We start from the raw sequence: 288358 nt of genomic DNA on the forward strand, positions 1-288358 counted from the left end.
ATCCTTCTTTCCTCTGCTTGCATCATTCCTGGTCCAAATCCCACTTCTACACTGGTTCTGGATTGGCCTACTGAGTGCAAAATTCAAAATAGAGGCTCAGAATTATTCTCCAAACACTATTTGTGCAACTTTAGGTGAAAGTTACATTACCCCAACTGTGGTATTTTGTTCAGTTCTCAACCAAGGGAATTTTATTCCGTTCACCAAAGTGTGCCTTTGCAGTTTTAATTAAACTTTTTTTCTATTATTAAATACAATAGCCGAAAAAAAAAGATACATCTGCTGATTCTTACCTCACAAATAGATGTTTTTTAGTAGGTGAAGTGATCCTCTATTTATTCCCTCTCCATGCCACAGGTCTGATTCTCGAGGATCTGTAAAATTATTGTGGTCTTTCAGTTTAAATCCTTCAAACTTGCAAGAGTACTTTTCTTCAGACACTTTGTTTGTTTACGTCATTCTATTGTTCAGCAAAGTGGTGTGAGGAACGAACAAGCGATTATAGAAATGAGCAAGTGTCTCCAAGAAGGGGGGAAATAAAAAACACTGACAAGCAGGATTGCTTTTGTTTCAGCCGCAAGTGAAAGCAGACTGCAAACTGCTCATTCGGCGGTGAAGGAATGCGAAGTTAACTGGTGTTTCCTTTTTTCCAAAAAATATGTAAGGTGCGTTCAGTTTATTAAAAAAACAAAACAAACAAACAAACAAACAAAACACAACAGCCTCTGTCTTTACAGAGCCTGAGAGTCCTTGATATTTCAGGGGAAGAAACGTGCTGACTCTTGGATTCGGGACAGGCCTGAGGTCCTTCATTAACTAGCAGGTAGTAGGAAGGTGATGGCCCAGGGGTGCCAGGCTAGGATGAGAGGTAGGAATAAACAGCTCTTTCTATAGTGAATAATATTCTATTTATTCTTTCCCCCCAAATGACCCCTGTCTTCTTTTCCCATTCACCCCCTAGTCCCTTACATAAATCCTGGTCACTGTAATTCCACTTATTATAAATATGCTCCAGAGAAGATCTAGTTGTTAGGGAGTCAATGATCTCTCTACTCCGTGGTGTCTATAAAATTTTAGACTAGTAAAAATTCAGTAAATTAATAAATGATAGAATTAAATATCCTACAAATGGCTATTACTGAACAGAAGCAAGACATTACCTTGAGAGAGAAAGGACTTCGCAGTTCTTAGCCTTAGAAGGGGTTCTAAAATGGAGTGCATTTTGAAGGGCTCTATAGAAAGGGGGGATTTTCCAAATATCATATATATATATTCTTGTATTACCTCCAAAGGTATATAGTCTTTTAAGGTATATAGTCTTGAAGTCATGAAAAAGTAAATAGATAGATGTTCTCTTAGTCAAAAGTCATCATTAAATGTTCACTGCATTCCTACTATATTCTAGGAACTTTTCCAGGCACTGGGAAGACAAGTCAATGTCCCTAACTGCAACATAAGCTCTTACATTCTGAAGAAGAGAGGGAGTAAACATCTAAACAGACAAAGGAGATCACTTCTGGAAGTAATAAGTGCTATAAAGAATATGAAATAAAATAAGTGTAACGGGGGGTGCTACTTCAGTTAGATGGTCTAGAAAGGTCTCTGATGAGATGGCATTTGAAATTGAGACATATATTTCTATATAATCTTTCATTTATAAATGTAGTTCTGAGATTGACTTTGCCACAGGGTAAATTTGAAATGGTATTTCTGGACAGGATCCTTATTTGCACAGCTCCGTCCAAACAGTCCTCCTTCTCTTTGCCTGTCTTTCCCCCGTCTCTCTCCACCCTCCCCGCTCTGCCTGTCTACGTGTGGTCATCTCCCTTCTCCCCTTTGTCTCCTTCCTTTCCACTGGGTGTCTGTTTGCCCTCCTTCTATCTCTCCCACTCAGCAGGCCTGTTGCTTGCTCTCTGCAAAGTTTTTCTTAACTTCTCATTTATGTCTTCGTGGCCCGCCGGTGCCACCTGAATCTATGTTCTTTCTCCATCTTAAAGCAAACTGAGGCAAAACTCTTTGAATTGTTTGCAGAATTTAACAAATATAGTTTTATATTTGCTTCTCTAAAGTGGTTATATCACGCTTCACTTTGGTCCCTGAGTTCTCTTTCTGGTGGTGGCCTTTACCAGAAAAAATAAAATAAAAATCAATGTGCACCATGTTACACCAAGTAAGTAATGTGTAAATATTTGGAACTTTTTGATTATTTTACTTCTGAACGCATGTGAAATTTAAAACACAATGCTGTAGTTCATATTTGAATGAATCTTGACTCCGATCTTTTCAGAAGCAATGTTTCAAAATTTATATGTAACGGAAATGAACTTTCTCCATTTTATGCTTCTAATTGCAATCTCATTTCTGTGTTTCAATAATTTTCTCTATAATAATGGTATGCAATTATCTATACTTATTATTAAAGTCATCTTAATAGAACTATTATTAAAACTGGGAAGGCTTAATGTATTTAAAATGAGACACACTGAAATATTTATTTTTAGTGGGAGCTTTATAAAGCACATACTTTTCCTTAGAAAGAAACTCTGCACAAAATTATCTTGTATAACTTTCATTCTAATAAAATTGAAGTACATTTTACAAATTAATACATAATGTAACACATTCTAATGGGTTATTTCTAAATTTAGGTACAATTTTCTTCAATGAAACTATAAATTTAAAATGATCCACAAAGTCAAGAAATGACTGGAATAACACTGAGTGAAAATGAGAAATGCTGATATTCTTGTTTCTAATGGCATAAACATTTCAACAATGTCAAATGGGGCTCCCTGGAAAGGGCATTTTACCCCATTTCATTCTCATTTCAGAAATATGGCAAATACTTGCCCATTTACCTGGTAAAACATACAGTAATAAGACATATCCTCAAGCTGACGACACTCCTCCACATTTGGAAGATTCTACTACTGCTGACATTATTTTAGGGCCAGTAGCCCTTCCTTGATATGCTCATGTAGAGTGTCCCATCTTGCTGACAGCTTTGGCTTGGTGGAAGTTACATTTTGACCAGAGTCTGAGAAGAATTTTTTTTCCTCAAGAAGTAATGCACCTTTGCCTTCTAAATTTAAGGCCCATTTTCCAGAAAGAAAATTATTGCAAAGAGGAAACTTGAGGTGTGAGGGGACCGTAGGTGAGACAGGGGCACTAGTGGAGTCCTTGGGAAGAGCCAGAAATCTAGGGCATCATTCATTGGGTGTTTATTTTATTCCATACCAGAATTTCAAGGGGTACTTTTTGGACAGACTGAAGTGTTAAGCAAGAAAGAATATATTCGCCATGCTCTGAAGAAAAAAACTACTCAGTCCTTTCTACTTCACTCTCTGGCATAACTTATTTGTGCCTCTATTTCCTTAGCTCAAAAATGGGAACAATGAGACCAATCTCACAGGGCTGTTGGGACTGAATTAGTTAACTCCATTAAAGCATTTAGCATCATACCTAAAACATAATGATTATCCAATTAATGACAGTTATTGTCCTTGCTGCTGCTGTTTTGGTAATTCATGGTAAGTCTCAAAATACAGTTATGGTACTACTTACGTAATTGCAGGACTTAACAGAAGCTGTAAATCTGAAACCTATCAGCAACCTAGGTACTAAACACATCCAAGTTTACCATTTGTTTCCTCAGGTCATTGTCAGACACATTTCATAACTAAGTGCATCTTCATCCATTTCTAACTACCCTGAAAAAAAGGCTAATTAAGCCCAGTTTTACTCAATATAGTTTGGGCAACTATACTTGAAAATGCTTTAACGATTAGAGAAGAGGAAGTCAAGTTATGCTCCTAGTTTTCTGGGAAACAACCAACATGAGAGACAAGTATCATCCCTGGGACAGTAATTCAGAAACCATGGGATATGTCATGTAGAACAGACTAAGAAGGACTTGGCCCATTTTGTAAAGTGTTTCCTCTGTACCGTGGGGAGTCCCCTCCCATGATGACTCCCGGCCTGGCTAGGTGACTTGCTTTGGCCAATGGGATAATAGCAAATGTGACACAAGCAACAGAATAAAAGGTGCTTGTATTAGTCAGAGCTCTCCAGAAAAACAGAGCCAATATGTTTTTACATTATAAAAAATGATATTATTATATAATATATATCAATATCATATTATTATACTCAAAATAATATAATATTAATAGGTATATATTTATAATGTAATATAACATTATACATACTATATAATAGTATGTATAATATAATAATATATATACTGAGAGAAAGAGAGAGAGAGAGATTTATTGCAAGGAACTGACACACATGATTATGGGGGCTGAGAAGTTTGGTTAGCATTGGGCAAGCTTGAATCAGGTGAAATAAAGGCGGGCCTTTCCAGTTGGGTCTTCCAGGGCACAATCTAACAGATCAAATGATATCAATCCTTTGGGAATGAAGCATTGAAACAGCTCCAGCTCTGATCTGCTCTTTCAGCAGTTCTTCTTGAATAAATGTTTTCTGGGTTGCTACAAGCTTTTGGTCAATTTCCAGAGTTCTGAAAAAGTTGATTTTGACTCTTTTGCCAGGGTTTTTTTGCTGTTTTTATGGAGGGACACATTTTTGGATGCCATTTTCACTATACATCACTGTTTGTAGTAAGTTAACCTTACCAAAATTGAAATACTATGGTACAGGCAGTTCATCAGTACTGACCAGTGAGTGTCTGACAACTCGATCTTGCATACTTACAGAGGAAAAATATACTAAAATAAATAAATGAAATACTAAAGTAAAATAAAATAAATAAATAAAAATATACTAAAGCAAATCAGGCATTTCAGCACTTAAACTATGAAATTTGACTGCAGGGGATGGCACAGAAATATCTTCTGCATATATGAAGAACAATTAACTATAAGCACACAAGTACTTGGGAGGCTACTTAAGAGAAACACTGTTCAGTGGCAGCTCTAAGGCCTAAAAGAATAAATCACAATTTTTTAAATGAGGACAACAAATTAGAAGATGCAACAAATAAGAGTAAATTTACTTAAAAAGTTAACTCATTACCTGCCCTGGCTGGGTGATTCAGTTGGTTGGAGCGGTGTCCCATTCACCAAAAGGCTGTGGGTTCGGTTCACTCCGAGGGCACATACCTAGGTTGCAGATTCGATCCCCAGTCAAGGCGAGTATGGGAGACAAGGGATCAATGTATTTCTCTCACATCCATGTTTTTCTCTCTCTCTCAAATAAATAAGAACACATTGAGTGAGGATTTTATAAAAAGCTAACTCATCAAAATAAAAGTAAACACTACCAGACACAGGCTATATGAGAATGTTAAACTCAGTTTGTACTTAAACTCTCATCAAGGATGATTGATGATAGAAAAAGAAACTGAGAAGAAACATTTCTTGGTGACTGTACTTTTATTTGCTGACACTACAAAAAACAAATCTCTACGACACAGCAAATGAACTCATAATGGAAAAACACCGAAGCATCTACATTTGACTGTATACTGTGCTAAAACAAAACAAAAAAAATTCAGATGTTTTATGTGAAAATAAAGTCGATTTGCTAATTGTTGTACCTTTGCATTTTCTGTCATCTATCAAGTAGTATTATTTTTAAATTCAATCTTCTCTGACTGAAATGAGGTTTTCGTAAATCATATATTTCATATTTGTCCCCACAGCAATTGATGAGGTAGATAAAATAAATAGGACTCTTCTGGAAGACACAGACTTCTAAATTAAATGATAAAGTGTGTCTTAGAATGACAGAGGCTAAGTGCTCTTTCAGTTGAATCACTCAGTATTTAAAAGGCCACTTTAATTTGGTACCTTTTGGGGAACAGACAACAAAGACATTTAGTTAATGATTGTGCATCATTATAGAGGGCAATTTAGAAGTGTATACAGAGCCAAGCCTTTCCTACAGTCATCACGAACCCCTAGATTATACTCAGAGGACTACCCTCATCCTTCAAATTGCACCACGTGGCTTTAAAAAGCTATGTCCCCTCTAAGCATTCAGCTATCTCTTGGGGATAGTGGGTTAATCCTTAATCTCTCACTTATATGACTTCCTATTGCAATTACAGTAATTTATACCCAAATGAACATTTTATTGTCTACTATTAGTTTTATGTGTTATAACCTTGTCCTTTCATTTCAATAATATGTTCCTGGAGTTCTTAAATTTCCATGTTACCCTCTCCCCTTCCTCCTCGCACCTTTTATTCATGGAATTCTCCCGTTTCCCTTTCATTCCAGCCCTTTGCTGGGCAACAAATGCCTCAACTCTTCTCTCTACTATAGCAGTTCATTCAAAGGATTTCGAAACCATAAAGCCTTCCCCATTAACTGAAATAAATTTTTGAACATTACACTTGTTCTGTCCTGTCTAAATATAATTTTGAAATGTCCTCTTATCTTATTTTCACCTTAAAAAAAACTCATTTCCAGTCTTATTGTAGAGGGTTGTCTGCTTTACTGTCTCCATTTCTTATTATCTAATCACTGAAATATGGGTGTCATTCCAAGTGTTCTTCTGAAACAATTCACACTTTACAAACTTTATCGTACTGGAACTTTCTCTAGCACTACTTGAAATAGTTGACCACTCTTGCCCTATATATAAAACACTCTTTCTTTGGCTTCCTCAGTACTACATTGTCTTTGTTTGTCTTCTGCTTTCCTGGACCATGCTCCTCAGTCCCCTCCTCAGATCCATCTCATGGTCCTATTCCCAAAATGTTGGTTTTCCTCAGAGATCTCCTAGTAGCTCTCCTCCTTTCACTGTCTACACTCTTCATGGCTGATTTCATCCATTTCTTTGGCTACAATTGCTAGCTCTAAATTTATGATTCCCAAATAATCTTCAGCCAAGAATTTTCTCTAGAGTTTCACAACTTTGTATCCAACTGCATTCTGAATATCTCCATCTGTATGTCTGACAGGATCTAAAATGTAATCCATCTAAAACTGAACTCATTATTAGTCCCATAATTTCTGCTTCTCCTCTTATATTCTGTATCCCAGGGATTGGTGCCACAGCAGTAGCAGACATAGATGGATGTCTATCCAAAATCCTTCCTTGTCCTTTCTCCTTTCTAATAAAACCTCAGTTTTGTTCAGATTTACACCATGAGACCATTAACCTCCAGCCCTGGTGTGTCCTGGGTGGTTGAAAGTTCTTTCCAATAACAATGGTAGAATCCTTTCCCTGGCCAGTAAACGGATGGGCATGGACATGTGATAAAATTTTGAGACATGAGTTGAAGTTTTCCAGGGTGCTTCTGGGACAGGTCCCTCACTCTTAATAAAAGACACAGGAAGAAACTGTTCCCTTTGCTACCCTTAAATGTTGTTGGCCTTGGATCAACACCTGAAACTGTTGCAGGCATCACATGTGTCCAACAGGAGCTTGCCCGAGAACAAATACAAGATACAATAGAAGACAAGGTCAAAAGAATGGCAGGGAAACAGTCCCATCCATCAGGCTGCTCTTCTCATAGATGACAGTTCAAATCAGCGGTGCATCAGAATTTCCTGAAAGGTTTCTAAAACAGAAAATGCTCAACCTCACCCCCAGAGGTTTTAAGTAGGTCTAGAGTGGGACCCAAAAATGTACAGCTCTAACATGTTCCCAAGTATTCCTAGCCCAAGGAGTGCACTGTGAGCATCGCTGATGTAAATCATTGACCCACCAGGGTTTTCTACTACGTGCAGCTGAAAGCATTTTAGTAAAGTCTACACACTACTTTGCCAAAACCAGAATCTCGTGTCTCTTCTTTTCTCCACAATGCAATCTTTGTGAAATGTTATCCATGCTTCCTTCTAAATATTTCTCATGTTTGTATGCTTTGGTCATAGTGAATGTCACTCCTTAGTGCAAATCACCATCATCTCTCCCTTGGGTTCTCCCAACAATTCGCCTGGCCTTCTACTCCCACTCTCTCCCTTCTAGCAGTTTGCTTTGCCATCAGGGAAAGCTTTCAAATATAGGAATTTTTTTCATGTTTTGCTTAAAAGTTCCCAGGGGCTCCCCAGGCCTGCTACAATGTAGTGCAAAATCTGTACTTCACACAACAGTCCTTTTTCCCACGTACTGCAGACTCATTCCTTGTAACTCTCCACCTTGCACTTGCTTACCTCAACCTTCCAGAAAGTCTTCTAGTTCCTTGAGATCACTGTGCCCTCTGCTCCTCTGCACCTGAGCATAAGCTCTTTTGTCCCCCACCCCACTCTTGCCTCTTCTCCTTTGCTTGATTGTACTTACTTATCTTGAAAAAAACGTTTCGTTTAGACATTCCTTCCTCAAAGAATTCTTACCAGGTCTCCCAAGTGTAGGTTCGAGACACCTTCTGCGAGCTCTCAGAACTCTTTACTTTGGAAGTACTTCTCTTGTCTGTACATTTTGAAAGATCAGAGACCTCATGTCTACCTCATTCACCTTGTGAAGCCCTCACATAATGCTTAGGACCACATGCCATCATCATTCTTGTCATCTTCATATCTCCTCCGCCTCCTCAAACAGAGCTGGTCTTGCATATTTAACCTTCTAAGCACCTTACTTTGCTTATGAGGAAAATGCAGTTCAGAGAGATCGAGTAATGAACTCAAGGAGTAAGCTAGCAGTGAAAAATCAGGAATCTCGATTCCTCCTCTTTGTGATCAGCGAGGAACAGCACCTGACTGTCCTCTAGAAAACCGCCCCTTCTCCACCCATTCCCCATCTTTCCTTGTCTGATTTTACTTCTTATATTACCACTCCCTCCCCAATATATCCATGGCCACACATTTGCTGGCCTGAGGGAACAGCCTTAATTGTAGTTTTGAGAGAGGTACTAAGCCTATCTCTAGCCCCATTCCCAATTCATCCAGGCATCTCTTTGCCATTCTCTGAGGAATTACTTCTCCAGTGATCTTTTCCACTATTCAGGTAACAATGGCAAACATTAGAGAGGAGAACTGCTCTAAGTACTTAGGAAGTATGCCCCAATCCAAATTCAGAAAACACTAGGTTTTAAAAGTAAAAATAAGTGTATATCTACTGTTTAAGTCTGATAAATGAATAAAGCTAATTGAAAAACAAATAGAAAAAATGACTCTGAGATTAAAAATTAGAAATACAGCTGTTCATAAACTACAAAGCCCATCTCTGGGGGTCTTCTCCACTCCTGACACTTGAACACTTCTCTGCTGCTGCACTGTTTACCATCCTGCCTGTCTCCCTGGCAGGACAAGTTCTGTGAGCTCTTGAGCACAGGACTATTTTTCATCCCTGGATGCTTGGCATCAAGGATTGAGAAGAGTTCCTGACATAACAGTGGGGGGGGGGGGGGAGGAATGAAAGCAGTTGTACATGTAATCCAATAAAGAAAATATACAGGGTGGGGCACAGTAGGTTTGTAGGTGTTCGTATGGAAATCAATACAATAATTAATAAATGATAATACAAGAATGAACTCTGTGTTTTGTTTCCTCACAATTGTAAACCCACTTTTGCCCAACCCTGTCTACTTCCATCAAAGTTTTTTTCCTCTTAGTGAGAGAGTTTAAAAAGAAATTTGGTTGAATATTTTTAAGTGGAGCTTTAATTTGTCTGACCAGCATTTCAGAACTGGGGAAAGTTAAGTTGTCCTCTATTCTGTCATCGCCAATTCTCTGAGGCAGAGACATTTACATAAACTGTCACCCTGCCCCCCATACTCCATCCAAATTTCACTTGGTTGCCAAGTATAGCCCCTCTTACTCTGGAGTAGCACTCCCTCAGGCCTCAGTCAAATTTCTTCACTCTGGGCAGCCTGCATCCAGCCTCTCATTTCATACACAGGCAGGCATTTTAGCACCATTCAGTATTTTCTAGTGACAAGGCCCTAGGCCCACTCATACGATGGAGCAGAGGGAAGGGGCAAGGTGAAGGACAGAGCCCAGGGTCTGCCAGCCATCTCTCATTTTCATTCCTTGTCCAGGCAGTGGCTGCCCAGGAGAATCAGTGCACAGATGCCTGGCAGCCTCCTGAAGCAATCTATTCTTGAGACTGATGAATTTTTCTAGTCAGCACTGGGGTACTGTAATGAGTAGACTCAGAGCCTCAAAACAAAAGCTTCTTGAGAAAAAGAACATCCTGAAGATTGTTTAAACTCTATTACTGAAATTCTTTTTAATACATGATGACTCAACCCTGTTTGTTCATCGCAAACGTAAACAGGGCTGATTTTTACGGGTGTGCCTGGTTAAACATATTGTATACACCCTCTATATTAAGATTAACACCTGGTGAGAAGCTGTAATTTATTTTGTATAGAGTGTTAGTTTTCACATAGAATAGAAATGGAGAAAGAGGTAGTTAAATAAGGTTGACACATGTCAGATCATGAATGTCCTATACCCTGAATTTTTGCTAGCAGGGACAGTATTGGAACAAATGGCAAAACTTGAATGGGGTCTGAAGATGAGAGGGCAGTAATGTGTCCTCACTGTTAATGTGCTAGTTTTGATGGTTGCAGTGCGGTTATATTAGACACCAACAATATGCAAAGCACTGTGAGCTACAGAAAAAAAGTACAAGAATTACCCCAGGTCACTTACAGTGTAACAGGAAAGCTACTGGGTGTTTATAAAAGCTGATGAAAAACACAGAGCACAATGCTCAAGGACCAAATACCAGACAAGAATCTATAGTTCTCAATATTGTTTCCACCAATGACATTGACCCTAATGCTCACTCTTGAAGATTTGTGAAGGTTTGGACCCTAGTCACTGTGAGCTGGATGTAATTTCATTCTTTTCTCCTTACTGAATGAACATTGCAAGGAGCAGGAGTAGCGTAATTCTAATATTACTTTTGAACTTGTCCTAGTTTTATTTTAAAAGATAAATAAATGATTCACCATCTTGGGGACACCATCTCTCCTTAATTCATCTCAAAAACAATTCGTTATATCTCTCTGTAACTCAAATTAATAAATTTGAGAAGGGTTCATTTTTAATGGAGCAACAAGCACCATCACCACCCCTCCCTCACCCCCCTGAAGTATTTCCTGCCTACTCTATCTCAAAAAGCAAGAACCCCAAACTTTTCCTGGTGCAGCAATTTGGGAATTCGAATGCCTATGACTTTCTCAGCAGTTCTTTCCATGTGTATCAATAACACTGTCATAATGGATGCTGGACAGTTCTCAGATTCAACATTTATTCCTCCACAATTACAGAGTGTGCTAAACAGTGAGAGGAACAGGGTTCCTCAGGATGCTTACAGTTTAGTGAAGGGAGATAAATAAACATGGGGAAACTCTGAAATACATACATACCAAACATATGCAAATCCCCTGCCTCCCACTACAAGATTCAGAACTTCCCACCTCACCTTCCATCTCCACAGCTCGTAACAGGATCCCATTCTCCCCTGCAACCCCACCCCACAAGCATGGGAAGTTCCATGTCCCATGTTGGGGAAATCAGCATATCAGGGTCAGGCAGACGCACTCTGTGGCAAGGGCAGGTTTCCTTACTTCTCTATTTCCACATATGTAAACCTGGGACAAGCAAACCCACCCCCTAGGTTGGAGATGGATTAAATGTGATCATGCCCATGAGAACACCGACACTCGAAGGATTCCCATCTGCTCTCTTCTCTGCTTCTCTCAGGGTGGGCTCATCCAGGTCTAGGAATGCAGTGGGCAAACAGAAAGAATCTGATGGTGACAGGAAAGCAAAGTGCCATAGCTTTGGGCTCTCCTAACCCCAGCTGATCTTCCATCTTTCTCTCTCAGGAAACAGAGAAAAGCCCCTCTGCTTTCTGGTCTGCATCTGCCCTCCCAGCATCAGAAGTAGAGAGGCACCAGGCCACCTGTTTGGATCCTTTCAGTTCCTTGAGTGCCACAAAGAGCAGGTCCACTCAAGTTGGGTTGATACTGGACTTCTTCCTGGAGACCTAGAGATCTCTGAGGCGGTGTCTTCTCAGGATCTGCATTCCTTACCCCAGCACTCTGCAGTGCTGGGCCCCACACTGCTGTGACCCAGTGCAAAAGGAGATTCTTCCTCATTTCCTATCATGCAACCCAAAGACCTTAAAGGCCCCTGACACCCAGCAATCTGCCTGCTCCAGCCCCCACTGAAGCTCTGCTCAGGACAGGTGGGTGGGCTGGATGTTCCAACCAGGTAGGAACAAGATGGTGCAGCCCTACCATATCTTTGCAAACTCATCTGCAAACTCTCAGTAATTCCTATTTCTTAAATCCCCTTTTCCTCTTCCAGCCACTTCCACTACACACAAGAGCTACTCCTATGACTTTCCCAAACTGCTGAACCCCCTGAGCCCTTCTCACCCTTCTTCTCATCAAATCACAAAAGCTAAATGCACCCTCCTTAGGGAAGGACATCAAAGAAAAGGAGAGAGGAAGAGAGAGAGGAAGGGGGAGAGACAGAGTGAGAATAGGGAACCGGGAAGAATGTGAAAGTCGGGAACACTCTCAAGATATCAAATTTTGATTAGTTGCAAGTGTAACTCCCCCTCTCTTTTGGGTTTTGCTGGCAGCGTCCCCAGATCCCCACATCCTAGTTCTCCACTCCAGAGGAACGTCCCGCGTCCAGTGGGGCAACAGCAGGAAAGAGTGCGAAAGTATCCATAAGTATTCTAGGGTCATGTTCAGGGACACAGGTTGAGAAGGAATCGATCAAGGACTTATCTTTGCCTTCTTCAGAGGTTCCTGGATGTCACCACAGGTACTTGGGAGAGAAGCTTTTATATAGGGTTTTTTGTTTGTTTGTTGCCAGGAGATTTCTTTAGTCCAGCAGAATCTCTCTTCGGTGATTTTTAAGCCTTGACTCTGATATTTTCTACTACTTGAAGGTACGTACAGAGTTTGGTTTGTTATGTTGAGAAAGAAAATCTAGTGTACTACTGTGCTTTAGTGGTACATTCCACAAAGCTTGTCAATTTTCCTGTGTTTATCTTTTTCCTCTAGGAAAAATGTAAAAAATTAAAACAAAATAAAGGACCAGCCTACATAACACAATTTCAGGGACTCCAAACTTGGATCCAAGGTACATGTGCTCCAATCTTCACTCTTAATAATTTGGGGGCACATTGACCTGTCTCCCTCATGAGGTTGTCATAAGGAACATACTAGATGATATGTAAAAGTAGATTAACAAAATATAATATGCAATATAAAAATAAGGTTTTATATTTAAAGAAGTAACTAAGTAAGATAAACACAAAGCCTTGAAAAGGAACCAATGAGACTACTGTTTGCTTAGAATCACCTATTTTCTCTAAATACTTTAGAAGACTTAGCACGGGGAAAAGTCTCTGAATCTTAGATGCTTCTTTTAAAAATACAAAAGCTTCTTCTTCTACCAGATGATATTTGGATTACATTTTTGATAACACAGACCACAGCTTTTTGAAAGGGATATGAAGTAACCTGAGCCCTGCACAATAGACTCTCACCCCAAACCACCCTGTAGAGAAATGCTTCTTACAACACTATTTTCAGGGATGAACAATCACCAAGGAAGAATAAATTAAACATTTTGCAAAGAATATTACTTTTATATTCTGATCATGTTTATAAAATAGACACTATAATACCCTCTAATTCTTCATCATAAGCGCTGAAAAATGAACCCATAAATGTCTCTTTTTCTAGACAAAATATAAAATTGAGACTAAGACTCCATACTGATTGTGGGACTAATTCATCTAATGACACTGTAAATTCTTTAATTTTCTTCCCATCTCCCCACAGAGTGTTATAATCCAAGAAGATTTTTCAACTTGAATAGCATTATAAATTTAGGGGATGTTGTAGAGACAAATGACAAATCTAAATTTAAATAAAATATAGACACAATGTCTGGAAAGCATTGTCTGTCTGTATGCAATTTGTTTAAGTGGATGGGCTGTAGGCTGTGAGGCCAGGAAGGAAACACAGTGAGCAATGTCATCATGATTCATTCGGTTAGAACCAGAAACTGGAGAAGTAGAAGCTTTTGGCCAGGCAGGTATAGTCAGAAAGGGCCCAGAGGAAGGCTTTCTCAAGATTTGCAAATGCTGTTAAGAAAAGAAACAGAGATACAAAGATCTAAGATGCAGAGGGACAGGAATATGAACGAGGGGGGCATGAAAGGGAATGAGATAGCCCCCCTGTGAGAAAAGAGGAGGAAAACAGAAGAAACCAAAGATGAACATATCCATTCCAAAGAGAGATTCCTGGGACCAAAGACAATGATCCGACCTACTCCATGGTCCACAGTGGCCCAAACCCTCCTAGTATATCTTTGAATTCTCAAGGGCGAACTTCTCCTGATCCTTTACCTCCAGCCCCTGCATCTGTGTATGCTGGGTTTATTTCACCGTCTCAACCTAAACTAGAACCTTAGCTTAGGGTTTAACTATACAGGTGTTGGGGGAAGAAGAGGGAAGTTGTAGAGGCCTGCTCTCTACCAATAATTGTCCATGCTTTCTTCCATAAATAGTAGAATGGTGTGACTAACAAGCTTTCACTTCATTACATATAGCAAACAATTTTTATGGATCTTTTACAGTCACTGAGATCTTATTTTCAAAGAATATTTATGAATATAAAATGCTTATAACATGATACGTGGAACATCAGGCTAATGTAACAAATTTCATAAAAGTCATTTATATTTATATCAGGCTATATATGTAATATAAAAATTTTTATAAAAGTCACTTATATTTATATTCTTAAAAGTGACCAGAAAAATACACTAAAATATTAAAGTATCTCTGAATAGTCAGATTATGGGTGATTATAACTTTCTCTTTTATAGTCTTTTATAAATATTTTATCATGTAGAGAAATTGCTTTTTGAATAAAAAAGAAAAACTTAACTTGTTAAAGATGTCTTAGGGTCATACTCAGTAAAACTGTTTTTATATTAAAGTGATATACCTGATTAGTTTGAGTTACAGAAAGCAGTTCAGGGCATTTTGAGTCTCCTTTGAAACATGAAATACATACTTCACTTGTCCTTGAAACCCAAGCAATTTGATTCTTTGAGACACTACGAATTTGATTTCTCCTTGGGGAACTCAGTCCTTTTCAGAATTAAAGTAACAGCCTCATGAAATTAATTCATAAAGTTAAAGCAAATAGAAACAGAGAAATAAATTATAAAAATAATATATGAACTAGAGATGCAGTGACATATATTTTTTAAAATTTTTCCTTCAATTAAAATTTTCATTTTGAAAGGTTTAACCAAATTACTTGGTTTGAGGACTTGGCTACAATCCTCTGAAGTTAGGTATCTAAGAGCCACCTTTAAAAAAAGTTGCTTTTTAAATGCATGCTATATTATGATGGTCTTATATTTTTTAATTTCTTTAAATGATTTCACAAGTATTAACTATGAAAAACATAACTACAACTTCTCTTCCTATCTCTGAAGCAGAGATCCAACATGCTCTGCCTAAATCCCCTGCTAATATGTAAGTGACTCACTAGGTATCTTTAATGTTTAAAGTAAACATATTTAGGACATAATACTACCATTGATTCTTTTAGTTATATATTCAACAATTATATACATGTGTCTACTATATGTCAGGCACTGTGTTAGACTCTAACAATAGTTAGATTACTAAGCACTTCATATTCTATGGGAGACACTAGTAGGAAACCAAAGCTACATAATTAGATGCTTTTTGCCTTGAGCCCTTAATTACAATTAATGCTTACTTTTCACCTCTGAAAAAAATAGTTACTGCTTTAAAGAAATCATGCCCAATTTCTCCCTTTTCTTCCTCTTTATCCATCCATCCATTCCTTCTTCCCTTCCTCCCTTCCTCCCTTCCTCCCTTCCTCCCTTCCTCCCTTCCTCCCTTCCTCCCTTCCTCCCTTCCTCCCTTCCTCCCTTCCTTCCTTCCTTCCTTCCTTCCTTCCTTTCCTCCTCACTCCGGTCCTCCCTTTCTTTCTATAAACTCCACCTGCAACGTGCAGTATTGTAGCCACTCACCATATGTGGTTATTGAGCACATGAAATGTGGCTAACTCAGGTTGAAACGTATGGTAAGTGTAAAATACACAATTCATTTTGAAGACTTGGTATAAAAAAAATGCAAAATATCTCATTGATATCTTTTTTACATTCATTATTGTTGAAATAATAATATTTTATATAGTGAGTTGAATAAAATGCTATCAAATATTAATTTCACCTGCATTTTTACTTATTTTAATGAAGTCAGTTTTTAAAATGTCCTATTATATGTCAGTGACATATCGGGGAGGGGGGGCAGGAAGAGATTAACCAGAGAACTTATATACTTATATGTAGCCCATGACACAGACAATAGTGTGGTGAAGGCCTGGAGTGGGGAAGGGGCTGGGTGGAGAGAGGCAAAGGGGGGAAGGGGGAACTCTGTAATACTGTCAACAATAAAAATATATATATATTTTTAAATTTTTCATTATATATGTGGCTTACATTATACTCCAGCACATGTGCATTTCACTAGATGCACTCATTTGTTAAGAGAAGCCTACCACTTCTCAAAGCATATTTGTACAAAACACAATAACACATGTGCTTTAGTTTAACAGTCAATCATGAAGGCTGGCCCATGTAAACAAGTACACACAGTTCATCAAAGAAAGAATTGTGTCTGAGCACCAACAGTTTTTGTGTCTATTGTAATAATTATTAAATACAGCAGAATTAATAGTATCTCTTATCTTCTGCCTTTGGGTGTGGGGTGGAAAAGAAGTTCTTTTCTACCTCGGTCACGTGTTTCATATTATTGAAAACAAGTGCTTCATTTATTTCTAAAACAAGTTCATATAAGGGCTATGTAAAGAGATCTATCCTTACAGAATTTATAATTTACTCTTCCTAATGGGATTATTAGATATTTCAAGTACAAATTTTATATGCATCTAGATGTGTCCTTATACCAGAGAAGAGCCTCTTGTTATACACCCAATGGCCATAAGAACAACAAGAACAAAACAGTACTTCCATTTTCTCTGCAAGAGTTGAATAAATCACACTCCTTCCCTATTTGCTGTAATTCAAAGTTAGTATTTACAGTTTCTAGTTAAATGTACGGAGCTCAATGAAATGTCACTAGAATATTTAAAAGGCTCATAGTACATTAAAAAGACATTCTTAATCAGATGATTATTAGAATAATATCTTTCTATTAAACATATTCTTTAATTTTTATAGAAAGAACACTCAAAATTTTAAATTCAAGTTTAGTTAAAAAAATACTTTATAAGGCTTATATTGTGGTGTTCTTACTAATACAGCTTATAGTGTCTATTTATAATGTATACCAAAATATGAAATATCCCATGTAACTTTTACAATAATCATTTTCTATAGTGACAACTATAATACAGGTGCTCCTCAAATTATTTTGAATATACTAAGAAAGTTTGAGCAAAACACCACTAAGTGTATCTTACAGAATTCACTCATTATGTCTCACCTTAAACTGAAATAAACCAGAATTGCATACAGTATAATAAACAGCCACACTAGTGTTTAAAAGATACATTTAAAATTTAAAAATATATGCACACCTTTTTGTCTGATAGAATTATTGCTGTTAATATTAGATCTCAATAAATAAATTGGTCTTTTTTTTTAACATCTCATCTTTATCTCTTGAGAAGTTCAAAACCTCTAAAATTCTCATCCCTGTGATTTGGTCTTTGAAATTTTATTAAAGTATTACTTTCATCTGCATAAACACTGAACAGAATAATGACACTTTATATTTTCTATGCATTCACTTGTTGAGTAAATTTTTACTGTGCATCTACTATAGGCCAAACACTCTTAGGTCTCTGGATATAATGAGCAAAATATGATCCTTGCCCTCACAGAACTTAGAAACAGAAGGGGAATTACACATTTCACAAATAATCTCACAAATAAAAACATAGCTGTGCACCATGAGCTCAATGAAAGAGAAGCACGGGTTTTATTAGAAAGCTTAGGGGGTTCATTCAGGTTAGGGAAATTGAGGAAGTCATGCTGAGGTAGTGACTAGTTTTGACTGGAAGAAGAGCGCGTGAGATATCAGAGAAGGAGCATCCTCGGCAGAGGAAAGAGCTATCTGCAAAGGCCTGGAAAGCCAAAGAACTCCGTGCATCTGAGGTACTGAAAGACAGCAGAGGCCTCCTGAACTGGGGGAGATGGGAGAGGAGACGCGCGAGACTGACAGAGGTCAGAGCACGCCTTGCCTTACGTGCTTTTATTGAGACAATCAGCACAGTTGGAACGGGGTCTTAAGATAGAGAGTAGTAATGTTAACTTCCTGGCTTTGGTGGTTGTACTTAGGTTGTACAGAAGAATGGCTTTGTTTGTAAGAAATACACACTAAAATATTCAGGGTTGATGAGGCATCATATAGGCTACTTACACTCAATTAGCTCAGGGAAGGAAAATTTATGTGTGTGGTACTTGCAACTTTTCAGGAGGCTTGAAATTGTTTCAAATAAGAAAAAAAGGAGAGCAAAAGTTCTTTTCTCATAATCCTCTATCAGTTTTCCATTCCATATATATATATGGACTAATTTTAAAATATTCAAGGAAATATAATTTGCGGGACAATTATCCTTCCTGATTAAAGATTCATGTAGTATGTTTCTCATATAGCAAGAAATGGGGTATCAGGAAGCAGTTGTTTTCAATCCAGATTCCTCTAATTGAGCTTCAGATAGAATGTACTGTGTGGGCAGGCAGTTTGGGACAGAGCTAGGGTAAAACAGGCGCTGTCTGACCTACCTGCACAGCACCTTTCTTTGGCCCTTAAAAGTTCAGTTGTTCCCCAGATTCTAGGTAAATAGAGTCACTGGCAGGCCTGCCCCTAATACTTGAGGAGAGAATGGGGGCCCACATACCAAATGTGGGAATAGTTTAAATTATAAATCAAACTAATAAACATTAAATAAAACATTTTATTCTTTTTTATCTTGACAGTGTACCTTCATAGCCATTGGAAGGTGACTTTAGAATTTATAAATAAAAATTCAGATTTCCAACTTCTTAAAATACCTTCTCGGAGTATGTAGTTCAAGGGAGAGTGACCACTGCCCTTCTCTGCCCACATCATTTTCCTGCCCACTAGCAGAGGCTGTGTCATGAACATAGGTGAGCATCTCCACAAGGATCTGCTCCCCCTGCCACCACCCCTTAGGACTAGGAATAAATTGCTAGTGAGTTTCTTAGTGATTGCCTTGGGCTCTCCATCATGTGATTTTTTAATATATAACATTCCAGGATTTTTGCTAAACAGACATATTCACGTCTAATACTTGCTAAGCAATATAGGCTTGCTGAACATCTATAGCATTGTTTACATAGGTTTTTTAAATTTCTTTTTGCATAATATAAACAATAACATATGTATCTATCTTCAGGTTGTTTTGTTGCTCTAAAGTAAGCCTTGGAGATCTTTTACAACCTTATGGTTTTGCCTTAAAAAAATCATATGTATCATTGTGATTGTGAGACTGCCTATAGAGACAATGGCCAGACGTATATAAAAATGGAACTCTGACCCATAATCTGCAGCAACCAGCTTAGAGAAAACCAACCCATTAGCTACAGTAACCAGCCCAGGAAGCCAGCCTGTTATCCATAAGTCAGACTTGTAGGAGGTCAGACCACTATCTCTAGCAACTGGTCCAGGAAGTCAAACAATAATCCCTGTAACAATCAGCCCAAGAGGCCAGGACTTGGTTAATAACTGATGGCTTCCCTAATTTTTGTTCTGGATTCCCACTTAGGACGAACCAGAGAAAGCCAAATATGCACCCCTAACCAATCACATAGGATGCCCCACTTCTACTTAGCACACCCTCAGCTTCTCTATACCAACAGCCTCCAATCAGGGCATGCCTGAAACTGTCCTTTTATTCAGTATAAAGCCTTCCAGATCTTCCACCTGCCTTTGAGTTTCTGCCAAACTCAAGTAATGGTGGCTGATTTTTTTGCTACAACAAGCTCTGGATAATAATCTTTGCTTGTTCTCATTTGGTTAGTCTTTGTTTATTTCCACATGTAGCAGGCAATGGTAATTTCCATGCTTAATATCATTGTTTTGTAATGAAGCAGTTGGCAAATTTAACTGTAACATATGTTTGGTTAATATGCATTTATTTATAATTTACTAAATTAGGTAAATAATTTAATAAGTAAGTATTTATTCTTTTATCATTAAAATTTCAGTTGGGCTTGTTTCCATTATAGAATGAGCTGTGGCTCTATTAAAAATGGAATTTGGACTGCTTAAGGAAAATATTCCCATAGCTTAATTTCATTCCAGAGTTGGCAGGAAAACCAAATTTTCAATAATAATTTATGCAGTAAATGACAGATTTCTTGAGTTTTGCATGTAAAAACAAGTCATCACCAAGGGGTATTTTATACCATGAAAAACAATGCTCATAACTGTAAAGACTTTTTATGTGATTTGTTTAACAAAAAGAGGTTAAATCTAAAAATATAATGGATTGTATTACTGCAAAAGCATTTGGTAAGTGGAATAAAAATGCATGATACTTAGAACAGTAAAATTCTAAGTCAACATAGGTTGCAAAGGGACATGAGTTCTCAGACACCTTCTATGTCCTTATAGTAAGCTGTTGATGAGATCTGTGATGTGACATTTTAAAATTCAAACCATGAAGCAGAAGAATTCATGTTGAAGACAGATAAAGTAACTGATAAATTCTAATCCCAGTGTTTTCTGTTTTCTACAGATAGTAGCAAAGCCATTTCCAAATCGCATCAGTCTATCCTTTCCTCCTACCTTGAGTACACAGATTTCTCCAGCCTTCCAAGCTCTCCCTAATTAATGTCTTCAACCCTTTTCTCTTCCATTACTTCAGTAACTACTCAGGGTGTAGATGGGGACTATCTACATCAGAATCCCCAAAAGGTGCTTGTCAAAATGCAGATTCCTGGGCCCCATCCCAGACCTTGTGAATCAGAGTCTCAGGAAGTGGAGCCAGGTACGTGTGTATTTTCCCAAGCTCTCTAGATGATTCCTATGCACATCTGAAATGGAGAATTATTGTTTAAAGCAATTATCTACGTCAGAAATCTTATGAAATGTCTTGGATTCACAGATGATCTAATATGCTAATGACAATATAATGCATATTCTAAACCTTAGCTTCTCTTTTGAAGTTCAACCAGTTTCTCTGACTTCCGATAATATTTATTAGATGACTCACTGTTAATCCACGGCTGAGGCAGAATTAAACCAAACTTGTTATATTTGCTGCAAAAGAAGCTCCTCCCCTTTCTTTTATCAATGGTACCATCAGTCTCCTAGTTACCAACTATTTAAAAATTTAAAATAGGAATAATCTTTGACCTTTGCCCTTATATTATAAATTCAATTGGTCACAAACTATGTGGCTTCTTCCTTCATTAAACATCTGACTGTAGCCAAATACATCTTTAAGTCAATGGCTATTATCTGAGTACCTATTATACGGTAGGAAATGATGATATAAAGTTTAATCAGACCTGATTCTTGCTTTGAGATACTTACAGTCTAACACCAAGAGAGGCCAATAAATAAATAATCCTCTGTGCTAAGTGCTATGGTGTAAACGTGTCAAAAGTGCTGAGAGTACCTAGATAATGAACCAGTTAATGATTCTCCTGGGGCTGTCAGAGGTACAGAGAGGAGGCAATATTTAAGCTGGTGTTTTCTGAAGGATAAGTAGTTCACCAGGCAGAGAGCAAGGAAAGAACATGCAAAAGAAAAAAACAACAGGAACAGGAACACACGGGTGAAAAAGTGGACTGGATAGAGTAGTTCTTTACCTGGTGTGTGCTGGGGAGTGACTGCGGTGAGGCCAAAAAGGTGGGCTACGCCCGTTATAGGCTGTCTTGTGTCACCTGCCAAATAAAAAGTGTGCTATTGTTCTGTAAACCTTGAGAGTCAATGGTGGGGGGGGGTAGTTTTTTTCTTTTTTTTAGCTAAATTAATATATTTATTTAAAAATACATATGTAGTATTTTAAAAACACAAAATAGAAACAGAATCATAGATACAGAGAACAGACTGACAGAGAACAACTGTTAGAGGGGAGGGTTGTGGCAGCACCTTGATGAAAAAGGTGAAGGGATTAAAAAAAAACAGACACAGACAAGAGTATGGTGATTACCACAGGGAAAGGGGGATGGGGGAGGTAGGAGAGGGTAAAGGAGAGGGTAGGAGAGGGTAAATGGTGATGAAAGGAGACTTGACTTGGGGTGGTGAGCACACGATGCAATAAACAGATGATGTATTATGGAGCTGTATTATTACAAAGCTTAAAATATAATCAGTAGTTTCTCTGTTCTACCTCTCTCCATCCCCAAGTCTTGCTCCCCTCTGGCATCCACTTTCCATACTTAAAGCTGTTACTTTTAGTATTTACCTCTATAGGTCAAAATAATATGGAGCATTGAAGAAATTTCATTGTGAAATCAACAAATGTATTATTGATTTTTTTTCTTTCAGATGATGCCTTCTGCAAAGAGGAATTCTGTGTCCTCCTGACCCAGGGTACAAGCCTGGTGGTAAAGTAGAGGAAGTGGACCCAGGCTTTGCTATCAGTTATGTAGACTCTGACTCAGTCACCCTACATTCTAGTTACTTGACTTTTCCCTGGTCAGTAGTCCCTGTTGCTTAACGTGTCAAGACTTCTACTTATCTGCAGTTATGTCAGTCATTTACTGTCAAATAAATCATTACATTAATTTTAGCTTTATTATTTGAAGATCCCAAGTTACCTGAATTTTATATAGCAACGAGACTAACTTTCTATTAGACAGATGAGGAAACTGAATAGAGCTGGAGTGAGGGCAAAGTCTGGTAATGCTGAAGTCTTCTAATGAGAGGTCGGTAATCTACTGTCCGTGGGACAAATCCAGTATACCTCCCATTTTTGTACAGCAACAAGCTAAGAATGGCTTATATTTTTAAGTGGTTTTAAAAATCCAAAGATGAGTACTATTTCATGATGCATAAAAATTATATGAAATTCTAATTTTACTGCCTATAAATAAAGTTTTAATGGAATCTTACTAGACTCAGCTTTTACATATTGTCTATGGCTGCTTTCAGGTTATAACTGTGTAATTGAGTAGTTGTGACAAAAACCACATGGATTACAAAGCCTTAAATATTTACTATCTGACTCTCTTTACAGAAAAAGTTTACCAAGCCTTGTTCTATAGCAATTATTTGGGGTAATACAAAGAGCACTGGGCAGAGGATTAAGCCCAGGTAGTCTGGCTAAAGGAAATAGCCAGATCCCTAGTAGAGAAATTAGGAGGAAAGAAACTAAATGTGTTTTCTGCCCCTAGGACTTTCTTCTATTATTTCTAGTAGTTGTCATTCTTCTGGTTAATATTAAGCCAGAGAGTGTTAATACTTCTCCATGGGACTTTCCATTTCAGCTTCCTATTTCACTCTCTCATAGCATTATTGTTTATACAACTTGCCAATCAATATATATTTAATTATCTGCATACATACAAGCACATAATATGTTCCTCAAATAAACTGTAAGCTCCTGGTGGGTATGAGAGAGAGAAAAGAATGCCTCACACTTCCCCGTAGTCTTATATTTCCAAGACCTAGAACAATATCTTCATCTTAGGTACCCATATATGTTGAAGACAATGCTAATTTGCTGGGCATCATCTGCAGGGAAAAGAAAATAAATTCCTACAAAAATATATTTCCACATTTTAAGAATTCTAACAAGATAGGCTTAGATTCTGCTAAAATTATTAGATGAATAGCACAGTCTGAAAATTTGGAGAGTCCCCAATAAAGCATGCATTCTTTGGTTGAAGAGTTGACATAGAGATCTCCAGAGCTGTTGGTTTCCTTCTCTTTTGGACTCCACCCTCCCCCACCCAATGAGAGCACGGGAGTGCGGGCACACACACACATACACACACACACACACCCCCCTCAATCATTCCTCTCTGACATATTCAAAATCAGAAGAGAAACTTCCTGAGAGTGAACTCAAAGTAGAGAAGAGATTTCAAATGAGCATGTGCTAAAGCAAAGAGCGAAAAGAAAACAAAATCCAAAAATACTTCCAGCCCATGCAGCTTGTATCTGTGCGTTTCACACAGGATTCTGGGGAAAGAATGAGCTGCAGTTTTCATTTCATTTAATTCAATAAGACACCCACTTGGCAGGGTTAACCTTTTCCCTCTTGTTTCCTCATTGTGACTTAGTTGATACAAATTGCTTTCATTAGGGCACTAACGGGCTTCTGGCGGGTAGTCCCAGTTGGAACCTGTTGCAATAGTTCAGTGCACAAGTGGTCAAGAGGCTGCCAGGGAAAGGAAGCAGGCTTGTAAATGATTGCTTACCGGCTCTGTATGATGGAACCTTAAGAGATCCAAACAGAACTGTAGGTTATACACCTTTTTAATCTGAGATGAAATAATCGAAGATATTCCATATATTGTATGAAGGAAACCTTGGAATATTAGACTTTAAAATATTTCTCTGGATGGACCAAGTAAGGGTAAAGTTGGAAGAAGGGGAAAAGAACTGTGCAACCCGGGCGAAGGATTGTGCAACCAGAATCAGCAGAGGCCGACGGCTGGAGGGAGACTGAGGAATGATAAGAGGGGAAACAAACACAATTTATCACAAAGAACAACAATGACTACTTTGAATTCGCAGGATCCCTTCCCCTTCAGCGCCAGACGACTGATGACACAGAGCCACAAAACTACTGTGGAGACAGACACCTCCTAGCTTGCTTAACAAACAGCCTCAAAAGCAATGTACAGCTAGGATGTTTGCTACTGTGCTACTAATTTGGAACTCCAATGTGAGGAAATATTCCTTCAGTAGTATCAGTAACCCTTTCAAACCATAAAGCATAACAATGAGCACATTGAGCATTCTACATAATAACTTTGAATAGCCCTCATTGTTCCAACCAGGTCTAAGATTATGAATTACAATAATGAACCTGAGAACCTGGCCTGTAGTAGACATTTCGTAAATATCTTCCAATGAACATATGAATGAACCAATAGCTTAATAACTAGGGGGTTTGGGTATGTGGCTGCACAAATCCTGACAGTGCAGAAAGAAAACAGCATATAGGACTTTGTATGTATCATGAAAAAAGGCAAGCATTTTAAAGACTCAGGCCAAAGCAGAGTTGGTTACAGAATTCTGTATGAGACAATTCTTGATGAACACATTTCTACTCGTGATAAAAATATCAGCAGTTAGAGAAACATATTTGTTCATTACTTATTCAGCAGACATGACCAAATTAGTGTCTGTTCTTGTGGTTAGTCTGGCTGATGGATCCTGTTTATTAAAGAATCAATGATTTCATCCTTAGAGAGACAGGGATTTGCAATATTGCCTTGGAATATTTCTTCTATTTATTTTGCTAACATTTTGATCTTCTCTGGAATAGTACACATTGACCATGGTATGAAAACATTTCTTCTTGTCATTTTATAGTGTGAACAGTACCCAGAATTTGGAAAATATGCTATTTTACATGAAAGTTAAAGAACCTGATTGAGCACACATAGACAATTAGGGAAGAACCAGAATTACATGCCCCAAGGTCTTAATCTGCCCCTTTGTTCTTCTGCTCAGAATAATGCTTGGCATTCATTCTTTACCTCCTCATAGATACGCATCAGTAATAAATGTCCTTCTAATCTAAAAGCCACCCTCTGAAACTCCCTCTTACAAGTTTTAACAATGGTTTTGATTCTACCACTCTTTGAAAACAGTATTTTTTTTCCAAGTACCACAAAGTCAAATGTCTACAGGAGCCAGGCAGGTACAATACACAAATGAAGTAGAATGAGCGAGACGTGATGACAGGGAAGTGTCCCTCAGCCCCAGTTTCTGGGGGACAGAGGAAAACTGGAGACACAAACCCAATGCAGAGGCCCCAGTTTTCTGAGAGAGAGCAGGAATTCAGGTTTTGCATATAAGCCTTCTAAATTTCATTGTGTTTATTTTGATAACTAATTATAATGTAAAACATTGTCCAGGCCGAAGCCACAGACCAAGCCCAGCATGTCTGTGGGCTGCGTCTAGCCGGAGGGCAGCTCACTTCCCTTTCACATTGCCAGGTTGAGCTGCTGTTTGGATTGGTTTCTAGCGTATCAGCAATAATCGCATTAAGGAAAGTCTAAGAATGTTTCGGTAATGCCAACATGTATGAAACTGCAGTCTCTCCAGAAGGCTACTCAGCAGGACAACTAATTTGAGGTTGAGAGATATGTTGTGTACTAAACACAGGCTGTGGAGCCAAGTTGCCTGGGTTTGAATTCAGGCTTTTTCACTTACCAGCTATGTATCCTTGTGCAAGAAACGTAATTTCTTCATTGCTCAGTTTCACATCTGTAAAAGAGATAATGACCGTTACCGTGACAGTTACATGAATATATTGTTCATGTGTTAAGTATATATTTAGTACTTAAAATAATATCTCCAAGTTAGTACTATTATTCACAAGTCATAGTGTTGGTGAAAAGCAGCAAAGTTACACGTCTATCTCACATTAGATAGCTACAGATACCATGAGAGGCCTCAGAAAACTTTCTTCTTCAGACAGAAAAGGTGGGAGAATCAGGTTTTCTGTGGTAAATTTCCACTATTTCATCCTTAGCACCAGATGCCATCACTTCTTGGAAATGTCACAATTGCATATTTTAATAAGTGGAGTGTATACAGCAAATACTAAAAATACTAGCGATTAATAGTATGGCAAGCTATCTTTTTATTTTCCCTTCTTTAGAGATCAACCATTTTAAAGTCAGGGACATTCTGTTCCAGAGTTGAAAGGCAGAGAAATCAAAGGACTTTTATTTTCCTCCTTTCTGGGTTAGTGAAGCATGAAACTTATTGACAGATGCTCAAGCAAGATATAAGTTGCCCTGCTATTTCATTCAAGTTCGTTTTCACATTAAATGATTCTGGAGGTTTTTATTTTTTATTTTTGAAAGGTACCCAAAATTCTTTAGAATGTCTAGAAATAAACAGATGATCCCATAACATCTATTTTACTGAAATAATCCTATGTTTTGTGAATAATAAATGACAACATGAAATTTATCTTCTGTGACACAAGCATATTTGCTCTCCAATGAAATTCAAGACACACTCTGCCCTTTAAGGATTCCATAACTTTCTTCTTTTATTTCCTGTATTCTTACTAATAAGTAAGATTCTCAGATCCACCACACTTTCATTCTACCAAACTCTCCCTTCCCAAGACAGGAGAAGACAATCATGAACTCTCAAAAATAATGCTGGTTGAATATATGAAGATTGAGGGGAACATCTACTTCCACTCCAATCTCATCAAGAGCTGCTAGGCAGGGAGGTCACGCTCATGTGAAACTCAACCCAGGAGGCAAGAAAAGCAGAAGTGCAGAGGCAGAGAATCTCTTAAGATGGAAGGAAGGCACATTAGAAATAATGGAGTCTACACACCACCACCACCCCGCTCCACTTAACAACGAAGGACAGAGCCTCAGAGGAGCGATGCACAAAATGCACGCCTGGGTACAAGAGGGGCCAAAAGCCATGCCTACTATTGTCAATTCATTAAACTATTTTTCTCTCCTAGACTGGTTGTCTCTTAAGCTTCTAGAAATATATTAACATTAGAGATTTATAACTTACAAAATTAATTGCTTTTTCTCTCACAACTGTTTCAAAACACTCAGTTTTTCTCAAATATGATTGGTAGATCACATGCATCAAAATCATGTGAAGTCCATGAAAATTAGATTCCCAAGCTCACCCCAGACCTACTGGATGGGGAGGGGATTTAGAATTTGGGTACACGCAGTTTTAATGTACAACTCAGGATTGTCATAAATAATAAGTTTGAGAACCACTGACATCCAGGGTCTGTTATGTATGTTAAAACAAGTGGAATTACTGAAATAGGAAAAAATATTACTGCTTTATTCAGAAATTGATATATTTCAAAATCTCAAACTGGCATGGTTAATCTGCTTTAAGAAATAGTTGCCTTATAAATTCTAAATGAGCTTTCACATATGTGCACTCAGTCATTTCCCTTTTTTTAAATTTAAATATTTACAGTTTATTATGTTAAATTGTATGTCAATAGAGCTGTTTAAAAAGTATATTGGAAATCCAAAAATAATAAAATAAACTGTTTAAATAATAAATTAACATTAATTTTTACTTTATTTTTATTTTTCTATTGAGTTTATTTGGGTGGCATTGGTTAATAAAAATTATATAGGTTTCAGGTGTACAATTCCATAATACATCACTGTATATTATATTATGGTTTTTCATAGAGTGATTTTTTTCATCTTGCTTTGAATCCTGGGGAATGAGCCAAGAATGAGTCTTATTCAAAAGCCAGTGAAAGCACTTAGCTTATATTAGGTGTGAGGTGTATTTTGCTGCACTTAAAACAGAAGTACAGCTAGCATTTAATCCTGTTGTGTTTCTGAAAGGAGACTACACCTACAGGGCTAAAGCATTTCAAACCCAATGAATGGAATAGGAACTTACCATCTGTAGATAAAGTATTTGTTTCATACCATTTTCCTTTTAGATTATAATTTAACCTAAAAAGAAAAATCATAATTAAAATTAAACATTAATATAGGTTAGAGTTTAAATTGTATATTAAATTTAGAAACATGACAACTTTTGAAATGCATTAAATCAGGAAATGGCATTTCAAATAAGGAAGATCCACAGGTAAAATTCTAGAATTCTAACTTAAGTTTGGCTCCTTGCCTCATCCTGCAGCCACTATTTCCAATCTGCATCATTCAGTACAAGCTTAACACTATGTACCATATGCGTGAAAGTGGGCTTTTTGGGGGGAGGGAAGATTCTATTTTAAGATAAAAAGAATCTGTTTGAATTTAAAACAATAATGATTGGTATTATGCTAAGCTAAATACGCCAGTCAGAGAAAGACAAATACCATATGATCTCACTTATATGTGGAATCTAATGAACAAAATAAACTGATGAACAAAATAGAACCAGAGACATGGACGCATGTTACAGACTGACAGATCTCAGAGGGGAGGGGTGAGGGGAGGCCTGAATGAAAGAAGGTGAAGAGATAAGCCAAAGAACATCTATGCATGGCCCATGGACACAGACAACAGTGTGGTGAGAGCCAGAGGGAGGGGAGGGCAGGGTCTGGGTGGAGGTGGGCAAGGGGGGGGAAATGGGGGACATCTGTAATAATGTTAACAATAAAAAAAACAAATATATATATATATATAAATAAAATGACTGGTAAATTCCCAAGGATGCTTGTCCAATATTTCATTACAAAGGAGCTTTATCCTTGTTTTCTGAAAATGAATATAATATTACATCGTTGTTATGTTGTTATGGTAATATCTGCTTATTACACTTCTATTATGCATAGTTCATTAGTATTATTACCACATTAAACTGAAGTTGTTTTCTCAATGACAGCTACTCCTTTTAGTCACCTAGATACCCTGTACTCTGCTACTCATGATATTTATATCTTACAGGAAATTATGAATGCATTCAGAACAATAGTCAAGATTAATTTAACAATAATCTAGAAAGATGAAGAAAGTTACAATTATTCTTCTGAACTGTTGTCACCAGTCTAATTAAGATACTGAATATCTATAAAGTTGTTTATTATGCATAAAGTTTTCATTACTTTTTCCATACATTTCTTATATATTGACATATAAAGATATATCTATATCTAATATTGTCATGTATTTTGTTAACCATTATATTAGAATATAGGCTGGATTTCAATGATAGCTTTCTGCAAATATTTGTGAAAAGACCTTAAATAAACAAGGTAGGCCTGGTGAAATGTTTCCTAAATTTGCACTAGATTGGTTCTATCATGCTTCATCAAGACATAGCTTGAAAACAATAATATCTAAAATTCTGTTGGGAAATGACATGCAGAGAAATGCCATCGGATTGGTTGACATTTAGCAGGAATTAATGACCAATAATAACCCACCTCCCAGGAGACAAATGCAAGGAACCCTATCCTTCCATATCTGGAGTGTTAGCTGAATGCAAAGAGAGGACTTGCTGTGAAACTCTACACCTGGGACCATGTTTCTACACCTGGTCAGCTTCACACTTCTTATCAGTAATCTCTTCCTCCAAAGTCTATTCTGGGTCAAAGATCAGAACTAACATTTACTTCTATACTTAACATTCTTTGGACCCGTTTTTTACAGGTGAGAAAACTAAGTGCCTGTACTCATAACTGTAGAATATAATTGGAAGCATCTATCTTTCTTTGGTGAATATTTTGATTTATTAATCTTTTACATTTTAGTTGCAATTCTTTTTGGTAAAATATTTGCATATACATAGATATACCCTAGCATACTGAAGGTAAATAATTTAACATATTTCTCTTAGGTTCCAAATGCAGATATTTGGATCTTTCTGGGAATAAGAAGCATCCTTTCTTGTATAGAAAAACCCAGTGACTAGTAGTGTAATATCTTGGACTTAGAAATCACTGTAGTCAATCTTAGTCAATATTCTACTTCAGAATATTAATAACCCATTATTGTTTATAAGCCCTTATCATTTTCAAATTGAGCATTTGATTATTCTAACTCCAAAGTAAGCAGAAAAGAGATTATGATCCTTACTTTAGAGAAGAAAACTGAAGGGAGGGGAACGCCGGTTACTGACTTAATATTATATAGTTAAATAATGGCAGAGCTTTGCCTAGAACCTTGGCCTTCTGATGACTCATTCAATGTTTTTCTAGTAGAATATCCCTCAAGTAACAACCTTCTGGCAGTTCAGTCTTTGTATCTCACAACTTTTATGAATTTGTTAATTTTTCCAAAAATAAACAATTCTATGGAATGCAAAACTGAAAGAAAAAAGATATGGAGCAAAGATGTATTAAGTTCAAAACCATGTCATAAACAATCACAAAAACAATACTCTCTGGAATATTTGGCTTGAGTCCTCAAAAATTTTGTAAGACTGACCTTCAGAAGGCTAATTCTTTAACTTATAATTTTCTAATAACTGCATTTGAAACACAGAAAACCTTTACTTTTGCTAGTCTATGCTGGCTGTAGAAAGAATTGATTTGGCTACGACCACTAGATTTTGGTCATTGCCATTCTGGAGGGATTACTATAAGAAAACCTTAGTCTCAGTCAAAAATTATATCATTTAGAGCTACTTTTAATTTTTCACGATGAATACATGTAAGACCAGCATCACAATTCTTATGGAGTTACTTTATTAATCAATGTAATTTGGGTTTTTATTATTTATTATAAACGCATATAGTTAAAAAGCAAGTCAAAATACTGTGGGAACATGAGTTTTTTCTCTGTCATTTACAAAGATTTTCTGTAAATGTAATTTAAAAAGATTTTTTTTTAAATTTATCTTTATTGTTGAAAGTATTACAGATAATTCCCGTTACCCCCCCCACCCCCCCATTGATCCCCTCCACCTCACTCCCAGCTCCTCCCCAGGTCTTACCCCATTATAGTCTGTGGCCATGGGTTATGCCTATATGTATATAACTTCTTTGGTTAATCGCTTCCTACCCTCCACCCCCTTCCCTCTTCCCTCTGAGATATGACCATCTGTTGCATGCTTCAATGTCTCTGGGTCTATTTTGTTTGTCAGATTATTTTGTTCATTAGCTTCTTAAAGAAGATCCTTCAACATTACATGTAGTGCTGGTCTGGGGGTGATGAACTCCTTTAGCTTTTTCTTATCTGTGAAGCTCTTTATCTGACCTTCAGTTCTAAATGATAGCTTTGCTGGGTAGAGCAATCTTGGTTATAGTTCATTGTTTTTCATCACTTTGAATATTTCTTGCCACTCCCATCTGGCCTGCAAGGTTCCTGTTGAGAAATCAGCTGACAGTCGTATGGGTGCTCCCTTGTAGGTAACTAACTGCTTTTCTCTTGCTGCTTTTAAGATTCTCTCCTTGTAAAGAGACTTTCAAATGAATGAATCCAAGCTCAAATTCATGAAACAGCTGCTCTTTCTTGGCCAAGTTGAATGGTCTCTCTTCCATTTCTCTCCAAACATCAATTCTATTCTCCTCTCTGAAGACCCACTTTCTTGACCCACTTTCATTATCCCTGTTTTTTCATATTTCATCTGGCTTTGAATCTGTAGGCTTTTCCCCCTTTTTTCCTTTTCAAGCATGGACTCTGGTCCTAAATTTTTATGCTTAACAAGTCTAGCATGAATATTAACCAGTCATAGTTTTCTAGTTTTCTCTTAAGTCAAACTATGTCTCTTAATTCAAATTATGTTTCATAGTTTTCTCTTTATTCAAATTTTCAGTAGATATAACAAATTAACTCAGCCTAGACTTTGGGCATGTTTCAATCATATATGATAAACAGGGTGAAAAGTCACCTATAAATTATTCCAGTAAAGCCCATCAAATCAAGATGGAAAACCCACAAAGAAATAGGGATGGGGCAGGCTGACACCCAAAACATGTCTACCATTAATAAATGTTTATAGACATTATCCTAGTTGCCATAATAAAGGAAAACACAGGGTATTATGGATGCATGTAGAATGTGTACTTAAACTAGACCAGAAAGCACCATGGAAGGATATATATATATATATATATATATATATATATATATATATGAGATTTGATAATAAGAGTTGGAGGAGGACAATGAAGTAGAGTGTCTAAAGCAATGGAATCAACATGTACAAAGATAAGAGGTAAAAAGAGTTTGGCATTTTGAGGGGACTGTGGGTATTTCAATATGAATAAAGCACCAGGTTTAAAGGTGAAAACAAACAATAAGAGATAAATCTGGAGAGTTTGGAAGAGACTAAATTACAGAGTACTAGCCAGGCTCACTGTGGAATGTGATTTTATTCTAGAGGCAATAATAAACCTTTAAGAAATTTTAAGAAGAGTTATGATATGAAAATTCTAATAATAGTACTAACAATAGCTAACCTGTTTTTGGTGTTGCTATATCTCAGGAACCATGCCAAATGGTTTGCATGCATTATCTCAACTAATTCTCACAAAAGTTCATAAGTTAAATACTTTTAGTATTATTATTTTTTAGGTGAGGTTGTCGAACTAGTAAGTAATAGAACAGTGGCTATGAATACATTTGACGGGAGTAAGATTAGAAGTGGAAAAACCAGTTACTGAATTGTTGCATTGATCCTTGCCTGAGACGAGGCAAGGAGACAATGAATGGAGAGGAAGAGCTGGACAGGTGAGCAACAAAGCAATCAGAACCAGGAAGTTGTTGTTCAGATTAGATATGAGCAAAGGGGAAAGGAAGCAGTCAATAATGACTCTCAATTGTCAATATTGGTCATCTGGGAAGATAGTAATGTCTGAGAGAAGAAGCAAAGTTGAAGACAAATATGTTGGGTTTGAGGCATCTGTGAGATAGAAAAGTAAAACTATCTAGTGAGCAACTGAATGTATGAGTAGGATAGTCAGGAGATACACACAAAAAATGTCATTGCTCAGACCCTTGCAAGGTATTTCTCAATCACATGAAATTCCAAGACAGGTATTTCAGGCTGGTGAGTGGCTCTCCCTCATGCAGTTTTTCAGGGAACTAGGCTGATTGATTTTCCATGTTCAACATGTGGTTTCTCTAGATTTTTTGCTTGAAGAAAATTGTTAGTAATTTTCTCTTAAGTGAGAAGGAAGTTGCTTCTATCACTTCTAATCATATTCCTCATGCTAGAACCAACACTTGCTCAAACCTACTGCAAAGGGCTAGGCAATGCAACCCCTGGCTTAGTGGATACAAAACTGCTAAAACTCTATCAGGATAGGAGTTCGAGAGATTGGAGCCATGCAAGCAGATTCGATTACCTAGGAAGAATGTTTAACATGAGAAGAAAAGAAAGCCAAGCATGGAACTGAGATATTCGTGGTTCTTTTCAGGCTACATGAGATCCATCACGGAGATTTCCTTGTCTTGTCACATTTCTCATCTTGACCACTGCCTCACTTTTTTAGATTTGGTAACCTGTCTCTTGATTGTCAACTTCACAACATAAAGTCCTATGGTAAGAAATGACCCCATTTCCAGTTCCAGTTCTAGGGTTATCAACCTCACCACTAAGGAAAGAGACAGGAGGCCTAGCTGAACAACAGTAAATATACAAAGGCTTAAGTTTTATTTGACTACAAAGTAATGCAATTTTAGGCATTATTAGATTTGGCACACACAACAAAAATGTTGGTGCACAAAACAACTTTACACGGAACTCTTGAGAGTACAATTCTAGCATTTACACCTTATAGACACTCTTGAATTCTCCCCATCCTTTCCCACACATCCCGTTAATATCAAGTCCCATCTATTCGATCTTTTAAATATTTTGTGACTACTGTGGTATTGAATTGGAATTGGAGATATCAGCATGAAGTAATTGTATTTACACATACATATATCTATGTATTATATAATACACAATACATATGTAATTTTACAGAAAGAGGTATAAAACGTGTGTGTATGTATACACAATTCCTAGGTCTGTCAAATAAAGATACCACAAAAGCAATGAGCACATCTAACACCCATATCTTTGTTTCTAAATGCCACTTTTCACTCAAAGGACCCAGGATCCTTAGAGAAATGGTCAAGTTCAGGATCACAACAGGGAAACTAAAAATGAGCATTTTGTTGTGCCAGAAAGGAAGAAAGTACTAAAATAGGGACATGTCAAAAATGAGGAATTCCTGAACAACAAGGAAATTATTTTCATTCAAATGTCCTTAGTGGTGAAAAAACAAAAGAGGCTGAAAAGAATCCAGAACATTTTCAGCACTACAGTTATTTCTGCCACAAAATGTTGGTACAATAAACACCTTTATAATTGCAACCAAACAGCCTTCACCACTAGTAACTATAGGGGCAGAACAGGTTTTGCAAACTAGTTTGTAAACAGAAATTTACCAGGCAGGAATTCTTTTATTACTTGTAAAAGTTAATAATAATGTTTATTTTAAAAGAACAACCAAATTAAGTCAGTGATTTAAATTATTTTATTATACAAGTTAGAAGGACAACATACAGTTGTCTTTTAGAATTGAGTACATTTTTAAATCTTCCTCAATCTGACCTGAGAGGGTTTTATTTCTCATATATCTTATATGAGAAATAGTAATAATAGCAATAGTAAAACTATTTACTGAGTACATACTATGTGCAAGGCATTGATCTAAGTGTTTTCATATGCTGAGTCATCTAAACCCCACAATTCTCTGTAAGGAGGTTCCTTAGGTGATTGAAGAAGTCAGCACTATCTACAGTTTTAGGCCATGAAACTTTTCTGGTAAAGATTATTTAACTTGTATTGAGTATTAACAGAGAACAGGGCGCTGTATAAAAACTTCAATTCTTAAATTAAGATACTCAAAATTAAATTTAAGGGAGCACTATACAATAGTCACACTAATTGAACTTTAAAGATTTTTAATGAGGAGAAGAAAATTTGGCAGATGGAGAGTAAGGAAATTTTAAAGCTGAGTTAGATTCGGCCTAGAAGAATTCACAGGAAACAGGATATTGAAGGGCATGGGGAACATCTGGTAGGAGATAGGGACTTATCTTTAACATAAACCTGTAACAACACATGCTCCCCACAATCCTGTGTTTTATGACTTTATAACTTGGGTTTTCACAAGGGCAGTGTGGGGTAGAAAAGAGGATTCTGGAAAGAGGGTCCAAGAAGCTGAGTTTTCACCTTCGCTATGCCATTTATTGGCTGTGTGACTTTACAAGTCATGTTCTTCTCTGAGCTTTATTTCCTCAGTCCTAAAATAGGACCAATGATATGCAGGTGTTGCCGAGAATAGATAATGTGCTTTTAAAACTATAGAATGCTTTACAAATGAAAGATTTTCAGGCTGTTACTGAACATTATTCTTTCCTTTCTTGATCCTTCCTCTTGTTGGCATAACAAAGTATCTTGGCACCAGCTTGGGATCCAGTTATGCTGAGCTTTTGAAATTCTTAAGCGGAAAGGCAGTTAGGTGCCCGAGAGAGAAAGTGCTTCTGAGCCTGAGGCAGGACTCAATTTCTGAACCCATATTTCATCAACCCATATGCTCAGGTTACCAAGTCCTAAGTCAATAGACTTTTTTGTTGTTCAAAATATTACAGATGTCACTTTTTCTCCCCAATGACCCATTCCATGCCGCCCGCCCCCCAGTCCCTCTCCTCACCATTGTTGGTGCCCTTAGGTTGTGCATATATGCATATAAATTCTGTTTAATCTCTCCCCCTCCACCCACCTGCCCTCCTCCATCCCTCTGAGATTTGTCAGTCTGATCTGTGCTTCCATGTCATTGAATCATTTCTGTTCAATAGACTCTTTCAGTCAACCCAGCCATCTCTGCCAGTCATGGAATCTGTCCTTACATGGCCCCAGGCAAGGAATAAACCTAAATTTAGAATCAGATACAACCTAACAACAGATTATGCAAATGACCAGTTTAATAAATCAAAGTTGTGGAAAGAGATTGTGTGTTTTCTGATCCCAGTATCTAAATCTTGGAGAAGCTTAGGTGTGCGGGCTGTTCAGGTTAACTGACTGTTACTCAGTATATCATAGTCTACTCCCCCTCCTCACCACACATCCTGGTGGACTCAGCTGTATCCCGGAGGGTTGGTATGGCATAATGCCAAGGAGGGGAAACAGAGGTGGTCAATCGGTATCTCTTAGTTATAGTGATGATGGCTGGAGTCAGTAGAAAATATTATAAGTTGTAGCCAAGGTAAGGCATGGCCAGAACCAGCGGTAACAGTAGAGAATCACACAGTGTCCCCATTGGGGCCAGAACAGAAGTCTGAGCCAAGGTCCAGAGTGAAACAGGTTAGAGTGACTGACCAATGAGGGTGCGATATGACAGCTGGTAGGAAACCAGCCTAAGAGAATTTTTAGTTTGCTGTGCTGACACTCAGAGTAGATTCATTAAAAGACAATACAATAAAAGATGATATAAGTAGAGCAGATATAAATATATATTCCTTTTTCTAACAATTTTAATAAATACCACTACACATAAATGTTTCAAGAAATAATTAATTACTAAATTATTGACAGTGGGGACATCAGCATTAGGCACCATCACAGAAACATCTGTGACCACGGGATATGATGCTGAACCTGCAGACTGTTACGGTCAGTTGCGTTTTCTCATTGTTTGCATTGTGAACAGTAAAAAATCCATGCAAAATTTTCAAAATTACTGATTTAGAAAAGTCATAAATAAAAAAATAAGTAAGACGTTAATGCCAACAAAGGAAAATAAAAAAGTTAGAGATAATAAGGTATTAGGAAGAATGATATTTATCCTAATAATTGGATAGAAAAATCAACTAAAAACTTTGACAAGTGAAGTGAAGTGAAATGTGGTGAGAACCTGAGAAAAAGATAACTGATCCCTGGAGAATAGTTAATGAAACCTAGGAGGAAAGACAAAGTCAAGGTGAATCAGAAGAATATTTGCTATTGATGCTGCTTATAACTTTCAGCATCTTCATTGATTATCTTGATTCTTAAATTCTGATCATCTCTGCAAAGTTATAAACTAATATAAAAATTTGACAAAATGTTTTAAACAATACTACAAGTGATAACTTTTTAAAAAATGCAATGGGAGACAGAAATTGGAATGTTGAAAATAAATAATGTTCATTTTCATAAATTCTGAGATTTATTCATAACTACCCCTTTCCCAGGTAAACGGAAAGGGGAACATGAAAAGCCCGGGGAGGTGGGTAACTGAAATTCTTCAGCAGACCACAGATTCAGAGTTGCTACTTGGAGGAGCTGGGCTGTCATAGGAAGGTGATTGCACCATCAGTGAAGGGGGTATCTTTGATTATTTATGTCAGAAGGTCTTGGTCAGTTATCAAAAAGGAGTGGGCTGTTATGCAGCTGACAGAAGCCTTTGCTTTAGCGTGAACCCATGATATCAGATAATCTAGATGTCAGTGATTTTTCCCCCGAAAGGGAGAAAACCAGTGTAACACTTTTCAAAATGTGGAGAAAAGAACCATGCTGAAAGTGGGTAACTAACTCTTAGGATTTTTGTGATGATATATTAAAATAAAATCAATGCCTTCCTTCTTTCAAGAGTGTATAAAAACTTATGCCAAGATAATAATAATAATAATATTACAAGGATATGGAATATAATCCAAAATGGTGGGATAAGAAAACAGATATTAATTAGCATAATTTTCATCCCACTTATCACCCATCCCTCCATCCACCCTTCTGCCATTAGGCTCAGAGAGGTGTGTCCTTGTTTGGCCTACCGGAAGATTATAAAAACATTGCTGGCGATCAAATGAGACATCTTCATTTTTAAGCTTAAATTTTAAATAGAAATATTTTAGAGGCAGACAGAAGTGGTCAGGGAGAAGAAAAGAATTCTGTCTGTTCTCTGTCCTCTCCATAAAGATAAGAAAAAGAAGAAAGGAAAAAAAGAGTCAGGTATAAGTGTGGGGAGCCCTCTGCCTTCCGCCTCCTTCCCCAGGTGGAGTGGAGAGTTGAGGAAGGGCACCCCACAAACACATCTATCTCTTCAGGTATCTTCTTTCTCCCATTGATCCCTTTAAGTGTGATAACCCAAAAGTAGAGAACTTGTGCCTTCTGTTCCAGGGAAGGTCCGAGGAAACTGCAAGCTTCCCAGAAAAGAAAGCAGAGTCCCCATTTCAGAGGGTGCAGCTAGTCAAGTACAAACATGGCATGACAGTAGGCAGGAAAGGGCTGAAGAAAGGCTCTTGGTTTGGGTCCTACAACTGGACAAAGGGATATCATATTGGAAGGATAGGGCATGGGCATTCCCCACTAGAAACCTTTTGAGTCTGTGGCCACATCTCAGCCAACTGTCACCTGCAGGAAGTCAAGTTGTCTTCCCAAGACCATCTCTTTGTCCTTTGAAGGACTGTGATTTACCACCTGTGCTGAGGGACTGGCAAGTCAAACCAAGACTAAGAAGCTGGTATTTCTTCCTTCCCCACATTGTGAGAAAGGAACAGAATACAAACATCTTGAAAGCACTGAGGTGAAAACCTGAAATGGCTGGAAAAGCCCTGAGCCTACCTGAGGTGACAAGACCAGTTTTCTACATCAGGTTAAAAAAATGGAGGGTGGGTTTCAATTCAGAAAATAATTTTCATATTTGAAGATGGAGAACATTTCATGTCTTGCTTACTGTGAACTTTGTGCCTGCTGCTATAATAGTGTTTCAAATAAGCTCTTTGGGGGATCTCTGTCCCTTTCCCAAATATGCTCCTGGGTAATTATTTGGCTGCCACTAAAGCAGCAATCTTAGTTGTACAGCAGCCAAGAAGATCTCAGATTCTATGTTTGCTAATTGGACATAACAATTCATGCTCAGGGGCAGCAGGCAAAATGGGCCTTACTCAGCCACAATTGTTTTGCTGTTCATTTTTTCTGTTAGCCCCACTCCCTCATTCCAAGTTCTCTGACGCCTACTCTCTGGGCAAACAGCACCCCAGTTCTCCACCCAGGTATAAGAAACATTCATTCCACTATGTTTGAAGAGCCTAAGGCTTTCTGTGGGAGAAGTGTTTGCAATTAATTAGAGATTTGTGCTTCTCTGAAACTTGATCACTTTAGAATTAATAAGAGCAAATATTGGAATTGATGCACAAGGAACTAGAAGTCAAAATCATTAAATAATAATGTTCTGGCCTATGATCATTCCATTTGAAATGTCCTATAAATATAAATCACAGCTTGCAAATCAAATTATTGAGAGAAACAGGTGGGTCGATCACACAACTCTGGGTTTAATTAATTAAAATGTAATAACTTTTAGTTTTTAAATTATGAAATGGAGGCCCAAACGATGGCCCCCATGTACTCTCTGCAGTGGGTCCTTGGATTTAGGGATGACAGGGAAAAGGGGAAATCAATTAGACTCAATTTTTAAATGATTCCTAAATACGTCAGTATTTTTCCTGTATACACAAAATTTGAAACGGAGAAAAGTATCATTAAGAGGAAATTTAGAAATTTGGTCATTTAGAACTTTGAATAAGTTAAAGTTCTTTGATTTATGAAGTATACTTATGTTTTTCCTAAAAGAGATTAGGGCGCAACAGCTAAAAATCAAAACTTATATTTCTGTTTTTATCGGTTTTGCAGTTGTTACGTTGCATTTACCGTTCCATTTGCTATCTACAGTATGGCTTGTCTTTCCCCATTTTACAAAGAAACATTCATAATATAGGTGGTTAAGTGACTTGCTAAAGGGTTACACTGGGGAGACGGAACAAGATGGCGGCGAGGTGACAGCTGTGCCGGCCGCCTCCCGGAACCACATCAAAATTACAAATAAAACACAGAACCACCATCACTCAGAGCCTCTTGAGATCTGGCTGCACAGGAGCCCCACAACCAAGGAACTGAAAAAGCACCGACACCCGTAGGAGGGGCAGAGACGCCGGGGGATCGGGGCTGAATCACAGAGACACAGCCTTGGGCCCACCCCCGGTGCCTCGGGGTAAACCCAGGAGGACATCTCGGCAGTGGAGGTTTCCCAGAGGAGTGAGGGGTCCCAGCCCCACAGCAGGTCCCCAGCCCAGGGCTCCAGGGCTGGCAACAGATGTCCCCACAACTGTGGGTTGTGAAACCAGCGGAGACTGTGGCTGAGGGTCGCGGAGGCTGCGGGAGCCCCAGCAGCTCCTCTAAAGGGCCCGGCGCGGACTCACTCGGATGCTCCCTCTGAGCCCAGCGCCGGGCAGCAGCCTGAAAGGACCCGGGACACTCGGGGAGGAACTAACCTGCCTGAGATCCGGGCGAGAGGCGGAGGGCGGCTTCCTCCCAGGCAGAAGGGCTGGCAGAGGCCGTTGCTCCTTTGGCGAGTCCTCCCCGCACACAGCCCGCAGGCAGGCGCCATGTTTGAGTCGCCAGCACCTGACTCACGCCTTTGGCCCCGCCCCGTGATTCCCGGAGGCCCCGCCCCTCCCCACCTGCAGGCTCATCCGGGCCATTTCCAGGGGCTTTTCTGTGCAAGTGGCCTCTCGAGCCTCATGCTTGGGACTTCCCTAAAATCTCTCAAACAAGCAGCAGCGGGCCCCATACGGCTTGATAAGTGGCTCCAGACTGTCACTAGCGGCAGCTGCATTGGCTCATAGCTGGGCCTCTCCTGGGCACCTCCAAGCCCAGCACAAGGAGCAGCCAACTACGGTTTGCTGTGTAGCTCATGCTGGGTGGCCCTGGGCAGGGCACTGGCACAGGCTGACTTTGCACCTCCCAGGAGGCCCCAGAGACAGTGCATCTGGTGGTCAGACTCGACCACGCTGGATTACAACCCTACCACATCCACGAGTGACACACTCAAGGGGCGCACTTGGTGAACACCAAAGCCCCACTGAAGTAAATCCTGCTCCATAGGGGTGTCTCCAGCACAGCAGCTCTTCAGCTGTAGCTGCAGCTGGTCCTCACAGCTGATTGGCCTGGAGGTCAATTCCTCCCAGGGATGCCAACAGCAACCAAGGCTCAACTACAACAGGACAGTGCACACAGCCCACACAGGGGAGCACCTAGAAGGCCCAGCTCAGGTGACTGGGGAGGCCGAGCCACTGGACCCTACAGGACACCTACTACACAAAGCCACTCTACAAATTCCAGGACACATAGCAGCTCTACCTAATACATAGAAACAAACACCTGGAAGCAGCCAAAATGTGGAGGTAAAGAAACATGTCACAAAGGAAAGACCAGAAGAAATCTCTAGACAAGGAACTAAATGAAATAGATCCAAGCAAGCTAACAGATACAGAGTTCAGAATTATGGTTATAAGGATGCTCAAGGATCTTAGTAAGACTATTCAGAAAACAAGTGAGACCACCAATGACATAATAAAGTACCAATAAGAAATGAAGCCTACACAAACTGAAATGAAGAATAATTTACAGGGAATCAACAGTAGAGTAGATGATGCTGAGAATCAAATCAGCAATTTGGAATATGAGGAAACAAAAACCACCCAACCAGAAGAGCAAAAAGAAAAAAGAATCCAGAAATATGAAGATAGTGTAAGGAGTCCCTGGGACAACTTCAAGAGGCCCCAAATTCATATTATTGGGGTGCAAGAAGGGGAAGAAAGAGACCAAGAAATTGAAAACCTATTTGAAAAAATAATGACAGAAAACTTCCCCTACCTGGGGAAAGAAATAGACTTACAAGTCCAGGAAGCACAGAGTCCCAAACAAGAGGAACCCAAAGAGGCCCACAGCAAGACACATCATCATTAAAATCCCAAAAGTTAAAGACAGAGAGAGACTCTTAAAAGCAGCAAGAAAAAAGCAATTAGTTACCTACAAGGGAGCACCCATACGACCGTCAGCTGATTTCTCAACAGAAACCTTGCAAGCCAGAAGGGAATGGCAAGAAATATTCAAAGTGATGAAAATCAAGAATCTACATCCAAGATTGCTCTACCCAGCAAAGCTATCATTTAGAATTGAAGGTCAGATAAAGACCTTCTCAGATAAGAAAAAGCTAAAGCAGTTCATCACCACCAGACCAGCACTACAGGAAATGTTGAAGGGTTTTCTGTAAGAAGAAGCTAATGAACAAAAGAATCTGACAAACTAAATAGATCCAGAGACATTGACACATGGAATAGACGATCATATTTCAGAGGAAAGAGGGAAGGGGGTGGAGGGTGGGAAGAGATTAACCAAAGAAGTTATATGCATGTGTGCATAACCCATGGACACAGACAATGATGGGGTAAAGGCCTGGGGAGGGGGTGGGAGTGAGGTGGAGGAGGTCAACTGGGGGGGGGGGGAATGGGACACCTGTAATACTTTCAACAATAAATTAAGGGTTATACTGGTTTTTACTAGAAGCCAGAAGGACCTCTTGCCTTCTGGCCCAGAGCCCATTGATTCATTTGATCTGGATCACTGTTCTATGCCCCAGGGACACAGCAGAGAAGAAACAAAATCCCTTACACACAAATGTATCGTGTGTCAGGTAACGCTGCTACGGAGAAAAATAAGGCTGAGTAGGCACTGGGGTGGGGATGGGAAGTGACTGATTGTGAATATGTGTGTGGTGGGGGGAAGGAAGGGAAGAGAGGGTAAAATTGCTCTTATTTTATGGGGGAAAGTCAAGGAAAGTCACATTGATAAGGTGATATTAGTAACAATTGGGCAGGGACATGAAAGAAATGTAGGAATAGATATGTGGGGATAAAATGTGGGGAAAGAGCGGTATTGGCCAGGAGTTGGCCAAATCCTGCCCACTGCCTGTTCTAAATAAAGTTTCATTGGAACACAGCCACGCTCAGTCCATAACATATGGTCTATGGTTGCTCTTGCACTACATTGGCAGTGTTTGGTAGCTGTGTTTGAGGCTATAGGTGGACCATAAAAATAAAAATATTATCTGGCCCATTAAAGAAAAAGTTTGCTGACCCCTACCTAGTTTATGTGGAGGAAACAGTAAATGCAAAGCCCTAAGGCAGCAGCATGCTTGTTATATTCAGGGAAGAGAGAAAGGGCAAGTCTGGCTATGGTGGTGTGAACGCAGAGAGAGTGAGAGAATGTAAGGACAGAGCGGGGACCCCACAGGGCCTTTTTGGCCATTGTAAAGAACTTTGACCCTTTCTTAGAGTAAGATAGGTAACCACTGGAGGAAGCTGAGTACAGAACTGACATAATCTGACTTAGTTTTAAATTGTTTACTCTTTTAAGGATAGATGAAAGGGGATTAGTCTGGTAAACAGTGCACCAATCCAGATGAAAAATGATTCTGGCTTCGATTAAGGCACACAAAGTGGAAGTTGTGTGAATTTGTCAGTCTCAGTATGTTGTAAAGGTAGAGCTGATGAGATGAACTTGAAATAGAGTGGTGTGTGTGTGTGTGTGTGTGCGCTGTGTGGTGGGGCAGCCAGTAGGGAAGTGGGTGGTCCAGGTGAAATCATGTGGGCCTAAACATCTGGAGGAAAGAACTCCATTGAAAGATAAAAGGGAGATTGTGGTAGGCGTGAGCTATAGTTGACAACTGGAAGTGAATAATTTAGACATTAAATTTTAGATGCCTTTAGGATATCCACGTGGAGATGTCAAAGAGGCATGTATGAATAAAACCTGAATTTCAGGGGAAAGGTATGAAAAGACATACACGTTGGGGAGTCATCAATGTTCAGATAACTTTTAAGTCACAAGAACAGAATAAAATCACCTAGAGAGTGGCTATAGATGTGAGACAATGAGTTGAAAGCTCGTATTAATTTCCATATATAGGGTGGGGCAAAAGTAGGTTTACAGTTGCTCATATGGAGCATAATACAATAATTAATACATAATGATACAAGAATAAACTCGGTTTCATATACTCACATTGTAAATCCACTTTTGCCCTACCCTGTGTATGACAGGTTTTGAGCTGGGAACTTTATACTCTTTGTCTCTAATCTTACAACACTCTACTTAAGGTATTTATACACCAATTTTACACATGAGAAAATAAAAACTCAAGCGTTAAATGACTTGCCCGATGCTACTTAGCTAGTGGCAGAATCCAGGTATGCCTGCCTCCGTGGTCTGAGGCTTGTCTGTTCTGCCACGACAAAAGAAGTAGAAATACAAAAGAGTGAACATCAGCTCTGCGTATTTGAATATTATAGAGGCAGTGGAATTATCCCAGGAGGCCACACATTAGCACTAACGTGACCACCGGATGGGGACCTCTGCTCTGAGTTTCATCTACAGCGAAATGCCCCTTGAAGGAAACCACTAGGCTGGTGAACCATGATAATGCTATCATGGAACTTCCTCCTCAATTTCCTGAATTTAACAAACTCTCTCATCATGAAAAAGCAGCACCACTGCAGAGGCATTTATGCATCAGTGTCATGCCACTGCATTGTAGGCAAACGCAGGTTAAGAAGGTTAGATGCTCCTACAGGACACTGGACAAACCCCTCATTAAATCAGAGGAAACAAACCTCATGACTGAAGGTTGAATATGAATCATTTCAAAGAGCACAGAAGCAGAGAATATTACTCAGCAATAGATGTGACCCGCAATGCCACTAAAATCCTTATAGTGTCACATTCACCCTCACAGATGTACTCGTTCTAAGTGAGTTTTTCGGTTGACTGATGGTCTCACATTACCTTGTTCCCAGTGGCTGTGGCTTCTCAAAAGCGCTGTCATTCTAACTGCTAAAGACGGGCCTGGGCTAAAAAGAATCATCATTGTTTCATCACCACAAAGTCCACAGGGGCCACCAGTCCACGCTGGAGGGGGAGTGGGAACTAACCTGGATGTGAGAACCTCCACTTAGCCGCTCGCGAAGCCACACCTCGCGGTTACAGCCTGATTACGGTTATGAGGAAACCAAGGAGGGGAAGTGGTAGCTGGGGCCTGCTGAACAAGACTGTCTTGGTGGAAATATTTGGGTCATGCTGGTCTGGATGAAACCTAGTGGGAGTGGTCGGAGGTTTGGGATGAATAATAGGGAATTGAGTGATTCCAGTGTCTTCCCGCTTCCTCCCTCCATGTTTCCCAGCCCCAGATGTCGCTTCCGTGGAAGCCCATCCTCTGGGAAAGGTACCATGACAATGATTACACAGCCCACGGGAGAGCGTTGCTACAGAGTCTGAAATGAAATACGGTGATAACCTTAGGAGTAGAAAAACATGCACTTGGCATTAGTTTTTGTACTTCCTTATATGGATTTTTCATACTTGTCACTATATTGCCATCTTTTTAAAGTGCCGCAACCAAGTTGTACCATGTTCGTGTTCCCCACAACACCCAGCACAGTGCCTGTCACACAGTGGGCACAGGGCAATGGGATGCTGATCACCCAGCTGACCAACAGAGGCCATTCAGAGTCTGATGCGGTTTTGGAAACAGCCCTAGTCCTGCACTCTTCTGTTTCTCCCTTTCTTGATAGGCTTTTGTCATTTTGCACCCCCAACATCATGATTATTATCTCTGGATGTATTTATGGGCCAGGAAGCACTGGAACTGGCCTGCTAGAGTACAGTACTGCATTCTCCCTCCCTCCCTTGTGAAGAATATTCCTTGTGCCTCTGAGAGATTCACCCCCTTTCTTGTCTTATTAGCAGAGTGTCAGATAGAAGGAAGTAGGTGGTGTTACATAAGAAAGTATATAGATAAGAAAATTTCTGGGAGGTTTGAGGAGGGGGGATCAGGGCTGGGCTTTCTAAGGAGAGAGGGATGTTGGTATTGGAAAGACTGCCTTGAGGTGGGGGAAAGTGGGGTGAGGGGATTCACAAATAGGTGAAGAGAAATCTGGGGAAGCGTTCCTGTGTTGTGCTTTATTTTCCTTCACATTGTCTTAAGAAATCATTCAGAAAAGATCTAAATTGTTCTCCAAGGCTTTTGGAGCTGTGTGTGTGTGCACGTGTGTGTGCGTGTGTGTACTTGTGTTGAAAATAAAAAGGTTCGGTTTTATTTGGGGTATAGTCAATGTCTTCTATATTGGTTTTACTAACGGCTTCGTTTACTAACATGTCAGTAAGTTACTTAATAGAGATTTTATCATTAAAAATTGCATCCTAAACGGAACTTAGTCTGCACCATTGGTTGTAAAACCAGGAGGACTGCAGTGGCCACTGTGGGTAGAATCGAGACTGTGGGCATGTGGAAACAGAACAGCAGAGTAACGTAGAAAGAGCAGGCGACCAGGCCAGAGGTTGCCTAGAAGATGAAGATGTTAGACTCAGAGCTGGAGGGAAGGAGATGCTACAATTATAGGTTTGTAACTTGTCGGACTGAGTGTGTGGTGTCTGCTAAAAACACAGTCAAGGAATCCATTCTGAGTTGAAAGCTAGATACTAGCTCTTACTTTGAGAAACTCCATATCCTTGTATTCAGACTATGCTTACCTCCCTTCTACATAAAACCTCCGAGACTTAATTAGAATCCCTTGCCTGTTTTCATTGTTAGGATTATTATCTTGGCTCTGATGGGTCCTTGGAGAGAGGATTGCTCCCCTCTTCTTACTTTAAACTTTTTGTTTTGATCTGTTTTGATTTCTCAGATAGAGGTCTTTAGAGTTGATCGGAAAAAAAAAAAAAAAAGAGTTGACATCAAAATGTTCCACAGCCAGATGACTTAGAAATGTGACACAGCTCTGTGTCAAACCTCAGAGCCTGAGATGGGAGCAGTGCGTCGCGTTAGTCAGCCACGCTTCACACTCATCTCACTGCGCTCCCATGTCAAGCAACTCCCTCTGAGGGAAAACAGCATTCAGTTTCCTGTTAGCATGCTAGCACTTACTGATGTGTGTTTTAATAAAAAGAAAATTTTAAAAAGTGTGACCTGGCAATTTCCTTAGAATCACACTCTGTATGCCTGACCTGCCCTAAGGGAATACTTTTTAGAAGTATTATGATACAAATTTATTCTCTTTTGGGGTGGGCAGTGGGTAGTTAGTTGATGGGAGGGAACAGGCAGGTAGAGTAGAAAGAAGCTGAGGCTGTTTGGGGCTGAAACAAAATAGTAACTTTCACTGCTTTTCAAAGCTTATTCAGTAACCATGGTATATTAATTGTGAGTAATTGAATAAAGTACAATATAGAACAAACTGTCACTAGCTCTTCAGCCTACAGATCAAATTATAAGGAGTTATTTGAAAAGACAAGCTGAACTTTTGGTAAAGTTTAGCAAAAGTCTTAAAATATTTACAACAATATTTGAATTCTAAAATATAATACCTAAATTTAAAATACTGGGGGCATTATTCCTCACCTCAAATACTGTTCCCATTATAGAAAGAGCATTTGAAATATATGACAATTTATTGACAAACTCCTGATTGCCCAGTTTCTAAGTTTTAAAAATTTGACAATATTTTTCTCTCACATTAATGCCTCATAGTTTATATTTTAGTGTTCATTTGGTTTCGCTTAGTTTTGTTTTGCAGTTCTGAAATTTTCTTTCCACTTGAACTCACTGATCTTTGCCTAGACATTTTTGTATATAGTTTAATAATACTCTTACAAATAATATTAAATAGTGACAGATGTAATCTATGGAATCATGAAGGCTCACTATTATCTGCCTAATCTGTTTTTCTAGAAAGGTCAGAGCGTGATAAAGAAGATCACAACATAGTGGATCCTGCTTGTTCCCAGACAAGGCTTGTTTACTTAGCTGATGATATTTGTCAAGTCCATTCAGGTACAAATGGTAACTGGAAATTATCCAGGAGTCATAAATATGAGAAGTAAATGGCAACACCACCCTTCTAAGCACTCACGCCAAAAACAGGCATTATCCTTGCCTCTTTCTCTCATAACGCCCCATACTGTCAGCAAATCCTTCTGGTTTTACCATTAAAATATAATCCAGAATCTGGCTCTTTCTCACAGCAACAATTACTTTTAATCATTTCAGGCCAAACCACAAACTCTTTGCTAGATTATTGCCGTAGCCTCTTAAAGAAGAATTGTGAGTAGAAGATAAATATGGCAATGGAATATGGCTATAAAATCTCTATTTTTTTTTACATTCTGTGGCAGATTGTGTCTAAATTTGTAAAAATATTTGATTGGAAGAACAGGAACCCATTCAAATTTGTTTACACAAAGAAGGAGAGACAGTGTAGCTGGTTTTCACCAGGAATAAGAACAAGGACCTGGAGATTAGGAATAGACTGCTCTTCACCTCCTTAGAGTTACTTTGTAATCTGTGTCTGCTCCCTTGTCCCATGGCCCATCTAGGCATGGGAGCTCTCTGCTTCAGTCCCAGCTCTAAATGATTTCCTGGTTCAGACAAATTACCTTTTCACGATTCAATTCCAAATTCCCAGAAGAAGATGACCTCTTGGAGAGACTTATTTCAGTGTCTGCCTGTGACCCAATCAGCTTGGACCAGGACACATGTTCACGTGATTAAAACAAGGTTGCCCAGGCCTAGCATTTCAGCAGGACCTAGGAGACCCATTCAGAAAAGGCTCCTGAACCAGGCAAACTAATTAATATCTCTGCTGTAACTTACAAATAATTTAAATTCAATATTTCGTTAAAAGGTGTAGTGAATCAATTACTGTCATGCATACATCCTCTGGGACTCAATAAACTGCAATTAATTCTATATAAATGAATGCGAGCAGGTGAGATTAGATTTGGTCTATCTTACAGAAAGTATTTTGTCAACAATATAATTTCTCACTAAAATATGTATTTTTAGTTTCTACTTTATTCCTTTCAATCAGCATCCAGCTGCCACTATGAGACTAATAACAGAGCCTTAGTTAGCCTGGTAGCTTTTAATCTTCACCCAAGGATATGTTTTTCATTGATTCTAGAAGTGAGGAAGGGAGAGGGGCCGGAGGAGAGAGAAACATCCATCAGTTGCCTCATGCACATGCGTCCCAAACTGGGGAACAAACCCCACAACCCAGGAATGTGCCCTAACTGGGAACCTGTGACCCTTCAGTGCACAGGATGACACTTTAACCACTGAGTCATACCAGCCAGGGCAGCCTGGTAGCCTTTAAACGAGATAATGAGAACTGGCAGATTCAGAAATGTTAGGAATTCTCTGTCTTGGGTTTTTGACCTTCCAATAACAAATAATTTAATGAGCTGCTTTTTTATTTGTATGTCAATTTTTTTTTCATTTTTGTGTTTTGTCATTGTATTAACTGAGTATTGTTTAGAGCTAAATGTAATATAGATATTTATAATTTTTCAGTGCTATATATTTAACATCATCATCTCCTGATCCATTCTTCAATAAGCAGGTAAGGAAAGATTATATTTGAGAGAATGTCACATACCCAAAGGCAGAAAGCTATTGAGTTGCTCAGAATCAACATACTGATTCATTCACTAAACAGAACAAACAAAAAATAAAAATACAACTTTGTTGAGAGATTATTATGGGTAAAACTCTCTGCTATGTGCTCAATTTTAAAATGGGTAATATAAATTATTAATTTTTTAATAATATTATTCTGTTCTAAACTTAAAATTTCTAATTAATTTTAATTTAATTTCTTAAATTTTTTATCTTAATCTAAAAAAATCAGTTGATCAATTGAAACTGACTTGAATTTGAGGGTCTATTATTTTATCTTTGCTATCATAAAAGCAGGTATTTGGGGCATTTTTTTTTTTTTTTTACCTAATAGAATTCTGGATATATCCTGGTTTCCCTGAGCTTGGAGAGGGTGGATTGCAAATTCACAAAGCTAATTTATATTAGCAGACGTGCTTCATACTCATCTTAAATTCCACGTGTCCTCTGTGAACCAAAGTTTTGGGAATGCCAGGATGAGTTTATAATCTGATGAGAGGGATGAGGTATGGAAATAAAAACAAAAATTATAAAGTAAAAGATGGAGAACTGGCTTAAACTGAAGATCTCTTGAAGTCCCCTTCCCCTCATGTACCCTGATAGCAGAATGGAAAACTGACATTTTTAGGTTTCCACAGAGTGCTAACCAGTGTAGTGCAAACTTTACACTTTTTTTCCAATTTGTCCTCACAAAACCTTAGGAAGAAGATAGCATTAATCTCATTTTACCTAGCCTTTAGGAAAAGTAAGGTATTGCCCAAGGTTGCACATATTACCAAGGCATGGATTGAAATTCATGTCTGGCAGACAACAGAGCCCCAGATTTTTTCCACTAAACCACCACAAGGCCTCTCAGCAAGAAGCTGTCCCTTCTCCAAAAAGTTTTATAATCCAATGACAAATTACCCAACAGATTTATTTTCAACCTAGATGAAAAGGTGGATCATAAAAATCTGTGGGGGAAGTGATCTCTTTGTTTTGAAATTTTCCCCTATGGCGGCATTAGTATTTTAAAAAATACTCTCTAAGTACTTCTGATAACCTCCCCACTTGCCTTCCAATGTCGTTCTCCTTCCTTTTCACGTGGCCAATTCCTACCCATCTGGACACAACTATGGTAAATATCAACATGTCCAGGACTTATCTGGATTTACCCCCTTCAGTCCTCCTCATGCATGATTCCATCAATGAATTCATCGTTTTGTTTTACAATTACTTATTTAGATTGTGTGGTGAGCTTGCTGAAAGCAAGAAGTGCGCTTTTGCGCCTTCGGTACCTAGCACAAGAGCTCATCTGCAATAAAATGTTTCAGAGCACTAAATTAGTAAAAAAAAGAAAAAAAAATAGAATCACTTGGAAATAGTTTAAGAAAATCCTCCAATTGGTTTTACTGTTCGTTGCACCCAGTGAATTAACTGAGTAATTCAATTAATATTAAACCACAATACAATTTTTGTAGGTTCAATTGTGAGACGTCAACTTTGGATGCGGAAGCCCCAGAGAAAACTACATTTCCCGAAAGGCCTGAGCCCCACTCGTAGTTGGTTGGCTGGCTATTATTGAAGGTCTGTCATATCAACCAATACTGGCACGAGAATTTCCCTAAAAAGTGCAGCAACCGGCCAATCATAAAGAAGAGGTGGGGCACCGCTGAAGAGGGCTCAGAAAACCCTGAGCAGCTCGTAGGTGGCTCGGCGCTGGACCCTCGGGGGCGGGGAGTCAGTTGCCCCGCACAGCGTCCTTCCTCCCAACCTCTACCCCACGGAACAGAATGTCCTTACGAGCTTCCATCATTCCTTACGTTCTTCCTAGTGTCCAGTTTTTACACATTGTTCCTAATCAAATACCTCTGCGCCCCACCCGCCTTTCCTGGAACGCACGCCCTGGGAGGGTACCTGCAGCTCGAATCGCTCTCTCTTTTCAAACTTGAGCCAGACATTGGTCGCCAAGCATCCGAGCCAGACCGTGTCAGGGAAGCGGCGGAAAGGGCTGAGCAAAAACTTCATCTTTCCGTCCTTTCCCTTGCAAGAGTGGAGAGAGAAACTGCTGGGGATTACTTAAGGAATAATCCGTTTTAAAGGCGGTTGAAGGTTCAGAAAAGAGCGACAGCGCGTTGTTTCCTTGCACCCTCGCTCCCGCCCCCACCCACACCCACCCTAACGCGCAGACTGAATCCACGGGTGGCGCGTGGCTGGCCGGGGCAGACGCCCGGCCCTGGAGCGGCTCCCCTCCGGTAGCCTGCTCCATTCTGGCAGCTACGAGCCATGACCACGCTTTAATCCTACCAACAATTTCAGGAAAGGATTCATTTCCCCCGCTCTAGGTTTATCTCCTTTCCTAGTACCTTTAAAAGCCTGCCATCCTCTTGGCACAGACATAGTCCTTGTCAAGACGCTCTTTCTCAAATACCAAACCCAAATCCATCCAAAACAAAGCCCATCAATAAAACAACAACAATAATATTGCAGCCAGCGATGATCTACGCGCCAGCAGCCGCGAGTGTGTCTCTTTAAAGGGTGAGCGCATAAACCCCGCTTTAAAGACCGAATTTGAAATCAAGGTTTCCTGCTGCTGGTTAGTCGTCAACGTTTTTACTACCCCAGCTGCGGGAGCAGCAGCTGCATACTCTAGCAGGGCGATCGGGGTGGGAGAAACTGAGCTGTGGTCTGGGATTTTCGCAGAGGATAATTTAAGCCCCAGCTCCACTCCCGCGGGGGGGCGGGGGGGCGCGGGGGGCGTGCGCATGCTCAGCAGCCCCGCTCCGCGGAGGCCCAGCTGCCGCCACCGCCGCGGCGGGCGCTGTAACCGCGGCTCCGGCTGCTGCTCTGGGCGGGCGTTGGTGCCGGGTGCCGGGTGCCGAGGCTCCCAGGCAGGGGCGAGGGAGCGGCCGGGCGGGAGCGCGGGTGGCGCCGGCGCCTGAGGAAGGAGCGAGGGCGGGCCGGGCCGGCGGAGGACGAGCGAGGCGGAGCGAGGCGGCGAGCGCGGGGACCCACCCCGGGCGCCCTGCGTGCGATGCCGGGCGGGCAGCGGCGCTGAGCGGCGGGGAGGCCGAGCGGCTGCGGCGGACCGGGAGCCAGCGACCCCCCGGGAGGAGGAGGAGCAGCCGGAGCGGGAGGCAGCGCCGAGGGACCTCGGGGCCGGGGCGGGCGAGGAGCGGCGGGGCCGCGGGCCATGGACGCGGCGGCGGCGGGGGCGAGCCGGGGCGGCGGCGCGGCGCGCAGTCAGCCGGCGGCCAGGTGAGGCCGGGCTGAGCGGGCTCGCGGCGCCGCCACTGCTGTGCGGCCGGGCGGCCTCGGAGGAAGCGGGGTCGCGCCGCCCGCGCTGGCGGCGGCCGCAGCTTCTCGTCGTCGCAGTATTTCCTGTTTGGATTATCTTCTGCTTCTGCCCGGCCGCCTCCTTCCCCTCACACTCCCACTCACCTCCGGGCCGGCCGTGGAAGCCGCCCGCCCCCGGCCCGGGCTCGTTCCTTCCGCTCGGGGACGCCCCTCGCCGCCGCTGCCGGGCCGCGGGCGAGCCGCGCCGAGACCATGAGGAAATTCAACATCAGGAAGGTGCTGGACGGCCTGACGGCCGGCTCGTCCTCGGCCTCGCAGCAGCCGCCGCCGCAGCAGCACACGCCCGGCGGCCGGGAGCCCGAGGTCCAGGAGACGCTGCAGTCCGAGCACTTCCAGCTCTGCAAGGTGAACGGAGCGTGCAGCCCGCCCGGTGTGGGGTCGTTGGAGGGGGGCAGCTCGGGCTTCACTGGGGCGTCCTGGGGGACGGAGCGCCGACCATACCCGCACCGCGAATTAAGGGCTCGCTCCTCCTCCGGCCGACACTGGCTCGGTGGGTTATTTTGGCGATTTACATCACCTTACAGCTTTTCTTGCTATTCCCCCCTCCTTTTTTTTTTTTTTTTTTCACGTGCAGCGATCATTCGAGATTGCTTCCAACGTATTATCCTGATCTTTAATCCGTATTCTTTAAATTAAGTCTTCGTTAAAATTCAAGCATTTTCATGACATTCACCAGCTTCGAAGTTTCCCGTGGAAACAGTGGCTGATGAATGTTGTTTATCAAAAAGCCAAACCCGTCCAGCAGGATACTTGCTCGTCACTTTTCCCTTAGAGCGGGGCAGGAGGCATTAACATGGGAAATCGCAGGGTCCTCTGATGTCTGGTTGAAAAGTTAGTACTGTGATTTTTGCCGGACAATTGCCGTAGCGGGCTGTCATTCAGAAAGAATGATGCAGCGAATTAATTCAGCAGCTGCTCGGCGAGAAATACGAACTTGTCTCGGTGTGAATACCCGCCTTCCTCATAAATACCGTGCGTTCGTATGTCAGAGTTTCTTAAAAAAGTGTGTAGGAACACTTTTGGGCCTTATTGCCCAAGAATGTAGTCACAAAATGCAAAAGTATGTATTCCGAAACAATTGCAAAAGGTTGGGATAGAGGTTTGAGAATTGCTTTGCTGAACCCGTGACGAGCTTCTATGACAGCTTTCCCTTAGAGGTGCTTGCATTAGCATGCGAATCAACTAATGATGAAGTTACCACACTTGAAATAAAACATGAATTGCATTTTTAAGTGAATTTCCAGAATTTTTGACCACTGTGAACTTTAATAATTTGGTCTCAGACATGATAGTATAGAATCCGAATAAGAAATTTTCTTCTATAGAATGTCAGCATCATGGAAACGCAGAAATTAAAGGGTAATGCTGGCATAGATTTTGTTTGTTTCAGGTTCTAAGTGAGTAAGTGTTTTCTAATGTAGATTTCATAGTTTGCTTTTTTTTTTTTAAAGCAGTAAATACATATATATGTGTTTTGCATCAATTATAATTGGTTCTAGATTCTAATTCCTTTATTGACTGTTCTGTTTTTAAATTTTGCTTGCTGCCTTGGTTGGTGTGATGTCACTTGCCCATCCCTAGACTGTTCGCCATGGATTTCCCTATCAACCCTCAGCCCTGGCCTTTGATCCTGTACAGAAGATCCTGGCAGTGGGAACTCAGACTGGTGCTTTAAGGCTGTATCCTTTCATTTAATTTTATTTTTTAAACTTTTACTGTGTTCTCCCCAGTCTTGCTGTGTTGCTGATTAGTTGTTCTTCCTGTTTAATTCCAAAGAAATGATCTAGTAGATGCTATGTGAAATCATGTGGTGTTGGGTTTTCTCTAGATTACAGGTGTATTCAGGTTATACATTGCAGTGATCTTTCTCCACTCTCAGTTTATAGTAGCTAAATATGTATCCATCCACGTAGAGTTCTAAAGTTTTATCATCTTTGCAAGGAGCTAAAAGTTTATAAGGGGACATATATTTGTTTACACTATTAGTCTATTGATGGAACATGTTAAGGACCAGGTTTAAAGACAGTACCATAGCACAGGGTACATTTTTAATTGCTTTTTAAAAATATTGTGTGTGGTTGATGTTGAATTTATGACCTCTTATTTCAGTGAATTAGAGGTTGGATTTGAATATGGCTGTTTCTGGCTTGTCCATCTAGAAAAATCAATAGAAGACAAATGTCTTAATTTTATATAACTAGTTATGAAAGGTTGCTATTTCCAGAAGTTTTAGAGCATTTTCTTAGCATAGCGCAAATAGGTAAGTGTACTCTTGATGTTTTCCTCTTATAGTCTGCATTTGTTGTGCATATGTAAAAACTGGTTGGTTAGCAGAATTCTGAAGTATTTATATAGAGAATGATTTTTCTTGGTTATGCATGAATGATAGAAGTTTGTTCATACCATAGTTTTCAAATATCTACTTAGTCTTTAAGATAATCTTTTTAGTCTGAACAATGCAGAATACCTCACATTTCCTCTTTTAAATTATTTAACTTAAAATTGTTTGCTTTTCCTATGACATTAAACCATCTTTACCTAAATACCCTTATTTTTAAACTTAAACGTAAGACTTTAAAAAAAAATCCTCTGTTCACTCATCTGTAGGATATCTGCTTCCTACATATTATTGATGTAATATAATAAATAGAAAAAAAGCACTATACATTACTATTATAAAGAACAAATAAACAAACAGAGGAGGGGGGAACTTTACCCCTCACTCCTGGCTCCTGATAAGGGGGACAGGAACCTGCATTTGAGTTAAACATGTGCCTTGCTTTTTTCTTGTAATTTTTTAAAATCTTCATTTCAAAGAAGTATGGTATCAGGATATGCCTCGAGTTTCATTTGATATTAGTGTACAATCTTCAAAGTGATCATAAAAGTTATTTCAGATGGGCCATTGAACTCTGTTACTAAATGAAATCTGCCATTTATAGCAAATGTCAGTAATGCTCTCATACCTATTAAAATGGTAAAAGTCTGACCAGCCAAGATCGGAATCTATGAATTTCTAAATTATTTGTCTAAAGGGCTTTTGCCCAAATATCTAAATAGTTGAGACTAGAATATTTTGGGCTTCAATTGTTCAGAGATTTTTATTCCTAAACCCAGTGATCAATACCTTCTAGTTTAGGGTTGATGGGAATAAAGTTAATTTCTGACAGCGTGGGTACTAAGTGCTCAGCAAAACTCTGTGTAGTGACAAGAATAGTGCATTGTTGGATCTAGATGGATTGTTTAGAACTGAAAGCAGATTTTTTTGTTGTTCCCAACAAAAGAATATCATCACTGACTAAAAGAAAAAAAAAATTAATTAAAGCAGTTACTTTAAGATTATTTTGCTTTTCTTTTAAACAGGTTGAATTTTCACTTTTTCCCCAGTGCAGTCTCAATTTTCTCATAATAAATAACTTTATTTTTCTTTTAACAGCCAATCTTCCTCTTTTGTAATTTAATATAATTATATGTGAGTGCCACCAGCAAGCCTGATTTTTATAAAAGCAAATATTTTTCTTAGACAAGACTTTTGTCCCTAATGCATTTGAGTAATTAGCAAGTTGACACAAGGGAGTATTAAAAATGTTAGGCCTAAAGCTAATTGCCAAATAAATGCAAGGATCAAGTGTCCAAAATTATTACTTATAAGTGACTTTTGCTTATACATATTTTTAAATAGTTAAATACTATATGAGTATAAATAAATCTGTAATTATAGTTTATAATTGGACTCTAAATATTTTTTTAGAATCTGTCTTGCTATATTTAGAATGAAGTCTGGAACACTGTTTACCAAATATATTGCTATTTTCCCTTTTTCTGAGATTTATATGAATGTTCTAGAGTAGTAAATTGGTTTGTCTGCCAGTAATATCACCTAGTCATTCCTTCTGTTAAGTTTAAGTACCAGATCAGCTTATGATCTTTATTATGGCTTTGACTTATAGAAAATGACTAAGACCTTTTTATTTTTATCTAATTTCTGCATATGTGATTTAAGTTGTTATTTTCTCATTCTTTATTTTCAAAGATAGACAACTAAAATTTTAGTTTCTAATTTCACAGCTTTATATTGATGTAATATGCAGACTTATTACAAATCAGTTCTGTTGCTCTTGCTCTTTTATATTTTTCTTTATTGAAATTGGGTTTTTTTAGTCCTGCCTATATTTTTTTCTCTCATTAGACACTTGTAGCCTGCATTATATTTGTCTTAAAAAGGTATCTTTAGAGCAGAAGTATGCTTCTAGATAAAGTCTTTTCTTTCCTTTAATTGTGGAGCAGAAAGTAGGAGATATATTCAGAAGTAGAATTGGGCTGTTGGAATTTGAAATGCATATCTGATTTGACTAGTAGAAGATCTTCTTAAATGTGGAGGACTAAACTATATTAACCTACTTTGAGATGAAAAAAAAACAGATGAAGAAAGTTACATCTTATGTCTCTTATTGTAAACAAGAATTAGTGAAAATCTGAATCTTTAAATAATACCTAATAATGAAACAAGATAAAGTTAATGTATTTGCTGCATTAATATATAGCAAATGACTGATTATGTCATTTATAAACATGTTTTATTTCAACCTTCTTGGCTTCTGGAGAGAATATGAGGTTGGAATATACTTACTGATAGGAAGCAGGAAAGCACATATTATATAATACATAACATCATACAGTAGTGATGTGATTTAATTATTTTAATTCTTTTTTTTTGCCATGTAGAAATAGGTACAATTTGAATGTTATGAGTAATCTAGAGATCAAAACTATTGGGATAATAGGGAATATAGTCAATAATGTTGTAATAACTATGTATGGTGTCAGATGGGTACTAGGTTTATCGGGGTGATCACTTCATAAGTTATATAAATACTGTATCCCATCATTATGTTGTATACCTGACATGAATATAGTATATCAACTGTAATTGAAAAATTTTTTAAAGTTTCTTAAACTATCAGGATAAAATAATCTAATTATTCCCATATGGATAAGTAAAAGGGGGAAAAAGGACCTAACTGAAGAATGAAAGCCTTTCTAGTTATGTACCTTGGAGTTCATTTAACAAGCATATATTAAGTGTTAACATGAGATTACATATTGTGGCCTGAGTTCGGATTCTTATCTTGTCACTAAAGAATTGTGTCTTCTTGAATTAGTCTTTATTTTTTCTATTTTTAAAATGAAGGTGATAGATTATTTCTTCAAGAAATAATTCTGTGATTCCAAGTAGCTATATTATATTGGTTTATGTGAGTATTCATAAGAAATAAATATGTGATTTTCACCTTCAAAAAGCTTCCAGCCCTAACTGTAGGACTAGAACTAGATAAACATAACTGAAATTGAAGAATTATTTAAGGATCTACTGACATTGCACAAAGTTATATTACAGGTAAATTCATTGTACTTGATGACATCTACAGATGAGGGTTCTGAATGGCAGAGGAGGAGGAGTGGAAAAATTATTCTAGGCAGACAATGTGGGCAAAAGTAGAGAAGAGAGAATTACCATGACAATTTAGAGGAATACTAAAGAGACTACTTGGAATAGTGATCCTAATTGAGTTGGGGGAGAAATAAGGAGCCACTTGGTGGATCACCTTGAGTGTTAACCTGCATTATCCGGGTGTTGTTCAGTGAGAAATCATTGTAGTTACATAAGGAGATGCTGACAGGAAGACCGTATAATTTTTAGGATGATTAATGGGGTGTCATGGAGGAAAAGAATAGACTTAAGTGAAACTTCAAATGTAACTATTAACCCATATAGGTAGTAAAATGGATATAAAACGGGTAGCAGAATGGGAACTGGAGAAGGACTTGATGACTCCTTTATATAACATGTTAGAGGAAGTAACTAAAGATGATGATAAAGTTTTGCAAATATCCTGAGGCAGTTACAAGACAGAAATGGAAAACTTGGTAAAGAGGGTGGCAGAGTAGTGTTTGCAATTATGTGACCTTTTACTTTTGTCATATTGCCATTTTGAGAAGGTAACTTGGACTACTAATTTTATTAGTATGATAATTTGATAAGCTTTTATATTTGATTTCCTTTTTGGTGGGTCTTGTTGATTTCCCTGATTTTCCTATTGAATTGAACTAGTTTAAAGTCACTATTAGCCGTTTGTCTGTGTCCATTTATCCTCAGTCTGTGTCTCGCAATAGTGGTAGCGTTTTGGGCTGAATTATTCTGTGGGCTTGTCCATCACACTGCACGCTGTGTAATATCACTATTAAATGATGCTAGGGTTGCCTCTGCTGTCAGTGTGGCAACCCAAACTCCCCCTGCAGACTTCCAGCAGGTCCTGGAAGTTGAGAACCACTGCACTTAGGCCAAGTTCTTCACCAGTAAAAAAGAGGGATAACCCTACCTCACTGGTGAAGTTAGCATCAGGATTAAATGCAGTCATGTGTATGTGCAGCTTTTAAGACCACATAGGGATGGTTTTGGTGAATATTCAGATACTATTACTAATGAGATTTTTTCCTGTGGTTTTAAATTTCAGGTCCTTCATTTATTTCAGCAAATAAGCGCTGATAGGCGCTGTGCAGGAAGACCTTAATTCCATTTATTTTTGTAGCTGATGTAGTTTTTGAGTAAAAGGTCTTACAAAGTATTGTTTTTCTCTTAAAGTGTGTGTTAAAAATGGCTGTTATTCTCAAACACAAGTTTGCAAAATTTCTATTTCGATGTAATAAAGTCACATATGTGAAAGTTTTTTACACATAATAGGTGATAAATGATTGTTTAATGATTTTTCACTTGTAAGATAGCATTAGAATGTTTGAATGCTGCTTATTAATTTTATTTTAGAAATTAAAATTTTGGAAAAAAGATTTGGAAATACGATTTTTGTTCAAAGTAGTTAAAAGTGAAACAGTTAACTTAGCCAAATTTTTATCAACTTCTTCCCCACCATCCTTTTTGTTCAGAGAAGAATTCTAGTCACGCGGAATTCTAGCTGTAGAGGAGAAATAAGGACTTTGCGATACTTTTACTTCTCAACTCTTGGTTCTCCATTTAGGAGGACTTTGTGTAATAAGAAGTGTCAGCTATAGGCTGTGATTCTTAGCATGGATTACTGCAGCAGAGGGAGGGATAGGCCCATGTACCTTAGAAATCACCAGAAAGGATGTCTGCGTGGAAGCAGTTATTTGCAATGAATTTCTTGTGGAGGGAAACTGTGTGTGATAGAATCTGAATGGAATGGAAAAGCGTTATGTTAATTATGAGGGAATCAAGTCTGTACTTGATAAGTCTTTCTGCTTTAAGTAATTTGAGTTTTTATTTTTCTTGTTTTTCAGTATAATTTGCTCTTAAAATTATATAACCTGATATTACCATCCTGAAGGAGAAAGGTAAAGGGATTTTGGGAGAATTACTTTAACATTGGATGATTTGTGTTCTAGTTTTCAGACTAATTTTGGATAAGCGAAAAAAAAAAATCTCTGCGTTTTTATTTCCTTTCCTGTAAAATGAGGAGATTGGTATGACTGGTTTCCAAGAGTTCGAACAACTCTGGGATCTAGAATTTCTTTCTCTGTGCAGCAGTTGGGTGTGCTCTGGACCCTTTCTGTCTAGAGTGGTCTTTTGATAGGGTGTTCTGAGTACCTGTCAAGAGGATGAAGCATTGGACTCCTTCCCACTGTGGGTCCCTTTACTTTGTATCTGGTGACTGCGCTCATAATCCAAGTCAGTAGATACACAAGTGTAAACCTTTGTATACCAAAGGGAGCAGGAAAAAGCATAGGAAAACCACTTTTTGTTGTTGTTGAAACAGCAGCTCACATTGAATACTAAGATGGCAGGTGCTTGCAGTTTCTTTGAACAGTAGCCCCCCCTTACCCATAGGGGATACATTCCAAGACCCACAGTGGATGCCTGAAACCTCATATTGTACCAGACTATATCTACTGTGTTTTTCCTATCCATAATACCTATAACAAAGCTTAATTTATAAATTAGGTGCAGAATAATAATAGCTAATAGTAGAGTAGAATAGTTTTTACAATATACTACCATAAAGGTTAGTGTGAATGTGGTCTCTCAATCCCTGCTTGCACTTTACTCACCCTTCTTATGATTATGTGAGATGATGCAGCGCCTACGCGATGAGATGTAGGGCGGTAAATGATGCAGGCATCATGACCCAGCAGCAGGTGCCAGATTAAAATTTATGAATGGTTTATTTCTAGAATTTTCCATTTTATATTTTAGGGCCACAGTTGACCATGGGTAATTGAAACTGCAGAAGGTGAAGCCACAGTTAAGGGTGTACCCCTGTTTAACAGATACTCATTATGGTAGGAAACTTGGGACATTTAAAAATACTAACCAAGTTTCCTAAGTGTTAATGGTCAAGATGTCAGATTAAAATGAAAGTAATAATACTTAAAAATAATACTGGGTTCCTATTGATTTTACTAATTTTTATGTAAGAGATTTAGTATAGTAACGTTCTTCCTTGAATTGCTGGTATGTAATTTAAGTGCTAAATTTGGTAATCGTATAGTAACTTGGAATAGTAGTAACTGACAGCATACATGTAAATAATTGGACTATAGGGGAATCACTAAAAAAATAAATCAATAAAGGCAAAGACAACCAAAGCTTAACTTCAAGCATTTGAAGTGACACATTATTTACAAGAAGAAAATTAGTAATCAGAGTGTCAGTATTGATTTGTTTTGCAATGTTTAAAATGATAATTTCCTGTGCTCATTAGGCATGTTATTATCATCAGAAGGTATACTCAATATTTTAGGATTGCAGATTAATGAAATGTTTTTGGTTTGACCCAAACAGATGTCCCATCTGTTTAAGAATATAACAGCATGACATAGAGAAAAGAGCATTTTACTGTGTACTACCTTTTATGTTTGAATGCCTTTTGTTAAGATAGGTTTTAAACATAATATAGTACTACAAACAATCGATGTGTTTCTCTCACTTGGATCTCTCTCTCTTCCCCTCCCTCCCACTCTCTCTAAAAATCAATGGAAAAAGTATTCTCTACTAAAGATTATATAAAAGAAGGGTGTGTGTGTGTGCCTACATTTAAAGTAATGAAGATCTAAACCTAGTTCAGTAGTCAGCAACTTTTTCTGTAAAGGACTAGGTAGTAAATAGTTTGACTTTATAGTCTGATACAGCTATTTATCTCTGCCAGTGCACCACAGAAGCAGCCATAGACAATATGCAGAAGGAAGGAATGTAGATATTGCAAAAAAACTTTATAAAATCAGGCAGTGAGCTGGATTTCACTTTCAAGCCAAAGTTTGGCAATCCCTGCTTTAGTTAATTAGGCTGCCTGGCTTTTACATTGTGTGTAGAGAGGAATGCTTGGAAAGGAATTACTACTGATATGATATTTTTATACTTTCATAAATTATACTTACACATCAGTTTAAATTTAACTTTTAGTCATAAATAGAAACATGTTTTAAGAAAGAGTCAAGGATTCTTAATGATACATAGTACTACTGTATACCAAGTAAAATTTTCCTGAGTGTTTTTTGATCCCGTGAAAGGCATTATTTTTTTGTGAATTCTAATAAGTATGATAATAAAGTTGCTTACTTAGGCATTTTTTGGGGGCAGTTCAGTCCAATTCTATTGTCAAAGTATTAAACTTGTTTGAGAACTTTACTTCCTATTTTGAATTAAAAATGTATTTATTTGCATTTGTAGATGATGCCTAATACTTTCATTAATATTACATAGAGATATAGTTAGAGAATTCACTTTTATCTTTAAAAGTAAGCATTTTACTGAAATACTGTGATTTCTTAGATGTTTGAAACTGTTGATAAAATAATTCATTTTCATTTGTGGAAGAAAACCGCCTGACAAAATACATTATTTAATGTATTTTTTAAAGAGTCATGAAGCTCCTAGAAACAAATTCAGGTGCATGGTTACTTTCTTTAGAGTCAGATATATTGCATTTCCCCTTTGGAAAAAATGTACTTTAATTGAAAACTGAAATTATATCCACTTCTTGAAAAATTTTTATAGTTGCTCACTGTATCATTTTCCAGTAGCAGTAAATATAGATATAATTTTATTCAGTAGATAAGGCTAATTTCTACTTGATTCCATTTCTCCAACTGGTTTAGTCCTTTTGGAAGTTGTTATATAAGACAAATAAATGAAAAATGACTTGCTGAGCATATCTCTTCATATTTATTGGTACTATAATTTAAAAAATAAGCATTGATCTATAGAACCTTAAATTCCCTTAAAATGGGGGGGAATGTAAAGGTTTTTATCTAAAACTAGCTAGATATTTTTGTTTTTATAATCATCTTCACTTAAAACTTAAGATTTCCTTAAAAACATGATGTTATTTGCAAAATATAGACTTAGAAATTATATGCTAGTTATTGTTAAATACCAAGGTTCTGATTTTAAATTAGGGATTTTTTTTTTTATAATACTTTTTGCTCATGTTTTTCTTTCAGCAAATGCTATCTAGAACTTTGACGCTTTTCCTGGTGAGGTTGTCTGTTGAAGAGTGATTAATCCTACCCTTTCTTGAAAGTACATAATCTTTTCTTGTAATAGCAGTACCTCTGCTTTTTCACAGCAGTACCCTGCCAAAGGTGACTATAAATCTAGTGGCATCAACTATTGCAGCACTTTCTAGCAAATTGCTTTCCTTTTGTGTATTTTTCCTTATTGTCTTTTGAAAAGGAGAAAAAGTGTTGGGACAAATTTTTCCATCTATTCAGTCTTTGTACTCCATTTTTCATAATGTGTTGTATTTTTCTTTTAAAATTCACTGTATCGTACTTGAGAAAAGAGCTTAAGCATCTGAGAGTGGATGCTGGGATAAAAGATTGTTTTTACTTGACATGTGCGAATGTATGTTCCTTCTTGCATCTTTAACCCATACCACTATTATTTATGACTGTATTTCATAGTAGACTGAGCAAATGGTTCATTTAAAAGTATATTTATATATCAAAAGCCATTCTAAAGAATTGCCTGCAATAAATATAATTCATTTTGATCCCTTTAGTCCTAGTCCTAATCCCAAACAATACATAATAAGAATGAATATTTTCAACCACTCTTAATTTGTTTATAAATAATTTTAAAATCTTATTCAAAATAATAGTGGAAGAGGTTACTGGAGGCCTATTTCAACCCAGTTAATACTATGATGATGTATCAGCCTAGATACTTTAATTACTTTTTTTGTTTTGATAATCATTTCACATGGGAAAGAGAGTAGTTGATTGACATCATTTTTTAAATACCATTGGGCATTTACTGTTGAATGTTAAAATTGTGTTGAGTTAAGGAAGTTTTAAATGTTGACCTATGCATCTTTCACAGTTAATTTTAGCATTTTGTTAAATTTTTACTGCAGAAATAGTGCATGTTATAGTTTTGCTTATATAGCTGAGTAGTAGGATGTTAGAATTGTGAGTCAGCACTAAAAATTAAGTATGTCCACAGCTAGCTTCATTTCTTAATAAATTAATTTTTTAATGGACTTTATTTTTTAGAGCAATTTTGGTTTCACAGCACAATTGAGCAGAAGCTGCAGAGATTTCCCATATACCTCTGTCCCCACTTGGAATAGCCTCTCCCATTATAAATCCTCACCAGAGTGGTGCATTTGTTACAGTTGATGAAACTACATTGACACGTCATAATCATTCAAAGCTCATAGTTTACATTAGAGTTCACTTTTGGTGTACATTCTGTGGATTTTGACAAATGTGTAAGAACCTGTATCTACCATTGTAGTATCCTACAGAATAGTTTCATTGCCTTAAAAAACCTCTGTGTTCTATCTATTCATTCTTCCCTTCTCTTTAACTCTTAGTAACCACTGACTGTTTTACTGTCTTCATAATTTTGTCTTTTTTTACATGTCCCATATAGTTGAAATCATATAGTAGGTAGCCTTTTCAAGTTGTCTTCTTTCACATAGTAATATGCATTTAAGTTTCCTTTGGGGTTTTTTATGGCTGATAGCTCATTTCTTCTTAGTGCTAAATAATATTCCATTGTCTGGACATACCACAATTTATTTGTCCGTTCACTTTTTGAAGGACATCTGGGTTGTTTCCAAGCTTTAGCAGTTATGAAAAATGCGGCTATAAACATCTGTGTGGAGGTTTTTGTGTGGATATAAATTTTCAGCTCCTTTAGGTAAATACCAAGGAGTGTGATTACTAGATCGTATTTAGTTTAGTTTAGTAAAAAATTGCCAGATTGTCTTCTAAAGTAGCCATACTATTTTGTATTCTATAAGCAATTAGCAAGAGTTTCTGTTGTTCCACATCATCATCAGCGTTTGGTGTTGTCAGTTCTGGATTTTGGCTGTTCTGATAGGTTTGTATCTCCTTGGTTTAATTTACATTTTTTCAGTGACATATGATGTAGAACATCTTTTCATATGCTTATTTTTCATTTGCATATCTTCCTTGTTGAGGTGTCTGTTAAGCTCTGTGACCCATTTTTTAATTGGATTGTTCTTTTTCTCATTGTTGAATTTTAAAAGTTCTTTGTATATCTTGTATAATGGTCCTTTAGTAGATGTGTCTTTTGCAAATATATTTTCAAAGTCTGTGGCTTGTCTTTTCATCCTCTTGACATTGTGTTTTGCAGAACAGAAGTTTTAAATATTAATGAAGTCCAGCGTATCAATTTTTTTTTATGGATGGTGCCTTTGATGTATCTAAAAGGTCATTGCCTTACACAAGGTCATCTAGGTTTTCTCCTATGTTGTCTTGTAGGAATTTTATAGTTTTGTGTTTGATATTTAAGTCTAAGATCCAGTTTTGAGTTAATTTATTTGAAGGGTGTAAGGTCTGTGTCCAGAATCACTTTTGGTGGTAAAGTGGGAGTGAGGGGGAATGTTCTATTGTCCTGTAATTAGGTTTTATTCTTTCAGTGAACCTTTGAACTTCAGGAGTGCTTTTCAGTCCTTTCCTGTCCCTCCCCCCAGGTGAGATAGGATGGCTAGAGTAGGTTGGAATTGGGTATTTCCTTTCCCCCAGGTCAATTAGGCACTGATAAATCCCCAGCAGTTTAGGCTGTGGTTAGGGCAGACCTTGTAAGAGCTGGACCGCTCCTGTGTATTTAATGTGGTTGCTTTACTCCTCCCCCTGTGGGAAGCAGGAGGGGATTTTTCTCAGATACTCACTGTGACAACCTGGGTGGGGGGAGCTCCAGCTGTACAACTCAGTAAAGTGTGGGTCCCCCTGGAGTTTGTAACTCAGATTTCTCCACTTTAAGCCTCCAGCAATTCATCAATTTACAGTTTTGATTTCCCTACCCAGGCACTGATTCATGTAGAGGTTGGTTTATTTTGGTAAGCTGTGAGTCTCTGTATTGGCCTCTCTCTGCAGTTTTGGGAGCAATGATTTGCTCTGTGATCTCACGGATCTAAGAAGAGTTGCTGATTTTTAGGTTTTTTTCAGCTTTTTGTTGTTAGGATGGAATGACAACTTCCAAATTTCTTCTCTGCTGGACCAGAAACTAGAAGTCTATGTTAATTTTTATAGCTAAAACAATCTTTGAACATAGATTTAAAAATTGATGACTGTCAAATAGGTGAAACTATTACAGAGTATAGGGTACTCAACTATAAAAGTGTAAATAATTATTATTTGACAAAGACTTTGTATTGTAAATACATTTGTAGACCATAAAATGCAGAATGAAATATTCTTAACTATGTGAAATTTTGGTGAGGACTTAACATCTTGTTTTGAGCATGTTCCTATCAAGTTAGTTAGGAGCTGTCTCAGAGAGAAGTAGCACATTATTAGAAGTTTGGAAAATAAGACCTGTGATAAGATATTAAGGAGATTCATGATGATTCTATTTGGAGAAAGAAAGTCAGAAATTATTTAATGAATTATTCATATATATATAAATTTTATGGAAGATAATGTTTAATTATCCTTATGTCGTAAGGTTTTTGAGTTTTTTCTCGGCAATGGCGATCCATTAGAATAATTCGTGAAGCTATAAAAATCCCCACAAAATATACAAATAATGTCCAAACATATACTTGGATTTCTTCTCTACATATTCTGATTCAGTGAGTCTGGCATGGAGCTTGACATCTATAATTTTTTTATCTTAAATCTTTATGTATGCTCATAATGTGGAACCAGAGTTAAATAGCGGGTAAATACTCAGTAGGCAGGGTAGCAGTATCCTTAGTGTGGCAGACAGTAGATAACAACCGTTCAGTACAATTTGTGCAGAGAGGATGCCATTTTAAAGTAATCATAACATTGATATTTATGGTGTAGGCATTAGGAAACAAGCTTTGCTGTACCATTACCTTTGGAGACAGGGCTGTGAAACTGATGTATGAAGTACAGTATATGAAGATGGAAAGAGCAGGAGTTCCAAATTTGAGTTACAGTGTTTCTCCTAGTGGTGTATCACTGGACATGAGAACCAGCAATAGAAAATGACCATGTTGTAGCTAATTATGAGGTTGAAAAGTCTGGTTTTAAACTTGTAGGTGATCCTTACAACTGACCGGGTGAAGGAAGCAGGTGAGGCATTTCACAGATGAGAAAACTATACCACGCATACATTGTCTTAGTTATCATACATCATTTTGCATATTTCCATTTTTCCTGGTAATCTGCTACTTAAGCTGTTCCATTTTTTTTTTTTTTTAACAGGTTGTGTTATCTTGAGTAGGGTAAATGAGTTGGTCTGATGCTAAAACCTGTCCGCTTTTTATTTTAAGAGTGCTTTCATCAGTATTCCTTTTTATTTCCATTACCTTTTTTATATAAGTATAGTTGGTATACAATATTTTATTATTTTAAGGTGTATAAGTGATTCACATTTTTATACCTTACAGTGTGATCACTCCACTAATTTGAAAAGATATGCACCCATATGTTCATTGCAGCATTATTTACAAAGCCAAGATAGGACACCTAGGTGTCCATCAGTAGATGAATGGATAAGTTTGCACTGTGACACATCAGTATTCTTTGACCAAGTCATGGTAGTATTCAGATTTTAACTTTGATATTGAAAAATAGTTGCATTATGGTTAAATCTCCTCAAGTTTATGCCTTTAAAAATAAAAGTCATCCACTGACCTTTTATTCAGAATTGTAATCCAGTTCAGAGGAGCAACACATTGAAGGCTTAAAGAGATGTGAATTGCCTGTTTCTGAAAGTATAAGAATGTCCTAAAAGAAAAGGTAACAGAAGTTTTTAGGGTTTCTGATGGATTAGAGTTATGCTCTTGAGTTTACTTTTTTCTTTTTTCTTTTTTTTACTGCAGCAGAAAGATCAGTTTGCCCTTAATAGTCTTTCTTGGTTTGTTATCAGAGTATCTGCTCAAAGAAAGTTACTTTCACAGAATAATATATAAATAAATGTATAATACTGTAGAATAATTTATTAGTCATGTAGTTATTCATATTCTCATCTTTAAACTTTGCAGAATATAAATATATTTTCAGAAACTGCACAGGATATCAAAGTTCTTCACGCGTTTTCCATTTTATGTGTACTCCAATATTCCATTTCTAGGTTGGAAAATTAAAGAATATGTCACTTCTGAAGAGGTTAGAATAATGTCAGTACTTTGCCTTTTTCCTTGTTGACAAGGATAAACAGATTCTCTGAGAAAATATGTAATCTTCAAAAATTTTAATAATTTACCAACTATCCACCATTCTTGGTATTATCCTTCTTTCATAAAAGTAGAGGTTGTCAAAATATGTGTATAATACACAAAGGTAGTGCAACAGTGAAAACTTGCCTAGGAGCTATTCTTTCAGAACTTATCACTGCTGGGGTCCCATTGCTTGCTTTGTTTACTATTTTTTTATTCTTCTTCACTGATGATACAGTAGAAATACTAGAAGGAAGAGTAAGCAAAAAGAGGAACTGTTGCTGTGATTGTAATATTAACTTCACAAATTGGAAGGTAAAATGAATGGGCTGGAAATGTAGATTCATGGAATTTTAGGATATATAATACACACTAGAGACAATATAGTTCAGTGTCCTGATAGAGGCAGAACTAGAACATCTTTCTATTATACTATACTTATTATTGGCTTTCTGAAAATTGAGCTAATTATTCCTAAGAAGATATGACTGGACATAATCATATTTCTTGGATTTTAAAAAGGCTCATTCATTCATTGTAAGTACTTATCGAGTGTCTATTATGTGCCAAATTCAATACCAGGCTCTGCAGCTGAAGAGAGAAGATCCCTGTGTTTCTATTACCCGAGACTCATGAAAGTCTATGTAGCCTATATGGAAGGCTTTCAAAAGTAATTGTACAGTTCAGTTAGATGACCCCTGTTGAAGGAAACAAGGAAGTATCTACAGAGTCCAATAAGGTTAGATATAATAGGGAGGAAAGCAAAAGAACAGCATGGACATAGAGTAGTGTAAGACAGGCCAAAGCCCAAACGAACTGATGATTGTGAGAGTAATTGGAAAGGTTTTTCTTTTTAAGCTAAATTCATATCTACAAAATGAACACTATTGGGGAATATCTGTGCACCTAACTGCTGTGTTGCTTTCATATTTCTGTTGCTAGACTTTAAGACTTCTGAGGATAAGGACTGTGATTTATATGCCCAGTGCCATTAAGGTTATCAATTAAGAAAAATTAGATGAGTAGGTTAAGCAAACATTGCTAAGAAATACTCTTTTGTTTGTCATTTTTACCTTTTAGGAGCTACAAGATGGGAGAACAGAGACAAATTAGTATCTTTAATTCAAGAAGCTCCACTTTCCCCCTTTAATTTGCCCATTATTATTGCCACCCAAATCTGTAAAGTAAGGAAAGAAGGCATAGTTGGAAAGAAGCCCATGGTTATGGAGAAGGGAGATATACTCTGGGACGATAATCTGCGGTAACATGAAAACAAGGTTCACCTATCCTTTGGCTCTAGAGAGAGGCTCTTGATTCAGTGTTCTACTAGTAGTGATGGCATAATTCAGTTAGGTGAATATAGTAACATAATGAAGTAAACCCAATAACAGTTTTCTAATGGTCTGTTTGATTCTGTACTGTTGCTCTTCTCCACTTTAGAAATTCATTAAAAGAAACTAAATTTGTAAAGATACATGGTTTACAGATTAAATAATATGGAGGGAGTTATGATGAAAAGTAACAGTGTGCCTTCCCCTCTTCCCCAGAGGGAACCACTTAACTGTTTCTACTCATGTTGCTGACTTCATACATAAAACGCTTCGCCACTGTTTTTTAATTCATCAGCCTTAGAAATTATCTATCTTTTGATTTCCTGCCTTGATAAATGAGTATTTGATTCATATCTCCCCTCCCAATATAGTCATGTCACTATTTTTACTTTCTCTTTTGGCTGCCTTTGTAACTTCCAATAACTATTATAGTTAATTCTTTATTTCTTGCTCCATCAACTATGAATACTAGCCCATCACTTCCTTCTCCTTTTCCACCAGCTGTCATATATATTAACATAAACTTTTTGTTCGATTCTAAAAGTTGAAAATGCATTAGGACTTTTTTTTTTTCCTACTATTTTTAATTCCACAGCCAAGTAGTATCCTATATGAGTACATTTCCTTTCTTGTATAGTTGTCTTCCTCTGCCCGCCTTCCCTCACCCAGACTCATTGCCTGCTTTTCTCACCTGCTTAAATTCCTTGGGCTTCTCAAGGAGGGAGTCACATCTCTGGCTCCTCTTGCTCTCATATACCTGTCCTTCCTGAAATCCCCCACTTTCCTTTACCAATCCAGACCAGGGCTGTTTAGCAGTTTATGTCTGCTGCATTGCTATTCTGGACTTTTCCTTCATCTTTTTCTAGGTTGAATTCATTATTTCCTAGATCCTATGTCATTGGTTTTTTTGTTTGTATTGTTTGTTTTCTTTTTTGATTTATTGGAGCACAGTCTTAAGTGGCTTCCTAAGGAAATGATGTTGAAGGCATGTGGTTCTAAAGGTCTTTCCTTCTATTATTAAACTTTTTAGTGGTTTGATTGAATACAGGGTTGTAAATTGAATACTGCTCTACCTCACCTCTGAGGGCATTGCTTCATTGTCTTTGGTCATCACTCCTTTGCTGGGGACCTCTTGTTTGTTTTGTTCCTGGTAGCCTGTGGGGTCTATTCTGGGCATTTCATATAGTAAATACAATCAAAGAATAGGTCGTTTTTTTATGGCTTTTACTTTAGCATGATGTTTTCAAAGTTCATTCATATTGTAGCATGTATTAGTAGTTTATTTCTTTTTATGGCTGAATATTCCATTGTATACACTACATATTATTTATTCAGTCATCACTTGATGAACATTAGGATTTTTCTCATTTTAGCTATTGTGAATAATGCTGCTGTGAACATTTGTGTGGAAGTTCTGTGTGTGTGTTATCATTCCTCTTTTTTATATTCCTAGAGGTGAAATTGCTGAGTCAGATAGTAACTGTTTAATGTAGAGGAATTTCTAATCTGTTTTCCAAAGTGACTGCACCATTTTACAGTTCTACCAACAGTATTTAAGGGTTCTGATTTCTCTATGTCATCACCAACCATTGATATTACCTGTCTTTTTTATTATAGCTATACTAGATGGTATGAAGTGGAATTTCATTGTGGTTTCTATTCACATATCCTTAATGAATCATGATGTTGAGCATCTTTTCGTGTATTTTTTTTTTGCTATGTGCATATGTTTTGATTGTCTTTTATCTTTTAAAAAACATTTTTTTTAAATATGTCATTGATTTCAGAGAGAGGAAGGGAGAGGGGGAGAGAGAGAGAGAGAGAGAAACATCAATGATAGGAGTCATTGATCAGCTGCCTCCTGCATGCCCCCTACGGAGGATTGAGTCCTCAATTCAGGCATGTGCTCTGCCCTGGAATCAAATTGTGATCTCCTGGATCATAGGTGGATGCTCTAGTTGGTCCGAAGGTTGTGGGTTATTGTTAAGCTGATTAACATAGGTGGATGCTCAACCACTGAGCCACACTGGCCAGAGTCTTAACTTTCTTGATGGTATCCTTTGAAGCACACATTTTTATCTTTGATGAAGTTTAATTTATTAATTTATCTATTTTTTCTTTTGTTGCTTGTACTTTTGGTGTTTTATCTAAGAAACCATGGCATATTATCTAAGGTCACAAAGATTTATGTTTATTTCTAAGAGTTTTATGGTTTTAGCTCCTAGTTCTCTCTTCCATTTTGAGCTAATATTTGTGTCTAGTATGAGCTAGTGGTCTGAAATTATTCTTTTTCATGTGGATATTCAGTTGTCCTATCACCATTTGTTGAAAACACTGTTCTTTCTCTATTGAATTGTCTTGAAATCATTGTCAGAGTCAACTGATCATAAACATGTATTTTCCGCCTCACAGTTCACTCCATTGGTCTGTATATCTCACCTTCATGCTAATACTACACTGTCTCGATTATCATAACATTGTAGTAAATTTTGAAATTGAGGAAGTGCTGCAACTTTGTTCTTTGTCAAAATTATTTTTGCTATTCTGGGTCACTTGCATTTCCATATGAATTTCAGGGTCAGCTTGTCAGTTTCTGAAAAACAGCTGGGATTCTGATAGAGACTGCCTTAATTTTGTAGATCAGTTTGGTGAATATTGCATCTTCACAATATTAAGTTTTCTGTTTCATGAATATGGATATTTTTCCATTTACTTAGACCTCCTTTAAATAATGTTTTGTAGTTTTCAGTGTACAATTCTTGCATTTCTTTGGGTAAATTTATTCCTGAATATTTTGTTTCTTGTAATGTTATTGTAAATTCAATTGTTTTCTTAATTTCACTTTTCAGATTGTTTATTGCCAGTATATAGAAGTACAATTGATTTTTGTATATTGATCTTGTGTTCTGCAAAGCTTGCTGAACTCATTTATTCATTCTGATTTTTAAGTGGGTTCCTTAGAATTTTCTGTGTACAAGATCATGTCATCTATGAATAGAGGCAGCTTTACTTCTTTCTTTCCAATCTGGACACTTCGTATTTCTTGCCTGTTTTCCCCTGGCTAGACCACACTGTATAATGTTGAGTAGAAATGGAGAGAGTGGACAATCCTGTCGTTTTCCTGAGCTTAGCAGGAAAGCATTCAGTCTTTCATCATTAAGTCTGATGTTAGCTGTGGATTGTTCATAGATGCCATTTGTCAGGTTGAAGAAGTACTCTTCTCAAGTGTTTTATCATGAAATGGTGTTGGATTTTGCCAAAGACCTCTTCTGTGTCTGTTCAGATGATCATACGTTCTTTTTCCTTTATTCTAACAATAGAGTATTTGCTTAACAAACTTTTTCAGGATAGGGTTGTTTACTCATTTTAATGTCTTATTTAACTTGCTGAGAACTGTTCCTCTGACATAGCTGTAGTCTCTAAAATGTTTACTGAATGGTCATTTTATACATGAAGACTTTGAAGGAGGCTGTCTCAAAATTTCAACTGGAATTAGAATACAGTACTCTCACTTTTTGCTTATTCTGCAGGGCCATAGTGCTGCATTATTAACATTAATAGGTATTTATTACCATAGCTAATATGAAAACCGAGTCTAGAAAAAAAATTTTGATTGGCATATTGATTATGCCTAATTGGCCTTATGGTGTTTACTTGCTGCTAAAGGTTACATTTGGTTAAGTTTATACTGTTAGACCAGTCTGACTTTATTTTGTACCAGGTACAAAATTCTGATTATACATGCTTCCTCAGTGTTTATTCTTCAATTTTAAAATTTAAAGTTAAATTAGGAAGCGATATGTATGTGAAAATTGGCTCTCCTTTTTTTTGGTTTTTTTTTGGTGCAGTAAAGCTTGGTGATAGGTATTCTGGAGTTAGACTGCCTGGGTTCAAACCTCAGCTTCCTTACTAAGTAGCTATATGGCCTTGGGAAATTGTTTAACTTTGTTGTACATGAGTTCCCTTATTTATAAAAACAGAGCTTTTAATAGAGGTACTATTTACATATATAGTCCGTGACACATATTACATGTTGAATAAATCTTGACTCCTATGATGATATAATTAAAGGCCTCCTAATTCCTCCTTTCTCTGCTCCTTTCCAGCCACCTTCCCTCCCAAGAGAGAGAACAATTTAAGCTATTGGATGAATGCTTATTTTGAATTTGAATTTGATAATACAGTATTATAAAAGGTTTTACTGGCTCTGGTCTTTGTTTCTGCTTATCTGTCCTGTTTACCTCTTCCTGATTGTTCTTGATTGCTAGCTTCATTATGTTATTTTTTCCCTTTAAGTATTTATTTTCTCCATATTGCCTACTTAGAGGATCCTGTCTAAATTCAAAGACTTGCATTCAGAGACTTCACTCCTAACCTGTTTTAGCCTGGCCTTCTGCAGCTCCTCTTTAGAAGTTACGAGGTGATTTTCTGGACAAAAACCATGAGTGTTGGCTGTGTAGGAAATATCTGGCATGTGTCATGGGTCAGATAAATTAATTACTACTCCAGAGACAAAGTTGCCTACTAGGATTAGGTAGGTGTCATAGCTCTTGTAGGTAAGCAGTAGAACAATTCAGAGTAAAGGTATCTAAGATAGGAAGCTTACACCATTTTTAAAATAATGCCTTATTGGAGTTCAGAATTAGAAGGTAAGATACAGTGACAGCAAGAAATATTCCGTGTACTCTTAAAGTTTTGGCTTTGCCTTGTAATTGATTCATGCATATATAAAAGAACAGACATCAGAATAATAAATGAATATTTTTCCATTTAACAAATACCTTTGCAGAATTGCTCAATATGTAATCTTCTTTCCTTTTGGGTTTTCTTCATTTTAATTTTGGATAATTTGTATTCTCATTTAATTGTGAACATGGTCACAATAAAGGGGAATAACCTACCAGGCAGAGTTTCATTACAGTGTTTGATCACTTTCGAATAAAATTGTTAACTGTCAGTTAGGACAGTGTCAGGAAGAATCATATATGCAAGAAGCAATAATCATAGTATGAAAGGATATGAATATTTGCATCCATGACATACTGTTTTGTGATCTAATATATTCACAGTTGATATGTTCTTACGTTATGATATGTCCATTGTATGGTAATGATAGTTTTTGTTAAAGTAATGAATACGAGCAACTGTAAACCAACTTTTGCTTCACCCTGTATGGGTAATAACTGCCTTTCAGAGTTATTACTTTCAGGATTGAGTACAATTATGTATTTAAGACACAGTGTCTGAAACTTAGTAGATATTCAGTAAATAGTTCTTATGTTAAAAAAATATATTTATCACCTTAGCTAGAATTAAATGACTATATGTTAATGTCATAAAAAAGTACAGTTTTGTCTAAAATAATGCCATACATAGAGTAAGAATAAACTTTTATTGACCTCCATGTAACTGAGTTTCTGTATTTTACAGACACTTTTCATTGTCTCTGAATAAAATGTGGATTGATGCCCACAGCACACTAAAGTTTTAAGAATGGTAGGCTGTTTCCCAGGAGGCCCAAACTAGGACAGCTGTTTGTGTGTTCTTTACTTACCAACAGTCAGTTTTGCATATTCCCCAATCTGTTTGTGTTTTTATATTTGATATTATAATCAAGCAATTCACTTTAGTAATATTTAAGTTGATGAAATATGAATGTAAAATAAGAGGGTTTTTTAACATGTAAAAATCTCCATTGAACACTTTGGAAAAACTTCATGAAGGTCAATCACCTAAAATTTTCTGTCTGGATGCTATGTCGATAAAATAACAGTAGACGATTGGAAAAGAAATAGTAAGACTTATATGAATGATGTACTTAGGTTGCATTGCCAGTATCTTTAAAGTTACATTTGAAAAATGAAATGCAAATCTCATACCTGGGTAGTTTTGGTTATTTTTTTTCATTCAAGAAACACAGTTCTGAACTGTAGTTAATAGAGCCACACTTAAAGAAAATGCCTTTGGCTAATATCATAAGATTAGCAAAATTAGGTTTTATGTAAAAATAATATGTAAGGTAAGTAGAATTTTTATGATTCTCTCAATAGCTCACATTTTGTTACAAACTTAGGTATCCATCCTGATTTGGTCATATAAGAGAAGTTTTATACCATTCATATAAAAAGAGAATTATAGAATATGCTGATTGGTACCAGAAAGAATAATTTATCTGGGAAGATTCAAATTAGACTCACTTTACTGACTGAAAGGGCAAGGTCTTTGCTGCCATCTGAGAAAAGAAATGGATGTGATTTGACACCACCAAGTACCAATAGCAATTTGAAATCTAGTTTCCTATAGTTGCATTTGCGCAATTGATGCAGCAAAAATATTACTATCAATGATAATAATAGCTTCAGGTTGTTAAAGAGTACGGTACTATTGGCTAAACATACTCAGTCTATTACTTAATAAAATAATAGAAGTTAATTGTTAGTAATAAAATACAAAAAAAATCCATTGAATATAAATATCACCTAGAAATGTTTCTAGAAGTCAAAAGGAAAAAAATGGATAGAAAATAGAAATTTGATCTTTGTTGCAATTATTTTTAATTAAGAGGCCTAGGAAGCCTAGGAGATGTTTTAAATAGAATGTAGAAATACTCTATACACCTGAATGTGAATTTGAATAAAGAGTGCTATAATTTTATTAAATCTTATCAAATTTTATTTTTAGATTAAGCTTTTTATTTTCTATTAATATTTATTAAGCGGTGAAAAGTAGATTAGTATAGCAGCATATTAAAACATCTAGCTTCTTATTGCAAGGTTATGAAGGTTAAAAGCATATAACAATGCCTGGCATGTAGTAATTTCTGTAAGTGTTTGGGTATTTTTGTTTTGTTTGCTCTGTACTCAGCATACCTTATTAATTAAGAGTGTAGACCCTGGAGCCAGAGTGCTTATTCAGATTCTATATCTGCTACTTTCTAGTTGTGTAACTTGGGGCAAGTTACTTAATTTATCTGTGCTTTAGTTTCTTACCTGTTTATATGGGGTGAGATTATATATAAAGTATATAACTTGTTTATTATAATGCCTAACAAGAAAATGTTGTGTGTTTGCTGCTGTTATATACAAAGTCATAGAAATTTGCATTTTAATCTATATTCAAGCTTGTTGTAAAAACTGATACATTCATTGATGATGTATGATCATGCCACAATTAGAAACATAGTTACGTGGCTCTTCATTATATTTTTAGTGTAGACTCTTTTAAAATGACACCACAGGAGTGAAGACAATGTCTGTAAAAAGATTATTTAAGGGCATATTCCAGAATGGCATCCGTCTGCTTTCCTGACTCATTTGCTGACTTGGGCAGAATCGGAGGCTCTCCGTTAGTCCTTTATTTTAAGTGACAGGAAAAACGGCCAGAGGAAAGTATATTAAATATATATAAAATATATATATATATATTTTTTTTTTTTTTTTTTTTTACATTTTCTAATACTGTCTCATCTTTTTGGACCTGTAATCATTGGGCATTCTGATTTTCAACAGGAACCACCTGACCAGATAGGTGTGTAGTAAACCTAACGCTAAACCCCGACCTCACTGAGCAGCAGGTATTGAATATCAGGTCACTGGACTATTCCTGAGTCTGTTATATAATTTACCAGTTTCTGTAAAAAGCCCACACACACTGCAAACTCCTTAATGGAACTAATGACAGCTTTGGCCGTCCCGGAGTGGAATGCTATTGCCAGCACGACGGAGGGGCTGCAGTAATCCAGCTCCAGTTCCTGATTAATGAGGTTAGTGAATTGCTTTAATCTCTCCTGCTTATGTATGAAATAGGGCCACATCCCGTCTTTCAGATTTCTTGCATTCATTCATATTGAAATGTGTAAACAAAAACTAATTTCTTATAGGTCAGAGATAATAGTAATTCACTTGAAGGCATCATTGTGGGCAGTTACATAAATAAGATGTTTCTCAAAACAGTGTTGCACATAGAATGGTATAAGGTAAATCTTTCTGGTACAGGGTGCTGCATTTAAATTTTATTTTAGTAATATTGAAAGTTATAGAACATAAAAATCTATATTAAAATATTTTTTAAAGATGGAGCTTATTATAAATAACAAAATGTACTTCGCGAATGAGTTGTTTTGAAATACAACCAGGAAACCCATTAGAAACTGGTTATTGTCCAAAGTTCTTGTTGTGTCACTTAATAGTTGAAATAATTGGTGATGTCTTTCTTTTTGTTGAACTACTAAGTTTGGAAGGAGCTAGAGAAACCCCATTTTACCAGCGGAATAAACAATGTGTATGCAGATTTTAAAGTATAATGGGCTCTGAGAATGGATGTTTACTGTAAGTAGTGGCAGGCAGGAAAAGCTGGTCATAGAAGGAAGAAAGAAATTATTCCAAATAGCTCTGTAGTCCTTAGATCAGATAATTTGTGGACATTATTTTTGCCCCTAAATTCTTAAATGTATATGAGAGAGAAGAAATACACAGTACCTCTGGCTCTTTATAAATGATTTGTTCATATCAGAGGACTTAAAAAAGGCTTCATGGGTGTAAAGAGCTAAAGATGACAATAGAAAATATTCAGCAAAATTATGATCCAAATAATATGTAATTGTGTAGGTTTTTCAGGTTCAGAGGAAGCATCTTGGTTTTTTTTAAACTTCAGTATTCTCCATAGAACTGCATTGTAAAGTGTTTTTAAAAAATCACAATATAGAAAGTTGTCGAACCCATATATGAGTACTCAGATTATTTTTTCTTTTTAAAGTTTTTCTTATTTTGAAATAATTCAAAATAAGACTGGTTGTTAGATTCAAAATAGAATTAATTGCACGTTTGTCCCAGCTTCCCCCATAGTAACATTTTATATAATAATAGTACAGCATTAAACCAAGAGAATGATATCAGTACAGTACTATTGAGATTACAGAAGACCTTTCGATTTCATCACCAGTTTCTACATGCACGTGTGTGTGTGTGTGTGTGTGTGTGTGTGTGTGTGTGTGTGTGTGTGTGTGTGTGTGTAGTTTCCAACAGTTTTAATGCATATATAGATGCATGTAATGACCACTACTGACAGGATACAGATCACTTCCACCACTGTGAAGGAATGTCCTCAGGCTCCTCCTTTATAATCCCACTCCCCTCCTGCTCTCAGTCCCTGATTCCTGGCAACCACTCACTTATTCTCCATCTTTATACCTGTATTAAGATTATTTTTTAAAGCAGTACATGAGCCAATGTAAATAATATTGCAATTTGATTACCTGTGCACCTAGATTTTAGAAATCTTAAGTAGTTTATGCTGTCATTCATATTACAGGACTCTTTTCTCATCAATAGGGTTCATCACAGAGTTCTGTGATATAACTATTTTGTTTTATTTTACATGCTTAAATGTTACATTTAAGTACTTAAAGATGACATTCCTGTTTTAAAAAAAATGCTTAGTAAAACATGAATATTTAAATAGGTATGGCTCTGTAAATCTGACAGGAGCAGCTATTTGCTTTCAATAGTCTGGGAAAATTATAGATAAAGGAGTCACAATAGGAGGAGGTCAGCTGTTGCCATTTTTTTTTCTTGGCTCTACGTATTCTCTTCTTCCTTGAGATTTTTAAGATGGGGCAGACATCTTGAGAAAGAAGATGACATGGTCTTAAAACTACCGTGGAAATAAGAATGGAGAATACAAAAATTTTTGATAATCTGCATCCTTTGGGTTTCTCTGCTTCAGAGTAATATAGATAGGGGGATGCTTTCTAGTGAAAGCAAGAGTATGTGGACTTTATGTATTTCTGCCTTCCAGTCATAGTCATGTTAGAGCAATAGACACTCTACAATAGAATAGCCCTCACAAAATTTCAGAGGTAGAAAAGGAGTTGGAGAGATCACTTAATGTAAATATTGTCTTCAGAGCTATTTTAATTTTCTTAGATAAGTGAGAAACTCTTATTTTAAGAGGGAGAGTTTAAGATTTCTCATAATCTAAAGGATTGGAATTACAGATGTTTTTTGAAGTTAATATAAATTCTTCATGTTGCATCTTTTGTCCTATTCTCTCAGTGTAGAAGAGTATCTTACTCTTCTCATCTAACTCTTCTGTCTTACTTTTCACATACTCCCAGAGATTTTTATCTCCATACTTAATAGTGTATCAAATGTTTTGACTTTCTAAATTAGTTAGATTTTTCAACCCTTTGGCTGTTGAAGTTACAGTGTGCTAAATGCAGACTTTAGTTTCCTTATTCTTGTTGTAGAATTATGACCTTGCATAGTGCATTATAATGATTTGTCTTAACACTTTGCTGACCAGTCACGAGTAAACTCTTGTTTCCATGTCTGAACATTGCTGATTGTTAACAAGATAACTCGTGTCTGCACTTACATTAATTTAAGTAATTTTAAACACCTCGTTGACCAAAGTAGCCAGCCGTACATGTGAGTTCTGGCTTGAAATAGGCAAAACCAAATAAAACAGGAAGGTTACCTCATATTATATTTTGCTCTTTTAGTCAAGGAAGTATGTATAGTAGTGACCAAGTAACTTATAGTCTGGCCTATAATTTTACATAGCTAGTGATCAACCATAATATCTAACTAGATTCTAATATACTTTTAGTTTGTAACATATTAAGTTACACTTTATTGAAGAAGTTAAAACATTTTCTACACATATTGTATGCTTGAGCACACAGTATACTGTTTTGCATCTGCTGTTTAGAATTTGGATGAGGCAAATGTTCCTCAGAACTAAATCTTTTGGCAGAAAGTTTAGAAATTTGGGAAGGAGACTTTTTGGCAGCTCCTTAGTACCTTTAATATTTGTAAATTGTGTTCTATATAAAATATATTACACTTTATTTTTAAGGGAGCTCTTGTGAGTGCCTTGGCTGATGACACCTTACATTTATGGAATTTACGTCAGAAGAGACCTGCCATACTACATTCACTTAAATTTTGCAGAGAAAGGTAAGAATCTGTAAATCTTCCTTTATATGGGATATTTGCTATTTTCTTTGAATTTTATTCTTTGATTTTGTACTTCTGTAGTGGACTTTATGCACAATCTAAAAAATAACTAAAAACTTCAAAGGATATCCAGTGAAAGCAAATTTTCTTCCTTTGCGGACCCATCTTTCTCTCCAGAGGCAACCAAAGAAATTTTTTTGGTCCTTTTAGAAATATTTGCATTCTGTTTATATAAGCAAAAATCTCTGTAGAGCACCATTTTTTTTTGCGTAAAAGGGAAGACATTAAATATTCTTTCTGTTACTTTATCTGATAGATTGTTTCATATTGGCACGTTTAAATCTTCCTTAGTTATTTTCATAACTGCGTGGTACTCCATAGTATGGAAGTGACATAACTTATTCAGTCAGTCTTTGTTATTAATGGACATTTATATCATTTTCTGTCTGCTGTTCATTTTGCTATGTTGTAATATGTTACATATATGTCTTTGTCCACATATATGAATATAATTATAAGATACTTGTAGAGTGGAACAACTTGATCACAGAGACCTCTTATATGACTGGTGTGTTTGTGCTTTGATTGGAAAGGCCTTTTTTTACCCCAGTTTTATTAAATATTCTTCCATATTTTTTATAGTACTCCTAAAGTTGCAGTTTTTATTCTCAGTCTTTGATTTATATGGAACTTATTTTTGAATGAAATATGAGTATATAGTCATCTCCCTGTCCCCCATTGCTTGTAAGACATACTTTTTGATTTATGTATATAAAAACATATATATGAGTTTATATCTATATGTATAAAAGAAGTCTGGGTCTAGATAGTATCTAAATGCAGTGGAGTTAGTGTCTTCAGGCCATGTTTGTGGGAAGACAGGCATCAGAGTGCCTCATCCCTGTTTAAGGATCAGACCATGTTTCTGCTTTGATAAGTGTCAGTCTGTTCAGGTTATATGAACAGGTCAGTCTGTTTGTGAATCTGGGCTTCTGCCCACAGTGGTCCTTTAAAATATGCAAACTGGTTAAGCTTCTGGGAATATAGTAGTTCAGACTTTTAGCCAACACCAAGGCATGTGTCTATATTGTTTGGGGATAGAGACCAGAGCTGGCAGGGGGTCAGCAGCAAAGTTTGCCCTTGGGCTACATCTTGTCTAAGAAGATGAGTCACCTACATGGCTTTAGTTGAATCATGGTTCTACTTCAAGGAGAGGGGCAGAGGTGAGTAGTAGTTAATGGAAGGCTGAGGGGTGAGGTAGGGAAGGAAGAACAAGCACAAAGTCAAGGTTCGGTTTTTTCCTACCTGCTGGGAATAGGGCCAGCCTCTGCACTTGCTGGACAGAGTTCCTCAGTCTACTTGCCAGTTGGATGTCAGGGGGAACCTACATCAGCCTCAGATGCAATAGAGCAGGAGGAGATAGTAATGAGCACCTTAGTGCCAGTATACATCCTCTTGTTATCAGCCTCCTACCACCTGCTGCACGTGGAAGTAGGTATAGTAGAGTCGTTGTCAACCTGGCTTGACTTTATCCCTCAGAGGGCATATGACAACGTCTGGAGACATTTTTTGTTGTCACATTCAGGGATGCTACCAAGGATGTTACAGTGTGCCCTATAACAAAGAATTATCTGGTCCAAAATACCAATAGTGTCAAAGTTAAGAAACCCTGACCTCTAGCACATCAAAATGGTGTCATTTGGTCAGAGTAGTGCTATAGAAGTTCTCTTAAAACTACTACCCACTGCAGGGAGTCTAGCAGAAGAATACCTCATACCTTTGTTTGCTAGTGCCATGTTCATATTCCTCACTGGGACACATGAATGTGGCAGTATGTAGTCCAAGTTCACAAACATACATACTGCAAGTTATCATGGTGTATCCTCATGGAGAGAGGATCAGACCCAAGGAGTCCCAGAGTCAGGAATGATGGTCACATATGGAGTAAGTCTCTGTGGTACCCCGAAGGGTGGTCTCCAAGAATTTCTGGTAAACATGGGTAAGGAACCCTAAGCTAGTCTTTAAGGTGCCTGTAGGTACCAGTCTTGACTAATAGAAGGAGCCTTTGCGTCAAGTACAAAAAAGTGGTCCTCCTTGGTGGATGCAGCCTCACAGAATCTAGCACCCCCCTCCTTGGTGGAGCGCTGTTATTCAGGGCACAAGCAGCACAGTTGTGTGCCATGGTCCTAAAAGTTACAAATGGGATGAACTGGTGGAGTTCCCAGTTTTGAGTTTTGTCCTGTGCCCATTTATTTTGTAATTATAGAACAGGGGTGGGGAATGTCTGGCCCTACCAGAGCAACCGCAGGCAGGACTTGAAGTTCAATAAATCTGGGAGCTTTTTTCATGGCTAGTTTTTAAGGTGATAATTTTGTATGACCTGCAAATGATGTTATAAATGTCCAATAGCCCTTGGCAGAAAAAAGGTTCCTCAGACCCCTATTACAGAATGTTTATTGTGTGCCAGCTTAATGCTAGCTGCTGAGCACACATTTGTAAATAAGACCTAGCTGACCAGCAGAAACTAGCTGGTCCTGTTCAAAGTTCCGCTTCCCCTTGGCCTTCATTAGGGCAACAATAAACAAAGACCTGTAGCATAAGTACCTGGTCCTTAAAAATCACCTTTGGATAAAATTTTCTAGGATGGCTACAAACTTGTATGGCAGCTCTTGAATTTAAAATGCCAAGGAATGGTCCTGGTGCCTAATGGATGAATGTTGTTATAGTCTCTCAAGACTGAAGTTCAGACTTCCTCAAATGGCAGGAAGGAGAGGTTTGGCATTTGAAAGAGCCTCGTTTTCCTTAGCACCTGGCTGCCTCCCTATGTCTTCACATGGTCTTCTTGCTTGTGTTTGTGCCTGTGTCCTAATTTCCTCTTATAAGGTCACCTGTCACATGGGATTAGGGCCCACCAATATGACCTTATTTTACCTAAATTACCTCTTTAAAAGTATAATTACATTTTAAGGTACTAGGGCTTCAACATATGAACTAGTTGGGGGACAAGGGGTATAGTTCGGTCCCTAACAAGGAAGTAGGCTAATACCAACCAGGATACAATAGAGAATGTTACTTTTTAAAATCACCAAAAAGTAAACATACTTTGAAAGTTGAAGGAAAATACCATGTTTTAAATGACCTCCTTGAATGGCATGTAGCTTGTTGTGCCAATTGCCAAGTTTATCCCTTGTTAGGGATTTACCTGTTATACAATATATACCATAAGAAATAATTTGCCAGTAGTAGTAGCTACATCATCTAAATGTCCTGCAACCTGAACAGGGTTGGTTGTAGCAGTATACTGGTAGAGGACCTTGGAGGCATGGTCTTTAATGCCCCATCTCCTGTTGTGGATTAAATTGTGTCCCCCAAAAGATATATTGAAGTCCTAACCCCCAGTACTTGTGAATGTAACCTTATTTGGAAATAGGGTCTTTGTGGGTGTTAAGCAAGTTAATATGAAGTTATTAAGGTGGACCTTATCTAATATGAGTGGTGTCCTTGAGAAGAGAAGAGAAGAGAAGAGAAGGGAAGGGAAAAGGAGGGGAAGGGAGGGGAGGGGAGGGGAGGGGCAGGTCACAGGGAGAACACCATGTGATGACGGGTGGGGACTGAAGTGATGCATCTATAAACCAAAGAATGCCAGGCATAGCTGGAATACCAGAAGCTAGGAGAGCAGCATGGAACACAGTCTCCCCTGCAGTCTTCAGAGCAAACACAGCCGTGCTGACACCTTGATTTCTGATGTCTAACCTCAGGAACTCTAAGAGAATAAATTTCTATTGTTTTAAGCCTCCAGATTTGTGGTAATTTGTTATGGCATCCCTAGGAAACTAATATGTCACCTTCATTTCTCTTCCTTGATATTGGTGAGCCTCTTTATTATGCACCTTTGGGTTTGTACATGTGAAGAAGAGGTTGTTTGGTTATGTTGAAATTGAGGATTTGGGAAGCAGATTCTGTCTGGTAATTGCCTTATTAGAGTGTGTTTCATTTAGCTTCTACTTTGTTTTTTCCTTTAAAGGAAGTTTATTTGGGAAGAAGTCATGGGTTTATAAGCAGCTACAACTATCTGCTAGTCTTGTTTCATTACCTTGAGTTGGCATGACCAGTATTCTCAACTATGTTAAATTTTTGCATAACAGTTTTTAAATAACAATATATGAAGCATTTTAAGACTGAAGATTAAATTATATATTTGGGCTTTCTTATTTAAAAACCCACTATTATTGTCTAATAATTACCTCTCTTAATTATGTAACTCCTTATTGTTTATAAAACACTTTCACATAAATTATTTATTCTCAAGGATCAAGAAAAATTTCATTTTGTGAAATTTCAGAGAATAGAATTTTTTTGACACAATATGTTATAGATACCTGAACACCTGAGTCATTATATTGAAATTAACATATTCATTTTAAACAAATATTTTTCCTTTATTCTAACACTGATTTACAGTTTATTTAAATACTCTGATTCAGAGCTCTTTCATTTGATAATAGTTATATCTATTACATCTAGAGAATAAAATAAGCACGCATGCATTTTACACTAAATGATTAGGAAAATGTTATGGAATACATTAATAATCAAAATTGCATCTTAACAATTATCAATGAAGCATTAATGTCCAAAGTCCTCTTCAGAAAAAAACTGCTTGGCCCAAGCTGGTTTGATTCAGTGGTTAGAGCGGACTGAAGGTCTCGGGTTCAATTCCGGCCAAGGGCACATTACCTCTGTCGCAGGCGAGATCCCTGGCCCTGGTCGGGTGCCTGTGGGAGGCAGCCAGTCGATGTTTCCCTCCCTCCCTCCCTCCCTCCCTCCCTCCCTCCCTCCCTCCCTCCCTCCCTCCCTCTCTTTTTGTAAAGCAATGGAAAAAATACCCTTGGGTGAGGATTTTAAAAAAAGAAAGAAAAGGGAAAAACTGACAAATGGAGTGATTCATTCAGGTACCAGCACAGCAGTGGGGGAGTAGGTGCCTATAAGGCACTTCAGGAACTGACTGCTGCCCTGGCATCAGATTTTCTTAGTAGCATAAATAAACTAATGTAGGAACAGAAACTAATTTATTCCATTATGCTCATTATAATACTACCTAAATATTGTGCTTTGCATATGTATGAGGCTTATAATTTGCTCAGTGCACATGAATAGAGCATAGCTGTAAAAGTATTTGGCTAGATACCAGCCCTTAAAAAATGTATACAGGTCTTCCCAAGATTTTGAATTAATTCACTGCACATATTTCTGTGCAAGAAAAAAAATTAATCATAATATTGAAACAAATCAGAGACCTAGAATTACAGTTTTTGTGGTAATTGCTTCATATCAGCAAAATATTTTTCTTTGAAAGCAGTGTAATGAAAAGTGTACAAGCATTAGACATGAGAGCAATTTGGTGGGATGAGATTCAAGACTGGAACACAGGAATGGAATGGTATCCAGGCCTGGTAGGAAGGCAGACAGAATGATCTGTTTCTCTGAACTTAATTCTTATCTACAAAGAGAATTGGTTGGTGATATGGAAATGATGAGTCACTTTGGGAATTCTAAGTATAGAGAAGCATGTACAGAGACAAAATTTAAAAAGAAAAAAATTCTGTGTTTGAGGAAAGACAATTACGATTTGATGACCTTGAGACTGTAAAAGGAAAGATGGTTAGGAAGTGTTGGATAATTTCCTAGAATAAAATTGTACATAACAACTAAGAAATTCTGAAAAGGAAATTGGGAGAGACATTCAAAGAGATTGGTCTGGTTGCACGAGGGCCTTAAAACGTTCTCAGGTATAAAAGGTTATATGGAAGGAGGGTTATATAATCAAAGGTGAATATAAGAACAGTTTATCCCTGCCCATCAACACAATCTAAGTCTTGTGAAAAATGCTAAAGACAAAGAAATGAATGAAAATACTTTGTTTTTATGCTTAGAGCAAGAAAGCAAAGTAGATTACTTTTAGATCGAGGTAGGGCATACAGTGGTGGACAAAAGTAGGTTTAGATTTGTAATACAAATAAATCATACAATAATTAATAATAATAGAAAAATAAACTGTTTCACATACTCACAACTGTAAACCTAGTTTTGCCCACTCCTGTATAGTATTCCTTTAACTGCATTAGTGCAATACTGTCTCTGACAAATTATGTCTTAGACTGCTGAAAGGACTGTAAAATTATTGGTTGGCTTAGGAGAAATATAGAATGGAAGTAGTGTTTCACATTTGGAAATGAAAAAAATTTACAAGGTAAATTAAGGTAAGTTCACCAAACATGGGGTACCTTCCGTGTACCGGGGATTATGCTAGGTGTTGAGAGAATAAAGATGAATAAAATGCTTGAATAGTTTATGTTAAAGTGAAGACCCAGACATATAATAACTATAGACAATATGGACGAATGCCATGTTAGAAGTTTATGTTAAAAATACATGACAGAATAATTAACCCAATCTTTTTCAACTTTTTATTTTTTAATATTCTGGCTTCTTTTAAAAGAAGACAAAAGTCAGTCAACAGGAAAATGCAAACTACTAGATACATTACACATCTATCAGAAAGGCTAAAATGTTGGCTTGAATGTGACACAATTGTAACTTCTCATAACCTACTGGTGGAAGTTTTAAGCATTACAATCACTTTGGAAACATTTTTGGTAGCATTTACATACATCATCACAATTCAACACTTCTACTCCTAACTATATATGTGTAGTAGGCCGAATTCTAAGATAGGTACCAAGATTTCTGCTTCTAATTCAAACAAACACTAATCTAGGTAAAGACATTTTGTAGATGTAATTGAGGTCCCAATTAGTTGACTTTAAGATTAGGAGATTATCCTCAGTAAATTCAATTAAATGTTTGACCAAATATAGCAGGCTAATTTTTAAGTTGATAATTTTGTATGGCCCAAGAATGATAGTGTAAATATCCAGATGGCCCTTGTCAGAAAAAAGGTTCCCCACCCCTGCTTTAAAAGGTCCTGCACTCTTCATGACAAGGTTCAAAGCATGTTAGGGAATCAGTGCAAGGGAGATTCACTCTTACAGTCACAAGAAGCTGAATGTGACTAGAAGCCTGGATGAGTTCGAGAGGTAATTCTTCTCCAGATCTTCTGGAAAGGGATGCTGGTTGATAACCTGGATTTCAGTCTTGTGATACCCGACAGAAACTGAGATTGAAAAGGGGGTGTTGTCCTAAGCTATTAAGTTATTGGTAATTGGTTATACTGCATTAAAAATCGAATACAGATTTTGGTACCTAGAAGTGCGCTGCTGCTATATGAAATACCTAAAAATGTGAAAATCTGTTTGCAACTAGGCCATGACTAGAGGTTGCAAGAATTTTGAGGATCATGATAGAAAAGCCTAAATTGCTTTGAACTTGAACAGGTGTTGGTAGGACACGTGACGTGGAGATTGCTGCCAGTGAGAGCTCAGAGGGAGAAAGGAACATGTTTTTAGAAACTAGAGGAAGTAGTTCCTTGTTATGTAGTGGCAGAAAATTTATCGGAAGTGTCTCCTGCACAATATGTAAGTGATTAACTTGGATATTTAGCTGAGGAGATTTCCAGGGAGAGGGTTGAAGGTACAACCTGACTTTTTCTTTCGGCTTATAGTAAAATGCTAGAAGAGAGAAATAAATTGAAGGAAGAATTACTAAAGGATCCAAGACTTTTGATGATTTAAGAAATTCTCACCCTGATCTTTCTGGAAAAAAAGAAATTGCATCTGAAAATGTAACAGAGAAAAACATGAGGGTGTGGCTGTACAGTGTTTTACTAAAAATCTAAAGACCAAAAGGTCAGAGTGTTTAGTCACACAAAGGACTCTTTTAAAAGAATGCCCCACAGATTTTAACCAAACCAGAGAGCCTCTTGGAAGCTTAAGAATATCAACCTTAAGGTTTCTCAGTAGGAGCCAACATAGAGAAGGGATTATCCCAGAAGATTTGTGGATCTGATTTTCATCTAATAGAATAAAACCCAGTGAAATTTATTTAAGACCCATAAGTTTCTTCAGAAAATTTTATAGCAGAAACATTGCTAGCTTGGGCTGAAAGAGCCAGAGAGAGTACAAAATGAAAGGAGACTGCTGCCAGAAGCAGGCTGATAAAAGTACTCAGCTGCAAACAAGTGCTGCCTTTTATGAAAAAGGAAGGATGATTAAGAGGATGGAGCTGAGAGCTACACAAGATTGTTCCCAAGTCTTGAAAGCTGATTAAGAAAAATCCAACATTTGGGCATTTTGATTTCAAAACCGTATGGACCAGTGACTCCTTTTTATCTTCTACTTCCCTCCATTTTGAACAGGAATTTCCCTTGTCTCTCTGTTACTAGCCTCTACCTCCGTAATCTCCAGGAAACCTTCAATCTGTTTTTTGTTAACAGTATATAAGTTTTCATTTTCTATTGCATATAAATTATGTATAAATGGAATCATACAGTACGCCCTTGTTTTTCTGGCTTTCATTCATCATAAGGATTTTGAGAGTCATCGTTGTTTCATGTATCAGTAGTTTTTTTGTTTGTTTGTTTTTACCTCTGAATAGTATCCTAAGTACATTACCCAGTTTGTTAATCCATTTACTTGTTAATGGACGTGGACATTGGGATTGTTTTCCATTTTTGGCTATTACAAAGCTGCTATGAACATTTGTATACAAGTCTTGTTATAGGCATATGCTTTCCTTTCTTTGATTAACTACATACGAATGGAGTGGGCTGATCATATTACAGATATATGTTTAATTTTTTAAGAAACTGCCAGTGACTATAGTTAGTAATACTGTATTGTATATTTAGAACTTGCTAAGAGAATAGATCTTCAATGTACTCATCCCAAGAAGATTTCTAACTATATGTGTGGTGATAGATGTTAGCTAGATTTATTGTGTTGGTCATTTCACAGTATATGCATACATGGAATCATTATGTTGTACATCTAAAACTAATATAATGTTACCTGGCAGTTATATCAATTAAAATAAACTGCCGAGCCAGGCCGGGCATGGCACAATGGTTGAGTGTCGCCCTAGGATGCAGGAGATCGAGGTTCGATTCCCGGTCAGGGAACATGCCCAGGTTGTGGGCTCAGTCCCGATTCCGGGATGTGCAGAAGGCAGCTGATCAGTGACAACTCTCTCATCATTGATGTTTCATCTTTCTCTCTCCCTCTCCCTCCCTTTCTCTGAAATCAATAAAGATATTTTTTAAAATAAATAATTAATTAAACTGCCTATAATTATACCACAAAAATATTCCCTGTTTATGAGATGCTCCCCCCATATTCAGTAATATATAACATGGATTATGTACCTTTCTAAAATCTAGAAAATTCTGAATTCTGAAGCCTAAATGGCCCTAAAATTTTCAGAATGATACTGTGAACTTACTGCCTTGTGAGGTAATAAGGTACTATAAAATGATTTTTTGAGTCAGTAGATATTTCTGTGCTCTGTTAAATATACATAAATCCTTTAGAAAGATGACATGTTATCTTATAAAACATTCAATAGAATATACAGACAGTGAATCTTAAGTATTTAAGCATTATCTGTAGAATATAGTGAGACCATGAGTTGCATGTACATTTATTTGATAAATGTTTTCATGTAGAAAATTCTCGGTAATGAAATTATGTGTTAATGGGAATAGCAAATGTTCTGTATGCTGTATCTTGCCTAGTGCCTAGTGTGAGTATTGACAGTCTAGCAGTGATTATTATCAGTGTATTATTCTAAGTGCTAGTCCATTGGAATTTAAAGTCTATTTTGAGAGAGAAAATTAGAATCTGAAAAGACGAGGATTATATGGTTTCATAACATACTATCTTTTTTTTTCTAAAAATAAGCACTACTAAAAAGACAAGGTAGTTTCCATTCTTTGCCTTGAAATCAAATGTGCTAATATAGAAAATATTTGAAGTTGTTGGGATGATAAAGAATATAATACATGCATGTAAATTATCATAATTTGTCAATGAATGCCTCTCATTTAATCAGAACATAGGAGGCAATAGTTCAATTATATTCCAATAGCATTGTTTAAGCCTGAGTGCAGAGGATCTCTGCCCTTCCAGAGGCTTACAAGTTATCAAGGAGAGTAGACTGTAACTCTCTTACAAGGCAAGCCTGATAGACATACAAAAATATTGAGATATCAATTTGAGTGAAGGTGGTATTTGAACTGAATCTTGAACAAAAGAAAAATATGGGAAGACCATTTTTCTTGGAAGGAAAGTATGCATGGATTGATCCTGAGAGATATTAGTGTTTAATAACTCCTGAGAAATAGAGTAGTAAGCGGGGGTAATGTGGGTTTTGCACTCATAGTTTGTTGCTTACAGGTTAAATGTGCTATGCCTAAAGTAATACAGTTAGTGGATCATGTGGTCAAGTTCGAAACATATAGTTGGCCCTACATATCAATGGGATCTGTGTCCAGGGTTTTACATCTGCCTATTCAACCAGCTGCAGATTGAAAACATTCAGGGAAGTAAAAGGCCTACAGTGGTGGTTGCATCAGTACTGAACATGTACATATTTTTTCTTATTATTCTCTGAACAATACAGTATAACAGCTATTTACATAGCATTTACACTGTATTAAGTATTATAAGTAATCTAGAGATGTTTTAAAATGTAAGGGAGAATTGTATAGGTTATATGCAAATATGCCATTTTATATGAGGGCCTTGAGCATCCATGGATTTTGGTATCCTCAGGGAATTGGTTGCAGGATCCCCCAAAGATACTGAGGGATAACTGCTCTAATTTCAAAACTTACCTTCTCCTATCATGCAATGCTATTTACTTACTGTAAGGCCTTATATTTGAATAAGCATAAGTTTAGTTAGCATAATTAAATATTAATCACAATGAGTAGATAAATCTGATGGTTTATCATAGTTAGTATAATTAAATACTAATCACAGTGAATAGGTAAATCTGATGGTTGTGTATCTATTTTCATAAGTTATATGTATATCATGAATGACACTCAAATACAATTAATAAAATATACCAGGCATTAAAAATTTTTTAAAAATATATGTTCTCTTGCAGGGTTACATTTTGCCATTTGCCTTTCCAGAGTAAGTGGCTCTATGTGGGCACTGAACGAGGAAACATACATATTGTCAATGTGGAGTCCTTCACGCTCTCAGGCTACGTCATTATGTGGAATAAAGCCATTGAACTGTGAGTTTGAGCAAATATTATGTATCTCAAAGTATCAGTACCATATATGATAATATATAATAGCTAACTGTTAAATTCATGTTGAATTAAATATCTGTCAGACATTCTTGATATTAAATATAGATTAATGTTTTGTAAGTATTGTCCTATTGTCAGTTTGTACATTTAAATGCTTTATATACAGGGGCAGGCAAAAGCAGGGTTATAGTTGTGAGTACATGAAACAGTGCATTCTTGTATTATTTTTTATTAATTATTGTATTATTTTCCATACAAACAACTGTAAAGCTACTTTTACCCACCCTGTATATAGGGATATATACACACTTATTCCATATGCATGTGTTCACATATATATAAACCTGTAGCACAAGTTTAATGAAAAATTATTCTTACTAGGTGAAAAAAACGCTTTTTGTCTCCCCCCCCATCACCATTTATCCCCTCTGCCCTCTTCCACCTCCACCCCCTCCCTCCCTCCCTCCCTTCCTCCCTCCCCTCCTCCCTTCCTCCTTTCCTCCCTCTCCTCCTCCCCTGCAATCACCACACTGCTATCCATGTCCATGAGTTCTCTCTTTTTTTTATCTTGTAATTCTTTTGCTTGTTTGTTTAAATTGATCTTTATTGTTGAAATTATTACGTATGTCCCCTTTTTTACCCCCCCCGTTGACCCACTCAACCCCACTCCGGCCCTCTCCCCAGGCCTTCCCCCCACTATTAAGCTATGCGAAATAAGACAATCAGAAAAAGACAGGTATCACATGATATCACTTATATGTGGAATCTAATGAACAAATAAACTGACAAACAAAAAATATCTAGAGACATTGAAACATGCAACAGACTGACCTATTTCAGAGGGAAGGGGGAGGGGGCAGGCAGGAAGAGATTAACCAATGATCTTGTAATTCTTTTTATTTCAAATGCTTGTCATGCCCCACTAAATTGATTTTATGACTCACTAATGGGTTGCAACCAGTGTTTGTAAAACACTGATCTAAACTACTGCTTGATATGTTTTAATAATTAACAAATGTAATCTAAATGTTTGCCATGTAACATTGCAAAAGTAATTTAACAGTTAAGTTTCCTTAGTTTTGATATAATGATGATTGTTTTTATTCTACAATAACAATAAAAACTGGGTGAATTGGAGGGCCTTAAGAATTCCAACTTTTAGTGCTAACTTTTTACTCTTGTCTTAGAATCTTATTTCTCTTAGTTTTTTCTTATATAGTTTAGACATAAAAATCAAAATGTAAGGAAATGAGCTAGATTTATATTCAGTTTCTTTTTGTTTCTGTTTTTAAGCAAATCCAATTTTTGCACTCTACAGATTTTATATCTGTTTGACATAACGATAAACTTGTGGCATATCTCTTAAGTAGTTGTATGTGCAGCTGTAATAGTGTATTAAGCCTGGTTTTCCTTCCTGTGTCAGGAACATTATCATCATATCTCAGTCCCTTGATAAAAGGTGTGGCTTTTTGTGGTCTGTTGTTTGAGTTGATGACAGCATCTAGTGGGTAGGTCTAGTGTAGGTGTTAGTGTGGTTTCACAAATGGTTCTCATGAAGTCGACTGGTCTTTCAACTCTTCTACATTCTTATCTGAACGACTTCTTTTTCTCTGAACAAGTGTAGGTGACATTACTTCTGTTGAATATATTTTTTTAAAACATAATAGAATTTTTTCTATTTTTGGTATGCACTATGAAACTGGGTAAGATGCCCTAATTGGAGGCTAGAATTAAGTAAAATAAGATAGCAATATTTTAGATGCTGCTTTATTGTAAAATATTAAGTCTGAGAATTCTATATGAGAATAGATTTTCTGTACTAAAATACTAAATTGAAGATTCTTTCCTATACACAGTGTACTTAATTGTAAATTTTGCTTATATCAACTTCATAGTCACTGTTTTTCCTTCGATTTCTATTTTGATTCATAGTAAGAGCTAAACATCTATTATATATTGATCACATACTGAAATGTTTACATCCTTTATAAATATATCTTTATTTTCCATTCATTATTCTTATTGTGATGCATATAAAATTGTATTAAAAATTTTAGCTGACCAAAAAAATCTTAACTTTTTCTTTTTTAGGTCATCTAAATCTCATCCAGGACCTGTTGTCCATATAAGTGATAATCCAATGGATGAAGGAAAGGTAGAATTTTTTTCTAAACAATATATTTATTACCTAAATGTATGATTTTTTTTTAATATACAAACTATTCAAGACACACCTTGCAAAGATGAGGTTACTAACAAAGGTTGTATGGCTTGTTTATACATTATGAAAAGCAAGTGAAAGAATTAGAATCATTTACAATTTTTAAGGAAAAAAAAAAACCCTTAAAAAAGTTAAGATTAATAGAAACAATTAAAGGTTATTAATTTATTTTTGCTTATTCAAAATATTTCCCCAGATTTTCTCTTTATCTTCACAAAACCTGTTTTGGTTTTGAATTCTTTTTAGCACTTTATTTGCACAGTCTTTGTAGCAATTATTATAAAATCATATGTTAGAGTTGTCTCTATATCTTATCTTCCCTAAATTTTCTTTATAAATAGCTTAGATTAATAATGTAGAAATTTTTAAAATGTTACTTAATTTTTTATACTCAAAAACCAGTTTTATGCAGTCATTATCCAGCTATTGTTAATTTCGTTTTGTTAAATATATATTAAAATAATAATTCCTTTTCCATGAATTTCTATTTTCTAATCCAACCAATCTTTCAGGTAGTTCTATTTAAGGGTAGAATGTCTACATATATAATTTTATGATGTTAGCCTATGTAAATACCAGGGAATTCTGTCAGTATCAGAAATCAGTGAAATGAAACATGAATTTTGTGAAGTTTACCCAGGTTTTTTCTTTCCTCACTTAGTGGGAGCGGTCAAGCCTATAGGTTGTTTAACACTCTTCTCTTATTTGCCACTGGGAAAACAAAAGGGTAGCTGTACTGGAGTTGGCTTACAATTACAAAATTGGCACATCCCAGGGTTGTGGGCTTGATCCCCAGCGGGGGATGTACAGGAGTCAGCAGATCAGTGACTCTCGTCATTGATGTTTCTCTCTCCCCCTCTCCCTTCCTCTCTCTGAAATCAATAAAAAAATATATTTAATTACAGAATTGTATGTTTTGAGAGAAACTACGTGAAGCAAGTTACAGTGACCCGTATCTTCACTTATATTTTCTTTGGTATAAGATACTTGTTTGAAAGGAAAGCCTTTGGGTGAGAGAGGCATGATAGGGGAGAATTGAAAACTTTCCTTCCTTCTGCTTCAAATTGGTCACTAAGTCATTTAAATCCTTCCTTTGCAATGTCTCTTTTCTGTTCCATCTCATTAGGGCCAAGGCAGTTAAAGGCATTCCAACCCATTCGTGAATAATTTCTGTTTCAGTCTTCCCAGGGTGCCATTTTAATCTTCTCTCCTCTTCTAAAACTTTCAGTGGTTCTGCACTAACAAATTTCCCTTAAAAATAGCCTTGAGCTTCATTATCTTTCAGAACATCTTTACCTAAATACTATATTAAAGCAAATAATTAGTGATTCCCAAATGTGAGCTGCTCTTTGCTGCCTCCATGTCTTGTTTATATGAATCCCTGTTTGGAATTCTTTCAGGTAGTAGTTCTATTTAATGATATTCTCTCTCCCATGAATGCCTATCCCCATTTTAAGGCTCAGATTAAATATATTTTTGTGTGATATTTTTCCTAATCATTCTGATAGAAAATGCTTTCTCCCACTTCCAAATTCACTAGCATGTTATTTGTGTAAGCTTTACAGTATTTACCACCATATGTTGCCTTGTATTAGAAATTTGTGTATATGTCAACTTGAAAACACTGTGAACACAAAGATAATATTTATGTAAGTTTATATTTCTCATAGTACTCAATGTATAATGTAAGTAGTAACTGCCCAATATATAATATACTTAATCCATTGCATAGATAATATATAACTCTTTATATCATCCTCATTTTTTGAAACCTGTATATTAGTTTCCTTAATTCCCAGAGTTAATCTCATTCAAACATTTTTGAAATATTAAGATGCTAAAATAGATTATATTGACTGCTGTTTATTGAATTTTACTTTGTTTCAGGCACTATACTTATCACATTATATACAGCATTTCATTTGATCCCCCAAGCAAATTTAAGTGAGATATCTTCCCTATTTTACAGATGATGAGGCAGAGACTTTGTGGTACTATGTAGTCAAGAGGTACAAAATGAGATATTGGTAGAGCTGGGATTTTGAATACTGATTTCTCTGATTTCAACACCAGAGTCCTCTCCATTATACTTCATTTTCTTTGTAAGATATAGATCAGCTATTGATGTTGTAGAGAGCTGTGTGTATATTCAGTGTACCCCACTGATGCTTTTTATGAGAGAGTAAGTTAAAAGGAAACTAGTCAACACTAAATAAATCACTTAACATCTCTGAGTTATAAAATATTCTAGTAGGAATAAGCATTGAAAGAATCTTCCAAGTTTAGGTACTGTATTTTTAAGTTAGGTCTTCTATTTTTTAATATTTAGGAGATTGTGGAGATGAAAGTCTAACCAGTTGGCACAGATTTCTTACAACTTAGGGTGTTAGAGCAGACTTAAAGGGTTCTTGTGTACTATAACCCTTTAATGTTACTAAGATCTTGGAGGGGTAAAATTTTTTCTGTAAAGTTATATGGCTACTAAGTGGCAGATCTAAGATGAGAGGTAAGGTTACTGGTGACCTGAACAATCCAGTGTTGTTTACACTGTACATCAATTCTTAAATTTTATCTTTTTTTCATCTCTTTTTATTTCTGAAGTTCTTCTCTTCCCCTGTTAGAAAATGACATAATCACATATCCAAGATATTTGGAAGGACTAGGAAAAGGTAAAGGAAATAAATACCAGTTTTTCCCAGAAGGTGTATATATGTAAGATTGCCTAGAAAAGAAGAGTTTGGGTTATGGAAATTAACTATGCTCCTACCAAGGTGGGAAAACCAGTTTTGTTAGCTTCAGTAACTAGCCCCTTCAAATGCACTGTAGTCTGAAATCTACTAAATTGCTATTTCATTAAAATTACTGGGTCTTCCCCAAACTTTGTTCATATCTCAGATTACACAAATGATTATTAACTACCTACTAATTACTTATGTATTCATTAAACAAATAGTTGAGTATCTAATATGTATTAGGCAGCTATTAGAGACATATAGATGAAAATGCATGTCCTAGCATAGAAGAGCATTTCTGTTTTTCTAGAGGAATTGGGTAGGCTTACCCAAGGAAGCAACTAAATTGAGACTTAAAAATGAGTAGAACATTGCTTAGTAGATAAAAGAGGAGGGGGTTCAAGCAGAGGGAATACTGAGATTTGGAAAATGCCCGGATCAGGGATGGTGGACAGCGGAAGTTGGATAAACAGTGAACAGTTTATAAGGCAAGAACATGCATTCCATTCTGAAATTTATTCATTCACAAAGATTAAATACCTATGACAGATCAGACCCTGTGCCTTATGTTAGAAGTACAGTGGTGAACAAGATAAAACCAATCCTTGCTTAAATATTGTCTGAAAGACAATTCAGATAAGACAAAAGCCATTATTATACTGTGTGGTGACCCTTCAGATTAAATATAGTACATAGCACTGTTAGAGCATAGGAAGGGCAATGACTTACACTTGGTAGGTCAAGGAAGGTTTCACAGAGGAAGTAGTAGCTATAAGGACATCTGAAGAATTAGTAGAATTAGTCAAGTAGAACATGACATTCAGATAGAGTGGCCTAGGTAGGAAGACACCATGTGCAAAGACTTCAAGATAAGAGAGACGATGAATTAAAAGATATACTGGAGTATATTGGGTACGAAGTGTGTGGTAATGGATGAAGCTGGAGTGGTAAGCAGAGGACAGACCACGACGAATCTTGTAAGTCATATCATTGAGTTTGGACTTCATCCTAAAAAACGTTTTAAATAAAAGCATACATAACATGATCAGGTTTGCACCTTAGAACTATTAGTCTGGCTACAATATGGAATGGGTTAAAAAAGGAGCAGGACTTAGAATCAGGGAGAGTAGGAGACCAGAAGAGATATTTGTGTCTTTTTCCCCCCAGTTATAATTGACATACAGTACTATATTCATTTAGTTTCAGGTGTACAACATAGTGATTAGACATTTATATACCTTATAAATGATCACTCCAGACATCTTTGTGTCTTGAACCAAAAGCAAGAGCAAGAGTAAGAGCAAGAGCAAAGTAAATTAGAGAAATGATAGAATGTAATTTTAAAATTACTTCCTGGTTTTATCTGATGGAGGGAAAAACCAGCATTAAGATGACCCCCAGGTTTTTTGCCTTTGATCCTAATGAAAGTTGAGGTAAAGAATGATGAGAGTGACACTGCAACAGAGAATACCAGAGGAGGGTAGGGAAGAAAATGATGAATTCACTTTTGGACACATTTACTTTGTGGTTCTTCTTGAGTAGATAAGAGATGTGGCCACTGAAATTAGGAGTCTAAATCTCATGAGAAGAATCTAGACTGGATATAATTTGGAACTAATCTCATTTATTTAAATAAGATTACCTGATAATATGTTGAATTAGGAAAGTTTGTGAACTCTAAAGCATATAAATATATTAATTTATTATTGCTAATTTATTATGTTATATTAATAAAAATGTACACTGAGGACTTCAAAATGGTAGTTTTCTTTTTCAGAAAACTAGTACATGTTGAGTCCCTAACCATCAAAGGCATATAAATATGCAATGTGGTATTCTCATTTGTCATCCACGTGATTAGTAATTAGCAATGCAGATGTTCAATTATATTATAATTTTATATCGTTTACATATTAATGATAATTGTTATCTTTATTGTCAGAAAATAAATGCTTCATATGATTAATATCATTCCTAGGTAAAGTGGCATTTTCTTTTATTACAGCTTTTGATTGGCTATGAATCTGGAACAGTAGTGTTATGGGACCTCAAATCAAAGAAAGGTGACTACAGATACACGTACGATGAGGTAATAACATTATTTTTGCTAATCAAAAGATTTTGTCATTTTTCTAGTTCATAGCAGCTTTTCTAAGAACTTAATTGGTGATTTTAGTTTAGGCAATCTTTGTAACCGCAATATACACATTTTTTTCTATACTAGATAATATATTCACATAGTTCAAAAGATATAATAAAAAAATCTCTTTCCCAACCCTGTCATTTGGTCATTCAATTCTCTTACCACAGGTACCAGTGTTACCAATTTTTCATGTATTTTTGCAGAGGTATGCTATACATTTACAAGCAAATTAATAAATATTGTATTTTTTTATACAAATGATCATAATATGCTGTAGACATTTATTGTTTGCTTGTTTTAAGACCCAAATATAGATCAATTGTGATTGATAAATCTTTAAAGTCTCTTAAACTGTAGACCTCTCCTCTCACTCTTTTCACTTCCTTACCTTATTTCTTCTTTTTTGCCATTTATTTGTTGAAGAATGTCTCCCCAAAAATGGATTTTTCTGGCTGCATTCCCAATTTGTTTAACTTTTTTTTTTTTTTACCCTATTTCCTATAAATTGGATAGTTTACTGAGGCTTGACCAAATTGAGGTTCATTTTTTGCTTTTAGCAAGATTACTTCATAGATAATGCTGTTGCTCTTCTTCAGGTGGAATATAGTGTGTGTAATGTTAGCAGTCAGTGACATGCAAGACCTAAATCTATTACTGCAGAGTGGTAATGTATGCCTGTTTAAAATCTTGATAGAGAAAAAAACTGTAAATTATTGAATGTTCAACATGTAATAATTTTATCAACTATCTTACAAAATGTATTTTTCAGTAATTATATTGTTCAATTATATAGTGTTACTATACATCTATAGTGGAACTAATATTGAAATGTTCACAAGTTAAGATACTAGGGCCAAAGCTGCACAATTTAATGGATTATTCATATATGCAAGAAATAATTCATTCAGTGCTCTAAGCATTTACCTTATTATTTGATTACATGAGAATAACAAAAAAAACTAGAGCTTTTCAATATTAAATCAAAGTCTACATAATAAAATTAATTATTTTTCTGTTATCATTTTGTTCACATGTTTCTAAGGGTTTCAGCAATAATATATAATTACACTAGAAATCAGTGTTGCATTTGAATTGAATATTAAATAAATCTTTTTTTCTAGAAGAACAAATTTTTTCTGATGTCTGCTAAAAATGTTAATCAGTATATGTGTAACATAAGAGCAGCTGCACTAAGATATATATACACAACTTTTAGTGTTAAGCGATTCTAATAATAACTGATTAATTTGCAAAACCAGCAGGTAGGGAATTTATTCAATTTTGCCACTATTTTGGGTTAGTGAGTGTTAAATTTGATAAATAGCGTATTCTCTTTCTAGAGTATTATTCTTCAAGATATCCACTTATTTGGTAAGAACAGCAGAAAGCATCATATGTAGTACTTTTGTCAAGTGTAATAATTAGATATTACTTTTTAAAAAATGTGTCAGGGTAGACAGTTCTTTTTTTAAAATTACCAAAGATAAAAATACGGTGACACTCCTGAGCTATTAACTGCTTCATGAGCTTTATTATAGTTAAGATTTTTTTGGTCAGACACTGCATCTTTTAAAGAACTTTTGGAATTTTATATACTGCTCCTTTGTGGCTTATTTCAATAGCTATATCATCTTATCTCCTCCTCTCCATTTTTTTCTCTTTGCCCTGAATTCATCTTCTTCCACAACTTTTGTACACCTCTCATTTATTATGCTCCTCTGCTTTCCATTTATTCTGCCCTTGAGCTCTCTCTTACCCATTTCTCTTAATCATCTCTTTTCCATTTTAAAAAAATCATGTAACCTTTTTAGAATCTCCTGGAAATTTTATATTCTCTTGGGGAAAAAGAAGCCAACTTACACACAAAATTCTTCAACCCCAAATAATGCTTTCTACTTTATATCTCATACCTTCTCCAGTGAATTATTCCAGTTTGTTCCTAACTCATCTTTTGACTCTGATCATGTGACAGATTTGGTTACTGAGATTTGTTGTTTCCATTTTGTTTGCATAGATTTCTACTTCATTTCCCCAAGAACACTAATGAAAAAGTATAACTGTATGATATATACATATATAATTTATATGTGGCATATATTACATACATATACTTTGTATATTACAGTCATATATATGCTACATGAAAATATATAATAAATACTTATACTACACTTATGTACATCCATATGTAACATATAGTATGATATATATTGGCATTAGAGAGAGAGTTTTAGAAACAGTGAGATCATGTATCAAGTTTGATTTGTATTTAGAAAATTGCAGAAATAATAGAAAAACCTGTTCATGTTTATTGCATGTAAAGTTCATTTTGTTTTTTTCTTTAGTGGGGTATTTTCTATAATATTTTTCTCATTGTTATCCAGAATAATTCTGAACCACTGGTCCCTACAATTAGTATTTATTTTTGGAATGTTTAATAATTTACTATCTTAATAAATAAAAGGTACTTTTAAATAAATATGTATATTATTTTCTTTGGCAAGTTAGAAATATTAGTTTTCTATTTATACATAATATATATTTATGAAAATGTACATATCTATGTATATAATTAGAATTTTCTTATTTATGGGTTTCAGACAACAATGTAGACCTCTCTTGTATTTCCCTTATCACTTTAAAAGATAGATTTAAATACCTTTGTGAATAGCTTCTTAGCACTATTCATATTTTGCAGAAATGATTCATCTTTAAGGGATTGCTTATTTTAAGATTGAGTTTGTGGAATGTCATATGTATTTTGGAATAAATTTATTACTGTTTTAAGATTTTATTTAGAATATTTCAGAGATACTTTGAACCTAAAGCATTGTGTTAAATATTGGCATTTAGAAGAATTCTGATTGTCCTTTATCCATTGTCATTTAAATTTTTTAATCTGATGCATAGTATTAAATTATTTCATTTAACTTAAATTTATAAGCATATGAGGAATCCAAATGAGTGAACATTGAATGAAATCATAGTAAATGTTGACTTTGTACATAAGTGGAACTCTTAAGTTTTAATTACATGGTTTTTGTGCTGTACTCTGCAATTCTGACACTCTAGTAGGGCAGCTTTTAAAGTTCATTGACTATAAATAACTAGAAGTGTATCATCTTGATCTGAAAAGAAGTAATTTAAAGAATCTAGGAGAGTGACAAAAAAATTTTTTTGCAAGCAAAAAAATAAAATAATTAGAACAAAAAATTGAAGGAAAACATACTTGGTTATATAAAAATATTTTTCAGATCCTTTTTGACTTAAAGATATAAAATAAATTTCTAGTCAAAAGAGGGTCTCTTCAGATTTTAAAAATTGCTTCAGTACTTACTGTGAGAAATAAATAACATGTTTAGAAGGTCAACTTGAGGTATTTTTAATTATCTTAACTCTAAATCTACATTTCGTTTTCTTAGAATTTTAGTTAATTTAAAAAATTTGTTCTATGTCAATGTAATTAGTCTTTCCATGGAATATTGGTTGTAATTACTTACTTGGTAATTTGTTTAGGTATAGTTTTTTCTGAGAGAGTATAAGAATACATTTTGTTTTCCTGGACTTAAATTTTATAATATACACACAAACACACACACCACTATTATATCTTCCTTATGCTGGCTTAGGGAGTAAATAAAGTAAAGAGAATCAAAATGGTGTCAATACTAAATTCTCATTTGTATTACTAGAGGGCTAAATTATTATAGGAATGTAAGGTTAACATATTGTCATCAGTTTCAGAAATACAAAATATTCTAAATGAAAATTAATTACAATACCAATTATGAATAGCTTGGTGTTTAAATAAAGTTTTGTTTTAAAAAATGGAATTCTTCACCTCTTTTCTATAGGCTATCCACTCTGTGGCTTGGCATCATGAAGGAAAACAATTTATTTGCAGTCACTCAGATGGCACCTTGACTATATGGAATGTGAGGTCCCCTGCTAAACCTGTACAGACAATCACTCCACATGGTAAGAATGTATCACTTTTAAACACTACCTAAATTGTGATGGACTGTAAACTGTTTTGTGTATGCATTTGGATTTATTTTTCTGTTTGTTTCTGAGGAAAAGGATAGATCTAATTTTGATGGAATTAAAAATAATCAAACATACAGAAATAATATGAAATAACCATATAATAAAATCTCAAGTTAAGTATATTTGCAGTTGAAATAGCTAATTTGAACTTTGAGAAAATGAATGTTAAATTATTTTTTGGATATTGTTTTACTAGTCGTTCAAAAAGTAAATAATTTTGTGACTAACATAGACCTTCCTTTAAGCTTTAGTTGTCTTAAAGTTATCAATTTGCAAGTTGTTAATGTATATATAACAGTTTATTGAAATACGTGGAACTCTGCAGAAGGAATTTTATACATTAGTGTCGAGGTTCCCAAGATTACCCTGGGTTTGATGACTCGCTGGGAAGTCTCACAGGACTCAGCAGAATAATGCAAAGCAAAATCAGTAAAGAGAAAAGGCACACGGGGTGAAATCTGAAGGTCTTTTACCAGTGGGGTCACACAAGACACGGTTAATTCCCCTAACAATGAGTTATTACCACATACCTGAAATGTTTTCTACTAGTGAGTTCACTTGTCCAGAGTTTTTATTGAAATCAATTTGTAGGCACCTTCTGCTTTAGCATATACCAAAATTTCAGACTCCCATAAGAAAAGCAGGAATTCATCGTAAACCACATTGTTTGTACAGATAACTTAGGCACAGTGTGCCACCCTTCAGACTGGGAATGGTGGGAGCTATCTCAAAAGCCAGGTTACCAGATGCCAACCAAGAGCTAACGTTGCAAGCCATTTCTAGAGAGCAGTCTCAGGCCTGCTATGTTGACACTTTTCTGCACAAGTAGTATTTACAAAACCTGAAAGAAGATACTGTTGCGGGATTTATCAAAAACAGATTATGAAGGCCTTCTTTGAGTTTTTGGTGTAGTCCAGGAATTTGTCTGTCTTTACCAATCTTCATTCTCCAACCCCACCCTGAGAAATTCTTACCCAGCAAATTCTGGGAAATCATATTAAAGAAACTGTTTTTTTAAATGGTAGCATATTGAAGAATATACTTGTAGCTATTGCTAATATTTCATTGTTTGCTTTAAAATAGGAATGCCTACTTTTAAAAAAATTGGTACATTCTGAAATATTGCAATGTAGAAATTAAAGAAACAGTAAAATTTAAAACCTTTTTTATCTACCTGTGGATAAAGGAAAACAGACTTGTCTGTTTTTTGGTAAAATTAGCAATTCTTGAAGCCACATATTGTGATACATGTTACCACTGCTTTTTGGTAGCAGGCATCTTTCTGGAAAAGCACACATTTAATATTTGCTATAGATCTATTTGTACATGTATCCAGATGATAGACCTAATGGTAGTAGGTTCCATTTTTTTCTTAATACATTTTCTTTCTTCCTTCTGTTAGTGCCTAGGTTCCCAATTCTCATAAATCTTAAGCTCTCCCAAATCCACTGGAACCTAGGAATCCAGAAAAAAAAAAAGTAGATGATCTTTTAGAAACCTGTCAGATCCAGAAGAAAATGAAACTAGTTATTGAAGATAGTAACAATACTTCATATTAGTTTTTCAGTTTTAACTTTATCTAATTTTTTTGGTAAGAATAGTACAAAAATATTTTTTGAATCATTTGAAAGGAAGTGGTCAAGTTATTGCCCATTCACACTCCTCCCCCCCCCCCAAATATTCCAGTATCTATTTCTTACACACCAAGGGCATTTTACTGTATCACCAAAGTTTGCCTTTTTTAAAAAAATATGTTTTTATTGATTTCAGAGAGAGGAAAGGAGAGAGAGAGAGATAGAGGCATCAGTAATGAGAGTGAGTCATCAATCGGCTAATGAGGGTGAGTCATCGATCGGCTGCCTCCTGTACACCCCCTACTGGGGATCGAGCCTGCAACCTTGGCATGTGCCCTGACTGGGAATTGAACCGTGACCTCCTGGTTCATAGATGGACACTCAACCACTGAGCCACACCAGTTGGGCCAAGGTTTGCCTTCTTTCAAAAGAATCTATATGTAAATTAGATTTAGTTGTCATGTTTCTTCAGTCATCTTCAATGTAGAACAGTTTTTGAGCTTTTCTTGACTTTCATAACTGACAAATTTTGAATATTATATAGGTCAATTATTGTATAGACTATACCTCAGTTTGGTTTTGTCTGATGTTTTTTATTATTGGATTCAGGTTGCGCATTTTTGGCAGGAATATCCCAGAAGGATTGATGTGTTCTTTTTGCATCCTTTCAAGTGGAACTTGTGTTTGATTTGTCACATATTGGTGTGATCTTTTGATTAAACTTCTGTCTGCTAGGTCTCTCCATTATAACATTATTCTTTGTCCCTTTGAAATTAATAATAAGTGTTTTTATTTGTATTTGCAATCAGTAAGTACTTTGATTTGAAGGAGTACTTTGGGACTGTAAACATACTGTTCCTCATCAAACTTTACCTTCTGATTTTAGCATCTGATGGTGTTTCTTGGCTGAATTATTACTGTGATGGTTGCCAAATGGTGTTTTTTCCATTTAATCTTGATTCTATTTTCATACCAAAAACCTATGTCCTTGAAAGCCAACTTTCAGAAGTGGCATAAATAAGTTTCTGCAGAGTATGTAGTATCTTAGCAAAAGAGGATCACTAGCTAAAATTATTTTTAAACAAACAAGAGAAAGAATATTTTATTTAATGTTTTTCAATGTTAGAATCCAAACAAAATGTAAGTGAAGAAAAATTTTTCTGTGGCAGGTGTTAAAAAGTGGGGTGGCATTTGTTGCATAGTATAGTAGTCTAAAAATGTAGGTGATCAGAAATATTCTTTATAAAATATGAATTCTTTCCATCAGTTAGTAATGTTTACTGCTAGTGGTAGGTAACCTACCAAAGTTAAATTTATGTTGATAGCTGAGTTCAGTGGCAAAACTAAGTGCACTTGTGTGCATTAAAGTACAAAAATATGTTATTATATTATAAAGTATCACATATCTTATATATACCATATTTGTTATCTATAACTTTCAGTATACTAAATATCTAATTTGGTGGATTAAAATTTAGGGTTTTTCCCCCTCATTACTATTACTAAATTTAGGGGTTTTTTCCTCAATAATTAAAATGTTGTGGTCTCTTGCTCTTACTTTCTAGCAAACAGTTATGGTAAGTTAGTTTAAATGTACTAAACTTTAAAAATTTTGTCCAATTTGAGTTTTTTCATATTTAAACCCATTTAATAATTAAGTATCTTATTCTTAAAGACTTACCTTGATAGCCAGTAACCGATTGTGCTTTAAGACTCCTACCATACGATATTTAGTGTTAATACCTTAAGATGTCCTGAAGAATCTCTTTTGAAGACCTAATGTTACATCAGCCTAACATGGAGTTTTGAAGCCAGTAGACTTGTGATCAAGCCCTGATTCCATAGTTTCTGGCTCTGTCACTTTGGGAAGTCAGTTAACATTTCTGAACCTCAGCATTCTCTTCTCTACATAGAGATAATAATTAAAATGAAAGTACCTGGAAATTGTGATGTGCTATATATATGTGATTATAGTAAATATAAATCTGGATATGTCGTTTACTTGGTAAGGTGGAACCAAAAGAGTTAGATTAGTGTAGTATTCCCCAAAGTATATTTTACAATTACTAATTTTTTAATATTTATTATTTATATTAGTTTATATATTCACTTATTTAATGTGGCTTTTCCCTAACCTATTTGACTTTAGTATCTTTTATGTATAGAACATCTGTGGTTCTCTCAGGTTCCATGAAATACACTTTGAGAAACGATGTCCTAGTGTTGGAACTATAATTGAATTATGACATAGTTCTCTAGATTTGCTAGTTATGTTCAGTCATTAGCCTTGAATGACATCCTTCATTGCTAAAGTTGCTTGATAGTGGTCTCATTCTGAGGGACATAGTTATTTCAATAGAGATAAAATGGCCAGCAAAGGAGAATAATTTGAATTCATTTAAGAATTTTCTGATATAATGTAGGATACTTTTATTATATGTATCAAGATGGTTGATAGTAATATTTTTTGAAAGTGTCCATTTCTGTGTCTGAAATTACTCAATATGTGATTTTTTTATTAACTAAAACAGACCAAAAAATGATAGCTCTCTTTAATTTAGTTTTTATGAATATCAAAGAACATTTCCCTGGCAATCAAACAACCTGGAATGTAATTCTAGCTTTGCTTTATGTAAAAAACCTTGTGGAGATCATTACTGTTCTCTGGGACTTAGTTACATTATCTATAAAATAGCAGGATTGAATGAGGTATAAGGTTTTGTGCATATGTGGAAATTAAGCCAGATTTAGTTCCGTCTATTGACTCTGCAAAGTCATTTAGTCTTGGTGGGCTGTAAATCTGTATTTCTGTGAGGGGAGTCTAAGTGGTGAGCTCTGCTACTCTCTCTCTTTTGGCCTGTTTCTCTTCTATGATAGATGGGCTTTCATTGTTTAGAAGGGGAGAAATTTGATAGTCATGGCATGGCTCACATGCAGTTACCATGGTTAAGGGATTTGCTGGCCCAAGGCCCCACAGAATCTGCCGTGTAACAGGTGTGTGTGTGTGTGTGTGTGTGTGTGTGTGTGTGTGTGTGTGTGTGTGTGTGTGTGTGTGTGTGTGAGAGAGAGAGAGAGAGAGAGAGAGAGAGAGAGAGAGAGAGAGAGAGAGAGAGAGAGAGAGGTTGTAGAGTAGATTTTCTATGATTATCTTCACCAGAATCAGATGATTCTCAAAGGAAATGGTGATGCTAGATGGTCAAAATTAATAAGTGTCCACTGTAGGCAATGACATTTTAAAATTTAGTTTCTGGAGCTTATTCATCAGTACAATCAATAAATGTACCAAGGAATAAACTGTGATTGGGGAACTTTTATTCTATTAAGGATTGCTGAAGAAAAAATAAAGTGCACATAAATAAAAGTAATTTTAATATTTTAAGGATGTGGCATATAGATAATTCTCTTAATCTCTTAAGAGTCACCTAAAGCATAAAAATTCAATAAATAATAAAGTTATGCTTTAGTGCCTTATATAGTTCATTGCAAAGTTTACCCCATTTTATATATTTGAAAGGACTTGCCAAACTCCACAGAGCACACTCAAAGTAAGGCTTTTTATTTAAAGTCAGAGGTTATGTTGCAGCAGAAGAGAGAGAATGCAGCATTCTGACAGATGCCCCATATACAAGCCCTGTGTGCACACATGAGTTATGCTGAGCCTCCTAGCTCCAACCACCAAGATCTAAGATCTGACTTCTAGGAATGCAAAGAGAAACTCTCAGGGAGGCTTTTTAAATGATAAAGCCACCAAGCCAGTTACACTAGTTGCCAACCTTCAGTAAAGCTACTACATTGGAATCTCCAGGGAAGTTTGGGAAGTTTTCGACCTTGAACAACCATATCATAAAGCCCACTGCCTTTAGCCAAGAGTCAAAAACCAGCTGTGTATGTGTATCCAGTCCAGCTGTAAATCAACTCTGATCTCCACTCATTAAGGAGAGAATACCCTCCCCATTTCAGACTAGTATTAACAATGTGATTCCTCAGTTTGAATCACTGTTTTCTTAGAACATCACTGTTCAATATAAATGTAATGTGAACTGTATGTATAATTTTTAAATTTACTAGTAACCATACTAATAGTAAAAACAAACAGGTCATTGGTTTAGACCCCCTGACGTTTCCTCCCTAGAGATAACACCTAGGCCTCAGTTGTATTTCAGCTCCAGGGTGAGAAAAGCAGCAAAAACTGACAAGCAACAGCAAGGCTGACCTCAGGACCAGCTGCATTGGATAGTAACTCCCTGTCCTGGCACCAGCCAGTCAATCACTGGAGACTCTGACCCTGAAATTACACACCTGGAAAGCTGCCTAGTATTCTATTGAGATCTTCCCCTGGGACCTCCCCTAAAATCTCCCTGAAAACCCTTAGGGAGGAGGCCCCATTGCATTCTCCCTCCTAGGAGCATGTCTGCTGCGCCTTTCCCTTCCCCTCCTTCATACCCCCCACACCTAGATGTGTCACTTTTATCTTCCTCACTTCTAAGTTCCAAGGGCCCTTTCTTTTCCTCTATAACTTGTTTCCGAAGCCCATTTCTTCTACAAATTACTTCTACCTCTGTGATTTTCTAAATAATTGTTCTTATTTTAGAAAGTAAAATTAATTTTAATAATAAATTTTATTTAGCCCAAAATATGCAAAATATTGTCATTTCAACATTTAATTAACATACAAAACTGAGATATTTTTACATTGATTTTTTTGGTACTCTTTGCAATCTAATATGTATTTTATATTAGATGTGTAAAACACATCTTAACTTGGACTAGCTACATTTAAAGTGCTCAGTAGTCCCGTGTGGGTGGTGGCTAGTGTATTGGACATCCAGCTCTAGCCTGAGAACATAACCGCTGCTCAACTATGTAAGTTGAAAATGTGCTCTGCATTCTAAATGCAAAATTAAAAGCTCAGTAAGCACTCATTTTTAATACATCTTCATTCATTCATTCAATAGACATTTATTGGTCACCTCCTTTGTACCAGAGATTAAATACTGGACAATATATATTGTCCTTGAAGAACTCATAGTCCAGTGAATGAAAATAGCGTATAAAACTGAAAACTACATTACATTATTTTCTCTTTTCCATCACCTTTTATCCCCTCTGTGGCGTCTTCCACCTCCACCCATCCCCCTCCACCCCCACAATCACCACACTGTTGTCCATGTCCATAGTTCTCTCTTTTTCCCCCATTTTTGTATCACATTATAAATAAGTGCTGATAAAAGTATTATCGAAGAAATGCATGGATGGCCTTTCTCCTTTGCTAGTGGGAGAGAGGTTCTTAGAATATCTCAGGAAAAATAACTTTCTGAAACTCACAGAGGAGGATGAGTGATTTTTGTTTGCGTGGAATTATATCCTTCAGCTTCCAAAGTCCCATTTCCCTTAATCCAGTCATGGAATAGCTCAGCTCGCATTCAGCAGAGCTAGAAGCAAAGCAAGTGTCCAGAATTTCCGTTCCATAGTGGTCCAGGACAGCATTAGGCTAGTTGCAGTCCATTAGTCCATCGTGTGGGGCTCCCATGGCTGTGGCCCATGTGGGGGAATGCTGGGGAGCCAAGAGAGCACACCCCATGCAACAAGAGAACCAAGAGAGCCTGTGAGTGTGAGCCAAGAGAGGGAACTCCTTTGTTCAGGAGATTAAGTATTTCAAATCTTCCTGCGCTTGCAGTGGCCACGCTTACTTTGCCAATGACCTGTTCCCAGGTGTGACTGACAGGCAAGTACCTTCCCAGTCTCAGCCAGACTTTCCTGGGCATGCATCTAAACTGCAGCTTCCTGGCAAAGCTGCACAAATGGCATGCCCATAATATTTGGCCTTCCCTTTGCTCCTTTCCAGTTATTTAATAACTGGGTTAATTACAACAGTATCAGCCTGATGTAGATACAGAAATAGTGAGTATGGTTTTGAATAAAGGATATAGGAAGATTTCACAAATTCATGTTACATGAATTAGCTTAAGGATGAGTGGGGAGATAAAAAGAACATAAATGGTCAGTTCAGTCAAACAGTACAAAGACATCATAAAAAAAACACAGTGTTCTTGGAAAACTGCGAATAGTTTTCTATGACCAGAGTTTAAACTTCCTTTGGGCAAGTAACAGGAAACAAAGAAACACATATGGAGGCATGTATATATGTTATAATATGCTAAAGAGTTTGGCTTTCATGATGGAGACCTTGGTAAATGATTCTACCATGACAAACATGACATTTACATTTTGGAAATACTTTGATGGTTGTGCATCAGGTGAGCTGGGGGCAGAAGTGGAAGGCCAATTAGGGAACCATTACATTAGTAAACTAAGTAATGAGTTCAATTGTGACAGCAAATCGGAAGAACTGGGCATATATGAATAAAATTTTGGAATTAGAATCAATAGGACTTGGACGATTTAATTCACTGTTGCTGGGTGGTTTACAAGAGTGGAAAGCAGGGCATAGTAAGAGACAAGAAGAAATCAGATGTGATGTGGAGGTTTATGTGATTTATCAAGTGAAGTTTTATGATTAACCAGTTCTTTTCAACAACTTACCAAGGTAATTCACAGGTAGTTGAAAGAACAAGCACAGATTTTTGCTACTCAGGTGACATAGCAAGTAAGAAGTAAAATGACACCTAGTGGTGAAATCTGGTGAGCTTTGTAAACATCCTTTAATTTACATGTGCTTTATAAAATATTAGCTAGTGCCTTATTGGTTGGTTTGATTTAGAAAATGGTTAGTCTTGGATTAATGGTGAATAAATCTAGTCCTCTCTCCCAGCAGTCCTTTCCAGTCCCTTATTCTAGTGTTCTAGTTACCTCCACCACATGTCACTTCTTGGTTCTTATATATTGAGATGCCAAAGGTTCAAGATTCCATTGTACCATCATTTCTGTGTAAAGAGACAAAGGAGTGATACCCTAGGATCTTAAGTTAAGGGAGGATTATATATTCCAATACCAGTTGATATGCATGTATTTATAAAAATTTAATGTAATGAAAGTGACATTTTATATTAATGGGGAAATCTTTGATAGTGCTGACAGGTGCATACCTATATTGCAATTTGTCAAATGGTACGCTTTAAATATGTGCACTTTATTCTCTGGCAGTTATAGCTCAAAATATAAAATTTGCACTGAGATGACTGGTAATATATTAATTAGAGGAAAAAGAACTTCCCTATACCAAAACATAGGTCAGGAAATCAATTATAATAAATCAAAGCAATCACAAGAAATTACAAAAACAATTTATATGATTTTTGTGTGGGAAAGGAATTCCTAAGCATGAAACCAAAAAAAGGAAAGACAAAAATGCTGATAGCTTTTTCTCTGTGCATTCACACACGTGCATACATCATTATACACAGATGAGATCATATCATGCAAGTCCCTTCACCCTCAAACTTGCCCCACCTTTGAAGCCCAATCCCCTTTCCTGCCCTACCAGCTAAACTATGTTAAAAATCTTACAGGTGTTCTTCTAAAATATATATATTTCTAAGATCATATATATTAACACGCAATTTATAAACATGCTTTTTTTTTTTGTTATTGTTTTACATGAAATAGAATTATATTAGGTTTTTGCATCTTTTCTTAATCCACTTTACTTTAGGAAAATCTCACATATCATCTGGCATAGTTCTAATTCTTTCATTTTAATGGCTGTGTAATAGTCAATTGTTTGTTGAACAGTTTTTCACAGTTTATTCAGCAATTCCAAATTAATGGGCATTCACTTTGTTTTAGTTCTTGATCACTACTGATTATGCTGCCATTACTATCCTGTACACATTTTATAGGAATTGGTCCTTTTGTACTTCTGTTTTTAATAAATGTTCTCAAGCTGCTTTCAAAAAAGGCTGTATCCTTTACATTTCTACTAGCCATGTGTGAGTACCTCTTTTCCAGGGTCCCTGCCAGCAGTCCTGTTTGCTCAAGGTCTCACAGTGGTCCAGAGATGAGTTCCTGGGACCTTGACCCATCTCCTTTCCCAGGTTTTTCCTGGGCAGGCACACATCCTTGCATGCTTGTGCAGCCTTTTAGATCCCCAGGAATAATTCCTGTCCAGGCTCTTATTTGTTTCAATTGAAAGCACAGCCTTAGGCAGCTAGATATTGCCAAAGGATTGCTATTGTTTCTGTGATGCCCCGGAGGGTAGGGTCTTTTGTCTCTCTGAGCTGGTGTCTGTATCAGTTGAAATCTCCGAATCTTGGGAGTATAGTTTTCCAGGGAGCTGCGAATTGGGTCAAAATATTGACTGTGGTCTAGGGAAGCTGGTTTTAACGGAACTGCAAAACAATTTCAGTCCTCTGTGTTGGATGACACCTTGTCTTATATTTACCTGGCCACTGAGCTGGGTGCGTGGGGATGGGAATAGTCTTCCATCAAATGTTTCCGCCCTCCTTGTCTCCGAGATGCTGCTGTTCTTACTGGGTAGACAGTGCTCCATCATTTTGTGGTTTCGGATACTTTCCAGCATTTGAAGTGTTTAACTTTCATTGTTTTGCTAGTATTTCCATTTTTGTGGGGAAGTGAATTCACCAAGGTCCTCACTGTGTCATTCTGGAAGTTAATCTTATTTCCTAGTTTGCTTAGCTATTCATAGACATTTGAGTCCTCAGTGTGAATTTTAAGGTCATTTTATTCAAAATCAGGAGAAGCTGTTGGGATTCTAATTACATTAAATTTGTAAATTAATTTTGGAAGAATTGATATTTGGGAGTTTTAAATTTTCTTAACTAGATACATGACAAGACTAATAGACTTGATTATTTAAGTGTGTATACTCTTAAAAATGTGCAATTTTTAAAATTGCAAATGACACTAGGGAAAATATTAGCAATATATGATAGATACAGTGTTAATAACCTTTGAATATTAGATTTATTTTTAAATATAGAGATTGCATACAAGCATGGGTAAAGGATATACGATATTTTTAAAAGAAGAAATACAGTTGACCTGTAAGGCTAAGAATATTTAGGGATTAAAAAATACAAATTAAAATGAGATACCCTTTCCACCTATCAAATCAGAAAAAAATAATATTGTTTGGGTAAGGTGTGGCAAAATACTTACATTGCTGATGGAGCTATAAATTGGTCCAATCTTTCTGGAATATAGTTCTACTCAGATGTCCCTTGTTAGGAATTAATCCAAAGGAAAAATTATTAATTATTCACTGATTAGATAATTATTGAGCACCCACTGTATGCCAAACATTGTTTGTCACCAGATATACATCAACTGAAAACACAGATACACTTAAAAACCTTTGTCTTCATGTAACTTACTTTCTTCTTGTTGAGGCAAACAAAATGTAAAGGTCTATTAGAATGAGACAGTTACTACTGGGATGGGGAAACTGGGAAGGAAAATAAGTGTTGGGGTAGAGGTGTGTGTTTAGGATCTAAGGAAAAAATACTGTTTAGAATGATTAATCTCTGAGAAATGGGTATTGATGTCTTATTTTCTTTATGTTTTTCTGAGTTGTTTCTACAGTGAACACATGTAGAAATAGATAACAGAAATCAACAGACATATTTTTAAATAATCAAAAATTGTGGACAATATGAGTCCCTGACACATTTTATAGAGGTTGGTATATTTTAGCAGCCTTTTAGATATTACAATGGATGGGTTTTACTTTAGGAGAATAAATATAAATGAATTTATTAGCATAGGGTTTAATTTTGTAACCTATTACACTTGGGTAAAAATGTGATTTATATTTCTTTTCCTCAAATTTGTCTATCTTAAAACTTGAATTCATTTAGCGAATTGAAATTTTATTTTGCTTATCTGCAATTAAGAACGTTGGAAAGATTATAAATTTCTTTTACTACAATTATATTGCATAAATGTTGTTACTGAGTTATTCATTTCATTTATGTTTTTAGCACTGAATTTCAAGCAGTAAATTTACTTGATTATTTTAAGTATTTTGTATTAAATACTTCTATCAGAATCACTTTTAAATGTTTCATGATGGATTTCATTATATTTCACTTTCATCTTATAAACTATCAATGTAAGAATTTAGAGTAACTTAGAATTTTAGAATTTAATGCAGGAAAATATATTTTAGGAAAACAGTTAAAGGATGGGAAGAAGCCAGAACCATGCAAACCTATCCTCAAGGTGGAATTCAAAACGACTAGATCTGGGTAAGATTTTACTTCATTGCCAATATTCATTGTATGTAATTGCTCAGATAGCACTGAATGCTATTCTATAGTTATTTTTGAAGGCCTTCTTTAGGATGGTCTAGCTCAGTCTTAAATTTTATGCTTTATTTCAAAAAATAACTAAAATTGGTAATTTAGGATAAAATCCTTTTTTGTTCTCTCTGGCTTTAGCGGTTTTGTTGTATACATTTCCCAGAAAGCTTGAGTTAGTTTTCTTGTCCAGCTTCATGCATTCTGTTAGAACTAGTCTTTAGTTAACATAGAGTTTATTTGTTAGTAAATTATGAAATAGCAATGAAGAAAAAAAAGGTTTAAAAGTAACCTATTTATATAATTAATTATATTAATTATGAACTTTTGTATATATTCTTCAAAAATTAAATCTCGCCCAGCCAGCATGGCTCAGTGGTTGCACATCAACCTATATGATCCAGGAGACTGAAGTTCGATTCCTGGTCAGGGCATATGCCTGGGTTGTGCACTTGATCCCCAGTAGGGGGCGTGCAGGAGGCAGCTGATCAATGACTCTCATCATTGATGTTTCTCTCTCTCTCCCTCTCCCTTCCTCTCTCTGAAATCAGTAATGACATATTTTTTAAAAAATTAAATCTCATCATAAAAATATTTGCCAATTCCAAAGATAAGTACAGTTTAATACTATAAAGGAAGTTATTTGTATTTGAAGAAGTTGATTTCCTTTCTGTATGAATTAGATATACCAATTAAATGTTTTTCACACTTTATATATCTTGCATATATTTTTTTGTATGCACCAAACATATTTTAAAATATAACTTGGGGGAAAATTAATTTTTTTTAATTCCACATCTTTTTAAACTTTAAAGGAATTTTTTTATTTATGTTCTAGTTTCCCAGAAAAATTGTGTGGTTTTACTTACATAGCTATGTAAGAGAGTGAACTTATATAGTATATATAATCCAGTGGGTCTCAAATGTAGTTCCTAGGTTGATATTTTTTCCCCTCGATCCTCTTTAGCCTTCCTTTGGGATCCGTCAGATACACTGTGTTATGACAATAGGTTGAATGCACTTCAAGAGAAGTAGCTTTGGTTTCATTGACTATGGCATCCCTTACTGTGTGACCTTTGGCACAGAGTTATTTGACTTCTTTGTGCTTCAGTTTCCTCATTGATGACATAAATGTGATAATAGGTCAAAAGGTTGTTGTGATGAATTGAGAAATAATTGTGAATTTAAAATATTTTACAATGCATGCCTGGTACATAATAAACTTTATAAATGATTGCCTTCATTTTTATTTGGAAACCTACTACCAATTTTTTTTTTATTTGCTATATTTGTTCAATGGCAAAGTAATGTAAATAGTAAAAGTATGGCAGAGGGGAAAAATGGGGATGAAACCAAAAAGAATCTGTATTTATAATACAATGTAAAATGAATTGTTTAACATTTAAACTAACAGTCCTAATTATCTTCTGAATTATCTGTTCATTTGAACAGATATTGATTGGCAACAAAGGCAAAAGTCAAGGGAAGATTTTTTTTTTCTCCATTCTTTGTTCCCATTTTCACTCCTGTATAATGGTAAGATAAATTTATGAGTTCCTGGTTTCTTCCAGGATGAAAGCAATACTTTTCCTTTTATAGGATAAGAAATGGAAAAAAAAAAAAAATCTAGCTGTTGTATGCATTTGTAGATTCTGTAAAATAGATCAGTAGGATCACCCTTTTATATAACAGTCTTCTCCAGCTTTCCAATTTCTTTTCCACCTTAGGACATTCATAAGTTAAATGGGTTCCTTTCTCTCTGTGGCCTCTTTCCTTGACATAGGTCCCTAGAATTCTAATGTGTAGCCAATGTTGAGAAACTACTGCACTACACCCTCCCACCTAGAGCAGAATTACCCTCAGTTAAGTAAGCTAGACAGCTCTAGCCTTTTCCCTTTTTCTAGCAAGTGTCTTGGGCAGATGCCGACAGAAGGAGTGTTCTATTGGTTCCTGTTGACAAATTACTAAAGTTTATTAGAAGAGCCATCCTTCTCTCCTCAGGATCTTCTACATTTTCTTCTCTTTACCTAGAAATCATTCTAGGCACGATTCCCTTGTCCTTTAGAGCTCAGCATAAATATCACAACTTTAAGGATGTCTGGGCCACATTAACTAGGTTGGGTCCCCCAGGAGTATATGCTCAAAGCATGCTTTATTTTCCTTTCTAGAACTTACACTTGTCATTAATAATGAAATTATTTGTTTAATGTATATCTTCAGCTTGTCACATAACTGTCTTCTAATTGTCCAGTTCCTAGCACAGAGTTACTGAATGTGAGAAAAACATAGCCATAACAAATTAGCTGTCACCTGTTAATGATAAAAGCATAGTTTAACTCTGAGGCACAGGTAAACTCAGACCAAAAAAATGTAATCAAGATATGTAACTGTCATTTTCTAATAAAACATGTATTAAACTAGAAGAGATCAGACATAGGGAACAGTGACAATATCATTAATATAGCATTTTAATAATAGCACCATTATCAAAGATATGGCAATATTCTTTACATGGCCAGTTCTTTTAAAAAGGTCAGAAGTTAAATGTTAATTCTGTTGAAGTTGTTTCTTTGAAAAATGCATGTGACTCCAGTGTGAAGTCCAGTAGGAAATGGTGCTGGAGAATTAAGTGATTAAGAGAGTTGAACCCTGGAGCTGGACCGCCTGGGTCTGAATCCTGCCTCAGCTCTTCGGTCATTGTGCACTCTTGGGAAATCAGCTGAGCTTCTGTGCCTGTTTATTCTTTTGTAAGATGAGAACAGTAGTATCTACCTCACAGAATTATTATAAAGAGAAAATAAATTTATATAAAGCACTTGGAACATACTCTTTAAGCCAGTTGTCTCACAAATCAGTTGTTTCAAAGTAGCATTTGATAACCTCTAACAAAACTCTAAAATATAGTTATTCTCTGATTTTGCATTCACAAAGCAGGTGTCTGAGTGGCAAGGTTGACCAGACTATAATAATTAAAGAACCTCGCTAATATTCTTCCCTAGTTTGAGAACCACTTGGTTTAGGGCAGTGATTTTATTTTATTTTTTTTAGACATTAGGTAACGGTGGTCTGTTAGTGAGTTGTGAAAATAATTTTGTTGATTGTGACCATTGATTTTTAACATAGACTAGAATAGGAAATAGCAGAGTGCACTTTCCATTTTAAGGGAAAGGATTGGTTCATGAAACTTTTGATCAGTTGTATACATTTATGTATCTGTATATTGTATTATGAAGTAAAATGCACTGCTTACAATGAGTAATAATTATAATATTTGAAAATACCTGATGAGTGGAAATAACTTAGACTTTGGGTTCAAATCCCAGTTCTGCCACTCACTGTGCTGAGCAAGTTGTTTAACCTCACTGACCATCTCTCCTTATCTCAGTGATACAGGGATAGTAATTCCAACTTCATAACATTGTTCTGAAGAACTAAAAGAAATGTTGTGTGTTTGGCACATGGTAGGTGTTTGATTAAATTCTAGTTCCTTTTCTCCTCTGTTTCTACACTTTCTTTTCACTAGTGGACCACATAAGAAATTGTAGGCAGGCCAAATTTTCAACAAGAAGCAACCCTGGATGGGTTCAAGTTTTCAAACAGGTACTCCATTGAACACCTGGAGTTCTGCACTACAGATCATTAGAAGAGTCAATTTCCCTTAGGAAATGGACACCATTAGAGAATCACCAGTTTTGGGGGAAGCATCTCTGTTAGGGAACCTAAAAGTGTATATAATCATAATTAATTTGGCAGTTTAGTCACATTTGGAGAATCATAACTAAGGTTAATTTATCCCCTTTCATCATCACACCTACTATGGCAAACTTTTTCTGTATGCAGTCAGAGAGTAAATATTTTAGGCTTTGCAGGCCATATGAGTCTCTGTTGCAACTATTCAACTCTGCCATTGTAGCTGAATAGCAGCTATAGGCAGCTCATAAATGAATGAGTGCATGCAACTGTGTTCCAATAAAACTTTATTTATAGACACTGAAATTGAATTTGATATAATTTTCATGTGTCATGAAATACTATTCTTTTGTGAATTTTTTCAACTGTTTAAAAATGAAAAAACATTCTTAGTTTGCAGACCATATGGAAACAAGTAGCAGGCTGTAGTCGAACCTTGAAATGTACACGCACATGATATATGTATTTAAGTTTATCTTTAAGGAAAACTTTGAGGATTTTTGTATTTCCCCCACCTTCTCTGGTACCAGAATGTGTTTTCAGGTGGTTTAGAAGGTAAGGTGATTTATTTTATTTTATTTTTTTCATCACCATTTATCCCCTCTGTGCCCTCTCCCCTCCCCCCCACAATCACCACACTGTTTTCTTACGTTTTAATTTTATATGTGAACTAAAAGCTGTAGGTAGATTGCCTATATAAGAATATGAAGAAACACAGACTAAAAACTCAGGGCACATTTGTGATATTTTGGTTCTGAAAATATCTAATTCTATTTTAATAACACCAACAAACTTGCTACCACTGAGTTTTCTCTATTATTCCTGGGGCCTTGTTTCCAATGGAAGAATCCTAACTTTCCAAAGTCCCAAAGCAAACACCCTTCTGCACAAAGATTATTGTTGTGACAGATGAGGACATTGAAGCAGAGAGGTTGAATAACTTGCCCAAGGTCGTACAGCTCATAAGCTGAAGAGCCCAGATTTAATTAAGTCTTTGCTCTTAACCACACTACACTTCCTTTTTAATGAAACCTACTCTCTGTTCACATTAGCCACCAATCCCCAAGATTATACTTATACCCACAAATCCCCCAGCAACAATTGCTCTACTAAATTACCTGCTAAAAAACTGCAGATGAAGAAACATTTTTTCAGTTCATTCCCAGTTGACCATTGAGAACAATGTTTTGGACTCACAGGTTTAGTAAGTCTTTACATCAGTAAATATGTTTGTTTTGTCTTCCTCTTATCATACATGGAGCCTCTGCTCTCCTCTGTTCTCTTGCCACCGATGCATTAGAGTCAGCAAATGTTTCATATTCATTCTCTCTCCTTTGTTCTAATTCTTGCTAAGTCATACAAGGAGAGAAACTCATTTGGACACCATGCCTGCTTTCAGAAGCAAAAGCAATTTCCTTTTGTATTGTCTTAGCAATTCTCATATCCTTACTTGTGACAAAAATAGCACCTTATATCTTGAACTCCAGACTTTTACTTACTTAGATGGCTTGGTTTAAAATATTAGTAGGTGTAGTGAACGTCCATTATTTGATTACTATATGCCAGGTATTCTGCTATGCAATTTGAATGCATTATCTGTCATAATTCCCATAACCACACTGTGGAATGGGTACTTTATTGTCTCCATATAGATATTGAATCAGAGAGAGCTTAAGTTAAATTAACTTGCCCTAAGAATTCACAGAGCTGGAATATGAGCCCAGGCTGTCTCCAGAGTTGGAGTTCTTAATCAGTATGCCGAGTATTCTCACAGAAAGTGTGGGTTAGGATAGAACTGTCCTAATAATTCACAAGTCACTCACTTTGCAGAGAACTGGACTCACTTTTAAACTTCCTAATTTATCAGATCATCTTTAACATTAATCAAATCATACTCAGTATATGTAATCCCACTATTGTGAACTGAGAGACCTGTCTATGCTTTTAACAGGCTGGATAATTTAATGCAAGTAATCCTAGCCACCCAGAGGACTAGAGACCTTCATAGATCACTTCTAGGGTACAAATTTAATTCTAAATTGATGAAGTCTAGATTAGATTTTGTGGAATCTCATTAGGTCATGGTACTTGGTCTTAACAACTGTTTAGGAAACATCCACAGGAAGATTTATATATAATTGCCCCTAATGGGGGAAGACCTCTTTGAGTCCATAGACTCTTAAAATTTCAAAGGCCTCATCAGATAACCTTCCCTGCTTTCATGTTAATTTTACTATGTTAGTCAGAAAGTTTCAGTCTTAAATTGGCTAATTCTCATTTTATCACTATCTACAGAGACAGTCATTCTTAAGATCCTCCCAGATTTTCCTTTACTATCTTCATTCTCTCGAAACTAGATCGTTTTCTCCCAGCCTTACTCTTCAAACCTCATACCTAACCAGGATAAGTTGTTATTCACTTTCCTTATTTTAAGATAACATTCGACTTGGAATGGATAACTTTTATGGTATAATTCACATAACTAGAAAACAGACTAGGCTGAGAGCTGTCTTCTGACTTTAGAATACCTCATTTAGTACCTGTATCAGTATATGGTATTTATTAAGTTTTGTCCATTGCTTCTTATTAGTTTAAAGTGCCAAGATCCCTCTATTTTTAAGCTTTCCCCTATATTAGTTTTTTAATTCATTACTGCTAAATTAAAACTGACATGACATTTAATTAAGTCTACTGATATAAAAATTCTTGGTGAGCTCATTGGCAAGTTTCACTTGTTAATTTTGTTTGAAAGTAAACTATTGAGCCCAGGAAGAACATTCAACCAGTAGTGGTTGCTAAAATGGGGTGATGTTCCTTAAGTGTAAGAAAAGTGAGCACATACAGAATGGTCCTCTGATAGTTCAGAACCCTTTAGAATCAAGGCTCCCAGAACTGGTATTTTATCCTGCAAGATGCCAAAATAATGAGGTAGAAAGGAGGACTGGAAGGTTCTGAACAGGAAAAAAAGGGAGCACAGGATATCATGTCCTTGAAGTGTTTATAGAGAGTAAGTTAAGCACTGTTATAGAAAGATTGATTAGAAGATAATAGAAGAGTAGGAGATATGTATTACAGGGAGAATTAATTTGTAAGAGTACTTTATTAGCATCATTTCAAATGAGAGCCAGGATGTAGGGCAGTAACAGAAAGGAAAAGAAATGAATTCACAATAGCAAATACTGGTTTAGAACGTGTATTCAGTGCATTCAGCATTAGATGTAAGTAGCAATTATGTGTCACAAGAAGAGTAGGACACAGATTTTTGTTTTTACTTTAAATTAAGGAAGACTTCCATATTGCTAATGGCAGAAAAGAAAGCTGTTGGCATAGGAGACATTGTAAATGAAACGGGAATAATTTTGTGAGAAAGTTTTTGAGTGAATTTCTTACAATGATTAGATAGTACTGATAGAGAAGATAACTTTCTTTTTTAAATACTGAAAGCATTGTCATGTGATTATATGATCCAGATACATTCTTCTAGAAACATTTATGACCAGAATCAAAAGTCTTGGGGTTAAGATAAGTTTTGTATTATGAAATGGAACATTGAAGTAGGTGACTAAGATGGTGAGAATAAAATGTATAGAGGGGAGCATGCTGACTGAAGGGTGGAGTGAAGTGGGAGGACTTAAAGAATGGAAAATGAGATTCTTGACCCCTGCTGCAATGAGCAGCACTTAGTATAAATGCTTGTTGAATGGGCGAGTCATAAGAATATTCTAACTTAATTTATATAGTTATTCTTGAGTGGCCTAGGAAACAGAAAATTCTTCAGCATAAAGTACATTTCAGCAGTACTTGAACATAGAGTGTAATGACAAATATGGAAATATCTTTAAAAATTGGCACACTATTTTCATTTCAGAGGGAAAATGTATTCATTTAAAAATGTGTAATTTGTTCACAATTAGTCTCAATTTTAACCAACATTAACATTTTACTCTCTGGACTGTTTTTGGAAGTATCTAGGTATTTTTTAAAAGTTATAACATTTAATAAAATCCTGAGCATATTACGTTTAATTTCACCATACTAAGACAATTTTTTTCATTTGTTCATTTTCCCTAAGTTTTTTTTTCTGCTACATACCCACTTTCACTTGATTATATTCCTAGAACATACTCAGTTTGGTATTTTTTTTACATAACATTTTTAAAGTATTACTAGTTTTTACCAGTTTTTTTCAATAGTTCTAAGGTCTGTGTACTTTAATATTGTAGGTTAAAATGTAGTAGTGAAAATACCCTTTTTATTTATTTACTTTTTAAATATATCTTTATTGATTTCAGAGAGAGGAAAAGAGAGAGAGAGAGAGAAAGAAACATCAATGATGAGAGAGTCATTGATCGGCTGCCTCCTGCACTCCCCTGACTGGGATCGACCCCGCAACCCGGGCATGTGCCCTGACAGGGAATCAAACCCCAATCGCCTGGATCCTGGGTCGATGCTCAACCGCTGAGCTACGCCCGGCAGGGCAACATACCCTTTTTATAGGTAGCACAGTAGTACACATCTTCTGTTCAATTATTTCTTTACAAAAATTTCCAGTTGTGAAATTCTGAAGATAAAAGATTTTTATGAATCTTGACAAATTGTCACATTACTTTTTGAAAATATATGTGGATACTTTAAATAACTGAGTATAAAATAAAAACGGATTTCACCAGTTTTATCAACGTGGGATGATTTTTGTTTTGTTTTACTCACTAATCTTAAAAACCAGCATTTATGCTTTAGAATTATCTTAATTTCTGTAGCCACAATGTGAACTCCTGAATGACTGCTCTTACTGGAAGGGCAACCTGCTGTGATAATAGGGGATTGATGTTAAATTTGCTTGTATCTGCACACAAAGCAGCACTGATTCATAGAAACTTCCCAATTTAATTTTTTGCAGTCATCCATCCAGCTAAGTATTGATGTTTTGGCAGAAACCAGAAATTATGTGTATGCTTTTCTGTACCCCTCTATCTAGAAACTTTCTTATGAGTGTAACAAAATTAATGTTAGTGATTGATACTCACTTGGTACAGTGCTTCCATTTCTAAAATCCTAAATAGAATTAAAAACCTTGTAGTTTTTAAATGTGTATTATTTGTAAAAGGGCACGGCTTTATTTCAAAGCTAATCGTTTTCAAAATTGTTCCTTAGTTGATAAGGCTATTCAGATATGCCCTGCTTATTCTGCCTCTAATTTATTCATCCTAGTTTTCCTGCAACTGAAGTTTATCCTGAGCTTTCCTACAATTTCTTCTTTTAGAACCATCATCTAAATTGGTTCTCTGGCACATCTTTAAAGCTTTGTGGATTATTCAGGCTACTCTAAGGATAGATTTCTCATCATTATCCACCCTAACCTACATTTTTTTCCATCTCTAAAAATGCTTTTACTTATGATCTGTACATAAACCGAATACTTTATCTTAGTTATGGTTCACTGTTTAGTACCTCTACTTGGCTGCTTATAACATATGTTAATATCATCTTGTATGATTTAGATTATGTCTTTCTAGTGAGTAGGGGTCAAATTCATGTAAGAACTTGTCTGGATTTGTGCACATTTAGTTTTGTCCAAAACATCCATGGAGACATTTGGTCCACGCCAGAAAGTCCTTGATATTTGGTCATATTTGGTCCCTTCTAAAATGTTTATTGAGAAATTTGGTCCATGATTTGTTAACAAGCGTTGTTATGGCTAATATAGCGACAACACAATTGTTGGATCAATAAAACATGATAGTATTTTTAATGTATTAATTCTGTAAGCCAAAAGTGTAAGTAAACGTTATGGGCTATTTGAACCCTGGAGGATTTTCTAAGTCTGGATGTTTTTGACAGGATCAGGTATCAAGGACCTTTTGGTTTTGATGTGGATCAAATGTCTCCATGGATGTTTTTGACAGGACCAAATATCCTGCAAGGCCTTGTCTGCAGTAAATGAGTTTGAAAAATGTTCTCTCATAGGTAAACTTTGAAATTATACTTGTAACACACAAACCTCATATGCAGTCTATTTAATCACAAATTAATTCCACATGGCAGTGACTGTATTGAGATTTTAGATTTCTTTTGAAACAATGCCTAATCATTACATAGTTAAATTCTCTTATTTTTATTGATACTTGAAAGAACCCAAAATAATGGATTAATATGAATTACTGTTTTGTCCTTATAAATGTCATGCATCTAAACAACCTGCATATTAACATTATAATACATCGAAATCCAAAAGCATAATTTTTGTGGAATTTTTATGGTTAGGATAGGTCTACCAAACTCTCTTTATCTTACTGACCAGTAAGCAGTAGATTTAGTGGTACTTAAAATGTATATTTGACCAACACTTTTTGGGATACTTAGCTAAGGCAAGGGAGTGCAGAGGTAAAATGTACATTCTGTGTCCTGAAGTAGCTCACAATACAAAGGGAAAGTAGACAAACAATGACAACTAATTGTTGTAGGTTCTGGAAAGAGGTATGCAGAGGTGTTTAGGAACATAGGAAGGGGCACCCAACTCATTCAGGGTGCATGGGTCAGAAAAGATTTTTTTGAGGAGGTAATAATTAGACTCAGTTTTAAAGGAGGAATAGGAATTACCCCAACAGAAAATGAGGGGAAGTTTGTCTCAGACAGTACAAATGCTATTGTAATAATATAAGCTGTACAAATGCTATTGTAATAATATAAGCTGCAGGTTATTAAGGCCATAACTAAAGTAATTTTGAAGATGGAATGGAAGAGACAGGTTCTTGGGACCCTCATAGAGTAAATAGGATGTGTCTCTTAAGATTTGGGGTCATGTTATATATTACTGTGTATTACTTCACTTGCTGTGTTGCAGCCATGCTGGCTTTTTATTCCTCAGATACACCAAGCTCATTTCTGACAGGATCTTTGCAGGGATTATTCCTCTGCCTGGAATGTGTGTCCTCCCCAACCCCAAGATCTTTGAGTGGCTGGCTCCACTTTATTCTGGTCCCAGCTCGTCTGTCATCACTACAGGGGCATTTCCTGACCACTCTAAATTACAGTTAGCCCTCTAGCCCCTCCTCCACACTCATCCATCTTTTTTTATTCTTAATATTTATTAGAATGTGTTTACTGTTTGTCTAGACTAGACGTGAGAGCTCTGTTTTATTCTCAGGGCATACAGGTGCTCCAACAATATTTGAGTGAATGAATGGGTAGTGTTATGGAACAGAGCTGAACAACTTGGTAATATGAATGGCTTTGTGGGTAGAAGTGCCTCCTTTAAGTACAGAATGCTTCTTGAAGAAACACAACTTCAGCCAAAGCTATTGTCAGTCAGTTTAGGGAGGTTCATCAGAAGAAGGAAGTATATATACTTCCCTGAAGTGTCTAACCTCTTAAAAATTGATTACAAAATGTCCAAACTAACAACTTTCTAACTTGGATGTCTTCAAAAATGAAGGGCTTGGGTAGCACCCTACATCATTAAAAGGACTTCTACTTAAATTCTACTTAAAATAGTGGAATACAATTATATTACCTCTAGACTTTATTATAACACCAAAAAGACTAATCTTTCACTTAAAAAAAGAAAATAGATTCTCTACTTTCATAGTTCACATATTATCCTCAACACAATCTCCATCCCTAGAACATTTAATATAATTCCACATGCCAATAAAGACTGAATTACATAATTCTACTGTTTAGTGTTAAGATATTTAACTTTATTTTATTTATGACTAATTTCTTCTTTAAAAATATTTACTTTATGAATATTTACTCTTCAGGGTTTGGGGCATGAACCCAAATGAAGAAAATGAAAGAAAAAACAGCTTCTGGGATCTATAGGTTAGGTGATTGCTGCCTTGTAAAACTTAGATGATTCTTTTAAAAACAGCATATAAAACAAGGAAAAGAAAAAATATACATATTGCTGGATTGGGAAAACGTTATTATGAAAAGAATGTTACCTTGGTATACCTTTCCAACTACTTCTTATCCATGTTTTTATTGTGTGCCTTTTTCTCCTAAATTTAGTAAAGAAGTTCAGCCAGTTACAAGGCTGTTGAACACTTAGTTGCCTTCTGAGAGTAAACTTACCTGATTGCTATGGTGTTACTTTAATACCATGTTAATAGCTTAACTGCCTAGTAACTGGTCATGTACCTGGCAATATCTACCCAGTATCTCCGTGGAAACTTTATTCTTTAATGTTTAACTCAGCACCTCCCTATTCATGGTTCTTATATCAATAATACTTATTTTTTTAAGTTGACTATATCCAAAAATATACTTATTAGACTATCCTTGAAATATTACATATAAAATACCCAGCCCAGGCTTCCCACTGTATTAAAGTTTAAATTGTTGGACTCTTCACCCTTCTTCATAGTGTTTTATATTCAGTTGTATGCTGTATTTCAAAGTACAGAAGAGAGAAGATATATTATATTCATTATGTGTGATAAAAAGTGGAACAGAGTTAAATATTCTTTGCTGGCCACAGTTGTCATACTGATCACAGTATGCTAAGAGATTGAAATAATGTATGGGTGTAGTTCTATTTGGTACAAAAGTTTAAGCTCTGATTACTGTCACTTAGCTGGGGGGAAAGATTACCCAAATTAGTTTAGTGGTGAAAGATCTATATGGCAAAGCTAGACAGTGTTTAGGGTAACCGACATGTCTATTAATTTATTCACCTATGAGGCACTATTTTGGATACAGCAATGAACAAAACAGGCAAAACCCCTTGCCCTCGTGGAGCTTACATTTTTCATGAGATGAGCAATAAGCAAAATAAATAAATTAGTTTTAGCAGTGAATGCTGTGAAAAAATAATAAAGCAAAGGAAGCTAACAGGGATACATGAGGGTACAGCTTTAAATAAGAAAATAGACACAAACACACATATACACAATACATTATGTATTTTAAATAGGTAAAATGTTTAAATATAAAAATCAATTGAGCCCTAGCTGGTTTGGCTCAGTGGTTAGAGTGCTGGCCCGCAGACTGAAAGTCCAGCCAAGGGCACACACCTTGGTTGCACGCACGGTCCCTCGCCCCTGTTGGCGCGCAAGCAGGAGGCAGCCAATCGGTGGGTCTCTCTTGCATTGATGTTTCCCTCTCTCCCTCTCTCTCTCTCCCTTCCACTCTGAAAAGCAATGGGAAAAAAATTCTCAGGTGAGAATAAAACACACAATTGAGTTATTTGACCGAGTATTTACATTACTTATAAATTACACACCTGTACCACTACTACTCTTAGGTAAATTTTAGTGGATTTTATTTATTTTAGATAAAAATCAATATAATTTAGAGGTTTTAATTTTTTCCCCTCCACATATCACAAGAAAGGAACCTTTCACAATGGGTGATAATGATTATTGTATGATTACAATAACAATAGGTAATTCTTACTGAGGGCATACTGTGTGCCAGGCATTAATCCCAATGCTTTACATATATTAATTAATTCAATAATTGTCTGAGGTTACTCATCACTATCTCCATTTTGTAGATGCAGAAGCTAGGCACAGAGAAGTTAAGTACCTTGTCCAAGATCACACAGAAAGTAAAACAAGGGCTGAGGTTAAAAATGCAGGCACATTAGTTTCAGAAGTAGCACTTTTAACTATTACATTTTATTACATACTGCTTTTGCTAGATGTGAAGAGGAAGCAGATAGACTACTGGCATAGAGTAAGCATTAAGAAACTACCTAAAAATCATAAATTAAGAGATTTAAGACAATCATATACATTTTAAATCACCTGTCTAATGTACTATAACTTCCCCCACCAACAACTGAAAACACATAAAGCAGATCAAGAGCTAATTTCCTTACAATGCAGAGGCCTCTTACAAACCAGTTAGAAAAGGACCCTTTTCCAAAGACATGAGCAAAAAACACGAATAGGCAAGTTGAAGATAAAGAAATGCACACAGACCAAATTTGAAAAGACAGGTTTTTTTATGTTTTGCATATTTAGATACGCAGTTTTAAAAAATGGGTCAAAAAAATCATTATTTAATGATGACTAATAGGGAAATAGAGTGTAGTACTAATTAGAAGTGCAAGCTGGCAGTTGAGTGATGTGCATGGGAGCCATGGTGTGAGAGCAGACCAGCCAAGGTTCCAGGAGAGATTTAAGACCTGCAGAAATGATTTGAGTGACTATTTTCTCAGCTTTCTCAGGGGTGACTTGTAGCTACTACATTCTTGATGCCTCAATGATACCTTAATTCATTATGTATAATGGATGCCATAAGGTATTAACATTCTGTATTTGAAGGCCTAGCTATTAGGATTGAAAATAAAGGAAGTCTATTCTAGAGACTTTGCAGCAGAAACCCAGAGAAAAATTTTTGACAGCTATACTGTATAAAGAAGATAATGGAAGTTATTTTAGGGGCCAAAAGGAGGTTTGAGAGTCAAATGTGGTCAAAGTTCATTCCCATTATGGATTAAATTTTAGGAACTCACCTGAGTCCTACCTAGTGCAATTAAAAAAAATCCATGTGCAAATATTTGATTAAATGATGCATTAAAATGTTAGAACTTAAGATTTGATTATTTCACTAAATAGTGTGATATAGCAAGAATATAATTAGTTTCCACCATGCTATTTATAATCCTAACTATGCATTTTATTTCCAGGGAACCTTTTATTATTTTATCAGGAGGTTTGTCATATGATACTGTAGGAAGAAGGCCTTGCTTAACAGTTATGCATGGGAAAAGCACTGCCGTGCTAGAAATGGACTATTCAATTGTTGATTTCCTAACTCTGTGTGAAACACCGTACCCAAATGGTAAGTTTTACATCTTTAAAGCTCATTCTCTATAGATATCTGTATTTAGAAGAAAGACCTATATGTTATTTTAGTAGTTTCCTTATTGTATTGTGCTCATTCTTCTGGGAGGATGTGTTGCCTTCATAACTTTGCAAATTTTATTTCAGAGGTTAATTTTGTTTAATAAGCTTTATCTGTTTAATATTACATATTAGTACTAAGTACCTTTGTAGGATAAAGAAAACTATACACATTAAAAAACATTTTAGCCCTGGCCAGGTAGCTCACTTGGTTATAGCATTGTCCTGATACACCAAGGTTGCAGGTTTGATCCCCAGTCAGGGCTCATACAAGAATCAAAGAGTGAATGCATAAATAAGTGGAACAACAAATAGATGTTTCTCTCCCTCCCTCTCTCTCCCTCCCCTTTCCTCTCTCTCCTTCTCTCTCCCTCTCTCTCCCTCTCCCTCCTTCTCTCTCTCTCTCTCTTTCTCTCTCTTTCTCTCCCTCTCTCCCCCCTCCTCTAAAATCAGTAAATAAAAATTTTAAAAAAGAAACATTGTAATATTTTGTAAAATACTAGTGTATTAGTCAGGGTTCTCCAGAAAAACACAACTATTAGAGATGGATATAAATACAGATAGAGTGTGTTTAAGAAATTGGTTCTTGCAGCTGTGGAAGGTGATAAGTCTAAAATTTATAGAGTAGGCCTACAGCCTGAAAATTCAGGAAAGAGTTGATGTTGCAATCTTGAGTCCAAATTCTGCTGTTTTGAGGCAGAATCCCCCTGGTCAGAGACTCTGTCTTTGTTTTTCAGGCCTTTTAGCTGATTGGATGAGGCCCACCCATATTATCTAGAATAATCTGCTTCACTCAGAGTCTACTAATTTAATGTTAATAACATCTAAAAAATTACCTGTACAACAACATCTAGTCTGTTGCATAAATTTCAAGAGGAATTTAAACCTGGATCTTTCTTATTTTTATGAAGCTAATTGAGATATAAAGATGTAATAAATTTTATAGTTAGCAAGCACATATAAAATGTCCAAGGTAGGGATTATAATATTACAATAGAACTTCATTGAGTTCCTAAGATACCCAATAATGAGAGTTCTTATGGGTACTCAGATTTTTTTTTTTTTTTAATATATCTTTATTGATTTCAGAGAGAGGAAAGGAGAAGGAAAGAGAGAGACAGAAACATCAATGATGAGAGAGTCATTGATTGAGCCCACAACCCGGGCATGTGCCCGGACTGGGAATCGAACCCCGATTGCCTGGATCTTAGGTCGACGCTCATCCGCTGAGCCACACCCAGCCGAGCTGGCTACTCAGATTTAAATCTTAAGTTTATTGGCCATGTCTGTCTTTATAATTTGCAATACCTTACCGGCATGGGAGCCTCTTGCCTTACCACTACAAAACCAAAATAATTTTAGATGGGTTAAGATACATATTTATCTCATTTAGAAAATACTGGCCTTAAATTATGTTAAGTATAAGATGAGAATGTTAAATACTTGAGAAGTAGAACAAAATAAAAACCAAGCAAAAATATTTATTATATAACTTGCTGTCTTCTTGCGTATTGAAAACCACTATTCATGCATTGTTTTTCTATTCCAGATTTTCAGGAGCCATATGCTGTGGTGGTTCTTCTAGAAAAGGATTTGGTACTTATAGACCTTGCACAGAATGGGTAAGACATTAAATTCGGTGAGCAATTATATTTGTATGTGGTAAAATATTCATTTTAGCATGCATTTCTCTGAAAACACTAAGTTTATATCCATAACCTTGACCTCTTCTTAGAGCTCCAGATACACATTTCTAATTACCTAAAAAATTCCTCTAGTATGTTGATAATTCAGAATTTTCATTTTTTAAGTCAAAATTTGTTGAATTTCTGAAATTCCATATGATTTAATCTAATTCTTTTGCTCCAGGGCCTCATCGAACCACCGTGTCCAAAATTGATTCCATCACACACTTTACCTCCGGATAAGCTCTTGTCATTTCTCCAACCATATTCACTCCCTTTTGCAGTGTGTCATGAATGCCATTGTCAGATTAATTTCACGTGCCCCACCAGTCCTTACTACTCTTCTCTTTAAACCACTGTGTTTGTTAATTTAAGAACCACTTCTCGGTCTATTGCTGTACACAGTTGGAATTCAGGCTACCTTTCCAACCTGGTTTTTTACTGTCTTCCTGCAGGTGCCTTATTCTCTAGAAAACTGAACTGGGTATTAAACAAATATCACACTTCCATGTTCTTTCTTATATAATCTCCACGGCTGAAACATTCCACTGTCTCACTGTTATCAAAAATCCATGTAACTTTCAAAGTCAGGCTTAGTTTCCTCTTTAATTTTTTCCTGTGCTTTCTTAAACAGACATATCATATATAATCTGTAAATTTCCCCCATAGCTCCTTTGCAACTTTTTGTGGTTATTTGTTCTATTCTGCTTTTTATCTAACATAGATGATACTGTGTTTAAAGTTCTTTGAGTAGAAGAACATTGTACTACCTATTTGTATCTCTTGAGAGATAATTATTAAATATGGTCTTAATTGAGTTTACCCATTCAGTATTTCAGTAATTCTTAATTGGGGACAATTTTGTCCCTTAGGAGATATTTGGCAGTCTGCATAGACACTATTATTGAGGAGAGGGGTTACTACTGCCATCTAGTGGTAGAGGACAGGGATGCTGCTAAATATCCACAATGCGCCCGACAGTCCACCACAATAGAGAATTATCTGATCCAAAATGTGACTATTACTGAGTTTGGAAAACCCTGAAGTAAAGTGAAGTGTATTATTTCTCTTATTTTAAGGCATTTCTAAATTCACATCAAGTTTAGTTATGTGCTACCTGTAAAATTTTTTTTCTTCTTTGAAAGTAACGGTATCATTATGGATTAAAGGAATTTAAAAACATTATTTCTAAATGACAGTCCTAAAATAACTTTCTCTGAATATGATTTTATTTTTTTACTTGGGTAAGGTTTAAAATAGTGAGATTTTAACTTGTGCTCTGTACTGAGATGTATTTGTTAAAGAAAATATTGTGCAAGTAACCTGTGAGTAGGCATTTTATTTAGCAAATGTATCAGTTAAATGTGTAGTAATAGTAGAATTATTGAGCTAAGGATTATATAGTGTGCTTATAAAGAGATAAAAGTTGCCTGCCATATTTTAAATGCATCTGTTGGTTTGTTTGAGCTTTGTCTTCTGTTTTTATTATGAATGGTTGAGGAGGGAGCGATGACAGTTGGGTTTATTTTGAAGTCTAGAAAGGAATTTTCTGAAATTTTTCTCCTTGAACTTTTTAATTATTATCAGTAGTAGACTGATTGATACATCTAATTTAGACTTATTTTTTAACAGGTTTCTGGTTTTCTGGATATTTTAAAATAATCATTTTCATTTCCAAGGACTTTAAAACCAGAAAAGAAATATCATTGCATTTTAGTTAGTATTTTACTTTAATTTTATGATTTTTTATAACGTTTTTTGCTTTCTTTAATATAATTTTATATCTGGAAAACATTTAAGATAGAATTTATTTATATTATCACTAAACCAAGAGAGCATTTCTAGATTAAATATTTCACTGGGTATTACATTGATGGAGGAAAAAAGGAGAACTGAAAATTTCTATTAGCTCTACTGATATAAGAATGAGGTATCTGTTTATTGAGAACCTGTGGCTTAATAGTTAAGAGCAAGGTTTAAATTCTGCTGCTGCTTGCTAGTTGACCTGGCTTTGGAACATTACTCTTTGTTCTTCAGTCAAATGCCTACATCATAAGTTTGGTGCAAGAGTAAATAAGATAAATATATATAAATCACTTAGGCTAGTGTGTGGTACAGGTATGTTCTGTAGTACCAACTGAAGCTTTTCTGTTTACCATTCTAATTGAGCAGCTGTCATTAGAAAAGATGTTATTTTTTTACACATATGCATATATTAAATCTGGTAGATGTATGTAATTTCTAAAATTCTATAGACAAGAACATCCTATCCTAATAGTTAAAATATGAGTTTAGATAATATGTTATGTGGACCATAAAGGATGTTAACTTTAAATTAATCAAACTAAATTTTTTTCCATTCCAAAGCTATAAATGTTTTTTAAGTTTTCATTGTTGTGTTAATCATAAGTAATAATTGTTAATCAATACTTTTTCTTTTCCTGTTGCTAAAGATACCCTATATTTGAAAATCCCTACCCTCTGAGTATACACGAGTCCCCTGTTACATGCTGCGAATATTTTGCTGATTGTCCTGTGGACCTGATTCCTGCACTTTATTCTGTTGGAGCCAGACAGAAACGTCAGGGTTACAGCAAGAAGGTATGGAACATGAGTTTTATTGTTTAATGTTACATTAATAGATCAGTATTTTAACTTTTCACCTTGAACTGTTTGATAACACCGAATCCTTTCCTAGAGAAAATATATAGGAAATCCTTATTGGAAGCAAAGTCTGTTGTTTACTGTTGTCATAAAAATACATGAAGGTGTTTGGTATGCTTGGAAGCTGCTTTATACAATAATCTTTTTTTTCAGGAATGGCCCATCAATGGAGGTAATTGGGGTTTGGGTGCTCAGAGTTACCCAGAAATAATTATTACAGGGTAAGTAAAAGTCTGTTTTACCAAATAAATCAATAATAGCTAAATATAGTTAAGACTACATGAGCATGAATTAATTAGGCAGACAGTGCTTTCCTTTATGCTGTGACATAATAAGAAATAAGTTTTTTTCTGTAACCTGTCAAATTACCCTAAATTGTATCTTTTTCCTCATTTTGGTGACTATCTTTTTAAATAATATACTTCAAAGAAAGTAAAAATGTAATTTTTTTCATCACATTGTTAACTCATTTGCTTTTCATAGGCATGCTGATGGATCCATTAAGTTCTGGGATGCTTCTGCAAGTAGGTATTTTGAATATCATTGTCATATATTAATGTTATATGTTTTACAGTCATTGCTTTTATACAACCTGTATTGTAATAATTGTGTAACCAACATTTAATTTGAAATTTGGAGGCTGTAAATTTAATACCTATTTATCAAGTATTTGAGGTCAGGATTTTTAATAGATTAAAAGATATTCTTCAGGACATTAATTAGAACTTCTTAACAGAAGTACTCAAATTCTTCAAAATTTCTTCAAACCATATTTTTCTAACTCAGAGATAGGAGAAGCAGGCATATGTTTCAAATCAACAGAAATCTGTAGAATAACTTTAATGCCTGATTCTAAACTTATGCCACGAAATTTGTGTTGTCTTTTTGAGGTACTTATGGTAGTTATATAATGGCAAAAAAGGAAACAATGCTTTTAATGGCTAATGTTTGCAAAACATACATAGCAAGCACTCAGAATCCAGTTAACTCACAATATATTATGTTTCAATATTCGAAAATCATTTTAGGGAAGCAAAATATTCTTTATTATTTTATTATATTTATTTTTTATAAAATCTTTTTGTTACTCATTTTTTTCAGGTTATCTAAATTCATCATGATGCTGATTTTTTTTTTTAGTGAATACAATGAGTATACTTTTTTTTGGTCAGTGAGTACAGTGAATACATTATCTAAACATGTTACAGGAATGTAGACCTAGGAATAAAAATATGGTTCAAATAAATATAGACTATTTCCTTACATAGTATAACTGATTAAATATTACCTTCTATTTGTTCTTTTTGTATTAAATTATCTAACATATTTATCTTTTGTCTAGTAACTCTGCAAGTATTATATAAACTAAAGACGGCTAAAGTATTTGAAAAGTCAAGAAATAAAGATGACAAGCCAAACACAGACATTGTAGATGAAGATCCGTATGCCATTCAGATCATCTCCTGGTGTCCCGAGAGTAGAATGCTCTGCATAGCTGGAGTTTCAGCTCATGTCATCATTTATAGATTCAGCAAACAGGAAGTTATTATAGAAGTCATTCCGGTAATGGTCTAGTAGTTATTTTCAATGTCAGATGTCTGACGTTTTAAAATTTTTGAATTACTTAGAAGGTTATTTGCAGTCAATTTTATCTATACTTTTTAAAAACACCTCAATACTTATATTGCCATCTTCCTTTTCTTTGAAAAATAGTATATTTTTATGTGTATCTTGTTACTGAACATTTAAATCCTTAAATGCATTATATGTTTCATTTGAAGAAAGCTAATCTGAGTACCAGCACACTCTAATTTGGTTTTAACAGAGTGCCATAAATTCTAAAACGTGTGTGTGTGTGTGTGTGTGTGTGTGAACTTGCACATACACATCATTTCAAAACTGAGTAAGAAGCAACTTTTTTTTGTTAAATCCTTATCTTTAAACATCTTGCCAATTTTTACCTTTAAAAATGTTCTTTCCGCTACAGTGTAATAAAATGAACTGTATTTATTGGGAGTCAGTAAGCTATCTCTCACTTTTACGACAGATGCTTGAAGTTCGATTGTTATATGAGATAAATGACTTGGACTCCCCGGAGGGTGAACAGGCCCCACCTCTGCCAACACCAGTGGGGGCCACCAGTCCTCAGCCCATTCCTCCCCAGTCTCATCCTTCCACCAGCAGCAGTTCCTCTGATGGCCTTCGAGATAATGTCCCTTGTTTAAAGTAAGTTATTAAAAAAATACAGATGTTTTGGAAATTATTGTTTAATTTAGATTAATTGTATGCGTTAGTAAAGCTGTGGTAACATTATTCTGTGATGGAGTAAATGGCGTAAGAACAGCTCTGTCTGTGCTTTGCTTTGATTGATCCAACTTATTTTTCTGTGACATCAAGAGGAATATGATTGTATTCCATGATTTTATCCTTAAAGTACTAAGATTTTATCTTTAAACAGTGGACTAGCCTGGTTCTTTCCTCTGTATAGCTCAGTCTTCTAAACCATTGATATTTTTTAGTCCGGATTTATATGTGGATGAAGTGTATGTTTAGACTGCTTTCTAACATTCTGAAAATTCTCTTTATTCAGTCTTTCGAGATTCAGTTGTTTCGTAATCCTTTTTTTTGGTCTTTTTCTGAATCTTCTTTAGCACCACAATATCATTATTTAAATGCTTTTATTTTAGCATTCCAGATTTGAATACATTTTGCTTTTCTACGGGCATAAATTAAAGTTTTCGTTTTTCCTTTCAACTTATATTAATGGTTAAGTTTATCAAAGGGTATGAGCCTTAAATATGGCAGAGAAATAAAACAATGAGGAATGAGTTAAAATCATCAAACAATTTTATGAAAGTCTGATTAAAAGTATTGTATTTACAGAGAAGACAGTGTAATGACTGAAAAGTGGTTGTAGAAAATGTCCAAGAGATTCATTTATAAGAGTGAGGGGCAAAAGCCAGACTGTAGTAGATTCAAGGTAGGGAAGAGCGGTAAGAGAGAAATTTGCATTTGTTAAAGGACCAGGCTTTGTACTGCTTTGCTTTAGATCTGCTAGAATCTCTTCTATTGGTGAATTTGTTCAACAGTTGCTGTGGAGAATGTCTGTGTAATAAAAAATGAGTTCACCCCAAAGATAAGGCAGATTTTTTATATCACAGTTATTTTTAAAGTATAATTTAAAAAATATATGTTTACTTAAATTTGAGATTGTATATTCATTCTATGCCAGTAGCTCTCAAGTGGGGATGATTTGGCTCTGATACACTGGGGAATGCCTGGAAATATTTCCAGCAGTAATACCTGGCACCTAGAGCATGCGGCCAGGGACGAGGCTAACCGTCCCACAGTGCGCAGAACAGTGCCCACAGCAAAGAACACCCAGTTCAAAACGCCATGGTGCCAAGGACGAGAAACTCATCTGATCGAAAAAATGTAGCCACTGAAAGTTAAGCAGCTACTTTCCTCAGAAAGGTCCCCCCCTCCTTCCCTCATGTCCATACCCTCCTGCCTCCTTTTTGCTGTAGTTCTTCCACATGTTTCGCCGGAATGAGACTTGGAAATACAGAATTCTTCATTCTTCCCTTTTATTACTTATTCAGTACTACTTTAATTTAAACTTAAATTTGTAAAGTTTTCATTAATGCCCTTTTTACTGATTTTAATGTTAATTTCTCTAGCTTCCTTTTTTTATCATCATCTGAGGGTATGTTTTATTGCTTAGAGAGAGACAAGGATACAGAGAGAAACATCTGTGGGTTGCATATGCCCCAGCTGGGACTAAACCTCAGCCCGGGCGTGAGCCCTGACCTAGAATCGAACCCTCAGCCCTCCAGTGCACAGGATGACGCTCAACCAACTGGGCCACACCAGCCAGGGCTCCAGCTTTTTGTTAAATTTAATTTTTATAAATATATAAAGTACAATTTTTTTGAGGTTTACTTTGGTAACATTTTTGAGATTTTTGCCTAGAATGCACACATTCATATTCATTAATAACTTCTCTTCACAGTTTGAGTGATACTTCACTTCCTTCCTTTTAGTAATTTTCAAGTGAATACAGTTACTTATTTCACATTGTCTTAAGCCAATTTTTAAAAGTCAGACATATAACCAAATTGATTTATGATAACTAATACTGAGGTTTTTGTTTGTTTTTTGTACGAAACCTTTGTGCCTAATTGGTTTATTGAGAAGAAATGTTTTTATAGTTGCTGTTTTATTTGTTTCTTTTACCAACCAAGTTTTATGTTTTTATGTAAATATTTTAATTGTGCTTCTGCAGGGCATTTGTCCAGACAGACAATTGTTTTGAAATCGCAAAGCCTCCAAACATTGTTTTGATATTTAAAATACATTTATACAGATTAAGGAACTTTTTATAAAAGTTCAACCCCTTGTCTTTAAAAAGTGAACAAATTGATTTACATATAGCAAAACATTAAAGTTGGTACCGTGCATGTAATCAGTGTAGACATAAAACATAACACCTATCCACTCCCCATTTCCTGTGTTTTAAATCTTACATACTCTGTAATTTCTTGATCTGGTTTCTAATTTTTTACCGGTTGCAGATTGTGCAGCAGGTTTGTCTGTCTTATTTTTGTTTAAGAGTTTTTTTGTTTCTTCATACTGGGTAAAATAGGAATTTCATAAGTTTTGTGTGTCTTCATCACCTAAGTCTTAAATGTGCCCATAAATGTACTAAAATTATCCCTGAAATGGCTCTTACTGCTCTGGAGAAAATGGTTTAATGCACACATTAAATAAGCAGGGGGAGGGTGGATACTTTCTTGAACCTCACGTAATTCATACAAGGAGAAAGTAGCACTCTCAGACTCTTCGGCCGATGCTTATGTCAGCAGAGGCTGTCACTGGTGGAGATGAAATGCTGCTCAGTCCTTATTTCTAAGTCTTGAGATGGACAGTTGGAGCTGAATAGTGGGTATTTCCCTGGGAGAAATCAGAACTTCTGCCTTGGCCGGTGCACGGTTCTGAGCATATTGCCTTGCAGGCTTTGCATAGGCCGCAGTGACTAACTTAGTGACTGTTAGGAATACCCCTAGTGATTCGTGTTCACCCTGACATTCGGACAGCATACGGACCCTTCTCTTACCCAGAGTGAGTCTAGCAAGTATCGCAGTACAGGGTCAGGTGTCATGGTCTTTCCTAGAAGTACCAGCTAAGTGATTCAGAAGGGCTCTTCCTGTAAGCCTGGTGTCGGGAGGTTCACCACTGAGTGGTCGTGCTGTTCTTTCACACACTCACTTCACTCCAAGGCACAGCCCTCACAATGCCTGAAGTGACCATGCTTTGCATGTTTTAGAAGAGCAGTTATTGAGAAGGAATTTGAGTAATCAAAAATGTTCTTACTTTAAAGTCAAAGTATATATTTTTTGGTAGGAAAAGTCACACACAAATAAATTGCTCAAGGTTTGTTTTTTCCCCCTCATTCTTTAACTTGTTATGTTTTTGGACAGTTTTCATTTAGTTAAACCTTTTTTTTAAATTTTAAGTCTGCTTTTATAACTTGTTTTTTTCTTCTTCTTAATGCCCGGGCTCCTGCTTCTCCTGTTCTTCTCCCCAGCCTTCCTTGTCCTTTCATCCCTCCCTCCCCACCCTACCCACTTCTCCCTTTCTCCATCCCCTTGCTACCTCCCCCCACTTTATATGTGAAACTTACATGTGATTTCTTATTTTTTTATATTCATTTACACATTTCATCTCCAACTAGATTAAGTGTTTCTAGAGGATAGAATTCTGATTTTTACTTTTTAAAGTATCTACTGCAATTTCATGTACAGAGTTTTGTATATTTATGCATGACCCTGTAATTACATAGGCTAGTAAGATATAAAGGTAACATGTTTTCCTTTATTACAGAGTTAAAAATTCGCCACTGAAGCAGTCTCCAGGTTATCAGGCAGAACTAGTTATTCAGTTGGTGTGGGTGGGCGGAGAACCGCCACAACAAATAACTAGCCTGGCAGTCAATTCTTCCTATGGATTGTAAGTATAATTTATGTGTTTCTCAGCCTCTTCATAGTATTTCATACATTTTTTTTAATTTTTAAAAATTGAAATGATCTTTATTATAGTGTCACTTAAAAAGTTATTGTATAACTTTACTTTCAGACCAAATTCAGTGTTTATTTGGAACATAATTCTCTTCTGAATAGTTATTCTAGTATGGTTATATTGCTTTCTGATATTAAGTTAATTGACTCTCAGACTAGTGAATTATTTGAGGTAAATGTTTAAAGTTACCATATCCTCTCCTGGATGTACTCTCAATTCTTAGTATTAATTGGTATCGTGGAGGTCTAACAGCATTGACCCAGAAGACTGTGCACTAAGCTGATTCTGTAAATGGTCAACCACAGCTATGTAATTTATTCTTCCTACTTCCAAAATTAACTTGTATGGATTGTAAAAGCATAGTAATAGTTTAGTGAAGTATTCATCTGTAGTACAGGTGTACTTATAATTCATAACTTCAGGTATATAGTGCTACTTGTACATACGTTTTATTGTGATGTTTATTTTGTTTTAAAGTCAGCATTGTGGTATAAGAGAAAGCATATGCTGACTGTTCAGTCCCGGGCTGGTTATCAGGTGCAGGTCATGGTCTCCTTCCTTGATGCTAGCCCTGGGGACCTGGTCATCCTTCTTCCTCCTCATAGCTGTTACTACTCAAGTAAGACTGGCTGTAGACTGAGGTGGTTTTCTTTCATGTCTTTTATTTGCTGTCCCACAATGTAAGGGCACAAACCTTCTGCTTTTTAATATTTTATTGCCCACAACCATAAAGGAAACCAAAAGGGAGTAAGAAAAAGAAACAACAGGAAGTTTCAAAGGAAGGTGCTAATCAGCTGATCACAGGCTTCACTTGGTTCATGGCTATATTTTGTTCAGCCCTTTTTGTGTATTTTTAAAATTTGTGTATTTTTAAAATTTGTGAATTTTTAAAATTTTTAAAATTTGCCAAGATTATTTGATGTGAAAATCCATATTTAGAGTTCCCACTGAAAAAAATCTGATTATCTGAACCGTGTCTCCATTGGTGCTTCATAAAAGTCAGCAGGAACCGAGCTGAAGTTTTTTCTCTTTGGATGGGTCGTAGTACAGTATCCAGTCCACCACCATCCTTACCTGTGTGTTTTCCTTACTTATACAGCCCCTCTATGCACTTCAGTTTTCAACTCCTGGCTTAAGGGATCTTAAAGGAATAAAATTTATTTATTTATCATTGATTACCAAAATTTTCCTAAAGATACAGTCCCCTACTTTCCCAGTGGAAGGGAATGTCTTCCCCTGAGAGGCTAAAAACTAGATGTCACATTGCTTAGTGTAGGGATTTATGTCTCTGATCAAGTTGCAACTCCTATGTCAAATTTTCTTTAATGATATTGATTTGTAATCATTAATATCTGCAAAAGATCTACACAGTTTCATGAGAAGCCATATGTCATCCGTATTTTTATGTGTGATAATCTTTTGTTTAAAAAAGAATTTTCTCTAAGACCCATCATTCTTCTTTTTTAGCCTTATAGACTCCATTTTCTTGTAATTATTATTTAGGCTAAAATATTTGCTCTTTTCCTATTCTAGGGTGGTGTTTGGGAATTGTAACGGCATTGCGATCGTTGACTATCTCCAGAAGGCAGTACTCCTCAACCTGGGCACTATTGAGTTATATGGCTCCAATGACCCTTACCGGAGAGAACCCCGGTCTCCTCGTAAATCTCGACAACCTTCAGGAGGTAAGAAGAAAAAAATACTGAATTTTAAGGTTTCTACCAGTGCTGAGTTACTTCTGTGAATATAAGTACTTCAGTTAGGTAAATAGCTTGTCTGATTTAGTCTGATATATAAACTGTCAAAAACTAGTAAAAGGATTGATCCTCTTTTTCTTTTTGTTTTGTATGATTAGATTTTGCTTTTCAGTGTTCTAGGATTTTATCTAACATTGGGAAAGAACACAGTATCAGACTCCTTTAGCTAAATTATGATGACAGGAAAGTTTGTCTCATTATTATAGAGCAGAAGTGCACTTCAAAGTTTTCCCGCTTTTATTGTGAGGCCAACAATTTTTTTTAACTGTTTCATTAAAAAGAATCATTTTCCATGTGAAAAAGTATATGCAAATGTGAGTTTCAGTTCTGTGAAAATAGAGTGTTCTCAGATAGCCTTGAGTCAGTGCAAACCCAGATCCTTTTAGAACGCTCTTTATAGTATTCTTCTGTATTTTCTCGATAGTCTTAATTTTAAAGGTTTTAATACTAATACATCATGAAACACATGTATAGTTAGCTGTACTCCTCACCTTCTTTTTCTTTAACCTCATTGAACACACAGAAAATTGCATTGGGTCTTAGGCACATAGGGGTATGTTAATGAGGCCTCCAGCAGTAACTGGCCTGCAGGCTCCAGTCTCCCCAGGACCTTCCCTGCTGTACCAGGGATTGAAGGGAACTCTGTCTGGGACAGATTTAACCCATTTGCAGAATGCCAGCGCACAGTGACGCATTGGGAGGCTCTGACCTGTACTAAATCAGTCCTTCTGAATTAAAATTCTCTCTGAGATTCATTTCTCAGTTGCTCTCAGGACGTTATGGGCTAATGCTATCTGTGTCACAATTCATGAGAAGAAAATATGATGGCATATAGACCTACTATCTTGTTGGTTGAATTTTTCCCCCCATTTTTGTTTGTGTAATCATTTCATCATGTGTTCTCTTCAGCAGAAATTGTCCCAGCCGTACCATTCTAGTATCTTTGTCTCCTTTTTTTCCTTCCGTTTTTCATTTCTTCACTAAGGTGTGCTGATGGTGACCCCTTGCATGTGCGGCCTTTCTAGCTTACATTCTGACTCTGTGAAAAAGCTCCATTCTTTTTTATGTAAGTTATTTATTCCATGTCAGGAAGATCATGGCATGTTTGTTTTTGTCTGTAAAATTGTTTTTTTCCATTTTTTTAAAGCTTATTAAATAACATATCATTACTTAAGTTCATCTCATGTATGTGAAAACAGCTATTGAAATGTTTGTATCCCAATCCAGTTTCTTTATAAAGTAAAAAAACCTAATATTTAGTGTTATAAAGTTACAACACTGTCATGATAGAGAAGAAGATTTTTATGAGGGAGACAAATGCTTCTAACAATTTTACCACAAACTTATTGAAAAATTTTAGTACTCCTAAAATCACTTTTTCCCTTCATACTTCACTGTAGTTTACATAAAATTTCTAGAAACTAAATACCTAAATTTATCTAAGGATAAAGAACAATTTTACAATGTAATTAAAAAAAAAATTTCTACTTTACTCTGTAGTAAACCCCATATTATTCGTGTTTTTCTTTGATTCACTTTGTGTTGAAGAATTAGTCTTGTGCCTAAACATCTGAGCTTTCCTCTATCAGTTTCAGATGTTCACTTATTGTTACTATGCTCACTTTAAAAATATTTAGGATTATATTGTAAATTAAATAAAGTTACTTTCAAATATGCCTTAACATAGAATATTTTTCTTAATTTCAAAATATAAGTATTTACCTATCAAATAAAATTCAATGTATAGTAATTAGTACAAAAATTTTTTAATTGCATTGGTACAAAAATGAGTCTCGCTGAAGTGTATATTTTATAATATATTCTTGAAGTGTAGCCCAAATATCATCAAACTGGTCTGTCTTTTTTAGTAGATCAGTTTGAATAGAGAAATTTTTGCTATCCATAGATGCTAATGTATGTTCATAAAGAATAAGGTGTCACTTATGAAATCATTTTTTAAGATAAAACTTTACCATTTAAATTTAAATGTTTTATAGCTGTATTAAAATTTAATTGAACTATTGACTAAAATATGTACAATGTTTTCTTTTATTAAAATATGTTTTTATTGATTTTTAGGTGGGGGGCAGGGAGAGGAACATTGATTGGCTGCCTCCTGCACACCCCTATCTGGGAATGGAGCCCGCAACCCGGGCATGTGCCCTGACTAGCAATCGAATTAGCAGCCTTTCAGTGCGTGGGGTGATGCCCAACCAACTGAGCCACACTGGCCAGGGCAAAATTTATTATCTTTTTAAGTACTAGGCCATTATCACTATATTATCACTACTATTAATTTTTTAATTGAGGTATAAGTGACATATTATGTTTACAACATAATGATTCAATATTGGTATACATTGTGAAATTATTGCCATAGTAACTCTAGATAACATCAGTCATCTTGTAGTTACAAAATTTTTTTTTTCTTTTGATGTAAACTTTAAAAATTTACCTCTCTGAGCAACTTTCAAGTATGCAGCACAGTATTATTAACTGTAGTCACCATGCTGTACATTATATCCCGATGACTTACTTTATAACTGGAAGTTTGTGCCTTTTGATCCCACTCACCCATTTTCCACATCCCCTCACTTCTGGCAAGCACCAGTCTATTCTCTGTATCTATGAGCTTGTAGGGTTTTTTATTTTGTTTTAGTTTTGGGGTTTTTTTAGGTTCACATATAAGTGAGATCATAAGGTATTTCGTCTTCCTCTATCTAACTTATTTTATTTAGCATAATGCCTTTGATGTCCATCCATGTAGTTGCAAATGGCAAAATTTCATTCTTTTAGTGATATTTCATTGTGTGTGCACGAGCACGTGTGTGCCCGTGCACACCACATTTTCTTTTTCCATGCACCCATCGATGGATACTTAGGTTGTTACCACATATCACTGCTATTCAAAGACCTGCCACCCTTTATATAAGCAAATATTTTGCCAAGATTAAATGCATACCTGTAATTGCATCTATCATTTTTAGAACTATAAAAACTATTTTTTTCCAGAAACACCAATTTTATGAATTGGGAAAAGAAAACTGATTGTCATTCAAAAACTTTCTACCCAATGAAGGCAAATAATGTATAGTTCAAGATAGAAAACACTTCTTATAAACCCAATTCAGTACTCAGTGTTCTCTGAAAATATTGCTATAAAAGTTTTCTTGATGACTATAGACACTGTGATATCATGTTTTTTACCAAAGGAATGGAAAAGCAAATACTGGTCACATATGCACATATGTCTACATCAGTGATTTTCAACCAGTGTGCTTCAAGAATTTTTAAAACATACAATACCTAACTATTTAGTCAGGGGCGCTGACCTCTCTTCCTTTAGATAGTCAAATAAAAAAATGATAACAACTGACACAACAATCGCTGTCTGTTGCGAATGAATCAAAATTATACCTCTTTGTCAGATTAGCAACAAATAATATTTTTGATGTGCTGCATTTTAGTAATTAGTTTACGTGTGCCATGAGATGAAAGGTTGAAAATCGCTGGTCTACATGATACCTAACTTATTCAGAAGCCCAGATGTGTAACCCCTTGTCTGTTGCCCAACTATGCCAAACTTTTGGTGTATTTATTTGTAATTTTTAAAGAATTTGCAGGAATTCTTTTCATTTAAATCACCAAGCAAATTAATATCCATACTAATTGTTTACTTTGCATTCCCCATGTCTTTTAGTTCTTGTCTAGAGCATAAAATATCTTGCTGCATTTTCTCCTATGAATTTAGGCCATACTATAGATAGATTAGTTTTATATAATTCACATATATCTGTAAAAAGAAAGTATTTCTTTAGAGTTTTTAAAAAAATGTGATGGTATAATTTTTAAGAGGTGTTGTCTTGCAAGATAAGTAATGGGCAATATTTTAAAATTGCAGATGTGGAAGTACAAAATCTATTTTTAATTATTAGTCAAAAATTTTTAAGAGAGGTGTTTGAGACACACATAGGGAAAACCACTTTGAGTTGAGGTCCCTATGATTTAACAATCACCAAACTCTTATTATCACTATTTATTCTTCCTCAGGAGAAATCCAATAATAATTATATCATATGCCCCTCAGATTACTGATTTTAAAGTCTTGCATTATGTCTTAATGTTTCATGAAGAATACCAAATTATCTCTTGAAAATTCTGTTTCTTATTTGTTTAACTGATGACTGATGTATTAAATTGAAGTGTTTTAATATCAAAATTTTCCTGTTTCTGTCTCAACTAATGAGCATAGTGTCAATGCCAGGTATCTGTTAATCTTCTGGGGTTTTTTGTTTGTTTGTTTGTTTTTTAAATGCAGTCATTAAATGTTACTTCAAATGGTAGATAAAACTGCACTTACGTAAACTTGTGGTGTGATTGGTTCTTGGTGTTTTTTTTTAGCAGGTCTGTGTGATATTAGTGAAGGGACTGTAGTTCCAGAGGATCGCTGCAAATCTCCGACTTCTGGTAATTTGTGTTTTATTTCATTAATAATTATAATTCTACAAAACCCAACATAGCATGTCAGTATTCCTTTTTATAGATAAGCATTTAAAATACAACTACAAGGAACTTTGGTGTCATATATTTATTCTTAAAAATCATAACTGTATATTTTCTCGTAAAGTGAAAAGAAATGCCCTAGATAAAAATCTACAACAGTTACCTATTAAGAGTCATATAACTGTTTACTTAGGTTTCTAATGATTGTACTTTTTTAGGGAAAATCTATTTTACTTTTTACCGTTGGATCAGATGGTTTAGTTATCTAGTCTTGTTTTTGCTCTGGGCATGCCTGTCATCATTTGGTACAAGAATACTCTAATCCTTGAATAATGTCCATTTACATATGAAAAATTGTTAACAGTTGTACTCTAATGGTTACTGTAAACAATTAGAATATTTCTAGACTGTTTATATTCTTACTTTTTGATCAGAGTAATATCTAATATAATTTTATAGCTATATTAAAGCAGTTGTCCTTATTTATATATAGGTCATTATGTAACATTTATATATTAATATTTTAGAGGAACTTTTAGTAGCTTTTGAGTCTCCATAATATTAAGGGGATCCTGAATTTATTATGTTTTCAGTGGACTGAAACTTTGCTAATCTTTAATAAAGTTGACTTCATAATTTTAACTACCATATTTATTTAATCATTCTGACTGGGAATTTTCATCAACTTTCTGCTGGAAAGATTTTCTTAGCATAAGGTGACATTGTCCTTAGATTCTTACCTTTAGTTGGTTCTACTATATCAGAAAGATGGGAAATATTGAGAAGTGTGTTTTACTTTACTCTCTGATATTTCAGTTTAGCATTTTATGAGATACACGACTGTAAAAGGTTTCGTGTTGTTTTCTTTTTTAAATTGTATTTTCCTGATATTGCACAAGTGAATCATTTCTTAAAATATATCCACCTTCTAATTTTCTTAATCTTTAAATTTCATATTGAAATTCACTCATCAGACTAACAAAGCATTGAGAACAGGAATCATTCACGTAGTTAGCACACACTATTGAGCCTGAGCATTGGTGGAGTAAAGTTTGAGTGAATAATATGGAACAGGTAACTGTTTCCCATGTCATGGTGCTGGAGTCATTTCTTAACTTGGGGTTTAGAACTATAATGCCTTTTAATTATTGCTGCTCTTCCTCTGATCATATTCAGTACTGGCCTGTTCTTCTCCCTCTCTAAACGCCATGTGATGCAGTTGTATTATAAGGCTATAAACTGAAGTGAATAATTTGGACATGAAACGTATTGTCTTTTAATTTATTAAATAATATCAAAAGTATTTTAATAGGATCCAGGCCAAATAAATTAAGACTGCTTTTTATCCTAAGCCAAACTTTCAGTAGGTATGTATATCTAGAAATTTGGAATAACTCAACAGAAGGTAATTGTAGTTAAGTATAGGAGTATATTTAAATCTAACTACATAAATATAAAAACTGCGTAAGATAAAACCCTCCAAATTGTCTCTTTTTGTACCAGAGAAATCCACACATCCTTTAACATTTTCAAATGTAATGTGCTCTTTGGTCCACATGAAAAGACAGTGTAGTTTTAACAGAGAAATTTATATGACCTCATAACATTGATAAGTCACAAATACTTACCTTTATATATAAGAATCTTAGTTTATTTAGTTTAGTTCTTGATTATGCTTTGAAAGATATAAGCATTCTCTGAAGAGTTATATCTGTTCCTGCATCAGGAATGGTCACTTTTACAAAACACAAATCTAACTTTAGTAAACAACAGTTGTGCCTGAAACATGTTTTATATAGCAGGATATAGACATTAGTCATACATAAGTACTCAGATGTACAATAAGAACTAGAATAAAATTCTGGAAACCTTCCTCTTTGACACTTACTGTTACATCTTGTGTCTTTCACTGCTTGTCTGTTTTTAAATAGTTAACAGTTTTTGCTACCTGTGGTGGGCCAGTTGTCTTACTATTTGTACATTTGTAACTTTTGTCTTTGTTCCTACTAGCATTCTAATAAGGACATAAAGGAGTAATTTATTATCATTCTTCTCACCAATACATGCAAATTCTACTAATTTAGGATGATCAAAAAAGAAAAATGGATGGGGTGAGTTTGAGGTTAATGTAAAGGACCACAAGGGGATCATGTTATTAAAACCATTGAAAGTAGTAATTAAATTACTAGCCTCAAATAATTTCTGCAGTGCAATGGGAAATAAGTAAGATAAATAAATAGATAAATGATACAATATAGATTATTAAAACCAATATAGTTAATAGAAAACTGTATCAATGAGAGAAGAGGAAATGTGTAACAGTGGGTTGGAAGTTAAAGTGAGTTCCTCAAATACTAAGAGAAATTAGTATTATAGAAATTAATATGCCTTTTATCAAAACCAATGTATTTACTCAAAATAATACATATAAATGAAAAGAAACTTTTTTGAAAAGGTTTTAAATCTCATAATCAACATTTGTGATCCCAGCAGTTTAGTCAGTATCAAAATTATATTCAAAAATAGTTTATCTTTCCTATTTATTTTTAAATATATCAGACTCTCTGAAATATAAACTTAGTTCTACCATCCTGAATTAACATTGAAAATTACTACTTCCATCTCCTTTTGATCTTTACTTTGAAAAACTCACATTGCTTCCCTTAGAGCACTTTAGTAGTGTTGGATTTTTTTATTTTTTTTTAGCACTGCATTCAGAATTCATGTGTGTGTGTATTTATGTTAAAATGATAAAAACATTTGTTAGATTACTTCAAATTGTAAAAGCCACACATACCATGATATAAATAGTGCCTTCATGAATTGCCATATACCCTAGAAAAAACAAAAAGTTGCATGTATTTTCTATGTTTAGTTAATCATAGAATTCGGTAAATATATTCAAGTAGGACATGCTGAGAACAGTTTTGGAACTTTTTCATGAGCTATCACAAAAGTATGGTAAGCAGTGGTAGGCATTTTCAGTTAGGGGGAAAAATCTATAAATCTACTTTTTAAATTTACAATTATGAAAATACCAAACATGTAATTTTATACTTATGTTTAGATATGTTATCTTGCTACTGCTCTACTTTCAAATATATGAAATAAAACAAGTATTAATAAATTTTGTACATTTATGTGGCTATAGTTAGTATGAGAGATGAAAGTGATATTTTAAAATATATAGCATCTTATTATAACCATTATCTTCTTTAAATCTGAATTACATTTATATGAAAAATAAGTATGTTTTTTTCTATTCCTGAAAATGTTACTGAGCTCATGTTACTTATGTGAATTTTTTATATAGGATTTATGAGGATCTATAAATGCTATTTAACAAAAATTACTAGGTTTTTAAAGAGTAATCCTTTAAGACTATTATGAAGTAATTGGGTCCTGCCAATGTTGTCAGGTTTTACTTGGTCTGCAAAGAGACACCTCAAAGATATTTTCCACCTGGCCAAAGAAAGCAAGTATGGTTTTGTGACACAAGTGGAGGTCAAATTTTGATGTTATTTATTAAGGTTCGGTACTTTCACTGGGATAAAAAAGGAAATAAAACCAGAGAAAAACCCTTTTACTTATTGCCAATTATGTTTGAGGTATTTGCTTCTAATGGAAAAGCTTTATTCTTTCGGCAAATGGTTACTAAGTGATTTCCACAGGCAAAACTTTGCACTAAGTGCAGAGGGGATGGTAAATCAGTTGGGAGGCCAGCTTTTCAGAAGTTCAGTCCAGGGGGAAAGGTCATATGTTTGTAAACTTAAAATATAGGTATTAAGAGATTAACATCAGATAAAATGTTATGAGAATTCAAAGGAAGGGGAGTGATTTATTTATAGTTGAGGAGATTGAAAAATTTAATGGATGAGGTATCATTTTAACTATTATAAAGAGTAGATAGTTTAATTCTAATAAAAGTCAACATAATGAAAGATGTGTTAGAAATTAAAGAGTTACTATGAAAAATTAGAAATACATTTTTAAAGAAAATGACAAAATCATAATTATAAAAAGTATTAGCCCTGTCTGAGTGGCTCAGTTGGTTGGAGAGTTGTCCCCTACACCAAAAGGTTGCAGGTTTGATTCCCGGTCAGAGCATATATGGGAGGCAACTGATTGATATTTCTCTCTCACATTGACGTTTCTCTTTCTCTCTCCCTCCCTCTCTTAAAATATAAAAAAATATTAGAAGTCACAGCTGAAATAAAATTTAATATTTCTTTCCTTATAAATTTAAATAAATATTTGAACATAGCTAAAATTATAAGTATATCCTTAGTATTTTAAAGGTCTTTATGGTAATAGTATAACTTGCATATTATTTTGAAGTTTGTGTTTGGAAAGCTAACTCTAAAATAAATTCTACCAGGATATTACTCGTACAGGATTCTTAGTTCTACTAGATAAACCTTATTCAGTTAACTAATACCCAGAATTTTTATATTGTCTTTCAGAAACAGTTAACCTCTATTTATATATGTTTTTATCTGTTCTCTAACATAGAGTATATACCAAAATTTTGCCCGATGGTTGTAACTTATAAAAATATTCTAGATTAAAGTTAATATTTAATATACTAGGGATTGTCTACCATGAAAGATAATGCACTACTAATTGCTATTCTTGCTGTAGTATTATAAGAATTCTTGTTAACTATGTACATGACATTTCTTTGTGGCCAATCATGTAGGAACTTGTTGTAGAGGTTACCAGATTATTTCATTTGTACTTTTCCCTGTGACAACTCAGTGTTTGTGACTGACTGACTGCCTGTTCCTTCTGTTGTCTTCATTTGTGTAGGTTCTTCATCACCACACAATTCAGATGATGAACAAAAAATGAATAATTTTATAGAAAAGGGTATAGTATCTTTATTTTAAAGTATTTCTTTTAATTATGTTTAATTTAGTTTATGTTGAATAGATTTTGACATTTTATATCAAAACATTATTTTCAGTGAAGACCAAAAGCAGAAAGTTTTCCAAGATGGTAGCCAGTGATATAGGTAGGAAATAGAAATTTCTGTTTTGTTTCTAATTCTTGCTATATGCAATGTTAACTCAATACCAAAAAATTATCTAATGCATTGCATTTGTATATATTAATTTGTTATTTCTATGCTAAACAATCTCTTGGGCTTTGTTCTAAACTCAGGGCAATAATTATTAAAAATCGTTAAATTGGGGTTGCAGTTCTTCCTCTGACTTGTGTGAATTGTTCTATCAATTTTTCTTTTTGCTCTACTTTAAAATAAAGCAGGGTTCAATTTACAACATAAATAGATAGTACAATTTTATACTCTCAAGTTTTAAATATTTTCAGTCCTTTAGAGTTTTATTTGTATTTTTTCCTACCTTTATTCCATCTTCCTCATATTATCAAGACCCTAAATTTCAAGGAAATGCTTCTGCAAAAGACTGACTCTTTTAGTCTGTAATCTGCACTACCCTTGAGTGAATGTGAGTTTTCTAGGACCACCCTCCCCCCCCAAATAAAAATGAGTGATAGAGAGTACTTTATATTAACCCTTTTGTTTTTATAACCCTTATCCTTTGAAATGAATTACTTACTCTAAGGTTTTCAAAGTTTAAAAATGGTGGACAAAATATATAAGTAAACTTTGGGGACATAATCAAACTAGAGTTTTTTGGTCATAAAAATTTGAATATTCTCTGAAAATTTTTAAAGGCTTAAGAAACATAATTTTTTGAAAAGAGAATAAATTTAATGTTTGATTTAAGTCCAAAATTTTTATTATATTGTTATTGTATTACTTATTTCTCCCAAAATTTCCATTACATAGTCCTTGAAATTGTATTAAATTGGATGACTTTCTAGGCATTTGGAATAGGTTTAATTTTTCTCAACTGATAAAGTTACTATACAATAAAATTAAATTGTAAAAATTCTTAGAAGTAGTATCCATATTGTCTGTATTTTGTAAGTTGAACCCTGTTTAGTCATATTAACGTTGGTTGACTTAGCGCCTCTGGTCATTTTTTAAATAAGGTGATTTACTGTTGGGCAAAGGGCTCTTCATTTATGGAGAATCACTTATTTACCTCTTTGTATTTGTGGGGTTTTAGTGAATCACTTTAATTATGTACTAGCATTATAGCATAATACTTTTTCAAAAAATTTTCTTTATACTATATTCTATCCTAATAATACTTGAGAGCTTATTTACTGTTATATAATGTAAAAAGTTAGACAGGACTTTCCTACATATAGTTTACCAAAGAACTTTTAGAACTTAGTTACCTAGAAATTTTACTTTGCATGAAAGCAACTGTACATAATTAAATTTTTGGAATAATTTCTCTTTCTGATTTTTTATTCTGGGGTTATATTTTTTTTGTTAAATATAATGACTGTCTTCCATTTTTCCCTGTATTTTGAATGGAATATGTATCATGGAATATATGAGCTTGAATTTCTTAGGACTGAGAACATTATTGAAAGGATGGTTCTTTGATAATGGTCTTGTTTTATTTGTATGTTATTAGCAAGTTTTCCTTTTTGCCATGCCAATTTTTATAGTTATATTTATTGGGGTAAATATACCTATATTTATATTTAAATATATTTAATTTTATTCAACTTTTCAAACTTTGTTTCACAGTTGTATGTAATTATTTTTTGTCTTCAGAAACCACTGTTATATCTTCTATTTTATGTGTAATTTGTTTGGCTTTGGTTAGAATCTTTCAGTGCCTTTTTAATCTCAAGGTATATCCCAAGGTATTCAGAAGGAAAGCTCACTTCTAAATTTGTTCTTCATTCAAATGGAGACTGCGTTATTTTAGATTGTAAAGTTTTTGTAGTTTAAAAAAAAATGACACAATTTATCTCCCTACATTAATGTTAAGTTTTGTAATAAGACTTAGCATAAGATGTGTTATTGAAGAAACACATAAAATGTCAATGAAACATCGGAAAAAAATTCATAGGATCTCCTGAAGACCTCTCTGTCAAGATGTGTTTTCTACATGAAGCTTAGGGTGTCAAAAGTGCTAAGACTCCTTGGGCATTCTGAACTCTCTGTTTCCTATCATCCAGTTTCATGCTTGCTCTGAAGTATCCTGAACCTCATAAAATTGTCACCTCTCTCTTCCTCAATCTACAAACATTTATTGCTTCAGCTTTAGGCAGTAGTTTCGCAGTGGCCTAATAAGGCATAAGAATTTTAAGCCTAGAACCTCCAAGATTGGCAGTGGTAAAAAAAACCACCTGTGTGAAAGGCTGACAGGATGTCTTAGCTTAGAACTTTGTCCCTTAGTTTCACCCACTCTTTGAAAGTAACTGCAGTGGTGTCATACTGGAGAGGGTGGGGAGAGCAGAGTGGGTTGCAGGATGCCATTCTCACTTTAACAGTGTAACCCAAGCATGTAAGAAAAATCAACCCTTTTTTTTACTGCCCCGCATTCATCTGAGATAGCTGAGATGATAATTTTTTAAAAATATATTTAGCAATTATAATTTCTGTGGCACTGTGCCAGCCCTTTATAAATAATTTTTTAAATTCAATTTACTCTATAACATCAACGAGGTGCTTGCTGCTATTTCCCTGTTTGGTAGATGAGGCAACTTGCAATTAGAGCGTAAGTAAAGCATCTGCTGGCTCCCCAGCTAGTCAGCATTTACACCCGGTAGTCTGACTCTCCTGCATACCCTCTTCAGCTCTGTACAGCATCACCTCTTAAGACAATTTATTGAAGGCTGTAAGGATTCAAATGCAAATCTGTTGTGTGATTTGCAGCTAGATATTCTGGTTATGATCCTGTTCTGTCTGCACAGTAACCTGGGAAAAAGATGGTTTGTATTAGGTTCAGTCCTATCACCAGATCATGGATGCCATGTTGGTACCCATCACCCACACATAAGATACAGTGCCTGGAAGTCTGCCTTCCTCAGAGACCAGACTCCAGGGAAAGCAACTGGAGCAAACTGTGCAGTACAATCCCCTAACCCATCTGCCCACAGCCTAGCTTTATTGTTTGGTTCCTGACTGAGAGCTAACTCAGGTAAATGATACTGACAATGACTTTGTTGTTCATGTGTAAGAGCAGCAGCCTAAGAAGACATAACTTTAGTATTGTGACTTGAACAGCAAAAATATAGCAGAATGTAATGCATTTGCTGCATTCCTAAAGAAAGGTGCATGCATGTAATACATATATAGTGATTTGTTTTGCCTGTTCATACCTTATGATTAATTTTTGTTGGTAAAATTTTAAAGATCAACATTTCCAAAACCAATAACATTCCTGTAGTGTTAGAACAGTTTTTGTAAATCATTTAGAAAATAAGATTTGTTACCAATTTTTTATTTGCTCATTATTTAAGTTTTATAAAACTTTGAAAGTATAAAATTTTATAAAGCTTTTTGTTATTTAAAAATATATAAAAATAGCCCTAAAATATTTATCTTTGTTAAAGCATTGATCAAATTTATCATGATATCCCTATGAATAAAATATGGTCTAGATGCTAGCATTGTTTGCTAGACTTTGACACTACATGATTAACCTTTCCTAAAACTTATTAGTTCTATTTCACTATGATTCTATTTTTCTAGCTGGATTCTGTAGGCTTCAGCCCTACTCATGTCTAATTTTATTGCTAATTTTCACATAGAAGGAATGATTACGAGATTGATTACATGATGCTATGAGGGGGAAATAATACTAGCAATTAAAGAATAAAGATTCAGAAGTATAGTTACTTGAGTGCTGTGATAAAATAAATAGAAATAATAGCTCTATTTAATGACCACCTCTTAGGTGCTAGACACTATACTAGACATGTTTCATACAACACTTGTTAATATAGGCAGGATCAGACCTCCAAGGCCCTTTTCATCTTCAGATTCCGAGTTAGCAGTTAATTGGGTAATAATGGATTTTCTTTCTTAGCAAAAATTGAAGTAATTTTTTAATTTCATTTAAATGAAGGTAATGTTCATTATAGTCCAAGTGCTATTTTTATTAGTTTTATATATGAGTCCCAATGATTACTTTTTTAAATTAAAGTGTTCTAACACAAACCTGTTCTTTGTCATTATATTCTAAACCACTAACTCATTAATACTACAATATTAAAGCAGCTCAAGCCCCTTTATTTTTTATGAAAGAAACTGAGTCTCAAAGAAGTTAAGTGGCATATCCAAAGTAATGCCCCATAGTAATGACTTAGTCAGGACCAGAATCCAGGACTCTTAACAGTTGTTTTACTATAGCATGTCTCCACGCTCATGGAGTCTCTCTCTCTCGTGCAGTCTTCCCAATTCTTTTATATTTAAAAGTTGAAAAATAAATTCTTAGAAGCCTATTTGGAGTTTGCTATATGAATGAAAGGTATGTATCAAATTAACTTAGAATTTTATGTTATAAAATTATTCCAGTTCATTTTAAAACTCACATTAGTACTGACATTTCTACTTTATATTCCCCAATATTTAACGTAAAATGTGGCTGTTACATCTATAGAAGTTCATCTTTATATTTAATCCATAATATGGTCAGTGAAAGAGAAGAAGCTCATCTTGAAAGAGAATATGAGTCAGTTATGCAGTAATGCCATTTTACAGGTAACCCCAATATTTTCTACTTTGAAAGATTATTACTTAACCTTAATTGGTCAAGAACTAAATTTCACAGACAGATTCTTTAAAAGCATTATACAAATCTGAGTTCCTCTAATGAATTCTTTTTCTTTTTCTGGATGACTAAAATCTGAAGAGCATGGCATATTTTGTTTTCAAATTTTAATTATATCTCTGATGTATTTTCTGAAAATATCATAATAAAATCTGCTCAACAAAGTGTTTTTTATCCCAGCACTTAACTATATGTTTATCGCTCTATAGAATCATCTTTTTCTTACATTAGGAGTATGTACAATGATCTTTCTAAAAATAACTTGCTATTTGTTTTCTAACATAAAGAAAATTAGTCCAGGTTAAAGTCATATTATTGAAATAATTTCTTTGTCAACTATTGTTTGAGCAGAACAATGTGGCAATTTACATTCTGCCATTAGTTTGCTAGAGCTGCTATAACAAAAATAATACGTACCAGGTTGCTTAAACAACAGAAATTTAGTTTCTCTAGAATAGTTCTGGAGGCTAGAAGTTCAGGATCAAGGTGTCAACTGTTTTGGTTTCTTCTGAGGCCTTTCTCCTTGCTTGCAGATGGCTGCCTCCTCACTGTGTGCTCACATAGTCTGTTTTTATATAGGTGCACCCCTGGTGTTTCTGTCCAGATTTCCTCTGCTTACAAGGACCAGTTAGATTGGATTAGGGCCCACCCCTAATGCCTCATTTCAACTTAATCACCCCTTTGAAGGCCCAATCTCCCAATAAGGTCACATTCTGAGGTGTTGGAGATTACAGCTTCAACATGAATTTTGGGGGAAATATTCAGCCCATAATACTTATGTTAAGTTTATGCAATATCATTTATTCTATAGAAAATGAACTTTGAGGTGTTGCAGAGTTAATGATGGTGATATCCTAGACATTAAGTTCTATGAATTTATGGAAAGGATATAGAAGTTAGGAAGTATAACGGAGACAAAAGCTCTAGAAATTCAAGAATTAAAAGAACTTGTTATTGTCAAATATTTGCCATGTAAGGAATTAGTATCCCTTTAAAGATTTTCCTATATTTGAGGTAATAGATATATGCTCTGCATTTTCAAAACTGATCTTTATGATTGGTAGGCTTGTATTTAATATGCCCTCTTTTTCTCTTCATTTCATTTATGAAGAAATTTAGCATTTTTCTATAGAGGTAAAATTCCAGTGACAGTTTTTATTTATTTATTCATTCATCACCATGTTTAATGAACACACATAAATGCTAGGCACATACATAGGTACAGTATTTTGCAAGATAAATTTTGTTCCCAAACTAATGGAATTTAGATATATTGAACTAATAATATTTACATTATTAATTTGAATAGCTATTAAAATAATGTGTGATAATTGATAAGAGAGTCCCCTTTCTGGTCCCACTTTGTCCCCTTGGATATTTACTCTATCCTATAAGCTGATTTTTAGTCTTTTTACTATTCTGATTGTTTCATTTAATATATATTTCAACATTATCCTTGACAGGAGTAGTATTACTCCTGGCTGGAATTTGAATGACTTCGCAGCATGAAGGTCTCTCTATGTGGTGAGAAAAGTGATATTGTCACTTTATTCTAATTTTTGGCTTCTTCTTCATACTGTCATAGTAAGTCCTTTTACTTTTTAGAGTTGGAATGCCATTGACTATAAAAGTCACATTCTTAAAAGCAGAAGTTATGATTCTGTTTTCTTTTAAAAAAACCTTCCTTAGAAAAATAGGATGTAGAACAAGGGGTAGAAAAACTAAAAGAAAATTACAAAGCATCTGTTTAATTTCAAAGAAACAATAAGAATCTCCATGATTGAGGAACTTGCAAAGATTTCTACAGTTGCAAAGAACTAAAAATAATCATGACGAAACTGTTGTCTGTGGTATAATGGTCCAAGCAATCCTCTTGCCTTGCAATTCGCTTGTCTTGAAAATCATGCATTTTTCCTTGGTTTTGAAACTACTGCTGCAGACATGATTGTTGTGATCAGATAGAATTTCTTTGTTTCTGCCAAGCAAATGCAGCTCATTACTGCTTACTCAGCCATCCAGCTTGATGTCCTCATTCAGGTTAGAAGAAGAGAGAGCACAGACTCAGGTTAACAGCCTTCTGAGATATCTCCCTGATTATCTGTTTTCCTCAGATGGAAGAAGCTTTTTTACTGTCATTCCCTTTGTTTCTGCTGTGGACAAAGACATAGAAAAAGAGAGAAAGAGTTTGTTCTATTGACAAAGGATTTTACAGCTAGGAAGATTCTGAGTGCAAGGGACAGGAGTTAAAGAATACAGTTGAAGAAGAGGGGGAACAAAAGACTATTTGTCTTCCAAGAACTCTTTTAAGTCCTGTGTCTTCAGTTTGAAAGCCTGGATGGAATTCGAATAACTTCACAGCATGAGCAGAAGCCTCTTTACAAGTACAGTGAACTCAGCTGACAAGGAAGCTGGGTTGGCACGTGGCTTCTGAGACTCCTGAGAAGTAAAAAAATATGAGCATCAGAAGATTGCTGGATAAAGTCTGCAACCACTTCATCATAAAATTATACCAAATTACAGGACATAAGCCGAGAGGACTGACTAGAGCTTCTCTAGAGGTGGATCTGCCCTCAAGGAGGTTGACTCAACAGACCTGAAAACAAGTATATTCCCCAGAAGTAGTCACAAAAATTGAAAGATAAACATTGAGCCTGAATTTCGACTTTCGACCTTAGGTTTGCACCTTAGCCTCCCACCATAAAACTAGTCAGAATACATGAGGCTCTTCTTTCCAGGCACTGAGCAACAGACAGTCCTAGACTGTCATCCTTGGGAGAAAGGAAAAGTATGAGGTGAGCCCCACAGTCTTCCCCAGCTTTCTGCCACAAGATACTTTTCTGTAGTGCAGGGTGGGTAGAATCCAAGTGGAGTTGGCAATTTTCATTAAGCTAAACAGGTAGAGATTGAAGTTCTGGGCTGCTAAAGTGATGGTTTCTAGAGAGTTAGGATCTACTCAGGAGAATTCCTGGAAGTCTGTGTGGGGATTCAGTGCAGGTCCTTGCCTCAGAGCTGAGCTGCAAGATTCCACAAGGCCTGTTGGCAGCCACCTGCTTTGAGGCTGACAGCTGACCTGTAATACTAGTGGTCATTCTGTAGTGCTAAGAGTTGTTGCCATTAGACCTTGCTGAGCACTTCAGTTTTTCTGTTGTTATCCCAAAAAGGCCTCTACTTAAGAGTAAGAATAGCTCTTAGCATTAAAGCTCTACCTTAGAACTAAATTTAACCTGAAATAGACCCATCCTAACAAAAAAACCAAGCCTGATAAAACCAAGAGGATCCGGTAATTAAATTGCATGGCACAACAAAACACCTATTAAGGTTGACAGTGTAGTCCAGACTCCCTTTAACTATGTCCAACATTTAGTCAAAAGTTCCTAGGCATGTGAAATAACGGTTCACAATAAAAAGTAGAAATTTATGACCCATTATCAAGAATTTAAAAATCAATTAGTAAAAACAGACCTTAAGATGAATTAAATGTTGAAATTAGCAGTCAAGGATTTTAAAGCAGCTGCTATAATATGTTCAAGTACTGAAAGAAAAAAAAAAAGTCATAATGACTAAACATAGACCATCACAGCAGAGAACATGGAAACTTTACAATGAATAAAATGAAAAAGTACTGAAAAATTTAATATCTGTGATGATAAATTCACTGGATGAAAATAGTGAAGAAAGGGTTATGGAACCTGAAGACAGATAAATACAAATTATACAGTGTGAAATGCCAAGGATTTAAACTCTTCCTCCCATCCCCATAAGCATCCATGAAAAATAGATGTTACATTCAAAGGTGGGCGATAATCTGGCTTCAGATTTCTCAGCTACACTTGATAGGATAAAAATATGGAACAACTTAAGTTTTGAGGGGATATAGTTGTGAGTTCGCTCTTTCATATATTGCTAGATTTTATTGGATGTTTGTTTTTCTTTGTTTTTAGCTAAACAAAAGTTTGTGAAGTATTTGTATATTACAGTTCATCTCAACTGTATAAATAAAAGTAGATTTTAAAAAGCAACTGGCAAGAAATATGCAAAAATGTTACTTCTTGATTATGGGCATTCATGAAGACTTTATTTTCTGTTTCTCTGTATTTTCCAAGTTTTCTGTAAAGAACACATAATTCAAAAAAGCTTAAAGATGGAATGCATGATTGTGGAACAGCAGTAAGAAAATGTTAATCCAATACTACCTGTGAGTCTATTAATTAGACTTATTTTTTCACCAAAAAAGTCTCATTCTGTGCATTGAAAAATGAATTTAAGCTTTAAAATATTTTGGAAAAATTAACATCCTGAGTGAAAGAAGTCTTACACAAGAGTTTATACCATGATTTCATGTATGTGAAGTGCTAGAATAGGCAAACTGATCAATGGTGGAAAAAGCATTGCATGAGAACAGTTGTTTCTGGGAATGAGGGCAAGAAGTGGTTGGGGAGGAAGATGTGTGATCTTTCTTGGGTGATGATAAAGTTCTACATCCTGCTAAGGTTTTTAATTACATGGGTATATACATTGTCAAAACTCAGTGAATATACATTTAGATTTGTATGTATATTTTATATCAAAAGAAAAATATCTTCAACAAAAATGTTGGGTGAACATACTGTTTTGTAAAAATGTAGAAAGTCTAAACTATTTCTTGCTTGCTTTGTCTTCATAACCCACAGTCTTAGATAAATATTCCAGCCTGAGATAGGTATAAATTAGTACATTGTGCTTGCCTCTCTTGGTAGTATTTGTTATGTTGCTTTGGAATTGATTCCTCCAATGGACTGTGAGCTCCTAGAGGGCAGGAAATCCCTGCCTTCTGACAAATGACTGGCATGTGGCCAATGAGTATTTAATAGATGAATAAGTTTCCCTCTACCCCTCAAAACTCATAGTTCTGTATCTATTTTTATAATGTTAATGAACAGCTACAATTAACACAAAATAATACATGTTAATCTTTTAACGTTTGTCATTTCAAGTTCTCTATTCAAGGAGATTGCTTAAAATTATATCCAAATATAACAGCACCGTGGCTTAAATATCTGTCTTTTAATTGAATGTTATAATTGTGGTCAGGTTGTGGGTTTCCAGCTGCAAAGTGTTTTATGAGGAAATAATATACTTCGTAGTTAAATCATTTTGTGACATTTATAGCAAAGTTACTATATTCAGAAAATCTACCTAGTCATTTTTATGTGTAGTCTTAACCTCTCTATAAATTAGACCAACTGAAGAAGTACTTGAAAGCCTGTTAGTTTATTCCATTTTTTACATGTTAGAGAACCCAAGTGATGCTAGACAAAACAAAAAACTTTAATGAGAAGGTTTAGCTTAATTTTTTAAAATATTTGTGAAGTTATATGAAAGAATTTCTAGTAGAAATCCTAATGTAGATTAAGAGATACACTTAGTTACTTGGAATACTACCGTAGAATTAGAATAAAGTAACACTGGGTTATTTACAGGTATATGAATTGCTCATCTGTATTTTATAGTTTATGAAAAAATGTACTTCATTTGCTTATTATTTAATAACTAACATCAAATCCATACTATATATCAGATATGCTCAATGCTTTGCTTTCATTATCTTATATAATCCTCACAACTATGAAATTGGCCTTATTATCTGTCCTCATTTTACAAATGAGGAAATTTAAAGTTTAGAGAGGCCAAGTGATTGGCCTAAGGTCACATACCTACTAGGTGGTTGAAGTAGATTCAAACTCAGATTTGTTCTGATTCCAAATCTAGTCCCAATCACTCTACTTAACACTTCCACATTTTATAAACTAGTTATTGAAGTTTGTTCAAGAAATGTTTGTTGGGGACTTAATATATACACATACTGGGTTAGTGAATTAGTCTTGGTTCCTATCCTGAAGGTGCTTTTAGTTGAGGGACCTTGCTGCTCTAAGTGTGGTTCACAAACCAGCAGCATCAGCATCTTCTGGGAGTTTGTTAGAAGTGCAGAATCCCAGGCCCTAGCCCAGGAGTACAGCATCAGAATCTGATTTAATGATATCCCCAGCCAATTGATGTGCACATTCTAGCTTGATGAGCACTGGTCCCAGAGACTTAAAATAACTTGATCAAATCAGCAGGGTGGGGCCCAGAGAGGCACCCACATCATCTGATCCTAACAAGAGCATCTTTAGACTACCAGGCTTATTTTTCTACTTCACATAACATGTACATTGTACCTATGATATTTGGTGAAAACCTTGGAATTCTTTCAAAATCTTAATATTGCATTTTAGAACATGATTTGGGGGTATAATGTCTTCTAATTTTAATGGAATTGGATATTAAATATAATAGCAACCATTTATATGGGGTCAAGTAACCATAGATTTTGTTTGGCTATTTTAGTTTTATATTGCACTTTATTTTTTAAATGAGATTAAGTCAGAGTGAATATGGGAAAAGACTGATTCATATATTTGACGCATTGTTTTTTAAAGGATGCTAATTAGATTAATGAACCTTAGAGGTGAAAATGATTTTCCCCCATCCTTTCCCAGTTTGCCTGACAGCTGTTTCCTAACACTGGATTTGTCATTTTTTTAGATGTGGAAGTTATGTACTATGACTGGATTTCTCTTTGTTTACATGGCGCCCTTTTGGACTAGCAGGGTCTGTGCTTTAAATATCTCCTAACAGTCCAAAATTTAACGTGATATGCACATTCATGTATTAACAAACAAATGCTTTTTTAAAATTTCACATAGGAATCACTATTCTGTTTCGCATGCACTGGCACTAACATAATAGATATAGTTAAACAACTCCTAACTTTAAATCACTTCCTAGATTAAGGCAATAACTGATTTTAAGGATGGAAAGTGAATTCCAATAAGTTTATACACAGACTTTTTTATTACTCTAATACTAAGTAGAAATAAAAATATCTATAGTCTACATTTTTGTAAATACTGTAATTTTAGACTGAGCATGGCTTTTTTGGGATTGTTTTTCACTAGAATGTAATTAGAGGTGTTAACATATCAAGAAATGGGTGAGCCAAATATTTTTATAATGTAATCAAATACCTTAATTTGATTGTAGATATAGATTTGTCCTATATTCTAGAGATTAACTTAAAAATAATGAATGCAGTAGCTATGAAGATGAAATGGAACAATTTTATATCACTTACCCAAACTCAGTCTTATACCTCTATTGTCCTTATCTGCAACACCCTTCTTCTGAGAAATGACCTTGCTTCTCTTAGAAAAGCCTAATTCTTTCCTTTGAGCCTGAGAAATAATAAACAGAATATAAAAGGCTTCCTTGTTGAAGTAAGAGCTTCAACCATGAAAAGATATTACAGCAAGTAAGTACATACTTTTTAAAAAGTTGAAAATAAGATTTACTTTCCACCCATAATATTATTAATCATTTCAGTTATCTTAGCATCTAGATTTAGTAGAAAACATTTGCTTCTATCTTCAAGAGCAGTTGATATTAATAAGTATCAAAGATTGCTCAGAAGTTTAAAAATGCATTTTATTTTTCAGCAAAGATGTCAAGGAAGTTAAGCTTGCCTACTGACCTAAAGCCCGACTTAGGTAAGTAAAATAAATAAAAATCCATAGTAAACTCCCTTTAATGGGAAGACAAGGAAATCAGAAAATTTTAAATTACTGTAAACTAGATTTTCATCAGAAATCAAGCTTAAAATGACTAAGATGTCAAAGGATTAATAGCCTTTAAAATCCACCAGTAAATTAGGAAAGATAAGTGTAAAATCAAACAAAACAAAATAATACATTTCCTCAGCCTTCTCATACTTTATATCTAAACAAAAGTTAGTTTAAGATTAAGATTTGTGCAACTTTAGATTGAGTTCTATTAAAAGTTGTTATATCACATTTACCCATCTGAAAACTTAATTTGAACTCTACAATTTCTAAATTTACTTTATAAGAATTTAATATTTTAAAAATAAATTACTAGTTTTTTGTATTACAGTAGCTCTCGTATGAAGAATCATTATTTTTGGTTGATAATAAGTTGGGAAACATTTCTTTTTCTATAGCACTTTCTATGCACTTAGTCCATTAGGAAAGCAGAGTTAATATATTCACACATTTCTTTTGCTTTAGGTACAGCTTGAAAACAGCTCCCTGATATACCACAATAGGGACAACTGAGATTTCAATAAAGATAAAAATAATATTTTATGTAATAAATATGAAACATGGTTTCTTTTTAAACACATTTTTTTTAGTTTCAGAAATTTCTGTTGCCTTTAATTGAATAAATATGACTGTGTAAGGATGATTTCACCCATCTTTGTCTTAGAAATAACTAGATTTTTCTCCTTTGCATTTATTTGCTCACCCATCTCATCTTCCCACTTTTCTCTAGATTCCTTGACTATCTTTTTATGCCTAATACAAACTTAGGTATTGGTCAGTTTCACCATACTATTTTTAGTGTTTTCAAATCATAGTCTTACATCAGTTACGCTGACAGAAAGCATGTGATTATGAGTGAGTAGGCATAGAATCGTCTGCTGTTGTTAGTAAAGGGCTCCATTCCTCAACATAGGAAAAACAACTCAATAGAAACCTATAGGATCACTGGTATTTAGGGAACATGAATTAACCGTAGAATGTGTGATAACATGTTTTAAGAAGGACATATATAATAATTCCCTTCATTATAAAAATGAAACATGTTAATTTGAACCTAGTTGTACCTAAGGCTTACAATATACTTCTTTTTTCAACAAGAGGATCCAGAGTTTTCATCAGACCCTCAAAGAGGCCCATGATTTCAATAACATGAAATACTACTAGTTAAAATGGTTTTATATCTTTTAGTATCTTCAGAACTGAGAAAACACATGTGCAAATACTTTAAAAATTAGTAAAAATACCATAATTATTTTTAAAGCACTCAGTTATAAATTATGTAAATAACTTAATCAGAATGTGTACTCAATGCTTTTATAGGTCATCTTTAGTTTGTTTTAGCTTGTGTGCCCATATATTCAAATTCCCTAAGCCAGTTATAATTTTGATTGATATATGCCTTGGAACAGTCTCCATGTTGTCTAATTTCCCTTCAAGTCATTGCACTGCTGAACTACTTTTTAATAGAGATTCTTAGCTGGTAACTGTTTGCATTGGTTGGTGAGTCAGTGGGGAAAAACAACTATAATGATAGGCTCAAAGCGCCAAGTATTGCTGAAGCAGCTGAGGCTTTTGGGCTGTCCTGCAGCTCTGCAAGCTTCTGTGAGTAGAATCCCCTTTGGTTTATGGGGAAATTGTGTGACACTACACTTTCACTATAGCCTCCCCATTCCAGATTCCATGGCCCACACTCAGGAACCAAGTGTGACCTTGTTAGACTTCTGATGCCGCTTTTCAAGTGTCAGCCACAGGAGGCAAAACAAACTATTGTATGCCTCGATGAATTTTTAATTCGTTTTTTGTCCTAATGTTTACTCCAACCAAATTCACCTCTTGTCATTATGTTTTGGTTTGGCATTATAGAATTCTTTGCATTAGGCTCTTTGTGGGGAGGAGAGGGTGCTATGTACAAGTAATGTTCTGGGCATCCAGAGAAACATGAGAGCAATGATTTTATGACATGGTTATCAGCTAGCACTGGGTTGAGGCGTTAATGACAAATTTTATCTGAGTTTAGATCTACCAGAAAGACCACATCATCAAGGTGTTTTTGTGTCTGTGTGTCTGAAGACTGAACTTTAATATTCAGTAATAACCAAAACCCTCCTCCACTCGTATACTGTTGGTGATGAGACTAACCCCATGTCTATCTGGAGTTATCTAGTAGAAAGTTTTAGACTTGGATTTGGGCACAAATCTGAACTCTTCCATTAACTAGTTTTGTCATCCTGGATAAGTCATTTAACCTGTCTGAGCCTCTATTTTATTATTTGTTAAATTGTGATGATAGTACTTCTCAGGATTGTTATGTGGATTCAATAAAATAATAAATGCAAAGTTCCATGATAGTGTATAGCACCTTGTAGGCCTTGCTTAGTGATAGCTATTTTCATTTCTACTCGTTACCAAAATTACAATTTCTATTCCATGTATTTATCTTGCCCAGTTTCTAAAATTCAAGCTACAAAGACCTACAACTATAACTTAATAGCAGTCAGTGGAAGTTATAATTGATGAACTGCTAGAAATTCTCATTTGTTTTCAAATAGTTCTAGGCAGGTAAAATAAGCAGTCTGACTCTTAAGTTCAAAGCTGATTCTAATTCATTTTGTTTTCCCATTTGATCTAGACTTAGGAATTTCTTTGGTAATCTAATTTTTGAATGGAAGTCATATAATAAACATGTAGTTTATGAATTTTATGTGGTTAAATTAGTTTATTAAAATTATTTATCCTGCAAATTAACATTTGAATTATAGATTGTTGTCAATCATCTATGTAATTTTAATAAATATCAGTAAGAGTTTTTACACAGCTTAATTTACATTGAAATTTATATTATCAAATTTTCTTGTATCATTGATTTCCATTTTTATCACTAGATCACAACTGAAAATATGTATTCATTCATTTTGTATGTGTATTTTTATTAAAGTAAGACATTAAGTATTTTTATCACAAAATAAATTGAAATTTTCTGTTATTTTATTAAAATAACTTTGGAAACTATAAAGAGTTAACATTTGAATCAGTATTATATCCAAACTCCCACCCAGTAATAAGCTATTGCTAATGGAAAGTTGTTTCATTTACAGTAAGTACTTCTTTTCTGCTGTGTCATAGTCTATAACAGGAAGTACAGTCTCAAGCAAAAGAAAGATTTTTAGGAACTATATTTAGAAATGTCCCATACTTTTGTCATAACTATTAGCTTTATTGTTTTCAGAGGTTAGCTGTAATAAAAATTGTTGTATGTAATTATTATTTGAGGGAATATTTTCAACCTAGGAATCTAAATTTGAATATAAAAAGCTCTTGGGGGCATAAGTAGGATTCAATCATACCTTTTTTATTTAATAAAATATAGCTTAGAAGACTAACATGTTTTTTTATTTTTCATGAAATTATGAAGTCATTTATTTCATGATAGTATTGAAAGCATGCGATTTGAGGAATGCTTTATTATATGTGAACAGTAGAAGCTACTAGAAATTTTAATATATCTCAGTGGTGCAGCAGAAATGCATTGATTTAGATACTTTCAACTATAGATCTGTGTTCAGCAAGTATGTATTAAATACTTTCATATGCAAGGCATCAGAATGTCACAGCCCTTATGTACGTTTGACCAAATTTAGCAGGCTGATTTTTAAGCTGATAATATTGTATGGCCCACAAATGATGTTATAAATCCAAATGGCCCTTGGCAGAAAAAAGGTTCCCCACCCCTGCTTTAGAGCGAGGCCTAGGACAAGTCAGAATTACAGAACAGTGTACTATTAGTGCATGGAAAAGATGAAAAGACACCAAGATTCAAAAGAAAAAAATACAATTTTAGGAATCAGAATAAACTTCATGAAGATGACATTACCTGAGAAGGAGAAGAAGCACAGTCTTGATAGGTAGAGAAATGGCGGGGCAAGGGCACCAGTCACAAACAACAGTGTACAAGCAGGTCAGTGCAGGGTGTGTTTGGAGAGCGCGAGGGGCATGGTCTGTTTCCCACAATGCATTGAAGCAGGGCAGCACTGAAAGATAGGGCCTGGAGGGTAGGTTGGAGGTATTTTGTGCAGAGTCTTAAAAACTTGAATAAGATTATAGGCATGCCTCAGTAAAGAGGAACCACTGAGGATTTTTTAAGTAGAAATGATAAAATTGTAACTGTACATTATATTATTTAATTGAGTTGTGTTGGAACAGTGACAGTGAAAGTGGGGAGATTACTTGGGAATTGTGCAGTAATCTATGTGAATGATAAAGAAGGCCTGAACTTAGGGTAATGGGAGTTGATTGGTTATGGAAAGAAAAAAACACACAGAACATTGGACTAACACAATATAGGACTTGGCATCCCATCAGGTATTATAGGTAAAGTGAAAGGGAAGAACCAAAACTGCAGCTCATTTAAGTGGTGTTCCCCAGGAGAACCGGTGTGTCGTTAATATAAATAGTACTGCCCAGCTGGGCATGGCTCAGCGGTTGAGCATCGACCTAGGATCCAGGCAATTGGGGTTCGATTCCCGGTCAGGGCACATGCCCGGGTTGTGGGCTCGATCCCCATTCGGGGGCATGCAGGAGGTAGCCGATCAGTGACTCATCATTGATGTTTCTATCTCTCCCTTTCCTTTCTTCTCTCTGAAATCAATAAAGATATGTTTAAAATAATAATAATATAAATAGTACTGTTAGAAGAATTTAGAGCTTTGGGAAAATGACCTGTTTTAATTTTGCATAGTGAGACATAATAGAAAAAAATTCCCATAAGCGTTTCCAAATGCAATTCCAAGAGATAGGAGGCCAGGCCTGGAGACAGACTTGAGATTGGCCACAAAGAAGGTGGCTGAAGAAGGTTTATTAGTATGATTTACAAGTATCCCTGTCATAACAGACAGCCAGCAACAGGGAATATACCTGATACCAGGTGCACATTGTGATGAAAAATGCCTTAGATGAATGTGGAGTACAGTTAAAATGGCATTCAAGAAAAATGAAAGCTAAATTTTTACAGATGAAAGGCTTTCATGTGGACATATTGGGGGGGGGGGGAGTGCATCACACAGTAAATTTGAAGGTAGAATCAGAGTACTTCTAAATACATTTTTAGTTGTAGAAAATTGAAAATACCCACTTATTCAGTTCTACTAATCATGAAGGAAGAGCACCATGAGAAAAGAAGGTGTAAGAGCCAAGATTAGAAAAGCAGCCAGGATGCCAGCATAGAGCTGCACTGAAAACTAAAGATCACACATCCAGAAATTCAATGGGATGCACCCAGCTCGGTTCTGAGAAGTGTGGTGTTGTCCCATTTGCATTGTTTTATTTAAGAAAGGAAAAAATTATCAGATTAAAATTAAAGTAGTTTATTTTCGCAGATTAACTACTTAGCCAAATTTATACCAAACAAAAATTATGATATTTTATAACTTGAGCAATCTCACATTTCAAATCACTTTAGATGTGAAAGATAATTCCTTCAGCCGGTCCCGGAGTTCAAGCGTAACCAGCATTGATAAAGAATCTCGAGAAGCCATCTCTGCTCTTCATTTTTGTGAGACTTTTACTCGAAAGGCGGATTCGTCTCCTTCCCCATGCTTATGGGTTGGTACTACCTTGGGAACAGTGCTTGTCATTGCACTGAACCTTCCCCCAGGAGGAGAGCAAAGACTTCTCCAGCCAGTAATTGTGTCTCCTAGTGGTATGTATGCTCTGGTGCTGCACTGATACTGAATGTTTGATTTACTGTAATATAATAGATGCCTTTGCTTTTCATTTTTGAGTTAATCTAATAATTCTAAAATGTAAACCAAATGGGGATAGTTACAGTCTTATGTTTTTAATAAAGGAATACATGGAATAAATTGAAAAATATCATTTATTACAGCCATTCAGGTTTTGCATTTTATAAACTCTGGGATCATGTCTAAAATGATTACTCTGTAAGAAAATGGGGGGAAAACTTACTCTGATGCATTCCAGATTACCTCAAAATATTATGTTCTATAAGCAAAAGGTTGGTACATATTTAGGAGAAAAACAAAAGTATATTTTAAACATTGTAAACTTGACCATTTCTAATCTCTAAGTATGAAGTCTTAAAATGCATTATTTTTCTCTTTAAAGATTAGGGAAAGGTGACTTAATAGCAAATTTTAAGAAGAAAAATATACCGTCTTCGTATGTTGAAAATGACAGTAAATTTTATCAAATGTATATGGAACCTGATAAGTCTGTAAATAACTGAGATTTCTGGTTTCCATTACTAGTTTATGTTGATCTAGATGAGGGGGGGAAAGTGATTTTGCTCATATCTCTTTTTTATAGAGTAGACTTTAATAATACTTGGAATTTAGAATTAAAATATAATTATATATTAATGTCCATTTCTGAACTGTCTTTACATTAAAGGAACTGTGACTTACTCATTCAGCTCAGTTAATATTTGAGTCTATGCCAGTGCATGCCTAGTTAGAAGAGGTTATGTAATGATGATATTCTTACTAATCTCATTTTTATTAGTAAGTAACATTTAAGTGTATAGGAAAAAACTACAAAGATGAAAATTTTAATAGTAATTGTCACTAAATAGTAAGACTGTGGGTAATTTTTATTTTCTTTTTACTGATTAGTAGTTTCTAAGTTTTTTACAACAAATATGCATTAGTTTGTAATAAGAAATAAATGTTTCCAACAAATAAAAATGAGAGGATTAAATATAGATAATTTACTATTAACTACATAAAAATATTTAAGATATTTTTCAACTTGCAATAAAATCAGATTTGCTCTAATATAGAAATAATTATCATATGTAAGAGGGAATCTTTGAGTTCACTCTCAATGGTGGAATCTTTGAGGTTTATTTTTTAATAAGGTACCTATTTTAAAATGCAACAGAGGTATTCATACCGTGTTATCTGTATTAGAACTGTGAGGAGAAGAGAGGTGTTTTTAAGCGGATGGCTTCTGTGCTTAAGAACCTGAAGTAGTCTGTTTGTTCCCAGCAGTTACTACTACTTTGCTGGAAAACATACAAAACCCTGCTAACTATAGGACAGGCATATCTTTAAATTTTATCTTGTTACATTTTCAGAAAAGCCTGCATACTGGGATTGCTGTATCTTATATATGTTCATATGTACCATAAACAGTTCCCAAATCAGCAAACTGCTTAAAATAGTTCAGTTGTCTACTTGCACTGGACTATGGACAAAGTTATCAGATTTAGCAAGTAAAATACAGGATGCCCAGTTAAATTTGAATTTCAGATAACAAATACTTTCTAATATAAGTATGCCCCATGTAGAATTTGGAAATATAATGCAGTGTTTGGGACATAGTTATATTAAAAAATACTCACTGTGTATCTGAAATTCAAATTTAACTAGGTATTCTTTATTTTATTGGGCAACCCTGCCATAGATAAAAATGTAAAGAAGAAAGGAAATGGTATTTTGTCTTCTAAGGAGGTTTTTGAGAGAACAGTCGGAATTCTTCCCCTTAGAAATAAAAGAAAATAAGAATACATGGAAGTTTTTTCACAAACTATAAAATATTACATAAGTATAAAGCAATGTAATATGGAAAATCTTTCAGAATAAGAACTAGAAGGCTAAATCAGTTGTACACCTTCTTTTCTATTAGTTTCCAAATCCTTAATATTAATGCTGTCTTCTAGCTCACTTAGGAATGAGCATAAAGCATATTTACATTTTCAAGGATATGAGGGGAAGGGAGCCCCATTAATTAAAACAATTTCCGAAATAAACACTAATGTGATCAAAATAATACCTTGAATATATTTGAGATTTACTGTTAAATAGCTTTAAAGGAAATTCTGATTTTTTTAAAGTAATGTTTAGAAATATGTGCAAATTGTTTTTTCATTTGCCCTGTAGATCATCACTGTCTATTATAAATATATTGTGTGCCACAAGTAGAATTTTATGTTTTCTAGTAGTCATATTTAAAAAGTAAAAAACAGAAAAAATTAATTTTAATAACATTTTATTTAGTCCTATATATCCAGAACACTTTCATTTCAGCATGTAACCAGTAATTTTAAATTATAGAGATAGTTTACTTTTAATTTTTTTTTTTTTTTTTGTACTATGTCTTCAAATTGTCAGGTATTTTACTCTCACAGCCAGCATTTGGACAAGCCACATTTCAAGTGCTCTATAGCCGCACATGGCTAGTGGCTGCCATATTGGACAGTGCAGCTCTGGATGCCATCTGCTTGCTCTCATACTTGTTGGTAGTACATTTGCCAGGTATGAGAGAAGACACAGGCCCAGACATTCCAACATTGATCTGTTTGGTGGCTCTTACCTATTTGGGGCATGTAATATTGATATCTTTTTCCAGATTCTATCTATTGGATCCTGTCAGTAAGCCAATGTACAATTTCAGTTTGGTACACATTCTGCATGTTTTTGAGTGTCTGTATGTCAGAGTTGGAATAAAAATACACACTGTGTGGATTGAAATATTTATCATCTACTACACTTATGTATTTTAGGTACTATATTGAGGTTAAAAGGGGCGATCCTGAGAATGGCATTTCTGGACACCACAGGCTGCTTAGTGCCACCTGCGTATGAATCCTGGAGAGAACACAACATTCCTGAAGAAAAAGATGAAAAGGAGAAATTGAAGAAAAAACGGCCTGTCTCTGTATCCCCTTCTCCCTCTCAGGAAATTAGTGAAAATCAGTATGCAGTGATATGCTCTGAAAAGCAAGCAAAAGTAATCTCACTGCCAACTCAGAACTGTGCTTATAAGCAAAACATTACGGAGACCTCGTTTGTTCTTCGTGGGGATATTGTAGCGTTGAGTAACAGTATCTGCCTTGCCTGTTTCTGTGCCAATGGACATATTATGACTTTTAGGTATGTGTTAGATTATGTTTTAAACACACAGCATTTCCTGCCTCAAAACATAATATTACAGAATTATATTCAGTTTGAAAGAAATTTTTATTTTATTTATTTACAGTCTTATAAACTGAGAATTTAATTTCATTCAGTTAATAGTGAGCAAGTAGATGAGGAATATAAATCAGTTTTATCTCCTACTGAAGTGCATGAAATCATAAGGTTTAGAGGGTCCTTGCCATTTTTTCCTTCTGTAATACTTTGTTTAAGACTAAAACCTACCTTGTTTATTATTAACAAGTTTTTAATTTTTTTTCAAGTTTGCCAAGTTTAAGGCCTCTGTTGGATGTGTATTACTTGCCCCTTACCAATATGCGGATAGCCAGAACATTCTGCTTCACCAACAATGGACAAGCATTATATCTTGTTTCACCTACAGAAATCCAGAGACTCACTTACAGCCAAGAGACCTGTGAAAATCTTCAGGTAAGTAACAGAAATAGTCCTGTAGTTTCTCCAGGGGTGAAGTATTCTTTGAGGTCCCTTATAATGTCCATCCCTTACACTCACAGGAGTGTACAAATGAACCTGTGTTGTGGGAACATCCAAAGCCTTTATTGAGACTTTCAGAGCACACATTTGAGACTTGTGGTCAGGAGCCTTCATCAGGCTCTTGTTATAAGGGGGACTTCATCTCCTTGAGCCTTATTTTTCTCTCCTGTGTTGGCAAAGATATATGAAATGTTACACACTTTTTATACCACTCTCTACGTAGGATAAATATGTTATACACATACACCAAAAAAAGTCCTTTTTAAAGAGGTATTGTTAATGTGAAAATAATATAATCTGTTTTAGGGCAGATTGTATCATCCCTTCTCTGTAATTGCAAGGATGTACATGCATATAAGGAAAAATAAAGTTTGATAGTTTTCCTCTGAATATTTTTGCTGATCTACAGGGTGTCCCCCAAAAATGTATATACACTTTGAATAATTATAAAGGCAGTATTTATTAAAATACATTTTATTTTCAAAGTGTAATAGAAATCAGCTGTTAAAGTATGTATACATTTTTGGGGTACACCTGTATTTGTAAAAGACTACAAACAAATTCTTTAAATATGAAACTGTATCTTTTTTAATTCTGTAAGTTCCTGTGTGCTTGCTTGTATATTAAAAATGATTATTTTAACTTCACCATTTAAAATAAAATTGCTCTGGAAATATTGAGCTAAATATTAATTGATATTTAGAAAATAACACTTTATTGTGAAAGTGTTTGCAATTAGCCCTGTTTTACTTGGTAAATTTGAATTTGTGGCTTATTATTAGAACATGAGCTTTAGAGTCAAGAAAACTGAATCTAAGTCCCAGCCTTGCTAATTACTGGAGTATGTTACCTTAGACAAGTAATTTACTGGCTCTAAGCTTCTTCATCTTAAAATTAGGATAAAAACAATATCAATCTGCACAGCAAAAGAAACTGCCAACACAACAAAAAGGCAGACAACCAAATGGGAGATGATATTTGCAAGCAACAGCTCCAACAAGGAGCTGATACCCAAAATATATAAATAACTCCTACAACTCAATAACAAACAAATAATCCAATTAAAAATGGGCAGAGGACCTGAACAGACACCTCTTCTGAGAAGACATACAAATGACCAACAGATATATGAAAAGATGCTCAACTTCACTACTATTAGGGAAATACAAACCAAAACTACAATGAGATACCACCTTACATCTGTTAGAATGGCTGTTATCAACAAGACAAGTAATAACAAGTGTTGGAGAGGTTGTGGAGAAAAGGGACCCTCATTCACTGTTGGTGGGAATGTAGACTTATATAGCCATTGTGGAAAACAGTATGGAGGTTCCTCAAAAATTAACAATAGAGTTACCATATGATCCAGCAACCCCTCTTCTGGGTATCGACCCAAAAAACTTAAAAACATTTATTCTCAAAGATATGTGCACCCCTACATTCACTGCAGCATTATTCAAGGTGGCCAAGGCATGGACACAAACTGTCCTTCGATAGATGATTAGGTAAAAAAGATGTGGTGCATGTGTACTATGGAATACTCCTCAGCTATAACAAAAGATTGAAATACTGCCATTTGCAACAACATGGATGGACCTTGAGAATATTATGCTAAGTGAAATAAGCCAGTCAGAAAAAGCTAAAAGCTATATGATTTTGCTCAGGAAGAAACTCTAAAAAAATACTTTAGCTCCAGCTATAATAATGTAATACCAGAGTACAGCTGAACTGGTACCGGGAACCAGAACTGCATTTGTGTTTTGTATAATAACTACTTCTCTTCATTGGGCAGAAATGCAATCTCTCAGCCTCATTATACTTTTATTTTGCTTTTAAGCTGCCTTGTAAATAATGTTGCTACTGTCCTCTTATAGAAACTTCTCTTTCCTTTCTGTGTTATCTACAAAGTCAACATGTTGGTAGCCTTTCTTTTCTCCCACTTTTACCATTTCTGTGCTCAGAAGAACATCAATGGTAATTTAAAAAGCTGATAATATTGAAAGAAGCTTTCCCATCTCCAGGCCATAGTTCTGAAATTCCATGTGTGTGTGGGCATAATTCTCTTCCTAGCATATGTTCATAAAAAAATATGTTGGTATGTCTTTCTGAATTACTAATTTTCTGACTCAGCTGAAGGTGGTAATTCCAGAACTGCATTTCATCATCATTACACTAGGCTTTTAACTTGCTAGTAGCTTTTCTTCTTTCTGATGTAAGAAAAGCTAAGTATTCATTTACCAATTCTTAATAATAAAAGTCATGTGAAAATTTTTTCAAAGATTGGATGGAATCTTCTTCCAATTTAAGCAGGAATATCATCTTTGCAGCAGCAAGTCAGTCTTAGTCAATTTAGTTTTAATAACTTACTGTTTGACTAAGCATGTATTGTATCTGATAATTTGAAATGTGCTCTTGTTTGTGAATCTCCACAGGTAATGTTACAAGTTTAAGTTAAAGAGATTACAGTGGTAGTTTTGTGAAATGTAGTTTAGTTTCCCTGAAACTTTAACAATTACAATTTGTTTTGATTTTGAAGGAAATGTTGGGTGAACTCTTCACCCCTGTAGAAACACCTGAGGCACCGAACAGGGGATTCTTTAAAGGCCTGTTTGGAGGTGGTGCACAGTCACTTGATAGAGAAGAACTGTGTAAGTTGATTTCATTTGGGTAATATATCTGAAAACGTAAACGTTCAAACCAAATACATTTTTTACATGTATATATTATGTTCACCTTTTTTGTCTTTTTCACAATTAATATATTCATGTTTTAGCAAAAATACATGTAATTATTTTCTGTTGCTCTAATCCAAACTAGGGCCTGTTTTACTCAGGGAACCAAAATCAGAGTAGCTTCAGGTAGCTAAAATATTCACAACTTGATATGAATAATTTAGAAAGTATTCTTGTTAAATGTGATCTTCATTATTATTTTAATTCTATAGTTGGTTCTAATTGATGACCTTAATTTGAAAAAGTTTTTACTTAAACATTTATTTTATCTTACAAAATCTCCAGAACTATTCTTATTACACTAGAAGGTTATTTAAAATGGCAAGATCTGGTGCATTTGCTACCTTTCACATACATCAGTGGGAACAAATTAGAAATTGGTCCTTGAGTGACTAATAAATCATTGAATTTTTTTATCTACCTTTCAATTAGTAGGAGCTATTATCTATCCTCGAATTTTATTTCTTTTATTCTCTTTTTTCCTAAAATATTTTGGAATTTTAAGTAGCAGTGCAGTGCAATTTCATATTTAAAAACTCACCTAGATGAATGAGGATTAGTCAGTTTTAATTCATTTTCTTTAAAAGAGGAAGACTGTACATCAGTCATGGAGGACTGATAATTTGGAATAACTGTCTCAACGAGGATAATTATACAAATTTTAAAAACCATATTTTTTAATTTTTAGAAACATCAAAGAGCTAACAATATAGTAAGGACAATATCCATGGAGACGGGGGTGAACCCATAGTAGTGAGCTTGGCAACCTGAGGCCACTTTTACCCTGAAATATTTTGAGATCTGAAGCAGGAGGCTGAGATAGTAAATTGTGTTAGGACTAGCAAGGTGGGGTCCCAGAACTGACAAGGGTGGGACACTGATAAACAAATCCCCTTGTTTTCAAGAATGCCAAAGTGCTGCACCTGAAGAGTAAAGATGCACCTGAAGTAAACCAGCCCCCTTGCCCCTGCCCCCCCCCCCCCCCACACACACACAGGCTTTCAGCTCAGATTATCTGAGTGGCCAAAACACTTCCAACCTTAGTTAAGATTTTTGCAGACTGATAAAGTCCCCAGCATCTGGCAGAAGCAGATGGAATTTTTCTGCAAAGGAAGATGACATATCCAAATCCTCAAATGATTTATATAATTTTTCAAATCTGTAGTCATAAATAACCAGGAACCCTAGAAATCAACACCATGATCAATAAAACAAAAAAACACACAACAGAATGAGAATCACAGGTACTTCAAATACTGGGATTATTGGATGGTGACTATAAAATAAATGTGCATATTATGTTCAGGAGGATAAGTATCATGCCTAAACAATTTATCAAGTAACTGAAAACTTTAAAAATCAATACAACAATTATGTAAAAAAGCTAAAATTAAATTGGAGAACTGAAATTTCAAAAACCAAAATTAAAAATGTAGTTGATTAACTTAACCACACTTTAGACAAAATTGAAGGAGAATTACATGAATTAAAGATTGGTCAGAATAAACCTTCCAGAATGTAGCACAGAGAAACAAAAAGATGTAAAAAACAGGAGAATATTAAAGAAAGAGAAGTCGTAGGGAGAAGACCTAACACATGTTTAGACCTTCTCAAGAAGGAAATAGGAAATAATGTGAAGAAGAGTTATATATAAAGAGATTCAGCTAGAAGTTTCTTACACATTCAAGAAGCTTAATGAATTCAAAGTAGGATATTTTGTTATAAATTCACAGCTTGATATATCATATGAAAATATAGTATGTCAAAGACAAAGAGAACATCTGTAAGATAGCTAAAAAAAAATAATAGATATGTTTTAACAAGCTGGAGACTGACTTCTCAACAGCGAATGTTATTCTGTATGTTGACCGAAGATAATACTTAATCTAGAATTCTATACTCAGAGTACCCTTTGAGAATGAGACATTTTTAGACAAATGGACAAATAAGTAAAGTAAACCTTGCCACCACACTCAGTGGAACTCTAAAGGATGTACTTTAGAGAAAAAGTAATCCTCGATGGAATGTCAGAGATAAAGGAAACAATGCTTTGGAAAGAAAGTAATAAATACATAAATATAATTATGTAATCTTTATAAACTATAAAGCAAAGTCTTGTAGTATGTATGTACACACACATTTAAATAAACAGTATGACCCCAAAACTGTATAAAATCAAGGGAGTTGGAAAGGGTAAGTAGATTTAAGATGATCAGAGATCCCTGAATTTTTTGAGAGACTTGTAAAATTTATCCACTAGCATTAATAAGAATGCATCTTATAATTTCCGGGAATTAGAGAGTAGTCATTTTTGGTGAGTGGGTGGGGACCATTATTCTGCCAGCCACCATAGTATTAAAAAATGCCTTGAAATAAATCTTAAGATGTACAGGAGCTCCATGGAGAAAATAGAAAATTATAAAACTGTCAGGAAATTAAAGACCAAAGTAAATGCAGGGAGATATCATGTTCACACAGTAGAAGTTTCACTAGAAGACATCAGTTCTCCCAAAACTGATGTATACATATATACACACACATGCACATTTCCCCCCCCCAAATTTTGTAAATGATTCTAAATTTTATATGTAAATTCATAGGGTCTCACCACTTATATTTAACATTGTACTATAGGCTTTAACCAGGGCAGTTAGGCAAGAAAAGGAAATAAAAGGCATGCAGATTTGAGTGCAAGAAGTAAAACTGTATTTGCAAATGACATATTCTTGCATATAGGAAGTCTTCAGGAGTATACACACACAAAAATTAGAGCTAGCTTAGCAAGATTGCAGGATACAGATCAACATAAATAATAAATTGCATTTGTATACACTAGCAGTGAACAAAAAATTAAGAAAAAAATTCCATTTTTAATAGCATCAAAAGATAAAATACTTAGGAATAATTTAGCAAAGGAAGTATAAAACAGCCCTGGCTGGTGTGGCTCAGTTGGTTGGGCATTATCCAGTCCACTGAAATGTTCTCGGTTTAATTCCCCATCAGGGCACATGCCTGGGTTATGGACTCCATCCCAGGTAGGAGGCATGTGCAGGAGGCAGCCAAATGATGTTTCACTCTCACATAGATGTTTCTCTCCCTCTCCCTTCCTCTCTAAAAATAATAAAAATTTAAAAAGAGAAGTGTAAAGCATACACTAAAAACTTCAAAACACCATTTAAAGAAATTAAGACATAAATAAATGGATTGACATCCTGTGTTCATGGACTGGAAGAAGTAATATTGCTAAGATGCCAGTATTCCCCAGTTAATCTGTGCGTTCAACACAATTCCTGTCAAAATCCCAGCTGGTTTTTTGAACAAAAAAAACAAGCTGTTCCTAAGATTCATATGGAAATGAAAAGGATTCAAAAAGCCACACACATACAAAATCTTGAAAAAGAAGCAAAAAGATGGAAGACTCACATTCGATTTTCAAAGTTATTACAAATCTGTAATCATGAAGATAGTGCTACTGGCATAATGTGCTACTGGCATAATGACAGACATATAGACCAATGGAATAGAATTAAGAGTCCAGAAATAAGCTCTTACATGTATAGTCAGTTGATTTACTACAATGATGCCATGAAATTTTAATGGTGAAAGAATAGTCTTTTCAACAGATGATGTTGGAGCAACTGGCTACACACATGTAAAGTAGTGAGGTTGGACTCCAGCTTCATACCATACACAAAAATTAACTCAAAATGGATCAAAGACCTCAATGTAAAGAGCTAAAACCATAAAACTCTTAGAAGAAAACATAGGTATAAGTCTTTGTAACCTTAGATTAGGTGATGGTTTCTCTGATTCGACACCTAAATCACAGCATCTGAAGAAAAAGATAAATTGGATTTCATCAAAATTAAAAGCCAAAAAAACACTATCCAGAAAGTGAAAAGACAACCTACAGAATGTGATAAAATATTTGCAAGTCATGTATCTGATATATCTGATAAGAGTCTACTATCCTAAATATATAAGGAACTCTTGCAACTCAACAATAAAAAGACAAATTCATAGCTCAATTTTTAAGTATGCAAAGGGTTTGAATAGATATTTTTCCAAAGGAAGTATACAGATAGCCAATAAACACATGAAAAGATGCTGAATATCATTTGTCATTAGGTAATTGCACATCAAAACCACAATGAACTACCACTTCACACTTACTAGGATGGCTGTAATCAAAAAGATGTATAATAACAAATGTTCTCAAGAATGTGGGAAAATTGAAACCCTCTTACATTGCCAGTGAAAATGTAAAATGCTGTAAACTCTGAAAAATTCTGGCAGTTCCTCAAAAAGGTAAACATAGTTATCATATGACCCAACAATTATGCTTCTAGGTATATACCCAAGAGAACTGAAAACACATCTTCACACAAAAACTTGTGCAAATGTTCATGTCAGCATTATTTATGATAGCCAAAAAGCAAACACAACTCAAAATGTCCATCAGCTGATGAGTAGATAACCCAAATGTCATCAGTTCATACAATGGAATATTATTCAGTCATTTAAAAGGATGAAATACTGATATATGCCATAGCATGGTTGAACCTTGACAAATTTTTTAAGGGAAAGAAGCCAGACCTAAAAGGCTACATTTATATGAATCCATTTATACAAAATATTCAGAATATGAAAATATAACAACAAGAGTAGAGAATTGATTACCAAGGGCTAAGAAGAGGGGAAGATGGAAATTGGCTGCTGATAAAGTTGGGGTGTTTTTTTGTAGCGATGAAAATGCTCAGAAGTAGATAGTGATAATGGTTTCAAACCTTTTGAATAAACTAAAAATTAATGAATTGTTGAGGGGCAAATTTTATGGTATGTGAATTATATTTCTAAAGAAAGAAATGTATGCTGAGGGAAGAGTGAATATGACAGCAGTTTTTAACAGAATTTAAGACTTGCAATAATCTAGATAGATAGTTAGGATCTGGCTAACGAAGGGAAAGGAAGCAATGGATACCTGAGATATTTTGAAGGAAACAGTTGATCTTTTTGGTGACAAGATAAATGGAGAGAAAGAAAGGGATATAACATATCTATAACTTTTGGAGCCTAAATAGAATACTGAATAATTTCTTTATTTTTTTTACTTCTAAGCTTGAGCATAATATTTTAAGTAAGACAAAGTGTGGCATAAATAAACTAAATTAAGTGTATATTTAAATTTAAGTCTGTGTATTTGAACTTAAATGTCTTTAATTTATCTTTAGTTTTTTCACACTTAAGAGTAATTTTTACTGTTATATAAATTGGTATCAGTATTTCCTTTATTCATTTCAACAAATAACTACCTGTCCCTTTGCACTAGTCCTATTATGTATAGAGTAAAACGTTTAAATATACAATGCATTGTGTATGTTTCAAAAAGTATCTGAAAATTAAAACAATCATAATAAAGGAAAAACATGTATTAATGATGAAGTGAAATATATAAATATTTCAACTATATTTTCATTCAGTCTAAAACTTGTTTTAGTGCTCTTAGATAGTAGGATTTTATAGTAGTAAAATTTTCATTTTTTGACTTGCTTTTTCACTTGTCAATTCGTTCAGTTGGAGAATCGTCCTCAGGAAAGGCTTCAAGAAGTCTTGCACAGCATATCCCTGGCCCTGGTGGCATTGAAGGTGTGAAAGGAGCAGCATCAGGAGTCGTTGGTGAATTAGCGCGAGCCAGGTTGGCACTGGATGAAAGAGGGCAGAAACTGGGTGACCTAGAAGAAAGAACCACAGCTATGTTATCCAGTGCAGATTCATTTTCTAAACATGCTCATGAGGTATGTCTATCAAACAAACAAAAATCCTTGGTAAAACAAGTATGAAAATTATTGTATTTTTATAGCTGTTTTATATCTACCTGTGCATGAGTTTTTGTGTATCCTCTGTGCAATTGCAAATTCCTGATTTTTGCCACCAGAGGGAACTATTACAAGAATATGTCTCAGTAGCTTTTGGTCTTTTACTGAAGTTTATAAATCTGAGGGAACCTGCTTGTCTTCAGGCCTTTTCTTTGGAACTGTTTCTTAGGGAATGCAGTACCAAAGCTAACTTTCCTAAATTCCTCAGATTCTACCACCAGTTTCTCCTAGAGAAGGAAATAATTTTCCTCTCTTGATTCTTTAGGTAAATCTAAATAATATTGGCAAACACTTTTATTCAAATGAACAATACTAAATCTGCCTGTAGACCAATTCAGACAGAGATATAGTAAGATGCATTTTTGCAGTAAACTCATCTTGAACTGGAAAGTCATGGTGGAGCTTAAAAAGGGGCTCCGTCAAGTATGGCTTCCTAACTGGTCCTCTTGCAAATATGCTTTGTTGGCCAGCATAGTACTTTTTAAAAAACTGAATTTAGGCCTTTAGGTAGAATACATGTTTTTCATTTTTACACACAGGCCTTGATGCTTTACACTGGGTTACTTCACATTCTCAGTTCCTAGCTTACACCTTAAGGACATCTAGAGTTTGTTGTCTGAAAAATTCATGTTACGGTTTTATGTTTGAATACCCAGTCTACCAGCAATAGATCTGTAAATTCTTTAGTCAGAAGTCATCTCGTTCTTGCTCAAGAATGCTGACACCTAGAATGCATAAAAGAGGTAACTTGACTTGGAAAAGATTTTTCCAGGGCTTCAAAGAGATTCAGAGGTCCTTTGTCTTTGTTCTAGGCCGATAACACACCTCAGATGTAGCCCAGCAGCCTTCAGTCCAGGGCAGGAATTTTGTTGGCATAACCCTGCACCTGACTGAGACCTCTAAAGCATGTAACACTTCAGTCAATTTCAGACTATAGCCACACTCAAAATATTTAGCAAAGAGCTCAGTATCAAACTGGTAGTTTTTCCCTCTTATCAAATACCCCTGAATCGTATTTTAGAGTCTAAGGAAGACTATACATTGAGGTGGTTAAGATCATGGGTTCTTGAATCAGACCACATGGGCTCAAACCCCAGTTTCACCGTCGTTATTTTGGATAACCCCTTAAGCTTCCGTTTCTTCATTTATAAAATGGGGAGATAGTAATGCCTAACTCATCAAGTTGTTTCGAGAACCAGATGAAATCATGTAGGGAAAGTATGTCATGCAGTGCTGGCTCAGATGAAGTACTTGGTACATTTTAGATGGCAGTAATAGTAGCATTTTTAACCTTTCATTCCCAGGTTCTTTAAGCATTTTTAGTTAAAATTAAAGAACTGAAAATTACCTTATTATAAGTTATTAGCTTAGGTCACCAAAGAATGCACTGAGCCAAAATTTATTTATGTCATATGTCTAATAAATGTGAGGGTCTTCTAGACTGGTTCTTAATAGTTACGGACTTTTTTTCTTAAAATGACAGTTCTTACTGCTTTCATTATAAATTGATTCGAAGTAGACAGTACAGTGACACTACAGAACTTTTCAGAATGATAGGATGTTTTGGAAAAAATACAGTAATCAGTGATAACTTACAAATATTATTGTGGCATTTTTTGAGCATATTTGTCCCGTCTCCTCCCCTGTAGATGATGTTGAAATACAAGGATAAGAAGTGGTACCAGTTCTGACCACCGGAAACCCAGCGCAGGCCGACTTCAGCCAAAAGGGAAAAGATTTTCCTTTTCTATTTCATGAATTCTACTTTAGGAAAGTTAACATTCAAGGACGTTCATCACTGGACACTGTTCTTTCCTAGCACAATCATGCACTGTTTTACCACAGTCTTGTGGCTCTAACTGAGGAGTTCCCAAGCTCGGTGTGGATAGATGGTGTGGGCCAGCTCTGAGACGACAGTTGGGGAACTAAGCAGGTCACACGTTACCAACGAAGAAACAAAGGGGGATGTTGAGGAGACATGGCAGGGACTATTTCTGGATCATTCCTGTATTAAACTTTCATATGCCAAAAGATATATGCTCTTGTACCTGCCATCAGTGTTTGACCTCTGAGGGAGAGCCAGTAAGTTAGAAGCTCTGAAGCTGCAATGGTTCTGTTTGTCTCATTGACTGAATTATAAACAGCTGTCTTGGACCTTCCCTCCCTTAAACTGACTGGTCATCAGTATCATTAGCGACAAAGAAACAAACTGTTTGCTACCATATCTTTAGACAGATAAGCTGAATGGTGGGCTTTAAATAAAAACATACACATAGTTGACTTGTGTATGGGCTACTCTTGGATTCTTGTTATTGTATACTTTTGTTTAGTCCATATTTTGTCAAAAGCAAAACAAGGTGATCCATCACTTTTCATTGAAAAGTGTAGAGCATGACTGAACCCATCATCCTGGGAGTTTCCATGCGGTGGCTCTGCAGTGTGGAGAGAGACCTCCACGTGGTGAGGAGAATACTTCAGTGTCCCTTGTCCCCATTCTCATTAATTCAGCTAATGGGGATTTGACCAAAAGAGTTACTGGTTAAATTTGTAGGAATGTTCAAATTGGCTAAGTTTTTAATTTTGCTTGAATTTTTATAAAATGTTTAACCATATGTACCTTTGCATTATTTAATTTAAATTGCTTAAAAAGTGTTTCATTTCAGTAAAGTGCTCTGCTCCCTTTTTTAAATGCCCTTGATTTGCTAACAGTTCCAGTACACTCAGGTGATGAGCCACTTAAATCTTAGTGCACATGCTGTCGCATGGAAAATTACAAGCATCTGTTGTCAATAATTACCTATATAAGAGTCTAGTCTGATGACCTACAAAATATTTTCTGTAGAAATATGCTATACATCTGTACATGTCCTTTCAAGGCTTTAAAAAGCCCAAGGAAAGGAAACTATGTGCATTTTTATAACTAAATTATTTCTGTATTGGAATATAATGCAAATGAGACCATCAGTGGACAATAGATGACTGGTTCCTAAAATAGCATTGCAGACAGAAAAGAGACACTTGGTAAACCTTGGAAGTAATCTCATAAGCAGGCATCTGAGATTATTATTTATTATTAAAGCAGTGAAGGAAGAGCAAAATGGAAACATTATACTTAATATTAATGGAATTTAAATATTTTTTTCTATACAAAAATTGTTTAAAACTGTTTTCTTTTTTCATTGAGATAATCAGAGCACAAATGATAGCAAACGTGATGGTTGTTTTTCTATTCCATGTGATCATTAAAGGTATATGTAGAGCACCTTAATTTCATGCAGTCTGTTATGCATCTTTCCTCTTTACTCTTTTCATTAATAAAGCCTTTTGTTTACATTTTATAATGTGCACTACTACGGGGTACAAAAGTTTACATTTAAATTTACTTTAAATATCATTAGAGAGAGACTAAATATATGTGATAGAGATAATTGATCAAGCCAAAAGAAATATTTTAAAAATACAGTACTTTTCAAAAGTTTTTGAATTTGTAGAAAGTATCTATTGATAATATACTTCTGTTTTGTTAATGTCAGCTGTATGATGAACATTCAGCCGTTTACAAATTGCTTAATTTTTATTGTATATTATCTAATAAACCCATTGTTCCATATGTCACAGGAAGTAGTAGGCGTTTTTTAAAGGTATAGTTACAGATTTGAAGTTGAGAAGCACTAAATAAAGTAATATATTGGTTGATTACCCATTCAGGTTGAAGGGCATATTAGCTCTATTTAATTTGCTGTATTGTCTTAATTGTATATCCACTTCATTTTTACTGTCATTTTTCCTGTTGTATATAAAATGAACCGATCTTGTAATTATTTTCAAATAGAGAAGTAGATATGTTTACCTGAGATGGATTTTATAAGAAAATTTTAAACCAATATTTTGGGTTACTTTATTTCATTTTTAAATTAATCTACAAATTATGCACAGCACACTAGGAATTTAGGATTAGAAAGCTTGAAGTATTTTTGAAAATAGGAAATAGCTTCTCAAAGTTATACTTGACTCAGTCTGTAGATAAGAGACAGTCTGCAGTAATAACTAACCCAGGGAATTTATTGTAATTTGAGAGGTAACATCTCTATTTTTTTCCTTTTTAAATGCAGAAATAGTCACCAGCAAGCCAAGATTTCAGGAAAACAAACCAAAAATTTAAAAAGTCAAAATAGAAAATATTAGAAAAATGAAAGATTACGTGTGCTTCCTTCATATCCTCAGACATTATTCTTTATTGCATTTGTCCTTGGCTCTAAAATCGTTGAAGTATTCATGATTAGCAGTTTGTGAATAGGAAGTGGTTTCCCTATATAGGCCACATAGCCAGTTCATTTCACTCTTCAGAACAAAATCCATATGTATTTGCTTAGAAAGTTATTCGAAGTCTTATACTCTGACAAATTCTGTATATGATAGCCGTTTGAAGTTTTGCATCATCTTAATCCCCTTGGTTTGCATTTCAATTGTACAAAGTGTTTCCAAAAATGGTTATAGATATAAAACTGAGCTGTTGCTGACTTAATTTGATTTTTATATGGATGTGAAAAAATGCTGCTACTTGTCTATGTTATGTGTAGTGTATACAGTTTAATTAAGTGCAGTGCTTTAAAGAAAGGCATTTCTTTTGCTTAGAACTTCTTAATTGTAGGTACCTCTGAAGTTATTTCATATAAATATGTGAGTGTTTTAAACAAGTCTGAAAGTGTTACATACTTTTAGGTTCTGGGGGGCAGTGGGGGAAGACAGCTGAGAAAAAGAAAAATATGTGGAAGACACCACGGAGTTCAAAGTTTTACCCTGAGTTTTATATTCCATATACGTTTTGCTTAAGGCATTTTCTCATGTGACATTAGAAAAGCTATATCCAAAGGTAGATTTTTTGTGTCAAAGATTTATTTTACATTTTAACTTTGGGGATTTTGTTTAATTTTTTCTTTCAAAATAAAGAGCACTGAACTTTAAACTTGAATTTTTTTGCACTTTTTTAGGTAATGAATACTTTTTATTATAATTTAATCCACATTTCTCAGTTTAAATCCAGCGATACATATGTATAAAAACATACCAAAATCATGAGTATGCTGCTAGCTGCACCTTAAACAATTAAACTGATCATAGTTTTAAAACCTTTAATAGGGTTTTATATAGTTTTCAAGGATAAAATATAGTAAAATCATTTGCTGTGCATTTCAGTGTTCTAAGTTTTAAATTACTGCAACACTTTCAGATTTGTTTTAAGATCATCCAGTAACGTTATATTTATACATACTGCTAGAGAATATACTTTTAGTTTTAAAATGAAATTTTTATAACTGTACTCTTTAATTTTAAAAATGGTGAACTTGTTAAGTTTAAGTCAAAGTACTTAAAAAGTATGTATATTATCCATACAAAAAGTTATGTTTTACGCTTATAATAAGAAATACTGGTATCTCATATCGAGATACAATTAATTTTAAAGAATCATGCATCATTCAAAAGTCTTCACACATGACAGCAAAGAGATTATTTCTATGGTTTTAAAACCCTCTATTGAGCATTTTCAAATATTAACTTTACTTTGGAGAAAATGCCCACAACAAACATTGCAAGACCTTTCTCAATAGCTGCAGCTTGCTGTTGGATGCCTACCTTAACTATTGTTTTAAAATATATATATATTTAAAATAGTTTTCCAGATATTTTCTTCTACCTTTTTTAAAAATAAATTTCCAAAAATGAAAACAGAGTTTATGTATTTTTGTCAATGAAGGTTTTTATTTTGTAGTTTATAGGATTTGTTGATCAATATTCCTAGAATTTTTAATCTGTATTTCGTTTGAAAAAGAGCACTCCTCTATCTTAAGTGTCCTTTTTTTTCTTTTCCGTTTTAAAGTCTCTGTTCTCTTGGATTGAAATTTATGCCCATATTTATTTTTTTTCATTTAAAAATGAATGTGAAGATACTGTTTACAGCTTTTGTTAATTACACGTTCCATCATTCTGATCAATTTCTTGTAAAGTACAATGGGGATTATTTTTCCTGTGAATATTAATGATCTTACTACTGCAAAAGAAGTTTTAAAGGTTCTGTGGGAAGAAAATAGTTGTAACAACAGAAATTAAAGGGAAAACTTAGCTTACCTTGCTCGGCTGAATTAAATGGTTTTAATAACTCCCCAGTTATCAGGGTTATAACATTGCTTTCTTCCTTTATTAATACAGTCTTAAATTATTGGGCACAATTAATTTACAAGTTGAGTACAGTAGTTTAGGGCTACATTTAATTGCTCTTTTTATTACACTCTTTACATCAGAAAAATCATGAATATCAGTTTTGCCAGTATTTCACAACAAGGCTCATAGTTTAAACTAAAATTTTATAGTGTATGAGATGTAAATAAATCAGTATTTATTGTAGGTTGTTTTGCTCAGGCATTTAAAATGGATATAGGCTAATGGCAATGGAATCCTATTTATTTGGGAGTTTCATTTTTTAATACTTTTGCTATGTGTTTTGTGTTGTTTAAACTTTGCTTCAACTTAAGACAGTGTAAGGAGTTGACAACGGACTCATATCAGTAGGAAGCAATGCAAAGAGAGTAAATCGTGTTTTTAATTTTTTAATTACTTTTTTTGTAAATAAATGGTACCATAATACTTTAGGTGTGACCTCTGCTTAGCGTAATAGTTAGAACCAGAAAAACATTTTGCTTTCTAGTTATACTATTGGTTCATTGTAAATGAATGCATCACCAAAATCCATTAAAAAGAGCAAGACGAAGTTTTTCTCATTCAGGGGCAAGCATGCTTGGTGTAGAGCTCGAGCTTGTGTCGACCTTAAACTGTACATGCAGGTAGTGTTCAGTTGCTGCACTTCTTTTCTTTTTTATATCTTGCTCAGTCCAGTAACTATCTCAAAGGTGATTGCTGGAATATGCATTTTAAATATGGTTAAAAAAACCCATCTCTGTGTACTATTTCATTTGAAACAAAAATCAAAAAAGCACTATTGCAAACACTAAAAGTGTGTTTAACTTTGTAGTTATTTTGCATTCCTGTACTTTACAAACTGTCGTCACAGCAAAAGGTTTAAAATTAGGTAATGAAATATTTTTGTAAATAAATACCATCAAAGCTGGTATTTTAAAAATGTATTATAAATTACTGTTTCTGGAAAATGTTCATATATATATATGTATATGAATGTCTCTTTATGCTGAAGGGCTCTGATTGGGCAAAATAAAATACTCTCATCTCTCCTGAAACTAAACAAGCCCTTTTTTCTGGAAAATTTGTTTTAATTTTTTTCTCTGAATTGTGGAATTAACCCATTAGTTTAACCTAAGCAAAGGGAAAGTCAAGTTAGTCAAGTAATTCAAGACAAGCTGTATTTTTCTTACCTATCTGGACTTTTTGGTAAAAGTCACCTGCCCGTCTCTTCAGTGGAGGCAGAGCAGGGGGTGAGAGTCAAGGAGGTAGGCACTCGCTGTAGATGACACTTCGGGGCCTGTAGTGCGTACAGGCGTCCCCTGGGCATCGTCAGGGACGCAGATTCCGATTCAGAGCATCCGGGGTGGGATCTGCCTCTGCATCTCTAATCTCCCACGTAATACAGCTCCTACCAGTCCGTGGGATACACTTGGAGTCGCGAGGCTGTAGATAGTTGGCATTTTGCTACTTAATACTATCAGTGTCAGTGTCCAACGACTTGTACCAAAAATGCACATCACATTAATGGATCTAAAATAATATAACTTAAAGCAGATTTTCATTTTTTTATCATTGTTTGCATTTCAGAATAAAGAATATGGTAATTCTCTTACCAAAGTTTTATTTGGTTTTGAAATCTATGTACTGTTACTGTCCACATGGTGGCAGTCACATCTCACTGTCTGAGCCGTCCTGAGCTTATAGCACCCTGTAAGAAGGGAAAACCACAGACTTTGCAAAGGTTTATTTTCATGATGGATGCTTTTTATCAAGAAAATTATTAAAGTCTTAGATATGGAGCAGACAATGGTTAGTCTATTGGAAAGTTTACTCAGATAACCAAAACTCAATGAGGGACTGCTGGTGAATTGTTAGGCAAGTGGATTCCTCTTGTATTTCTAATTTTATTAAAAGTGGGCATCACCTGGCTGGGCGTGGCTCAGCGGTTGAGTGTCAACCGAGGATCCAGGAGGTCGAGGTTTCGATTCCTGGTGAGGGCACATGCCCGGGTTGTGGGCTCTTTCCCCAGTGGGGGGCATGTAGGAGGCAGCCGGTCAATGACTCTCTCATCAATGTTTCTCTCTCTCTCCCTCTCCCTTCCTCTCTCTGAAATCAATAAAGACATATTAAAAAAAAAAAAGTGGGCATCATACGTAGCTCCTTTTAAATGCCAAGCACAGCAGCCTGAGTAGGAAGGCCAGTATTCTGTCCCTAAGTTTAGTGCTAGCCATGCTGGTGACCTTTTCCAAGGCACTCACCTCTATTTGCCTGTTTCCTTATGTTTAAAAAGTAGGGTCTAAATATTGGCCTTACCTACCGCACAGTACTAGTAGAGATATAATAAAAATAACCTTTGAAAATTGTTAGAAAACAAAATTAGCACACAAACACAAGGCTTTCTGATCTTAAAAACCGGTCACTTAAGAGACTGAGTCAGGGAAGAAGTAGTAGAAAATCTTTTGTCAGGATCAGCAAATCGGGGAGTATTGAAGCTGCTATAATCAGGATGAAAAAACCGGTACATTGTCTTTAGTAAAGTAATTAATGGAGATCAATGAACTTAAATGTGTTTGAATTTAATGAGCGCCTTTGGTTTTGAGTGAATTTCATCTCTGTGATGTGTTATCCCAGGGAGCCAATTCAGGATGCGTTTGTTGCCAACTAGGATCAAGATATAAGATCTTATTAAAATTAATATGTAGTTGCCTTTCAACAGACCAACCAGAATCCCAGTGCCTGCCAATTATTTTTAAGTAAATGCGTTCACATTTATAAATGTTAATGTTTTCTCTTCGGTGAAGACAGTAAATACTTTTTGCTGTTCAGTCATAGTGTAGTTAACATTTTTCACAAATCACTTATAAAATATCTCTATAAATAAATATAAAAATTGTCTGAACTTAGGAATGCAACTTATAACCCCCCAAACACGTCTCATAGCCCTTTGGCGTTTGCATTTGTAACCGCTGCCTACTCTCTGAAGACTTGAAGATGCCAAAACCTTCAGTATGCTCTGTCCCTGGCTCCCCTTAGACTCTGGCTCCCCGAGAGGCATTAAGAAGAGTGAATGACCTGAACTGTCCCCTTCCTGGGTCTCAGGTAAGATGCTGTCCTGTGTCCCTGGATTACTGGACACGTGGGGAGCCCACTCAGGCCCCTGCCAGGCCATGCCATCTGGGCATCTCTGCTATCTCGCCATCAGGGCGTGAGGACCTCCTCTGAGCTCCAAAGGGAAGTGGAGCCTCACTTCTCCCTCCTCTCGGCCCCCACACTGTTCAGTGGGTCCCATCATCCCTCTGCCCTCCTGGGAGCTAATCCCTGAAGGTGTCAGGCTCCCCACCATGAGCGCTGTCATGGTTCCCCACCCCAGCCTGTAAGGTGGTCATCTCGTGTGCGCAGAGATCATTCCATACGTTTCCTCTTAGGCCAGGACCTCAGCCCTTGATGATGAAACCTGAGCTGCCATTTACTCAAAAACCCTTTTTTGCCTCAAAGCTATGGTCTGCTCCATGAGCTCCAATATTCCCTTTTGAAATGCAAATGCCAGCATGTTTTTGATTCCACAGGTCTTTATTGGACACCACGATGTGTCCGACCTGTTGTGAATATTGGGGATGGAAAAACCAACCCGGCCAGGACCCTGCCCTGGAGTCACCCAGGGGCAGTGGCATTTTCTTTACTTCACAGCAACACTAACAGCAACACTGAGGACAGGAGGGTGACATGCCTTTGCTACCTGAGCAGGAGACAACACGAGTTATATGTGTGGGATGAGGCAATACGTCACTGAACACGCCGAGCCACCTCCCCACCTTAGATATTTATGAAGCACCTTCCTCAACGCCATTTCTGATCCATCACCAGTGCACCCTTTTTACCTCCCTAGTGATTCACAATTTTCTTTAATACCCACCGAGGATGTGTTGATTGATTTTAGAGAGAGGAAGGGGGAGAGAGAGAAACATCAACGTGAGAAACATCATCCGTGGCCTTCGGTGCGCACCCCGACCGCCAGGGACGGAACCTGCGAGCTGCTGGTGTGCGGGACGCTGCTCCCACCGGCTGAGCCCCCCCCCCCGGGCTGCACCTCAAGGGCACCCTTTCCCCCTCTCCTCTCGGTGACGGCCTCTGCTTCAGCATCCCCTGACTGGTGATGCTCCTGATTGCCTCCCATGCCCAGTGGCCCCCCTCTCCAGTAAATTTTATTCCAGCCCCAATTAAGCTGTTCTCTTTTTGAACTTTTCAAGGGTTCCCCATAACCTACAGTAAAGTTCAGTGTGATTTGGCAGGAAGGCTCCTTAACGGCCCACCTCCTACATCCCATGGCTCGGGGACCATGAGCCATTCCAAACCCACTCCCCTCGCGTCCCTCCTGCCCCAACAGCATGCGCCGCCGATTCCCCTGCTCTTGTTCGTGTTTGGAGTAACCTCCGTTGCTTTCTTAGCCGAGGAAAATCGCACTAAAGCTTTACGGCCGAGCTGAAATGTCACTTTCTCTTGGAAGCCTTCCGCGGCCCCAGGAATCATTGACCTCGCTCCCCTCGCTGCTGTGACAGCCATCTCTTGGTGCCGCTAGTTGCGTCCTCAGCACGGCGAGTCCCGGGAGGCCAGGCCCCTGAGAACGAGAACTGCTCTGTGGCCTGGCAGCGCCAGGGAGGCCGAGCCGCAGGACGGAGAATTTGGTCCAGTGGCCCGACCCCTGGAGCGGAGCGAGCTGAGCCGGGGCTGGTCTTCCTGAGACACTCCCGGGGCTAACCCGTCGCTCTGCCCGCCGCTGCTCCCTCTAACTCTCACCACTTCGCTCCTCACCCCGTGCCTGAGTCACACTGGTCCTCTTGCTCTTTCTTGAAAACGCCAAGTTCGTTCTGCTTCATTGTTAACTTGTCTTTCTCCAGCTAGAAGGTGAATGTATTCGTCTGGGCTGCTATAACAAAAATGTCACAGACAGGGGCGTAGAGACAACAGGAATTCATTTCTTAGGCTTGTGGAGGCTGGGAAGTCAACGTCAAGGCACCCGCACGGCCACGCTCTGGCGAAGGCTCTCCCCTGGGCCCTCACACGGTGGAGGGACTAGCGGGCAGTGTGGGGTCTCTTTTATAAGAACATCATCCCCACCATAGTGGCTCCACCCTCAGTACCTAGTCCCCGCCCAAAGGCCCACCACATCGGGTGTTAGAATTTCAGCATATGGACTTGGGGGGAACACAAACATTCAGGCCATAGCAGCAAACTACAGAAGCAAGACTTTACTGGTCCTGGTTAACCCTGTATCTCCAGTAACTAAAAAGTCCCAGACACACAGTAGGCATTAAATTAATGTGTTAAATAAATGAACAAGGGCCACAGATCTTTCTGGCTTTGTTTTTTCACAATAGATTCGCGGTCTTACTGGGACTTTAACAGAACAAAGCTATACAGCCTACTTTAGACTAACACAAAACATAATTTCCAGATAGCTTTGAGTTAAATCTAAAATAACAAACAGGTAAACAAATAAATATGTTAGAAGAAAGTTTTAAATTTGCACAATTATGGGGTGATTCATATGTACCTAATCAACAAGGAAAATTAAGGCCATTAAAGAACAGACAAAATTTTTATACACAAAAATTTTACTCTACAGCAGACACCATGAAACAAAATCAAAATATTAAATATATATACAGTATACACAAACGTTGATTTTGCAAAAAAGTAAAGGCTTTATTCACATAGCTTAACACTGAAAAAAATTAATGCATGTTACCATTAAGAGAGAAAGAAAAATCTGTCCCCAAGTGCAACTTATCTTTCTTTCACTCTTTGGAGGAAACTAACAGACTAGGACCAGAGTCATGAGAACTCACTTGGAATCCAAACTGAATGTCCTTCTAGCTCTTTGTGCTCATGAACAAATTATTTCTCCCTCTGAGGCTCAGTTCTGCTCATTTATAAAAGGGGATCAAAAATCCCACCCACACCTATTTCAAGGATTGTTACAAAGGTAACTGAGAAAACGCGTGTGACCACGTGTACATTAAGCCTGCCACCTGAGCGCGCTTAGAGTCCAAGCGTCTTGTTACAGACGCAGGGGAGCGAGCCCTGGCACTCGGCGAGTGGCTGGGACTCCGGCCTGTGGATTGAAGGATCCTGGGCTTAATTCCAGCCAAGGGCATGTGCCAGAGGCAGCCAATCCATGTGTCTCTCTGAAAAGCAATGGAAAAAATATCCTCAGGTGAGGATTTAAAAAAAAAAAAGATACAGTAGAAGGAGAAAAGGAGTGAGAATCGGAGACCAAGGGTTTTCTCTTAGCTGGGCGACTGGCCATTCCAGGTCACTGCCCATGGACTGAATCTCCCCAGCTATCCAATAAGCTGATGATCTTTTCTAGTGCTTTATTTCTAATATTTATAGAAAAATCCAATTCTCAAATTTAGAAATTTTTTACAAATGTATAGATTTGTATTTCTTCGTGTGAAGAGGAGAATTCCTAAATTCTCTAACTATCCCCATGAAGCGAAATGTCATTTTAACTGGATGTACTTCGTGCACATTAGGGCACTGAGACTATTTCTTTACTTCTAAACGATAATAAAACGTACTGCACAAGGTCCAGATAACGGATGAAGACAAATGTTTCTATAAACCTCTTTCCATAAAAGTACACAATCTTCATTTATCTTCAGGGGTGACATCTGTTCCTTTAAAAATATTTCCTTTATTAGATGCATTTTAGTGTCTGACTGCGCCTCTTGACAATTCCTACATCTATTATGAACTGTCAAGCCCTAGAATCCCTCAGCTGAGACTCGGTTCTGCTGACTTCCTATATTCCTCCCGCTGATGGATGGGCCTCTTCCTAATGGAGCTGCCCACAGAACAAAATGCACAAATCCTACTTTGCCCCTCTTATGATTAAGGTCCAACAGAATTCTTGTCAAATACTATATCACACTTCTGCCCCTACTCACAGAAATGCATGATTTTTATCATTAATAGCGTGTTTTTAAATGAATATAAGTAAAATATACTGGCATTCGTGCTAACTTTTGAGGCTTTTGTTTTGTTTTTAACTAACTCAACATCTTTCTTGACACAAGTTTCTATATATCACTCATCTGCCCGAAATATCCAATGGCTCAGACCAGATCCCTCTGTGAAGGTTAATTGTATGTGTCAACTTCACTGGTCCCTGGGGTGCCCAGGCATTTGGTCAAACACTATTCTGGGTGTGTAGGAGGATGTTTCTGGTTGAGGTTAACACTTAAGTTGGTAGGCCGAGGAAAGCAGATTGCCCTCCCCCAGTGTGGGTGGGCCTCATTTAGTCCATTGAAAATGTGGGTGGAGCTGAGCAAGAGGAAACTTCGCCTGCCTGGCTGTGTGAGCTGGACGTGGTTTTCTCCTGGCCTCAGACTGGAATTGAAACCATCTGCCCTCCTGGGTCTCCAGCTTGCCAACCTCAGATCTTCTCGGCCTCCATAATCATGTGAGCTGGTTTATTATAAAAAAAAATATATATATATATATATATATATATATATATATATATATATATATAGGCTTATATATATTTCTATTTGTTTAGAAATGTATCTTACTGGTTTTGTTTCTCTGGAGAACCCTGACTAATACAACCTCCATACAACCCGAAAGATCTAGCTTTCACTGTCTTTCTCAATTTGACCGCACCCTAATACCCAGTCTCCTTTCAGAAGACGATTATCTTACTATAACAGCATTACAGCATGCCAAGCACGGTGCTAAGAGCTTTATATACGTTGCCTCAATCTTATAACAATGCCTGGAGGTAGGACTCTTTATTTTCATTTTCTAGATAAGGACACTTAGATTCATGGTTATTCTGGGAATTCAACCCAAGTCAGGCTGACTCCTACACCCGTGTTCTTAGTCTGGGTGTGTGCTATCTGTCTCCAAGCTTGTTAAAGGAGCTGTTCGACAACGAGGCCTCATTTTCTCAGAATCTTAGATGATCATTTTTAAACTTTAATGCATAACAGAATGACCTGAAAAATCCTTTTAAAATCTAAATTGCTCAGCTCTAAGCTTCTGAGCTGCAGATGCTCTGTGGCGTGGTTCAGAAATCTGCCTTTTTTAAAGTTTCCAGGTGATTCTAGTGTGTCAAAAAGCAGGTGGGTGTTTGGGAATAAGGGCCTTAGGTGTTAGTACACATCAGAAGCACCTGGAGGGCATGTTAAGGCTGCGGGGCCCCATCCCCAGTGTTTCTAATTCAGTAGATTTGGAGTGGGGTCTAATAACCTGCATTTCCAACAGATTCCCAGGTTAGGCTTCTGCTGGTCCAGGGACCACACTTTGAGAACCATTGGGTTAGCCAGTTCTCCTTGCTTTGAATAGTCTCCTTTGTACTCCCCTCAAATCCGAATTTCTGCTTGCTGTTCATAACACCTGTCTGCTTCGGCTCTTCCTCTCCTTCCTCTCCCGTTTCCTGTGTCAGCCAAGCTTAGCAGGAATTGGCAGCTCTGGTCAACACCAGGGTAAGAAAATAGCCTTGTTTCTGTCCTTTCCTGCAGCTGTAGGACTGCCAACCACTCTTTCAAAAAAGCCCAATCGATAGGTTCAGAAATCAGCTCTGCCAGGGCTGTGCCCCTCGCCACTAAGTCCAAAGCACTTTTATAACTTTAATTTTGTTTCATAATTTAAAATTTCATTTTAAATCGTTTTGCTCTAATCTTGCCGACAGAGTTCGATGCAGATTCTGTGTTTGTATTCATAGGACATATGCAGAGATGCCTACGCACTTGCATAGCCAACAGCCAAGAGCTTAGTGCATTGGTCACTCGTACGAGCAGCAGCTAGAACATGGTCACTCTTTCAAATTGGATCGGGTCTGTTTCACTTAACCTGTGGCTATTCTTTACATCAGCCCTCTTGACAGGACTGTTGCCCTTTGGTTTGGGGCTAGTCCTTGTGTCCAGTCGTGAGACTTAAGTTGACACTTTTCTATTGTCTTTCTACTGTCTTTCTTACCAAGCCTGGGTGTCTTCAAATCTTAGACCTCTATGTGTTTTGTAATTAGTTTTTAATTCACAGTTTCATTATTTGCAATATGAACTGAAAAAGCACCATCATGCTCAGGATTCTGAACACGAACCTGAAACTTAACAAGGAAGACTTAAAACACACACATCCAAGAGGGTTTTTGTTTTTCTTCACCTGACTGCACTTGACTGTATCAGATGGGATGAAGGATGACCGCAATCTCACTCATAAAACGGGCTAGAAATCCAGAGACTGTGAATTCTGGCTATGGCTTTGACATTCGCATCTTTATAACCCCAGGGAAATTATTTAAGCTTTTTCTCTGGTCCATGACACACTTGTCAAATCGTGTAGGATTTATGACAAATGTCATATGTGATCTATGATAGATGCTGAAAACTAAACACGGGCTTATCTCTTTAGCAGGATAGAACTTCATTAGCAAATTTATTTACTATAACATTGGTTTCCAGCCCCTAACCATGAGCAGAATCATCTTTTGGACCTTTGAGAAATTCAGGTATCTGAGTCCCACCGCAAACCCACTATGTCTGATTTTTAAGTGGGTTTCCTGATGTGGCTGGGCTGGAGGACTCCTGGAGGCCAGGCTCGGAACTGCTTTGGCCATGGGCTCTAGCATCTTTTATGCAGAGCTAATCCTCCCTTAAATTTTACCCAAGTCCATTTTTGCTATGTGGATGTCAAATGGTGAGCCTGGGACTTCTCCTCAGCATTCACTGGAAAATGTAAGCGTCTAAGAGAAAGAAAAGGGCGATCCAAGAATATTATAACAGTCAACTTGTCATTAAAACAAAAAGACACTAGACATCTGGAAATAGGGTATCTATGGGTTCTTTGTAAAAAACAAACAAACAAACAAACACACCAACAACTTAACCAAAAACAAAAACCTGACCACATTCAACCTAAGTATGCTTTCTGACTCCTGCCCTGTGGCCGTTCTCGGGCTGTGCCACCCTGTGAACCCTCAGCACCCCAACCCGCATGCATCAGAGCACAGTAGATGGGGCTCCGAGGGGCAGAAGCAGCCCTGAAGCCCTGACACAGCCTCATGGTTTCAGGGTCATTAAGAAACCATTAGCGAGGAGGGATTGCTGATTTACATTAGAATGACACTGATGGACCTATAATTAGTAGAAATGAAAATTGTTAATTAAAACTGTAGCTTATTTCCCCCTGGTGTGATCTCTATTTGCCATTTGACTTTAATAAAAATCAAACATCTGATAGAACTTGTCAACCCCAAACAAACATTAAAAGGGTAGAAAAAGCTCTGGCCAGTTTCAGTTCAGTTCCGGTCAGGGCCCATGCTCAGGTCACGGGTGTGATCCCCTGTAGGGGACGTGCAGGAGGCAGCTGATTGATATTTTGCTCTCACATCGAGTTTCTCTCTCTCCCTCTCCCTTCTTCTCTCTCTAAAAATCAATAAAAATCTTTTTTTAAGTAGAAAAAAATTTCAAAAGCCTACTTTCTAAAGCTGACAAACTACCTCATCAGAGCTCATGTTTAAATTAGATTGTTGTGTGTTGATTTTTAAAAAACTTATTACAACTTTTCCCACAAATAAGTGTAGATCACAATGAATTGTGGGTGATGTCCACCACGGATACACAGTATCTTTTTAAGGGGAACTACACGGAGCTGATGCACAGAACATGGTTTGGCACCACAGCAGTGGGCTCCTGACATGTGCTACATCCTCATGGCTGGGCCTCCATAGGTTTATCAGCATGTCTCATGTCGTTACAACCAGGAGACAACCAGCACCGGAGCACCTGCTACAGACTAGGGAGGGACAAGCCCATTGTGCACAGGTCATATTCTGAAATGACCAAGGACTGACTTGCCATCTTGATGGAGAAGCAAATTAATTGATTCACATAATTAGATAGACACCCATAGTTGGCGTATACTACAGAAGTTGACTTAACCCAGTGGTTCCAGCTCCATGTCTCCATAACTTCTTTGACTTTCTCCAATCCCATGAATTTGGTCATCCAGCTGGGAGCCAGATGACCTCAACATTTCCCGGGCTCATGTCTACTCTCAGGCACACCGAGAGACTTAAGGAGGCCCTCTCCAGGAGACCCAAGAACTCTCCTAGTCTCAGCAAACACCCCGTCACATCTCATTAGTCATACCTATTCCTGAACTAAACTCTATCATGGGCGATGGATTGTTCTTAGACCAACTGGGTCCATCCCAGCGGATGCAGTCAGCCTTCCCTAACGAAATATGGTATGAGATGTAGTGAAACCAAAAACCTTTCTCTTAATAATAAAAATGCTGCTCAGACAATATATTCAATGACAGCCATAAGAAGCTTCATAAAATGAAGCCAATCTGAGGGAGACAGACATTGTGTTCCCCAGAACAGGCACGTGGATATCGCTGCCCTGGGCTCGGGCTTCCTGAGGAAGGGGCCTAGGCGGTCAGGCCGTCTGTGAAACTCGTTAAGTTATGTTTACCCCAGCTCCTTTGGCTCAGTGGGCTCTGGAGGCACGGCTTTGTTCGATTGCTTTTCAGAAACTCTTGGCACTTATTTAGTTATATTCTAAGTGTGATTTGTTTTTGGACTGCCCTAGATATTGCTTCCAAAAGAAATTTTCAGTTATTTTCCCCAAACAACAGAAGCCCATTTCTTACAAGTTCTCATTCTGTTTACTCTATTGTCAGCTGCCTGAAAGCTCAGGTTTCTGTGGAGCAAAACCCCCCTAAGTTCCAGAGCTTCTAAATTCACGTTCCCGTGCTCTTTTCGCCACACCTACACGAAAATGTAATATAATTGTTTTACCTGGGGTAAACTGCAAATTACTTCATGAAAGTAATGATTCCCTAATTTTGATAAGCCTCAAATTTTACAGTGGATTTTTTCATGTCTCATTTCACTTAATTTTTCAACAAGCCCATAATGTGGGTCGCGATCATGCCATTTTAAGGCACAGACGGGTTGAGCTGCTTGCCCCACGTTGCTTAGTCCCGAAATGTCAGAGCTGGACTGGCGCCCAGGGACCTGCGTCAGTCTGCTTCCCGGGACCTCACCATTGCCCTACCGCTTCGTGTCAGGGTAAGTGACAAAGCGTGAATTCTGAATAAGCCGATCCACTTGGACTCACAGAAAGGGAATTCTTTCTAATCTCTGAATTAGGCTCAGAGGACAGCCCATTAGCTCCTCCCTAATTCTTTCTGTTTCTTATTTCCTTTGAATCATTGTGTTCTAAGTGTCCTTTATATATTCTGGATACAAGGCCCTGATCGGATAGGTGATTAGCAATTTCCCCCCCAATTCTGTAGGTTATTTTTTCATTTTCGTGGTGGCCTTTGAAACACAAATATTTTAATTTTGATGAACTTATCTATTTTTTTTTAACTTCTTTAACTTATCTACTTTTTTTCTTTGGTTGCTTGTAATTTCAGTGTCATGTCTAAGAAACCCTTACCTAAACTAAGGTCATGAGCATTATAACTATGTTTCATTCTAAGATTTTTATAGTTGTACCTCTTATATTGAGGTCTTTGAACCATTTTGAGTTAATTTTTGTATACAGTATAAAGTAGGAGACCTGTTTCATTCCTTTGCTTTGGATCTCCAGTTGTTTTGGCATTATTTGTTGAAAAGACTATGCTTTTCCCTTTGAATGGTCTTGGGCTCCTTGCATGAGATCAGTTGACCTTGCTGTGAGGGTTTATTTCTGGACTCTCAATTCCATTCCATTGATTTCTATATCTACCATTTATGGCAGTCCCACCCTGACTTTATTACTGTAGCTTTGTAATAAGTTTTAGAATCAAGAAATAAGAGTTCTCCATTTTTTAAAAAATATTTTTTGCCCTATTCTAGGTTCCCTGAATTTATGCACAAATTATAGGATCATCCTGTTAACTCATTCAGAGATGCCAGCCATAATTTTGATTGTGTCAAATCTGTTGATCAGTTTGGGAAATATTGCCATGTTAACAACATGAAGTCTTCTGAACCAGAACATGGGATCTCTTTCCACTTATTTAGATCTTCTTTAACTTCTTTTAGCAATGTTCTATACTTTTCGGTAAATAAGTTTTACACTTCTTTCATTAAATTTATTGCTAAGTATTCTATTTCTTATGCTATGTTAAGCGGAACCTTTTTTCCTAACTTCATTTCTGCATCGTTCATCAAATCTATTGAATTTTAATGTTGAACACTATATTTTTAATTCCTGGAAGTCCTGTTTGTATCTTTCCTTATACTGACCTAGTCATTCATGCTTTAATATCTTTTTAACACACAAAAAAAATTCTGACCCAAAACCATCAGGTACAGAACTTATTCTGTATCTCACTATTTGAGCATCTGAAGTCTCCACAGGTATGTTTCCTCACCTGTCCTCTTCAGTGTCTCTCCGTGGAGATTTCTTTCCTCCTCGGCTTATCCTTGGAGCAGGAGCGGTGGGAGGGTGGGAGGCTTAGTCTGCAGGCGTTCAGAGGCATGAGGGCTGCTTCGGCCAGATCCTTGGGAGCCTGCCAGCCCATGATGACTTGAAACTAAATTTTCAGGTGGAGTTTCACCACACAGGAAGTAGGCATTTCTGTGCCTAAAATATCTGAAGGTTAGGAATCTTCTGGGGTTTCCTTTTACTACTTTTCCCTGTGTTTCTTTTACCACTCAGAGCCAAATCTGAGATGTTTGCTAACTCTCCCTTTGGGCGCCCCTACTTTTCTAGATTACCCCATTACTGAATTTATCATCCTTTGTAAGTTCCAGCTTGATATGGGGTTCAACCCTCCAAATTCCCATTCTGCTCAAGCGTCGGTTTTTGTATGTGGCTCTTTAAATCCCAGGTTTGTGGTCCCGAGGGATTGGCAAATACCAGGGACAACTACTATGACAGCACTCACGTGCCACTCTATATTTGTACTTTCTTATAATTTTGTCTTTATTATTTATACTTTTCTGCCAGCTCAACCATGCCTTATAAAATACTTAAAATTATACTGCAATTTTCCTTCCCTCTGCACATTTAGTCTGTGATGTTGCCTGCAGTGGAGCCTAATTGATGCCTTTTTAATTTCACTCCAATTGAAGTGAGACTGTGTGGAGCTGGATTCTGGTGCTAGCGGCCTGACCTTTGGTTGAATCTTTGACTCCCTCTCAGCGCCTAATAACTCCCTCTGTGAAAAATGAGGAGATTGGACTAAATTATCTTTATGGACCCTTTCAGAAGTAAATGTTCATAACTCTTAGATGCAATAATTCCTAACCGAACGGGAACTTTGATAGTTATTAATCACATTCGGGGAGTTGTTTTATATTGTCAGGGATGAGATATTTCTACTGAGAAGTAGAGCTTTTCTCTCACCTAAGTGGCTCATCTATTTTCTCTCCGATAGTGGGAGTTCTTCTTATTTCGTGGCCTGTACCCGATTGATGGCTATTATTATTCCGCTTGAGAATGCTCTAAGAGTAACAAAAAATCCACCAAAGTAAAGTTTGGTTTCTTTCTTCACCTAGATTTTAATAGCACCCCTAAAGAGTTAAATAACAATGTTGCCTCCTCGAAAGATAGTCCATAACTACTACTAAAGTCTTCTTTGTTTTTAAGGTATAGTTTGGGTTTCTTTTAAAAAGTCGTTTGTCATAAAAATTCCCCTAAAATTCCTGATGACATTCAGAAACGACTATATTTTTAGCAGATTCAACACTTTCAAAGCCCTTCAAAAAACAAACCGTAAATTGGCAGCAGGCGTTGAAAAGGAAAAATCCTCTCGAAGCCAATGCTCCGTTCACTGCTGAGAACCCGTGAATCATAGAGAACATATTCCCCCAAAGTGTGTTTTCCTTCTGCGATTTAAAGTTGCAGCAGCGAATCTGTGGTCTTGAAGTAATGAAATGCAAGGAGACGGCACAAAAATAGATTATTCAGCTGCTGGCTACAGAATGTGATTTAAATTGTCTTTTCGTTCCATTGTCCTCGGCTCTTGGGCACTTAACTTGAGGCAGATGTCTGAGTATTTCATAATTAACAAGTGTTCCTCTCTGGGAAAGGAAAAAGCTTAATTTGGGGGGAGGACGGGAGGCTTTGCCCTCTGTCCCCGTAGCTCCCCGTCCACACCTCTACTTCCCATAAGCCTAAAGTTGACTCCATCAACTTTAAAAGCGAATTAGATTCTGGCCTCTGTAACTGTTCCCTCTTAGCTGAAACCAAAAGCCACTTAATTAGTTTGCTTCTAGAACATATTAGTACAATAACAGCATCTAATGTAAGCAGTCTAACATGATGGTCTAAGAGTATGTGGGTTCAGAAAAAAAATTTGAATCTGAGTTGTGGTCAATGTCTAAAAGACATCCTGGGCCAAGTCTATGACTCTCTCTTGCATTTGTAAGATTGTCACCCATTATAAAGCCTTAAAAACCCACGTTGCCATGTTTGCTGTGGTCAGGTGTCCCTTGACAAAAGTGGAAGTTCTTTTCTCCACAGTGGTTTTGGCAGAGCCTGTTTATTCTAACCAAAGGTGAGGGGCTCTGGAAGGAAAGTGATTTATCTTCTCCTTCCTGCGTGCAACGTGCCCACACCCAGCACTCCGGGCACTGAGGACCCCCTGGCAGGGCCACACCCCAGCTCACTGAGCTACTCAAGAGCTGGCACAACCTTCTAAGTGTGAGAACGAGATGTAGGTGGCTCTGACTTTCAGGAGGTTGGTGTGCTTGCTCTTGGGGGGAAGTTCATGGGCATTCCTAACCCCCATCCCTCTTTGCCCAGACTTGGTAAGCAAGATATGGGTCCTGCTGTGTGTTGCCCAGGATGCTTTTGTGATTCAGACACCAAGAAAAGCAAGTGTTCCCAGAGAAGGGAGTGGTTCACTGCACTGAGAGCTGTAAGAGAAGAGAAGACCCTTGGGATCTGAAACCTGAAAGTCATTGGTGACCTTTCCAGAGAGCAGAGGAAAGAGGTTAGACTGGGAGGGGCTAGGGAGAGGCAAGGAAATAGAGACTGTGTACAAGGATAATTGGTAATTTTGCTGTAAAGAATAGCAGGAAATAGTGATGTACCCAGAGAGGGTCATGGGCGTTCAGGGAGTGTTCTTAAGCAGGGAAATATCAGAAGTTTGTGTGCAGATGAGACTAATCCAGTGGAGATGGAGAACCTGATACAGGAGGGAGAAGGGACAGCAAAGCCGTGGCGAAAGGGGAGAGGGGCTCCCTTGCTCTGCGGAACGGGGTGGAGTTCGGGGCATGAACCCTTTTACTGAAACAGAGGGCAAGCAAGCAGCATGCAAACTGTGCTGTGTGGGGAGCTGTCAGCTAACTACATGTTCACAAGGAATTGGGGGGAACAAGGAGGACACTTACCCTATTTCTGTGTGTTAGTACTTGAGGCCTATAGTAGAAAAGGAAGTTTCTACTTAAAAAGGGTGCCGTGAGACTATTGAACTGGGAAGATTGAAAATATTAAACAATATGGTTACTACAATTGAAAATAACTCCCTTTCTATATGCAAATGATTGGGGGAAACAAAGAAATGAATGAATTTTAGAAGAAATCATAAGGTAAAGAAAGAAATGGCGTAAAATCTTGCAAAGAGTGTGTCTTCCATAATTATTTTAATTAAAGAGGTTGAGATGCAGAAAGTAAACTAATGGTCAGTGTCAAAATCAAAAGAAATATCAAAGTAAAGTAAAAACTAGAGCCATCAGAGAAAGAAACAAAGGCAGTAAGAGTGGAGTAAATGGCCTGTGTGCACTGTCAGTATTTCTGTGGTGCCACCATGAACAGGAGGCTCCATTGGGCTAATGAATCCCCTGGACATTCAAAAAATGATCATAGTTATTATTAAAGGCATAAGAAGGAGCTTCAAGTTCAATGAGATGGTCCATATGGTTGGTTGTTAAGCAGTCTTCATAATGTCACAATCTATTGTGCTATTTCTTTATAGTAGTCTTATGAAATATTTCAGATTTTTTTCTTATATTATAAAGATATTTGCTTGGTTTTTGGCTATCATACTTGAAACCAATGCTCAAAAAAATGATAAACACATGTTATAAATTTGGACATAACTAGAATTTTAAAAATATAGCTCCTGCTTTGAAGATATAAAAAACATTCCATTAATGAATGCCTTGTGAATCTGTGGAAATACAAGAGAATAAATATCTTATGAAAAATAAAGTAGTAGATTCTGCTATTATAATAAGTTACATACTGAATATGACATCTTATTTCTTTAATATTTCAGGGACAAAAGAGTTATTCTAGAAGATAATAATGAAAATTAAATTAAATTAAATCATTGTGTTATTTGTGAAACCATTTATAATAGAAATAAATTTTTGAGATCTTTTGGGCTGATCTCAGAAATTTCAAAACAGAGTATATCCATAAGTTAATTAATTATATACAAGGATAAATTACACATTGTATTCTAGGCATTTATTTTGTCATGTGCTTGACTGGATTCTAATGATGAGTTTTAAGCGGACAACCTGCATATGGTAGAACTACTACATTTCAGATATTAAGAAAAGTATTTCTTGCCTGTCTGGTGTGGTTCAGTTGGTTGAGTGTTGACTGGTTTGATTCCTGGTCAGGGCACATTCCTGGATTGTGACTTGATCCCCAGTAAGGGGCATGCAGGAGGCAGCCAATCGATGTTTTCTCTCTCATTGATGTTTCTGTCTCTCTCTCCCTCTTCCTTTCCCTCTCTCAAAAAAAAAAAAAAAAAAAAAAATCAATTAAAAAAAAGTATTTCTTAAACATTTGGCTTACACAAATTACCATGAGGCATTTTATCTGATGACAATTTACACACCTAATGTAAATATACATAAATCCATTTGATTGAATTGCGTGTTCATACATAATGCATGTAGGTCTAGTAGTAAGGTAAGCAGTTACTTTTTAATTTATTTTAAAAATAAATGTGGCCTGCCCAGCCAAGCGTGGCTCAGCCATTGAGTATTGACCTACGATCCAGGAGATCGTGGTTTGATTCCCAGTCAGGGCACATGCTCGGTTGCAGGCTTGATTCCCAGTTCGGGGTGTGCAGGAAGCAGCCATTCAGTGACTCTCATCATTGATGTTTCTCTCTCTCTCTCTCTCTCCTTTTCCCTTCCTTTCTCTGAAATCAATAAAGACATATATTTTTTTAATGAAATAAATAAATAAATGTGGTCTGCAAATTTTATTTTTCAATCTTTAAAGTTATATACTAGGTTTTGGACTAAATATTTTCTCTCTAAAATGGTGAACATAAAATATTGAAAGCCTTTTGAAATGTTTTTTAAAATGTTTTTAAAATGTTTTTAAAAATCAGTTTATTTGGTAATTTTTGATCGTGGATCAAATAGTATGTTAACCTAATGCAGTGAAAAGAACATGTAATTTAGAGCTATGAGACCTGGGGTTGATAATCCTCTGCCATTCACTTAATAGTTATGTGACTATAAATGGCCCACCGCTTCTCTGAGCCCTGGTCTCCACATCTTAAAGCGATAACAATCCCTATTCCAGGGCTTATAGTGAATGAGCTGCTCAAAAGATAAAGTTCTCAAAAGTGCTTTGCACAGTGAAATACTAACACTATTATTTTAGACTGTAATGTTTCTGACTTTGTCTTCCTCTCCTCCTGGTGTCTCTGAGGTTTTCCACATCTATAATTGAATCTGCTATTTTCACTCTGTTAATATTCGAGGTTTATGCTAAAGCCGAAGCGCCACCATGCTCGGGAGCCCACACGTTAGTACCTTATTGTTTCCAGTTTATCTCCAGGGTACAGGCACAGTGCTAGGCAGGGGGGCGTGCAGTGTGGCGCCCTACCCTGAAACAAAGGGATGGCAGCTAAATTAGAAAAATGTTAGGAAGAGGTAGTAGAAGGAGACCGATTTTCATTTTATTGCAGAGTTCTGTGAGGCTGCTATAACTGTTCTGCTGTACATCTACCAACACAACAGACACTGAGTTACAAAATATAATAATTCAGAGGAAGAGGCCAAGAGAGCCAGGTAACGTAGATGCCTTTAAAACCCCTAGTAAGTGTCCTTGAATTCTACTATGTGCGTGTTTCTAAATCATGTACATTACTCCAGTAATACACGTTACTCCAGTGAATGCATATGGCGATAGTTATTTTCTTTGCCAATAATTTGCAGAAATTAGGCAAATCCTTGACACAAGCGTGCAAGACCTAGAAGCACCTTGTGGACTTTTCTGCCAGGGGTGTCTTTACTGATCGCTTTAAGAACATCTGCCACTGTTTATCACCCTGTCATTCATCCCCAAAATATTCATCAAACACCAGCACGTGCCAAGCAGCATTCTAGGCAAAGAGTGTGAGCAGTCACCCAGCAGCCACTCCCCTCCCCCAAAGGCCTGCACTCATTGAACTGACATTAAATATTATGTTAGATCATATTGCATTCTAGGAAGAAAAATAAAATCAGGGAGTAGAGCAAGCTGTGTGGGGGAGGGAGAGTTTTGTTTATTTATTTGCTTGTTTGTTTGGTACTTTAATCAGGGTGGCCAGAGAAGGCTCATTTGAGGAGAGACATGAATGAGTCAGTGAGGAGCAAGCCCCGCAGACACCGCAGGGAAGAGCATTCCAGGCAGAGGGAGCAGCAAGTGTGAAGGTTCTCAGGGCAGAGTGTGTGCACCTGTCACACTGCAGGATCAGCAAGGAGACCAATGTCCCTGGCCTGGCGTAAGGAAGTGGGCAGGTTGTTGGATCTGTAGATGCGGTGGTATCCTGTAGGGCTTACAGACTGCCATAAAGCATTGACTTCTCCTCAGAGAAAGGATGAGTGAAAATGGAGAGCACTGAGCGGAGGAGTCGCGTGGCCTGGCTGACAGCTTAACAGGATTTTTGTGGCTGCTGTGTGGGAGCAGATGGTGAGGGAGCAAGGACAGAGCAAAGAGACCCATTAAGAGGCTACTGCAGTCAACCTGGCAAGAGGTGATGGAAAGACGGCGGTGATTCTGAGATCACTTTCAAGTGTTAAAAGGCTGTGCTTAAGGTATTATCATCATCATCATCAGAAGTGGTGGACAGAAAGGATAGTAAATATGCAATTCAGAAATGCACTTATTTAAAAGGTTGGAAGAGAAAGAGATGTGTGTAGAAACCAACCAAAGAAACAAAAGCACACAGCTTCAAAGTCTAGGTGGTCTGTGTCTCTGGTAGGCTTCCAGAGGCAGAAGAAAGACCAAGAAGTTGTTGTGCCCTCATGAGGCAGCAAGGCAGGGGTATCTGTCTCATCCCGTATGTTCAACATTGTACTGGTTGCCCCACCAGAGTAGTAACACTGGAAAAAGAAACAAAGGACATGGTTTGGAGAAGAAAAATTAAAGCTTTGTTTGTTCTGAAAAAAATGATCATTTATGTAAAAATCCTTGAGAACATACAGAAAAAAACCTACCAGAACTAAGGAGTTTAGCAAGGTTTTAGGATACAAAATCAATGTAAAAAAATCAATTGTATTTCTTTATAATATCAGTGCATGATTAGAAATTAGAATTTTAAAAACAACACTTACAAGAGCAACACAGATATAGAGTACTTAGGAACAAAGTTTTATAAAAATCTGTAAGACATGCATCTTGAAAACTACAAAGACATTGATAATGAAGTTTAAAGAAAATCTAAAAAAATACCCTGCTCATGGATTGTTAAAATGTAAAATGGTTAAAAATGTTAAAATGTCTACTTCCCCCACGTTTAATCTATAGAGTCAATGCAACCCAGCAAGCTTTATTATTGTCATTATTATTATTTTGTAGAAACTAACAAGCTTATTCTAAGATTTAAATGGAAATGCAATGAATCTAGAGTACCCGTATCAACTTTGAAAAAGAATAAAGTTGGGAGATTTATACTATCTGACATCAAGACTTGATGATTAAAACGATAGTAATGAAGACAGTTTGAAATTGGTCTAGATACAGACATATAAATGAATGCAAGTAGACCCACACATACATGGCCAGTTGATTTTCAACAAAGATGTCATGGCAACTCAACAGGGAAAGGACAACCTTTCAATACACGGTATTGGAAAAATGGAATGTATTTTTCAATGAATCATGCACAAATTCTTAAAAAGATACAAAAACTATGAACCCTAAAAAAACAAATTGATAAACTGGACAAAATTTAAGAATTTTTGTCCTTCCAAAAACATTGTGAAGGAAATGAAAAGGCAGAGTATTGTGGGAACACAAAATAAGAAGGGTTCTTGTTGTGGCGACTCTGAAAAGGCAGGAGGGACTCCCATCCCTAATTTTTGTTTGAGTATCAAAACATGACACCCCCTCCCCAGTGCACCCCAATAGGATTTAAAAAGTTTCTTACTTCCATAATTAAGGTCTCTCGGAGAGTAACTTGCGAGAACAAGGAGAGGAGGCTGGCTCGGGTGTTCATGGTGGCTGAGGGGTGGGCCGCGGGCAAAGTCTTGCCAGTGGGCAGGGGCTGCTGGAGTTCGAATCCCCTGCTAGATCCAAAGGAGGGACAACTGCTCTTTTTTATCAACTTGCTGGATGTGGGGCACAAGGAAAGGAGGGGTGAGGCTTAAAAGCTGTGGGCAGCGCAACATCAAACCTGGAGACAGGCTCTGTCACAGTCCCCAGTCCAATTCTAGAGACACGGGGATCTCTAAAGGTTAGGAAGTTTTCCCAGAGAAGGTAATGCCTGAGATAATCTGAATATTAAGAAAGGAATATTTATTTATTCATTTCTTATCTACTGTTCGTGTTTGCCTATAAATATGTGCCCCAAATTGAAAAAATACAAAAAAGTATAGAACAGAAATTAAAACTCACTCATAATGTCACCATCCTGAGATCATCTAGGTTAACATTTTTGTGCAATTCCTTCCTGTCTAGATTCATTTGATAATTAGAAAAAATAAGTTATCAAAATACTAACATGAATTTCTTTCTGCTGTTCTTTTCGGTACATTTATGTTTTGCTCAATGAAATCTTGCTGTGCTTGTTGCTTTCCAGCTTTTTATATAGAAAAGTTAACATTCCTATTGTTTTACTTACTGTCTCTGGTGAGGTGATGCTTTGTAAAACGTGGTAGAACTGAAACTGCTATGCTCTTAAGCAGTTTGCAAGTCTCCATTTTTTGTTAGGGAGCTGTTGTTTTTACCATGTTTATTTGCATTTTTCTGTCAAGAAATCGCTGGAATTCACACTTGACCTTCCACTGCCTCTGGCAGAGCTAAGAATCGCCAAAGGCCGAGCGGCTCTAGCCCGCTCCACAGAGACACCGCGGCCCTTGGAAACTCATGTTCTTTTACCGCTTCGTCTTAAGGTGCTTAAGGAACTCGTCAGATTCAAAGGGACAAGCACAACCTTTAAGTTTAAAAAATATCAAGGAGTGTTGGCAATGATGCCTCTAAAGACTGAGAGAGTGGGTTTCCTTTGTTCCTTTAGCTCTCGCCTTTTCAAATTCCTCACTGCTATAACTCAAATTATTTTTCATTGCTAAACTCGGGCCAATAGGAAAGAAGTCTCTGTCAAGTCCTGTCTGTCACCTGTTCTTCCCATCACATCTATGTCGCTGTATCCTCTTAGTATCAACCCGCGGCAAAGGCGGTGGTCATGGCCTCGGGCTTTGCAAAGAAAAACAAATGTGCAAGGACCTTGAGTGACTCTGGGTCTCAAGGTGGCCCTCAGTCACTCCTCCTTTGGCTGTGGAAAGAAGGCTGACTTGGGATCATGCTCACATGCAGGGTGGGGCAAAAGTAAGTTTACAGTTGTGAGAACGTGAAACACAGAGTTTAGTCACGTATTATTATTATTATTTATTAATTAGTGTACTTTCCATACGAACAACTGTAAACATACTTTTGCCCCAGCCTGCATTTCCAGTTCATTTACAGCAGAGATGTTGGTTTGAAGCATATAATGCAATTGTGTGCTGATTGGTGGGGGGAAATCCATTTTGACTCTGCTTTGTGGAATCACTGATATTTTCAGGTATTTATGCAGAACGCGAAACCTAAAACGCTCCCCATCTAGCCCTTTACAGAAAAAGTTTGGTGATCCCTGCCTCAGTTGCCCATGTTCATACAGAGAGAACTGTTATGCCAAAATTGGTTAAAAATTGATTAATTTAAAAGTGTATTATCAGCAGCCACTGACTCATAAAATAATGAGGGTGTAACCATTGTAAGAATGGCTAGGAATGGGACTATTCCGGGAGAGGACAATGGATTCACATGGTATATAAAAACAAGTGACGTTGGAAGAAAGCATGTGGCCTATTGTTTAACTTATTCTTAATGCCTCATTAGTTCCTACATCTGAACTGTATTATGATAAAAATAAGCATAAATCTTATATACACAAATTAGTTTCAACTTCGTTAACTGATATTAAGTGAACTTGGCTTGGCGCTATGTATGCAAAAGCTATAAAAGTCTAGTTTGTCTCTCGAGAAGATTAATAATAACAATAGTAATAATAATAGTGTTCATCAGCATTTATGCAGCTCTTACTATGTGCCAAATGCCATTCTAAGCACTTGACCTGATTTATCTAACTCCACTCTCCCAGCAGCCTTAGGAAGTAGGCACTATAAGCATTATCTCATTTTAAAGAGGAAATCCCATGACTTCAAAAGGGTCAATAACTTGGCCAGGCCACGCAGCTATAGAGATTCAGAGTCAGGACACTAAACTAGGCAGTGTAACTGAAAGGTCAGATATTTAACTGTTTTGTGCACCACCTCCCCCGGAGATTCCAGTCCTCTGATGAAGCACCCATAATAAAATGCTGTGGAAAGGGGAGGGTACTGGAGAGGGAGTCCCCAGAGAGCAGACCGTGGAATGACAAGATTTGGTGGTGACAGCGGGAGGATACATTTCAACCATCCCCAGTAATTCTCAGCTGCAGATGCTGAAGGTGTTTGGTCCTCAGGCTTATGTGCACCCAGTCCCTGAGCAAATCTAGGTCAAGTTGGAGGCTAAATCAAGACCATTGAAGCTTCCATCTTTTCACCCCTCCTGGGCTAAGCCCACGTCAGAGATGCCAAGTTGAAGTTTCCTCTCCCCTCCCGCCCCCTTCCCGATCCTCATGTGGACCTTCCATTTGGAATGGGGGCTGCGTTCCTACTTCCCTGTTTTGTGTTCCCTCCTTCATACGTTCTAACTGCTGGATGCTACTCCATGCTGTGCGCCTGCCATGTTTTTACCTCTCCACCCTCCCAGGGATGAGCACCAGGTTGCCTCCAAAGCCCAATCACCATGAATGACATTGCAGTGAACATCCTTATAGGCCTTTGTGAGAATTTTTAGGATACACTGGAGTGGAATTGCTGAATCTTTGAACCAGTCTGTACCCCGCCCCCAGCAATGCATGAAGTCTTCTATCAACCACTAAACTACCTAATACCAATATACTGTATAGGTATTATATACAGCAAGGTAATACTTGGCATTTCCAGCTTATTCTCCACGGTCATCAGTGTCTAAAACCTCAAGTCAGATAGCTCACCACTGCCTACAGGCTGAAGGCCCAGCTGCTCAGCGTGAAACTGACTAGGCACCTCCAGCTCTTCATTCTATGACCAACCAGTTGAGCATCTATTGGGGTGGCCATCAGTGTTTAGGCCTCTGTGCTTCCTGCTGTGTGGAAGGGCCTCCAGGACAAGGAGCGAGTGTCCTTCATGTCCAGAGGGACTTTCACAGGGCCTGGCATAGGGGCACCAAGAATGAAGTTATTGACTCAAATAAACAGAAAACAGGACAAGAACCAATTTGGGAGGGAAGATGACTCTAGTTGGGGCTGATGGAATTAAATGATCAGTTTAACTAGTTGTTAGATGTTCATATACATCTGTCCTTCAGGAAATCTAGAACTTTGGGCTTAAAGCAAAAGAGAGAGTTTAGGGATAGATTGCAGCTGTAGCTTGGAATCATGGTAAAGGAATCGGTGAATTGCATGGGGAAGGACTATATTGAAAAGACCTTTGGAAAACAGGCTTATTCATGAATCAGAGAAGGGTGGCCATCTGCCAAATTAGACCCAAATGAGGCTCAGTAAGAAAGGTTTAGAAGCAGGAAGGAAATCAGTGTGTTGTCACCAAGGCCATGAGAGGTTTGGCTGACAGAAGGGACGGGTGTCCCATACTGCAATGCAGTAGGGTCAGACTCAGCTAAGCAGGGGCTGCTGGGGCTGAAAATTTATATTTCAGTGGTGTCTTTGATAGAGCCCAATAATTTGTATTGATATTAGGAAATGAACGGCTTTTTTTCCCTACTTATCTACAGAGAATATTTTGAACTTCTTATTGTCTTAACTTGATTGTAGGACACTTGGAATACCTCTATGAAAGGGAAATTCAGAATGTGATATACAATTAGAGGTAAACAGGGAATTTTACTAAAAGAAGTCACATTAAAGTATTTTGCTCATAGATTACTCTGAACTGTGTAAGGCACTTTTTTTAACCATTAGGTAATTCCCTTGGCTCGTGATATCACAGAAAGTTCCTTTGAACGTGTTGGAGCTCTGTGTTTTTAAGAAAGGCACGACCCTATATCTTTCTACCACATACTAATATTGACATGATTTGTGTCTGAGAAATCCACCCTACCTAGAAATTTCACAAGGAACTAAAGAGATATGGACATCAGTTCGGTAAGGTTACAGAATTTATCGTTGTAGCCTTGTTTATCATCTAGTATGTTCTTCATAGAGTTTCCATTTTGTCAAAAAAAATTTAAACACTTTCTCCATTAATCTCATAGAATTTTGTGGAAAACAGAGTTTTTTTCAAAGATCTTAAATTTAGACCTCTTCAGAAACAATCTACTTTATAGCTTTTCTATTTCATGGTGATTTTTCTAAGTCGTATCCGCCTTCCTTCTACCAATCCAAAGCATAATATTTCAGAATTTTCTGGAAAGAAAAAAAAAATCACCTTAGGTCATTTTCCATTATGTCTAGGTATAGAATTAATGCAATAAAATTTAAAGAAGAAACTCTTCCTTCCATGTAGCTTTTGTACTCATTTCTTTTATTTCTTTTGTACATGAAATTTATGTCTCCCTGTGCTCTCACTGACTTGTAAGTCATCCTTTCCCATCTACACCACTGGTCTCAGGCCCTGGAAAAATATTTTTGAGTCCTGTGATTTCCTTCCCTGCAGCATTTCCAAGGTGGTAGGTTATATTAAGGCGATTTCAATTAGAATATAAGTTGGGTTCTGGAGTTCTATCAAGTGCAATCGTCCTTTCCTCATCTCTCTACCATAAAGACTGGTGATTCTCTCACTAGCACAGTCACTGATGGTCTTAATTATAACCCCAAGGTACCACATTGTCTTCGGAATCAGGGTAGATGGTTGCCAGTATGATTTTAGTAGGTATTTTATTTACACTAATCCTTTAAAAATATGTAATACTACATAAAGTTTTTATTAGATTACTTGATTAACTAGATAAGTTCTTTCTGTGGTTTATGCTGGGTAGCGGAAAGACTGCCAAACTCCTAAGTTTGTTTGATTGTTTCAGTTTTTCATTTCTTATATGTCAGCCCTCACTTGCATTTCACTCTGGACTTTTCTTCGAGGACAGCGTTTAGTTAAAGAAACCCCTGAGCCAGCTCTGCCCCTGCACCTGAGCATCTCGCTGCTACTGAAGCGGAACGCACAGTCCTCTGACGGGCTGATTAAATTTACGGCCATCAGCCCCGATGCGACGCCAGGATTCCTGGCACCCGCGGTCTATTTTCCTAGGCAATTCGCCTCCCGCTCCCTGGGATGACTGTTTCTGCTCCATCTCGTATTTCTCTCTCCCTCCTCCTCTTTCCGAGCGGATGACCTCGCCTTTGGTCATCAATCAGAAAAGAACTCCCACACCATCCCGTCACCAGACCCGCTCATCTACTCGTGTCTGGCCCCACAGGCTTGCCAGTTACAAATGAAATGAGCCCACTGGGCTTCCAACCAAGACCAGACCCTGTGCCCACACCTGGATTCTATTCCCTCCCAAGGGCCCGGTTCCCGTGTCACCCGTTGCTGCCCTTCCTGGATCATTCCCCTCTGTAGCCCCACACGCAGTAATTTCTCCCATCATTAAGAAACACATTTCCTTGACCACTTACCCTTCTCTAGCCCTCGCCCCATTTTCCTGACTCCTTGCAGTTACACTCCTTAAAGCACTCGCTTGTACCGTCACCGCCAGTTTCTGCCCTGAGCCCAGCACGGCCGACACTGCTCCTGGAAGGCCAGAGGCCGCCCTCCCCCTGCCCAGTCCAAAGCGAGGGTCAGTGCGCATCTCTCTGGGCCCCTCGGCAGCAATGGACACAGTTGCTCACCCCCTTCTTGCAGCAGCTTTATCCTAAGTTCCCGGCCCCCTGCTTACCTGCTGCCGCTTCCCATTTCCTCCCGTGGCTTCTCAGAGTCCCTTCCAGGGTCTCCACGTCGAGGTGCCCGGAGTTTCCGTTCTTGGCCTCCTTTAATCTCATTTTACCCTATAACTTTCAGTACCAACTATATGCAGAAATGGTCCCGGTTTACATTCTGCCCTGCTGCTCTCCCCTCCCGCGCGCCCCCCTCGGCAGCCCCACGTAGATGCCTGTTAGGGACCTGGAGCTTGGTGTGTCCGACTGAAGGCTCTGCTTTCTCCCGTCCCCCCGCCAAACTCACTCTTCTTTCTCCATTTCGGAACGTGCAGCTTGTTCACGCCGTTGCTCATGCCACGAATTTAAGAGGCAACCCTGGCTCTTCTCTTCTCCGTCCGTGTGCAGCGGCATTGCTAGCAGAACATCATAAATTCTGAATTCTTCTCACCGCTTCTGTGAACGCAGGGCCCGAGCCCGAGGCCCTGCAGGGCCTCCTGAGTGGCTTCCCGAGTGGTCTCACTGCTTCTGCTCTTGGTCCCCGGCCTCTGCTGCGGGGAGCAGCCTGTGTAGACCTGGTTAAATTATGAATCGGCTCTCGTTCCCGGCTCAGACCCTTCAGGGTTCTCCGTCCCTGAACATTGGAGCCAGCGCCCGTGTTCTTCTGGCAGTTGGGCTGCCTCCCTGACTGCGCTTGCTGATAGTTCGCCGCTCTCCCTTGGCTCTGGCACACAGGCCTCTGCTTCCTCCCAGGCACGCCACACTCGCTGCTGCCTCAGTACCTTTGCATCTGCTGTTCTCGTTTCTAACTCCTTCTCCCAGCTATCTTATAACATTTTATAATACTTTCTACACTTTCTTTTTCTTAATATTTTTTTATCTTCTCCTAAATACTAGTTATTTATTTAAGTTCCAAGGGGACAGAAACTTTGTCTCTCTGGGGCACTATATAACATAACAAGCACTCAATAAATATTAAATGACAAAAAACAAAATCAATCAATGACATAAGGTATTTCCCAGGTACTCAGTTCTAGTTCCACCCTACTGTGCACTGGAGACTGATCATGTTCTTTGATATAGAGCCCCACGCACAGTTCTGGTTCTAGCAGCCCTCTGTGATCTCTTCATAGTATCTCTAATCTATACCATTGTCAGTCTCATTCCTTGAGACAGAAGCCATCTTGTGTCCATCTACAGAACAACGGGGCGTTTGCATCACCTATATATTTGTTTAGCTTGTTATGATGGAAATTTGCAAACATATAAAATAGCAAAGAGAGGAGTATAATAAACCCAATTTAATATCACTCAGCTTCAACATTTAATGTATGACTAGTCTTATTTCATGCATAACACCTCTTCCCTTCACAGATTATTGTGAAGCAAATTCCAGGCAAGATATTATTTCATCTGTAAAAATTTAATCTCTAAAATATAGAATATCAACATTAAAAAAGAAAAACACTCATAACTACAATACCATTATCACACTTAAAAAGTATTGAGAATCTTGTAATATCAACATATTTCTAGTCATTATGCATATTTTTCTCACTTTCTGATAACAGTTTTTAACAATGTTTGCTTGAATTGTGTTCCAGGAACGATCTATATTTTAAAATTGGTTGCTCTGCCTTTTATGTCTCTTGTCAAAGTTCTCTCTCTCTATGTGTCTCTCCCTCAGCCCCCACCCTTCAACATTTTTGTTCAAGAAACCAGGTCATTTTTTTTCTGCATAATCTTCCTTAGTCTAGATTTCGCTGATTGCATCTCCCACATGTTCATCTGCTGTATCTCCTATCAGGCTCAATATAATTTTTGGCAAAACTATTTCATAGTTGGTGTCTACTTTCAACAGCAAGTAGTAATGTCTGAATGTCTCTCCTTTTTGTGATGTTGTTACTCATTGATATTAATTAGATTAGCAGTTATCAAACTTTTTGTTTTACAAGGGTATTACACTCTTAAAAATAATTGAGGATCTGCAGAGCTTTTGTTGTGTGGATTTTATCTATTGATACTTATTATATTAGTTATTGAAACTGAGACAACTTTAAAATATTTATTTGTTCAAAAAACATAACAAACTTTTACTTGTGGACATAAATAACATACATATTCATGGGAAATAACTATATTTTCAAAATAAAAATAAGGATAGAAGCATTGTTTTATTTTACATTTTTATAACTCTCTTTAATGTCTGGTTTAATAGACTTTAAGACAGCTAGATTCTTCTTTCTGTTTCTGTATTCAATCTGTTGCTTTAGCTGAAGTGCATCAAGAAATCCAGTATCACAAACATGTGTAGCCGGAAGTGAAAGGATTATTTTAATACTCTTTAAGATAATTGTAGATAACTTATTTGATCCTATAACAAAACTTGACACGTGGTAGTTTCTTAAAGGTTAGTTGCAGTGTGAAATCTGAAACCATGTTAATGAACTTTTTCTATTCTGCTACATTAAATTCCATTGGCTTACCTTGCTTTTTTAATAGATCTTTTACCTATGCATGTTTTGTAATATTTGGAAAATATTGAGTCACTGATATATGTAGACCTTTCAGATGTGGACAATTTCATCATTCAACATCAAAAAAACATTCATTAGTTACCATTTATGCTATTTTTTAAAATTGGTAAATATTGGGAAACTGTCTAGCTCATGGTGGCGACTTCAAATTTTGCAAAGTTCAAATTTTTATTTGAAAAGTTGAATCTTATGACTGGCAACAGATATTGTCAGTTGTTTACTTAAAGTTTAAGGTTTGCTTCATTAATTTTCAAGAAAATACCTGCCAAATACCCAACTCAGAACAACCATAATTTTTCTGTCAGTCATTCATTAAAGTGAAAATTAGGTTGCATGAAAAGTGGCTAGTTTAGCTAGCTACTCAGTCACACAGTTGTTTCCAAGGAGATAACCATCAGAGGTCAGTATTCAGCATAAGTACTTTACATATATTCCCATTTTATCACCTCAATAAAGAGTCTAAGATTTGTCTTTGGTGAAACTTATAAGCTGAAAAGTTTTAAAGATTTATTCAAAACACTTACTATTCCTGGTTTGTCAACCACACTCCTAGGAATGGGACTTTGTTGGTCTAAGGATCTGCTGCTTCACTCAGGTCTTGTATTGACATCCAAAAAGAAGATCCGAGATTTCATACATATATCAAAAGTGACCTCAAAGGTCAGAGATAGTTGCAAAACTGTGATGCACTGCACCTGCCTCCCTCCAAAGCTAGAAAAACTTGGGCTTTCGTAAGAGCTCTAATGACATTCAGATTTCTTATCAGTTAAGGGTTAAAGAGTTATAGAGTAAATATTTCAATAGCAAATTTAAACCAAATAAGAAGGAATAAAATTTTTAATAGACACATAAAATTACCTTAACTCAAAAGAAACAATCTTCAGCCTCTCAGTCATCAAAAGCCAAATAGATCTCAGGAATAATTTTTCCTAAGACCTGAATGGAAATAAACTGTTAGATGGGAACAAATATTTATTATTCAATTTGGACTCTAGGTCATAAATTGAGTGATTTCATGGCTGTGATTATGCGAATAACTTGCACTTGTCTGAAATAGCTTTTGTCACTACCACTTTACTTGTATGAGATTATATAATCTGACTTTTAGGTACTAAGTTAATTTTGTTGATTTAGATTTTTTTTAAAGTTACTCCTAAAAGCTGCTTATTATTATTTAACAAAATGCTCCACCTATCATGTTTACCTTAGGAAGCACTGAACTGATCCTTACCTCCTCTTTGTGAATGCATTGTAAAATAGAGAATGTTTAGGGATTACCAAAGATAAGAGTATAAGAATTTTATTTTCTATCACTATTAGGCTCTTTCTTGGCTCTCTTATTTTGTTAAGATTTTTTTTAAAAAAAATTCTCACCCAAGGATATGTTTTTATTGATTTTTAGAGAGAGAGGAATGGGGGAGAGAGAAAAGTGGCATCTATCTGTGGCCTCTCATATGTGTCCCAACCAGGGATTGAACCTGCAACCTAGGTATGTACCCTGACCGGGGACCAAACCCACAACCTCTTGGTGTATTGGGAAGCTGCTCCAACCAACTGAGCCACCCCGCCAGGGCTTGGCTCTCTTTCTTTTAGTGACCTTCAGGTCTCTTTTTTTGAACATTTTTTTTCTTTTCTTCCTTAAAGAACTGGCCTATTATAATAATGATGAATAATCTATTGGAATCCTGCTGCTACTCCCTACTGTGCCTTTTCTCTCCTTCTTTCATATACGAGTTGTCACACACAAGTATAATGTATATGATTCAGACACACTAACAGACCCTCCCCAACCTGCCCCCAGTCCCTTTGCCAACCCAACGCCTTCCACCCAGTCACCGGAGAACAGATTGCCTGTCCCATCGCTCAGGTCCCTTGTTCTCATTTCTCCCTGTGCACGGGTTCTTCCTAGATACTTTGGTAGGTCATGGTTTAAACAGACGCAAGGCATATTCTGTGTTGAAAGACTAATATTATATATCTTTGACTTTTACAAAGCTAGGCACTCTGGAGACCGATGTTTAATACTTCAATGGAATTTAATTTTTATATACCCTATGTGTGAACATTCATCTTGAAATAAAATGGTGAGAAACCTTAAGTGGCACCAAGAAAATTTTAAAACAAATGATTTTTCACTCTATATCCTTAAATCAAGTTACAGAGTCTGAGCACAGTAGAAAAGCTGTTTGTTTTTTTAATATTTAGAATTTAAAGCCTGAATATAATTATCATTAATGTATCACACTGGAAGTACCAATAGGCATTTTGTCAGAGTTATTACCATTACAAAATAGTTTTGATATGGTGCCTGAAAGAAACCTTTCCCCGCAACCCACTTTCCCACTAATTTTCATTAGGCAAGAAGGCCTCTTGAGAAAAAAAAAAATCTGGCCCCAAGCATATTAAATAATAATTAGCAGGATAAATGTTTTAAAAATTTTTATAAAAAGAAACAACTCTAATAAAGCAATACCACTTAGAAATACTTGGAATAGTATAGGTACTTGACAATGTGTGTTGAGTAAATTAATTTGTGTTTTAAGGCTGTGCCTAGTGTATAATAGCAACTTGATTGTTAAAGTGTACGTTGTCAGGATGTAACGGTAGTCTAATTATAAATTTTGCCTAAAGTTATGGTTCACAGAATTTGGATAAAGATAGAGAAAAATATCACCTTTGTAGTCTTCCTAATTCATGAACTAACATATAAAGCAATCAGTTTGTTCTCTGCATATTTAACATGCTGAGATTTCTCCGGTTCCAATTAATGAAGAACTCTTTTTGCTTCAGTGCCTGGCACTGAAGTGCCTACTTAATAAACATTTGATGAGGAAATGAATGATTTGGACAGTCACCAGCACTTACAGCAAAAATGAGGCAATGCAGTGCATTGTGAACATAGGAGGAAACAGGTCTGGGTTCTTGTCCCAGTTCTGTCATGAACTAGCTGTGTGACCTTAGGTAAATAGCTAGACATCCCTGAGCCTTGACTTCCTCCATGTAAGGTGGATGCTTGAGATGATCTTGAATGGCCATCTAGCTCTAAAACTCTAGTTCTAAATCTTAAAATTAGCAGTGTCCTTGCCAGTTTTACTTTGGACTTTAGCCATGGATAGAGACACATTTAGGCCATAAGACGTCTCCCTTCTCAAATGATCACATGTAGTAGCCCCTAGAACTAAATCTATTAAAAGATTCAATATGCAAAGGCAAGCAGTAGAAAGATAGACGCCTGAGGGTTTGAACAAGGGCAGGAAACGGAGAAGTAGAGGGCTATCTGGAAAAGGGTGTTTTTTGGGATTTCACACTAATGAAGTCTCCCAATAAATAGCAGGTTTTCTCTGGATGTGGCAGTGACTAAGTTTTATTTATGACTGATTAACAACTGATGAATTTATGAAAGGCTCCCAAAGAGAGCACCAGGATGCTTTATTTCCTAATGGGATGGTGACTTTGCACATAAATAAAGAAGAATCAGTGCTGCCTGTTGGGGACATGCTTGGACATGGCAGGGTAGTTCTCCTCTCTGTCTTGATTTACTGTATGACCTTGGGCAAGTCATTCATCTTCCCCCAAACCAGTTCCCCCTAATTATAAAATGGAAATAAAAATACTTGCTGCCTTTGCTGAGGATTAATGAGACAAGGTGACCGTCTCAGCTCCCAAAAGGGAAAAGCCTATATGTAAGCAAGCTAAGGACTGTGAAGCAACACTGTTGACTTTTTGTACAACTTGGGAAAGAAAAACAACACAATAGTAAAACCTGGAGCGTTAAGTTTCCTATCTAAGGAAAAAGGAGTCCCTCCTTACGACCAGCCCAGTGTCTCTGGCATGCCCCCAGCACACACTGGAGACTGGGGAGGTTAGTAGCTGCAAGAAAGGCCCTGCATTTATTCCTCCAGAGCTCTTACCCTCATGCCACCATGAACAGTAACACCTTGGGGCAAATTAGTGTTTTGGTGCCTCAATTTCTTATTCTGTAAGATCCTGGATACTACTACTACATGCCATGTGTGTGTACGCTTGCGTGTGCACGTGCATGTGTGTGTGTGGAGAGAGATGTATAGATGCCTAACATATAGTAAGTTCCAATAAAATATCTGCTGTAACTTCTGTTTTTTGCAGTATAATTCAAGCTGCTAGAGTATTTTCCCCCTAAAAGTGAAAGGTCCTTATGAAAGAGTGCTGGGGTATAAAGGTAAATGTGATGTAAACATTCATATTTTAAAGCTGGGGGGGGGGTGTTGATGGCCAGCCTGAGGTGTGAGGTCAGAGTCTGTGTCTCCTGAAGTTAGTTCCTAGGATTCTTATACAAACACACTGCTCATCTACAAGCTACGCATTAGTCAGAGTCAGCATTTACAGAAACAATGTCAAAAGAACGGTGGGGCGAGTTACGATTTCCACTGTTACATGCTGGCCATCTGCATCTCCTCTTTGGAGAATGCCTATTTGCCCATTTTCAAATTGGGTAGTTTGTCCTCTTGGTGCTGAGTGGTGTACATTTTGGAAATTAACCTCTTATCAGATGGATCATTGGCAAATGTGTTCTCCCACGCAGTGGGTTCACTTTTCGCTTTGTTGATGGTTTCTTTTGCTGTGCAAAAGCTTTTCAGTTTGATGTAGTCCTATAATATGTGGAATCTAAGGAACAAAATAAATTGAGGAACAAAATAGGAACTGAGGCATGGATGCATGGAACAGACTGACAGCTGTGAGAGGTTTGGGGGCCAGATAAAAGAAGGTGAAACACATAGTCACAGACAACAGTGTGATGACAGCCTGAGGGAAAGGGGTTGGGGAGCAGGTGGTGGTGGGCTAAGTTGGGGGAAAATAAAATGGGGAAGAGAAGACTTTGCTTGAGATGGGCACACAATGTAGTAGGCAGATGATGTTTTGTTCAGTTGTATACTTGAAATCTGTATGGTTTTGCAAAACAGTGTCACCCCAGTAACTTCAACTGAAAAACACTAAAGAAAAAGAAAGCTGGGGGGAAACTAATGTAATGCCTTGAAGCTCATTTCCTTGGGCTGAGTGAAGAGTTTGGGGTACTTGGACAAAGCCTTTTAAAATTCGCCCGCACAATCGCTAGGGGGCACTGTGAGTCTGCTTTGGGCAGCGAGAGGCCGGGAGCTAGTGGGGAGGAGACGCATGCTTCCAGCCTCCTAGCATCAGGAGAGACAACCTACGGGGGGCTGGCGACCCTACCTCGAGTTCCCCAAGGGGTGGCCTGGGTGACTGGGGGAGGGAAAAGAGGGGGGCTATGGGGGCCCCACAGGTTTTTGCCCTGGTCCCCCCTCCCCCCGACCGGGTTCCTTCTGCCAGCTGTTCTTAATTTGGGATCCCAGAGTCTCTGGGCATGGGAACCCAGGCAGTGTCTCCCCACCCACCAACCCCCCGCCCACTGCAGGCCACCGGAACTGCAGGGAATATTCTTGGTGCGTCTATATCTGGTGGTGTCCTGGGCAAAAGGACCAAAGCTGCTATCTGATCTTTGGGGGGGGGGAAGGCTGTGCCCTAAAAGGGGTTAAGCTCTTCTGATTTAGGGGAACAGGGTCCTCCCCCGCCAGGGGCCAAATGCTCAGGTCTGGAAAAGGCTCTGAAATCATTTTTCCACCTCCTAGGTGGGGGCCAGCTGGCGGCGGGCACGGCCGCGCGGACTTCTGCGGGAGAAGTCCAGTCGGGGTCCTGGGAGAGGTCAGGTGCGAAGTTGAACGGCCTTCTGCGTAACGGGAGGAGCTAGTGAACCTGCCCAATCCAGTACCTCGACCAAAATTCTCTTAGCCCAAGAAGAGGTCAGATGTTTAGGGAAATTTAGGCGGGGTACTGGGTCTGTTCCACCTGCAGCTCCTGTCCCCACCCCCAGGCGCTTGCTCAGCCATTGGACACCATGATTTTATTATTCTCTGGAGAGAAAGTGCTGTGGGCGGAGATGTCCAAGAGGCCCCTGTAACGCGAGCTGGGTGGTAGGGTGTCCAAATCCACGCGCCCCAGGGGCAGGGGGAGAGAAATCCGCGCCCTGGGTTCCAGGACTGAACGCCTGGAAGTGGCCCTGGGGACAGAGCCACCCAGGGCGCCCGGGCAGAAGGCAAGGGGTGTGTGTGGGGGGGGAGGGGGGGCTGGAGATGAGACACAGCGGATACTAGGGTAAGAGGACCTGGCAGAAAGTATGGTGGGGGGGCCGTGCGGAATGTCACCAGAGGGGACAGTCCAACGCATCCCAAACTTTTGCAGACCCAGGGGCCTAGGAGAGGAGAGCCAGGCAGAAGCACCTGCCACTCCCGCCGCCCGGCGTGCCCGGCCGCAGCGCGGAGGGGCCGCAAGCAGCGCCGGCTGGACGCAGGCTGTTCCCGCGTCGCTCCCACCCGCGGGGCCAAAGAGCCGCCGCTCTGGGCACTGAGTGGCCGTCCACGGAAGCAGCCAGACCTCCGGGCTCCAGCCTGCGCGCAGGCTCCTAGGAAGGGGGACCCAACACGGACTGGGAAAGGAGACGGGAACTTGACCTCACCGCCTCGCCCGGCCAGGTGGGGCGGACAGGGCGCGCCCTTGGGCAGCCCGCGGGCGCGCAGGCTGGAGTCGGCGGGGCTCGGGAAGAAGCGCGCGCAGAGATTTCCACGGGCTAGAGAAATAGGATTAAAAAGAAACACGAAAAGCAATCCAAGCAGCCGCTGGAACCCGGCAGTTTAGAAGACACCCCCTCCCCGCCAGGAGGACGACGGCGACACGCCCTCGCGGAGACTAGGCGCGCCCGGGCGGCCGGGGTCTGCGCGCAGGAGCCTCCTCCCCAGCGTGGGCCGTGCGTTCAGACGCCAACAGCGGCGGCCAGAAACGGAGATGCGCCGCGCAGCCCCGGGAACGCCGGGGCCGGGGAAACCCCGGGGCGGCCCCGCGCGCCGCTGACCCCGCGCGGGGCCGAGGGGTGCGCCGCGCCCCGCCCGCCTCCGCCCACTCCCGCGTCCGGCGCGCGCCCCTCCCCGCGGCGGCGGCGCTTCCAGGGGCGGCGCGGAGCGGAGCGGCTCGCCCAACCGCCGGCGCTGCGAGCTTCAGGCAGCTTGGGGAATTCACTTTGCCGCTTTACGCTTCTCCGTCCTCAGGATTCTTCTGATGGCTTTCCGTCTCTGGCGCAGGTCTTTCTTTTAAAAGGAAAACTTTACTGCCATTTCTCTTTTCCCGTGGAGGGGAGGATTAAAAGTTCCAAGAACTGGTGCCGCCCGTGCCGCGCGGGCGCTGGGACGGTGTTTGCCGGCGGGGTGCCAGGCCCACCATGTGCACCAACATAGTTTACGAGTGGCTGAAAGCGCTGCAGCTCCCCCAGTACGCGGAGTCCTTCGTGGATAACGGCTACGATGACCTGGAGGTGTGCAAGCAGATCGGGGACCCGGACCTGGACGCCATCGGGGTGCTGGCGCCCGCGCACCGCCGCCGCATCCTGGAGGCCGTGCGCCGGCTGCGGGAGCAGGACGCCGCCGCCGCCGGGCTCTACTTCACGCTGGAGCCGCAGCCGCAGCCCGCGCCGCCCGGGCCGCCCGCGCCCGCCGTCCCCGCCGGCCGCCGGGGGGAGCCGTGCCGCGGCCCGGCGCAGGGCGCCCGCGGGGACCCCCGCAGCCAGGCGGCCGCCCCGCGCGGCAGGGAGCTGGTGAGCTACCCCAAGCTGAAGCTGAAGATCATGATCAGGGATAAGCTGGCCCGCGACAGCATCCACCTGAGCAAGCCCCCGTACTCCCGCAAGGTAAGGAGGCGCGGCCCGGGGGCGCTGGGCGCGCGGCGGGAGGGGACCCTGCCCGGCCGCTTCAGCCCAGGCTTGGCAGCCCATTCCGGGGGACTGGGGAAGGCCAGAATGCTTTGGGCATTTGGGATTTTCTTCTACGCTCTTTCTGAATTCGCACTTGATTCCTTGCTTCCTGCTGTCACTAGCGGTTGGTAAGACAAGTTCTTGGACCCAGATGTTAATTCTAAACTAGGACCAAGTCTCTGTGTGGTGTCCGGCGCTCACCTGTCAGGAGCTGGCCTCACGGTGCCTCTCCAGAAGCAAAGGGCAGTTCCTGATGCCCTCTGCCGTAGGGTTTGGGTCTGAGGGGACCAGAAGCATGCGTATAGAATCTGCGGTATTTCCAACCTTCCCCTTCCTCCTACTTTTCCTTCTGTCTTTGAGAAACTCCCAAGGCAAACTGGCAGAGAGAGTGAAATGACGCTCTGTTGCTCTCAGCCCCCTAAAGCCAGACCCCAGCACTGCTGCACATTTGAAAAGTGAACCAGTGACCTGGACACCCATGTGGAAAAGTTAACAGGACACATGTCAGTCCACTTGGGGTACACTTCTTCAGCCTAAGCACAGGGAGGTAATAGATGCTGAAGACTGGCGGGAATGGGGCCCCTGAGAGAGCGCGGCCAAGGGCCGAGCTGAGTCACCAGTTTGGTTTAGTATCGGGCCTGAAGAGGTGAAGTAGGCACAGCTGCGGCTTGTAGAAAGTCCGAGGGGCCTTGCGCTTGCCAGAGGAGAACAGGGCACAAGGACGCGAGATTTTCAGGACCCAGTGAGGGATTCCCTGGGCAGGGAGCCTCAGGGAAGGAGCCAGCAGTATTGGCAGCTGCTCCGCGAGGAAGGCTGAGCGGGGGGCTTGGGCACTGAACAGTTAAGCAACAGAGGGGCTTGTTTCCCACAAGAGTTCTGCCTCCAGTGGAATCCGTTCCATGTGGGTTCCTCCAGCCCTCTTTAGGCATAGGGTCCTGACTTGAAGGGGGGGCAGGAGACAGCACAGTTGATCCCCTAGCTGGCCTGGTGTTACCCAGGACCAGGGCACCTCAGCTGGAAAATCAGGCCGTAGAGAAGCCCCCAGGGGCGTGATAGTGAGGATGTGGCAGCTGGAGGGGCATTTTAAACAGCTCCCTATCAGGGAAATGCCAATAATCCAGATGTGTGCTTGTCTTGGACACACACGTCGCTTCATAGTATTGAGTTAAGGTCATAATGTCTGGATTTAAGGAAGTTCAAGTGAAAACTTTGTAAAAAGTAGATAATGGTCTCTAGGGTGGGCTCGAATAAAGAGTTTAATATTATACATATGTTATTTTGCAAGACCTGGCTAGGCAGTTTAGATAACCTGCTTGTGTATGAATTTGTTTTATAAAAACTACATAAAGAGGACAGGTTCGGAGGATGGTTTGCCTCAAATTAATCACATGTTGCGGTTGCCCACTCTTACTGTGTTACTGACGTGTGTCCAAAACGGGAATGGAGATGGAGCATAATTTTCCCAGACTGGTAGAGTTACAGCATGTCTAACTGTGGATAGAGGGACTCGACCATCCGTGTAACAGCAGCTGGCTTCTGGAGTCAGCAGGGCAAAGGAGTTCAAGGTCAGACTTTGGTGACTTATGTCCCAGGAAGTGGGGTGGGCTTAGGTTGAGAGAATGTGGTACCTGGCACATGGTAAGTGCAAGTCCTGGCCAGAAGGGGAGGCAGAAAACAAGGGGTGTCATCAGAGCTGGCTTATTGTTTAGGTGAAGAGCTGTGTGATGGGACCCGGAAGGCAGAGGAGGGGGACAGGGCAGAAGTAGCACATTTGGGTCCTCATACCTAAAAAGGCAAGTCTAGATATCAAACTTAGAAACTGAAAAGGATTCCTCAGTGGAAGAGGAGTGATTCCAAGGAACATGAAATGTCTGGGCATAGGCTTTGGGCTGTGGACTCCTGCCCAGATCAATGCGTGATGTGGCCGTGCATTTGAGTGAGTGAGAGCAATTTATAGAGGAAAATTTCACCTTGCACTGTGATACTATTTACTTTCTATGTAAATAATTGGTTCAGTCAACTTCTATATAAATCCCATAACAGTAATGTTTGAAAATAAAGAGAGACCCCCATTCACTTTCTGTACATAATTAATAGGGACCAAAAAATGGAGCTGACAAATTTCATTGTAAAAAAAAAAAATTGTTACTGCATGTTTACATATTTGTTACAAGAAAAACAAGCACTGAAATTGAACTAAAATTTATTAATATTCCCCAAACTGAGCATACACGTGTGTAGTCCAGATGATATTGGTGATTCGGAATTTGCTTATATGTGCGTTGTCTCTTAAGTTTTGCATTTTAAATTCTTTCATAATTTGTTTTCTGATGCAGCGTATTTCTTCGCAAACAGCGCTAGGACCTTTTCTTTAAAATGCGATGTTGTAACTTCTCCAGATTCCTTGGTTCTGTCGTGATCCTAACGTGTAGCGTTCATTATGCACGTTTCGAATTCTGCTTGTTAGAGCCAGTGCACCTTTCCATGACTTCCTTTATGGGAATTTGCATCGTTGATCCCTGTGATTTTTTTGTGCTTTTATGAGAATATTAGAGGGCTTAAAAATAGATTATACAAAGGGTGATCAAGGCAGGGATAGTGAATCTTGCAGAGGGAAGAAAGTTGAGAGATTTTTCCCAAGAATCGCCTGGGAGGACTGTAGGATGTAGGATTTGCTGCACTAACATTTAACATTCCTGGGTGCTGTGCTGCAGTGGTGTGTTCATTACATCTTATCATCAGTTGCCACTCCCTCTCTGGGGTGAGTCAAAATGTAAGTAAAAAGTAAGTTTCTCTTTGTTTTACAAAGGAAGTCTGTAGCTTTGGAAAACCAGAAGCTTGGAAAGAGCACCTGGACTCCAGCCCCTCTCCTGCCTTGTGTTTAGCTTCTCTGAGTGCTGTGATTTCTACCTGAGTGAAACGGGGATAAAGTATTTTCACAGGGTAGGGGTTAGGTAAACTTTCCATATATCATTGCATTACTTTACCAAGCTCCTCTCTGCCAAAGCCTCCTACTAGGCTCCACGTTACTGTGGTTGGCAGGACACAGAAGCCGTGCCCTCAAGGAACTCGGGTTCTTACAGGGAAGACGTAAAGTGAATGAATAATAATGACCAGGTGTGAGGATTACTTGGATGGGAGCACATGCTGCCCTGGACAGGTGCATCCAACCTAGTTTGCAGGAAGTTGGGGTCAAGACAGGCTTTCCAGGGCTGGTATTTCATCTGAGGTCTGAAGGTTGGGGGTGTTTAGCCTGAAGAAGAGGAGGGTCCTAGGAGACGGCTGTTCTAGGCAAAGAGGCCAGCATGTGCAAAGGCCAGAAAGGGAAAGAATTCAGCATGCAACAGGAGTGTAAAGAAATTTAGCCTGGTTGGAGCACAGAGTGCTTCCAGGAGGTGGCAAGAGATGGAGAGACGCACAGTGGCTGGTCCCGGATGGCCTTGACGTCCTCTTAGGAATTTGGAGTGTGTCTCAGGAGGGGAGCTATTAATGGATCCTGGCCAGAGGCAGGGTAAACAATTAGGAAGTCACTTCAGTGTCAGGAGAGATTTGTAGGTGGCCTGGCCTGTGGAGTGACAGTGGGACAATGGAGGTAACCGAGTGGCAGAATGGACAGAACTTGATGATTGCTTAGATGACAGAGGCTGGAGGGGAGAGAGGTGGGGATGACATGCAGATTTCTGGTTTAGGGTTTCATGCCATTTCCTGAGGTAGGGGACCACAAGAAGAGCACTTTTGGGGAGAAAGATGTTCCCTTCAGGTTTAAACATATACTGTGTGCCTGTGGGGTAGAGGAACATAGTTGTCTAGTGGGCGGTTGGGAGTTTGGCAGTGGGGCAGAGGAGATTCTGGGGCAGGAGATGCAGATATGCGAGTCACCAGCGCTGTAGCCATGACTATGAGTGAGCTGTTGATGGAGAAGAGAGGGGACCAGGACAGGACGCTGGGGACCACCAGGATTTAGGAGACAGCAGGGGAAGAAGAACAAAGGGAGGCAAGGGGGTGAGGGGTGAAGGGAAAGGTAGGGGGGAGGTAGGTAGCCAGCGGTGCTCTGGGAGGCGTGCAAACAGTGAGCCTGCAAGGAGGGGCTGGTCGGGGGGACATAACTGCTCACGTAGGACAAGAGCTAACGTTTTCCCATAGGAAGAGCAGCCGTGCTATTGGGGACCTCTGAGACAGCAGGTTAGGAGATGGGGACAAGGAGAGGACATAGGAACAGGGAACACGGGGAACCATTTTTTGGTACGTGTAAGACTTACTTTTTTTAGGGCAGGTTTAGTTCACAGCAAATTGAGAGAACCCTCTGCCCCTACACGTGCAGAGTCTCCCCAGTACCGGCGCCCCCGTCAGAGCGGTGCGTTTGTGACAGTGGATCAGCCTGAAAGTGGTGAAGTCGGGCTGGTGCTGCCGGCCCCGCCAGACCCGGTCGGCGAGACGGGCTCAGTCCTTACGGCCGCGTCCAGATGGCCGGCGATCTGAGGACGGCGGGCTGGGTAGCACAAAAGGCCCGCCTTCCATCTCATCTCAGCCGGCCCTTTTTATAAGGAGAAGGAAAGTGTAGGTGAAGGGTTTGGAATTCAGGGAAAATTGGTAAGGGGTTTGGAATTCAGGGGAAGAGGTTAATCTGATAAAAGCCGCAGCCCAGGGCTCGGAGCCTCCCGTCACCTGCCGACGGCGATTCTCCGGCTGCGTCGTGGGCTGCGGACGTTCTCTGCCTGGAGCACGGGCTCAGAAAGCATCTTGGCCACTTGCAGTCCTCCTGGGGCACAAAGGTCGAACTGCTTGCGGGCCTCCTGAAGTCAGGGCAGATCCAGTCAAACATTCCACTCCCTGGGACAATAGCTTTCTACATGCGTTAATTAGCATGCCTGTTAATTATATAACTAAAGCTCAAAATGTTTGACTTCTTGAGTCCCCCATCAAACCAACATCGACTGATTATAGTCATCTATAAAGTCCAGAGTTTACATTAGGGCCACTCCTGGGGTTGTGCATTCTGTGGGTTTGGAAAATGTATAATGACTTGTATCTACCATTATGGTATCACACAGAGTATTTTCACGGCCCTAAAAATCCTGTGTTCTGCCCAGTCATCCCTTCCCCCCCCATGATTTTTTTACTCTCTCCCTAGTTTTACCTTCTCCAGAATGTCATAGTTGGAATCATACAGTACGCAGCCTTCTCACATTGGCTTCTTTTACTTAGTAATGTGCATTTCAGTTTCTTCCATGTCTTCCTATGGCTTGATCGCTCATTTCTTCTTTTATTTTAATTTTTTTTCAGTTACAGTTGAATAGCTCATTTCTTTTTAGCACTGAAATAATATTCCATTTCCTTTGTGCACCAGACACCTTGTTAACAAAATTGGACTGAGAAGATCGAACTGAGGCTTCAGCTAGAGGAAGAAGGGAGACTTTGGGTTGAGGGAGGAGTTTTGTGGATTTGTTGTGTGTGTTTTTAAGGATAAGAGAAATTGGAGCATGTCGGGGCACTACCGGAGGCAACTGGTTGATGTTTTTCTCTCACATCAATGTTTCTCTCTCTCTCTCTCTCTCTCTCCCCCCCCCTTTCCTTCCACTCTCTCTAAAAATCAGTAGAAAAAATATCCTCAGGTGAAGATCAACAACAAAAACAACAAAATATATTTATATGGTCTTAGTGTGTATCCATGTTGCAGATACGGAAATTCCTCTACAGGCTTTTCAAAAACACAAATGACAATTCCCTGTGTATTTGCAAAGAACAAGGCACTAGTCATGGACTCTCTGAAGAGATAATTAGTGTAAAGGTGACTGTGTCCCCAAGGAAATGAATTAGATAAATTGTGCCCAGATAGTAGTAAGCTGCAGCGCTTGGTGGGTTAATCTGGATTTGAGGAGTCTCATGGTGTTCTTATGGCTTTTCATTGGCTTGTCCTGCTCTCTGAAAGCTCTGTTCCCTACACTGCCATTCCAGGTCTTAATGAAGTCATAGTTGTACTCATTCTTGCTTCCTCACTTTTAAGTGAAAAAAAAAAAAAGCTAAAAACAGAAATAGCAGTATTAAGGATGCCCTCATGAACCTTGTCAGCTCTTAGGTAGTTGTCTAAGGTATACCATGAAAAATAAGAAATAAGTTTTGATAAAAATGCATTTTTTAAGATAATGTAAGATTCTGGTTGACCAGAAATACGTTCTGAAATGAATTTTCTTTCTTTTCCCCTCCCTCCTTCCCTCCCTCCCTCCCTCTCTCTTTCTCTCTCTTTCTTGTTCAAAGTATTACAGATGTCCCCCTTCTTTCCCCCCATTGATCCCCTCTGCCCCTCCTCTGCCCCACCCCCCAGTCCTTCCCCACACTATTGTCTGTGTCCATGGGTTCTACATATATGCATAAAAGTTCTTCGATTAATAAGTAAGGTGACTCAGACAACAGGGACTCAGCCAGGGCTGGTCCTTGAAATAAATAAGGGGTATCCTAAGGTATCTGGAAGAAAATGGCCTGTGGTGAGGGAAGGTACTCCAGGATCCATGATAGTCATAGCTTCTCAAGGTCATGGCCTGTGTAGAGCTAGAGACACCATGGAGTCCTTGGTTATAACTAAGGCTTATCATTACTACCACTAGCACTTAGTTGAAAGGCTTTTAACAGCTTTTGTTTTTAAAGCTTGATGGGAAAAATGCTACTTCAGATCAACCACTGATTTGGACTTGGGGAGTCCTAGGAGGAGGAGGAAGGGAATCCTTGTTTTCAATCAATATGAAAACAATTAAGGGCAAATAACTGTGGATCGTGCCAAGCGGCATTAAGCATACAATCTCTCTTATGTAGAGACTAAGTGACATCTAATAGTTTAAAGAGTTTTCATTACTGCTTCTAATTGAAATAAATGGTCTAATTTGCTCTAAAAACCTTACTATTATGTTTCCATCAAATTATAAATATAAAAAATAAGAACTATTTCATTTGAAACATGTCAGAAAGATAAGGAAAAAAATTGATATATATATTCGTTTATCAAAATCATAATGAACAGATTTTCCAAGTTATAAGGTGTTTTCCCTAAAGCATACCATAATTTTATAATAAGACTAGAAGTGTATCTGCTGTATCTGGCACCCAGAGTATATCATTTTTTAACACCCCCACCTCTACTTGACAAAATTATCTTAAGTAATAATAAAGAATAATACACAGTAATTATTTTCTTTAGTTTTAAAGCAATTAACAATTAAAATAAAGAATACATTTCAATTTTAAAGTATTTAAAATTAGTAAAAATATTTCATCTATGGGCCTGGCTGATGTGGCTCGGTTGGGCGTTGTTCCATGCACCGAAAGTTGCGGGTTCGATTCCCAGTCAGGGCACCTGCCGGGTTGCGGGCTTTATCCCAGCTAGGGGATGTACAGGAGGCAACTGATCAATGTATTGCTCTCACGATATTTCTCTCTCTCTCTCTCCTTTCTCTCTAAAAATCAATTAAAATATTTCATCTATGAAATAGAATTTGAACTTAATCAAACTAAAGGGTTACACCTTTCACTTTGTACTGTTTTACTGTCTCAGATTTTCAACACAAATAAAAACTCCAACCAAGTGGTCACATAAGAATAATAACTTGAATTTTGTGTCTTTGTTTTGTCAAATCATGGTGCTATTATCGTTTATTTCACATCTGTTGTTAAACTTAGGAATATGTAGTACTATGGCGGAGACATGGCCACTTTTACAAACTTGTTCCAGGAAAGGACTGTTGTCACCAAGTCTGTGGGTTGATTCCAACTGTATAACTGGGAGTTCTCTGAATTAATTCCCATGTAGAACTTAATGCTTATTAAAGGACAGGTAATAAAAAGATGCTAGTTTGACGCAAATACACATACCATCAAAACTGGACATTAGCTGTGGCAACTAGGGTTTAGCCAGCAAGAGAGAGTTTTCAGGGAGGAGTATTTGATTACTGACATTGTTTAGGGTTGTCTGTCAGCCATGCTCATGATTTAAAGTTTTATTTTGGTTTTGAGGACCCGTTTATGACCCGCAACTGGGGTGAACCCTTCCCTTTGTCCTGTCTTTGGAAGACTTGCATAATGTGATCATGTTAGTGTGAGAGAGGTTATTTCTTCCGTAAAATGGTGCCAGTATCTATGTCACAGTGATGTAGTATGAATTAAATGGAATGATGTTTATGGAGTTGCTTTGTAAATTCTAAAAGAACTTTATAGATTTAAGGTGTTCTTATTGAGTGAATAAAAAGTTGTTTGTTATAAAAATTTGAAAATATTTCTGATTGAAAAGTGAACACACTGAATTGGGAAAATTTAGAGAACAATGAAGCAGGTCAATTAGGAATTTAACAGGTCAGAATTACAATTTCTAACATTACACTATGTTTTTGTAAAATCACTTATGTATAAGAATATCTATCCTGTACATTTACACAGATCTGGTATTACACTGTATTACACCAGATGTGGATAAGGGAAAACTATTCCTACCTATGTCAGCAGATACCATTTAAAAATGATTTTTATACAGGACATATTATTTTTTTGTGGTTTCAGAAATTAATATAACCAGCTTTATTATCAGCACATGAGTCCCTTGACAGTCACAAAAGAGAAAGCCCAGGATTGGATAGATGGCAGTTCTAGTTGGGTCTCCCACAGGCTACTGGATAAACTTCTTTTTTTAATTTATCTTTATTATTGAAAGTATTACAGATGTCCCCCTTTATTCCCCCATCGACCCCCTCCACCCTGCTCCCACCCCATAGTCTTAGTTTAGCATCATAATTAGCTTAATCATTTTATTGGGTCAGAACCTTATCCATGTTGTTATTGATTACTATACTTTATATTTGAAAATGTTGTGTTTGAGAAATAGTATTTCCTCACTGTTTGAATTAGTTTTCTTTGAGTATACCAGTTGAGATAATTCACATTTGTGGCTTTTTGTATTGTGTGTTCGTGGTGCTTGCCTGTTTTTTTCTATTGGAACCAGACTTCTTTCAGTTGCTTAGCAAGAGTTCTTTATATGTGAAGGAAAATAATCTTTATTGTACAGAGGTTTTTTCCCGGGAATGTGGTTTACCTTAGAGTTTTATGGGATTTGGGGGGGCAGGGGGATGTCCAAAATTTAAAAACTCTTACATATTCCATCTTATCAGTAATTTTAGTTATTTCTTCCAAACTGAAGGAATATAGAGAGTACAGTCTCAGATAGAACTGAGTTTGAGTTCCTTTTTTACCATTTACTTGAACAAGTTACTTAATCTTTTAAATTTTTTAGTTATTTAATCTTTTAATATTTATTCTTTATTTAATATTTATTCTTTATTTAATCTTTTAATATTTATTAGTTATTTAATCTTTTAATATTTATTCGTATCTCCTATTATTTTTTTTGTTTTATTTCTACATTTAACTTTCTAATCCATTTGAAATTTATTTTGAAACATGATAGAAGATAAAGTTCTAATGATATACAGAATCATAGGCACAACATAATTTTATCACCTACTTTACAGGAATTGTAGCTTTTATTTCCATGTTCTAGTCTTATTGCTTTGGCTGGAATTTTATATAGTGGTGTTAAATAACAATGATCATTATGTAGTCCTGTCTTATTCCAAATTTTAATGGAAATGCTGCAGGTAGTTTGTTGTGAGTCTGCTATTGGCTGCTAGCTTAAGATATTCATGATGTTAAAAAGCATCTTGCTTTCTTAATTTATTAGGCATTTTTATTGGGAATGGGTATTTGAGCCTACTAAGTTTAAGTGTCTTTTTAGCGACTAAAAATAATTGTGAGTCTTTTTCTTTTTGGGCCCAGTGTTGTTACTTGTTACATTAAGAGATTTTCTAATAGTAAACCATCCTTTCATAGCTGAGGTAAAGTCAATAATGAAATGATGTCTTTTGAAGAGAGACAAGGAATTTTGTAATCTAGATCATCGTGGCATTCTTTTACATTCCATGTCCTTTCTTTCATGAGTAATGTTAGATATTTACCTTCTGTTTGCTAACCACTTCTGCAGTTGTAGCCATGATAGTATATATACGTAGGAGTTGGCAAACGTACGTTTACAGTTGTCAGTACATGAAATAGTTTATTGTTGTGTTATTAATTAATTATTGCATTTTTAATTTGTATTCCTTGTCTTCTTCCTGACATAATTGCTCTTATTTTGCATTCTTGCCTGTGCTTTATCCTCTCGGCAGTGATGCTGGCCCTTTCCCTGCTTTTGCCCGCGCCTGTGTGTCACGGGTGACTTCCCGTGGGTGGCTTTTCGGAGGCCGCGCTCTCAGGACAAGCACGAGGCAGTGAGGCCCGTGAGGTTGGACCCTGGGTGCTCAAAAGGCAACAGCCACGTGGTTTGGGTAACGGTTTAGTTTTCTGCTTCATGCAGACGTTTTGGTTTTGAACCCGAGGGCAGAGCCCCCGAAGGGCGTGAGGGGTTCGCTCGGATCCCTGCTGATTTTACTGTTTGCACAGCGTCCCCCACCCTTCCACCCACTGCCCGCCTCACCCCCCAGCAGCTCGTCTGCTCCCTCCCCAGGCCTGTTAGCAGAAAAGACCGACGGGGCTGCGGGCCAGATGCCACGGTAAATTCAAAACCCTTAGAAAAGGAATTGACGTGGCATTCATCTTAATTTGAATGTTTGGCTTTGCATGGAAACAGCAGCCCAGTGTGTAACAAACATAAAACCAAAAAACTAGGTTGAAATATTTACAACAAATCCTTGATTGACATTTAAACGTGTGTTGACAGGCCAAATAGAATGTTTTTAAAGGTCATTGAAGCAAGGATTAAAGATGGGGTACGGGAATGGTACCTTTCGGGAGAACATACCCCCGCAGGTGCTGCATGCAGCTGAGTTTGCAGAAGTGGAGGCATCCGGAGCCCCCCACGCCCCCATCTATCATGCAGTAAAGATGTAGCCACTTTAAAGGAACCATGTATCAGCAGGAGCCCGGCACTGCTGCCTTATGAAGCGCTCCTCTGGGAGACTCTTGATTGACAAAAGTGGTACTGCATTAAGTAGCAGCAATATTTTCATAGCCAGGAAGTAATAAAGCCATAGTTAATCTTTATGAAGAGAAAATATTTTACATTAAAAAAAAGACCACCAAGCAGTTTGGGGACTTGCTTCCCGCAGGATCTGGTTAAGGTGAAAAATCATCCTATCTAAATGTGAAATAATAAATCATTAATTCGATAAGTTAATTGCATCCAAGGTCTGTGCTCTAGCCTCTGTCATCTAAAAGGTGTCTAAGAAAGGATGCAATTAGTTGCTATATGGGATCACACAAACCCACTCTGCGTCTGGCTTGCTAAGGCTCATACAGTAGGAAAAATTCAGGATATGCATATTGTATCCATTATAGATTAGAGTTGAGCCAGAGGGTATGCAAAGTAATTACTCTTCTGAGGTCTACTTCATTACAGGGAGGTGATGGAGAGTTGGAGTTAGGTTGGTGACCTTAACTTTGAGTTTTATTGCTGTGTCATTTTAAATCAGAGATTTTACTGCCACTTCTTGGCATAGCAGCTTGGGCCAGTGTATTAATATAATCTCTTATATTGATATACTTACCTTGAAAATGGTGGTGGGTTGAATCCTCTGATCTCATGACTGTTATTAAAACGCTGTGACAGTAACGTGCTTGAATTGCTGAGCCGTATTAGTCCTGTTCTGTGACAGGAAGTGTGATGTTTCTGTCACCCCCAACATTGCTGTCTTGAGATTCACGTGCTAAATAATATTTATTTTAAAAGTGATTTGTGGGGAAAGGGACAGAGTGGTGGTGGTGTTTTGCAAGCAGGCAAATTGAGAAAGCGAGAGCTCCAGGAGCAGTGAGCTCAACCTGTATTCTGAAAACCTTTCATTGTGCTTTGATTTCATTAATTGTGAAAATTAGACTTAATCTTAATTCAACCGAAGACTAATTCCTCAGGAATGTTTGCCCTTCCTCTTCACAGCTGGAGGGGACGTCTCTTCGTGCTTGGAACACCTCTCTCATTCTTCCCATAGAGTTTTGAAAGCTAAAATACTATTTTTCATTTCCACCTAGATTTACTTATTTTTCGTTAGACTCGCACAGGTTAGGATAAGCTTCCTGCTCTTGAGGCCTCTTCAGCTATAACATAAGAAAACAGCTTTGAAATATGCAGAATAATAACAGTGGTAATAATTTATATTATTTGTTGAGTGCTTTAGCACATTCTTTCATTCAATCCTCATAACAGCCCTCTGAGGGAGATGTTATTTTTGCCATCTCTGTTTAATAGATGAGGAAAATGAAGCTTAAAGAGCTGAAGTAGCTTGTCCAAAGTCACGTCATTAGCAAATCTCGTTTGGAAACCAGGTGTCCCGACCCCAGAGCTTGTCCGTGGTCCTCATCAGTAGGCAGTTCTGCCTACACACATTGCTTAAGGGTGTCTGTCCTTCAGTTGGTGGAAAATAGTTGTGGGATAGAGAGTAGGTAAGTCCTAGAGATTTTTAATGTGTGTTTTTAAAAATTAATTGCATACTAGAGTAAATTTCAAAGATGTTATGGTAGAATGAATCCATACTTTATATTTGATTTAAGACCAGGAGAATTCCATCATTCTTTCAGCATGTATTAATTACAAATACTGATCCACAGAAGGAGACTGGTAAGTCATATATAAGTTAACTCACACCAGTTTGGTGACAAAAGGTCCCGTTAATCTTGAGCATCCACTGATGAAGTGATTAGCAATCATTAACCATGTGTATGCTTGCTACTGTGTTACATACTGTAAAAACAATTATTGCTTCTCCTTGGTTCAATTTTTCAGGCGTTTTTGCCATATTGGTGTCTTTGCTGAATTCATACCTTGCTGTTTTAGTTTATAAGTTCTTAAGACCCAAGGCTTTCCTTCCTTTAGATAAGGTGGAGAATAATATGAGAACCAAGCACTTAATCAGATGAATCTTCTCTTACTTGGAGCAGTTCTTGAAGTTAATTTGAGATGCTTCCATAGCCTCCAGCACAGCTTTTGAATGTCCATAATGGCGTATGTTTGGGATTTGGAAACAGTTGAGTCATTTTGGTAGACAAGTTAGCTAGTGGGCAGTCCTGTCGTTAGTCCCAAATTCCAAACAATTGAATGGAAAACAAAACAAAACAAAACAAAAATGTGATTACCAAGTGATAGGCTGGTTTTCTTAGAAATGTGCATTGCTACGGAGAAATGATTCATTAGTATCTTGATCATGTGTGTAACTCCACTATTGTAATAAGCATAGTCTCCCAACAGAAATTACTTTTAAAGATACTTCTTTTGCATATGTCTTATTTGCTTGCTTAAAAAACCTATTTAATCATTTGTAATAAGTATCCCCTTTGCTTAAATTCATGTGTTTGGTCTTTTTTGCTATTAGAATTAAGAATAAATACTTGAAATTCAGGGAGTAGCAATGACAGCCTAGAGAAATATTCTGTCTTCTAGACCTTAAAAGTGAAAGGGAGTCAGCCTGTTCTGAAGACTTAGTTGACATATTGTACAGTTGCAGTAATGCTGAGTCTATGTTACATTTGTGAGCATCATGTGTATTTGAGTTGGAATATGTCTAGGACACCTTCAGATTATATGAGTGTGAAAGACTCACATACTGAATATGAGGTTTAGTTTTGTTGTAAGAAAAGGGTAGTTTCAAAATAATGAGGACGCTTTGGTTATACTGTAATGTCCTATAGGATCAAGAACTTGTTTTAAATAATATTAAACTCTAGGATTTTGATTTCACTTAGGATGTCGAAAGCCACAAGAAAATACTGCCCCCACTTTAACCACAGGAAAAGAGGTTGATAAGCTATAACATCATACCTTTTTTTCCATTCCATCAGAGAGTCTAAAGGTAGTCAGGTGATCTAAATTACAAGGACAGAAGGGACACATCTTTGTTTTGTCTTTGGCAAGGCCCAAGCTAGAGGGTTAGTAGCCATCAAAGCAGATATAAAGAAAACTAACATTTTTGTGAACCTTTAAAGGCTAGCAGAATTTCAAATTCCCAGGAACCCCAGACATGAAGAAAATCTGTATCTACTTGCCACTCTTTACCATAGGCCTCCACCAGACGCTCATGGGAAAGACTGGAATTGGGGCAGGAAACCAGAGAACTCCTCAGGGGTGCAGACATGCAGGTGATGATCAGTACCCCTGGGAGACAGGCACAGAATCCACCAGTGTCCCAGCACTTCTGCCACAGAACGCAAAAGCTGTCATATAGGCAGGGGATGGGCAGGAAACCTGACCAAACACTTGGATCCCTGCAAAGATCGGCAGTTGTTGGGATAAGTATAGAAAATATAATTTCCCAGCCTTGCACTAAGCAGAGATAAATCCTATCTGCACCAGGCAGGGGTGGGAAATTCACTTGTGCTCTGATTTGAACTGATATTAAATAGAGGTCTGCCATAGCCGAGGAGGATCAGGCTTGAAGCCAAGACCCACCAGTAATACGAGGTAGATTGGCTGTCATTCATGGTTGGAAGAGGTGGGAATGCTGAGAAAGCCTCACCTCTGAAGTTCACATGCACAAGGTCTGTCAGTGACAGAGATTGCAGTAGGAGAGGAAGCAAACACATTGTGACCCCACCATGAGACCTGCAAGAGTGACAAGCCTGAACCTGGGGAAGAACCCAGGCACAGAGAGGCACCCTCTGTTGTACAAGTGTGGGACAGGAACACTGAGAAAACCCTCTGTCCTTAAGAGGGACAAACTTGCAGTTAGAACTAAGTCAGAGGAATATAGTGCACAGGGAATATGGCGTTACTATCATAATAACTTCAGACAGTGACTGATGGTTACTAGACTTATCGTGATCAAGGTGTAAGGTTGTATAAGTGTCTCATCACTATGTTGTACACCCGAAACAAATATAATATTGTATGTCAACTAAAATTTGAAAAGCAGTAAATATTTTAAAAATTCAAAAAAACCCAAGAACCCCGCACGCATTTGTCACTCAGACCTCACATTAAACACAAGGTAGATGGAATCTACCACAAGAGTTGTTTGTAGTATTTGCTGCACTGAAGGTTACCATAGGAACCACAAAACACAAACCCACCTCAACAACTTTAATTTTTAAATTTTTGTTCAAATTATTACAGATGTCCCTTTTTCTCCCCAATGACCCATTCCACCCCTTCCCACCCTCAACAACTTTCAAATTGACTCAACTACTCACAATAATAGCCTGACAACAGAAGAGATATGCCCATTCCAGAAGTAACTGTTACCTCAGTCTCAGCTGTTCTTTCACATACATGTTGTGCATTTAATAAAAAATTACAAGATATACAAAAGGAAAGAGAAGAAAAAAAACACCTACCAAGAGAAAAAACAGTCATTAGAACTAAGCCCAAGAAGGCCAGGATATTACAACTGTCAGATAAGAACTTTAAAAATGGCTATTAATTATAAAATATATACTATCCTAATGTAAGATGTTAATAATAGGGGAAACTGGGTATGGGTTTATATGAGAACTCTTAGTACTATCTTTTTAATTTTTCTGTATATCTAAAACAGTTCTAAAAAAAGTTTGTTAGGCAGTTCCATTTTTAATTTTTTGAGAAAATTCCATACTGTTTTCCGCAGTGGCTGTACCAGTCTGCATTCCCACCAGCAGTGCACAAGGGTTCCCCTTTCTCCACACTCTGGCCAGCACTTGTTTGTTGATTTATTGATAGTAGCCATTCTGACAGGTGTGAAGTGATACCTCATTGTAGTTTTTATTTGTATCACTGATGATTAGTCACCTTGAGCATTTTTTCATATGTCTATTGACCATCTGTATGTCCTCTTTGATGAAGTGTCTATTCATGCCCTTTGCCCATTTTTAAATTGGGTTATTTGACTTCCTGGTGCTGAGTTGTATAAGTTCTTTATATATTTTGGAAATTAACCCCTTATTGGATGTATCATTGATGAGTATGTTCTTCCATACAGTGGATTCTCTTTTCACTTCTGAGAATATATCCTAAGAATCCCCAAATACCAATCAAAAAGAATATATGCATCCCTATGTTTATAGGAGCCTTATTTACAGTAGCCAAGATCTGGAAACAGCCCAAATGCTGTTTCTACCTCTGTCTCTGTCTCTATTTTTGTCTCTGTGTCTGTATCTGTAAACACCTGAGCATGTGCACATGCACACACACACAAATACATCCACGGATTCAAACATTATATATACACACACACATATATATGTGTGTATATATGTATGTATGTATCTGTGTTAGTGTATGTAACATTTCAGTATGATCTGAAGTATAAACCGAGTTCTATAGGAGCACTACAGAGAGAGCTATTCATTTTGATTGGGGGTTTGGAGAATCTTCGGGAAGTAACTGGCATGTGAAGGATAGGTAAGATTTCACTTGGCAGAGCCACATTGTGGACTAGGAACTGGAAGCTGAGGACACTAGACTGTGAGTTCTACAAGGATCTTGTCCATTTTACAACCTTCTGTATTTTCAGCACCTTGCTACAACTTTCTTTTGAATGAATGAATGCATCAGATAGCATAAGCAAAATCTCAGAATGAAGAAAATGCCAGGTAAGGATGGGTGAGTGGCCCGTAGCAGGTGTGAGATCGAGGCCAGTGGTTATTGAATGGTGCAGGGTTGGGTTGGGTTGTTGAGGGACTTTCCTGTAGTGCTAAGGAGTTCAGGGTTTATTCCACCAGCTGGGACCTGTGAGATATATTTGACCTGGGGAGTTACCGAAACCTGTTTATTTTACAAAGCTCTTTCATACTTTTACCATTAAAAATTTCTTTTCCCATTCTCTCCTCAGGAGGTCTTCATCTCTTTGTTCACAGGTACCCCCTACCCTCCATCTTCCTGGCTTTGGTTTAAAAAACTTTGCTACATTGCTCCGATGGTAATCAATTACTTTTTCTATTTTTATTGGTCAGAAGCATATAACTCATGAACAGGGCATTCCTGAAAGGATTGATCATGGATCTAATCGCCTCTTGTTTTAGTTTGCTAGGGCTGCCATAACAAAATACCACGGTCCAGGTGGCTTCAGGAACAGAATTTATTTTCTCACATCCGTGGAGGCTAGAAGTTCAAGATCAAGGTGTCGGCAGGTTTAGTTTCTTCTGGGGTTTCTCTCCTTGGTTTGCAGATGACTGTCTCCTCCCTGTGTCCTCACGTGGTCACCCCTCCATCTATGTGTTGTCTGTACCCTAATCTCTTAATTTTTTTTTTTCTTATAAAGACACCAGTCATATTTTTAAAACCCGCCCATATGTCCTTATTTTTCCCTAATCACCTCTTAAACGCCCTGTCTTCAGTACAGCCACATTCCGAGGTACTGGAGGGTAGGATTTCAACCTACTAATTTTTGAGGGGACACAGCTCGGCCTATAACACTGACCTAAGGAGCTTTGTCCGTGCTATACCACCTGACAAGAAGTCGTGGTGTTGGGGTTTAAGACAGATCACATATGGTTGGAAACTGAGCTTGAGTCTAAGGCTGAAGGTGGCTAATTGCTCAAAAGCTGATGAAACTAGATTGTGGCCTAGTGAAAGGCACCCCTGCTGAAGAGCTCAGTCTCTAGCAAATCCAGGAGCAGTCCGTGTCACAATCCTTTTAAGTAAGTTTGGAAACCATGACCATAAACCCATAGCATCGTTGTATGACATTTACTAGAGAGTAACGAACTAAACAAGTATTAACAGTATAGTTAATGGGACCCCAGGCTCTCAAGTCACCATGCACGGGGTCCATCACTTTTGACCTGTGTGACCTCAGGCAGATGGCTTAACCTTACCCTGCCACTCTCCCCTTATCTATAAAGGAAAGATAATGTTTCCAACCTCAGCAGATTGTTCTGAGGACTAAAGGAGAAAAATGTACACCAAGCACTTAGCATGGTCCTTGATACGTAGCAAGCACTCAGGAAGGTAGCCAAGCAATTATGTATTCAGTGTTAGCTGTTATTAAGGATGAAAATGATAGATCTGTTCACAGGCATGTTAGCAGTGGAACTGTTAGCAAAATGTTAGCTTTTGCAGCCATATTTATGCAAATCAAAGAAATAAGTTTTCTTAAGTTGGCAATCATATGTTTCAGATGTTTTAAAAATATCATAAGTATTGTTTTTGTAACCTTATCAAATAAAGTGGACTACTTATTCCTGTGTTATAGTATTATCAAAGAGTAACTTTTCTTGGCTTTACTCTAATAATTTGACGAATGCCAATTTAAATGTAAATTAGGTGGATTTATCTTCTGGAATTGAACATTTGATTCTGTTAATAGTATAAACTGTAAGTGTCTTACTTATGAGGTATGCATACAAATAAGTTCTTTGTGTTGTTAAAATACACAGAAACATTGGACGTCATTATTGCTTCATTGTAGATAACGTCATGGGAATCTCTCCAGGAGTTTTGCAAAGGAAGGGTAGTACTCAGAAAATGCTGGATACACTCAGTGGTAATGATTTTATTGGGCCTTTTGTACTTCCTGCCTACTTCATCTCCACCTCAGAGTAAAAGCAGGCAGTGTATTTAATACTTGTCATATCACTTATCTTGCTAGTAATAAATTCATCTTGGAACATTTTAAAATATCCAACAAAAATAAGTTGGGAACATATAAATACTGTGTAATGTAAAGCTGTTTTGAATATTACCATAAAATAATTCTTCCACAGTTTTCCCAGTTTATACAACGAAAATGGTAACAGATACTTAAGATTTATATTGTGTGTTTAAGAGAATAACATTAGTAAAAGAGGGTTATTAGTTTTAGAGATGAGTTGAGAGGACATATAAAAATGTGAGCTCTGGCCGGTGTGGCTCAGTTGGTAGGAGCCTTGTCCTTTACACTAAAAGGTGGCAGTTTCGATTCCTGGTCAGGGCATATACCCCGGTTGTGGGTTCAGTCCCTGGCTGGGGCGTGTGCAGGAGGCAATGGACCGATGTTTCTCTCTCACATCAATGTTTGTCTCTCTCTCTCTCCCTAAAAAAATTAATAAAAATAAATAAATAAGAATACCATATACAGTTAGCATATTTTCTCCTGGTGATCTTTTCTTTAAAGTGGGTTTGTCTTCACCATATACAGGAAGATATTTTTCTCATGTTTAGGTTCTGCTTTTAAAAAAAAAAAAGACAAACAGAACCACCAAACAAACACGCTAAGAGTTTTTGCCACAGGAAGGGAAATAGTTGTTGTCTGTGTTTGAGATTTCTCTTTAGTAATAATTAATTTTAGATTTTAGATTTTTAACTACACACAGAGGTGACCTGGACAGGAATTGCATTAATATGAGCACACTCACACGTACATTGTACCTGTTGGCATTTACCTTGGAGCAGGGCCTGTGTGCAGTGTGCAGGAGGCAGGTGCAGACAGCTTTTCCTAAGTGATGGGCATGTCAGTTCTCATTTCCTTTCTGCAGAGAAATACGAAGTGAAGCAGCCCGCAGTGCCCTCTGGAGCCATCCAGCTCCTTCCTTTAGCTGGCATGTTGGAGACATGCCATCCAGCCTCAACCCCTGCCTCCTCACCCACAACTGGCTTGTGGTTTTGTTTGTGTTTCGTTTGATTTTTTAAATCTTTGTGGTTATTGCTGAGGAATGTGTAATTGATTTAATAAGCAGAGCAACCTGTGAGATGCAAACCTTGCAGACAAAGGATTTGTTGTAAATGTGAAGAATCACTAACTGAAAGGAAGAGAGTGGGGGTGTAAAGTGGCTTGGGCTGGAGTTAAAGAATTAGGGAGATGTGGACCCAGGCCAGTGCTTCCCAGATACTGGGAGAAGAGTCGTGTTCTGGGTTCTGAGCTCTGGGAGTTTTGCATAATCAGCCTTCTTTGCAATTCTGTCGTTTAATGTTGATCTGTTATTCTGAGAACTACAAAATCATGGTACCCATATCCAAGTTAACCTCTGTCTGAACTCGTTTCTCCTTTCCTTTACAGTTAGCCTTATTTAAAATTGTAAACTGTCTTTGACTACAGCACTGTTAAATAGCATGCCGTTTATAAAACATATGTCTTTTTTTTTCCCTACTATAGATCCTTCCTGGCTTGGGAAATCTAAATAACAAAACCAGAATCTGTATTTCAATTATCTCAGGACATTTAAACTTTCAAGGATTTAAAAATTATAGTTTTTTCTGTGTTAAAAAATTTTAGGGATTAAAGAGGTTCTTTGGCTCTAAAATATTCAATTTTTGTCTTACTATTTTGGAAAAAAACACTTTAATCTTGTACATGTGACTAAAGTCCAGTCCACATAGGAAATCTACATTAAAGTCATAATAGTCAGTTACGATTATGTAACTTGTAGGAGTGAATTTGGCAGAGCATTTAAAGTATTCAGCCTGAAATGGCAGCATTTAATTATCTCATATTATTAGCATGATAATTGCTGTTTTACATCTGCTTAGTTCCATGTGATGCAACGGCAGGCCCAGGTGATACTCAGCTCTTTAGCCCCGAGGCCCAGCCCCCAACCCCAGCCCCCAGCCAGCGTTGCCCTGAGTGGAATGCCCACTGAAAGGACACCTGCCTCCATTTGCACCTAATTCATTAATATAGAGACACATCGGCCAACCTTTGTGTCAGAACTGTAATCATTATTACAATACAGGTTGTGTAGGTTGGCTTCTGATACAAGCATGTCACCCATGTCAGCAGGAGCACTCTGAGAGGCAATTGGACAAGTGGAACTTACAATAAGGGATATTGTAGTTTAGTATCTTTTTGTAAATGGCGTGCTACACATCCTTTATGGCAGTCAAATTTATAATAAATTTATGAATGTGTGTGTGTATATGCATTCCCCCCACCCTGGAGAGCCAGTTATTAAATAAGCAGCACCCCACTAAGGCCTTACTATTATAATAACTTCTGTGATTTTGTGTAGTAAAGTGAACGAAGTTCTTCTGGGATGAGAGTGGAAAAAGTTGTGTTTTACTTCCCATCGTATGCATACTTGCAGTTCACTGTGGCCCCAGGAATGGTCAGGCATTGAGTAGGGAAGGAGCCTGGCAGTACTGCCATTGGCAAGGTCAGCACATGCAGAGTTCAGACTCCAATGCAGGGGCCCAGATTAAGTCATTGAACCCAAGGGTGGAGCCAGGTTTTATGATGCATGAAGCTTTTAAAATTGAGGGGGCCCTTTTTTTAAGGAACAGAATACACAATAAGGTAAAAGGACAGAGAAAACCCAGTTAAGAAGCCCTGAGGCTTCAACTTCATAGTAGACCTGCCTTTGATCAAGCAAAGGGAACATTTAAGAGATCAAGCAAGCTTTCAGGCTGAGACTGGGAAGGTAGACTACAGGATTCATAAGAACAGAGGTGGCAGAAGTCAGTCACTCCAAGTCCACCAGGATGAAGAGCCCTATATTAGAGAGACAGAACCAAAGTGTGTGTGTGTGTGTGTGTGTGTGTGTGTGTGAGAGTGTGAGAGAGAGAGAGAGAGAGAGAGAGAGAGAGAGAGGGAAAGGAAGAGGGAGAGAGAAAGATTGATTTTAAGAAAGTGGCTCACACAATTGTAGGGCTGGCAAGTCTGAAATCGGCAGGCTGGCAGGCTGGCAGGCTGGAGACCCAGGGAAGAGTTGGTGGTGCAGCCTTGTGTCCAAAAGCAGTCTGGAGGCAGAATTCCTTCCTGATTCCTTCTTGGAGGGGCTTTAGTCTTTTCTCTTAAGGTCTTCAACAAATTGGATGAGGCCTGCCCACCCACATCATGCAGGGTAATCTACTTTATTAAAAGTCTACTGATTTAAATGTTAATCACATCTAAAAGATGCCTCACAGCAACATCTAGACTGGGCGTATAGCTAAGCCAAGTGGACACATGAAATGAACCATCACAATCCCCAGGGCAAGTTCTCGGCCTGCACCAGGGCAGGAGGCTAGGAGGACAGGTCACTCCCTGCCACAGTGTGGAGGTGGCCCGCAGCACCTGGAATTGGGGAAAATGACTGTAAGTGAAACTGTTCCTGCCATTGGCTGCTTCAGGTGTGGGCCCTGAGGGAGGTGAGCCCTTCACCTTTCCAGCCTGAGTTTTCTGCTATGGAAAATGAGCGAGTTTGCAGGTATGTGCCATGTCAGAGATGAAAGGACTGGCATTGTCAGTGTGCTGTTGTTTTTTTGTAAAACCCTTTTTGAGGCAAGATCTCAAAGAAAAGGCCAAACAGAGTCAAAAGTAGCTTGTGTGAATGAGTGGTTGGGGCTAGGAACAGTCCCCTCCCCGTCTTGCCCTGAAGACTGGGTAACTCTGAGGATCAGGGTTTGAGAATCCCTGATCCAATGTCATTCTAACCCTACTTCCCCATCCCGGTTTTTTAAGCCACTAAACCAGTGTCCCGAGATCACAGAAGGACAAAACCAAGATGGGAAGTCACTTTCCTTCTAGCTGCAGAATTCTTTTTCTCTGTTGAGAGACGTGCCGTTGGCCTTTGCCAGTATTGATTTGCTTCAACACGCGTACATTTTGACAGTTTCACATGTGAAAGCATCATGGCAGGTATGACTCTATTGCCAGAGAAAGTTCTGATGAGAACAGAGTCAGAATTACATAACTTGACTGAGCTTATACAGGAGTACAAAAATTTTAATTTTTAAAAAATTCACTATCTGAGTCTTTGTGTTGGTGTTTGTGTGCTTGATTTGCTTGGAGCCAAATCGGATATAATGACCAAAATACACAATATTTAGGTATAAATAACTTGCGAAAGGACACCTCATTCTAAAATTATGCCAATGTTAAGTATTTAGGATTTTCTTTAATATTTCCAACACATACTATGGTCTCATGATGAACTTAACAGTAGTTGAAAGGACAGAAGCCTGTGAAATATTAAATGCGTAAGTTAAGTGATCGCTTAAGGCAGCAAAGACAGAACATCGGGATGGTTTTTAAATGAACTGAGAGTTTAAAACAAGGAGAGTGAATTCTTCAGGATGAGGTGCTCTGGGAATTTATAACCTAAAGAATGGCCTTTGAGTCCGATCGAGCTCTGAGTTGGGAGGAGGAGTGGCGGCTTTCCAGGAGAACGCAAAATACAAGCAGCCTTGTGGAGCGGGAAAGAATGTTCCAAGGAGGGAAGGACCTCCTCTTTTTAAAGATAATAGAAAAGGTATATTTAAAATTATAAAGATACTCAAAGGAGACTAACACCCTTGATGTGCCAGTATATGGTGAGTAGAAGTTTATAATGCATATAATTTATAAAAAGACTCCCTATGGTGGCACAATCTTAAGAGAAAAAGGTTGGCTTTTGCAGTGTTGTAACGACTGTTGTGGACATCAGGCAAATTAAATTAGTCAGAGTCAGCACATAGAAACTTTGAGTTAGTAGGATGATGGCACTGCATGCTCAGCCGTGTGATGTAATGCATGCTGTATCTACATACATACACTCATGTGAACTCCAGTAATTACGAAATATTTTTAGGAGGCACTTATGAAATCACTCACCATTAAAGTTATGGTCATGGTATCGCCATTCCTCAGAGTGGCTTGGAGGCCCAGCCTGTGTCCATTCCTCATAGACACACAAGTAAGAAAGTTGTCATTGTTCCTCTTTTGTAAATTTGGTGACCTGCCTTTGTCATTTTCGGTAAGGATGTTTAATGCCGATGTTGCAGGGTCTGTTGTTCTTGGAATTACATCCACTGGGTGAGGGTGCGTGTAGCAGTGATTTGGGACGAGACGCACTATTTTAATAGCCCTTGTGGGTGGTAGATTCGGTTTGATTTTTCCATTCTATTTTTTTTTTTTTTGGCGTATTATGGTTTACTGTAGAAATGTAACATCCTGAATGAATAAGAAACCATCCACGTGGTTTTGCTACAGAATCCACTCCCCAAAGTTGGCAGTGTAAATGCTCTTACTTTATTGCTCTTGCCAAAAGAAATTATTTCAAAGGTGATTCTGAATAGCTGAAATTCTTTGGCAACAAAATAATTCTACATAGTAGTAGAAAATTTATGGATTTCAATTAGACTTTGTAGGGTATCCTAATTCCAGTTTTATATTCCATGCAGTTTAGTGTTGTGGATTTTTTAACGGGGCCAGTGCAGTAATAATAAAAGTGATTCAAAATGCACCCAGTAATTACACAGATTTGCCGTTGCCTTTGCGTTAAGAATGATGATGATTCACGCTTATTGGAAATTGCGATCTGTGGCTCTATTTAGGGTATTCTTGCTATTAAGCTGCTTATTAGTTATCGTCAGTGATTTAAACCCTAAGAGCTACATTAGAGGGCTGTAAAATAATTTATTCTTTAATAGATAATAGTAAATTTGAAACAGACGTTAGGTTAATTATAATCTTGTACATTAAAGGATATATATTAGCCTTTGTCTCTTCTTTGGGCTTTGGAAATTCATTTCAGATAAATGGGGAAAATAGGTGATTGGATTAGACAGCTTGGTGTAGAAATAGTTAACATCTTTTCTGAATATTCAGGAAAATAATTTTATTGATCATTGTGAGTCCTTCTCCATGTTAAACATATGCTAGTTTTCACTTGGATTTGTCCTTGTTTCAGGTTGACATTGTTTAAATTAAGCCGAAAAGATCAGGGAGGTAGACTGTTCTTCTGATTTGGAAATGGGGTTAATGGGGGTGGGATGGGGTTAACGAGAAGTACCCTTTAAATTGGCATTGCAGTAACTTCATTTTTAATAATTATGTATGTATGTGTGAATTTACATGTATATGTGTGTACATTGTAGGATATATATGCTCCTCATTGTAGTTTTTTGTAAGACAGAAATCCAGTGTAAATATCAGATGTGTAAGAATGTGAATTTCTTGTTAACAGTAATTAAATTTGATATCCAAATTCCTGTTAATGTTCTTGTGTAATGCTTGAATGTTACACTAAATCAAAGAGTCACAGATAAAAAAATTCTGCCTAAACCTGTTAAATCAAATGAGAAAATATATGTATGTTATTCAGGATAATGTTATTAAGCTAGCTGTAATAAGAAAATATCATTCCCCCCACACACCCCGATCTCAAAATCTCAATTAACAAATATTTATTTCTGGCTCCTGTAAGTCCAGTGTATGTGGGTGGAGGCTTCCTTCCATCCAGTGACTCAGGGATCCAGTGACTCAGAGATCCAGGCTCCCTCCATCTAGGTGCCTACCACCTCAACACATAGCCTCTTCAGGGACAAGAGAATTGAAGATTGGCTCAGGATATTTTTTAAGAGTGTGGCCTGCAAATGACTTCTATTATTTCTACTTACATTCCATTGGCCAGAACTTATCAAATCTTCCCAACCAGTTTCTAGGGGAGCCTGAGAATTTTAGTGTTCTTGGTGCCAAGGAAAAGGAAATAAAAGGATATTAGGTGAACATGCAGTGTTTCCTCTACTGCAGGATGTACATGCCGCTGAACTCTCTACATGCAATCATGTGAATATATAATTGGGAAAATGCCACAGAGGCACGACATCTTTATACAATTTCATGATCTCCCCTCTCTGCCCCACCCCACGTACTAAGAATTGGAAAGAAAATCAGTTGGTTGTGCCCAAATTCCTCTCACTTGTGACTTGGCACCTTTTAGTTTATCCTACTCACTATGCCTCGTCTCCTTCCTTTAGAGAGGTTGGTGACCCAGAGTATCACTGCCATATTGCCACTGGGCAGAGGAAATGCTAGTGTTTCCTGTCACTCTGTCCCACCTTCAGTCCCGCTTTTGCATCACTGACCCTCCTCCTTTATCTCTAGCTGGGAAGTCCCTTCCTTTCATTAGAATTAATGTCACACATTCTGAAGGTTAGAGTCATTATTTAGCTGTTTAGCAGAACACTTCAGCTGATAAATCTGGTTACATGTTGGATTCGTTTTCTGTTGCTGCATGACAAATTACCGTGAATATAATGGCAAAGAATAACACCCATTTATTATATCATAGTTCAGTAGGTCAGTATTCCAGGCAAGCTGGGCTGGGTTTTCTGCTCAAGGTCTTATAAGTCCAAAGCTCAGTCAGCCTGGTTTCAGATCTGGAGGATTCTGGGAGGAGAATCTGCTCCTAAGCTCATTTAGGTTTTGGGAGAAGCCAGTTCCTGAGAGCTGTAAATCTGAGGCCTCCATTTCTTTGTTGGCTATTAGCTGTGGGCCCCTGCCAACATCTTGAAACAGACCAAATTCCTTCTCATGTAGCCCCTCCATTTCCCAACCAGCAGCGATGGGTCAAGTCCTTCTCATGCTCCCAATCTCTCTGACTTTCTGTCTTCTATCCAGAGAAACACTATGCTTTTAAAGAGCTAGGACTAGATTAGACCAACCCAAAGAATCTGCTTTTTGTCATATAATTTAACCTAATTACAAGAGTGACATCTCATCGTATATTATTAACAGGTTCTACCTGTACTCAAAAGCGAATGGGTTGGACAAGGCAAGTCATTGGGGTCATTAGAATTCTGCTTCCTATATGTGTTCCTGCCTAGGACAGGTTAGAAAGGAAGTTTTTGTTTAGTGGAACCTGTATCTTTGCCCAAATACTTATTTGAAAGGAAAGATTTATTTGTACAACAAGAATTAGATGTGGGTAGGGAAAGAGAGGGTTGCTGGGGTTGGTGAGGAGAGAGGATGCATTTTCTTTCAAAGGCTTCCTAATAAACAGAAAATACATAAAAAGCAATCCTTGCTTTTTCTCACATGAAAATGAAGGCATAGTATGATAGATTATATTAATGGACTCTAAATCACCCTTCCTTATTACTCCCCCTGCAGGATTCTGTGTCCCCACCCTTTGAACTAGGAATAGGCATATGGCATGCTTTGGTCATTGAAAGGAGAGAACAGTGGTGTGGATCTCTTCCAGGCGGCAGCTTTGCAGAACTGTGCGTGGTTCACAAATTTAATCTTTTCCTTGAACTCACAATGGCTGGAAATGTTCTTGACTGTTTTGTTACCTTCGGTCCTGGAGTGAAGAAAATGGCACAGAACCATAGTAGGCCCACATTGGATTTGTAGCACGAAAGGAAGAAAAAACTTCTGTTGCTGTGAGGCATTGAAATGGTGGAGTCATTTGTTACTGCAGCATAACTGGCCCATCCTGACTGATACACGTGCCTGATACGTGTGTGCGCCAGTTTAAATCATCTTGGCCTTACTCTATTCCAGCCACTGCTAAGCAAGCAGTTCTGCACAGGCTTCAGCTAGCAGCCTGACAGCTCATTGGCTTAAGCCCCTGCCTTTGCTGTATATCCAGGCACTCCTCTCATTTCCTCATGCACCCCTGTGGAGCTGACTAGACACTCACACGTGTAAACAGGAAGTGTGGGGAGATTGACACTCGGGAGGCAAACCTTCATAAATGGGTAATAGATGCTGAGGGATAAATGTTTCCCTCTTTCTTCTCTTACATGCATGGTTCTGAGGTGCATTTCTTAAGGCTCCTCCAAAAGTCTCCAGAATTGAACAATATGTCACCAAGTGGCTAACTTCATAAACATCCTCATGTCAGCTTTCCTTCCTTTATTTTACTCTCCTGGCCCTTACTTCTACCCCCTAGGATCACATTTCCAAATAAACTGCCTGTACGTAAATCTTTGTCTCCAGCTCTTTTTGGTGGGGGAATGTGGCTCATCACCAGTTAGACCCTTACTTAATTTATCCAATCAGAGCATTATCTACCACCAGAGCGAGTTATTTACGTAATTCCGTGTGTAAAGAATTATACTGTCATTTATAGAAACTTGCAAGCATAAACACTTCCACTCTGCCTGGAAGTTATTGTTAGGATTGCTGATCCAAAAATAAGACCTTCCCTCCTCCCCCCAGATTAGTCACCAGTTTCAGTCCATTCTGATACCATAACACAGTTTTTGGTTGGGAGGAGCTCAGGTTTTCAAGATTTAGCAATTTGTTGGATAGTGTTGTTAAGCCAATGTTTATATGTTAACAGCACAGCTGAGGTTGTGTAGACCTGTAGTTCTATGGTACCTTGTTGCCTGTCAGCTCTGAGCTGCCAGTCCACTGACAGTGCCATGTGGGACATTTCTCTGGCATCATGGGAAATGCCTCATTTGGGAACTGAATTGGTTCAGTTCCCATAGCATCTTGGCTCTCTTTCCTCTTTGCCTCCTTGTCAGAGTATTCCCTAGAAACCTTAAAATCACAGCATGATAGAACTGGAGGGTATCTTAAGATCATCCAACCACACTCCTTACTTTATAGGTCAGAACACAAGTCTGTAGAGGTTAAGGAAAATCATCCTTTCTGGGGGTGGGGCAGGGAAAGAAACTGAAGGGGATGTAATCTTGGCTGTTAAGAAGATACCGTTCTTTTCTGACATAATTAAATTCTTGATTGTGATGCTTTTAAATGAACCATGAAATTCTAGGCACTTATAATGCAAGCGTGATTTTTAACTAAGACTTTTGCCCCCTCCTCACCCTCAATCTGAATGATAAGGTGGCAGATGCATAACAAATGTTAGCTGAATCTATATTAAGAAATCAGCAAGGTGTCTGTATTTAACTTGCATAATCTGTGAATGTAATGTAGTGTTAAATAGCATGACTTTGCACATTATGTGCTAAAATAAAAACAACTTCTCTTTTAAAGTGAAAGTAAAATGCAATGATGTGAAAGCTTATCTTACATTTGTTCTCAAAGGGAATGAGAACAGAAGGAAAGAATTGAAGAACTTGTTTCTAAATGTGATTTCAGCAGATGTATATACCTATTTTAAATTCTATTTTATTTGAGGGACAAAAGTCAGCTCTTGGGATTGTGTTCTATGCCATAAAGGGGACACCCCTATCAGCAGAAGTGGGGGTTAAAGTCCCTTGTTATTTCCAGTTTTGAATTTTCTGAAAAATATCTAGTACATTGAGCTTCTGTGTTTTTGCTTGGGGATGTTTCCATGGATCTGTGTTAGTTCCAGGAAATTTGGGTCCTTCCTATCATCTCTGGAACCAGGCGTGGTTCCTGCAGAAACTGCGTGGGGATTATCTGTTTCCCTGTTTGTCATCATTGCTGCAGTGGATTCCTGAAGGAGGGGACAGTGACAAATTGTAAGGCCCAATCGTGGAAGATTGTGTGGAGAGGAATGCCAGCTATTCTGACTTAAGACAGAAAAAAATGTTGGCCATTAGCTTCTTGCAATACCGCTCTGAAGTCTTCTAGTCCGGTGTACACTAACCGTTGCAAGAATGGAGCTGTGACCACTCAGTATTCCATTGAAGTTGGGATTCTGGGGCCTGATTTTCACTTGGTGAACCACTTTTTATTTTAATATATTTGAATTTCTTCGAGAATGCAATTTTGTCTTCTGATGATTCTCTTCTGGGAAAGTGGCTCCTAATCCGAGGAACACAGACCCTTGAGGAATTAATACAAGAGTCCTAGGAACCATTTGGTACCGACTATTGTGAGGGGATGTCTACATAGATAATGTTTTGTATAAATTTATTTGAAGATGTTCTTAAATTCTTGGTCACTATTAAAGCAGTAATATTTCTCAATCAAAGGGCAGTAGGAAAGTAAGAAAAAGAGAATAGTAAAGTTACTGTGTCTTTAGCATGTGTGTGCACATGCACATGCCCTATGTGTGTGGGGGAGGGTCTATGTTTTTAAACAATTAAAGAGGTCTTCATGCTTGGACAAGCTGAGAGCTTCTACTATAGCTGTTATGTTCTATAGGATATGCCTCATAAAACTAAGTGAAATTTTAAAAATTCAATGGCTAGACAGTGTTTAAAGCATACACATTTGTGACTTATCCTAATAACATTTGTGCATGACTAACATAATGATGCCGCACATTCATTACGTTTTGTTCTGAAGATGCGACTGAGTATCTCTGCCTCTTTAGGGGAGGGTTTATATCACTCAGTGATTGAACCAGCAAATAGAGTTCCATGCCTTCTGTGGGGCAGGTCTTAGAAAAAACATCCAGATCCACATAGATATAGACGTACACTGCGACAGATTCTGTTCTAAACAGTTTTACAGATATTATCTGGTTTAATCCTTACAACAGCCCGGTGAGATGTAGGTGCTATTGTTGGTTCCATTTTTTAGATGGGAAACTAAAGTACAGAGCTATTAGGTTAAGTACTGCGCCCAAGGCTACCCATCCAGGAAGAAGGAAACTGGGTTTCATTCCAGTCTGAGCAGGGATCTCTGCACTGCTCCCCCCTCCCCCCCCCGGGGGACTTTGCTTCTGCTCTGGCAGGAGGGGATTTGGTGACTGCTGAGGAAGACCTGGAGGATAGGCTGGTTTGGGTTGAGGTAGCATAAACCCCATGTGTCCTCCATTCCCCACTTCCAGCCCTTAACGTCACATACACACACAGCTACCCTGGGCTCACTCTGGGCACAGTGACCTTAGGCTACCTTGGACTGTAACTGCAGTGCCCTTTGATCTGGGCTTTGCTCCCAAACCTTTAGAACTGTCACTTCTTAGCAGCAAGTATGTGTGGTAAAGTCCTCAGTGTATGATGGAACTCAGCGCAATTTACCTGTTGCGCTGCTTCAGGTAGCCTCTTTTCATGTCCTCAGAGTTCATTTGGACAAGGCCAGCATCTTGAGGGTCCTTCAGATGACTTTATAGGTACTGTTCCTTTAAAGAAATTAGCTGTTGGTCCTTGAGGCCCAGAATGATGGTATCAAAGCATGTCACTTTCATGAGACATTTGAAAGTGCCCCTCATTCCCCTGGCAAAACCAGAGAAGAGGTGGAATGATAGAAACCCATATAGACGCTCTGGATAGCCCTTCACTCAGGCTGCCAATAAACATGTAAATGTGCTTTCCAAGCAATTGCTGGAGAGGATTATGGCAGTTGTCTTGCTTCCCTGCCCATTCCAATTTGGCAGGGGAGGCCAGGGCCCAGCGGGGGCCACGCTTCAGTGTTCAGGGAGCTGGGACTGGACCAAAGGTTGTATTGATGGGGCAGGCTAGCTGTTCTCAGAATTGCCCAAGTCATTTCAAAAGCTGTTGTTAATTGTCAGGATTGACAAATAGAGTCCCTTGGAGAAGGATTTTTCCTGGCCAGCTCAGCAGTCTTTGCAAACCCTCTCACCAGACAGGTGGGGAAAATTAACTCACCTTCATGACGGGAAGCCTTCAGACTTTGTAGTTACATGGGGCAGAGCCAGATGGGGACCAGCAGGGTAAATGCAGAGTGATTGCTAGGAAGGAGCTCCCACTTCCAAGGGTATACTTATATTGCACACTGATGAGTTGATCTGAGGCTTGCTGGTGCTGATTTTGTGATCTCCACCTTGACTCTCCATCTATAAGTGGTATAGAGCAGGGGTCCTCAGTGTGTGGTCCTCTCACCATTGGGAGTCTCCAAGGCTGTTTTAGGGGTCTGAGAGGTACTAATTGTTTCATAGCAATGCTATGACATTATTTACCCTTTTTACTGTGTGGACACTTGCTTTGGGAGCACAGAAGCAACAGTGGGTGAAAGTGCTGGCACATTAGTGCCAATCAAAGCAGTGGAACCAAACCATATTCGTGCCTATTGTAGCCTTCACCTGCACACGTGCCCAAAAGAGCCATTTTCCTAAAAATATCCTTGATGAAATAGTAGAAATTAGTACGTTTATTACAGTTCAGCCTAAGAGTATGTTTTAAAAAAATATTCTGTGTGATAAGATGGAACTGCTCATAAAGAAGTCTGTTGCAAATGGAAGCAGGTGTGTACCTGGTCTCCTTGCCAACTGCTTCCACTATTTGAGTTGCTAGCTGAACTAGCAACTTTATTCATAGAACGCTGTTTTCACTTGAAAGAACAACTGAAGAACAAGCCATGGTTAGTTAGACTTGGGTATTTGGCAGATATTTTTTCAAAGATGAATAAAGTGGACCTAATATTTCAAGAAAAACAATTGACAATATTTGTTGTTAATGATAACATTTAAATATTCAAGTAAAAATTACATTTTTGGAAACTTTATATCTGCCACAGTGAGCTTGACAGTTATTCAGTGATAGACTCGAAGGCTTTTCTGAGGAAATGGGTGATATTAATAAATGTTACTTTTTTGACATTGAATAATGATATGTGTTAACATTTGGAAAATCTGTATAACTCAGGAACCCAATATTTTTCAAATGACGAATGGATAATGTTACCAAATCACATGTGGGAAGAGATCCATTAAGAGTAGAAGATGGACCAATGCTTTTTATGTAGTAGACAGAGTATAAAAAGCTCATTGGTATGGTTTCAGATTTCACATTGCAACTGGCTTTTAAGAAACTATCTGTTGTCAAGTTTTGGCGTGGTATCAGAAAGAATATCTACAATTACCTCTTTTAAAAAGTTATTAAAATGCTTTTCCTTTTTGGAATGATACATCTATGGAGGCCAGATTTTCTTCACGTATTTCAACTAAAAAAACACATATTGCCACAGAGCACATGTAGAAGATGTGAGAATCCAGTTGTCTATCAAGTAAAGCAATAGGCAAAAATGAAAAACAATGTCATGCTTCTTATTAATTCTTTGGGAGGGTAATATATTTATTTTACATAATGATATGTTATTTATGTCGACATGTAAGGCACTTACTCTTTTATATTTTTAAATTAATTAAATATTTTAAACAATTTGTAGTTGTAATTTCCAATGTGGTAAGTATCAGTGGTTCTAACTCACATAACCAAAAGCTCTTTGGAATCCTCAGTGTTTTTAAAAATGCAGATGGCTCCCGGAACCAAAAGTTTGAGAACCTTGGGTATAGGATAGTGCAGTATTTGCCAGCTGGAGGTCAGAGGAGTCAAAAAAGTTGTGCAGGCTGGGAATAGTGATTGTTTAATTATATACCTTTAAATAATGCAATAAAAATTATTTAAATATTTTCCTCTTTAAAACAAACCCCCGTAGAGCTCAGATGTATTTACATTGCTCATTGAAACCCTTTCTCATTCTAAAGTAACATGTCTAAACAAGAAAGCACTGGCAATTGTATTCAATTCTGATTCATTGAGAGTAAAAGCATCCACGTGGGTAGTGTGTTATTGGTAGAGAAATGCTTGTAAATAGCCACTGAAGCCTTCTCTCTTGTCTTGCAATTTAAAATAAATCATAAATATTTAAGTAAATAATAAACCAGTGGGCATTAAGGAAAAGAAACACAATCATTTCGAATGCTGATTTTCTGTTTTTGATGCTAAATAAATAAATACCAATCTGCATTTTAATACACATGGAGTCCATGTATAAACACAGTGTATAACATTTAATGTATTTTTTTATAAATCCTATTTTATTACCTAATTAATGTAAATAGTTCTCATCATTTAATAGGTAGTGAAAATTTTCCTTACATATTATGAATTACATTAAATATAATACTGTAAGTAAGCATTATGCATAACATTTAATATTCTGAATAAAAAGCAAAATACCTTTTGCTTAAAGTTACATGTACCTATGCTGCCAAAAACAATAAGGTGATTAAAAATATTCCTAAGAACTTTTGAGAAATGATGCATTTATGTAAGGGATCTGTCTTAGTTTTTGAGGGCTGCTGTAACAAAGTACCACAAAATGAGTGGCTTAAAACAATAGAAATTTATTCTCTCATAGTTCAGGAGTCCAGAAGTATGAAATCAGGGTTTTGGCAGGGCCAAGTCCCTCCAGAGGCTCTAGGGGAGACTCTTTCCTTGCCTTTTCTAACTTCTGGTGGCTCCTGTCATTACTTGGCTTGTGGCTGCATCACTCTCTTCTCTGCCTGTCTTCATATGACCACCTTTGCTATGGGTGTCTCTCCGTGTTCTCTCCTCTTCTCATAAGGACACCAGTGATTGGATTTAGGCCCATCCTAAATCCAGGATGATTTTATCCCCAGAGCCTGAACCATCTGTCACCGTATTTCCAAGGTCACCTTCTGAGCTTCCAGGTAGATGTGAATTTGGGGAAAACACTATTGCAGACATACTTTTACAAGGTTGGACTTCGCTGTTGGACAGAACCACTCTGCCACTGATAAGCACTCTGACCCTGCCCAGTTACTTTCACTTGAAACCTCAGATTTCTCATCTAGAAAACTGGGTCCATGGTAGCCATCACGTTGGCTTGTGAGAAGTAAGGGGATTATGTATAAATATACGATGTTCTCAGCACAGTGCCTGATCAGAGGAAGGTCACTCCATAAATATTAGTAGTTTTTACTCTTGCCAGGTTAAACAGGTAATGATAATAACAGAACACATTAGAAATATATTGTTAATCGCAAGTTTATTGGTGATAATTGTAATAAGAGTTAATGGTGATTTCGGAGACCATTAGTACCTAATAATGGATGATTTTACTGGGAGTAGGTGAGTGAGAGAGAGAGACAGGAAGGGACAGAGAGATGAGAACCTTAAGTGGGCAACCAGTGAGCCTGGTTAAAGACAGACATTGCTATAGACTAAATGTTTGTGTCCTCCCAGAGTTCCTATGTTGAAACCTAGTCCTCAGTGTGATAGTATTTGGAGGTGAGGCCTTTGGTAGGTGATGAGGGTGGAGCCCTCATGAGTGGGATTAGTGCCCTTAGAAAAGAGGCGCCAGAGAGCTTCCTTCTGCCAGGCGAAGACTCAGAAGATGGTCTCCGTGAGCCAGGAAGACGGCCCTCCCCGGACACTGAGGCTCTGGGCGCCACAGTCTTGGACTTCCCAGCCTCCGGAGCGGTGAGAAGTGAGTTTCTGTTGCCCATAGTCCGCCCACTCTGCGGTATTCTGTACGGCAGCCGACCAGGACGCTTTCGTCGGCAGGCCCACCGAATACAGCTCAAAGCGCCGCGGCGCGGGACAGTCCCGGTGTTGAGCACGCTCCAGCACTTGCCCTTATCTTGGTGTGGGTTTGTGTTGCGCATGTAGGGCCCGTGTCTTGATCTCTTCTTGGGGTGGCGTTTGAGGCCTTGCAGCCCACAGCGCTGTAACCCCGCGCGGTCCGATCCAGCGAACCTGCTCTCCTGCAGCTGTCAAGCTGGCTTGGGCCACTTCCCTCCCTGCCTATTTCTGACTCCAGTCAGCAGCCCCAGCCCGCGCCTCTCCAAGCCCTTCTTCAAATAGCCTGGGCTCTGTCATTCCTGGGAACCAGAAGTCCTTGTAATGAGCTCCCTCCCTCCCTCTCTCCACCTCAAAAATGTCTTGGCGTCTTCTCCCATCTGCTCTTCTTTGCCTCTATTTTAGATGAGGAATTACCCCTCTCCCGTCTAAGACTAATTCCTCCCGTTGTATCTACTTTTCCCCAACTAATAATTATGGTCCATAATCATCCGTCTATTTTCTTGCATGTAGTCTCTCTCCATAGAACCTTCCGCTCCATCTGTAAACATGCCCAGACTCCCTCTTCGTTCCTGAAGGCACTGGCCCCTCCGGCTACCATTTTGTCTCCTTAACTGTATTTTAAACTTCTAGAATGAATAGTGACCTAGCCCCAGCTTCCTGTTGTGACAAGCTGTTAATTATTATAAAATTATTGAAAGCACAGTCGAGAAATCCCAACAGTTAAATCCTGATCATTTCTGCCTGGTGGAGACAAGACATGGCTGTAAGGCTAGGCTGTGAGGTGGTGCTGGCCCTGACAACCCTGGTCTCCAGGAGCTTGCCTCCACTTGCAGGCCACAACCCCTGCGTGGGAATGTAGCATATTCAGAGTGTTCAGGGATGAGTATAACAAAATGCTTTTAAGAAATTGGATTTACATAGCTATTCAGTTGGAAAAAATTATAAAATCTGTTAATGCCCTGAGGATAGCATAAACAAAGGCACTTTTATCTTTGAGCTCCTGAGTTTGTTTCTGAGAGTTTTCTGAATATTGAGCAGGTGGGAAGATGTCCAGCCTCTCCCGTATACTTTGCATTTGCTGACCACCTGCAGATGAGACCTGAGCGGAGATTAGAACCATGTGGGTTGCGAGGAGGTAGTGCGCAGCAGTTCTGTTACTAACCCCCATTTAGTTTGTCCCAGGAACTAGGTAATAAGCCAGTGTTTTCCAAGGACACCCATGGGTGAAGACTGGATGGTGGTCCATGATATGTACGTAGCATTTGGGTATTTGTGTGTAAAGTAAAGAAATATATATGTAGGTTGCTCTGGAGGAGGGCAGAGATTTCTCTAGTCTATAGAGTCCCAAAGAAGTCTACCCTCAAGACTTCTCTAGAAGAAAAGAGCGCCTGCGTGCCAGCTAGCTGCCTCACACATGGCATCTTCCAGCCTGCTGGGGTCCGGGAGGCAGCCGGGGCCTCCCCAGTGCAGCAGCTGGGAGAAGACCCTCAGAGTCCTTTATGGAACTCAAAGATGAACATTAAGATACATAGGGGTTTAGTGAACATATATTGATAATTTTTTCTCCTTTGTATAGGCACTGTACTTTTACAATCAAGCAGCCATAGTAGTGTGTGATGTTATATATAATGTTCCCACAGGAGATAGAAAGAAGAGAAAATGCGGTTTCTGCCCTTGGAGAAGTTTACAGTTAAAATGAGGCTGTATCAAAACCGCCCCCAATCTAAGCAGATTCCCAGCCCTCCTTGGTCCCGCAATGGTAGGCCATGTGCCATGGCTGAATGGTGGTCAACTCGGCTTGAGAAAGTCATGAGATAGAAATACCTTGTGTTCTGTCACCAAGCACCCAGAGGTTCAGGTTTGTGCCCCTTTGCCATCCAAGAGAGGGGGCAACATTGGTACTGTTATTCCTAATTAATTTTTTCTCACAAGACAGTTGCCCCCTAGTTGTAAAGAAATTGCCTGGACTGTCAATGTGTAGTCACCAGTTTTATTTTTCTATCCTAGCAACCGAATGTGGAGAATTTGTGTCTATTGGTTCTCTATCTGCAATGGAATTATATCCTTAGGATAATATTACAGTAGAGAAATACCTTCTAGATGGGTTACCCTGCATATAATTCTGATTGCCTTTCATTAGAGGGAAATCACAAGCTAAAAAGAGTAACAGACTTTAAATCAGTTAAAAATGAGGATAATAAATGGAGAAAAATGTAATCTCATAAATCTTAATTTTTAGCCATAGGATTATAGTTTCTTTATTCATTAAATAACATTTTCTGCCCCTTCCCTGTTTCTCAGATTGGAACTCTAACATAGATTAGGAGAACTGCCAAATATCTGTGAAATGAGAGGCTTTCCTCCCACCCTTCCCATCCCCCATAATAGCCCAAAACAAGTTAGACTGAGAAAGTCCTGCAGTTCAGCCCAAGACTTAGGTTTGTGTAGCCCTAACGTAAGTTCTCTGTGATTGAGAGTGGTCCCAAAGGCAGGTAAGGGGAGAATTGGGTCAACCAGAGCATAAACCTTTCAGTAATGTTTCCTAGAAATAGGGAGATAACGTTACACACTGCCGGCATTCATTTTTTACAAACTCTAGCTATAAAAATAGCAAGATTTTGGGAGCATTAATAGAACCAAAAATAGAACTCGCTGTTTATTGTTCCAGAGGTTGGCTCTCATGAAATTTGAGAAAGGACCAGATATGAGGCCATTCCTTTCATGATTTTTAAGTCAGCCTAGTGCTATATCCAAAGAAGACTATACACAATATAAGGATTAATATTTTTCTTGGTGGCGTGAAGAGATTTTTCCTTTGTAGGAGAATGCCAGATAATTTAGGGGGAAGCTGAAGTATTGATAATGCATGCTGGGGGGAGCTGCTGTGTGACATGAGGCTGGACTGGCAGTGCCTGTTTGCCCAGAAGACTTCTTTTTATCAGTTATTTCCTTAAAGTTGGTGAGAATTTTACAAATCTGTTCATTTCTCTTCCACTTGAATACGAATGGGATCTAGCAGGAGTAGGAGCCGAGCTGTCCCCATGCATGCCCGCCTCTGGAGCATGGGGGGGGCGCTCGGATCGGGGAAATTCCCAGCGTTTCCCAGGATCATGAAGCAACATGTGCTCTGCTAATTGCTATTCTCGGGGACCACGTCTCACATCTCCAAACTCTCCGTGACCCAGTTGCGGAAATCCCGTTTGTCTGCCTCCCACCCTCACCCCCAGGAATGGAAAACAGCAACTTGCAAGGCTGGGCTTGTTTCATGAATGTGATTTGTTTTTGTTGAACCAAAGACTTGAGGTTTCCGAGGCCGAGAGCTTGATGCTGGATTTGTGAATGACTCCATGGCCTCGTCTTTAGATGAGTTTAGTGCGGAGGGTGTCTGCACTTGCTGGGTGATAACCCATCCAGGGGCATTTTCTTTATTTTTATAGGTTCCTACAATAAAATGGCCTTTAATGGTAGGTGAGGCTATCTTGCTGGCTTCAGGCAGAGCTATATCCAGCATGGGGACATCTGAGAATCTTTTGTTTTACTAAGAATGTCCTCAAGATGCCTCCTCCCTTGGTGACCCTGTCCTTTCCCTTAGTTCCACCGATGCTGTAATGGGGGCCCTTTGTGTTGTTTTCACAGAAATAGTGAGGTATCTTGCACTACAGAATAACTATAGGCTTTGGTGTTTGGTCTTTTCACTTATTCATTATCAGAGCGTTAAAAACCAAACAGTTTTTTCTTCTTTATATTAAGCTGAACTTCCCCTTATTCCCCACCAAAAAACTTAGTTTTGTCAAGAAAGGTTGAACATCACCTTTTCAAAGTTCTTAACAGGAAATGATTTTAATAGAGGCATTGGCTTGGCTTGGTTTCTTCGAGTGACTACTTGAATATATTAATTAATAATATAAATTATTATTACTTAGTATATAGGGAAAAAAAGGCCTGAAAATAGCTTGATTTTCTGGAGAAAGAAACTTTCCGAGCATGGATAGTAATACTTTCCACATAGATGCAATTGCTGGATAATGTTACCCAAACTAATTAATGGTGACATATTAGTTAGCATATTGCCATCAGCAGGTGGCCATCTGAGCAGGGGTGAAAATGGCATGTGCTCAAACAAATTGTTGTACCCTGGAGAAATGTGCGCAATTGTTTTTTAAGAGAGTCTTTTTAATGATGCCTGTTATATAAATTATTTTTGTAAGGCATAAAACTAGGGTCAGGTAGGAGAGATACAAAAACAAAACAAAAGAAAGCAAAATGGATTCCACCTTTTCCAAAAGCTTTTCCAGTTATAAACAAAAACAAAAACCTAACAAGGAAACAGTTGGATCCTACCAGCACAATTTGCCTGTCCTATCAAAATCTCGTGAAAGACTCTGGTGTCCTCTCTTCCTTCGCACTCGCCTTTCTTCCTCTCCTTTGTCCATTTCAGACCTGTCAGGGGAGTCCTGGCACAGGGTGGAACTGTGACAGATGGGCAGGAAATTGTAATCGGTTGCTATCCTTCGATTTCGGAGGAATCATTGTGACAATGAAGGGGTTAAAACTGTCAACAGCTATCAGAGCTTGGAGATAATTAGTGCCGTATCAATCCCAGAACATCCACGCAGATGACCACACAGCAGCGGTGAATTCTACTAGGTTGCTGCTTTGAAGAAACCCTGATTAATCTCTTTCCAGCACTTGTGCAACCATGCTTTTTAAATGCATATGTGGAAAAGTGACTGTTTCTGCTTACACGTGGTTATGATGAAAGACGATTGGGAATCGGTTTTATCTTGGAAGGTGCATTTTGAATTAGCACTTGCAGATACAGGTTAATAGATATGCACCCCCTGAGCATGAGCTGTGTAGCCTTTAGAATGTTCCACAGTGTGTTGACTGTTACTCTATCAGTAAGGATGCTGAAGTGCAGTATCGAGTGATGGTTTCGGGAGGCAGACTGTTACAAGATACAGGTTGATATAATTTTGTATTACTGTCTTGTCTAATGAGCAGCATAAAAGGAAAAAGAAATAGACCTCTTTAAAACAAAAGAAGTAGACCTCTGAGAGCAAAACTTGAGAACAATAGGCTTGAGAAGTATAAACTATATTTTTGTTGATTAGCTTCCAAGAGAAAATTGATATTGATAAAAAGCAGAACTTAAAGCTGTTTTCAGAAGTCCAGGTGGTAACCAGAAAGGGACAACTATGACGTAGAAACAGGAGCAGGAGTCCATGCTGAACTAGGGAAAGAAAGGGTAAAGGAGAACTTCAATAACCCCCCTATGTTCAAATCCACAGGTCCCATTGGCTGGCATCCTAGAGTACTTAATGAATTGGCCGAAGTCATCACAGAACCGCTAGATATCATTTTTGAGAACTCGTGGAGGACTGATGAGGTGCCTGAAGACTGGAAAAGGGCATATTTAGAACCTTCTTTCAAAAAGGGAAATGGATGGTGACCCTGGAAACACTCATCAGCTTAACTTTTGCTTGGAAAAATTCTGGAATAATCAGTACACTGGGTAACTAACTTACAATAGCTAGAAATGAGGCAGTGAAATACCACACATTAAGAAGTGCCGAGTTCCATTTTTAAAGGACACATCATTGGGAGATACAGCCTTACGCATATTTTGGGATTCTTCCCTCTAGTCTGAGTTCTTGATGGAAATAAATGAGGTTGGCTAAGGTTTTTGGATTTAATTTTAAGTGCAGTGCTAGACAAAAAGCAGGTTTCTGGCATTCGCTAGTAATTACATAATTTTAAAATTAACCTTTAACTTGAGAACAGTAGCTTTGATTTTGTTTTTTAACGTACGCTTTTTTCACTTTATATAGGACTGTGTTTTCATAGGTCGAGGTATTTTATAGAATTCTGTATAGAATAGTTTGGTGAGGGGATTCTTATTTTAAGGTGCTTTATATAATCATTTCATATATAGGAACATTTGTAAAGCTGACAAATTAAGGAACATCACCAAAGGAAGCAAATTTTTTCTAACTTTTTCTTTTAAATGTTTTTATTGAATTTAGAGACAGAGAGAGGAAGGGAGAGGGGGGCAGAGAGAGAAACATCAATGAAAGAAACATCAATTGGCTGCCTCCTGCATGCCCCCCACTGGGGGTCGAGCCCACAACCCAGGCATGTGGCCTGACTGGGAATTGAACTGGCCGCCTCATGGTGCATGGGACAGTGCTCCACCAACAGAGCCACACCAGCCAGGGCTCTAACTTTTCTTTCAAATTTAATCTGGCTGCAGTTTAGTATCAGCACCAGTTAGACTGTCTGGCTCTGACACATACTGAACAGGAGCCCGCTGTGGACCTTGATGGCTGGTTTTCTTCACTTGGTGCCTCACCCTGCTCCCCAGGTGTCTGAGCTCAGGTGTGTGGGGCCAGGGAGGTGGGGGTTAAGAACCCCAACCGCAGCCATAGAAGAGAGTAAAATAAGGTGGGAGGAGGAAATTAAGGTGACCCTGGAGTATTTCTGATTCCTGTTGTTCTTGCGTTTGGATATTGGCAGTTTTATCTGCTGAGAAAATGCAACCATGTTGATAGGACCAAAAATTTAGTTAAAAGGAGATCATCAGAAAAGATACAGACATGCAACAAGCTCTCGAGCCAGGCAGCTTCTGAGAGGAGCTGAGCATCCTGTGTGGCAGAATCTTCCCTGTGCTGCTGAGAAGTGCATAAGAGATTCAGGTTTCCAGCAGTGTGGGGATGCTCCGGAGCTGGAAACACTGAAAGGGGAAGAAACCTACGTTCATTTCTTCCTGGTGCATACTGGTCCCTAGGAATGGGTAGGCAGGTAAGGTCTCCAGGGGCGATTTTGTTACAATACTGCTTTAAAAATCTAAAGTTTACATGGTTTAGCACCTTCTCAAAATTAATGTAGATACTGGATAACTCAGCCTCATTCTTAAATATAAACTCAAGGAAATTAAGCTCTAAAAGCATGGACAAGTTGTCTTTGAAACTCTACGTGGCTCACATTTTCATAAGGATTATATTCCAACCAAACTTTCATCATTTTTTTCAAGTGAACTACAGTCTTTAAAATGAACAAGCTATACTTTTTTAAGGAGTGTGTGGGGAAGGGTCCATAGATTACAAATAGAATTTATTATGAGAATAAAGGGCTTCCCATTAGAGACCTCATTCCCAGGTGCAGCACCTGTGGCGGGTTTATTCACAGGTGCCCATTTACATGCATTTGTTGAAGTGTTGCTGGAAAGGGACCCAAGTTCTGAAAAATCGATTATTTTCACTGTGGGCATTACGGTGTAACCTAATGCAACGCAAAACTGGACTCTTTGGCAATTTCATGTTTTATTTTCTATTTGTGTAATGTCCAACTTCAATTATCTTGCCAAATTTAAGTCTTCTTTATGTGTCTGCTATTGGAGTTTGAAAATAACAATCCTCTACCTAAATTAAGAGTCACAGTCTAGAGCGGTGAAATAGCAGATGGATTTTAAAGATTTCTTACCTAATGGTAGAGGAGGAAGGCTTTAAAATAAGCAGAGAAGTAATTCATTAATTCATTTGCAGTAAATCAATACGAGGTCAGAGTTAAAACGTAAGAGAACGGGAGTCGCTTGCCGTGAATTGTATCTGGCGATAATTAACCTTAAGAAGAGTCATTTTTCCACAGTGTTTTCTTCTTTTATCTAACACTCATGATATTCTTAAATTTTTTTTATGTAAAGGAAGTAGCTGAGGGACAAATATGTTATGAAAAGTAGAGGATTATCTTGCTTTGTTTTCCGTAGAACCTCAAGAAAGACTAATTACTGACTTTTACTTTATAATATTAAGGACTTTGGAGGGTTATGGCAAAATTTGCTTCAAGTTTATTTTAAAACAAAGTTGGGATGAGGAAAGAAAGATTTTATTCACACAAAAATACCTCCTGGTCTAGGAATGCATAATTACCAAAGGACTTTACGGCAACTTAGAAGAACTGCCCTCAAGCGGTTTCTCAGTCCAGAGACACTCACAGCACCTTGGTGGTGTGAAATCAACAACAAAAACAGTAAGAATTGAGTTTTTACTTTGGAGTTCCTCAGGCCTTAGCTCAAAATCTAGATCGCATTGATAGCTTTTTTGTCTGTGGTGAATCTAAGAACATAAGCTGTAGACAGCATGGGAATGATCTTGAACAGTTGTTAAACTCATCACAGCCTTTTATACTTGTCTGTAAAATGGGAAAAAGAAATCCCTCCTATAGCTCTTAAGAGGCTTAAGAGTCCTGCAACCTACACCCACATAGTTCTTGGCCCAGAGTGTGGCCCACAGCAGGTGCTCATGCGCCTGTCTCCCTTCCCTTTTACTATCTGTTAAACTACCTTCTTTATTTCCTCTCCTTTGAAAGAGATTACCTGAAAACTGACAAGAACACTGGAGCATAAATTGACCTGCTCTTTGCTGCCTTAAGCCCACTGAATAAGGCCCCTTGGCTTTCTCTTAGGAAGGATGAAAGGAAAAGTTACAGTGGCCGCTCCGGTAGGAGCTGCGTAACTGTTCACTGATTGAGCGCAAGAGCGAGCACATTGGGAAGGGCCCGCACTTGTCAAGGCTGGGAAACAGTCACAGGGACACATATGAAAGCATCCCTCTGAGTTTTCTCTTTTTACAACAGCTTGAGATTGATCAGTTTGGCGTGCAAATTAGTGAGTGGCATATGTGCATTTTCCTGTGACTTTATGACTTGGTCTACAAACTGGGAGTGCAAAGGGGCAGATCCAGCCACCATGTGAAGCACATGGCAGGGAGTCGGCAAACAAGCCGCGGTGCCAGCGCCTGGGAAGCACCTGCTGGAAAGAGCCTGTTCTCCGGGGAGTCTGAGTGTGGGAAACGGGTCCCTTGCCTGGGCCCTGAGGAGTAACAAAAAGAGAGGTTGAGGAAAATTAAATTTTTGGACAGAATATTTGGTTTATGTAACTCTGTATGTGTAATATTTAATTAGGTGTCAAAATACCATGTTCAGGCAGGTGGCAGAGTTCTGAATTTCAAAGTAAATTAGGAGTAAAGAGTAGAATATAATATCCAGAGATGTACCCAAGAAATGAGCTAGAGCCTGACCTAAATCGCCAGGTCTCCATTCAGACCAAGGGTCAAGTAATGGGGAATTCTTAGACGGGATTAGCTGACTACCTGTGCTTAGAATAAAGCCATAATAGATGCTGAATTAAATTACACAAAATAGATTGTGCAGAGCAAAGCAGATCGGCTAGGCTTGCTTTCTATTTTAGAATTTCTGATTTTACTCTCATAGCTGCCTCAGTGATCATCAGTTAGACATGCCTACATGAGATGTTTTACACTATTCAGATTCTTTGATTAGAAAATCCTGTTCAGCTTTATATTATTAATCTCTAAGGGGGGAAAAATTAAGTAACTTTCTACTCCATGAGCACTATTTTAGATATTTCCTTGAAAAGCAAAAAAAAAATAGTAGTTTAGGAAAATGAACATAACTTTTTTTTTTTAACTTACCAAATTAGATGTTTTCTTTTAAATTGTTTAAACTCCTGAAAATAAAGTTTTACTTTTTGTTGTTGTTAAAAGATAACTTTTAGAGGAAAATGGGAGGTTAAATGTCACAGTAAGAGCTGGTGATATTTTTTGACAATTTGACCAACATTTCTTCCATTGGAACAAAATGAGTCACCTTTTAAGTATTATTTAAGATGACAAATGTCCTTTCTGGATGTATTCTGTAACATGCCTTTTGTCGGACCAGTTTTCCCTTATTATTCCAAAAATGAAATGCTGTATCACATGTGTTAAGGGCAAGGTGGTATATTGATTGGGGCAGATGTTAGAAATTCTGTTGTTCATTGCAGTTGCCGCCCTGCTCCCTGAGCTTGACAATATTCTGAGATACTCTTTGGGGTGACCATTTCCGCCCATAGAGAAACGGGTGCATCCAGGTCGCCAAGCACAGCCGTTCAAGTGAAAGCTGCAGGTTTGGTTTTGTAAATGTCACTGCGGTTGACACTTTTTCCCCTTTCAGTAATTGTCTTAAAGAGGGACTGGGTGAGAAGGGACTAGGAGAAGCCTGACTGGAACAGCACTGTGGTGAAGCATGGAGTGTGTGCCCGAGCAGCCCCGATTTGCAAACGTGTTCATTCTTCAATAAATGTTACGGCTTTCACCATGGTTCCACCTTGGCCTCTTCTTTGATCGTTTATATTCGATGAATGGCATAGTTTGTGTTGTTTAAATTGATGATATTAACAAGTTTACAGTGCTGTAGCGTTATGCTTAGCATGGGAAGTCAGAGTGCTAACTCGAAAGAAAGGAAAAAACAGGGCTTTCCGCACTGGATGATCAATTCAGATAAATAATTTTGACGTGCACGTTGATACTTTAATGTAATTGTTACACACGTGTATCTTGTGGCCTTCTCCCTGTTCCTTCCACCCCACTTCCAGCTATAAAGTTCTTGTGAGGGTGATAGCATGGGATTCTGTACCAGGAATCGTGGCCGCCACAGTGGAGGTGGGCTGTAGGGTGTACTAGGTGGCAGGCGGGTCATATGTGGCGTTTCTCCACATGTGGTCCCGCTGTGGTTCCCGCAGCCCCTGAATCTCCATCTCAGGCGTCGTTAGATCGAGGGTCTCCTGGATTCATTCCCGGCCTTACCACTTTTTGGCTTCAGGTCCTTCAGCAAAAGGAATAATTGTTTTGAATGCTTAGGAAAATAATTAGCACATGGTAAGCATCCCCCAAATATTACTTTAAAGAAGCTTTATAGTAGTGTTTTGGGTTAGGTACAAATGTCATAAATGGCATTGTGGTATGTGATCACAATGAAAATAATTAGCACAAAGGAAAATAATTAGCACATGGTAAGCAGCCCCCAAATATTACTTTAAAGAAGCTTTATAGTAGTGTTTTGGGTTAGGTACAAATGTCATAAATGGCATTGTGGTATGTGGTATGTGATCATGAATGGCTGCTTTATTGTCACTGAATACAAAAGGAGAGGAAAGTAAATTTAAAACAAGGAGATGCAGAGTGAATATTAGAAAAAATATGTAAAAATTTGAATTTTAGGAATGAAAAGGGACTTTAGAATAAGCTAATCTGATTCAGAAATTGTGTATTTAAGACACTAAGGAGCCAAGAGTTTGTGACATGCTCATAATGACAGGAGTTTTGTGGCCGATAATTGAGATTTTCCCAGATTCCCTAATCTTTTTGTCTGACATCAGATCCTAGAAAGTATACCCTAAAGGCATCTGTGGCATCTTCAGAAAACACTCAACTTTCTAGACCTCGATTTCAACTTAGATCCTTGTTTTTCAAGATGTAGTGTTGGAACACTTTTGTTCATAAACTAAAGCTCTAAGCAGCCCCTGGGCTCGCAGGAGCTGAAAACCTAATCTTTCAGCTCTGAAATCATCGGCTTCAAGCCTTCCTTGATCTGCAAAATATGGGCAGAGGACATGGAAAGACACTTCTCCAGAGAAGTCCTATAGATGGTCAATAGACAAGAAAAGATGCTCAATATCACTAATCAGAGAAATGGAAATCAAAACTGCAATGAGACACCACCTCACACCAGTGAGAATGGCTATTTTCAAAGAGACAAGAAGTATTGATGACGTGGAGAAAAGGGAACCCTTGGCGCTGCTGGGGGGACTGCAGACTGTACAGCTTCTAGGGAAGACAGTCTGGAGATTCCTCAGAAAACTAAAAACAGGACTACCATACCGCCCAGCAGTTCCACTTCTGGGTGAATATTCAAAGAAAATGAAAATATGAATTTGAAAAGAGATTTGTATTCCTATGCTCATTGCAGCATTCTTTAAAATAGCCACGGCGTGGAAGCAACCCAAGTGTCCATCAGTAGGTGAAGATGTGGTAACATGTACGATGGAATATTACTCAGCAAGAAAAAAGGAAGTCTTGCTGTTTGCAACATGGATGGACCTAGAGGGTATTATGCTAAATGAAATACAGCAGAGAAAGATAAATACCTATGGTTTAATTTATATGTGGAATCTAAAAGAAAAAAACGAATGAACAAGCAAAACAGACACACAGAAACAGAGATTAAACTTATGTTTTTCAGGGGGAAGGGGGGGTGGAAGGATGGGTACTAAAGGTGAATATAGTCAACAGCATTGTTACAAGTTTGCACTGTGATAGATGATTACTGGACTTAGTGTGGTGATCACAATGTATGGTATATAAATGTCTAATCATATTGTACACCTGAAACTAATATAATGTATACCAACTATATTTGAATAAAAAATTTTTTTAAAGTCTTCCTTGATCTATCAAGCATATTTAGAAAAGTCAGTGATTGGTGGGCAGCACTAAAATGTATGTTTTTAAAATCCTCACCCTAGAATATGTTTTTCTTGATTTTAGATAGAGGGAGGCGGGTGGGGCGTGGAGAGAGAGACATTGATGTGAGAGAGGAGAGAGAAACATCGACTTGTTGCCTCCCATTTGTGACTTGACCAGGGATCGAACCCACAACCTCTTGGTGCACAGGATGAGGCTCCAACCAACCGAGCCACCCGGCCAGGGCTAAAATGTGTTCTTTAAAATGGTGAGGTACATGGATGCAGTAGAGATGCCAACTAAGGAGTGTTAGTGTGATAAAGACTTTATAGGGCGATAAAATATCAGTAAAATCACTTCACATAAGGCAGCTTTTAAGTCTTTCATCTGAACCTGGAGAATGAATACCTTCTAGTCTCCTTCCAGGCCATCTGCTTCCCCACTGAGGATTTTTTTTTTTTAATTTAAAAGAGGAATCTTGAACAAGTTTAAATGAAAAAGTTACTCCTTCCCCTCCTAGAGTTACTCTGAGGACAGAGTGCATTCATGTCATACGGACACTTTTTTGGCCAACCTCCTGTACTTTGAAATACATCCATGCATCTTTAATAGGATGTCTGTGGAATCTCATCTGTTTCTTGGTTGAACAATGAGCACCGATTGTGAATTGTATATATTCAGTGTGCATTCTTTCACATCCATGGTGCTCAATTTAACTTTTACTTTATTTTAGAAATGAAACTATAACAGCATTTGCAAAAATAGCCATTTTGAGTGGAGAATATGCATTTGGCTTTTTCTAAATCCTAACCTCTCAGTCAGGAGCCCTGAATCCAGTCTTGGTTTGCTTGGAGAGTAGCTAAGCCACTTCTTTACATCTTCAGCTTCTTATCTATAAAAGTGAACGGCATGACCTAACACACCCCGTGAAAGGTTCAGGAAGCAGCTAGTATCTGAATAACCTCATGTTATTTAGAAGAAAGTCAGTGACACGGTCTCGTTTTTGACTGTGACCTGCAGGAAGGTTTGTCCCCACTGGTGTTGCTCCCTGCTTTGTCTTCCATGGTTCCTGGTATATTTTCTGACACTTCGTAGGTGCTCAATAGTACAGGGTGAGGCAAAGGTAGGTTTACAGCTGTGAGTACACAAAGCACAGTTTATTATTATATTATTATTTATTAATTATTGTATTGTTTTCCATACCAACGACTGTAAACCTACTTTTGCCTCACCGTGTATTGTTGCTTGAATGAAGGACTGGATGGACTTTCTCACGCACCTGAGGAAACTAAACGCTGACGGTGTGTGACTTGGTTCCACCAGGGTATTTCCTGGTTTCAGGGAACTTGGGGGAACCCTCTGACCGTTCTGTTTGAAGGAGAGACCATGCCTTTCACCCCAAGACCGGGGAAACCAAGTTTCCCTTTATCAGAAGGTAACCTTGGGGTGTGGTTTTTTTGTTATTTAGGTCCTCATACTTTTCTGTTTTCTTGTGTATAAAACCATAAATGTAACTAATTTTTAAAACAAATTTACGTGTTCACTTTGGTTTCCTTTTGCAGAAATGTATTAAACATTGTAATTCGTGAAGGCACATGAAAATATCCAAATGACACACTCTTTGAATTGTGACTTTATTTTGGTCATATTTTCCTAATCTGAATTGTAAGAGGGATATCATCTATTAATGTGATAAAGCTAAGAAAATATCTGTCTATTTCTGCAATTAAAAGTAATCAAACTGTAATTAATGTACTTATCATAAACACGCTAGCATATGGGTGCTGCTTGACAAAATACAAAGGTATTTTTACAACCTGCCCTATACAACATTAACTTCCCTCTTAGATTACATTTGGGCATACTTCCTTTTAGATATATTAAAATAAATACATGATTTTGTCCCTGGAAATAATTACTTCTTCCCTAAAGTTTATTTCAACCAATAGAAAGGCAAAAAAAAAGAGTAGAACAGTTAGAAAATTTCCATACAGAGTTGTTCAGACCTGGGTTTGAATCCCACAGAGCTGGTGAGAATTACAGTTGCTTGACCTGAGGGGAAACTTGCGACTGTACAGGGATGACATGACTTTTATTCCCTGATATGTGTGAATTATGTGGACAGGAGAGAAGCACATGGACATCCCTGGCTCATGAAGACTGAATTCTATTAAATAATATTTAAATGACTTAAATATTATTTAACATTTCTCTCATGGAATGATAAGAATTTATTTGGGTATTTGAATTTTTAATAATGGTGCCAATTAAAAAGTACTCCAGTACACCTGCCTACTCTTGGAAGTGGGAGTTTGTTCTCACTGATGCTTCAGGGTAAGAAATACTATAGATTGTAATTAGAATTCCAAGTGGTAGCTCAAAATTTTCTATTTGGCCTTTAAATGTTTGAACCTTATAAAGTATTTGAAGTTTCTAAATGTCTTTGGGGGCTTTTAGGCTCCCATTTCTTGTGATCAAAGTATATGTGGTGTACCAGAAGGAGGATGGGCCTTGGGGCCAGAGAGAAGGGAACCCCAAACTCCTCACTACTAGATGGCCTTGGTAAAAAAATGCCAAGTGGTGGGAGCACATTATACGCACATTCCATTTCTTCCTTATAATCACCCAGTAAAGTAATTGCTGTTGCAATCCATTTCATAGGCAAGAAAACCAAGGCTCAGAGCATGAAAGTACCATAGGAAATTCACTTCACCTCTGTTATCCTGGTCTCCTTAGATCTATAAAGTGTTGATTTGTTGTGAGTCTTAGTGATACCATGTATTAAGCACATTGCATGTGTTAGGTACTTGAACTGCAAACATTTTATTACACTGGTTTTTAATTGCTTTTGTTCTCTGTTCTCTAAGGAGTATTATATTGTCATTCGAAATCGCGTTATAGATTCTGAGAGAAAAATTAATATTTTGAAATGTTTGAACCCAATAAAAATAATTTTCTGTTACACAAATTGATTCTTTTTGTGTTAAGTCATTGATAACACAATGGACCCTTCCTCCCATCTTTAATTCTCTTTAAATTAGAAAACCCAGTAGGCAGCATCATACCAATGTCCAGGACTTCAGATTGACTATGACTCTTCTCCATGATACCTAAATTGAGGAATTTAGAGACTAAATATATATATTTTTTATAGTGGAGCTTTGAGCGAGACAACCTAATATCTTCTGTACTGTTAATGAATCAATAACCAAGGTTGGATACATAACAAACTATAATTTTCAATAGTTTTCATCTTGATAAAATCCCAATGTCTTCATTAGAAATATTCCCTTTAGAAAGTTACTTCATTGTCCCCACCAAATACAAAACAAGGTAGTATTTATGTACATGCTAAGACAAAGACGGTCATTCAATAATCTGATAGGTATAATTGATTAAGCCATAGTTTTGAGAAACATTAAAATCATTCTCTCAAATTATGGACCCTTCCTCCCATCTTTATGCCCCTCCCACCCTCCCTCCCTCCCTCTCTCTTTCTCTTTCCCTTTCTTGGCACTGACAACAAAATGAGTCGAATATATCTGTTTTAGCCCACAAGTCCTGTTCATCTGCTCTTATTTTTCTATGCTTTCATCTTCCAAGTACATTAGAAAGAGCAAGTAAATACATATCCTGAAAATCTTGGCACATTTCCTGGATTTTGGAGGTGTAAGGAAAGGATTGACAAAAAAGTGATTTTTGAATGAAAAATTAAGTCTATATTTACATTTAAAATCCCCGGAGACATGATTAATATGAACCATAGTGGCCATTTTCAGTAAGGAAAATAGCCAGGTTGTATTTGATTTTGATGAATTATTTTTTGAAAAGCATGTAGTACCCGAATGTGTATGTAAGTCTAGTATCTAGCACGTAACGTTTCTGTAACACAAACCAGAGTGTGATCTTACCCAATAGGAGGAGCAGAGTAGGCCAATGCCGACGCGGGCTCTTCTGGCATCACAGACACTGTGACAAAAGTGCAGTCTATCAGAGTAATAGCTTGCTAAATGCAGCGCGGGGAGTCAGGTGAGCTCAGCTGTGCCCTGCAGCAGAGAGAGGTCAGAGCTCACGGACGATGCCCGGGTCACGGTCATGCCCACGGACGACGCCCAGGTCACGGTCATGCCTGGCTGCGGGAACGTGGGAGGACAGGAAGCGCTGTGTACTTGGTTCACTGCACATCAGAAGTTTACTGCTCCTCTGCTTTACAAAATTTTTGAAATCTTAACTTTGGATCTTTCGACTCTAATAGTTGCTTAAGGTTTAATTATTTTGTTACTTGGTGTTTAGCTGCTTAGCTCTGGTATTAGTAGAACATTTGGGGTCTAATTATATATAATTTACTGGCTTCATAGACAGTAAGTAATGTTGAGCAACGAAAATATGATGCTCGTTTCCATTCCCACCTCCCCAAAGAAGAGTGCCCTTAAGTCAGGAGGGGAACCTGCCCAGGCTAGTGCTCTACTCAGCTCACCATGGAGACACTGAGGGAGCTTTCCAGTCACATCAGTTATGAAACTGTATGAGACACAACCACCCAAAATCTATGGGACACAGCGAAAGCAGTCCTAAGAGGAAAATTCATAGCATTACAGGCCTATCTCAAGAAACAAGAAAAAGCTCTAATGAACCATCTAACACAACAACTAAAAGAACTAGAACAAGAACAGCAGAACTGCATGAGAATCAGTATGTCCTGACAGTAAAGGGTGAGTTCATTCTTCGCACTATTCAAGAGTAATTCAAAGGCGTTATCTAATAATAGAAAAAACAGCGTAAGCCTAATTTTCCCCTTGATGGTAAAGTTGGTTATAGTAGACGTGGAGAATGCTAAATGCAGGTGGGACAAAAGTAGGTTTCCAGTTGTGAGCATGCAAAACAGTGTATTATTATTTATTAATTATTGTATTTTCCATACAAACAACTGTAAACCTACTTTTGCCCCACCCTGTATTGATAGGTTGTGCCCCACATTCTATAGTTTAAAATGTTTTCAGTAGATTTGGAGCTAATATCCAAAGGAAAAACATGGCAGAGTTTGAAAAGACATGGGTATTAGTTATTCTATTTTATACATAACATCAAGATTAATATCTGCAAAGCAAAAAGATAAACCAGTGCATACTTACTGCAGATGATAAAACACTGTACAAGGAAAGGAAAACACAAACATCAGTGGAAAGAAGAGTTGGACATGGGTGTGAATTCCTTTTTGCCACTTAAATCCACGTGGCCTGGGGCAAGTTACCTCACCTATGAACTGTTTGTGCAGTGCTATGCATATAGTAAGGGCCCCAAAAATGTTAACAGTTGTCATCGTAATTCATCTTTGTATTTGACAACTGTGCTATTAAGACTGTGTGATGAGTCTAGGCCCAGTGAATTTCTGAATGACCCGGTTTGAGAAGAATTTATTGAGCAGTGTGCCCTGCGGGGACTGCACTGAGCTCGGGGGAAACACAGGAGGAACAAACTGAGGATCTGCCATGTGTAGGAGGAGATGGACATGCAGAGAGCTCAGACTCTACCAAAAACAAAATGGCACTAAAGCCAAATAAATTCTTAGTACTTGGTGGGGGAGTAAAGAAAAGATGTGTGTAACTTAGATGAATGGTTGTAAAAGGTGGGTAGGATTTTGGTCCTTGGCGGGAAGGTGGGAGTGGAGTGAAGGAGGGAGGAGGGAGGAGTTCCTAGATGGGGGAGCCTCATGGGCAGAGGCCTCGGGACAAAAGTGGGTGGTGGTCTGCAGAGGAAAGGACTGGGCCGGTGGCTCTGGGGTCTAAGATGAGTAGGTGACTGAGAGGGAAGATCCGTAGGTCATACCTTGGAAGCAGTTCTGGGATCCTTAAATGTTATACCAAGAGGACATATTTTATTTTATAGGCTGGGTATTTCAAACATTTCTTTCTCAAGATATATAACTAATGGCATTTGCATGCCCAACAAATTCTCATGCAACAAATAGTTATAGAATCCTTACTCATGTCACTGTTGTAAGTACTAGGAAAAACTAGGCATAAATCCTGCCATCATGGAGATTGCATTTCTAAGGAAATATAAGTGTAGGTCCTTTAGTGCTGGCTTCTACTTTCTTTCACTCAAAAAGGCTTATCAGAATGCAAATCTATGATAATCTGGTCATGATAGGAAGAGCCTAATGCATAAAAGTGCAAGTCATTTGCAAACTGCCCCTTTAAATATACTTGTCAGCAGACATTGGCACACTGAAGACCAACACCAGCTCTCCTGAGTGTCTGGACCCCAGCTCCTACAGCTCCTGCTCCGGTCTTTCAGGAGGAAAGGGACGCAATCTGAGAAAGAACCAAGGCTGCTCATATCAAAGCTACTCGCATTCAAGTTCCTCTGAGTGCCATCATCCCACAGATTCACAGGCAGCCCTTTCCTGAGTTTCTGCTGAGACCTCCTTTGTCAGCCCCTCCTCTGTATGTACCATGAAGGCCAAAGGTGCAGCTCTTTTCGCTGCAAATCCACTGCTGGCTTTTTCCTCTCGTTATCTCCCACTTCCCTTTGTTTTAATTACCATTCTCATTTCCTTAATTATACTTGTCTAGACTGGCACCGTCAAGGAGCACTTTCTGCAATGATGGCAATGTTTTATTCTGCACTTCTCACTACAGCAGCCGCTGGCCATATGTGACTGTTGAGCATTTGGAATATGGCTACTGCTATTGAGGAATGCAGTATTTAATTTAATTTAATTAATTTAAACTTAAGTCACCTTATGTGGCTAGCAGTAACATATTAGACAGTAAGGTCTGGCTGTTTGTAAGAAAGTCCAATTTTGTATTCTCTTTCCTTGACAATTTATCTATCTGGCAAATTCTTACATTGTGTTTTTTTTTTGTTTGTTTTTTTTGCAGCCAATTTATGATTTAATTTTTAAAAAATTCTCACCTAAATCTAGGAGCAGGCAACTGGCAGGGCAAGAGGTAGATTCTCTAGCCAAGGGAAAGAACACATATTTTTTTCCCCTCTTTCCAAACAAGCAGCCCCAAGGTAAAAACTGCAAGAGAGAAGAGGTAGCTGTGTTTAGACAAAAGCGTACCCTGAAAAGTGATGTGATTCCCCCTTACTGGCTCCTGGTTGCTGATGGGTGAGGGGGTGAAGGAGAGGGAGGGGTCACGCATGGATGGACTGACAGCTCCATGCCTGGTGCCATTTTCTCATAAATGGTGCAGCAGGGCGAGGGAGGCGAGGACTCTATCTCGGACACGAGTTTGAGGTCTTTGCGGTGAGATGTGCAGTCAGAAGTGGGATATACGTCTGCACTCTGGAGGATCATCTGTTCTAGAGATAAATGTTTGGGCATCATTAGCATGTGCTAATTAAGGTCACAGGAATGGATAAGATGGCCTAGGCACAGCCCGTAGAGGAAGGACAAGAGGCAGAACATAGCCATGGCATCAATATTTACGTGATGGTTGAGTAGGAGCTTTGAATGAGACAGGAGGAAAAAACCAAGATATTTACTAAAAGCAAAAAAGAGAGTTCCCAGAAGAAGAGCATTTACCTGTGTCAGGTGCTCAGGAAAGGTCGAGGTAAGGCAAGGACTGAAAATTATCCATTCGATTAACTGTGACATGGGAAGCAGAGACTTCAGTGACAACAGGTGACATTGCTTTGAAGGAAGGGTGGGAGTGAGGAACTGAGGGCAGCCTACTGCGGTCAGCTTCTTGAAAGATGTTTGGCTGTGAGGGTGGGGAACTGGATTAACTGGAGGAGGTGAGAGAGGGGTGGGAAAGTTTGGGGGGTCTTGTCTTGTTTTCTTTTGAAGACAGAGTTAGATCAAGTTGAGGGGTCATAGAGAAGGGTTGAAGATACGATGTGGGAAAGGGAATGAGCAGATAGGTGGATTGTCCAGAGAGGGGGCTCCTGAGAAGGAGGGATGGTTGGGCTCCAAGAACAAGTGGAGGGAGAGACATCAACCTTAGGCAGAAGGAGGGACCACTTTTAGTTTAAGGAAAGGAGCTGTGTGGCCGCAGGTCAGTGAATAGGCTCAGTAGGTGGCAGTTGAGAGAGGTTCTGTCTGAGTGCTGGGTTGGCCAGTGTTAGTATTATGTCCAAGATTTTAAAGTGACCTTTCTATGCACATGGAGCGCATATAAATATGCTCATAGAAAAGCCACACGCCAAGTCAGCCGTGCTTCTGAAGTTGGTACCGGCCTCTAGGAAAGGGACTGATGCCCTGTCCTCCGCAGGACGTCTCAGCAGCAAGCAGCTGTGCGGCCCTGAGAGGAAGAGGAGCCTTAGGCGTCCCCCCCGGGACTAAACTAAAAGCAGGACGTGAGCCCAGTGACTGCTCTGGCTTCTCTCCGCAGTTGCTATTGCAAGTGTATGCTTTAATTTTGGAAACTCTGTGTGAAATGGGGTCCGCGGTGCCTGGCTGCCTGCAGCCCGGTGGGCAGCTGAACCGCTCTCTTGGCAGGTGCTAGAAAACACGCTTGCTGCAGGCGCATGGGGCGCCTTGGGATCTGGGTGGTATCAGCCTCTGAGAAAATCTTGTTATGCAAAATGAAAATATGAGTAAACATTAAAATACTTAATGATTTCTTAAAGTAACATACCCATTCATTAAATAAAAACAGGATGTATAAAATTGATATCTAGTTTTAAACAAACATTTCATTACATGAATATTTCTCCGATGTGAAACTGAGCAGCTGTTTCTCCAGATGCCTCAGCAGGGCTCTGAAGGGAGTAGTGACTAAATCCAATACCATGGTTAGCGAGATATTGGAAAAATACTACAAGACATCTCTGGTCTAACCAGTAAGGCTCAATGAGCTAAAATTTAAACACAGAGCATGGAATTAACGTGAGAATTCGGATTACATTCTAAACAAGGGGAATGTAATTGCTATGCTTTTGAGCTTCCCACCTTCTGATTTTTATTATTTAAAACCTATTAAGGATCCATCACAAGAAACCCTCTTTGTTTTTCCTAAAATCAGTTGTCATTGTAGGCCAACTGTTTTGAAAGAGAAAGTCCGACTTTACTATTTATGAGAAAGAGCTGACACACAAGACCCATGTATTTAGCTGACTCTAATGTGCCTGGGCCAGCACAGTAAATCATATGCGTAACGACTTGAAGGATAGATCCAGAAAGTTACAGGTCATTTTTATGCAGGAACGATCAGCCCTCTACTGAAATAAAAAACTGCTCATAAACTAGTTCATAACCTATTGCCATTCTGCACCATAGAGGTAAAATGAAGAACGGGAAATTTATGGAAGAACCCATTGCTCTAAAATGAGCTGCCTGATAATTATGTAAGAAAGTGGAATTTAAAAATCCCCACAATTCCATAGCTGGTTTGGCTCAGTGGTTAGAGTGTTGGCCCGGGGACTGAAGGGTCCTGGGTTCGATTCCAGCCAAAGGCACGTACCTCGGTTGCAGGCTTGTTGGGGAAGCAACCAATTGATGTGTCTCTTTCACACTGATGTGTCTCTTTCTCTCCCTTTCATTCTTTCTGAAAAGCAATGGAAAAAATATCCTCAGGTGAGGATTAAAAAAAAAGAAAACCCACAAAGTGCTGGCAATTTACCTGAAATTTATTAGAGAAAAAAACTAGTTGATTTTTTTTGACAAATGAAAGATAAGTCTCTTGTATATTATTTCATTTCTGAAAAATATATACATAAATAAAAATGTTCAATTATTTTGCTAAGTTAAAAACTCTTTAAAATACTTCAAAGTGTAAATAACTTTAGTAAAAACTTATATCATCTGTACATGTAGGGAAACACTGGAAGATCAAATGGCAGTGTGTTAATAATTATTTTTTCTGATGGGTGTGATTATAGACATTTTTATTTTTATTTTATTAACGAATATTGGTACTGAGCATATATTACTTCCATGATTACTAAGATACAATCTCCCCAAATCCCCTGAAGTGTTTCAACAAACTTTTCTGGAAGGTCCGTCGACATCATTCAGACATTCCTAACCAAGGATCTCCTTCTATTTCTCCAAAAATTGTCATTTGCCATTAGATTACATTGTATTGATAAAGGAATTCTTTAAACTATATCATTTGATCCACTGCTTTTTTTTACATTCTTCCCTGCGTGCTTCTTATCCGAAGATGCCAAAGGCCACAGCACTAGTCCTGGACAGTGGTCACCTGGACAGAAGCTGCCCTGAGTTCCTCTCCTCCACCTGCTTATCCAGAGGCCTGGCCCGACAGAACTGCTCTGGCCCTGCAGGCACTGCCCAGGCCAGTTCCCGGCCCACACTCCTCCTCACTGCCGCCAATGAGGCTTATTGCTGGCTAATGAAGACCATGCCAGGCGATGTGGGAACATGTCTTCGGCTGGCATTTGTTCCCCTGATTCCACACAGAATCTTACCACTGGTGAACTACTATTGCATTACAATTATATACATTATTTGTTAGTGTAATATACTTTCTTGGGATAAGTAAATGAGGACATGTTTTCCTTTGGAGTGTTTCAGGCCACTAATTAGATTAGCTGTGTGAGTGCCTCGAAAAACGTAACTGTGTTATCTTGGGCAGATACGAATTCAGCTATAAAACTCTTATTAGTAAATGTGACACAAAAGGAAAGGAGCAGGAGAGAAAATCATTGTTGACTTTACTAAAGTAATTGCTGGTAGAAATAGGTATAAAAAATCAATGGTTCTTAATGCATCAAGGATGTATTAAATGTATGACTGACTATATTTAAAGGATTTGGGGGATTTATGGGGCTTTGTATAATTGCATTCAACCAAATTTACTGTATATGTTGCCCCCAACCCCCAATGCCCCAGCCACTTGAGTGAGCCACTGTTATTTATGGGAGGGGTACTGGTGTAAACAAATGGTTAAGAACCATGGATAGTGACATAAGAATCTGGAGAATGTTGTGGCAAGTAGATGGAGGTCCAGTGGAGGATTTTTAAACATCAACAGGTTCAAAATGAAAAGCTATCGAGATAGCTCTAAATACCACTGTAAACATTATCATAGGGAGTAGAGACCAGGAAAGGAAGAGTTGATGGAATTATAGCATGAACCCTTTTCCAGTGGTTGTTAAGTCAGAAAACATACCTCCAAAGTCAACAATTAATCTTACCAAAGAGAATAAGATTTTGCTCTTAAGAGCTGTGATGGGTTCACCACCTCCTCTTACGAGCTTTATGTGATGAGCAAGAACTATTAATGAGAAGGCAACTAAGCACTCCTGTTTAGAGGGAGCATTCAGTCTCTTAGGCTGCTAGGAATTCATTTAATAAATTGCTACATAGCATAGGAAATCATGTCTTAATGTCCTGAAGAAGCTTTCCAAAAGAGCAGCAACTTCCTTTCTTTTTGTAGGAGGAACAAGCCCCATATACAGTATGAAGAACCTGCCATTTCTAAATGATTCTTATTTTTGGTCTTTTTTTAATTTAATTTTTAAAATATATTTTTATTGATTTCAGAGAGAGAAAGGGAAAGGGAGAGAGAGAGAGATAGAAACATCAATGATGGGAGAGTCATTGATCAGCTGCCTCCTGCATGCCCCCTACTGGGGATCAAGCCCACAGCCCGGACATGTGCCCTCACTGGGGATCGAACTGTGATCTCCTGGATCATAGGTCGATGCTCAACCACAAGCCACGCTGGTCAGGTCTAGTTTTGGTCTTCAATTATGAATTTCTACAGAACTTTAACTTAAAAAAAGTTTTTTTAATTAAAAATTTTTATTGTTGGCACTATTGAAGATGTCCCTGATTTCTCCCCCTTTGCCCACCTCCACCCAGGTGCCACTCCCACCCCCTTGGTGCTCACCACACTATTGTCTGTGTCCATGGGCTATGCATATATGTTCTTTGGCTAATCCCTTCACCTTCCTTTATCAAGTCCCTCCGACACCCTCCCCTCTGACATTTGTCAGTCTGTACCATGCATCCATGCCTCTGGTTCTATTTTGTTTGTCAGTTAATTTTGTTCATTAGATTCCACATATTAATGTGGTCATATGCTATTTGTCTTTCCCTGACTGGCTTATTTCATTCAGCATAATTAATAATCTCCAGGTCCACCCATGCAAAAGATAGGCTTTCCTTCATTTTTACGGCCAACTAGTATTCCATGGTGTAAATGTGCCGCAGCTTTTTTATCCACTCATCTGCTGATGGGCACTTGGGCTGCTTCCAAATCTTGGCTATTGTAAATAACACTGCTATGAACATAGGGGTACATGTATTCTTTTGAATTAGTGTTTCGGGTTTCTTCAGATATATTCCCAGAAGTGGAATCGATGGGCCAAAAGGCAGTTCCATTTTTAATTTTTTGAGGAAACCCCATACTGTTTCCATAGTGGCTGCACCAATCTGCAGGAGGGTTCCCTTTTCTCCACACCCTCGCCAGCACTTGTTAATTTATTGATGGCAGCCATTCTGACAAGTGTGAAGTGATACCTCAGTGTGGTTTTTAATTTGCATCTCTCTGGTGATTAGTGATGTTGAGCATGTTTTCATAGGTCTATTGGCCACCTGTATGTCCTCTTTGGAGAAGTGTCTATCCAGGTGTGTTGCCCATTTTTTAATTGGATTACTTTGGGTGTGGTGAGTTTTATAAGTTCTTTATAAATTTGGGGTATTAACCCCTTATCACATGTTCCATTGGTGAATATGTTCTCCCATTCAGTGGGTTGTCTTTTCATTTTGTTGATGGTTTCCTTTGCTGTGCAGAAGCTTTTCAGTTTGATGTCGTCCATGTGTTTATATTTTTCTTTTGTTTTTTTGAGAATTTTGATTTTCTTAAATCCTAGTGCCATCTCAGTTTGAACACACACACATATATGCACATATGTATATATGTGTTCAAATATATGTATATATGTTCGCACCATGGATGCCAAAAAAGCTAATGAAAAAGTAAAAATTCATTGTTGACATAAATTCTATTGAAGGACTATAAAAAAAAGATAAAGGTAGTGAAATCAAATTTTCTTGGTGTCTCAGTTCTGAACAAAAAGAAGGGGTCACATCAGAGAATGGGGCGGGAAGTGACTAAGCTCGGGGCCGAGCCAGCGGTTGTCCAGGGCGGCCATCGCGGGGCGCCAGGATTAATTAGGGTACCTGCCAGTCACGTGGGCTTGAGTCATGGCCTTGGAGAGGGCGGAGAGCTCGGTATTTACATAGGGATGGGACGCTTATATTCAGGCACTGTCACCGCTGCTTTTGGCAGCCTCTGACTTGTTGGCAAAATGTCTTCAATTACAGGCAAACTGCCTAGTCTCATCTCATCACAGACCAATTTGTCAGGATGTGTGTATTTGGAAAGCTTTGGAAACAGAAATATTTTACGTGTTTTAAAAGAGTGGAGGAAAACTTGTGTGCATACATTTAACATTATCAAACCTTGTGAAGTTTCACTCAGATAAATATTTAATGAACATTCTTACGCCTTTCACAAGGGAAAGCAACTAAAGGAATTGTTAATGTTAATGTTAAGTAGCCCTACGACTGTTTACAGAGAGACTGAGGCGTGAAGAGGCTTCAGCATTTCTGCCTGAGTTCCACGTTGAAGCTGATCGATGTTACCGTGGCCGTTCTTTACACAAGCCCACATTCCCCAGATTTCTCAAAAATCATTTCCTCCATACTCTGATAATAATGGGGGTTAAAGTATTAGCTATTATAGTTTATATTATAATAATATAAATAGGTAAATGGTATAAATATAAAGATACAGGGAGTGTGGAAAAGAGCATACAGCAGCAAAAATAAAATAAAGGCCAATTAATGAAATAAAAGCCAAAATGAAGAAATTCTTTGGCATCCTTCCATTTTCCTTGCTCTTTGTCTTTCTCCTTCCCTGATAGGATGTAAGAAATCAAAATGATGGGAACTAAAAACAATTATTACATAAATTATGTTCATGCAAATTCCCTGGCTCTTCATCTGCAGCTCTATATGTTATTTTAGACTTCAAAGAATAACTGCTTTCCTGCAAAGTTGGCTGTAAAGTTAATGCTGAGAGAATGAACATTACTCTTGTACTAGATTCAGTCGTGGAGTTTTAGACTATTTATCTATCTGTGCCTTTACTTGTTTAATTCTTGTCTTCCCTGCTAGGCTGTGAGCTCTAATTCTTGCTAAAAGTATGTATGTATATATTTTTAAATGTCTCTATTGATTTCAGAGAGAGGAAGGGAGAGGGACAGAGAGAGAGAGAAACACCAATGATGAGAGAGTCATTGATCGGCTGCCTTCTGCACGCCCCCCGCCGGGGGTGGAGCCCGAAACCTGGGCACGTGCCCTGACCGGAGTCGAACTGCAGTCTCCTGGATCACAGATCAGTGCTCAACCTCTGAGCCACACCAGCCTGGCATCTACTGCGGCATTTTTAAAACTTGGTAGGACTTTTCCTCTTCTGGGTTCTTCCTTGCACTGTATGTCATAGTTTGCCCTTCCCCATGCACCGGGACAAATGACTAATTTTGTTCTTTAAGTTCTTAGAACTTAGCCCCCCTCCTCTGTTTTATCTCTAACTTTATAGTAACAAGTAGAGCTGAACTCTGAGGATTCTTTTCCCTGAAGGACGTTCTACAACTTAGAAACTTTTAATGTTTGAAACTTTGCATTTTTTAAAACAAATTGTGTATCTGCTGTCTCCATTCCTTAAGTTTAAACCTGTCTCTATAGACTTCTTACAATGGGAGATACTTGCCCTTACAGGGTTTACAAATGGAAGCAGATAAATTAAGGTGAAACAAGCAATAATGCGAGGAAACAAGGTGAGGGGCAAAGACCAGAATCAAGCTGCTTTAAATCTCCCTCATCTATGAAGAGGAATCGTTACGTGCTAATTAATAAATCTTGGTAGGAGCTTGAAACAAGTATCTATTTAATTAGTTTTCAGTTATTTTAGATAAATATACGATATTAATAATATTATCTGGTTTCAGGCAATCATTTCAGTCCCCTGAATAAAATGTGTTGTCTTACTCTGTGATGTACTCTTTGGAATAGATTTTGGAAGATCTATAGTTTGCTTATCAAGAGAATATACTTTGGTTACTTGTAAGGATCAATCACTTAACTTACAGAATGTGGCATTTGGGTTTTCTTTTCCTTGTGTATCTTTTTACTCATTTCAACTAGTAAGTCAGTTCATGGAAATACGAGCGTGATTCTCTCAGAGCCCTGTTGGGTGGTCACGCCTCCTGTTTTCTCCCAGTTGTCCTGGTATTAGTACTAGCAGTGCCCATTTCACTTTGAAAAACTGGAAAGTCACTTACAGGGTCAACCGATCTATAAGGACTTTGATAATGTGATCCGCCTACTTTGAATATTTCCACTTTTCTCCACCTCCGCTTCTCAAAGACCAAGCTTTCCTTTCTCATATATGCCATGGAAACAGATCTAGTGTGGCTGTTATACCATGAGACATAAAGGACTGGGAGCTGGAGCCAGATGTCCTGGATCTGAGCCGGGCTTGGCCGTTTGCAGACTGTGTGACTTTGGGCCAGCTAGCTAGTCTCTCCAAGCTCCAAGGCCCTCACCTGTGCCTGGGGTAACAGTAGCACTTCTTAGAAGGGCAG

General features: G+C 37.6%; 2 protein-coding genes and 1 long non-coding RNA gene across 10 annotated transcripts; 2 read left to right on the top strand and 1 right to left on the bottom strand.

Annotated features, from left to right (window-relative positions):
• Positions 1-297: 297 nt before the first annotated feature.
• LOC107545762 (uncharacterized) lies at positions 298-28679 on the bottom strand. The gene is made up of 3 exons (XR_001604060.1): positions 28552-28679; positions 26338-26391; positions 298-374 (listed from the first exon to the last, which is right to left on the bottom strand). It is a non-coding gene; the product is annotated as an uncharacterized LOC107545762 (long non-coding RNA).
• Positions 28680-53128: 24449 nt separating this feature from the next.
• Positions 53129-188162, top strand: STXBP5 (syntaxin binding protein 5). 8 transcript variants are annotated; one of them, XM_016223934.2, is made up of 28 exons: positions 53129-53554; positions 54791-54888; positions 77856-77937; positions 81033-81133; positions 92201-92335; positions 94445-94508; positions 99312-99395; positions 103304-103427; positions 115158-115236; positions 129617-129771; positions 131383-131455; positions 133972-134119; positions 134336-134403; positions 134666-134706; positions 135525-135745; positions 136230-136408; positions 140066-140191; positions 141794-141945; positions 146419-146484; positions 151330-151389; positions 151487-151534; positions 163703-163753; positions 169281-169520; positions 172344-172713; positions 173019-173184; positions 175787-175898; positions 181557-181777; positions 183508-188162. In XM_016223934.2, the coding sequence occupies exons 1-28, from the start codon at positions 53402-53404 to the stop codon at positions 183547-183549; spliced, it is 3459 nt and encodes a 1152-aa protein (XP_016079420.2). In that variant the 5' UTR covers positions 53129-53401; the 3' UTR covers positions 183550-188162. The 8 variants fall into 8 exon arrangements, with proteins under 8 accessions (XP_016079420.2, XP_016079412.2, XP_016079413.2 ...); XM_016223926.2 differs by lacking the exons at positions 151330-151389; positions 151487-151534 and adding an exon at positions 143003-143083; XM_016223927.2 differs by lacking the exons at positions 151330-151389; positions 151487-151534 and adding an exon at positions 143003-143083 and having other exon boundaries at positions 146422-146484.
• Positions 188163-224915: 36753 nt separating this feature from the next.
• On the top strand, positions 224916-266656 carry SAMD5 (sterile alpha motif domain containing 5). Its single transcript, XM_087817675.1, has 2 exons — positions 224916-225661; positions 265781-266656. Exons 1-2 carry the CDS (start codon positions 225197-225199, stop codon positions 265841-265843), a joined length of 528 nt encoding a protein of 175 aa, XP_087673801.1. The 5' UTR covers positions 224916-225196; the 3' UTR covers positions 265844-266656.
• Positions 266657-288358: the final 21702 nt, after the last annotated feature.

The sequence above is a fragment of the Miniopterus natalensis genome, chromosome 5 (assembly GCF_054644295.1).
Source record: "Miniopterus natalensis isolate mMinNat1 chromosome 5, mMinNat1.hap1, whole genome shotgun sequence".
Lineage (NCBI taxonomy): Eukaryota > Metazoa > Chordata > Mammalia > Chiroptera > Miniopteridae > Miniopterus > Miniopterus natalensis.

Bases quoted from the DNA above. Each gene is read 5' to 3' on its own strand.
- SAMD5 (XM_087817675.1), top strand. From the start codon at position 225,197: ATGTGCACCAACATAGTTTACGAGTGGCTGAAAGCGCTGCAGCTCCCC. The intron at 225,662-265,780 runs GTAAGGAGGCGC...TCAAATCCACAG, and splicing joins AGCCCCCGTACTCCCGCAAG to GTCCCATTGGCTGGCATCCT.
- STXBP5 (XM_016223934.2), top strand. From the start codon at position 53,402: ATGAGGAAATTCAACATCAGGAAGGTGCTGGACGGCCTGACGGCCGGC. The intron at 77,938-81,032 runs GTTAGTGAATTG...TTTATTTTTAAG, and splicing joins TCCAGTTCCTGATTAATGAG to GGAGCTCTTGTGAGTGCCTT. The intron at 169,521-172,343 runs GTATGTATGCTC...TATGTATTTTAG, and splicing joins AGTAATTGTGTCTCCTAGTG to GTACTATATTGAGGTTAAAA.